The sequence below is a fragment of the Rattus rattus genome, chromosome 4 (assembly GCF_011064425.1).
Source record: "Rattus rattus isolate New Zealand chromosome 4, Rrattus_CSIRO_v1, whole genome shotgun sequence".
In the NCBI taxonomy this organism is placed as follows: Eukaryota; Metazoa; Chordata; class Mammalia; order Rodentia; family Muridae; genus Rattus; species Rattus rattus.
The window spans coordinates 23,424,499-23,668,886 of record NC_046157.1 but is presented as its reverse complement, the minus strand read 5'-3'; the positions used below and the strand labels follow the sequence as shown (position 1 = coordinate 23,668,886).

Below are 244,388 nucleotides of genomic sequence, written 5' to 3'. Positions count from 1 at the left end.
ATGGACTGACCCAGGGCTCCAACTGCATATGTAGCAGAGAATAGCCTCGTTGGGGCACCAGTGGAAGGGGAAGCCCCCAGTCCTGCCAAGGTTGGACCCCCAGTGCAAGGGAATATGGGGGGGGCAGTAAGGGGGATGGATGGGGCGAACACCCCTATGGGGGAGGGGGAGGGGATGGGAGCTTATGGACAGGAAACTGGGGATGGGGATAACATTTGAAATGTAAGTAAAGAAATATATCTAATAAAAAAATTATAGTTAAAAAAAAGAAAGAAAAGTCATTTTTAAAAAGTGGACAGAAAATAACAGATGAGGCAAATAGAAAACAAACAGAAGGTAATAAATCACTAGTTACATTCTGCTTAGAACCATATTACTAATTACACTGATGAATGAAGTAAAAAGAAAAGGAAAAAACCCACCAATCGGAAGACAGATTCCTAAATCCAATAACAAGCACAAATTTGAAGCTGGAGAAATGGCTCACTAGTTACGGGCACATGCTGCCCTTGGAAGGACTGGTCAAGGTCAACCTCAAGCAGCTTAAAGCCTCTTGGAACTCGAGCTCCAGAGGGTCTGGAACCCTCTTCTGTGGGTTTCTATGTGTTCACATGTACACACCCCGCACAAACACATATAAACATATAATTAAAGCAAAGCAAGAGTCCACTGTAGAGGGCCTGAAACTCTCTTTAAACATACTTTAGACATGACCATAGGGTTGGTGTTACAACAAGTTAAATGTTTTCAACAATGGGAATAGAAAAACCATTAATAGAAGTCAAAAGAAAGAGAGCCGGCAAGATGACTCAGCGTATAACGGGGCTTGCCACCGAGCCTGAGAATCTGAGTTCAATCACTGGAAGCCAGGGAGGAAGAACTGACTTCTGAAAGTCCTCTGGCTTCTACGTAGATGCTGTGACCCTTTTCCAACACACGCCATCATCACCATCCACGTACAAATAAAGAAAACGGAATTAAATGTTTTTAAAATGAAGCAGGAACTAAAGATCAACAGTAGAGTATGTGTTTAGCACACTCAAGTCCCTGGATTCGATCTTTAGAACGGGTGGGGAGGTGAAGGGAGAGAGAGGAGGGAGGGTGGGGGGCAGGGAGGGAGGAAAGAGGGAGGGAGGGATGGAGAGAGAAAGCCCCGTATACACAGACACACACACACAGAAAGGAAGAAAGAAAATGAAAGTCCAGTTTTGTTGTTGTTTCCAAAATCAAGCAAGCAAACAAACAAAATACCTCACAGTGAAGATTATTACCATAATAAATTAGATCATTTTATACCAGTAAAAGTTGAGTCAGCTCTTAAGAGGAAAAAATCCAAAATACTAATAAACCAACTAACAGACCCTCAATGCATATTCAGTTAAAAAAAATAAAATCTGTGAGATATGTGCTAAGAAATGGGCCCATCCACAGTTAACAGCCAGAGATGAAATATTCCAATATCAGTAACCCAAAACTCTAGATCTTGGATTTCCCCACTTCCTCTAGAACTGTAAAGCGAGCCTCTTTTCTTTCTATGTGGGTATCCCGTGTCGCCACAGAGCATTAACAAAGCCCCCACTAATGCTGACCAAACAGGAATTTAAAATTGTCAGGCCTGGCGGTACACACCTTTAATCCCAGTACTAGAAAGGCAGGTGGATCTTTCTGAGTTCAAGGCCAGCCTGGTCTACCTAGCAAATTCCGGGTCAACCAGAGCTACACTGTGAGACCCTATCTCAAAATAAAATAAAATAAACACACAAGGGGAACGGGAAATGGAAAGACATTATCAGTGACTGTGGTTCCCATCATTCACAGCGGGGAAGTCAACAGACACTGAAGCAGGTTGTTCCACCAGGAAACTGTGATGTCAGCACAGACATTGCAATCACAGTGCTAATCACCAAAGGAACTGAAAAGGAACTCTGAACAAGAAACAATTTCCCCTTCAGTATTTGATAGTATTTTGTACTTTCTGAATTCTTTAGCCAAACATATATTTGTATTACTTTTAAAATATATGCTCTTTGTTTGGCCTTATCATTTTCCCGTTGTTTAGTTTCAGATTTAAGACACACGAGGAACGTATACTATGTCTATTTTTAAGGTTTTATGGTCCGTACATTTATGCTTTCCAGACGAAGCTCTGCCACTTCAGTCTGTCTCTGCACGACGCTGTTTTCCTGAGAAACTCTAACCCACATCCAAAAACAACAGAAAAGCAGTTTAAATCTTCATCTCCACACCACGGAAACGTCAAAGGGGGATTCCTTCCGTTAAACAGAACAAAATCGCTTAAAATCGGCTCTCCGAACATCTCTCAGTATCTCACGCCATATGGGAGATGATCAATCTTTTCCCTGCCGTTAGCACACTCCTTGTTGGGGAAGGGATAGCCCTTCCAAGGGAACGTCTAACTTGAACTTCAAAACTAAAAAATAAAGCTACCCAAAACACCTGAGACCTAGCTTGCTGGAATCCCTTGTAAAACTCTTGTTTCCTGCTCTGCGCACCCTAAACTAGGATGAGAATCCATCTTTGCGCTCTCAGAACTAAGCCCCCCGAGCCCCCATAGGAAAGCTTCACACACCAAATGCACACTGAAACTGTGAGTTCGGAATATTTGGACATTTGGCTTTGTAACATTTGGAATACAGGTTTTATGGGAGTGGGCGTGGGTGAAAAAGGAAGGAAACGAATGTTTACCGAGTATCTGCCGTGGGGCAGGCGCAGGCAGGGCCTGTGTGGCAGTGACGTGTCTCTCGGTGTTCTGCTCTGGCGCAGTTATTCTCAAGTGGAACACGAAAGGTACACAGGGAGAAGTACAGAAAGTTCAGATGAGCCCCCGTGGAGCTCGGGGACTCTCCACTGTGTGCACAAACACACACGCTGTAAAACCTTCCTGTACCCTTGACACGCGTAACAGCCAGTAAGGCTGTGTCTGCAATTCTGCTTTGGACTGTAAATGTCAAAGATGGGAAAGAAAGATAAATAACTTCATGGAAATTCTGGGGCGGGTGTGCAGGTGGGTCTGTGTACACATGTGTGGGTTACATGTGTATTTATAACAAATACAGATTCAAAGATGCCCACTAGATGGCAAACCCACATCTCAAATGTTAATGTTGACTGGGATTCCCCCTTCTGGAGATCTGGGGAATTTTGGTAACTCAAGCCAAATTCCTGAAAGGCCGAAATAGTGTATATAGTTTAAGACTACACAAATAAACTTTGTGATGGTAATCTTTGCAGATAATTTCTAGGAATACAGAGTAAACTTACATCACCTCTTGACTCTACTGTTACTCATCTTCCATGCAAAATGGCAGTACTAATATAGATGAATTCCCTCAGCAAACCATCTATGATTGTGGGACTAAAGCAAGTGACAAGGCAAAGATGGGATTCCAAGCAGCCTCTCTCCTGGGCTGAGACACTGAGCCAGGGTGCGCTTCTTGCCTCAGTGAGGCAAGTGGGAGGGAGCTATGAGGAAGTTACTATTGGCCTGTAGCTTCTTGCCTTCCTCCTCACCCCCCAGATCTGGCTGACCCTGCGCTACAGGACCCAGTCTGGACTCAACTCTATTACACACTACCACATCCTATCTAATTCCTCCCTCGGCACAAGTGAGATTTGCCAGCAGTCTCTCCCGCATCTTATACTGACTTGAGAGAATCCTGGTCTCGTAGCCCCCGAGTGTATCTTTAGAATCGCGGCCTTGCAACCAAGGAGTGTGTTAGCCATGTAGGGGTTCAAGGGGTTCATTGAGCTAGTTAAGGAGTATCAAAATCTAAAGACTGCGAGTGTGTGTCCTTTCATTTGCGAATCCAGAGAACTCTGGCAGGTAGGGAGAAGCGCAATCACCACCCCGGAGCTCAGTGCGGTTTAACGATTTACCGCTACATACCGGACGCTCCGTCTTTGGGACTTTGGTACATCCAGCATGCAACCGATCTCACAGTGCGCCGCTAGAATGTGCATCCCACAAGTGAATGAATGATGCTGTCTTCCAAACTCCACAGGCCCACATCAATCCCAAGGCAGAATATGGAAAGAGTTCTCCACTGTGTTTGTCCGTTGTTGTGACAAAACTTCTGAGAAAGTTATCTTAAAGAAAGGTTTGTCGCCTTCCTCCAAACTATAGAGGTTTAAGTCCATGGTCTGCTGGCTTCATTGAATTTAGGCTGTGGTAAGGCAGAAACGTCGTGGTGGAGGTGTATGTTTAAGGTAAAGCTGCTCACGTCGTTCCAAGTGGATTGGGGAGCGGGGTAATCCTGGGGTAAGGGTGACTTTCAAAGGCTTACTTCTAGTAATCATCTTCCAAATAGGTCCCACCACTAATCACTTTTTAAACAATGGATTGAGCACTCTAGTGATGAGGTTACAAACCTGCTGATCCATTCACCTCTCAGTAGTGTCACCAGCTGATGGCACTTCTCCACTACATAAGAACCTTCACTATATAAGCCTTTTAGATATAAACCATAATGGTCTGTGAATGTGCTGACAGGCCAGTCCCATCGATGGATAAATACAAAATGCAAATACATTTCATAGGCTTCCAAAAATGTCAGTGCTCAGGCCCTGGGATAGAGGAGGAAGATAACTCAGCAAATTTCTCACAGAGGAGTGGGAGCCTACGGTGACTGGAGTGGGAGCCTACGGTGACTCTGGGAGTCAGAAGGAGGCACCGGGCTGTTCCAGGAGCTCTGCAGAGCTTCCCTTTCTCTGGTCCCCAAAGACTTTGGTGTCCTTCAAAACGTGGTAGTTCCTTTTGCTGCAGGTACCCGCAGTCACGGCTGTCTGAAAGTACTAGATAGGAATGCGTAATGTTATTGTTACAAAAATGTTCTATTCTAGAATGTATTTGGTGTTATTATCTTACTGTTCCTAATTTATAGACTGAATCTGAACATAGGTATGCACATACGGAAAAAATACATTGTACGAAAGGTTTGACACAGTGTGACAAGACCTACGGGTTTAGATCTCCACTGAGGTCTTGAAGCATCTCCCTGTGGATAAAAGGAAAGCACAATATGTGGAAAAGTCCTTGATTTCCCACACCCCACTGTCTTCTACAACCACAGGGATCTCCTGTCTATTTACAGAAGTCCTCCATAACCACCCTGGAGATGCTCGCAAAGATGAGGGTTTGTATACAGTTGTTCAGCTACTGTCCTAGCTGCAGCTATGATACTGCCTGGAGACTCCACCAGGAGAGACTACCGAGATAACTTACACTGTTTCCAATTTCATCATAGGGGTAACAGCTTCAGAGGAAGGACTGAGGTTAGTCCTGCTCCTTAATTATTGGATTAATTAGGCTTCCATAACAAAGTGCTACAAATTGAGTTCAAACGAAAACACTATATTGTCTTACCATTGCAGATTCTAGAAATCCAAGATTAAGGCACCTTTGTCAGGGTTCTTTCTGAGGGCTATGAGAGGAGTCTGTTTCACACTCTTCCCAAGTTTCTGGTGACTTTCTGGCAACTTTCAATGCTCCTTGCTGTCTCAGTCACTGTTCTATTGCCGTGAAGAGACACCATGACCAAGGCAATTCTTATGAAAGAAAGCATTTTTATTTGGGGGCTTGCTTACAGCCTCGGAAGCTCAGTCAGTTACCATCATGGCAGGGGGCATGGCAGCAGGCATGGCAGGCATAGTCCTGATCTGCAGAGACAGAGAGAGAGAGAGAGACAGACAGACAGACAGGCAGACAGAGAGAGAGAGAGAGAGAGAGAGAGAGAGAGAGAGAGGAGGGAGAGAGGAGGGAGAGAGGAAGGGGAGGGGGAGAGGGAGGGAGGAAGGGAAAGAGAGACAGACAGACAGACAGACTGGGCCTGGTATGGACTTTTGAAACCTCTTCCTCTAACAAGGCCACACCTCTTAATCCTTCTAATCCTTTCAAATAGTGCCACTCCTTGTTGAGTAAACACTCAAATATAGGAGCCCGTGGGGCCCATTCTTAGTCAAACCACCACAGTGGCCTTGTTGAAGTATCAGTCTAATTGCCTTCATCCCCACAAGGCATCTTTCCTGTGTCAGGGCCTGAATACAAACCACCTGCTTCTCTAAGCACACCTGTCATCCTGGGTCATACCTGTTCCAGTTAACTGAGTCTTAACTAACTGCACCATGACCATTCTATTCCCAATAAAGTCACATTCTGAGTGACTGGGGATTAGGAGTTTAGCAATTTTGGGAGAATATAATTCAATCTAACACAGGCTATATTTTCTAAGGGAGAAAGTATAATACACCCTCTGGTTTGAAAATGGGACAGAATATGGGTACTTAAGACTATGGGGGGCAATCTTATCTCAGAGAGGATTTTTAAAGTATCTATAGAAAGATTCTAAATCAGACGCTCTGCCTAGTGTGTAAATCTGTAGACATTTGAAACCAGTAGGTCCGGAGGAATTAGAAAGGACTCCTATAAAATCAAATGAACCTGTAAAACATGGAAACACAGAGGCGAACACAGATATGTAAACACTCATACGTGTGTGTGTGTGTGTGTGTGTGTGTGTGTGTGTGTAAACGCACTCGCATATCTTTGGAAAAGTCACGAGCTCATCAGACTGTGTATATTTGACTAGCTTTGTTTAGGATCAGTATGAAGAGTTCAATACTTGTGTGCTAACCGTTGAAAACTCAGAATATTAATTTTTTTTTCAAGTGTGATTTTGGTTAACTGGGGTCACTGCCCCCAAACTCTACAACTTTGTGAATGTGTGTGTGTGTGTGTGTGTGTGTGTGTGTGTATGTGTATGTGTACGTGTATATACCCAAGAGGCTTAATGAGAAACAACGGGAATATCAGCCCAATCGAAAATATTCACAGATTGGGGGCAGTTATACAGAGAAGGTAATGAGTCTTGACTATTTTACCTCTTATTTTTATATTAACTTCCATATGCTGTTTTCCTAGTGTAAGAATAAAAGCAGAGCCTGGGATCTATGAGACCTTAGAAGCGAGTGAACCACCACTAAAGCCACCCCCAAAGCACCTAGGAAAGGCAGACTCCTTCATGTAAGGAAACTGCTCCGTGAAGGGACTGTCTTATCCTTTCTGAAAATTCCACTAGGTTCTAGCCACTTAAATATAAAGTGAATTATCTAAACTCATAGTGGAACTGAGAAAGGTATAAATAAATGAATATAAATTAATACGCTTAAAGCTTACAAACTGGCTTATAAGGAACGGGGCGGGGCGGGGGGAGAAGACACACACCAGAACTGGAAGAACGGCAAGAAACAGAAGACTCACCATGTAAAGGAAACAAACAAACAAACAAACAAGAACAAAAAACAAAAACAAAGTTTAAAAAGCACTCCTTTGTGTACGTAGGACCTCTGTAGGCATAGACTAATGGGCGGACCTTTCCAAAACCTTTTGTAATCCTCACACCAACTCTACGCGAGGTATTCCCACCACTCTTACTAAGAATGAGATCATCTCGGCTCCGCAAGGTTAGAAAAATTTGCCCAATCAAGGTCCTGGGGCAAAAAGCCAGAGTCTGATCTAGGACCCAGGGCCCCCTGGGAACAGCAACCTGGGCTGGAGAGGAACAGCTTCCATTCAGCCCAGTTACACCTGCATCTCTCAGCAGGAGGACAAGCGAGCCAGAGGAAGGCTGGAGTGGAAGGGGTGGAGAGTGCGGATGAAGATTATGGGGCGTCAAGGCCTAACAACAACTGTGTATGAGGAAAACAATTTTGTTGAAGAGGGCTATTTATAGGGATGTTTTTCCTCAGCAGTCCCTGCCCCCTCGCCTTTCTTTTGTGTTAAAAGGCGCCTGGCAGATTGGTAAAGGGTTACAAGCAGTGTACAGGAAACCGTGGAATACAATGAACGGGGCGGGGACAGAGCCCCACCCGCCTAAGAAAATCGTTTGCTCCAGTGTGGAGGGACCCTGGAGGGAGACAGATGGGGCTCGGAGCCCAGGCTCTGATCCTTCTGTAGTTTTCTTTTTCCAAGTCAGAAAAAAAAAAAAGGCAATGTGCCCAAAGGGTGCAGAATCCAATGAGAGAGGAAGTTGAGGCTGAAGGAGGTAACAGAACCAAAGGAGGATTACAGAACTAAGTCAAAGAGGCAAGTGTCTATCCGGAGAACTCCCCCATTCAATGAAGAATGGTTCTCCTACTCTAAGACTCTGTCTAGTTTGAGAAGTCAAAGACATAGCAAAAGAGGACCAGAAAACATCTCGAGACCCTCAGGATAGACCTGCCAAGCTTCTGCGCCACTCTTTGTAGAACAGTCCAGCCATTTTTCTCTCTGGACCACAGATCAAAGGCTTCAGGCCAAAGAGCCAAACTCAGAGTGGGAGCCCAAGGCGAGGTAGGCCCCGTGCAAGTTCAGATGTGGGCCGTGTAGGTTCCGATGTGGGCAGAACAACAATTCAGCACGGACATTTGGCTCTCCTGGCCTCTTGAAATCTCTTCTCAGTACTTGACTAGGAAGGAAGCGCCCCTGCGGCTCTTTGGCAGCTTCCGGTGTCCATATTGGTGTGGGACAAGTGAGTTCTGTGCTCACTCAGTGTCTGAACTGCTAAAGACTCGTTTAATACCAAACTGCGCATGGGTCAGATGTTGCAATGTTTTTTTCTTAAACATCCAGGGGAACACAGAAGAGCTTCAGGCCATTTAGCTTATTAAAACAAAACAAAACACAAACAAACAAAAACAGTAACAGTAGTCAATGTAAAGATACTAAAGAGTTAGTAAAATATTGGTGAGGACACTTTAACTTCTGAAATTATTTCCAATAGTATACGTAGATAACGCATCTTCCATGAGTCACCATTCTACCCGTTTTACATTTTACATTGTCAAAGAACACTTCTCCCTGAAAGTTCTGATACAGCCCTGGGTGTGCTAGGAGGAGGTTGAAATTTACCCTTACCAATGCCCAATTCTTAGGAATTTGATGTAGTCATTGACTCTACCTTTCCACATCTAGACTTCTAAAGTCTGCATGAGTGCATGTGTGTAAGCATATGTGTGTATGTGTGTGCATATGTGTGTGTGCATATGTGTGTGTGCACATGTGGGTAAGAAAGAATAAGAGATCGTTTTTTGTTTTGTTTTTCATTTTCGTTTTCATTCATTTATTCTCTCATATATTATATCCCAACCTTAGTTAATCCTCCCTCCTCACTCCCCCCATTGAAGGAAAACAGAAAACAGAAGGTCTCCCAGGGATAGCAAAGGATAGTGGCATATCACATGAGACAGAACATTTGTAACCTAGTCTTTTCTGACATTCCTCTTTCTTTCCACCCTTTCTATCCCCAAACTTCCTGGTTACTTACTTTTTCAGCAGAGAAAGCAAAGCAACATGCATAGCTCTCGCCTTGAGTAATGCAGCTCTGCAAGTCTTGAATCCAAAAGAACTAGGTAGGCAGGCAGGCAGGCACACAGACTACTCCATACCACTTTTTTTTTTTTTCTAAAGATGTATTTAAGTTTGTGAGCACACTGTTGCTGTCTTCAGACACACCAGGAGAGGGCATTGGATCCCATTACACATGGTTGTGAGTCACCATGTAGTTTCGGGAATTGAACTTGGGACCTGTGGTAGAGCAGTCAGGGCCCTTAACTACTGAGCCATCTCCCCCGCCCCCTCCACACCGCCTTTGAGATGGGGGAGACCCTTTTATATCCCTTTACTCTCATTCTCAACACCACTCCAGTTTGCTCGTGGGAGTCCTGTTAGAAACAACACTGGCTTTCAGAGTCACAGAGATGGCAGAGTACTGGGTGACGGTAAGGAGGGAGTGCTGATTCCACTTCCGGTTCCGGTTTATTTTCTCTTATAGCGTTCTTTGCCTGTGCTTTATTAGGGATCGGTAGTGAGCCTTCTGCAGTTCGCACGCGCGCTAAGATGGTTTGGTCCCCCTCACCTGGACCTTCAGAGGCAACCATTTGTAACCTAAGTTTAAATGTTGTGCACCAAGAGTACTGTGATGGAGCGGGGACGCCAGCTTTCTGAAGTTGAGTCCCCACCCAACCCCCCTCACCCCCGGTCATCCTGGATTCTCTGTTGGCCTCAGAACCTTGGAGTATGGAGGACCAAGTGAGTCACAAGCCACTGTCCAAGAAGAACTTCCGTAGCAGTTGATCTCACCCTCAGATCCCGTCTGAGCACCTTTAAAACAGGGACGACTGGAAGCAGGAAGAGAAGGAAGTAGGGAAGAAATGCATCCGGCTAGACGACGAGCCGACATTATAGGACCTGAGAACATGAAATTCAGGTCATGGGCAAGGTCTCTCAGGAGAGAGAGCACTGAGTTGGCCACCTGGAGACGAAGAGGGATGGTGAAGTTGCTGATATTCGGCCTAGCTTTGCGGGTGAACTGGGTAAAGTCTGTGACCATGAGTGATGCTAAAGCCTCTCGATACGGGATGCCCGGCTCCTGCTTCCAAATGGCAGAGAAGATGGCCACGCCCCTTGGCAGCAAATAAAGTTGATGACGTTGTCGGTAGCCATCAGTCCTCGGTCGGTATAGGTAGGGGGAACATAAGCAACCACAGAACTATTCAAAGGTGAGTCTCCATAGGCAAAAATACTTTTCCTGAAAATTCACACAGGGCATAACCTATCGCCAAATAGTTTATTTTCATTCCTTCAGTGAACATTCCTACCCTATCACCGAATAACCTTGCATCCTAGGAAAACTGCAGTACAACAGAAAAACCCTGGGACCCAAATCTGATCACACACACACACACACACACACACACACACCCTGGCCCTGCTTAAAGTAAGAGAGACACAGAGAGAGACCCTGAGAACTCTTGCTGAAGTAAACCACTAAGCAAATGTTCACAGAGACCATTACAGTTCCACGAAGAGCTGATTCTCTAGAAATAAAAGGAAAAATAAGCCAAAATATTAGTAATTCAAGCAACTTACAGGATGCTTGGGAATTGCCGCTCTGGCCATCTGAAACTATTGATAGATTTTTGAGCGAGCATACCCATAAACAACAGCCCGTGCTTCAGGAGGACCCATCAGGCTTCCAGTATGTAGGAAGGAAGAGGTCAGAGGAGCTTAGATTAGCAAACGGTGTGGGGGTGGGGGGGTGTCCTAACCACTGAGGAGTGGGTGTTTGCCACCAGGGAAGCAGAACCCCAATTGAGAGGCACTGTGAAGGGGACATCCTTTTAAGGCTGGCCTAGCTCGGGAGTAGGAGAGAAATCAGTGAGTCAGTGGTTAGTTGACAGTGTTTCATCAAAATGGCTGAGTCTGTGGTGGTGTCTCTGAGAGAGACGGGAAAGTGGAAGTAAGGAGGACTTGGGAACTGGGCACCGACTCCGGTGGCCCCAGAGACCAGATGGGTACGAAGGCTGAAAGGCAGGCAGAGGTAGTTCCAAGGTAGAAGGCTCATCTCTAAAGCCGGCCATCATGTCTTAGCATCCACACTCCTTGCTGGGTGGGAACACACTTGTGGTATAACCAGAGCTTCCTTCCCTCAGGAAGACAACTGAAATCCAGATTTCTTATGGAGAAATAGCGTAATTCTTTAGTGTTGGCTAATAATTTTTTTTAAAAGAATATGTTCCAAACAAAACACATCTGTAGGCCAGATTTGTTAGGGCTGGCTATCAGGTTATGTCTGGACATAGAGAGAAGGTCAGAGTTCAGAGTTCATAAACTGCCATGATGACTTTTAAGGGGAGTCAGTAACTAAAATACCACACACAATACTTTTGCCAGCTATATGCTACCCTTCAAGCCTATATATGGATTTGAATATATTCAGGAAGTTTAATCTAATCTTCGAATTGTCAAGGCACAGGGTTTTAAGTGTTCAGTGTGTTTTGAGTACACACGAGTCAAGGAATTCCAACTAAGGGAAGGAAAAACATTCCGGCCTGAAAGCACACGCCTCAAGTTTTAAAACAACCTGGGAGACTGGCAAAATGTCAGAGCCCCTTAAATCTTGGTTTCTTTGCTCAAATCTCTTGCATTTAGCCAGGTCGCCGTGTGTGTGTGTGTGTGTGTGTGTGTGTGTGTGTGTGTGTGTGTGTGAACTTGAATTTGTAACTACAAATATAACTTCCCGGGAAGTGGTTACAACGCTGCACCTCTCTCTCTCGCCCCGAGGATATCCTAACCTCAGCGTGGGAGAGGAGACGTCTGGGCTTCAGGGACCGCAGACCCAGGCAAAGAGAGGTGGGAGTGGCCAACGTAAAGGCTCTGTGGGTCAGGTTTCTGGAATCCCAGTCTTTGTTACTGTCACTACACTTAAGTGTTGGCCGAGGAGAAAGGCAGGCACTGAAATAGAAAGTGTCAGGACTGGGATGACAAGGAGGATAACTCCGTGAGCACCCATCCCAGCCCTCCCTGCGGAGTCCGGCGCCGCCTCCTCCTGCGCTGTGCAAAGAGCCGGTCTGGCGGCAGGAAGCAGGGCGGGCGGCCGCGGCTCCTCGCGAGGCCGATTTCCTCCGGGGCGGCCCTGGGCGATACTCTGGACTCGTAGAGCACCTCGGGAGAGCGCGATCTCTCCCCCAGCCCGCGCAGCTCAACCCACCCACTTACTTCCTTCGACTACGCGCACACGCGCACACACACACACACACACACACACACACACACACACACACACACTCAGAGCTGCCAAAAATTTCCAACCTCCGCCCCCCTCCCGAGCTGACTTCCTTCCAGCGCTTCCTGAGCTGGACGATCCTGGGATTTGTAAGACAGGAAAAAAGGGACGGCGCGAGGGCGGGCGAGGGGACGGGATGCTCGCTGTTCGCGGTCCTCCAGCGGTCTGAAGGCAGAGCGCGGGCCTAGGGCGGAGCACACTCAGCCCCCGGGGCGGTCCCCTAACCGCCGCGCCCCGGCCCCGGCTCCTCGCAAGGCTCAGCCGAGAAGCGCGGGGAGACTCCGCGGGAGCCCGAGTAGGGAGGTGACACCCGCCCGGGGCGGTGCACGGCCGGATCTGCGCGCCCATGCCGACCCCCGGCGCCGCTCTGCCCCGGTGACCCGACCCCGAAACCCTCAACAGCGGTGCGGAGTAAGAGAGCGCAGACGGAGGGGCAGCCTCTGTGGGGCTAACTCATGAAGAACAAGGGTGCCAAGCAGAAGCTGAAACGAAAGGGAGCCGCCAGTGCGTTTGGATGTGACCTGACGGAGTATCTGGAGAGCTCGGGACAGGATGGTAATGTACCCCCCTCCCCCCACCTTTTTTTCTGTTTAAGAGCGATGGATTTCTCTTGGGGTGTGCTGGATGCAGTTCACAAGTTAATGTGTTCCAGGCTTGTGCGCTCACTGTACTTTAATAGAAAAGAAAAAGAGTACACGGGTCTTAACCATGCCGCCTCCACCCCTCAGTGCAGGAGCTGGGTCTGTCCTTCCGACGTGTCACAGGAGCGGCTGATGAGCAGTGGTGTAGCTGTGGCGTTAACTGGCTATTCCTGAGGTTGAACCCCGGGAAGGAGGCTCGGCTCTTAAACTTTGGGTGTTGGAAGGGAAAGATGAGGTGTGACTGACGTACGGCGGAATCATCATCATCGATAGGTTGCTCTGGTTATATCACCGTGACCGTCTTAAATGTGCCTCCTGTACTGTAGGGTTTCACTAGCTCACATCCCTTTTTCATTAATGTGGTAGGAGGCAGTGGGGTGGGGGTGGGGTGGGGAATCCTGGCTGGGGGAGTGGTTGCACAAACAGTTTCTGTATTTCTGACTTGATGCCAGCTATGCAGCACCTCCCCGGACCCCGACCCTGCCCCCCCTCCCCACCAGACCCTTTACCTCCTCGTGGCTTTCAGAGGGGCGCTTGGTGTATCCTGCGACCAGTGTGTTGTAAAAAGGTCAGAGGGCCTCAGCTTTAAAATAGTTTAGGATACAGAAGTGTGTCTCCGTTTTCAAAGTCAGCTTGGAAAAAGAAATAGAGGAGCCAAAGAAACAGTTTAAACATTTGTCGCGTGGGGAAGAATGAAAACAGCCTATGATGTGGTAACACCATTGGAGGGCAAACGTTTTTAATATGGGAAAGGTGGGGAAATGGGGCATTAAATGACTCCTTTTGTAAAGTTGACTGGCTCTGCACTTAGCCGTGACCAAAAAAAAAAAAAAAAAAGCTTCTTTGGAAACTAAAGAGAGAAAAGATCACGCTACACACATATCTATCATACATAGATATCTATCATTATACATAGATAAATACAACAAAGGAAAATTGAGGACCATGTAGCTGCTCAGAATAATTCTGCCTCTGGGAAAACCCTCCCCAAAACAACTGGATTTGTCCATATCAAGTGTGCGTCCCAGACACAGTGCAAGGCCTTTGTTTCATTCCCCCTTTTTGAAGACTCAGCACCCCTAGTAATTTGCAGTGGTGTGATATTCCTGTGGTATTCGGGAGTCCAGAGTCTGCTGTGTCATTAGGACAAATGGCTTAGTATTTCAGAGCTTCAGGGAACCACTGGCTTTCAAAACCGACTCTGAAATTGAGGCATAACCAAAGTCAATTCATTTAAGTCTCAGCAACACTCGGGAGAGGTCTCTTTGAAGTAAAATCACTTGGACTGGGTTGCTTTGTTTTGTTTTGTGTTAAGCTTGACGGAGCCACAAGTGCACATCTTAACCACGATGGTTAAGAACAAATGTTTGTCTCCGCTTGTCTTTCACAGGGCTCTCTTCGCATTAACCAGTAGGTACCCTAGGCGTGCTCCTGGGATACCACCTTCTGTGACGTTAGAGTTATCCTGAGTATTACACACACACACACACACACACACACACAACACACACACACACACACACACACACGGGCACAATCACACAGACACAAGCACACACACATATACATAAAGGCACAATCACACAGACACAAGCACACACACACACGCACCCACACACACAGACACCCACACACACACACACACACACACACACACACACACACACACTACAGGCACAATCACACAGACACACACACACACACACACACAGAGGCACAATCACATAGACACCAGCACATACACACACACACACTCTACAGGCACAATCACACAGACACAAGCACACACACACATATATGTAAAGGCACAATCACACAGACACAAGCACATACACACACAGGCACAATCACACAGACACAAGCACACACACATATACATAAAGGCACAATCACACAGACACAAGCACACACACATATACATAAAGGCACAATCACACAGACACAAGCACACACACACAGAGGCACAATCACACAGACACGAGCACACACACACAAACACACACACACAGAGGCACAATCACATAGACATGAGCACACACACACACACACACACACACACACACAAAAGCTGTGAGAGTTGTAGAACGGGCTTGCTAGCCACGGCCCATTCTTATAATGTCCTCGGTTAAGGAAGAACCTGGAAGCCCCACGGCTCTGGGAAAGAACTTCAGAAGAGCCCTCAGGCAGTGCCTCTTTCAAACCTGTTTTGTATGTCGAACTTCTGTGCGCTTCCCATCGGAAAGGATGAAAGGAAAGGGTGTTCCACAGAAAAAGAGTGCTTGGAACTCCAGGCCTCTCATCCTGCCAAGGAGAGGAGGAAGCTAAGAGGAGAGCTCATCTACATAGGGACACAAGGCTCATCCATCACGAAGGATGGAGAGGACCCAGACCTCTTTCTGGTTCCTGTGTGTAAATCAACATTCTCCTTTAATGACCCCCACGCCCAGAGTGAAAGCAAACAGCCCTGCGACAGATCAGCAACCTTTAAGACTGGACGTACCTGAATAGAGTGTGGTTTTTAAATGAAAAGCATCTGGCACTCTTGATGGCTGCACTGTCACTGTACAATGTGGAAAAGGACCATGAATAATGAGCCGTTTATATAAACAAGGCTAAATAGAATTTCTGCCTCCACAAAGGGATAACTCATTGCTTTCCTGTGTGTATGTTATGATAATGACGATGATGATGGTGATGATGGTGGTGGTGGTGGTGATGATGGTGATGATGATAGAATTGATTAATGGTTTTCTCTAAATCCATGTAGAGACATATATTAGTTAACAGTCAAGGCCAGGACTCTGAACTGGGTGAAAAGAGGTGAGGAGGGTACTGCCCTTTTGCCCACGACCTTGGGAGAGCATCTCAGGATGTTGGAGGTAGTAAATCAGAGTGGTAACCAGGAACCAGGAGTCTGGGAAGGACCTTTCAAGAATCATGTTCTGACCACGAAACTTTGGGGTCATAGGGCAGAGGGCACTGGATCTAGGTAGAAATGGAAGGGAAATGGATTTCAGTTTGGGAGCACAAGAATAAAGAGGAAGTGAGAGACGCGGTAAGGAGCAAGTCCAAGCTAGAGTGGAGGGCTGGACGCTGGTGAGCACCAGCTATGCTAAGCTTGGGTCCTCTGGATCTGATGGGGAAGCTGCACCCTGGGTGAGAGCTCTAGGGGGAAACACACAGAATGGCTGTTAGCCACTTCTCTAATTCACCAAGCCCAGCCTTGCTACCTCTGATCAGACAAATCAGACAAGGCAGGGTGAACAAGGGACAGATTTTTTTTTCCAGTCTGAAGTGACTATTACTCATGGCCAGCCATCATGCTTAATCTGTGTGAAGCTGATGAAAGCTGAGCTGCCTTTTCATAGAAACGCACACGTACACACCAAATACACACAGTTCGGACAGTAGCCATACAGACGTCAGGTGCAGACCCTGCTGTGATTGCAGCAGCACAGAAGCCTAGCGTGACGACTTCCCACTTCTCCCCTCAACACCGCCCCACCCATGCGCTGTGGATCAAACGGGGATTCCCCAAAGGTAGCCTCTAACCCAGAGGTACCCAGCCTCGTTTCCCTTTCTTTGGCCACTTTTCTCTTGCTTGATTAGAAAAAACACCACAAGAGCCCACAAGGTGGGTGCTGGGGGCCCTATTCACTTCCCCAGGAGCAGAGTGTCTGCTGCTCCATCTGAAGCTCTCCCCGGGGGAGGGGGGGACCAGCTAACTCTCACTTCCTATCTAGGATCCCTTCCCTACCGCGGATGCAAGAAGGAGTCTGCTTTTCTCTTTCTTGTTTCTGACCACTGAATGTGAAGGTCGTTTCTTGCAGCTTAAAAAATGCCTTAGATCATTGTCACCTGTGGCACTAGTGTGTGAGTGAAGCCCATGGAATGCGCGCGCGCGTGGTCATTTCCTATCTCTCCCCAGGAGCCTCTAGGTCTTCAAGGGGGACGGGGAGGGGACCAGGGGCCAGGGGGACAAGTAAGAGTTGCTAAGAGAGAAACCGTCTTGTCCTCTGGGCTGACCTCTTTAAGAGCTGAGACTTCCTTACCTTTCTGAGTCATAGGGAAATTTTATACTGGCCTGACCCTAGTGCCTTAACTGCGCTCAAATGATGGCGACAGATTTCAACGAGCTGGAAAGCTTTCTAAAATGCTGTCACCACTGCAGGTGGTAGCACACACCGATAGTCCTAGCACTTGGGAGGTTGAGGCAGAAGGATTGGGAGTTTGAGGCTAGCCTGGACTACATGGACAAATCCTCTTTTCATTTCTTAGGGGGAAAAAAAGTCAATGCAAGTCCCCCATCTCAGACCAACTGAATCCAGATCTCTCCCAGATGGTTTTTGGTACATGGGCAGGGTGGACAACCACTGCCTGCCTGCAGTGCATCGTTTGTAGGCTATGCTCTTTGCATAAGTAGAATCCACTCCAAATGCTCCATAAAACGTGTGAGTCTTTTAATTGCTGGAGATTTTTTTTTATCGCCACCAGGCTGAAAAGATGTATATCAATCAAAACAAAGGTTTACTTATAAGTATAATGTATATTTAATTTGAGAGGCCACAGAATGTTCATAACAAATCACTGAGCAATGCAAGCATTCGTTCAGGATCAAGTCCTAGTGTTTCAAAGGATGTGGACGAGCGGTGGGAACAGCAGTCGATGCTTCATTTCATTTTACTTCCGAAGCTTTAATAGTCCCCTCACTTTGTTTGTTCGTTTCCTTTATTTATTAATTCGATAAACAAAATTCTATCCCGGCCGTGTTTCGGATACAGTGGGAAAGAAAATGAGCTCTGGGTATAAGAAATGCGTCGTCTTGGGGATGTGACCCAACCTACATACACCAGATGACTTTGAAGTCAGCCGCCAAGGCTAAAGGGGCAGCTGTAGGAGAGAATGTGAGTGCTTTGGTCTCCCCATTAAATAGACAAGATAGGGCACAGACACAAACAGAGCAAGGTCATAGCCAGAAGGCAAGTGCTTCTCTGTTTAAGATGTAGTACTGAATGGAGGACGGGGCCGTATCCTCCGCAGCTTGGTCTTTTCTGGCACATCATTCACTCACCTTCCCTACCTAATTCCTCACCAAGTGAGTCTGAGCTATAGAAAGTTCTAGAAGTTCTCCCCTAATCCAAGTCAGGGGACTTTGCTGGTGGCTTCCCGTTAAGGCTTCTGAACTCCCCTACCTAGAATCTCAATTTTTCTTCTTCCCAGATGACTGACCCTGGAGAAGTTTTGCTCCCTGCCTCTGGGCCTCAGTTGCTCCTCTTGTAATATAGAGGTAATAGGACGCATGAGCTAATATGGATAAAGCACCTATCTGGGGACACCCACATGCTAACAGGTTACTGTCACAATAGCCTGACCTTACCCTACCACAAGCACCAAGACTGACTGAGACTCTCATGAGGAAAGGGCATTCATCTGTCACCCAGAGGGACTGGAAGCAGGATTGTTTGCCATGTTGGTGGAGAGTCTGGTTAATGTAGGGACTTCCCAGGTTTGCTGAGAAGACAACCTTACACGGGCCAAATGCTCAACCTGAAACAACCGTGCTTTGGAAGATCTGAGAGCCCGGAATAATCCCAACATTCAGGAGGCTTAGGCACAAGGATCTAAAGCTGGAACCCAGCCTGGGCTATACAGCAACTTTTAAAAGACCAGTAACAGCCAATTACTTCTCTGAGGAGAAACCTGGTCTTTGTTGGGGAGACTGTGAAGACAGAACAGCGACCCGAGGGGCTTGAGCATAGAGAGGCATCTCCGACTTGGACTGCCAGGTTGAAACTGGAAGAGGCCAAAGGGGGAGTGGGGAGGGAGGCGTTATTAAGCCCAGAGCAAACAGCCTGGCCAACCCTCAAGCCAGCCGGGACTACTTTGTTTCTGGGTATAACAAACAGCCCACACAGAGAATGGAAACAGCTACTTCCACCTACCACATGGCTACAGGCTCTTCAGATCTCTGCCAAGAGCTCCTTGACCACAGGATCAGCTTTTCCCTTGCTTCTCCCATGTCCACCCCTCTGGCAGCCTCCCAGATGCCTTCCAGCTTTGGCTAGTTCCATGCTGTTCCCCACAAGGAAGCCCCTCCCCTCCCCTGACTACCTGGAACCAGAGAACCATCTGACTGACAGGGGAGAGCTTTGGGGTCGCTCATAGACCCAAAGGAGCAGAGGGAAACAGACAGAGGAAGAGTGCATCGTACCCAAGTAGAAACAAGTTCTTTAGCACCAACCAGACTTCGGTGTTGCAGTTTGAGGCCAGCCGGTAATGTATAGCATCGGTGGGCTAGCCCTGGAAGCTTTCTTGTTAGGGGAGGAAACACTGAGAATTCCAAAGCTTGGTTGACCAAGACAATTCTCAAGCGCTTGCCGGGACAGTTTGTTCCCAGAGTTCGCCTCCCTAGGAAAAAGTCTTCCTCGGATTCGATGCTGTGTGTGGCTCCGAGCAGTGGGTGGAAGAAGTGGGTGGGATTGAAAGTTCCAAGACTCGGGCTGGGCATGGGAACCTTTAACAACCACCCACTCTGCCACTGGATATTGTAGCTTAATGTTTCTGGAAGAAAGTAGTGATAAAACCACCTGGTCGGGGCTTCCCATTGCTCATTCCTTCCAGAACAGGCAGCTGCCCACGCCGAGCTGCCTGTCCACTCTAGCCCAGGGGGTCTCAGGATCCCACTTCCTTATTGTGGTTGCCATAGGCCAGTCTTGAAGCCAGGAACAGGGAATTAGTTCTTTTCCCACATATTGTGCGCCACACGTTTAAATCAAAAGCAGCATCCCTCTCCTGCTTCTCCCCCTCTCCAAGTTAATCTTAGGAGTGCATGTGCCGACCAGTATTTCTCCCAAGGCTCCAACACAAAGGCCATGCTTGAGTTGAACTGATCTTGGCACCTTGCTCTCAAAAGGCCGGCCTTAAGTGTGGTGTAAGGCGGGGCCACAGCCTGCTGGCACTCTAGGAGCCTGGATGGCCTCTGTTGAACTAATTAATGTTCCCTGAATGCAACCTTTGATAAAGGTTAAGATAAAGAACTCTACTCCAGTGGAGGGGGTGGGGGAAGGCTGGCAACAGTTGGGAGAAGAATGAACGATAGCACTTCATTATTTTAAGAAGCAAGATTTTATATAGAAAGACAAGAACGAGAGGCTACTAGATAATTAAAGGAGGTGGGGGTGGGGGTGGGGATGAGGGAGGTTTCTTGGAAAGAAGAGAAGGGAGTCAGTGTGGAGTCTGAGCTCCAAACCAGACCACATTGCTCTCTTTATCATTAACAGGAGTGAACATCAATATTGTCTTTTTTTTATCTTGTGCCAGTCACTTTGTGCATACAAAGGAATATTTTCAGCCTCTTTAAAAACCAGGCATTTTCATAGTCACCCATTTTACAGAAGAGAACTGAGTTCTGGGAGGTTAAATTATTTACCAAGATTGTCCAAATGGGAAAGGAGAGATTTAAATCAGGATCTATCAGACACTCAAGCACACAGTCTGAGACTGGAATCATATCTTCCAGGAGAAAATAATTCGTAATTTTGCACTTAGCCAGTTTTGTCTCTCGCAAAGCCTAAAAGATATGTTGTCTTTTGCTTTGCTTCCTCCTAGCCCAAACCTGAAATAGTCATAACAACTGGTGCCCGGAAAGCACTTTGTCCTCTGCAAGCCGATGTGTCCATTTGAGAGCACGCGCACACACACACACACACACACACACACACACACACACACACACACCTATCCAAATCCACAAGCTAGGTTCCTCCTTGCCCGCTGCAACCCCAAACCTCTTCCCTCCGGAAATACCCATGGCCTTAGAGTCAGAGGCCCCCTATCCCTTGTCCATTCTGCCCACTGTCCTGCACTGCTCCTGGCTGTGTGTAAGCACCTGACAAGCTCAGCTGAGGTAGCACTTACACACGTAGTAGGTCACGCCTGTCTGTGTGAGCCTATGGTGGGCACATGATCGTTGCTTGGTATCCATTTAGGCCTTATCGTCTTTTCTAGGAGGTGGTTGTTGGAGCCCTTTTAGGTATTTCGAGATGAGACCTCCGTTCCTATGCTGTATTATCAGGAATCCAAGATTCTCTCGTGGTCCCGTTTGTTGCTAGTCCCAGATAGAAAACAACCCAGGCTTTGCATGCTACAGAAACTGCCTCTTAACCCCTTCACTCCTTGGTGTGAACCAACTGAGTTTCTGAAGTCTCAGGCACTTTTTGTTCTAGTGCAAGCTTGGCTGGTACATGAGGCTCTGGTACCACACCCGTGGCTTGATGCTGGCCCCGCATGCCTCCAGAGGGGAGATGGTTGAATGTTACTCATACCCCAGAAAAGCAACATATACCAGCTCTCACTGTTCCAGATGCTAGAACACAGCTGGGAAGAGCTGGCAGATAAATAAGTCAACAGTGCTTGGGAAAGGCCACTGCCAAAATGCACGTGAAGGTCTCTTTCCCTGGACTTTTATGATTTTTATGTTTTGTTTTGCTCTGCTTTTTAAAAGTATGTGTGTAGGCAACGGGCGCTAAGTAGGGAACCCATGATCTTGCACGCGCTAAGCAAACACTGTAGAATCAACCTGCAGTCCCATATTTAGGTCTTTAATCAGAAACGACCCTGGTGGGGACTTTGAATCATAGCATCAAAGATTTAATGGAATGTCAGTGTGCTAGACCCTACTGCAATGGTTCTCAACCTGTGGGCCTCGGCCCCTTTGGGGATTTAAATGACCCTTTCACAGGGGTCACCTAAGACCATCGGAAAACACAGACACGTACATTATGAGTCATAACAGTCCCAAAATTACAGTTGTGGAATAGCGACGAAAATAACTCTATGATTGGGGGTCACCACAGCATAAGGAACCGTATTAAGATGTCATAGCGTTAGAAAGGTTGAGGGCCCCTGGGCTTACAAAGGCGTTCTCAAGTTTGCCTTGGCCTACATGCGATCAACAGGCAAGAGTACAGCTTTCTAAAATGTACCGGGAAGAAATGAGGTGAGGGGTAGAGTGAGTGTGCAAGCAGGGTGTGCTAACTGACACGTGAGGCAGCTGACTGACAGCTGTCGTCAGATAGAGAGGGTGATTTGTAGTTGGGAAAATTAAAAAAAAAAGTCATCTGAGGTGAGGAATAGCAGAGGGATACGTAGAGGGGCTGCCAGAGTCTAGAGGTGGGAAACTGAGACTCTGCCTGATGCTTGCAATTGGTGACAGGCTCTAAAGCCTGAGGAAGCTTAAACTCTGGAAAGGCAGCTGAGGCCCTGGGAGGACAGGAGCCTGGCTTCAGGGCAGGAGCAAGAACACAGCCTTCGGTGAGGACACAGCAGCTGGAAGGGTGAGACCTGCCACTGGTTTGGCTGGCTGTGCCTGAACCCTTTTCTTGTCCAGAAACAGAAAAAGAAGACATTTTATGGAAAGATAAGGTTTTTAAAGTGTGTGTGTGTGTGTGTGTGTGTGTGTGTGTGTGTGTGTGTGTTCGTACATACGTTAACTGTGCAGGCTCTGGTAGCACCCACCTATAGTTTTAGTGCTCAGGATGCTGAGGGAGAGAGAAGATTTAGTTTTAAGGCCAGCTTGGACTAGAGAGTGAGTTTAAAGGCAGCTAGGAAGCCAGTCAGGGCTATATAACAAGACCCTGTCGAAAGAAAAAGGAGGGCAAAACAAACAAATAAACAACGAACAAACAAACAAGAGCCAACTAAGACCTAAGGAAAAGATAAAGGAATGAAGGAAAGAAAGGGGGAAATGAATAGCAAAACTGAGCAGTCCTGAGGAGCTAGATCTGTCAGGGAAGTACTCGCCAGGCACGCAGGAGGTCTGATCCTCAGACACGTGTTGTTGGGGATTTGTTTTGTTCAAAAAAAAAAAAAAATTCCGGGTGTGGCTTCATGTGGCTCCCAATGGCTTGTCCGCCAGCCAGCCTACTTGGTGAGCTCCAGGCAAGTGACAGACCCTGTCTCAAAAACAAGATGGACAACTGAAAAATAGCTCCTGAATTTACATCTTCTGCCTTCCATGTGGCACACACGCGCACACACACACACACACACACATACACACACACATGCATGTGGCACACATACACATGCACATGCAAGCACGCGCGCACACACATGCACACACATACACACACACACATGTGGCACACACACCCATGCACACACACACACACACGTGGCACATGCACACACACATGCACACACACACGCGCGCACACACACATGCACACATACTACACACATGCACACACACATGCATACACACATACACACATGTGGCACACGCATGCACACACACATACACACACGCATGTGACACACACACATGCACACGCAGGCACGCACACACACATATACACAGACACATGCACACACATATACACTCACACACACATGCACATGGCACACACGCACATGGCACACACACACATGCACACACGTACCCGCACACACACGTGCTGATGAACCTGCACGAATACAAAGGAGCACACACATACTCAGGAAAAGGGAAGATACTGCCCTGATTCTGTTCTTTTCTTTTTTCTTTTTTAAGATTATTATTGTGAGTGTGCACAAAGAGGTCAGAGGATAACTCTTGGGAATTGGTTCTCCCCTTCCACCATGAAATCTGCTGATCAAATTGCCCTATTTAAAAAATAATTTGAATCTTTTTTTTTTTTTTTCCTTTTCTTTTTTTCCGGAGCTGGGGACCGAACCCAGGGCCGTTTGCTTCCTAGGCAAGTGCTCTACCACTGAGCCAAATCCCCAACCCTTGAATCTTTTTCTGAGACGTGGTTTTCCTCACTCCGGCTGGCGTGAATATATATCTTGCTGGCCTCTGCCTCCCAAATGCTGGGATTAAAGGCCTGCACCACCGTACATGGCTAAAGTCTGTAGCTATATGGCATAAAAATATTCAACTTCAGCCTCGTCCTACTGTAGACAGTTCTACTCTTTGTCTATTTGACAAGTGAGGGCCAACTCAGACGGCCACCTACTAGTGTGCCTTAGCCAGGAAGTGGAGGAAGCGGACCCTTGCCGTACCTGATGGAGAATCCCTTTCTCTCAGTGGTTTTGTTCGCTCTGGTCCCAAATAGCTGTGGCTTTGCTGGCCGTGGGCTACGCAGAGTTCCATTTTGCCATGTGCTGCCAAACTAGCTTCAAGTGGGATGTGAAATAACTTATAAAACCCAGACAACAGAGTTCCCACTCCCAGGTTTTCAAAGCAAACCATGTAGGTTCCTAATGGCAACATTGGGAGAACGGCAAGCCCCCCCATAGCCCTAAGTAGCCCCTTCCACCACTTCTTAGCCATCTGTTTCCTGCATGCTGAGTGCTGCAGGGAAACAGTGATGTCAGCTCTTCCATAGAAAGCGGCACCTCCCTGTTGGTCCCTCCCCTTCAATGCATATTTTTGTTCCCCTTTCTGGCTTTTGTCTTGCTGCTTGCTTAGGGACTCGGGCGCTTGGCATCAGTCATTGGCTTTCTTAATAAGTTTTAGCTATTTAAGTTTCATTGTGGCCTTCGAAGTGCACACGTCTCTTTGGGTCCATATTTGGAAAATCCTTTGTTGTTTAGCTAATGGCTAGAAACAAGGGGCTTAGCGTTCATGGAGAGGGGCCATTTTGCTTTCTAGAGAAAGCAATGTTAAATGCAAGACTGTGGAGCGTGCTCAGAGCCAACAATGGAACCCTGCCTGGGTCCCCAGAGAGGCAGCTTGAAAATTTGTAGTGACTTGGGCACAGGACCTACAGCTTAAGGTCAGGAAACTACACCTATGACGTCATCTGCGAACATCCTGTATTCTCCCGTCCGAAGCTGGACTTTTAAATGGGACGGAGTCCACCTCCCTTTGCTTCATGTCCTTAGAGACAGTCTGGCTCCAAATGAAAGGGATAGTCTCTAGGGAAGGCATGAGTTTTGAAATATGAACCCGAAAAAGGGTTTTAAGTCATAATTTAAAAAACAGTTCTTTTAAGATTTAATTTAAAGACTGGGCACAGTGGTGCACACCTTCGATAGCATTTGGAAGGCAAAGGCAGGAGGATCTCTGTGAGTTCGAGGGCAGATTGGTCTACATACTGAGTTCCAGGACAGCCAGGACTTAGAGAGACCCTGACTCAAAAAAATAAATAAATAAATAAATAAATAATAAAAATGAATGTTAACTAAAGATTACTCAAAATACACTTTTAGAAATACTTTTAAAAGTCCACGTTTGGGTCCCTTAAAAACAGAATGAACATGGAATTAAGATTTAAATGGCTGTTTGCCCAGGTCCTGCAGGCCATGGCTCCATGGAGATCACGTGATCCTGCCCATGGGTCCCGCAAGTTGCGGTAGGGACCAGTAGGAGCCATGCTGGCACCTCGTGCCAGGATCTTCCTCAGAGACCTGCTTTCCAGGGCTTGTTTTGATGAGCGCCAGGTGAAGGGGCTGCTGGGAAAAGCGCTTAAGTGAAACCACGTGACTTTATAGTTCTCGGATCTCTTTTACTATTGCCCCCAATGTCAACAGGGGGTATGAATTTTTACTTTTTAAGTCAGAAGAGGGGAGAAAAAAACTTTAAAAACTTTTATGGGAACAGAGTGTCTGGAGTCGTTGAATTTTGTTTCCAACTTTATTTTGGAGGGAGCCTGGCAGTTTGCTTCCCTATGACGTCAGACTCTCCTTTGAGTCATTTTCAAGGGTGAAGGAACCAAGGCTGCCTTAGCGGAGTCACAGAGGTGTGAGTGGCTGGCTGTCTTCAGCGTGGTATCAGGAAGTCATATCCCGGCTCGAGCTCGTCACTCAGAACCCGGTTCCAGAGTCATGGAAATTGAGAACGCCTCAGTCTCACATGTCTCTCATGGCTGCTTCTTTTCTTCTGTTAGATACCCACAATGACTTACTTTCTATGACTGGCTGCGTTTAAAAAAACCAACTTTAAGAATCTTATCGGTTGGTAAATATATCTGGGGTGGGAGCGTGACAAACTTCTCAAGTTTCGTATTTCTTTAGTAATCTCCCAAAGAAACAAGTCTTAAAACAAAACCCCAAATAAGGGTGGGGGTGTGCTGTGGTAAAAGTTTGTAATTACAGTGACGGCCATGCTGTTTCCCTCCAGGCTTTAGGAGAAGGGAAAATCTGAACACGAGGCCTGTGTCCATCTTTAATGGAATCAGGAGAAAACCTCGACAAGCGTCCCTTTGCATGTGCCTGTCTGCCTGTCCCCCAACATCAAGGTGGGCTGAACTCCCGGTCTAAGTGTGAAGTAACCTGATGGAGAACAGACCCACACACACAAGCTGAGGGGGCATGTGCTGTACTCTTAGGCAGATGGCAGAGTTTCCCAGCAAGCCCTGTGCGTGGTGGGTGTGTGTTCTCTGTGCTTTTAAAGGGGGACACGCATTCAAGGTGATCTAGACAGCGACCGGTTGTAAGTGCTCCGGGAGGCAAGCAAAACTGTCAAGGGTACTTACTGTGGTGAGCAAGGCAAAAGCAGCTTCAAGCATTGAGGTAGCCCTCCTGCCTGTAGTTCCTTCGGTTCGTTTCCCGTTGCTGCCAAAACTGTTCACAAGAGACTTAGGGACACAGCAGTACTCTACGGCACACTACCTTCCAGGTCTAGAAGTCTAGCACTAACCTCACCACACCACTGTGAGAAGTGTGTTCCTTTCTAGAAGAGCTGAGGAAGAATCCATTTCCTAACCTTTGCTCCTTGGAGAAGCTACTCACACTCCTTGGCTTCTTTAAAGCCAGTGACACAACTTGCCGACCATCAGGCTCCTCTTCCCATGGCTGGAAAGGGGTCTCCAATTCTAAAGGCTGTTGGGACTGGGCCTGTCTCTGTAACACTATCCACCTCCATGGCTACAAGGACTCCAGAAGCTAGAGTGTAGGGGTCTCTGAAAGGTATCAGATTCCTAACCAGCTTCCAGAAAGGCATGGCACCGAGTGGACTCTTACCCAACAAACTCTGGGATCTTCCCCAACCCCATCACTGGTGCCTGTGTGATGTTAATCCATGTTTTAAGCTGTTAAAAACACCCTTCTATAGTGAATTCCTAGAAACAACAACAACCACACCTTGTTATGGTCTGGGTCTGTGGAACTGGATAGTCTCCTAGCTGTGTGCCTGCACCGTGTGCTGTACCTCCTGCTGCCTGACAGGGCTCTCTGCTCAGCCAGAGGTGCTGGGATTCCGGCTGCTCTCTCACTAGGCCTTGCACAGTGATGACTCACGTGCCTCCGAAAACAGCTCTGCGAGACGGGTTTTACGCTTCCATTGGCAAACACTGAGCACACGTATCTATGGAGTACAGTGCGATACAGTGCGATATCTCACTACAACGGGCAGTGATCAGATCAGGGGTAGTGGCGTGTCTATCACCCGAAAGGTTGATCTGTTCTTTGTTTTAGAAACATCTGAAATTGTTCTACTGACTCTTTGAAATATACAGTTGATTATCGTCAAGGATAATTAGCCAACTGTGCCACGGAACACTGAGCGAGTCCTAACCAGCTGTACTACTCCACCCGTTAACTGTCCTCTCTCGGACTCACATCTTTCTCAGCGTCCGGTCTTTCTACTTCTGTGAAACCAACTTCTTTAGCTTGAAATAATAAACAGTGTTTGTCTTTCTCTCCTGGGCATATTTGACATCGTTTCCAGGTTAATCCTTATTGCCAAAGTGGCAGGATTTTCTCCTTTTATGGTGAAATAGTATTCCTGTGTGTGTGTGTGTGTATTCATCAGCAGATAAGTGTCACACATACACACACAATACATATACACACATATATATGCATATATACATATATACACATACATATATATACACACATATATACATATACACACGTGTGTGTGTGTGTGTGTGTGTGCAAGAGAGAGAGAGAGAGAGAGAGAGAGAGAGAGAGAGAGAGAGAGAGGGATTCACCTGTTGACACCTAGCTTGATACTATATCTTGGTTATTATGAGTAGTATGCTTCAATAAATGTAGCACTGTAGAAATTTCTTCTACATACTTCCACCACCACCACCCATATATATGTGTGTGTGTGTATATACATATATACATATATATATATATATATCCCCTGAACTGGAACTATTGGGTCATATGGTAATTCTAGTCTATTCCTCTGAGAACTTCTGTGCAGTTTTCCATACTGACTATACGGTTTCCTTCCCACCAGCATTCTGAGACTTCCCCTCTCTGTATACCCACTGACATTGCTTATTTTTGCTTGTTTCGTGGCAGTCATCCTAAATAGGGTAAGATAGTAGCTTATGTGGCTTTGGTTCACATTTTCCTGATTTGTGATATTGAAGATTCTTGTATGCACTTTTAGCTCTTCGCCTCTCTTTGGAGATGCATATATTCCGGTTATTTGCACTTGGTTGTCTTTTGTTCTTGTTTTGTCTTGTTTTGGTTTTTTTGCTCTGTGTCCAGCTGGTTCATTGTGGAGAATTGAACCCAAGGCCTCTCACACGCTAGACAAGTCCTCTGTCCACTGAGTCACATCTCCAACCCCGACTCAGGTCCTAATTAATAGGATTGTTCTACTGCTGTTTTTGGAGTGCCTTGTGTGTTCTGGATATTGACCCCTTTTCTAATGAGTGCTTTGCAAATATTTTCTCCTGTTCTGCATGGTGTATCTCCCTATGTTGAACACTTCCTTGCCAAGGTCTCCTCGGCTTTTGTCTTTGGATTCTGTGCTTTGGGGATCCTGTCTGAGAAATCCTTGACAAGCCTAATGTCCTAAGACCTCTTGTCTGAGTCATTTTCTTCTACTTATTTCACAATGGGGCAGGAGAGGTTCCACATTTGTCCTCAACCCATTTGGAGTTGATTTATTATGAGGTGAGAGTTACAGTTGTCCCGTTGTTATGCATTTATGTTTCCAGTTGTCCCAGCACAACTGATGGAAGAGATTGGCTGTATATTGTCTTGGTGCCTCTGCAAGAACTTAGCTGTCTGTAAATCTGGATTATTTCTGGGATCTGCATTCTGTCTTGTTACTTTGAGTATGTGGTTTGGGGAGGCGTGTGATTATTTTTGATTTGTTTTGTTTTTCATTTTTTTAAATGTCAAACATGCAGTTTTGGTCACTGTTGCTTGGAAGTATGGTTGGACACAATAATGAAAAGTAGGTTTTATTCGTAGCCTCACTTCTTAGGCTTTAATTATTTATGTATTCTGTAGTGGTAGAGATAGAATCCAAGGCACCGAGAAAGCCAGGAAAGTTCTCAATCACTGAGCTAGACCCAGTAGTTGTTTTTAATTATGGCAAAATGTGCATAGCATAAAATATAGCATCTTTACCCTTTTGAAGTATACAGTTCAGCAATAGGGAACATACTCACATTCTTGCACAATGGCCACCAGGCCCAACTTCCGAATCACTTCACCTTCCCTCACTGAGCCCTGTCCCTATTAAATGCTAACTCTCTGGCCGTCCCTCCCGCAGACCCAGAATCCCCAGTCTAGTTTCCACCTTCAGGGGTGTGGCCCTAGAGACAGTACAGGTATGGGGGGTAAGTAGTTATCCATTTGTGGCTGTATTATTTATCTTATAAGGGCACTAGTTTTCAATGAGGAAAGAAAAGAGCACATAAGTGGTACTTGGCAAATCTAAGTTCAAAGTTAGGCCCACGTCACTCTGTTTGACTGTGTGATCCCTTCTAAACTTCCCCTGTAGGCAGGTAGAACTAACAGCCAACGACAGTGGAGAACTTAATGTCCTGCCATTCAGGCAGCCCAGGTTCAGGTGAAGGAGCCAAGAGAACAACATGGCTCTACGAGTGATACATGGAAAACCCCCAGCATTTAGGAGACTGAAGCAGGAAGATCTCAAGTTCTAGACGCTCCTGAGCTATGTAGATTATAGCAGATTCCAGGCCAGTCTGTCTGGGCAATAGGACCTCGTCTGGAGGGAACTGGTTAGACTTGACTTGGTAGAACCTCAGGGGAGAATAGTTGGAGATGCTGAAAGAGCATTCCAGGATCACCAGGTGGTATACGAGAAAGGAGATTCTCAAATACTCAACCAGATGATTCACCTGGTTCAGACCTTGCCTTGATGAAGGAATTTATAGACCCACACTTAGAGAACCTCTGAGTCCTCATGCCTTACACAGGCTCAAAGGCTCTGGGAGATTAAAGGCACCATCCATCACGTTCACCTCAGCGGGAAGTAAGTCTTCTAATCCGCTTCAACCTTCCCAAAACAAACTTAAAATGTACTAAAGAGATGAACTTTGTAGAGCAGCAAAGTCACTACTGAAAGACAGACACTCAGGTGAAATGGGGTGGGGTGAGGTATCTGCCAAGTCTTAAAAACCCACCAGGCAGAAAGTGATAGGTGGAAAGGCCTGCCATGGAGAATCCAGACTCCTCACCTCTACATCCCAACATTGCTATCCATTCTGATGCCCGCACAGGCCAGCTGGACACTCATTCCCACTCCCAAGGCTTCCGCCCTTGTAGAGACCTCTCCTACCTCTCACCTCCCACAGCTGTCCACTAATTATTTCCTTCCTTGAGTCGCAGCAAATGAGCCCCTTGCAACTGTGACCATTGACTCCTTCTCTGCCTGCAAGGTTAGTTTCTTCCTTGAGGCTCTAAGGCAGAGGAGTCTATATCCATGTCCATCTTCTTGGAGCCTTGACTTATGGCCCCATCATATCATGTGTTTGTCCCCTGCCTTCTTCCCTCAAATCTTCATCTCCCTCCTCCACTACATAGAAATACCCCGTGGTCACAATAAAACCACTCAGGTTACCCAAGAGAACTACCTCATCTCAAGTGTGTTTTGTTGGTCACATGTACAAAGTCCCTTTTCCCATATAAGGCAGCAGCCAAGGATTCCAGGAATAAGGATGTAGACCTCTCCTAGGGGAAGGGGAGAATTACTCAACCAACCACAAACTTTTTTTTCTTCTAGCACATATGGTCAGTTCCATGATAACAGTAACTTGGTGTTATAGGTGCAGGATGAGAAGACCATCAAAAGTGACCAACGTTTGTGACACTCTTGCCATGCATCAACCACTGAGTCAGAAGGAACAGAGGAATGAACAAGCATTTTCTGTCCCTAAGGGAGAATCATAATCTCATCCCAAGCTGTTCTTCACACACATCCCAGTAGGAAGTGGATAACATCAAGGCTGACTCAGAGGAGTGGAATGCTGTAAGAAGAGTGGTCTCTCCCTGAAGGGAAGATACTCTAGATTAGAGGCCCCGGGTACACAAAGGCATAGAGGTAGAGCAGTCACTCCAGACCCACATTCTCAGGAGACCACTAGGGAGAAGGAACTTCCTTGCATGGGCTATAATTGTAGGGATGGGTACCATGTGACCAAGAGTCTTCCAGGGAGAAGAGAACAGTTGGAACAAACCTGTCGCCTTGAACTCACGTGATGAAGGAGGAGTCTCAAAAGACCCACACTTTAAAACTGCCATGTCCCTTTTGTGGTTTCTGTCATTGCTGCTGAGAAAGCATTGTCCCCAGTCAAGGAATAAACTTCTTTTGATTGGAGGGACGTCTGCCTCAAGCGATTAGAAAGCAGAGTTTCAAAGCTTGTCCCATGTATTTGATTTCACTCTGTCTTGTGGATGATAACCAGAAGGATGTTTAACTATTCAAATCCAAGTCTCCTTGGAGGTGGAAAGCTATGTACTTCCCTCTGTCTGCTTCCTGGTCAGCTCCTGTTCCATCCCCCATTTTGCCTTCCAGTGCTTTTAGAATTGTTGTCATCCCTTCAGAAGCAAACACATACTGTTCTTTCTGATTTTTACCTCATTTAAGCTTGGCTTTCTGTACTCCTGGTCCACTCGGGTGGCTGTCCCCACCTCAAGGCAGTGTCCTTCCCCCCTTCCCTATCTTGGTCTCTCGGGAGACTTGAAGGTTCCTTGGAGGTAGACCCCTTAGTCCAGTGTCCACCTCCTCCTCTCCAACTATAAAAATTCAAAGTAATTAAGCCTTACTTCACCAGAGGGCAGGTACTCAAAGCGTTTTTATCATGTGTTACTAAAATACAGAGCGCAGAAGGGCTCAAGATGGGGCATGATGGTCACGGGAGGGGCCTCCAAAATAGCATTTACTCTAAAATCTCGTCACGGCTTTACCAAAATGGCTCTAGCTCTGTCTGTTTCACTTCCATCCCAGACTTCACACGTCTTGGTCCCCAGGGTATTCAAGGTTAGGTAATAAGACCTTTAAAATGTGAGCCCAGTGGCAGATCCTGAGGTCAACCGATGGTCTTTTCTCTTGAGGCATCATGGGACATCAGGCTCTTGAGCTTCCTGCCTCTTGGTGGGATTTGATTGCTTCCTCTCACACAGGATCCCACTATCCCATTGTAAGGTCCTTACCACGGCTGAGTCATTACTAGCACCATGCCCACGAACCTCCATAAATGGTCACCCAACTTCTTTATGAAGTTAGCCTGCTTCTAGTGCGTTCCGTTGCAGTAAACCGAAGACTAATGCAGCTCCTCTGGCAGCTCTTTCTGTGACTCCATTGGCTTCTGGGTGAAACGTGGAGAATCTTGATACCTGAGGTAAACACCATGACCAAAAGCAACTTGCGACGCATTACTTCCACTTATGTGTCCCAGTCATCGTTCATCATTGTGAGGGGAACTCAAGGCAGAACCAGGAGGCAGGAGCTGGAACCGAGACCATGGAGAGGCATTGCCTCCTGGCTTGCTCCCCACCGCTTGAGCAGCCTTATTTCTTATAGCACCCAGGATCACCTGCCCAGGGGTGTAGCCAACCATAAAGAGCTGAGCCCACCCAAATCAATCACCAATTAAAAATAATGCACCACAGACTTGCTACAGGCCAAGAGTCCCTCTTTGGGGCTGGAGAGATGACTCCATGGTTAATAGCACTAGCTGCTCTTCTAGAGATCATGAGTTCAATTCCCAGAAACCACACGGTGGCTCCCAACCATCTGCAATGGGATCTGATGCCCTCTTCTGGTGTGTCATCCACAGTGTGCTCATCTACATAAATTAAATAAATCTTTAAGGATTAAAAAAAGAGTCCCTCGTCTCAGATATGTCTCTAGTTTGTATCTAGTTGACATAAAGTTGGCCAGCACACATAAGGAAATATGCAGGATATGATTTTAATGACTCGAGAACACAAGCTACAGATGCCCACCATCCCATTTTCCTCTTGTAAAATTACTAAAGTCGTTGTAAAAAAAACTATCAAACAATATGAGAAGATTTGGAAAATATGGAGTCCCGTCTCACACAGTTGCCACTCCTTGGTCAGTTACCCATCTGGGCTGATTTATGGAGCAGAACCTTTGCATTTCGGAAAGCCTCATGGTGCCTTCAAATGTAGCCGTTGTTAGCCACATCTAACTATTGAGCGGTGAATGGTGCCAGGGTTGCTGAGGGAATGCATATAGTGCATGGGGCTGCTAGCCCTTGCGTTGTGCTGTGGGACGGATACTATCCTTTGTGCTTATACTAAAAATACACATATAAAATGGCTGTCATCACCTCTTCACCAAGAAATTATAGGATGCTGTCGTAGTCAGAATGTCTAATGCTGCCATGAAACACCACGATCACAAAACAAGTTGGGGAGGGAAGAGTTTATTTGGCTTACACTTCCATATCAGTCGCTGTTCTTTGTCAAAGGAAGTCAGGACAGGAACTCAAACAGGGCAGGAAGCTGGAGGCAGGAGCTCATGCAGAGGCTATGAAAGGACGCTGCCCACTGGATTGCTCGCTCCTCATGGCTCGCTCAGCCTGCTTCCTTATAGAGCCCAGGACCACCACACCAAGGGTAGCACCATGCACAATGGGCTGACCTCCTCCCCACTGATCACTAAAAAATGCCCTGCAGCTGGATCTTCTGGAGGCATTTTCCCAGTTGAGGTTCCCTCCTCCCAGATGACTCTAGCTGTGTCAAGTTGAAATAAAACCAGGCAGCACAGATGCATATGTTTTGAAAGGTGCTGATTTCCAATAATCATAAATTTTGGAGAACTATCCGTGTTTACAATCGTAAGTTCATGTTATTCTGTTTTGTTTTTTTTTTTTTTTACTACATGGAATTTTGCTGCACAGTTTTTTTTTTAAATAAATCAATTACCACTTTCCTATTATTAAAAATATAAAAGATTCTAAAGTGTATGAAAAAAAAAAAGCAATCTACCTCCTATCCCAAAATATATATCCTTCCTATTCCTCTTCCCCGAAGCAATGATGGTTATTTTTTAAAGTGATATTTCCATGGCTACTCTGCATATATGGACAAGCAAATATAATTTTAATAAAAATATCACAATGTATTTAACTAGTTCTGTATTGTGGATCATTGTTTTATAAGTGTCCTTTAGACACCTTTCATTGACTAAATACGAATACATTGATCATTTATTGAATGTGTCACGTGGACCATTTGTGCCAGTAATTTTTATTAGCTTTAGTTTATTGGCTATTAATTTCTGTTTTGCTTTGCTTAGGATGAGGGTCAAATCTGCTATCCACACGCTTCAAGTTATAGTTCGAACTTGGTTTTCAGGACTTATGACGGATGTTATCTAGTCAGTGAGGTGTTCTATGAGCCAGAGTCTAAGGGAAGAGGTCAAGGCAGGGGCTGAGGAACACTTAGATGCTGTTCAGCCCCCAGCCATATGTATCCATGATATCTTGATCACCAGGTTATCTGAACTAACCTGGCTCCAACCACGGAGACCCGGGCAGTGTGACAAAAGCAGGTGAAAAGACTTGGCAGCTCAAACTGGAAGAATACACTGAAATTGAACGTCTCTGTCTTTGAGGGAATTGCAACCCTAGTGTGCATTAATATAGCATCACAGGATGTCCATACACAAAGATTCTTACATGGGCAAAATGAGAGTGTCTAAACAGATTGTGCTACTAAGCCCTTCAATGGCTTCCTGACATGCTCAGGACGGACCCTGACTCCATCTACACCAGACCTATCAGCCTCTCAGATACCTGCCTCTTCAGCAGCCTCCGTGGACAATGCTTCCCAGCTGAGTGTTAGCATTAGTCACGCTGGAGCTCCATAGGTGTTCCCTCACCTCCAGCCTCCGTACATGCTCTTTCCCCTATGTGAACAGTCTCTACACCATTCTGTGGAACTCTGACTTGGGCCTCAATGACCCTTACAGACTTCAGCTTACACATCTCCAAGATGTCTTCTCTCACTGCTCTGAGGAAGAAGAAATGTCCAGGCCCAGGCTTTCCTGATTTTTACCTTCACTCTTCCCCTAAGGTGGTTCTCCTCATTTCCTAACACTGACTGAGCAGAACATGCTCTCCTCCAACCCGCCCCTACCTCATCTTATACCCTCAAGAGGATCCTTGGTCAACTCCATGAGGCCAGAAACCATGTGTCCTGGCACCATTGCCTGATCAATACTTGGAAAAAGGCTTAGACATTGAGTAAGTGGCTGGATCTAGAATAAGGCCATACTGTGTGTGTCTGTGAGGTGAGGGTGGTAGAGGTGTCTCTGTGAACATTCAGGCCATGCGCATGCACCCGTATGCATCTGTGCAGATCCCTGTGGCAGCCGGAGGCTGGGGAAGGATCTACTGACGGAAGCCAGGCTGAGTCTTGTGCTGCATGTAATCGTATCCGATCTTAGGCTAGTAGCTAATGTGCTTCTCTGATTATCCGGGGTTTTTTTTCTGGTGGCTTACACCTGAAAACAATTCTTCAGAGGCGTGGACTGTTTCCCTAGAGGAAAGAGTAGAAGCTCGGCACGTGGCACACCCACAGAGCCAGTGTGACTAGTGCTAACACTCAGGTGGGAGTCCATTGAGGCTGTTGAGGAAGCAGGGAGCTGAGAGCAAAGGGCCGATGTGTCTGGAAGATTGAGATTTCAAGGTCATTGTGGGATACATAGTGAGACTCTTTATGCAAAACAAGCAAGATAGCTAAAAAGAGGGCTGGAAACTAGATAATACATGGAAGACTTGGACTTTCTCTTCTTTTAAAGATTGATTGATTGATTGATTGATTGATTGATTGATTGATGTGAATACCCTGCCACTGTCTTCAGACACACCAGAAGAGGGCATCAGACCCCTTTACAGATGGTTGCGAGCCACCATGTGGTTGTTGGGAATTGAACTCAGGACCTCTGGAAGAGCAGTCAGTGCTCTTAACCGCTGAGCCATCTCTCAAAACAGAAAGCAGGCATCACAGCTGCCCTAGCGTTTAGACTTTTGCTCAGGAAGCACTAACTGGCCCCAAAGGCTGTACTTTCTCCTGTGCTGTGAATGTGATGCCCCCCCGAAAACACTGCCATCCCCACTGTGGAAGGAAATCCAGAGAGCTGCTTTCCCTACTATAACCCCACACAAGCCTATACCTTCCCCAGCCTCGCCAGCTCCACCGTCTGCGTGGGTGGGGGCCTCTGAGTGTAACATCAGGTGTACGGTCAGGGCAGCTGTGGGACCTCCTTCTTACAGTGGGCTGGGGTTACCCTGCGCCAAGACAAACACAGACACAAGTGAGCAAGAAGCTAAATGTGGCGTTTTAGAGCTGAACGGATCCTCGCAGATCGCTAGCCAAGCCTCTCGTTTAACACAAGGCGAACCTGGGGCCCTGGAGGGTGAAGTCATTTGCTTGAGAAGACGCAGCTGCCTTTTCGGCTGCCTGTTGGTGTTGGCCAGCAATTACAGGTCAGTGAGTTCCTCACGAGGACCAGGGGTCTAGGGAGACGGGGCGTCGGAGGATGGCGCCTTTAGATAGAAAGGGGGTAGTTGTCAGCCTACCTCATAGCTTGAGAAAAAAAATGTTCCTTGTTTTAATTAGCCAGTTAAAAGGATGACATAATATTTAATGGGACCGAAATATATCCAAAATATAGTAGGGTTTAAAAAAAAATAAAAGCTTACCCTACATAATGTAATTCCATTTTTACCAGATATATAAGGAGATCTACATACACACTGCCAATGCCTTCCTTTGGATGGATGTGTCTCTCTCCTGCGTACGTTGATGTGTTTGCGTATTCCCTGAATTTGCTGTTATCCTTACCCAAGAGCATGCATAATGTAGAGTTTGAAGTTCACCAAAAGTCGTTTCCACCTTACCAAAGCATACCTAGTCCCCTAATTTAGTTCAACATAAAACTAAATGCATGCTGTGTGTGTGCTCCAGCACACGTGCTCGTGTTCGTGGAGGTCAGGGAGGGACACTGAGTGTCCTCTTCTGTCCTTGTTCCCTTGAGATGGGGCCTTTCAGTGAAGCTGGAGCCGGCCGTTTTCCAGCTAGGTGTGCAGCCAGTGAGCCCCATCAGTCTTCCCGTTGTCACCCCCATCTCCCTACAGCTACCGCACTGAGCTCCTTAGGTGGGTGCTAGGGTTCCCAACTCATGCCATAATTATTTATATACCAAGCGCTCTTACTCAGTGAGCCATCGCCCAACCCAGAATTAGTCCAGCTTCCTTTATCCCAAAGTGATTTCTGACCTCTGTAGCAGTACTCCTCAGGGAAGCCCTTGTCTATAAAAAGCCGAAGCCCAATTTTGGACTCCTATTTTTAAAAAACTATTAAATTTCCACTTGACTCTACAAAGTCAGGTCCCTCTCTGACTTAGCCGCAGAGAACAGATCCTCTCAGGTGCACGTGCCAAGTTCAAGTTCCAAAGACAAGGTCCTGGCCTGGGATGACGCCACAGAGACCCGGCATTCCTCCCGCTTGTCCTGTCCTGAGGCCCTTCCTAAGGCAGCATCCTGACTCGTGGTCCCTAGAGACACCGCCCAGGACTCAGGGTAGAGCAGTTTCAGAACTTTTGGCCCAACACCCTCAAATCCCTGAGGAGGAGAGGAGAGCTTTGAGATTGTAGCAGTACAAAAGCCCGTTTAGCTGGCTGTTCTTGCCAATAGCCAGCTCCTGACATTGGTAAGAGACTTGCACAATCCCTACGGAGTGTAGGACAGAGATGATTGGATTCATCAATAGGCCATCCAGGTTACTAGATGGCTGGAGAACAGGCCAACACGTTGTGGTAGGAGAAACAGAAGGAGAGGCCGTTTGCAGACGATAGCCCTGAATCTCATTTGTTCTTCAAACTTCAACGAAGTAGGTGAGGCCGGTAATTATTAGACTCCGTACACAAAGAGGACATCTGTTCCCCAAGGACACAGAGCTGGCAATACCAAATCCACGCCCTAGATTCCCTCTCACAGGAGGGCGTAAGGTCTGTCTATGTAGTGTGCACATTTAAAGCCCTTGTAGGACCCAGAACATCTGTGTACTAGTCCCATGACTTTGACTTGGTTCCTCTCGCTCTATCTCAGCCTCATCTTCCTCCTCTGCAAAAGGAGATAATGATCCCACGCCTCGGGAGGCCACAGGATCTGGCAAGACAAAGGCACAGAAATAAATACTGTGTCTCGAAAATCCTGAGTTGCAAAAGGAATATGAAACTCGAACGGTTTCTTCGGTTGCAGTGTGGAGGGGGGATGTTTGGGGGAGTAATTCTCTCCATGCAGAAATGTTATTTTAAGACTGGATAAACTTAATACGGCTCACAACAATCCAATACTCCCCTCCCTCCCACCCCCCTAGCCATTTCGCTAGGAAGCCAAACCTTCTATTTTCACACCCCTTGTTCTGGTTAGAGTAGACTCAGCTCCAAAGAGAAGTAATCATGTTTCCAAGAAAACGTAGAATTCTTGGCCTGTTGCCCTTCGTCTTGGCAACCCCTGACTTGCAATGGGCTTGAGTTAGGGGCTTGGAGGAATAGTTGCTGTGGGGCCCTGCTCTAATCTTAAGAAATTGGTTTTGCCTGTTTATGTTAAGGGATATTAAGGACACGTAATTTTATTTCTGAGGTAAGCTGGGCCACTAGAGAGCCCTGAAGGGAGGGCTTGAGGCTCCTTCAGCCCACTTTGGCCAGTCAGCCCTGCTTGCCAGCGTTCTTTGTTTTAGGCTTTGGAAAACATTTATCTAAACAAAATATTGCATGCTTTTCGTCAGAAGGTTCGGAGATCACCTCCTGCAAATCAGAAGTAAACCTTTTTGTGTGAAGGTCACCCAGCCAGCCAGCCACTCACCTCCCAGCCCTTCCTGGTTTCCCTCTGCTCGTCTCTTCAGTCATTCCTTCTGGGGTGGGGGAGGTGTCTGCCACTCTCAGGTTCACATCCTGAAACTTCTTTTCCAGAGACACAGAGTCAATGATTCGTCAAAAACAAACAAACAACAAACAAACAAACCACAGGCAGCACCAGTCTAACATGCTAGCGTATGCTTGGTATGGTGCTTGGTATGGTAATAGAGATTTTATTTTCAATGGACACAGTAAAGAAATAAGGCGGAGTCATAGAGCTGCCATGATTCATTTTTTACTTTTACTGTTTGTGTGTGTGTGTGTGTGTGTGTGTGTGAGTGTGTGTGTGTGGGGTGTGTGTGTGTATGAGTGAGAGTGTGAGTATGTGTTTGTGTGTATGGGGTGTGTGTGTTTGTGTGTGGGTGTGTGTGTGTGTGTGTGTGTGTGTGTGTGTGTGTGTGTGTGTGTGTGTGTGTGTGTGTGTGTGTGTGTGTGTGTGTGTGTGTGTGTGTGTGTGTGTGTGTGTGTGTGAGAGTGTGTGTGAGTGTGTGTGTGTGTGTGTGTGTGTGTGTGTGTGTGTGTGTGTGAGTGTGTGTATGTGTGTGAGTATGTGTGTGAGTGTGTGTGTTTGTGTGTGTATGTATGTGTGTGTTTGTTTGTTTCTGTATGTATGTGTTTCTGTGTGTAGTGTGTGTGAGTGTGTGAGTGTGTGTGTGTGTGTGTGTGTGTGTGTGTGTGTGTGTGTGTGTGTGTGTGGGTGAGTGTGTGTGTGAGTGTAGTATATGTGTATTTTGTGTGTGTGAGTGTGTGTGTAGTGTGTGTGTGTGTGTGTGTGTGTGAGTGTGTGTGAGTGTGTGTGTTGTGTGTGTGAGTATGTGTTTGTGTGTGTGTGTGAGAGAGTGTGTGAGTGTCTGTGTGTGTGTTTCAGGGTATGTGCTCCTAAGTGCAAGTACCCTGGAGGTCAGAGGTGACAGATCCTCTGGAGCTGAGGTTACAGGAAATTGGGAGCCAGTTAACGTGGATGCTGGGAAAGGAAGTTGTACCTTCTTTGAGAGCAGCATCGCTTTGCCACTGAGCCATCTCTCTGACCTCACACTTCTACAAGTATTTATTATTCCTTTATGTTTTCCCCCATCTCCTATTTCCCCTGATACTGGGAATGGAACCAGGGCTGTGCACATGCTGTGCACATGCTCGGCCACTGGGCTACATCCCCAGCCCTCTCTCCATGTTTATTTTTAATTTGAGATATAGTCTAAGTTGCCTAGGCTTGCCCTGAAGTCACACCAGTCTGTAGCCTACCACGGCTTTGAACGGGATGTGATCCTTCTGCATCAGCCTCTGGATTAGGCCACATCACGCCCTAGAGAGAGAAGTGTCTCTTACGTGAACATTAGTAACACAGAGTAACTTTTGTCACCAAAGATATGTCACAATGAATGTAAGAGGGAAGGCAAGAGCTAAGAAAGAACAGAGGGAAAGGAAAGGAGCAGGAAAAAAATTGAAATTGAAAACAGATACAGGGAAATAAAAGTAACTTTAGAATGCTGGAAGAGGTCAGCCGCATGGGAGTCCTGCCCTTGTTAAAAGGCAGTTGGTATGATATACAGCAAGATTCTTCTCTAAACATCACTTACCTTTCTCTTTTTCTTTCATTTTACGTGTGTGTGTGTGTGTGTGTGTGTGTGTGTGTGTGTGTGTGTGCGCGCGTGTGATTTGAGGGGAGTGATTCCTGATGTTGTCTTATTTTTATGTTTGGTCTATGTACTCCAGGATGGCCTTGAACTCCTTTCTTGTCGTCCAGAGTGCTGAGATTGTAGGTGTCCACCCCAATGTCTGGCTGAACTTCAGTTTCTTCATGTGTAATATGAGGATGACCATGTTTTCTTGGGGGACTGGGGAATAATTCAGTTGGTAAAAGTACTTGCAGTGCAAGCAATGAAGATATAAATTCTATCCACAACACTACATTAAAAAATATAACAGCACTCAGGAGGCAGACAAGTGGATTCCTGGGGCTCCCTAGGTGGTCAGCTAAGCCTAGCTGATGAATCCTAGATCCCAGTGATAAACCCTGACTTAAGAAACAGAGTGTAGGGGTTCGGGATTTAGCTCAGGGGTAGAGCGCTTGCCTAGGAAGCGCAAGGTCCTGGGTTCGATCCCCAGCTCCGAAAAAAAAAGAACCAAAAAAGAAAAAAAAAAAAGAAAGAAACAGAGTGTACAGCTCCATAGAAACACCGCCTGAGCTGGGTTGTGGTAGCACACAGCTTTAATCCCAGTACTTGGGAAGCAGAGGCAGGCAGATCTCTTGAGTTCAAGGCCAGCCTGGTCTACACAGTGAGTTCCAGGACAGCCAGACAGCCAGATCTACCTATGAAAATCCAGTCTCAAACACAGAGGGGGGGGAAGGGGGAAGGGAAGGGAAGGGAAGGGGGAAGGAAGGAAAGGAAAGGAAAGGGAAAGGAAAGGAAAGGGGAAAGGAAAGGAAAGGCCACTTGAAGTTGTCTTCTGGTCTCCGCCTACACACATGAACATGCATGCATGCCCATGTACATGGCAGACCTCACGGGGATGTTTTGAGGATGGCTTAAATCATGCATTGGATGGAGCTGCAGTTCACTGAGGAAGCACCACTTCCCCAGGTCAAGGCTGCCACCATTTTATCCACTGCTCTTTGAACAGTCTGAGGGATTAGGATCTGTTCCTCTCTCAACCTACTTTCCCTCCCTCCTTCCCTCCCTCCTACTCCCCTTCTCTCCTTCCCCTCTTGCTTGCTCACTCTGTTCTGCTCTGCAACTAAATCCAGCTGCTTCTACAGTTTTAAATGCTAGGTCTCAATGGTTTGTCAATGGATAAAAATTCAAGATCATAATACATTATCTCCATTAGGACCCTTGGGCGTATACAGGAATATTTTTAAAGACAATATTATTGAGCAAAGGGTTGAACTCTACTATTTCTGGAAAATGCCATTCAATAATTTGAATTTTTAGTTAAGTGAAACTGTACTCTGAAATCAAGGATCAGCTTGGTGTACCTTGAACATTATCATAAGTATCTAAGGAGATCTCTTGTTTTCTTACCAAATAATTCTGCTCAGCTTCTTGGAGGTGAGAGGTAGGTGTCTCTCTCTCTCTCTCTCTCTCTCTCTCTCTCTCTCTCTCTCTCTCTCTTTTCTGGCTAAGAGAAATTTCCAAATTATTAGAGATTTCTGCATTTAGTCCAAAATTGTGAGATTGACACTTTAGGGGGAGGGGGGCAGGTAGGGAATTGGTTCTAGAACCTTTTAATTCTTGTACGTTACTGAAGAGATATTGAAAAACAAATCTCAAAATTCTGAGTTAAACATTCAATTTTCCAGACATTCGAAGAGTGGGCTCGCTGGAATACCATAAGAGCAAGATTTCAATGAGGAATTTTTGGAGGGAAAATGTGAGAAGTGATACAAACAAAGTACACTACATCCCAATGACAGACAGACAGACAGACAGACACCCATTCCTTGCTCCAGTGACAGACAGACACCCATCCCTTGACTTGATCTTTTTTTTTCCACATTCAAGTCAGATGGCACCCTACCCCCCCCACACCAAAAAAATGCCTTTTCAAAATAAGCAGTGCCTCTGGTCTAATCTGTCTTGGGACTCATTGTTAAAAATTCTTCCCTTGCACCGCTGCTGCCTTTGGTCCAATATCAAACAAACTTCAACAACTGGGGAGCAGATGTTTGACTAGAGAGAATTCCACAGCGGAACTCAAACGTATTCCCAAACAGAACAAGACACCAACCACAGAGATTGCTCTTCTGCTAGGATATCACAAGATAAAAGCACACCCCCTCCCCACATACCCACACTCTCAAACACCCTCCCTCCCCCACCCCACCCCTGCCGCCCCAACTTCATTCCATATTTTCAAAATGTGATCTTCTGAGAATTGGTTGTAGATTTATTTGTCTTAGGACCAAGTCAGAAAATTCTTTAGTTTTGTGGAGCCCGGGTGTCATACAAATGGTTAAGTTGGTACTTCCATTTTAAGCAAAAAAAAACCTGATTGTTGTGATGATTCCTGTACCACCCTTCAAAATGTTTTTATGGAAGTTGTTAAGAAACCACCGCACACCACAGCAGCAGAAGGCGTCTTAAGGAAGCTGCGTTTCTCTGAATTCCACTAGAGGCTGGCTAGTAGACAAGACAGTTCCATCCGTCTTACATACAAAGTCATATCCACTACAAAACATAAAAATATAGTGTAGAAGCTTCCTAGTGGGGACACCTCCTGGCTCCTGGACGGTACCCTTTCCTTTCAAACGTATAAACTTGTGTGTGGTACCTGCTACCCCTTGTCATCTCTTTCAGTGATTGGGAAACAGCGTAGGAAGAAAGAAACAGGCAGCTGAATAGAGTTGATTTTAGCTAACAACCTAGGGAGCCCTTCCGCTTTATCCCTGAAAGCAGAGTAGCCTTCAGTAGATGAAGGAGGCAGAACAATAAAGATCTTTCATTCCTACATGTATGTACATGTACATACACACACACACACACACACTCACACTCACACACACACATACATACACACACAAACACACACTCAAACACACACACACACACACACACACACACACACACACACACACACACACACACACACACACACACACACACACACACACATACACACACACACACACACACACACACACACACCCACACACACACACAAACACACACACAAACACACAAACATACACACACAAACACACACACATACACACACACAAACACACACACTCAAATACACACACAAACACACACTCACACACACACTCAAATACACACACAAACACACTTACACACACACTCAAATACATACACACACACTCACACACACTCAAATACACACACAAACACACTTACACACACACTCAAATACATACACACACACACACACACACACACACACACGGGTAGGGAGAGAGGAAGGGGGAAAGGGAAAGGCAGAATGGCCCGTGTTTGATGAACTCACTGTGAGAAGGGAAGTCAAGAACAGGATCTCCCTCTTTTGTGTGTTCTTTTAAATTATATAGAATGGTTTCATTAATGGGGAAATAGCTCAAGTACTACTTCTCTCACCCAGGAGAACTAAGGGAGGGGAACCCACTGAGAGTTCCTGAAACTTAAAAGAGAACTCTATCTATGGCCTGGTAAATTCTACATGTACCACCCAGAGACTCCGGGACCTTGGTCCCACTTCTGCTGAAGCACAGCTTTGACTATGGAGTACATGCTGCACACGTTTTCCGAATTGTTATATGTAACATTGGCTACTTAAAGGACATGCTCCCTTCTCCATACTCCATCAGAGCTTCACAAAAGCTGAGACAGTCCTTAAGCCAGGGGAAATGTATTAAGCAATATATACTCCTGCTGCGACTCCGTGTGCAGACATTGAAGCCGTCCTGGTTTCTCCTTCCTCTCCCTTTAGAATAGGAGAAGGCCCTCAATATGGCGACCACTTGATTGGTAGGCGTTTTCTGACCTCCAATGGGCCTAGCCATCACCTTGCTTAGGTTGACATAAAAATTACTTGAATCTTGGGTTGGGCAGATAGTTAGGGTGATAAAGTGCTTGCTGTGGAAGGACGAGTACCTGGGTTCAGATCACCAGCACCCCTATAAAGTGCCAGCCACTATGTCTGTGATCCCCACACTGGAGCAGCAGAGGTAGATAGGTCCCTGCCGACTTCTTAGAAATATTCCGTTGTTGTTTTTTTTTTTTTAATCTTTTCCCCGTACTATCTTCTGGCTCAGCATGGCCTTTCTTCCTTCCTTAAGTCACTTTTGTGATGTATTCTTTGTCCCCAGACGTTCCATTCCGATCTCCTCTGTGCGTGAATCAGCATGTCCTTGCGGATGAGGAATCCGCTAGGATCTCATTATTTCCTGTTTATGTGTTTAAAGCTCAAATGCTCTCCCGTGCTTGGCATACCGGCACGCCCTTTCTTTCATGTGCTCTCTCGTGTCCCTCTTAATGTCCAATGCTCTTTTAGGTTATAAAAAGTGTCTAATCGATATAAAAATTGCTCGAGGACAAGTTCATTTTCCCCCAAGGGTTAATAAGGTTCCTTTCCAGCAGTGATTTCAAGTATATGTTTAAAATTTTTAATGAATCATGCTTTCCTCTTTTAATTAATACATGCTTATCCTGGATGTAAAACACTTAAAAACACGTCATGGAAAGGAAAAAATTAAGGGCAATTATATCACTTACAAGTATAATGTGATATGGTTCTTTCTATTCCTGGGTATATGTGTGCATTCCATATATATATATATATATATATATATATATATATATATACACATACATACACACACACATACACACACACATATATATATACATACATACATATATGGAATATATATTTGTATTCCATATATATATATATGTATATATGTGGGATATATATATATATATATGTATGTCTGTGGTATATAACAAAGTGTAGCTTATTATTTTGAATCTACATTTCTTTCCATTATGGCCTAAGTCATTTTTTTTAATTAAGTTCTACATATAACATTAAGGCCTTATAATATTACATATAACATTATACATAATATAATTCACATTTCTCCCTGCTATTAGCTATTCCTCTGATAATTGTTTTAATATCATAAATAAGGCCACAGCAAATATTCTGTATGTGGCCCATTTGTTACAAGAGTTCTTTAGAATCGATTACCCCGAGCAAAATTACTGGATTTCAAGTTATATTACTAGTCGGAACTTTCCTGGCTATGGGTGAAAGAATTCTAACATGAAAAAAGACTGGGGTTGGGGAGGTTGTAGGGGTCGCTGACAGAGATAATTCCTTCTTAAATTAAGAGGTCTGGGATTAGGAAGATGGGACTGATTTATATTTTCCCTGTCCCTACAACGAGGTAACAGCATTTATCTTAGAGATAACTGAGGTTACACAAGGTGCAAATGGCCCTGGGATTATTTGATAATCAAGGCTTCGTTAATGAACTAGCTCTGCCTGGTCCGTCAGCTTTGGATGCAATCCCTCTCCCAGGTCTAGCTCCCATACTGCCCCGCTTGCACCCAAAGGTTAGTTGTGGAAGCCTCCTTGTGCCAGGTGGCACCCAGCACCTCATCTTTGTCCCCACCACTGCTCAGCCCAGCCATCCCCCACGGCCCACTATAAAAGAACAGTTTCTGGTGGAGAAGTGGCTGAGGCAGGAGGGCGGGTCCTGGACTGAGCTTCCCTTTCTTTCCCTGCTTCTGGGTCAAGAACCAGGAGAAGCCATGCGACCTGCAGAGTCTGTGGCTGTGGCCTCACAGCCTGCGGTGGGCCACGCCTCCCCAGCAAAGGCTTGGTTGGTTTATTTGATCCGCCACCCCCACCCCATGTTAAAGGAGAGGAGAAACCTGCCTGATGACACAGAGAGGGGGGGATGCGTCATGATTTAAGGAAATTGTTTAGTTGCCTCATGGGATGTAGAGTGAACTGCAGGAGGAAAACCAAAGGAAACCACTGACGAGGGCTCGGGGGCTGAGGCTGGGGCCCAGGCAGTGAGCGAGCCAGCGTACAGGGTGCAACGTCCTGAGGACGACCGATAGTGTCAATCTCCCAGCCACGAGTGTGTGCCAGGCAATGTTTCCTGGCACTTGGGGTGAGGATTCTTTTCACTGTGAAAGTGTTCAACCTCAGATTCTGTCTCCTCCACCCTTCCTTGAATGGAAACTGCATTTCTAGTTTATGTTCAGGCTCTACGCTGTTTCCTCTTCCTCTTCCCTCTTGGGTTCTGGGAGGAAGTGAGACATGCGCTCACGAACCAAAGAAAAGTGAGCAGGGGGGCTCTGCTGCTGGAATTTCTGTTTCAGGTTTCAGCGGGTGGGGCTCAAGAACGACCGTCCCCGCAGTCCCCTTTTGCCCAAACCCTAGCATCTGGTCGTCTGTACCTGAGGGTAATCCTAGACGAACACTCTGCCCTTTCAGGTTCCTATTTTTAGAATATGCCTTCAACTTTAGCCCGTGGCGCTATCTATAGGATACCAGACGTTTTCAATTCGATCCTTCCTGGACTTTTGGATGATGGCTCTCAAATGCAGACCTATAGGCAATGGAGAGCAGGCAATGGAGAGCAGTATGTGCTTACCTGACTGTAACCTCACAGTGTTAAGTTAGGGTTGCCCTTCCATACAAAGAGCAGTTCCTAAACTGCCCATTCTGATACGAAATGGTGGTCATTGTCATTATTATTAGTTGATTTCTTTCTAAAATAAAAAATAAAAATAAAAAAAAGCTTTAGCAATCTTATGTGGATTTCCCCCCAAACCTTTTAAACTTGATTTATGAAACAAAAATGGTTTGAATACAGTTGCCTCATTCACCACCTGGTTCCTATGTGGGCGGAGGAAACTTTCTGTCCTTTCTCAGTTCTTTGGTTTAGATCATAGATTCTTAAAACCGAGTCACATAACTGATGGGGGCAGGGGGCAGTGCAGAAACTCTGACAACAGTGAAAAGTTTCTGAACACACAGCAAGCAAAAGTTAACTCAAAATCAAGCAGGGAAGAGTCCAAAGTGGTTCTGGTAGCACACGTGTCACGTCATGGGATGTCATTGGAGCCCTGGTTCCAAACGTAGAGCCCGCAATGCTTACCCAGTGAGCACCACAGCAGTCAGAACCGACAAAGACAACCTGAAACACCTCACCTCAGATTCAAGAACGTTGTATGTGGTGGAGTGCAGTGTTTTTAACCAAACACAACACAATCTTCTGCTCGTACAGAAATATAATGGTGTAGCTACCAGAAACTACCAGATTTTTTTTTTTACTATTTTTAATATTTTCCTACCATCATTCCTCAGTATAGAAGCATCAGTGTATCACTGGACACATTGTCAAAATGCTTGATTTTAAAATAAAAAATGCCGAATTGCTGACTTGCATTTTATACAAAAAGTATGAAGGAATGTTTTGCTTGGATTAGGACAGAATTTCCAATAACTTCTGAAATGAAGCTATAAACACCTCTGCTATTCTTAACTAAGTATTTTCTAAGCACTGATGATTATGAAGTCAGATATCAGTCAACTTGAAAAGCCATTGGAGAGGCTCTGTAGCCAGGAGCATTAAATATTCAGCCATGATGTAAATTTTCGTGCAAAAGCAAGCACACTCTCTGATTAGTAGGCAAGTTTGCTCCCACCTTTAGTAAATGGTGAGATTATTTGTACCCAATAAATATTTTTAAATTATATTTAAATTAATTATTTTTAAATATTTTTAAATTAATATTATTAATTAATAATTTAAATTATTATCAGCTGATGCTTAGTTTGTATGCCTGTTTTATATACTTAGGTATGCCTGGAGTCAAATAAAAAATTCTCAAGAAAACAAAAGTTCAAGAAGACCCAGTCCAGATTAGAGTAGTACAATTAGAGCTATCCTAACTTCCGGTGTACAGCACTGAGTGGTGACCTTTTTCTCCTGTACCAAGGACTGATTCCAGAGCTTCAAGCTTGCTAGCCAAGGGCTCTATCACTAAATTATATCCTCAGCTTTGAGAGGTAATTTTTAATGGACTACTGCTTTATAGAAAATTGAGATCCTTCTTTCAGTAAGCCAGGGACTTTTGGTCTTTCAGTTAGCAGATCACAGGACAATTACCTGTAAATGCTGTGCTTTTCCTTAAAAGGAAAACCCGGGTGATGTGGGTAAGCAGTCAGGACTACTCCTCAGTAGTGGCTAGGCGAGAGCTGCCATGGTGTCATTTTAAACTGGACCTCATTGGTTACTGTTGCTGAATATTCTTCTTGTGTTTGGTGCTAATTCAAGTCACTCTCAAGTCATACAATCACTTCCCACTAATAATGAGTGGACAAAAGAGTGACTATTGCATGGCCATAGTCATGCCAATATGGAGACCACATGTATAGACTCCCTCTTTGGATGCTACTATAATATTTTACCTAAAATTCTTGCTTACATTTTGCAACAAGTATCTTAGGATCATTGACCAAGAGTCCACCCAACCTTCCATGTCTTTTAACTCTCCACTTAGTAAAAATAAATAACGCGTTCATATACGGAACTTCCCAAGACCCTGTCTTCATGACGTGAACTGGAAAGACCCTGCTGCTCCCTCTTACAGAGAAGATATTTAAGTGACTTGCCAGAGGCCTTACCACAGCCCGTGACTATATCTCCTCCCTCTGGGCACTGCTGCTGGTCTTTATTCTGTGAAGGCTTCTATGGGACCAATCTCAGAGCCTCAGCCAGAAGAGGAAGGGTGGAGGGGAAGCCAGCTAATGGTGCCATATTCCTAAGACTCTAACTCAGGGGAAGAGTAAATGACGTGGCTTTGAGACAGACTGTTTGACAGCCTAGGCAAACACGGGTGCGGAGAATTTGAGGGAAATGAGAAAGGAGCCGCTGGTCATTCTCAAACTTGGTGTGAACATTGGAATCACCTGGAAAGTTTTGGCGGGGAAAAACACCTCATTGCCCGGTTTCACCCAGACTGACTAAATTGGAATCTTAGAAAGTGGAAGAAGACATTGGAGTTTTGAAGGTTTTCCTGGGCCTTTACGGGGCTGTGACATTCGATGATGTGGGAAGTCTTGGAGTTCACGGCCCATCTGATTGTTGTGTGAGCTCCGGTGTAGACAGGGTGAGAGCCACTGCCTCCTAAAGTTGGGCGGGGGGTGGGAGTGGGGGACTGGGGGGGGCGACGAAACACCCGGTGCTGTGCGGTCAGCAAAGAAGGAAGAACTTGGCTGGGCTTCATAAGGTGCCAGAGATCAGATGCAGAAGAACATTCTAGACTCTGTGGTAGGGTCAGAGTCCTGAGGGGTGGGGGCTTGCAAGGAGGGGACAATGGTTGCTCAGGCATAAATAAAGTGATTTGGGCTACCTGATTTAGCACTTGGCAGTGAAGTGCCTATTGTTTGGGGTACAGATGTGTTCTTTCCTCTTCAAGGTCCTGGTGTTCAGGGCGGGTGCTTCGGCTCTGTTTGTGATACATGGTGCTAAGTGCTCCGCAGGGCTTCAGAACATGGCTGGGTGTCGTTTCTGCTGGCCCCCCTGCCTGGTGTCTACTGGGGTGTGGTATTAAGCCTATCACCTCCTCAAGGGGCTCCAACTACTTAAACAGGATCTCAAGGGACTTACCCACCACAATTAAGTGACAGCATCCTCTTTCTCTCCTCCCCTCCTCCCTGCGGGAATCTCCCCTCCAGAGCTCATCGTCATCAGCTCTGTGCTGTATCCTGTGTATATTCACCTCAGCATCTTACTCGGTGCCACCTCCTCCATTAAATGCATCTCCATTTCCTGGGCAAGGGAGAATTTTGCTGGTGGTGCTCAATACGGTTGGTGTCAGCACAAGCAAAGTTCAATGTTCATGGACACAAGAATCCAAGACAGTCCGTCTTGCAACTGTTCCATCAAAGAAGAGGAAATTAAGACAGGATTCGGTCATTAGGGAGGAGCACTTGAAATAGCAAGTGTATAAAAATAAATTCCCTCTTCGTGGGTGGGGCGGAGATTTGCTTTTAAATGATCTGGGTTCGAAGCCCAGTGCATAACCAAAGAGCGGTGCTGCTTAAAAATTACTCCAGGCAAGCCTCACAAACCTCGTCAGTGATTAGTATTAAAATGATCTAAAGTATAATTACGTCTCGAAGGAAGAGAAAAAGGTAAGGGCCACCAAACAGGTTATCTTCAAGGGAGACCTTAGGGGAAAGACAATGGAAAGGAAGGGGCGTTTCCCGTGGGAAGTTGACTGATGGACTGTGGGCGCTGGGTGTTGGGAACCCCTTGACTCTAGTTACTCACACATCATCCATTCCCGCCTCTGCTTGAGCATCTCCAGTTCACCCCCTCACAAAGCTGACAGCTCCCTCATGACCTGCTCCAAACACAGGCGAGGCCTTCCCTCTGTTGAATGGGTAGCAGTACCCATAGACGGGTCGAGGACGCTCAATCTACCCACCCTGCAGAACCTCATTCTCAGGGCAGCATCTGAAGAACCCTCTTCCCTCTCTGCCAGCCCACCTTAGCCACACAAGCTGGCTCTCAAAGCCAACCATCTCCGGTTTCTTGGGTTTTTCAGTATAGGAAAGGTTTACACTTGGTTTTTGTTCGTTTTTGTTTTCTTTTGTCTTTGTTTTTTTGTTCTGCCCTGGTTTGTGTTCAAAGTCAGCTGACCCTTTAACATTTCCGACTTCTCTGCAATGGCTGGTCGTCCGTACCGCTCTTTAATTGTGTCGCCCAGAAAAGCAGCCTGAACGGCACAGGGTGCCCCACTCCGTCAGTTTAGACCCTGTATTTCTGGTAATGCAGCCCCAATATGGATCAATATCTTCGTCAGCCACATCTCATTCTGCATATCGTGTTCTCCTTAACTGCTGTCACCTTTCAGAGAGTCGTTTATACCCTCAGAGACGAGGACAGGGTGATGGCAAAAGTTGCATGACTGCTTTTATGACAATCAAAGATACACGAGGACAGTTTCAACCTGAACGCAAGTTTGCGCCAACATATAATGAATTGCAGGCTTTGGAAACAGTCAGCCCCACGTGGAAGAGGAGACAAAATTGCTGCTGTTCTTATTTATTAAAGGAGATAATAATACCCACTCTAAGATTTCTGTCAGGAATATATGAAACCATGTGGGCAGTAACTGATATACAGTGGATGGGCGATTTAAACAGATGCCCTGGAAGATAATAATCATGGTAATCAATCCAAGAACACACTATTGGGTAATTAAATTGCCAGTGCCGGGACCTTAACACGTGATCATATACTTAGGAAGGCATCTAAAGCATCCTACAGACAAGCAAGTGTGAGCCTAGAGTGCACAGCCTTAGGAGAATCCCTGAAACCAGACACTGGGGTCCTGTCAGTCCGTTGTCATTTAGGTCATGGTGACAGTTTCCAAGCTGGCCGTTCTATCTCCTCTACCCCACTGAGCCTCGTGTCGACCAAGCCTCTACATCAAGTGACCCCAGGTTGCCTTTGAACGGTTGCACGACCACAACCACACACACTTGCCATACAACGGCAACAGTGTTAGAGGGCAGCTGGAACCCTTGGGCTGCTTTCTGCAGTGGATCCACCCCTGGCCCAGCCTCTTCCCATCCCTTTCCTCTCTTCGGTGGGCCCAGAAGCCAGCTGTCCATGGCTTCCCTCCACAGAGTCTCCAGAGACAAAGGCCTCTCACAGGCCTCTCACCCCCGTGCAGCCGTATCCAAGGCTACCATCGGGGAACTTGGGAACAGGCCTTGGCTCTCAGACAGAGGATGCCCCGCGTGCCCGCGCACAGAGCTGGCGCTCATTCCTCGGTGCCATGAAAGGACAGACTGTTCTGTGACTGACCATGAGCGGATGGAGAGGCGTCCATGCACAGCGCGCTCCTTGGAGCACCGCCCAAGCGTCATTGTGCAAGGCCTCCCTGGTGCTAAAGAACGGGGTAAATGAAGACCCTGTCTGGGTACGCAGGCAGACACTGACCAGTTAAAGAGGAGAAGAGAATGCGGCTGTGTCTTCGCCGGGCGGCTTTTCCGCCATCGTCTATGACTCAATGAACCAGTTGCTTCATATAATCAGCTGGGGCAGTAGATACTTCAATTATCCGATTATTCCAACTGATCCCGTGCCTCTAGCCAGTGTGGTGATGGGGGAAACGAGCAAGCAATGCTCAAAGGGAAGAAGTTCACTTCAGGGAAAATGAGGAGATAGGTTTCTTTGTTTCCCCTTGTGCGACTTCCTATCATTAGAGGTTTCCAGAGATCTCAGAGAGGCGAAAGATGGTATAGCCCTTTCCACTCGTTGTGAGCCACTAAGCCTAATGGCTTCATGGGAAGGGCCGAGGCTGTTCCCGGGTCCTGTGAGCACCCTATGGTTTGTGTTGCAGTGGCTGGAAGACAGGGTGCACTGAGGTAGTACCACACGTCGTCTTCGGAGAGATGGACCAGTATCTCCAGCCACCAGTCTCCTTGGCTATCTTTAGGGTCGTTTCATCATTGTTTAGTACAGATATTTATTTTCTATGATCACATAATAATAAACTCTAGTCAGAATCAGGAGTTCTAAAAGCATAACTGTCCAATGATGCTAAGTATGTCACCTCCCTCTCTCGGAACCCTCGCTTCCCTATCTGTAAAAAGATAAAAATGGAGACCATCTCTGATAACCATGCTTGTACAAAATGCCCTGGGAGAAGGGTTTCGGGCTTCTGGGTGTCTTATCTTTCACACCCTTAGGGAGAAGTTGGACCTAAATGTGTATGCTGTGTGCACGTGCTGCGTAGCAGATCCGTGGCCTGCGTTTCAATGCGTCTGTGGGTTGTGTGCCTTTGAGAGCATTAAAAGTAATCTCCGCTGTCAAACGCTCTTCCAGTTGGGCCCCGAAAGCTGCCATCCTTATCAATGGCTCCTTCACATCCACCCGGCCGCCGAGCATTCCTCAGGAGGTGGCATGGCGGTGGGAGGAGCACAGTTGTTTATAATTCTGCAGATTAAAATGTCATTGGGCGCAACTCTGAAACTGCTGACATGTTTCGAATGTCCACTTCTAATAGCCTGCTCCTAACCAAACAAGCTAGACCACGGGGTCCTGGAGCCGCCCCAGGGTCCCTGTACCGAATAATGGGACACTGTGTCTGCCCTCAGTCACATTTCTGCAGGGCTCCATGCTTGACATGAGATAGCAGACGTAGTTGTGTTTGTAAGGAAAGGGCGGCCAAAATGAGCCCGTTTACTGTTTCCTTCTATGGTAGACCCCTGTGTCCATGACCGGTGCTCACAGCTGCCCAGATGTGCTCTGACCTTCAGAAAGATGAGAGAGAAGACAAAAAAAAAGGGAAGAGTTAAGCAAAGTGATACTAGCTACCTAAAGGCTTTACATTTTAAAAAGCACTTTATATAAAGTATTCTCATTTTAATCAAAACAGTGAATGAGCAGGGCTCTGACTCCATGCTGGGCTGAGGTACAAGTTTGGGAAAGTGAGCAACTCCCAGGGACTCCCAAATGCTAATTCTATGCTAATGACAATGATCTGAGGTTTCCAAACTTACCAACAATGCTCCAGGATAAGTCACCCATCACAAACGACCATTTCAAAAAGCTCGCTATTTCTAGAATAGACTTTAACAGGGGCCAATGTCACAGGATCGTAGACAACAGAGTCCTAGTAAGGGTTAATTGACTCTAAAGACACCTCACAGGGTAGCTGACTCTGGGACACATTCTAAAGTCAAGGGCCAACAGCTTCGCTCAGTCGCATGTAGAGACAGGATGCTGACCACCTCAGTGCAGCCTCTGCCCTCGTAGGAGTGCCACTTGACTGGGTCGAACAGCAGCTTCCTAACGCTGCCTTGAAGTTCCGTTTTGACCTGTGGAGTCACGGAGACTATAAGTTCCCTTAGTTCTATTTGAAACCCTCAAGTATCCGACATAGAACTTTGAATTCAGAATTCACTTTTCCAGATTCAAAAGCCTAGCATCCTTAACCCTTCTCTGCACGAGATTGTCTCTACATGGGTGGTTCTCAACCTGTGGCTTGTGACCTCTTTGGGGTTGTACAAGCCCTTTCACAGGGGTCACATATCAGATGTCCTGCATATCAGATATTTATATTAAAATCCATAACAGTAGTGACATTACAGTTATGAATAGTAATGAAAATAACTTTATGGTTGGGGGGGGGGTCACCACAATGTAAGGTACTGTATTAAAGGGTCACAGCATTAGCAAGGTTGAGAACCACAGCCCTAAACAATCTGGTCTCCTATTGATTCTCCATTATTATAAAAGCTTCTTAAAGCAGTGGAAGGGATTATGAAGGCATTTCATACACACACACACACACACACACACACACACACACACACACACGTTTCAGACCCCATGTTTCTATTAATGTGGACTGACTGTTTTAGCTGTTTTAACTATTTCAGCCCAGCTGCTCACACTGAGGATTGTCCTGGTCTTGGTCTCTGAGTTTCTGGCAATGCTAGAAAAGAGGTCAAGGCCCTTCCATTAGCATGATGAGAACCTCCATTTACTCCTGTCCCTTCTGTATCATAGAAAGCAGGCCGATGTTGCTTCCTTTAACCTAAGAGGTGGACACATTCTCCACAGAAGGACACAGGGGATGAATGGCACTTGCCTAAGGTTTTACAGAATCAGCCAGGGCCAACTTGGATAAGAGCCAGGTCCAGCAGATTGCAGGGCTCAAGCTGATTTCTGGGTTAGACTACAATGCCCTGATCAAAGGCATTGTTTGGTCAACATATTGGAAATCCATGACCCCAAACAACATACCCTGGTGTTCTGGTTCAAATGAGATTTTCCTTTCTTCACAAAAGGAGGCTCTGAACTTCCACTAATATTAATGTCCTATTGACTGGGGAGATGGTTCACTGGCTAAAGAGCTACTGTGCAAGCATGAGGACCTGAGTTCAAATCTCCAGCAACCCACATACAAGCTAGGTACAGTGGCTTGAATCTGCAATGCAGTTCTGGGGAAATAGAGAAGATGGAGCCTCCGGGGCCTTGATGGACAGCCAGTCTAGCCAATCATCTAGCTCAGGTTTAATGAGAAACTCTGTCTCAAAAAGATTAGGTAGAGGGGCTGGAGAGATGTGTCAACAGTTGAGAGCACTTGTCGCTCCTGCAGAAGGCCAGGTTCTATTCCCAGCATCCACATGATGGTCCATAACCATCTGTTCCAGTTCCAGGGGATCCAGTACCCTCTTCTGGTCTCTGTGGGCACTGTGCATGCATGTGGTACACGGGTTCATACAGATAAAACACAGAACACTCATACACATAAAATAATAATACTTTTAAATGGTAGAGCAATTGAGGAAGACACCCAATGTTGACCTCTGACCTCTATAGTCTCACGCACAGTCGACGCACCTGCACATGTGTGTATAAACTGTATATGACTACACACCCCACACAAAACACTAATCCTATACTCTGGAGCAATGGCTCCACATGCTACCCCACCCATTGGGGTTTCTCTCTTCTGTTTGCATTTTCAGAAGAAGACCAAATTAGCAACTCCCATGAACAGGCTACCCACAATTTAAAGAGATAATTCCACGGTATTTTGAGTCATCCCCATTCAGAAGTACTAGAATTTGTGCGTCATATTTAGCTGGACTACCTTCTTTTTAGAAACACCATTTTTTTTCTGGGCTTTCGTCTTACAACCAGTGATAACTTTAGTTTAGACAGGACCCATCCTTTGTCCGTTGCCTGTGGTAGGCACTTGGGGGGGCAGCCCTAGTCTTTGGGATGCTTGCAACTTCTTCTGAGCTCTCTCCCTATGTTTAGGACAGTGAACATCTGACTTAGCAGATGAGGAAATGACCATAGGGAGTGACGTGGGTTGACTAAGGATTTAGTCAGGAAGATGCTGCCTGCCGGCCCCTGTTCCTTGCTCTCCCACACGATGACTCTTTAGTGGGGCTTTGACCGCTGACACTCACTTGTGAGAAGTGGTTCGTTATTTAGTGAGAACTGTGATACTTGGATAAAACTGAAACAGCCCTCCCATGCTGTTTATGGCATGAAGAGCCGGCAGGGATGGAAGAGAGTCATGCTGTGGGCGGTTTAAACGACCGCTTGGTGCTTGCTCCCGATTAGCCCTGTCAGAGTCACTGCTCAACCCTGGCGCATGGGCACTGCAGCATCGAGGGAGGGTGTACCCGGAAATGTGCTAGACAATGCCTCCGTCCTTTTAAACACGAGGAAGGATGGAGCCAGGCCCCAGAGGAGTGACTGATGCCGCAAGCTAGCGAAACCCATTGCCCTTCCGGCATCTTGCTGGTCTCCCTGACTAGTGTCCCTGACACCTTGTCTCCTGGCTTCCCTTCACCTCCTGTTTGGCTTGCTGTCTTGGCCCCCTCTCCAGCCCCCACCCTCCCCTTGTGGCCTGGCCCCTTGACAAGGCTTCTGACTGACCAGAAAATGTGTGACTGCTGGTTCCTTTGGCCGGGCTCCCTAGACCCTGGCAAGCTCTGTCCCGGCTTCAGACTCTCAACAGGAACCTAGGCATTGCTTCTGGAAACATCCAAACAGTAGCTCTCATCTCACTGACGATACCCTTGACAGAGGCTAGATTTTGCTGTGATTAAGATCCCTGTCCTCAGAACTGTGCTGTCCCCTTGAAGTCACAACTCTTGGGACCTGCCAGCCACTCATCTCTAGGTAGGGTGACCACGTAACTTGCCATCATATTGGTGGAACACTCAGAATGGAAAGGGGTGCTTATAGCAATCTCCCACAGCACTGCAGACAAACAAGAACTGACCACTAGGGGACTGGCCCAGGTTACACTTACAAGCACAGGTTTTTCAAGTCAGCCAGGTTGATTTCCTGTTTTAAACAGCAGCTGTATTCCACATTCACTGCAAACCAAGCCTAGGCCACGTACAATGCTTCTTACTATAGACGTGCATTATTTGTGTAACCCTTACAGTAATCTTTTTTTATACTGTAGCCTCTATTCTACGGAGGAAACAGAGGCTCCGAGAAAATAACTTTCTTGAGAGTGATTTTTGAATGTCCCTAACATAAAAAATGCATATATTTAATGCCAGGTGTGCCTGTTACTAGTGATCTCACTACCTATTGCCTACATGAGTGGAGATGTCACAATGGGCCTCATAAATATGCACGAAAACTGCATATCCAGTAAAAGGAAAATAATCGTGTCATTTTGATCTGTATGTGTGTGTGTGCCTGTGTGCAGGCCACAGTAGCACAGCCAGAAGATATCCTGAAAGAATCAGTTTTCTCCTTCCATCATGTGAGCCCTTGCTTGGTCCTCCTCTTGCACCACATGGGTCCGAGAGATCAAACTTGGGTCGTCAGGCTTAGTAGTGAGCAACTGAGCCATCTCAGCCATCCAGAAAATAGATTTTTAAATGGATTCAGCAAATGTTTATTGAGGACCTATTATTTCCCCAACTGAGATAACCTGAACAACCAGAGGAAGTGTGTGCTATAAATAAAAATTTCACTTAAATAAAAAAAAGTAAATTTTGTTTGTTTGTTTGTTGTTTGAGACAGGGCTGTTCTAGGTGGCCCTGGCTATCCTGGAACTCCCTCAGTCAAACAGTCTGGCCTCGAACTCACAGAGATCCCACCTGCCTCTGCCTCCTGAGTGCTGAGATCAAGGGGTGCGTGCTACCACCGCTCAGCTTTAAAAAGTAATTTGAAGAAACACCTAATGAGTAATGGGCCTTTAGCTTCCAATCCTCCCTTTTGGGCTCTCACCAGTGTGTTAATGGAATCAATAAAAAAAGCAACCCTTCAGTAAAAGGCAACAGACACCACCCCAAATTAAAGACTTTTTCTCTAGAAGAACATTTGTATGTTGATTGCTTGGGATTTGAAACGCATTTTTCCCATGGTTTAAAAACTAAAAACAAAAAAAAAAAAAAGCAAAAATCTAAAGTAGTAGTTAGGCTCCAAGCCCGGCTCACAATAGTTCATGGAGACTATAATTTCACTGAGGTTTGCCCCTTTGTGCCATATTAAACTGGAACAGGAAGCAGAAACTATGAGTTCCTATCCCAGTTCTTCCAGTGAGCCACTGGGTGACTCGAGGCCAGCTATTTACCCTCTGAGGCATGGACTTTTCAAAGACCATGCCTAGCTTCCAAAATCTGCAAGAATCGTAGCTGGCGATGTACATAAAATTCTCTTAAAATAGCATTTAGGGTTGGGGCTGTAGTTCAATCGGTAGAATATTTACCCAGTGAGCAATAAAGTCCTGAACGTGGTTTCCAGCTCCCCATAAAACCCGGCATGGTGGTGCATTCTTGTAAACCTGGCATCTAAGAGTTTGGGGTAGGAGGGTCAGAAGTTTAATGTCATCCTCAGCTATAAAACCAGCCTGGGATGAATGAAATAGTGTCTCAAAAAAAGAAAAAAGAAAAACAATAATAGTGCTTAGGATAACATAGAAACTGGCCACCATCTATGACATTGCCCAAAAGAACGTGTCTTAGTTAGGGTTTTACGGCTGTGAGCAGACACCATGACCAAGGCAACTCTTGGTTTAGTCCATTATCATCAAGCCAGAAGCATGGCAGCATCCAGGCAGAAGTCTCAGCACAGCATCTTCATCTGAAGGCTGCTGGTAGAATACTGACTTCCAGGCAGCTAGAATGAGGGTCTTAAGCCCACGCCCACAGTGACACACCTACCCCAACAAGGCCACACCTCCTAATAGTGCCACTCCCTGGGCTAAGCATATTCAAACCACCACAGAAAGTAAGATTTCTAAGAACCCTAATCCGAATCCCTGTGGTAGAGCAATATACTCCCCTAGACCAGTGGGGTTGGGGGAGTGGATAGATAGCCAGAATAAGGCAGGGTTGGGAAACTCCAAGAAAATGTAGCCTTCTTGGGTAAGGGAGGAGAGTTTGGGCAGAGAGGGACTCGAGAGGAAAAGGGCTTATGAAGGAAGACCCACGGACACCACAGCACTCCACAGTAGTGGCCCTGAAGTGGGGCTCCAGATTCTGAAGGAAGGGCATTGGTCTGTGGTCCAAGGGTGAGACAGTTCTGGTGCATGATCTCTATGGTTACAGAAATCGGAGCCCTGAGTGCTTCGGAACTGGGAAGAAAAGCAAGCATTCCTATCAGGGTCCTGCTCCCAGGTCCTGAGCAGGGGCTCACGAGCTGCCCAAGAGAGCCAGATCCTAGGTTAAGTGCACTTATAAACAGTGAACAGTGGCGTCTGGGTAAAACAACAACAGAAGAAGCAAGGGCTCTCACCCCTCCTCTTTCCAGGTAGCCACTCGCTCTTTTCCCCCATTTGCAAATAGTTTCTTCTCTCATCCCATCATTAGACGGGGCTGTGATAATTATGGTAGTTCAAGATGTGAACGCTGACAGTCTCCCCACACACCTGAACTAAATACACACTTGTCTGTGAGGAAGTTGAATTTGGCAGGGCAAACAGCTAGGAAAGGCTCCGTTTTCCTTAGCCACCATGCACCTCTAATCCAACAATGACCTTGACAAACTATTCCCTCTCTCCAAAATATTCTGTTAGTCTCAACTTCAAACAGTTGCACCGTTAGCTACTGTTGCTTTTAGAAGAAGTTCGGTTGGATATAATTTGCATATAATATAACGTGTCCCCTTTAAAGTGGACACGGTAGTGGTCTAGCTGCACAGGCCCTGACTGAAGGTCATTTCAGAACGTTTTCCTGACCATCACAGTGATTCCGTTCCTGACTTTCTGTATACTCTTTCCAGCCCAAGTGGCTACCAGTATCCTCTCCATCTCTGTAGATTTCCCTATTCTGGGCATGTCACATGAATGACCTTATGGGGTAATTTGGTTGTAACTTCTTACACATAACATAGTATTTTCAAAATCCATTCGTGCCTAAGCATCGGATCTCGAGTCCATTTTAGAGCAAGTTGTACTCTACAGTGTGGGTAGATCAGAGGTTTATCATCTGATAAACATTATGAGTTTTTCTACTTTTACCATTAACATTCATGATAATGTTTTGTACGAGTGGTTGGTTTCCTTTTGTTGGAGTTTTGTTTTTCTGGGGTCCTCGGGAGCTATGGATCAAATCCAAGACCTTGTCCTTGCTAGGCAAGCACCCTACCCCTTGTCCTGAGTGTATGTTCTTATTTCTCTTGCATGGACATACCTAGGAATGGAATTGCTACTCCTATGTTAAAACCAGGCTAGTATTTTTTAAGGCCCATGAATTTTAGTAACATATGCCTAGATAACATCAGCATAGTGATGTATTTTTCACCAGTATCTGCATGATAAGTGGACTTGATAAATAGACTCTTACGGTTTATTCTGTGATAAGTTTTGCAATGTCTTTGGCTATGATTCGGAAGACCTAAGTTATAGGCCGCCCTGATACACGTGGACTCATTTTAACTGCATGTTCACTCATCCTGGCATAAACTGCTGGACTTCGCTGCAGGTATGCTCTGCGAACCCCTGCCTCTCCATTTTATTCACTCAAATGGTGATTGTGAGATTAGCCAAACCAGCACAGTGATGATAACCAGAGAGGTGAAGCAGAACATGGAGTGTCGTGGAACAGGTCCTTAAGCCAAAACTTTAGAATAATGAAATAATGCAAACTTAAAGATACTGTATCTTTATTTCACAAGTGCACATTTTACTTCACGCGTGAATTATTTTGCTGAATCGGCATAACTTTAAAATAGAATGTTAGGGCTGGAGAGATGACTCAGCAGGGAAAGGCATTGTCACAGAAACCCACCAACCCGAAGTCCATCCATGGGACCCACAAAGAGGGAGATGGAGTGATCCAACAACACAAAGTTGCCCTCTGACCTCACATGTGCACTGTGGAAACAACACCCACGCATGCATGTCAGACACGTACATACTATAATAATGTATTAATTAATTAAAGTAAAATTGCATTATTTATTAACAAGTTACTGTTTTGATATGCTTATAACTGAACATAACTCTATTCCACAAAGAGAGCAGCATTACAGATTGGCCTGCTCTAGCTGGGCATGGTTCCTTCACTTTTAATCCCAGCATTTGGGACGTAAAAGCCGGGGATCAGGAGTTCAAAGCCAGCCTTAGCTATGCAACAAGTTCAAGGGCTGTGGGAGACAAACAGATAGTAAACCAATGGCTTGTTCTGCATGACAGATGTTCTAGGCCAACACTGTATACAAACATGTACAAACCAAACAAGTTATTTTTGGAACTGTTTTTTGTTTTTTGGTTTTTGCACTGAATAAACCTGAATTGGAAGGCAAGAAAGAGACTGGAATTTGTGGCAAGGAAAGTTAGGAAGAACCTGGGTTATGAGGCTGAGGGAGCACTGGATGCTCCAAGAGCTTGAATAAGAGGGTGAATCCAGGCTTGAGTCTGGAGTAGAGAGCAGCTTGGGATTCCTGGATGACAAAGCACCCTGGCAGTGGAGAGCTCAGAGTTCATACACGCTTAGCATGAATGGAGACAGCAGAAGATCGCAGTCCAAAATGTGGTTATAAGACTGGCCAAGAAGGACAGGCATCCAAGAAGAGCTTGCTGACAGGAGTCTGATATAGTTGTCTCCTGAGAGGCTCTGCTAGAGCCTTAGCCACATAGATGAGGATGCTTGCAGCTAACCATCGGACTGAGCACTGGGACCACAATGGAGGAGTTAGAGAAAGGACTGAAGGAGCTGAAGGGGTTTGCAACCCCATAGGAAGAACAACAAATATCAACCAACCAGACCCCCCAGAGCTCTCAGGGAATAAACTACCAACCAAAGAGTACACATGGAGGGGCCAATGGTTCCAGTCTCATATGTAGCAGAGAATGGCCTTGTTGGGCATCAGTGGGAGGAGAGGTCCTTGGTCCTGTGAAGGCTTGATGCTCCAGTGCAGGGGAATGTCAGGTCAGGGAGTGGCAGGGGTGGGAAGAGGAGCACCCTCATAGAAGCAGGGGGAGGGGGAAACAGGGAAAGGGGATAACATTTTTAATGTAAATACTTAAAATATCCAATAAGGAGAAAGGACAGGCATCAGCGCCTTCTGCTCTCTTTCAGGGTGGTAGTTATGAAGACAGAGAGGGAACGGGCTGAAACAATCTTGCACAGTGAAGATGTCAATTTTCCTTAAACTGACCTGCTTGTTCAATACAAGGTTTTTTTTTTCTTTTTTGCAAATAAACACAATCTTATCCTATGATTCGTGTAGAAAAACAAACCCACCAGCAGTGAAGTAATTAGAACCATCTTAGATATGAAGAGTAAAGTATGGAGGGCCACTCTTCTCAACCCAGTGTGTGGCCGAGTCTAAACACGGTGCCGTATTAGCTAAGGGTAGGCATGTGGGTCAGTGGAGCGCAGTGAAAATCCTAGAAACGGCTCCCACGCCGGTTCCTCCAATTTCACAGGAGTATGTGAGCGACGCAGTGTAAGAAGGAGTCACTTTCCAAGGAACGGTCCTAAGGAAATTTGCATCCATGGATTAAAATGAGGCTTGAGGCTGGGCACGGTGAGACAAACCTGTGATTTAGAACTTGTGGGGTGTGGGGGCGTAGAGATGAGGATCAGGAGTTCAAGGCCATCCTTAAAGACAGAGAAAGTTTGGGGTTAGACCTAGCTCCATGAGACCCTGTCTGAAAACAAAGCAAAAAAAAAAAAAAACAATCACAAAAAAAAGTATCTTAACATATAACTTACGCTTATAAAGAGTGAGATTAAAAATGATTACAGATTTTTTTTTTAAGATCTTATTGTCGTCATAGTAAACAATGTCAGCGTGTCTCTGTGTGGGAGTGCGCACCTGCGTGCAGGTACTGGAAGAGGTCAGAAAAACGCGTTGTAGTGCCTGGTGTACTTACAGGAGGCTGTGAGCTGCCATTGTGGGTGCTGGGAACAATGAGTGTGTGGCCCTAACTACTGAGCCGCCCGCCCCACCCCCGCCCTGAAAAGTGAATGTAGACTTAAATATAAAGTGCAAAAAACATAAACGTCTGTAAAAATATTTTTTAAAAAAATTCTTTGGAATCTATGGCTAGGGAAAGAAATTCTTAAGAGTTGGCACCAAAAGCATCATCTACAAACAGAACCCTGATACACCCGGCTTCGCTGGAGGTTAAAAAAAAAATTGTTCAGCCAAAGACTCTGCGACGAGATGAAAAGACCATCTGCAGGGCAGGAAAAAATATATGTAAACCACAAACCTTGACATAGAACAAAAAGGGAGAGAGCGACCCCGTTAGAGAACACACAAACGACGTGAGCAGACATTTCAGTGAGGAGGGTTTCCAGATGAGACAGACGCTCAGGGAAAGACGTTAGCACCGTCCGCCACTCAAAAAAAAAAAAAAAAAAAAAATTAACTCCACAGCGAGACACATGTCTTACCGTATTTTTACTTTGGTTGAGCCATACATTGGAGCACGTGCGTGGTGTGTCTGGTATGTAGGAATTAGTAATTTTCCAGTAAAAGAGCTGAGCTGACTTTTAAAACCAAGAGAGGGAGGGGCTCAGCTGTTAGGGGCTACTCTGACTCTGGTGGCTGTGGTTCAGGGTAACTTACTTTCTTTTCATTTTTTTTTTTCGTATAAACTATGAGCTCCAGTAGCATCCTACGGCTGGTGGTCGGGATCTCCCAGTGTATCTCTTCCCCAAACACCTAATTTCAGAAAGGTTTAGTGACTGGTGAGAGAGCATTTAGTGTAGGACGGACAGAGCCTAGGCCAGGCCTCAGCTCTGTGGTGGGACAAGGAAGCTATTTGACTGACAGTTTCTGTGAGAACCAGAATTCTTAGTGTATAGGGTGCCGTGGGGATTGCACCAAACACCATGGATCGGCCACAACCATCCAGATGTTCATTGTTCATCCGGGACACCTCTCCCTACAAACGCCAAGGGTGCGGTCGTCAGGGACAAGTTAAATGCATCTAATTTTGTTTAATTTTGTTGACCATATGGCCAATAATATCTAGGATAGTCTCAAATATATTATCCTCCTGCTACTGTGTGTCTGGGTATGCATTTTGATTGTTTTTCAAAAATACAAGATCGCTTTTCTGCCCCATTTCCTCCCTGTTCCTTTAGCTGCTGAGGTCTTTCTTCATGTGCGAATGGCCTGAGAAAGTCCCTAACAGGGTCTATAAATGCTTGCTGACAGAAAAAAGTGTTTTGATTTTGTAAAAAGACTGCAAAACTGAGAATGAGAAGACTTAGATGTTATTTTAGCCGGGAATCTGTTTGGGATCAGAGGTAGACAAGGAGTGAGAAAGCCAGGCGCATACCAGCAGCATTTGGAGAGACTGGACTAAAATAATTACCCACCAAGCAACTACTGTATTCTAGGTTCCTGACCAGAACAGTGGTGCAGTTAGCAATTATAGAGGAAATGGACATCAGTAGCAAGGTGCAAAGGGGCAAGAATGGATCAAGAGAGGAGGCTACGTCAGGGTGGTAAGGGAAGGAACATCTAATCGTGGAACATGGGAGAGCTGCACAGAGGACCTGGCATTCACAGTCTCTTAAGCTGCTGCCAGTTGATGATGGTGGTGGTGGCAGCAATGGCGATAGTGATGATGATGATGGTAGTGTTGGTGACATCGGTGATGACAGTGACGATGATGATGGTGGTGGTGATGGTAGTGGTGGTGACGATAACAGTAATGATGTTGATGATGAAGATGATGATGATAACAGTGGCAATGATGATGATGGTGGTGGTGATAATGGTGGTAACGATGACAATGATGATGGTGGTGGTGATGATAACAGCGATGATGTTGATGAATTAGAATTAGAAGAACAATTAGCTTCATGCCTAATTGTTTCCTAACGTGTGACCATCACCTGCATTCAGTCCTTCCCCGTCTACTTATATTTAGCCTTTCTTGACATGCCTTTTAAGAGACCACTCTTCTGTGACCCATTGAGAGGGACATGTCAGGCACGGGTGAAAAGTCCATCGCTGGTATCACGAGATGACCAAAAGTCTGTGTGCAACCCAACCCTGGGACTCTCCCGGACCTCCCAGGGGTCTTCTCACTTTCTGTCAAGAGACTGGGAAGTTGTAAACACCCTTGGAATGTTGATCAAAGCCGGCCCAGACCTGATGTCAGAGCTTGGAACCAACCGGGTCCCACTGCTCCTTTCTCAAGATGGTGGGCTTTTGCCTTTCATGTTCATAGTCACACTTCTTCAAAGTAGATCCTCTGTTTCCCACCCCGATGTCACTGTCTTGGAAGTGTGTGTGTGTGTGTGTGTGTGTGTGTGTGTGTGTAACAGAATGTGCACAAACTGTTCTAGCTTTGAAAGAGCAGCTGTAACCGAGGCCACAGGGATTTAGGAAGCTCCCCATCTTCATCCAGCCCTAGTTAAAAACCAGAGTGAGGTCACTCGTGTGTAAATGGAAACACACCAAGAAAAGATGAATACCAAATGTACGGCAAGATCAAAAGAAGGAATAAGTTTCTCAATGGGATACGCAGAACTGTGCAGAGACCATAGTCACCGCTGTTTTCACATAACGTGTCTCTGTAAAATCCTGAAAACTGGAAGGGCCAGCCAGAGGCTCTGGGTTAAGAATCCCAAAAGGGTGATTTCCACCCCTCAAAACTGTAGCGAATCCTGATTTACACAGGAAAGTGTTAAACACTGTAATGAGTGAAGTAGACAGGGACATCAGCTATGGTGCAGAAGCTGCAAGGAAAACATGGAGAATGCCAGATACTGTCCCAGAAGTAGCACACTTGAAGCGTCTTATCCCGAAAATACTCTGACAGCCATGCATGATGGTAACACATGAAACCCCACACCTGAGAAGCTGAGTCAGGAGGACTGTCTCCAAAAACATTACTTTGATGAATTTTCAAAAGCCATAGCATGACTGGCAAGATGGCCCAGAAGGTAAAGCACTTGTTGCTAAGCCTGATGACCTGAATTTGAGTCCCCAGGACACACATGGTGGAAGGAAACAGTCAACCCCCAAAAGTTACCCCCTGACCTCTACAGGCCCAATGTGTGCATACCCATGCATTTGCAGATGCACACACACACACACACACACACACACACACACACACTAATTAATAATGAAGTGTTTTAAGTGAAAATGTGTGGATACTATCTAGCCAACTATTCTTTTGATAATGACTGTCTCATGAGCCTACAGAGGTCAGCATGCCTCGCTGGGTCTGTTTATATTCATTTGTACATTGAGTCATGCATCCACTCAAGGAATTCTTACTGATTACTTAATCAGTACCAGAGTGGATAGTGGGAAGGGGCAGAATGGTAGGCTGTTCTGAGTGAGATTAGCAGTCAGAGAGACAGCCTTAAAGCCATGCTGTCCCATACTCATACTCATACTTCCATATGAGTGCCGTACAGAAGTGGAGTAAGACTCTCCTAGCCTCTGTGACTTCTCTGATAGTCACAGGTGCCATACAGTTTGCACTGTGGGCTCATCTGACAGTAATTATCGAAAGGATGATTGAATAGGTTTTTTTTGTGTGTGTGTGTGTGTGTGTGTGTGTGTGTGTGTGTAAGTCTGTCTCTCACACACTTAGGCCACGCTTAGAACATAATTAATATTTCAAGGGGGAAAAAGAGGAAGGAAAGTACCTGAAAATGTAAATTCCTGCAACTTAGAGATAGCTCGGTAAATTCCTCAACCCTTTTTCTAGGTGTCCATCTACACACTCCTAAGATCAAACACATGTCTGGTAGCCAAGAAGAAACAGGAGCAAGGAGTATGCTGGGACAGGTGGAGGTGGGGCTCTCATGGGGAGAGAAAGCATGCATAGGATGGCAAGGCTGTCTTCATTCTTGATTTCTCTGCTCCTGGAGACCTAGTTGAGGATAGCTTTCCATTCTCTGGATGGGAGGGAGATGAATGCCTGCTCACTGAACAATCACACACATGCACACATGCACACTCGCACGCACACCAGTCCTTGTGTCTGCCTCTCTCTATTCAGTAATTTGGGGAAGGAGCTAAGTCATCGAGAGAAAGCACACAGGTTTGGGGCTGGCCTATAGAGCAACTGAGGTCCAGTTTTAGATTTGGGAGGGTGAGGCTTCCTGAGGGCATCCCTCCTGGGCTATAGGCAGCCAAATAGGAGGAGAACTCAGATACAGGGACATAGTTAGGACAGAATGCTGGATACCCAACGACATTTGAAATTCAGGTAGACAGCAAGTCTTGTTTTAACGGAGGGTCCATGCAACATTGGGGTGAGGCTAAAACTAACAGTTATTTATTGTTTATGTTAAAACCAAACCACGTTGCATAATGGCACCCTTACTCAGAAAGGGGATGAGGGACTCACCTCCATGATCCTGCGTTTCTGTCTGAGACCATATGAGCCATAGCATCTCCGGCCAGCCCATTGACCTGATAGCCTACATGCTCACCCCATTGTGGCAGAATCTTTCATGAAGCCCTTTGTGGAGACATGAAGACCCTCCTCGTGTAGAACAGGTGCAGTGTGTGAGGGACACAGAGAGGAGCACTTAACAGGAAGTTATATCACTGGGATTCTAAGGCACTGTTTTTGTTATTATTAATATTAATTAATTAAAAATAGATTCCTTTCTCATACAGTATATTCTGTTTACAGTTTCCCTTCCCTTTACTCCTCCCAGTTCTTCCCCCATATCCTCCCCTCTAGATCCACTCCTTTTAGGACTCTTATTAGAAAAGAGGCTTCTAAATGATAACAACCACACAAGACAAAATAAAATATAACAAGCGAAAACAAAAGCCATCGCGTCTGGGCTGAACTAGGCAAACCAACAGAGAAAAGAGCCCCCAAAGCAGGCACGAGAACCAGAGACCCACTTGTTCACACACTTAGGAATCCCATAAAATATTAAGCTGAAACTAGAATACGTATGCAGAGGGCCTGGTGCAGACCCGCATAGGCCCTGAGCTTGCTGCTTCAGTCTCTGTGAGCTCATATGTGCTTTGCTTAGGTGGTCCAGAAAGCCTTGTTCTCCTGGTGTCCTCCATCCCCTCTGGCTTTTACAATCTTTCCATCCCCTCTTCTACAGGATTCTCTGAGCTCTGAGGAGAGAGATTTGGAAGAAACATCCATTTTAGAGCTGTGTGTTCCAAAATGATAATGATCTCGATCTCTCTCTCTCTCTCTCTCTCTCTCTCTCTCTCTCTCTCTCTCCCTCCCCCCCTCCTTCCCTCCCTCCCCCAATGATGTCTGGTGTGAACTAACACTCTGTTTTAAGCATTTTCCCCAAATTCCACAACCATACTTAGGTTTTATCATTGACTCCAGTTTACAAACGAGCAAACCAAACCTTCTTAGTAAAGTGACCATATAATTCCTTTACTCCAAATGAGAAACGTTTTAAAGTGAAAGAAAGCTATTGTAAACTGGACCTTCCCCCGCACAGTAGGATGATGGTATTCTCCCTGCAGAATACAAGCCCTGATCTCTCTTGTAGGAAGCAACAGTGAAAGGGTTAAAACACAGGCAGACTGGCTCCAGGATTCATCTACGTAACTAGAAGCCAGAGAAAGACTTATGTACTTATTCCCACAAGACACAAGGCCCCGTGAAGATGAGGACTCCAGCTCTACTCCTGGTTATGTCCTTGGTACCTGGTACTCGGTCCCTGGGCACAGAGTAGGCACCAAGAAGTACTGGATGGGTAAATGAAACTGGGAAGCCTTTAGGAGAGGCTGGGCTGTGACCATGGTTTCTCTGATGCAGTGACCTGAACAGCAACCTTTTCCCCTTGCTGTCTCCTTCTCAGATGCTTAGAGAGCGTTACAGAAGTTCACCAAGTGGACTCAGCACATGGTTGCAAATCCCAAGACAAACACCAGTGGCTTCGTTTCTTGAGTCAGATCATAAAAGCTGTCAGGCCTTGTCCATCTCTCCGATTGCCTACTCTCCCTAGTCAGATCCTGTAGGTAGAGAATGGGTCACACTCCTGGTTGCCTGTCGAGTCAGTCCCCTTGAGCCTCCACTGGGTCCTTGGCCTGGGAATGCTCCTCCATCTTCCCTATGGAGCTGATGGCCAAAAATGTCTCTCAGCTCTCCTCTGCAGGCCTCAGTGTGCTTTCACTGCACTTAGCCTGAGGCCACTCCTTCCCAGCTGTGACCACACCCTTAGAGCCTTCTACTCCCATGTCTGTGCGGGAAAAGTTAAGCCTTGGACAATTCATTGCAAGCCTACACCCTCTTCAAACAGGAATCACCAAATCCTTACAAAAATAAACGAACCTCTCCTCTTCGCCTGGGATCAGGAGACTGCATATTTACAGAGAGGCAGTCTCTGGCGGCCCTCTCCCTTTCCTCTGCAGAAAGATGTCATTAAATCCGATGACTCTGGCCCACAGCTACAGAATGAACAAGGGCTCTCTGCCTGGCATTTTTGTTCTACCCAGCATTTAGCTACCATGCAATTGAACTGGCCTGCCTGCAAGCCGATGTCATGTGCAGTGTCTCATAAGGTACAACTTTGAATCGCAGGAGGCTTACATGTGGGGGATCAGATAAACATGATTAATTTGACTTGACCGCTAAGGGAGGGGTCTAAGTTTGAACACCCTGAATTACATCTGCCATCAAAGCGTGTGTTAGTTTCGTCACAAAGAAGCCTACTGGGTAGTTTAAGCCTTGATTCTGAAAATTAGAGAGAAAGGAAATCTGAAGCACTTGGCAAACTACTCTTGACCAGTTCAGTCTCTCTCTAGCTCTAGGCTTTGCTGCTGCTTGAGCTGGGTGGCCTTGATTGGGGCCCTGAACTTCCTGGGGCCTCAGGTTGCCTGGTACAGAGTCAAGCATGTTTAACAAAGTCCCTTCCAAGTCCTAATCGTTCAGCCTTAATCCTAAACATATCTGGCAAAAATCATGTGTGAAGATTGCCCTGACATCAGAGAAATAAGAGCAGCCAAGGAGGGAGCAGACCAGGGGCTCTCGGTGTGGGCCTCTGGGTGGGGTGTTAGTCCTCAGAGGATACGAATGATGTCTGAGCTGCTAATCTTCAGGACAGAAGCCTGAATGTCACCGTCCCTTGTGGTTTTAACAAACCACAGATTGCTGTAAGTGTTTGCCTGCTTTTCCATGAGATAAAGGGCCGTCTGCTGAGGTGCAGGGGAGGCCCCTCTGCGGGAGCACAGTGTGAGAACCAGTTAGTGATCCGGAAAGGGGGAGGGATGCTGTCTGCAGAGCCCACTCGTAGCCCTCAGCTCCATTCCCTGGGGACACAAAGCCCGGACTCAGATGACCCAGGCTCTCCTGATGTGCACCATAAGAGAATGCTCCAAATCTTCAGGAGTGTCCAGGGAGTGGAGCTGCTTTGAAAAACGACTTTCTCTGAAGTGGGTGGACTAGCCTTAGGGTTGGCGTCTCTCACATAGGTTTTAAAGAACACAGTCCCAGGATCTGCTGGGGCGCTTTCAGTCTGGGAAAGGGGCGAGAGGGTCTTCTGGGTCCCACGTGTAAGTTGAGAGAGTGATGTCGAGGGAAGGATCGAGAAGATCTCTGCTACCTCAAACACAGACAGATCTGTGTCTTCAAAAGCTTAGAGTAGCAACTGACCCACTTCTCCTTTCATGCTCTACATACATGCATAAATACATATATATACACATGCTTGCATATATACATGCATATATACATACAGATACACATGCCTGCATATATGCATGCATATATACACACATATATACATGCCTGCATGTATAGATACATGCATATATACATAGATATACACATGCCTGCATATATATATGCATATGTACATAAATATATACGTGCCTACATATATACATGCATGTATACGTGCCTGCATATAGAAATACATACATCTATACATGCCTGTATACAAACACACACACACACACACACACACACACACACACACACACACACACACGCACACGCATTATTTAAAGAAGATCTTTCTCCAAGGGTGTTCCTAACACTTTTCAGAGGACTCTTTCTTAGTTCGTGTTTTCTGTCAGCTCCCAGGAGACCGTTTTGTACATGAATATGGAGAAGCTCCCTGAGGCTGTTCTAAGACACTGGTTCCTGACAGATCTCCCTGCCTCTTACAAGCTCTTGTGAACAGCTCCTGTTGGAAGCCCCACCTAAGTCCCGTGGCAAACTGCATGGCGGCAGACATCCCTTCAGTCACAAACACTGAAGCGGTTTCATTGCTAAGTAATACAGTGGATGAGATCGGGTGACTTTTAATATTTTTATTTTATTTTATTTTATTTGGGGCTTGGAGGGTTTGTAGGTCAGAGGACACCTTGCGGCAGTTGGTTCTGGGCCTTCGTGGACAGAACTTCGGTCATCAGGGTTGGTGGCAGGTGCCTTAACCCACTGGACTGGCCAGCCTCTAAGAATAACTGTTTAAAAATATTAAATAAAATAAGTGTATAGAGCAGCCAGTGTTTTCAATCACTGGGCGAGCTTGTGCAAGACATAAATCGTCTGAAAAAGGGTTACAGGCGGCAGGATGTGCCCTTGTTTTTAGCAGGAAAAAGAAGCCTTGTAACAACAGGAAGCGCTGGGAGGCCTCGGTACCAAGGCTTCCAAGCAAAGCTGTTCTAGAAACAATGGCTGCCTGTGGCTCAGGAATATTGGGCAGGAAATGAAAAGATGCTGGGGTGGGGGTGGGAGCACGGAGGAGCTGACAAGCTGCTACCTGGAGGATCTTCCCGTGGACTTAGCCTACTCATCAGAATCAAGTCGCATTCTCTGAATTCTCCCCATCCCCCATTGGCAAACCCGATGATAGAAAAGCTACTGCCTGCCGTGGCCGGAGCCCACAGTGCCACGGAAACCACCAGGAAGCTGCACCGCCCAGGAAACCAGAGGGTCCAATGAGCGGGAGACCCGTAGGGTGACATCAGAAGAGGGCAGGACCTTAGATGAACTAAGAGCCGTAGACAGCTAAGTCCCTGGAGGACTCCGACTTTAGCAGAGTAAATTTAGCGTCGAGGTTAGTGGGAGTCCAGCCATACCAAAGCAGATACATTTAAACCTTCTGAAGTTGAAGCTCACGTTTTATTTAACGAAACTTTCCGCTCCTGTGGGTGGGGTGAGATGGAGAGTCACGACGAATGCAAATGAGAAACAAAAACAAAGCAAGCCAACAAGCATTTCTGTCCTGCCTCGTCCGGGAAGACCTTGATGTAAACCGCCAGGAGCAAGGACCCAAACATTTGCAGGTGGACTCGGCTCCCATGTTCTGACCCAGCTTCTTCCAGCCTCATTCAGGAAGCTGATGGATCTTGGGACAGGAGTTCAGAAAGGAACACTGGTCCTCATTCCATTCCAGAAGTGGCTCCCAGCACAGATAAAAGTCTGAGGGTGGGAGTCACTTATGGCCTGGGAGCTGTGCTGCCTCACGGTGCTGTCACGAGAGTTTCCTATCACAAAGGAGTGACTTGCTCTCCTCAGAGATCTAAATCTGATGGCTGTGGGGCAGGGAAAGTCGGGCTTCTTAATTCCTCATCTAAGCTTCTGACTCCTCACTTAGATGGGAAATCTCCCCCGTGTCGTTCTTTTTCAGTTCTGCTCATCCTTAGCCTACGCCGATGCCTACCTCGAATGGGAGTTACGCTTATTAAAATCTATTGAAAAGTCAAAGACCTTTAGATACCCCAATGCTACCTCTAGCCCTTTGGTCTACCATACTCTTCCCACGTAAAAATAAGAGTAGCTGGGAGATGGCTTGGGGCTGAGTGCTTCCTGGCAAGCATTGATCCACAGAATTCAGGTGAAGGTCCGACTTGGTGGCAAATGTCTGTAGCCCAGCACCGAGGGCCAAACCTGAGCCTATCAGGAGGTACCGCCAGCAAGTATGGCTGAAACAGCAAGGTCCAAGCTCAGTGCGAGACCCTGTCTAAAAAATTAGAGAATTTAAAGAAATGATTTGAGAACATCCCCAAATGAACCTCTGTCCTCTACAGGAGACCACACATGCAAAGGTAGCCTTGATCTCTGCTCCCCGGTAAGTCCTCTGAAAGCACCATCCGGGTAACAATGTTCTCCTTTGTCAGCAAGCTCCAAGGCTTCCCCAGAGGAAGGCCCATCCAGGCCACTCTGGTTTAGACCTGCAACTGCCTTCTAGGATAGACTCTGAAAGAACAGGACACACACACGGACACATACACATGGACACACACGCACGGACACACACACATAGACACACACACACATAGACACACACACACATAGACACACACACACACATGGACACACACATAGACACACACATACACACATGGACACACACACACATGGACACACACACGGACACACATGGACACATGGACACACAGACACACAGATACACACAGACACACACAGACATACACAAAGACACCCACACGGACACACACACAACCGTACACACAGGCACACAGGGAAACACAGGCACACACACACACATAGACACACACAGACAGACACAGACACACACACACACATAGACACACACGGATACACACACACCTGTGTACACACACACACACACACACACACACACACACACACGGATACACAGGCACACACACTTTTTAAAAAGCCTGCCAACATAGGGGTTTTTTTGTTTGTTGGTTGGTTTCGTTTTGTTTTTAGAAAATGAAAATAGCAATGCCTCCTTTCATGATACCAAATTAAATAAAATAATAGCAGAGCTCTTGGTTCCACGTGCATTTGGTCATCTGTGCCTCAGGCCATCTGAGGTACATATAAATTACCGTGGCTTGGGCACACAGTCAAAGGGAGAGCAACTTCATTATTCTCACTTTAAGATGCCTGGTATCAGTGAAGCACACACATACCTGACACACAGACACACACGGAAACACAGACACACACACACACAGACATACACAGATTGATTTTATTTGCCTCTCATTGGCTTCCTGGGTTTACACCCCTCCTCTCCCAAGGACGTTTTGTCTGGAAGTAGACATGGCCACCTTCTTTGTTCACTGCTCATCCAGGAATTCCACTCGAAGGCTCCCTGGAAAGCTGATAGCAAGAAAACTACCTGTCCAGAAAATACATATCTTTGGAGACAGAATCTCCCAGGCTAGACTTGTACTTAACATGGAGACAAAAATAATCTCGTGCTTCTATCGCTCAACTGCTGGGATTTCAGGCATGAGCCATCAGGCCTTGCTTATGAAGTGCTGGAGATCAAATCCAGGCCTTCGGGTATGCTCGGCAAGCCCCTACCAGCTGAGCTACGTCCTTGGTCCCTGCAAGGCTCTAGCTCAGAATAAGTGTGTTCTGTAAGCAGTGAAGCTGGAGTTGTGTGCATTTTAAAATCATCTGTTCTTGCTCACAGATTGGGCTTGGAAATGGGCTTGAGGTTGAGCGTGCCCCATCCTGGAGCCACCCCCAGCCTGTCAGAAGGACAGCCAGCCTTAGAGATCCCTTACATATCCTTTAAGAGTGCAGCCTTACTCTCAGCCGGATAGTGGGGCCGGGGAGTATTCAAATTACACTCAGTCTAGCAGCCTCCAGTGGCAACAGACAGACAGAGAGACAGAAATCCTCAGATGAGGCTTCTGTGTGCAGGGTAAACTAGGCCGGTCCAAGGCCCTAAGCGGGGCACTGCCTGTAGCCACAACACACTCCACACATGTGCCCAGCACCATGCTCACACCCACCCCCATGCACACACCCAGAGGCGCCCTGGGCGGTCCCATCTGCCCCTAAAGGCAGCTGCAGATCTCTCCTGGGAGCTGCCTGGATTGGAACTGACTCTGGAGAGGCCACAGGGCACTTCTGCTAGGAGGGATACTGTTATCGAGGAGGTGTTTAGCAAGACTTACCTGGATGTGGAGATCAAGATAGAACGCAATCTTCCCTGGCCATCGGTTTAAAAACTCCCCTATTAACCTGCCTTCCACCAGACAGGTCTAGGCAGCATTCCTGGGATTCGCCACGTTATTTCTCCCTTTCTACCTTGTTTATTCCATTCTCTGTTCACCCTGCACCGAGTGTTTATTATGTGCCAAACACTCAGCAAGAAGCACTCTTCAGACACGTGGTGTACATCCCTACACTTCAAATCACTCCTGCTCCAGGGTCAGAATTCCACTGCATGGCTTTGATGAGTCCCCACCCCACCTCACCCCCACCCCCACCGCCCTTATTTAATCCACCGTCTTACAACACAGTAAACTCTAAGGACGAGGATCAGGCTCCGCACTCTCTAACATGGTCCCTCTCACACAGCTGGACTTCCTTAAATGTACCTTTTTTTTTTTTTTTATGTACTTGACCAAACCCTAAAATCCCTGGCTGTACCCCACCACCATGAGCAGTCTTTGTTTTAAAAAAAAAAAAAAAAAAGTCATAATTTTTGTGGCTGCCTAGGGCCCTTAATGTTTTCTCCCTGGATGTTTTCCTCATGTTGCTCAATACCTCTGAGGTTTAAGGGTCCTCGTTTGTGTAATAGGCTGAAAACTACTCCATAAGCTGGTTAGAAGTGGTGAGCGGCGATGGATGGAAAAAGGGGGGAGTTAGAGTCACCCTATCAAGGACCATGCAGCATCTGAGAGTTGGGGGGAATGAGGGGACACCACTGAGCCACCTGGTCTCTGAGCTCTAGGAACAGGCTCCTGACTTGAGTCTTCCCTGGGAGCCTGGGCTGCCAGCAGGTTAGGCAAACACTTCTGTTTAATGAGGGCAGTTGCCTCACAGGCTCGCTGGAAAGGGCGTCTGCAAACATTACGTTACCTCACTGTTCTCAGGAACCCCTCCAGCTTCTTCTAATTCAGCTTGCTCTTCAAGACCCTGGTTTTAGAAAGCACTGTTCCTTCAGAGAACAGAGAAAAACAAAGAGTCATTTGAGCCACCATCTACAGGCGGTCACCGATAGTTAACACTCCAAGAGGGTCTTCCTCTTTGCCGTTTTATATAGGAAACAAGGTAGGCGTCGTCTTTGGTTAATTGGTTGGCTTGGGTTTGTTCGTGGTAGAGTCTAAGCTGTTTCTCATATTCCAGTCCGTCCTTGACCTCCCAATCCTCCTGCCTCCAGCTTGAATTGCGGGGTCATACTACCACACCCAGCTCGGGAAGTATTTTTCATTCTTTAAAAGCCACTTATATTCTTTTGTAACCTTTTCAAAGACACTTTAAGTGGTTATTAAGTGAAATGTTTAACACCTAGGCAGGCCCGTGGTCATGAACTTTTTATCATTGCGGCAACCAAGGGTGAGGGACCGGTCTTCTGTCCTCCTTAGACAAACGCCACGGCTAACAGGCCCTGTCCCGAAGAGAGAGTGTAGTAGGCCTGGGCCTTTCCCTGTTCTGCATTGCACCACAGTGATGTCATAGAAAAGGCTCGGCTGTGGCATCACACAGAGCTGGAGTTGGAGCCCAGCTCAGCACTGAGAGGCTTTGCGATGTGGGCCAGCCTGCCTAGCCTCTCTAGAACCAGCTTTCATGTTTCAAAACAGATGAACTGTATCTGTTTGTTGGGCTGGCTGCGCTTGTAGACTAGAAAGTAAGTCTGAAAAACAGACCAAAAGCCACCCGAAGCAGAGGCTTGTGTGGAAAGTGTCTCCTCTGAAGGTCCCCCATCTCAGTCACAGTTAGAAATGAAGACAGCAGGGACAGACGGTACCTAGTACCTGCTGCTGGACAGGGTAGGCTCACAGTCGACTTTTTAATTGCATTTAGGAAAGCATTTAAAGGTAATGTATGCTGCAGGAATGTATTTTCCCAGTTCTAGCTTTCTAGACCAGGCTGTCTTTGAACTCACAGAGATCTGCCCACTTCTGACGTTCAAGGGCTGGGATGAAAGATAGGACCTACCTCTCCAGGCTTAGTGAGATTTTCCTTAAAAATCTTATATTATTAAACAAAATGTCATAATTAATAACCGAGTACTTTACTTATTATGTACATAAGAATATCTGTAGGGTAAATTCCTAGAAGGGGAGCCACTGAGCCGAAGAGTGGATGGATTTGTCATTTTGTTAGTCTCACATTTCCCTGCAGTCTGCTCTGCCACCAGTCATGTGTGACAAAGCTGCCCTTCCCTTCCCTAAGGTATAACATGCATAGTTTGTCATAAGACTTACCAAATCTCTGCCAATCCGAGAACCGAAGTTACTTACATGTGCATACGTGTATAAAAAGTTGTATGAATGACTATAATTTGTAGCTGGACTGCGCTCGGGTAGTCTCTCTAAAGAGTGCCACAAAGGCAGAAGGCACTGGAAAGGTAAACTCACACAGGAAGCTCTGCCCAAAGAAGGCATCAGAGCCCAGTTAGGCAGGAGGAGGAGTTCCCCACGGAGGGGGAGGTACTAGGCCAAGGCGGGGGTGTGCCCTCGGCACCCCATGCGGGAAAGTGCCAAGGGCAAGCAGTTCCCAAGAAGCTAGAACCTGGCCTGTATCTCACTATGTAGCCCAGGCTGGCCTCCGATTCATAGCAATCCCCCTGCCTCAGCCTCCTGAGTACTGAGGCCAGAAGCATAAGCCTCCACACCCAATCTATACACATTCTAGTTCTTTAAGGGCTGAGTGTGGATGGCTGCTAAAAGCAAGTCCTAAGGCGACTTCTAGAAAAGCCTTGAGTGGAATCATGGCTGAGATTCCAAAGGACAATGCACCTCTGCCTCTGTGTGTCCCGATCTATGACAAGTGGCAGTTTGCCTTGGCGCCATCGTCTTGGTGGTGGAGAACCAAAGCACAGGGACAACATAAATCAGAGATAAATTCTCTTCCCGATATCAAAAACGCAAACAACAACAACAAAACTCAGATAATTGGACCTCACCCGAGTTTAAAACTTCTCTGCCTGAAAGAATACCGTATGTAGAAGGATTGCCCAGGACAAATTGAGTTTTTAATTTTTATGTCACTAAATATGTGCCTTTGTGTGCCAGCTTAGGCCGATTTTATTTAGTTTAGTTTAGTTTTCAGTTGTTTTGTTTGGCTTGGTTTGGTTTGGTTGTTTTTGAGACAGGGTCTTACTATGCAGCCCTGACTGTCCTGGAATTCTTTATGTAGACCAGGTTGGCCATGGTTGCACAGAGATCTGCCTCCCTCGGCCTTCCCAGTTTTGGAATTAAAGGCATGTACCACCGTGCCTGGAAAGACATTGATTTTAAAATAAGATAAATGAATTTTTAAAAATTAAGTTACTCCATGCTCCTGAGGTCATGGATCTTGGAGGAGATCCTGCACCCACTACTTTATTAAACCAGCAAAATCTCTAACCACTTGTCCTTTTACCCACCCATAAGCATAGTCTTTACCCCTTGTGGTGGCTTGAATAGGTATGGTCTCCACAGATTCATGTGTGTGAATGCTTGGTCATAGGAAGTGGCACTGTTAGGAGGTGAGGTCTTGTTGGAGGAAGTGTACCACTGGGGGTGGGAGATGGGGAAAGGCTTTGATGTCATATATATGCTCAAGCTCTGCCTGGTGTGAGACACAGTCTCCTGCTGCTGCCTGTGGAGCAAGCTGTGGAACTGTTGGCTCCTCCATGTCTGCCTGCACACCGCCATGCTTCCCACTGTGTGGATAATGAGCTAAACCTCTGAAGCTGCAAGTCAGCCCCAAGGAAATACTTTCTTTGTAAGAGTTAGCATGGTCATGGTGTCTCTTCACAGCCATCAAACCCTGACACCCCCTCATCAAGGAACTTTCTCTTTGTAACAGGCAGAAGTCGCTGCAGAAAACCATAGCCAATCATAATGCAAGGTTGTGGGGCCCCGTCCCAGTGATACAGCTACAAGACATTGCTGCACCTAAGGCTCAGAGAGCACTGTGGATGAGAGCATCAGAAAGTCTGCAGTGATGTTGTATCTCCCTGCAGTGTTAGAGGCTATACCTAATATGTATTGCCTAGAAGAAAGACAACACCAATAGACACACCAAAGTAGATGAAGTGAAGACCACAAGACTTCAGTGGCTACCTAGACAACTTCAGGCAACTAAGGAAGGCTGAGAGTGGCAGAAATAACCTTCTCCAGGGAAGAGCACACCAATCAGCTATCCAATGCCAAATGGTCAGCCCTGAAAACAAATGTATGAATGACATTATACACTCTGATAGGTTATATTTAGGAATATATGTGTGTATACATATATGCATGTAAAAATACATAATGGAAAAAAAGGCCATGAATTTGAAAAAGAACAAGGAGGGGTTTAAGGGAAGGTCTGCAAGGAAGAAGGGGAAGGGGACAATGATGTAATTATATTGTAACATCTAAAATTTGAAATTTAAAAAAAAAAACTTAAGTATAAAGACAGCCCAACTGCTTAGAAGAAAACATTTGCCAAAAAAACAGATGTGATGAGAGTCTCGAATCCTGACTATTTCAAGAACTATTATGATAGCACAAAAAAGACAAGCAATTCCACTAAAAGTTGAGTAGAGAGACAGTCTCCAGAGAAACTACACGAATGGCCAATCACCCCAGGAAGAGATGCTAAGCACCACTAGCAGTCAGCAAAACGCAAATCAAAACCACAGTAAATACCAGTGTATCCCCAGGAGGCTGACCATAAGAACAGACAGACAATAACGAGTGTTGACAAGGGCGTGGAGTGATCGGAATCCTCCTAGATTGGCCAGTGGGAGCTGTTTTGAAGAAGAGTTTGGCAGGTCCCCAAGAGGGAAATGTAGGGTTACCCTCCCACTCCTGGATCTATAGCCAAAAAATAAAAAATCTTTCTGTCCATACGAAATACACACACACACACACTCATATACACACACACACACTCATACACACCCACTCACACACACACACACACTCATATACACACACACTCATACACACGCACTCACACACACACACACACACACACACACACACACACACACACACACACACATACACACACACACACACACACACACACACACACACACACACACACACACACACACACAGACACACACACACACACACACACAGACACACACACATACACACACATACACACTCACACACACATACTCTCACACACACTCACACATTCACAGACACACACACTCACACACACACACACACACACACACACACACATACGGAGGAATTTTCTTTGTTCGTAATAAGTCAAAGAGTGGGAACGGCTGAATTTTCCACCAAGAGGTCAGTGGATGAGCAAAATGAAGAATTTGTTTAGAACAATATTCAGCCATGGAAAGGAACACCGTGCCAACGCATGCTGCGATGTAAATGGATCTGGTGAGGATTTTGCTAAGTAAAGGAAGCCCATCAGGAGACCATACATGGTTAAGATTCCATGTTTGTAAAACATCTGAAATAGGGAAACCCATGGAAATAGAGATCTGGACAAGGGCTTCAGAGGAGGAACGTGGGTAGTAACTAAGAGTCAATATTGGTTTTTGAGGGGAGTGGGTAATGAAATGTTCTATAACAGATAGTGTGACAGCTCTTAGGTTGTAAATGTATGTCCAAAGACCCACTTAATACTGTGCACTTTAAAAGCGGCAGGGTCTGGGGTAGATGGGAGCAAGCAGTATGTTTGTGTGTACATGTGTGCATGCGTGAGTGTGTGCATGCGTGCATGTCTGCATGCCACATCTGTAAGGGTGCCCACAGAGGCCAGAAGATGGTGTCAGATCCCTGAGAGCTGGAGTTGCAGGTAGTCATGAACCATTCAGTATTTGTGCTGGGAACCAAACTCGGGATCTTTGGAAAAGCATTAAGTTCTAAGTGATTGCTAAGCCATCCCCCCACTCTCCTAAGCTAAACCCTTGGTGGCCCCAACAACACACTTCTTCACCACCCTTTACATGAAAGTCAGGAATAAGGACCCAAAGAGGGATAGGAGACAAAAACAGGGAAGGGTATGCATGTGCCTCTAAAAGACAAAGACAATTTAAGGTGCTCTGAAAGGATGTAGCCTTGACCATCCAACAGTGACCAAACACAACTGTGCTGTCTTGCATCCACCCCAGACCCGACTACCAGGAAACTGAGGCAGGTCAGAGTCACGGCTTCTCGGGGGACTCGGAAAGCTTTGACTGTGGGCCTCTTCTGCCCTAAACCCTTGAAGGAGTCAGAGCTCTGAGAGGCTCACCAAACGGTTCATCAGGACGCAAGCGTGGGGACACGGGACCCTCTAGCACCATGTAAGCGGGGCGTGTGAAAGGCTTTCCCTTCTGTCAGAAGCCATCTGAGAAAAGCTTTGTGCTGATTAGAAGTTAACGTTCAAGATTGCTGATCCAGGGAGAACAAAAGCAAACCAGAGAAAGGGAGTTGGAGAGAAGCGCCCACGAAACGGCTCAGAGGGATGATAATATCAGATTGTAGCCAGCAACTGTGTGAACCTGGGTGGGAGATCAAACTCTTGTGACTTCAACCTCCAGAGTCACCCCCACACACACTCCATGTCTGTGTTGACAAGGAGACCTTCTATTTATCTGTAGCCACTCAGCTCGTGCCTATCAGGATCCTACCATGATCAGAATCAGAATCCAAAACTGCCCTTGATGTAGCTAGACTCTAGAAACAACAGTCCAAGGGATCCAAGACTTGGAGACTAAACTCTTACTGGAGATTTTTGGCGCTCTTGTGCGTGTGTGCGTGTGCGTGTGTGTGTGTGTGTGTGTGTGTGTGTGTGTGTGTGTGAATGCGTGTGTGTGTGTGTGTGTGTGTGAATGCATGTGTGTGTGTATGTGAATGCCTGCATGCCGTGTCTGTGAGGGTGATCACAGAGACCAGAAGACAGTGTCAGATCCCTGAGAGCTGGTGTCACAGGTGGTTGTGAGCTGTTCAATATGAATGCTTGGAACCAAACTCAGGGTCTCTGGAAAAAATGTGAGTTCTAAGTGGTCGCTTAGCCATCTCTCCAGCCTCAAGACAAAATGCTCAGAAACCTGGGCAACACCACACCCCAATACTGTCTCTCTTCAAGCCTTGGTTGTCTCAAGTGTCACCTCAGATTGGCAGACAACACAGAACTTGCTTAGAAGGTAAATTCCTTGCCTCCACCTCCACCTACCTTCCTCCTGCCCTGCAATAAGCATTCAGTGTGGCAAGATCCCCTTGATGTGTGCATGCATCTGCACTTCACAAGCTCTACGCTAGGCTGGTGGCTTTTCAGCTGTGGTGGCTGGGGGACACACTAGGGAGCACACTTGCCTCGGCTAAGTGAGGAGATAGAGTGACTCCTGTCCTGCTGCTGAAAGGAAGGGAGATCTGCACCTTCCCGCCTGGTTCAAGATGAGACCCCAGAAGATTTGGGACAAGTATGGGACAGGGGATATGCTCTCTTTCTGTGAGGAGTTACAATAATTCTTCCCTCTCGTGCAGAGCTGTAAATGAGGATTCCCCGTATATTTCCCCACCTCTAAAATATCCGATGCTTTTGTGCCTCGCAGAGTCACCTAAAATCACAGAGACCTCCCAGAAGCAGGATTGATACCTCTCAAAGAGGAACAACAGCAGTTCCAAAGAGCAGAGATGAGTTTTGACAACTCATTTGGATAGAAGAGCTAAGCTCTGTTATCAGCAACAGCAACAACAAAAGTTATAAATTCAAGTATTGCATCAGCCACAAAAACAGAAACAACGGCTGCCAGTGCAGAATACTGCTAATATCCAGGATCTGGGCTAAATGTTTCCAGGGATACTCTCAGTCCTAGCATGAGGTTAATGTCACCACTGTCTTCGTTATGTATTTTAATCCCAGGCCACAAAGGCAGTTTGGCATCTAAGTCTTCGCTCTCAGCCGTCTGCCATCACACGTGACAAGTTACAGAAGAGCTTTGGTGGGGTGGGAAGAGTCGACTGCTGGTTTACACCACAGAAATTTCGTGTGTGTGTGTGTGTGTGTGTGTGTGTGTGTGTGTGTGTGTTTTAAGCACTGGCATTGTATCTCTCTTCAGAGCAAGACGCACAGACTTAAAGTTTCCTCTGCAATACAACACATCCAACTGTAGCCTTTCTGGTCCAAGATGGGAGGAGGATGTGGGAAGCCTGGCCTGCTCCTAGACCCCACCCCCACCCTCTATTCACACAGGAAGTGGATCCACCTCTGTGGTCTCCAGCCTCTGATATTTCCAACGCAAAACCCACTCCCTGACCTCTTTGTACCTGAGTTAACTGGAAGGTTCTCCCAGTTCCGCCTTGCAGGATAAGTCATGGGCAAAATAAGGCTATCTTGCCGAAGGAGAGGCTCCTGGTATGTGTTAGCTTTTGAGGGATGGGCAGGATATTTTTAAGTGTGATGAATTTGATTAAATGCCTAACTTACAATTATTTCAAAGCTGAAAGGGAAAAGAAGAGGCTTTGGAAGCGCTGGCGTGGGGAATTAGATAGAGTGGGATCGTAGCTTCCTGATAGAGTTCTTGCCTTGCATCCGGGCCTCCCTGGGTTAGATCCTGCAGCACCCAGTAACAGTAATGAGACTGTTGAAGCCAAATACTGTGTGTCTAGGTAGAATGCTGGATTTGAACATCTACCCAGACAAAGGTTCAGTCTAAGCCGGATGCAATGGTATTTGCCTAAGCCCAGTACATGGGAAACTTGGTGACTTCGAAGCTAACCTGGGCTATACATCACACCCCTATCTCAAAACGAGAGTCTGCCCAGTATGGACCTGCATTCAGGAGTATTCGTGTGTGATGAGCATAAATGACTTGGCATTAGCCCAATCCAAGGAAGGACTGGTGCGTGTTGGGAGTCTGGCACAGCACTGACCAATCCTTAGTTCGTGGAGGGCCTGTGCCATCCCTAGGTAACCAACCAGGAGCCACAAATGACTTTAGTCTGAGGGTTGGGCTGTCCCACAGTAAGTCAGCATTCACTGCACTGTCACAAGAGGACCTCAGGAAGATTGGTCAAGGGACACCAGTAGCAAATGACTTGATGTTCCCTCTGTGCATCTGAAAGACATGTGTCATTCTGTCACTCTGGCAATGCCCCAGGAGAGACACACCTCCAGAGCTCTGAACCCTGGGAGGGTGGGCATGTAAGAGTCCGTGTTAGAGCCTTTTGTAAATGACCCATTTAAATAGTGACTAGAAGGAAGGTTTGGGGGGAATCTCACCTTTCAAAGGAGGGCATGTATCCCTTACTAACAGATAACAATCCTGTGAATTTTTAAATTGTTAAAGACACTCTTAAGACAGATGAAGATTAGGGGTGGGGTGTTATTTTCTTTGTTTGTTTGAAATAGGGTCTCATAGCCCAGGCTGTCCTCAAACTTACTATGTAACTAAGGTTGACACTGAGCTCCGCAGTGCTCAGATTACAAATGCGTATCAACTACACCTACCACACCCCAAACATACGTTGTTTTTTTTTCTTTTAAGGATTTAAAAGTACTTTTGACTTTTTAAGGTTTATTTTATTTAAACTTTGTAAATTATATTTAAAAATAAATAAGTTACTAATTAATAAATAAAGTAAATAATAAGTAAAATGTATTTTTATTTAAATCTTTTAAAGGTATTTAAAACATTATCGAGGGGTTGGGGATTTAGCTCAGTGGTAGAGCGCTTGCCTAGCAAGCGCAAGGCCCTGGGTTTGGTCCCCAGCTCCGAAAAAAAAGAAAAGAAAAGAAAAAAAAAAAAACCATTATCGAGTCTCTAAGGAACGTTGCCTACCACTTACAAGCAATTGCTATCGGTTGTAGCTCTTCTCGGTCCATTGTATTTGAACTTGCCTGGATTGTTAGGGCGTCTTTATAGGACAGATTTACATCTAATGCTTGGCCGTTTTCCTCTTCCTGTACACAGTTCCATATGTGCTGAAGAGCTGTGCTGAATTTATAGAGACTCACGGCATTGTGGATGGGATCTATCGCCTCTCGGGTGTCACTTCAAACATCCAGCGGCTAAGGTAAGCTAAAACAAGAGCCCGGAAGCCTCCAGTGAGCCTTCCCTCTGTCTGTCTCTGCTGGGAGTACTGGAAACCTGAAAGATGGCCTCTGCGAGGTGTAGCTGCCTGGCAGTTCTAACTCTAATCTGGAGGCTCCCTCCCGGCCTGGTAGAATTCTGTTCAATGAAAACGGCTTTTTCTTTGTCTTGGTCAGGGTTTATGCTTCATTGATGGATTGGATTTACCTCACGTGATCTAAGTTACAAGTTAGGGAACATGTTTTTCTAAAGCCCAGCCAGATTAGGGTCCCTTTCATACTGTTCAGAATTCTGAGGCCCTTGGGAGATTTGCTTTGGATTCACGCTTGATATTTCAGATGGCTGAGAAATTATAAGTCTGCCTAATTGTACATTTCTCTAATCGATGCTGACGTTTTTAAGTTACTGGAAGCCAGTGGTGTGGCTCCTCAGGTAAAGATGTTTGCTGGGCAAACCCAATGATCTGAGTTCGAACCATGAGCCTACATAAGCAGAAGGAGAGAACGGACTCCACAAAGTTTTCCTGTGACCTCCATATAGAATCGATGGCAGGTGTGACCCAACTCCCTACACCCTGGTAATTTTTAAAATAAATGGCATGTGAGTAATATGTAATAGTGCGGATTTATCCTAAACATTTTAAGAAATTCCTATTTCATTAAAAAAAAGACAAGAATCGGCCAAAAGTGGTGCTGCTGGCCTTTAATCCCAGCTCTTGGTAGGCAGAGGCAGGCAGATCTATGTGAGTTTGAGGCCAGCCTGGTTTACAGACCGAGTTCTAGGAACAGCCAGGGCTGTTACACGTAAAAACCCTCTCTTGACAAACCAAACAAACAAACAAAAAAAGAAACGTTAAATAAAAAATATATGTATAAAGTGTATACAGACTATGTATATATTGAAACACATACTGTGTATGTATTGAAATATATATGTATTTTTCTGTGAGTAAGGCAATAAGTTTATGTATTTTGTCTATCATAATTCCAAAAGAACATTTAGTGGTTTAAAAAGCACGTTTACTATGTTTTTTTGAGACATGGTCTTACTCTGTAGCCCAGGCTAGCCTGGAACTTAGGGCAAGCCTCCTGGTTCTCTAGAACATTCTTATTGTAAAGTCAGTATATAATTGGGTTATGTTATATGGATTATATATTATATAATTCAAGGTTTTGCCTTCTGCCTTTTATTTGACCCGTCTTCTCCAGATCGCACGTGTAATTAAATTGTAATAGATGATAAAACATTTTTTATGGATGTTTAAAAAAATAATTGGTTTATTACAAGTTCCTTCTCCATGTAGCTTTAGCCGTCCTGGAACCCACACTGTAAACCAGACTGACCTTAACCTCACCGAGACCCACCTGCTCCTGCCTCACGAGAGCTAAGGACTAAAGGCGTGCACCACCACACCCAGCTGCTTAGGTGGTTTGTCTTTTGAAGACAGGTTCTCAGTCTCCCTGACGAGCTTTGAACTCACAGCTCCTTCCCCACAGGTGTTAACCACCGTACATGGCACGAGGAACCCTTATGATTTCATTGACAACATTTTTTTTTTTCCTCTGAGGATCAACACTTGGCCTCGAGCTTGCAAGCCAAGTGTTCCTCACTGAACTTGACTCTTAGGTCTGAAGTCCATGGTACAATAGCTGGCATCCAGAAAGACGCTTAGGTAGGGGGGAATCTTTTTCCTTTAAAGAGTGCCTTTAAAATCTGGGCAAAATAAATGAATACATTCTAGGCTCTTCTCGCCTGCTCTCGGAGAAAAACACACGCACGTGGGTCCACAGAGTCGTGGGACACCTCTCTTCTCGAGCCCTGTGAGTGACCTTGAGGCACTTACGGTATTGGAGAGTTTCTCACTCTTCTTTGAAGAAATGAAACCAGAGTAGAGAGAGGCAGCAGAAAATGTTGAGTCGCAGAGTCTTGTGGGGTTTATCATTAACTGACCGAGGAGTACACTTAGGAGCTGAACTTCTACATTAAAACTAAAACTTATCATTTAAAAGCCATCTTTGTAGTTTGCAAGTATGTACAGTTCGAGGCAGTGCATTCGTGTGAGGAAATATTTTCTGATTTGACATCAAACCTTCATGGAGCTGGTGGTACAGACCTGTGACCCCAGCACTCAGGAGACTGAAGAAGTAATGATGTCATTCAAGACCAACCTGGCCTCCACACTGACACCCTGTTTCAAACAACATGTGGCAAAGGGAAAGAAAGGAAATGGCATAGATGCCTAACCTAGAGCCAGGTGGTCTTGGTGTCCCTGGAATCCCCCTGTGGACTGACTGCTTAAGACATTCACATGCTCAAGTGACATGTAAGAGTCACCACTAAGCCACCTAGAAAAATGACGCACTAAGCGTCCGAGAGATAGTCGAGGTAGGTCCTCAAACCTTGGGTTTGAGTATCTGGTTAAATCGAGTTTGAGACATGACTCCGGAGATATGGGATAAGACCTGACACTGTCCCCACCTCCCCACTTCCCCCTACTTCCCAGTTTGAACTCTCACCACTTAAAAACAATAACAAAAAAGAGTTTCATTTTGAGTTATGCTTTGGAAAAGCTGAAATCTCAGTGGACGTTTTGTTGGCAGACACTTTCTATCTACCCAGTGCCCGTATGCAAGACACAGATACGGTGACATGGGGACCTCTGGTCACAAATGAGTTTTCTGACCTCACGTCACAACCATCTTCCAAGCAAGCATCAGCCTGCAAAAGCGGTGTCTGTCCAGTGGTCTCCTAGTGCCTGGAGTAGAATGGAGGTCGAGATCACTGGCAAATCAGCAGCGAAGGTTCCTCTCACGCCTGTGCCTCCAAGCAGCTGCCGATGTGGGGCCTGTGTTGCCTGGGTTTGTTATGTCTCCGTCTCTGTTGTTCCAGGCAAGAGTTCGGCTCAGATCAATGCCCAGATCTGACAAGGGAGGTGTACCTTCAAGACATCCACTGTGTGGGCTCCCTGTGCAAGCTGTACTTCAGGGAGCTGCCCAACCCCCTCCTGACCTACGAGCTCTATGAGAAATTCACGGTGAGTGTTTGGATTTCTATTGTGGTTAGCGGGTGGGATGCATGGACCGGCCAAGGGCAGTTTCAACACTGAAATAACAATAACACGACTGGACAGCTGGTTGGCATTATCTTAGCATGGCGGTGGGGGGAAAACGGCAAGGGAAGGAGAGTGGTCGGACTGTTTGCGTACTGCTTCTTCCTTGAATTCTCAGATGATGCTGTTTGTTTTGAGAGCTGGGCTAAATTATTTCTGTGCTTATTCAACTGAATATGCCTCATTGTTCAGGGAGAAAACCGAGAACCGAAGAAGTAAAGTGGCTGGCCCAAGGTCACACAGCAGAGGCAGGGCAGGAATCTCAGGCCTCTGATGCTTGCTGTACATCACGATGGTCCGTTTGCAAAAAGAGTGTTCTTTCCGTGTTTGCCTGGGGGCTTGGGGAACAGACCGGTAGGTAGAAGAGAGAGATAGAACCGCCCCCCCCCAATCCACCCCAAACATCAAAAGACTAGTTCAGAAAGCTAAAAAGAGAAGAAAATAAACCCAGCAAAGCACCTGGTTCTGGGGAAGAGTGGAAGGGACATGCCACGCCAATGGGCTGCTGATGTAAGAGTGGAATAGCTGCATGGTTACCAAACGAGGCATCCGTGGGTGAGAGGAAAAGAGACTGCGATGCAAAGCACATGGTTAAAGCAAATGTCAAAGTCAGGCTTGACGAGGTCCAAGCTCATGGTGTGTGTGTGTGTGTGTGTACACATGGAAGTAAGTGTGGGTATAGAATAGGAAAACAGCTCATAGACCCAGACAGGAGGAAGGGAAGTGAGGGTGGGCAGCAGGACACATGTGATATGATTGTAGAAAGAGGCTTTGGTGGGTGAAGGGACAGAGGAACTCAGGCAGAGGGAAAGAGGGGAGGAGACTCGGCAAGAACATATTTTTTTTTTTGAAAACGTTATAATAAAGCTAATCCAAGCATATTAATTAAAATTTTTAATAGATCTAAAATAGGACCGCCCAGGATTATAGATTATAGAATGTGTGGATTAATGGAGAAGCACAAGGAGAGAAGAGTGGGGTTGCCTAAAATACTTCATCACAGAGTCAGAGGAGAACGGGGGAAGGTCCAGGGAACACTACCTGCAAGGCCAGTGCCTAGCTGGAGGGCAGGGGTCGGGACCATTTGAATTAGCAGCACGGATAGAAAACACCAGATCTGGGTTCCAGTCTGGCACCAGGACATTTCTCAATATCCTCTAATAAACTTTGACCGTGTGAAAAGTTCTTCCATTCAAACTCAAGCAGAATTAAAGGAATAATTACTCTTAAGAGTTGAGCTTGGAACCTAACAATGGATTTAAGTGTTTTCAATGATATAGGAGCAAAGTCACAGCAATAACTGAAAAGGAAAAACAAAACAGGATAAATAAATGTACATTAAGAAAGGCTTGGGAGGCTGGGCCACCACCCAAAGAGCATACGCAGGCTGGTCCAAGGCCCAGGCACATGTATAGCAGAGGACTGGTTTGTGTGGCCTCAGTGGGAGAGGATGGGCCTAATCCTATAGAGACTTGATGTTCCCAGAGAAGAGAGAGAGGGGAAGCAACCTCTCAGAGGCAAAGGAGGGGGACAGGAGGGGGCAACATTTGGGATGTAAATAAGTGAAATAATTAATTTAAAATAAAATAATAATGAAAAAGAAGTGCTTGGGAAGGGTGGAGGGATTGTTTAGTCACTGTAGTTCCAGTTCCAGGAGTCTTGACACCCTCTGGCCTCCATGGGCACCCTGGAGTGCACATAAGTGTGCATTTAGTGCACATAAACTCAATTTCATACATATCAATAAAAATATGATGAGGGGACTCAGGTGCCCAGACAACCTAAGCTCACGTTTGGTCTTTGGGGCCACCATGGTAGAGGAAGAGAACCGACCCCCACAGTTTGACTTCTGACCTTCACACATATAGGAACAAGGGCACGGGGATAATTTAAAAGGAGGAGGGGAAATGATACATAAATATATACTAAAAAAGTCTTGGGGGGGGCTGGAGAGATGGCTCAGCGGTTAAGAGCACGACTGCTCTTCCAGAGGTCCTGAGTTCAGTTCCCGCCATCTGTAATGGGATCCGATGCCCTCGTCTGGTGTGTCTGAAGGCAGCGACAGTGTACTCGTATACATAAAATAAACAATCTTTTAAAAAAGAAAGAAAGAAAGAAGAAAGTCTTGGGAGAGTTAGAATGTGGAGACACACACACATACCCCACAGATAACTTTTTAAGGAAAAGAATTAATTTTTAAAAGGCTCTAGTGTTCATTTTGCTGATAGAACTGTAGTATTAGCTCTTTTGTGTAATAGTTTTCGTAGCCTTGCCCACAGACTTCATTGAATTTCAGTGAAAAATAATCCAAAGCACACAGACCCTTAATCATACACGCCAGCGACTGCACCAACCTGCAGCTGCTGGTGCAGAGCTGTGGGCAGCTAGAGGAATTCTTGACAAAAAAACCTTCAGAAATGGTTTCTTCCTAATTCTGTCAACAACAGCCTTGGGTCAGAACGCCTCCTACCCCCAACCCCCACTCCTATCCTTGTGGTGTTCTCCGGGGGGCTGGAAAAAAAATAAAAGTCGAGAAAAAAGCTGGGAGACGATATTTGTCAACTTTCATCTGATGGAAGAAAATGACCTAAATTCAGGCGGTTTATTGACGCCAAAAAGTAAAACGGGGATGCTTTGTTTTGGTTACAGAAGTAGGGCCTACTGATGTTAACTGTGTCACAGACTCTGCCTGCAGCCATGATTGTGATGGCCTAAGCAAACGTGGGGCACAGGAAAACAGCTCTGTTGCACTGTGACACTGTGTTTGACTCACCTGCAAAGCTGAAGTCAAATACTGCCACTTAGAACAACAAGATTAAAAATATTAGTGGAACAATAAAATTAACAATGATAACAGCGGCCTCATAACTGAGTGACTTCTCTGTTATCAACTCAAATAGCATCTCACAATCTGGGCAGCAGTGGCACACAGCAGCAACCGGGAGGCAGACGCAGGTGGATCTCTGTGAGTTCGAGGCCAGCCTGGTCTACAGAGCAAGTTCTGGGATAGTCAGGGCTACAGAGAGAAACCATGCCTCAAAAAAATTGAAAGAAAACAAACAAAACAAACAAGATCAATAGGATCTCATTTAGTACCTTGTGAAGTAGGTGTCAGTGTCATTCACACGCCAATGGGTTCTGCTCATCGGTGGAGATGAAGATTAAAATTCTGCTCACAACTCCCCCACACACACACACTCACACACACAGTGTGGGTTCTGAAGTCATCGGCTATTAAGATATCATGAGAGGAAACACAGAAGACGAGGTCCAGAAGCGGTATTGAGAGTTGGCTAAGGATGAAGAAAACCAAGCTGTCTTCCTACCATTGAGCAGGCCAGGTCGAAGGATGTCCTCACAGCAAAAGCATAGGGAAGAAAATAAGGAAAAAATAACAAAAGACAGATTTAACAAACAAATATTCCCCTTGGGCCAGAGAGATGGCTCAGGAGTTAAGAACACTGGCCTCTCTTCCAGGGGACCCGCATGATGGTTCACAACCATCTGTTACTCCAGTTCCAGGGGATTCGACATACTTTTCTGACCTCCGGCACTGGGCACCCATGTGGTGTATGTGGCAAAAGCAAGCTTAGTACTGGGAGGTGAAGAGAAAGGATGGAGAATTCAGGACCGGCTGCAGCTGTGAAGTGGGTGGTCAGGCAGGACTACATGTGACTGTCTGTTAAAAATACACCATTCTGGGTTGGGGATTTAGCTCAGTGGTAGAGCGCTTGCCTAGGAAGCGCCAGGCCCTGGGTTCGGTCCCCAGTCCGGGAAAAAAAAAAAAAAATACACCATTCTTAAAAAAAAAAAAAAAATGACAGAGACCGTTATTCCACAATTACAGAGAACTACTGCTTATCAATAAAAAAGAAAGCCACAGAGCGCCACATTGAATAAAGGAGCACAAGACTTAGACAATTCAGAGAAATAAAATTGTGTAGAAACTACTAGAAAGATACACTTGCATGTTAGGTTTTTAAAGATTTGTTTTGATTTATGTGTATGAGTATGAGTCTGCATGGGTTTATGGGCAACATATACATATAGATGCCCAAGAGCCAAAAGAGGTTGTAAGATCCCTGGACCTGAAGCTACAGGTGGTCATGGGTTGCCATGTCCCTGCTGGGAACCAAGTCTGTAAGTGCATTGCCAGATGAGCTGCTTCTTGGTCACTTAAAAATAAATTTAAGGGCTGGAGCGATGGCTCAGCAGTTAAGAGCACCGACTGCTCTTTCGGAGGTCCTGAGTTCAAATCCCAGCAACCACATGGTGCCTCACAACCATCTGTAATGGGATTCTGATGTGTCAGCACAGTGTACTCAGATAAATAAAATAATAAATAATTCTTTACAAAATAAATAAATAAATAAATTTAAATATTACAGCTCACGCAAGCAAGCCTGTGAGAGGACCCACTCTTCATAATCTACTGGAGATATAAATTAGATAGGCATCCCATTATGATCAAGGTTCTAGAAGCGTTATGTTCTTTAATCTAATAACTCCCAAGACTCAATTTTAGAGTAATTGATGTATGACTAGATTCACAATGGAATTATACAGAACATCCAAATTTTGGAGAATAGCTGCATCTCTACCATCAAAAATAAATATATGATAAATCTATTGCTTTGAAACTGTGGCCAGAAAAAGGGGCGTGTTTTTTGAACGAGAGTTACTGGCACAGTATGCAATTAAATGGGAAGAGAGCAGTCTGAGAAACGCATAGGAAGGCATCAGGTGCTCGTATTGGAGGCGGGGAGGCCTGGGGGAGGCATCTTCTTTTCTGTTTCGTGGCTAAGTAGATTGAGACTGGTGCCTTCTAAGTTGTAGAATAAACGGAATTTTTTTTTTCAATTTTCAAGTTATTAGTTTCCGTTATGGCTATAACAAAATACCACAAACTGTCTGTCCTGGTTTCATTTCCTGTTGCTATGACAAAGTACCCCGGCAAAACCAGTTTAGAACTGGAGGGATAGCTCTGAGGTTAACAGTACCATCTGCCCTTCCTGAGGACCTGAGTTCGATTCCTAACGCTCACTTGGCCACTCAAGGGCGCTTACGGCCACAGTTTAACTAGGGAGCTCTGATGCCCTCTTCTGGCTTCCCTGGGCACTGCATGCAAGTGGCACAGACACATGCAAGCAAAATACCCATGCACATTTAAAAAAAAAAGAAAAAAGAAACCTTAGATGCTTTCCGAAAGGCCCCGGATAGAAAGGTATCGCTTGCCTCTCCCAGCCTCCAGGGTCATGTGGAGCTCTCTTCTGACTGTGTTTGCCTCTGTGCCTTGTAAAGACAGCTGCAAACTGCATGTGGTGATGACCTGGAGAATCTAGGATCATCCCCTTAACTTAATCCTGAACTTAATCACAGCTGCAGAGACCATCCCCCTTTTCTCTCAAATAAGGCAGCATTTCCATGTTCTAGGACACATGTTTTGGTATCATTAGAAGCAATTATTCAATGTACTTTGTTTGCCGAGAAAAGTGCAACATTCATTTTAGGAAAAATTCAAATTTCCTTCTCATTGATCCAGTTAAAATTATTAAACTGAAATGAAAGTTCCTAATTTGGAGTTGCTAGGGAATTGGTGGTTTAATTATTCATTGCATTCGTTTTAAGATCATTTCCGGAAGTCAGGGGTTACATTCCCGTGTGTGCAAACACAGAAGGGTCTTGGGTGTCTTTCTCTCGCTCTCCCCTTATTCCCTTGAGACAGTCTCTCACTGAGCATTGGACCAGGTGCACTAGCAAGGGGGATCCAGGGAGACACGGTCTTCACCCATCTCCATTCCACAGTGACAGGCTTATAAGCATGTTGGCCATTTCGAGGTTTTACATGTCGTCTGGGGATCTTCTAAACCATCTCCACAGCGCCTCCCCCCACCCTTGAAGTCCTTTCTTTATGTATCAATCTCCTTTGTTGAACTAAAAGCTTCCTAAAGGGTTGGGGATTTTGCTCAGGGGTAGAGCACTTGCCTAGAAAGCACAAGGCCCTGGGTTTGGTCCTCAGCTCCAAAAAAAAAGAAAGAAAAAAAAACAAAAAAAGGCTAGCTAAGGTCAGGCAGTGGGGACTCACAATTTTATTTTCAGAGGCAGAGGCAGGTAGATCCCTGAGTTAGAGGCTAACCTGGTCTATATAGCAAGTTCTAGGACAGCCAAGGCTACACAGAGAAACCCTGTCTTCAAAAACCAAAACCAAACAAACAAAAAAGCTACCTAAGACCAGGACGGTGTTTATTTTATTTACTCATTATTGCGTTTCTTCCCTCTAGTTATGAGAAAATATTGGAATAGTTACTAAGCAAACGTTTGCTCACAAGTTTGTTGACTCACATAAGTCACCAAACTGTCACTTGGGGCAAATTAGCAACTCACACGGGCAAGGAGGTTAAGAGCTCAAGATGGGAGGAGTTGGAAGGCAAGTGCTTGCCAGAGACTAGAGAGGTGGCCGGCAGTGTGTGAGAGCCGGTTTTAGAGGACCTGTGTTAGGCAGCTCACAACCACTTGTAACTCCAGCTCCTGGGGGACCCAACACCTCTGACCCTACACACCCCACACACACACACACACACACACACACATACACACACACACACACACGATTAAAAACAAAATGGGGGGGTTGGGGATTTAGCTCAGTGGTAGAGCACTTGCCTAGCAAGTGCAAGGCCCTGGGTTCGGTCCTCAGCTCCAGAAAAAAAGAAAAACAAAAACAAAATGGGGGAGAAATGGATCAGCAGTTAAGAGCACTTACTGCTCTTACAAAGGACTTGAGTTTGGTTCCCAGCACCAGAAGGTCACCACCATCTATAACTTCAGTTGCAGGCAATCCCATGTCCTGTAGCCTCCTTAAACACCTCCATGCAGGAGACACATATAATGCATGCAAACACACATACATGCACACACACACAAATAAAAATAAATCTTTTAAGATGTCTTTTCAAAAAGAATAAAAGAAGAAAGACCCATGTCCAGAGAAGCCTTTAATCATGGGGAAATCAAACTAATGGACCACCCTGTTGGGGATCCAAAGTTAAGGAGTGAACCCTCCACAAGACACTGTTCACCATAATGGATAGTGCTCCTAGGGTGGCAGTGTCCTCTAGGTGTGGCTCACTTGTGGCTGTCTGCCATTTTCAAACAGAAAGCAAACTATTGACTCTCTCACTTGTTTATTTCATTCACCAGCTGTTAGGACCTTCCACAGCTGGAAGGCATAGTTCAGGGCCCAGAGATTTAACGGGCGAACAAGACAGAAACAATCCTTATTCTCTGAAGGTTCTCCTTAAACAGGAGAGAGAGACCGGGGTGGGGATAAACCCTTGGAATATACCGATGTCTCATGAGAGCTGTTAATAAATGCCATGAAGAGAAATAGCCCAGGGCTGGGGAGATATGGATGGACACAAACTGCTATTTTAGGGCCACCAGAATTCTCTCCACGAGGCAGACTCTGAACAGATAGGGATGAAGCGAAGGCACAGATTACAGCAGTATCTGCTGAAGTGGGTGACAAAGGAGTGGGGGAGAGGCTGAGCTGAGAGGACCTGGAGAGACTAGTGCCTAGCATGGGACAAGCATGGTGGCAATGATGGGAGATGGGATAAAGGGCTCACAGGACCCAATAGAGATTGCATGCATGGGTGTAACGAGAATGCACCCACGAAGACTTTCTAGAAGCCACACAGTAGTCAATCCCCCAGAGACTGGAGATCTGTAGTTCCAAGGAAAATTAGCCTTTTTCTTTCATTTTTTTTCTGATCATTACTTTTTAAAATCTAGCTCTGGCATTGAATAATTTAATAAGGGCTGGAGAGATGGCTCAGTGGTTAAGACCCAGAGGTTCTGAGTTCAAATCCCATCAACTACATGGTGGCTCACAACCATCTGTAAATGAGATCTGAGGCCCTCTTCTGGTGTGTCTGAAGACAGCTACAGCGTACTTATATATAATAAATAAATAAATCTTTAAAAAATAAATATCAGGAGAGGGGGAAGGTGGTTTATAATAAGTTTTAAGTGATTGATAAAGCTTAAAGGCATTGGTCCTGACAACTTGACTTCTATCCCTAAGAGCCAGTGGTTCTCAGCCTCCCTAATGCCATACTCTGATACAGTCCCTCATGTTGTGGTGACTCCCACACCAAATTATTTTTTTTTTGCTACTGTTATGATCTGCTGTCTTAATTGGAGAACATTTGATGGAACCAGACTCCTCCTAGAGAAAAATGAGGATTTAAGCCAAACTTGGTGTAACCCTTCCATGATACCAGCTGGGGAGAGAGGTTGAGGCAGGAAGATTGTGAGTTCAAGGCCAGCCTTTACATAGAAAGACCCTGTCTGGTCAAGTAATTGAGTGAGAAGAAAAAGAATTGGGGTGTGGTAGAAAGAGACTACGGGAAGAAAAAGCAGTTCTCACTGGGGTTACCAAGCATCAGGAGTTAACCTGCCCCTTGACTTCAGAGACCCAACAATGACTAAGCTGCTTCCTAAAATATTAAAGGAACTTTCCATGAGGGCTGCTATCTCCACCTGCACTCTCATTCCCCAAATTCATCTTTCTGTTTTCCATTGTTGTTATTGGCGAGAGCCGGGACATTTAGATCGAGGTGCCTTTTATAAGGCGGGGAACAGCGCAAAGCTCTGCAGACTTTGGTACTGGCTATGCAGGGACAGCCCTGAGCCCTCCCTGTGTGCATTGTGCGATGGAACAAACTAAGAGCATCCAAGTTATATCTGCAGCCCTGGCTGCCTGGAGGGGTCACCTTCCCTTCCCCTGCGAGCTTCTCCCTGACTGCTGGCAGTGTGGACCCTGCGATTCTGTTCCCTAAATAATGCTCCAGGAAAGAGATATAGGTGTGGGGCTCCTTCATGGAGGCCTCACGCACCCCTGCCCCTGGATCTTGTGTATCTCTAAAGGCAGAGAAGGCAGCAGGTGCTAATGCTTGCTCCGTTTACAGCAGGCGCGCCCACCAGAAGAGTGAGAGCCGAGGCTATGGCACTCCAACACACATTTCCCTCTTCTTAGGAAAGGGTAACCCAGGAGCTGGAGAGATGGCTCAGCCGTTAAGAGCATTGAGTGCTCTTCCAGAGGTCCTGAGTTCAAATCCCACGCAACCACATGGTGGCTCACAACCATCTGTAATGAGATCTGATGCCCTCTTCTGGTGTGTCTGAAGACAGCTACAGTGTACTTATATATAATAAGATAAATAAATCTTTTAAAAATTAAAAAAGGAAAGGGTAACCCAAATTTCCCACATTGAGGTATCTGACTGCCATTTTAAAATAGTGGGCATATACAGATTGGATAGACAAATACAAAGGTGATAGATAGATACATAGATAGACAGACAGACAGACAGATAGATAGATACATAGATACATAGATAGATACATAGATAGATACATACATACATACATAGATACATAGATAGATAGATAGATAGATAGATAGATAGATAGATAGATAGATAGATACATAGATACATAGATACATAGATACATAGATAGATACATAGATACATAGATACGTACATACATACATAGATGACAGACATATGTAAATATTTTTACTTCTATTGAAAAGAGGGTGAGATATGAGAGCTGGGGGATGGCTCAGTGGGTAAGAGAACTTGATGCATAAGCCGCAGACCTGCACACCGGTTCTCATCGCCCACACAAAAACTAGATGACCTCACGGGCTCCCATGATGCAGGAGATATCAGGATCTCTATGGCTAACTGTCAAGCTCCAGGCTCAATGGGAGACCCTGCTTCAAAGGGAACCCATACACAGGAAGAATAGAGACATACTTCTCTGGCTGGTGCACTCGTGTGCAACAGAATTAATAGGCCATAATGAAACCTGTCACTCGGATGCTTACTTTAAATTTAAGTTTAAAAGCAAGTTAAGTAAATGGTGGAGCAGGAACATGTTGACACATACATTGTCAGCGTAGGAGTGGTGTGGGATCAGGGGCAAGAGGAGTAGGGAGACCCAGGCAGGACCGAACCTTAGAATCCTTTTAAGCCAGAACATACACAGCAGATATGGTTGAGAGAAGGGCCCCGCAGAAAGTGGGTGTCCCCCAAAGTTAACAGGTTTCTGCCTTCAGTGAGTAGTGGCTAAAAGCTGTCATTGATAAGAGTATAACCACGAATGTTGTTGTTGGGCTTTTGTTTGCTTTATGGTACCGGGGACTCGACCCAAAGCCTCTTATGTGGTAAGCAAGTGCTTTGTCCCTGAGCTAGGGCCACACTCCCTTTCAAAGTTTTAAGACAAGACAGTAGGATAGCTCAGTGGTTAAAGGTGCTTGCAGCCAAGCTCAGTGACCTGAGTTTGATCCTTGGGATCCACATTATGGGAAGAGAGAACCAACCCCTGCAAGCTGTTCTCGACCTTCACATATATGCCACATATAAACACACTCGCACGCAAGGAATAATAATAAACGTAACGTTTTTTGAAAGAGGATCTTGATATAAACTCACTCCGTAGCCCAGGCAAGCCTTGAATTCACTGCCTTCCTGCTTTGTCCTTCTAAGAAGATGCAATCACTATGGAACCACAGTGCATTGCAAGGTACTCTGTTTGATTATTTGTTCTGTTGGGCTGGAAATCCAGCCCAGGGCCTTGTGCACGCTCAGCCAGTGTTCTTGCCGCTGAGCCACACCCAGTACTCCATAACGGAAGGATAATCCAGAAATGCCAACCAACAAAGGACTGTGGGTGAACGGTGTGTGAAGCCCCCAGATTTGAATCTTGGTTTTTGCTTAAATTGCAGCCAGCAGTGATTGATTATCTATCAAAGTAGTTCAAGAGCAGGAGACAGCTCGCCATGCCGCACTGAGTCAGGAAACAGAAGGCTTGTGATAAGCTTGATTATTCCTTTTTTTAATTCAGCACAGGACCCCAGCCTCTGGAATGGCACTGTCCATATTTAGGGTGCATCTCCTTGCTTCCATTAACCTAATCTAGATAGTCCTTTGCAGACAGGCCGAAAGACGTGTCTCCTCGGTGATTTTAGAATCCCGTCAGGTTGACTTGTCAATGTTAATCATCACACACAGGCTGGGGATATTCTCAAGATAGGAAACAGGGCTGGAATTGAAGAATCGTTAGGGATGCTGGTGTCACGCGGCAGCCTAGGGCTATCACGAGATGGACATGAGCCAGCCTGTCATCACATTGTCCTCAGAGAGTTCCTGCCTCCCCTGCAAGGCCCTGGACTGATGGGAACAAAATGCCCACCCTCGATATAAGCAGATAGCAAATCAGGACAAGGCCACCAGATCCTGGGGACAAAACTCTTGTCCCTGATAAGAGAGGCACGTCTTCTCTGCTCCTTGGCAGCCAAAGCAGGTAGCAACTGAGGACTGGGAGTCATGTAATAGTCACAGGCTAGGTGACAAGTATGTAGCTGTTCACACCCAAAGGGGCTGAGTTGACGTGGGCTCCCATGGCATTACTGTCTTGTGCTACCTCTCTGAATGCAAGCGTCTAGGACTCTATGCCGTGAAGGACACATTTCAACCCTGCACATTCTTTTCTCAGACACCTAACAACATCTGAGGGCACACAGAGACCCACCCACTCCTGTGTGCACCCAGGGTGAAGGCACTTGACTCTGAAACTCAGAAAGGGCGTCTGGCTTGCTGCTGGCACAGACAGCAGTGCTTCTGGAACAGGATCTGCAGGCGCAGTTGTAAGGCTGGAAGATCTGAGTCCTGAACACGTACATGCAGGAAGGGTCCTGGCTCCTGGATGCTCACTGGGTACTTCATGTTCTTCTCCGCAGGAAGCGGTGTCTCACTGTCCGGAAGAAGGCCAGCTGGCCCGAATCCAGAATGTTATCCAGGAGCTCCCCCCACCCCATTATAGGTAAGAAAGAAACACTCAGACTCAGTGTGGTCAAGCATCCAAGAGGCGGAGAGGGGTGACAACTGAAGCCAATGGGTGGTGGCTTTCCTGGAGGCGTTTGGAAATTAATGAACAGTCAGTATTGTCGGGAGGAGCGGGTGTCGAACCAGGGATGTTGGTTGGCAAGAACAACCTGCTTCCACTTGCAGGGTACCCATCAGAGCACCAAAGAAAGCCATCACAGTCACACAAGTCAGCCTCATAGTGACAGCCTTGGTCCATAACCTGAATTATACTATAAATAAACCTTTGGAAACCCAGGTTTCCAAACCTTAAAGCTGGGGGCGACTATGGTTCGTGAGCACAATTATCTCCACTGACTCCTAAGACATCATCCCCATCCTTTCTGTTCTCACGGATTATCAGGAAATGGTGCTTTTAGCAGAATTCGATTTGGTACTATAAAGAACTCCCTGAAGTGAACAAATGTTCATTTATGAAACAGGCCCATTGGCGGGAACCGAGTTAGCCTGTAGCTAGACAGCTACCCCCTAAGAATCGAGATGAGAACCTATTTGAGGATTGTGAGAAAGTGAATTTTCCTAGGGTGGAGAAGAAGGTGTCACTAAGCGCTCAGGGCCTTCGGCCTGTGATTCTCTGTCCCTGGACCCGCCGTTTCAGCTGACATCTTACAGTGCTAACATTTGTCCCCATCCTGAGCCAGTGGCTCTGACACCTGTCCTCAACCTGAGTCAGTGGCCCTGGAGTCAAAAAAGTTACCTTCATCAATCTTGATCTCTTCTGAGTGTTTTTTCAAAGTTCGTAACATAAGGACTCCTTGATCCCAACTTGGGTATGACCTCCACGTGGCAGACTTCACCTAGTCACGGACATCTCTTACTTTGGCAAAAATCAATCAAACAAATGAACTCTTTCAGGACCTTGGAATACCTGATTCGACACCTGGCCCACATCGCCTCATTCAGTAGCAAGACCAACATGCACGCCAGGAACCTGGCCCTGGTGTGGGCCCCAAACCTCCTCAGGTAACTACCACCCCATGGGCTCAGAGCAGCTCACACGTAGAAGCAAAGGCTGGGTGCTTCCGAGGTAAAGCACTGAAAGACATGGCTAAGTGATCTCTTGATGGGCACGTATAGCTTGAAACTGCCTTTAAGATCTTGAGCTCTTGGCCTGCTCACTTGGAAACTCTGGTTCCAAAGGCATTTGCAGCTAAAGGTGTGAGTCTCTATGTTACCACTTCTTGAAAAGGCCTTTTTTGAGCTCTGAAGTTCATTGGCTTTTCTTGGCTGTGGTGATGGCTATAGCTTGAATCAGCTGCTTCGTGGAAATCACAAGCAATGACTTGACCCATGGGACCACTGGGTAAAGATGGAAGGGAATCCCATGAAGTAAAAAGAAGTCAGTTCTGTCCGTCGATGGGCAGTGTTTACAGTCCTATAACATAGACTGCATGACCGTGATCTAGTCTATCCAGTGGGTTGGGCTTTACCACAGTTGGGAGATTCTCTCTGATTGGTCATGAGACGTTAAAGCCTGCGAAAGGCTCATGGGCCACCCTCACCACCTCCTGTGGTACGACAGACTCATTCTGAATATGTTTCTTCCGTGCAGGAGTAAAAAAATCGAAGCTACTATTTGCAACGGAGATGCAGCGTTCCTGGCAGTCCGGGTCCAGCAGGTGGTGATTGAGTTCATACTGAATCACGCTGATCAAATCTTCAACGGTGGTGCTCCGGGGGCTCTGCAGCAGGATGGTAATGGCTCCCCGCCCCCTGGCATATCCCCTGCAAGCTTAGCTTCCCTTATTGCCCTACCCATACAGCCCCCAGATAAGGGAGTACAGAAATAGAAGCAGGGAAAGTAGTCATCCCAGGTCAGGCTCGACTACAGAGTCTGAGGCCAGCCTGCGCTGCTACGTGAGCCGCTGTCTCAAACAAGTATTGATAAGCGAGGAGAGGTCTGGCTTTAATTCTGAGTATTGTATTATATACCGACGACTGTGTGTTGGTATCTGTGTCATGATGGGGCAGACTCCAGCCACCATGACAGTATTAGATGCGTATCTATACGATGCAGCGATCGGTGCACTTGCCTGCCGATTTAGCATCTTTCAGATCAGGTGCATACATGTTCTCTCCGTGGAATGGAGGCCTGAGACAACGTTCCCTTCCTAGTGAGCTCTTTATCATGTAAAGGTAAGGGCAACATTCTTTCTCCTTTGGTTGCACTCCGGTTTCAACAGGAGCCCTATGGTTTTAGAAGAGGCTTATGTCTTCCCCCTTGAAGTCATTGGTGAACAGAGGCTGCATGTCCACACTCGCGTGTAGATCTGGAACACGTGCTCTATGCGACCGTTTCCTGAGTACTTTATCCTGCCCTGTATCAGGCAGGAAGCTTACAAAAAGAAAAAAAAACATTAGTGCGTTTGTACGAGTGTGGCTCATGGCAGAGCGAACCCTGGGAGTGAACTGGTTTGTGGTATTTGACCTTCTGTGAGCTTCACTTATAAAACATCAGAAATCTGGTCAATCAGAATTGCCCCGGTGACCATTTGGGGTTTTTTGTTTGTTTGTTTTTGTTTGTTTGTTTGTTTGTTTGTTTGTTTGTTTGTTTTTTGGAGCTGGGGATCGAACCCAGGGCCTTGTGCTTGCTAGGCAAGCGCTCTACCACTGAGCTAAATCCCCAACCCGACCATTTGTTTTTAAGAGTGGTTTTCCACTCTAAGGGTCTGTCACCATTGGTGGGCTGATGGTGGCCTTGTGGAAACACAGGTTACTGAGCCCCATCCCTGGACTCTCCAATCTAAACAGTCTAGAGTGTAACTGGAAAAAAAAAAAAAAAAAAAAGGTGTGCTTCTAAGAAGTTCCCCTCTGATGTCAGTGCAGTTCGTGAGAGAGCACACAGGGAGAGTTTGCTTTCCATCGCTGTGATAAATACCATGACCACAAGCAACTTGAGGAAGAGAGGGTTTATTTCATCCTACAGCTTACTAGCCTTCACGAAGGGAAGTTGGGGAAGAAAGTCAAGGCAGGAACCTGCAAGCAGCAACTGAAGTAGAGACCCCTGGCGGAGTACTGTTTATTGGCTTGCTCCTCATGGCTCTCTGAGCTTGTCTTCTTGTACCCAAAACCAAATACCTAGGGGTGGTACCATCCACAATGGGCTGGGCTCTCCCACATCACTCACCAATCACTCACGAAAGTGCCCCAGATACTAGGTACCAGTACCTCTCTCTCGTGCATTTGTAATGATCAAAATGTCCTCAGGGGGATGCTAGAGAGGTTGCTCAGTGGTTAGAAGCCCTGGCTGCTCTTCCAAAGGACTGGAATTGATTTCCAGCAGCCCACAACTGCCTGTAACTCTAGCTCCAGGGCACCTGATACCTTCTTCTGTCCTCTGAGGGCAGCTGTACACACATGGACACAGACACAGGCGTGTGTGTGTGTGTGTGTGTGTGTGTGTGTATACTATTTTTTTAATCTAGAAAATAAAGATGCCCTCATAGCCAGGCACGGTAACACACACCTGTAGTCATAGCACTGTAGAGGTGAGTGCAGGAGGATCATGAGTTCAAAGCCATCCTTGGTTATGTAGCAAGTTCAATGCCAGCCTGGGTTACATGAGACCTTATCTCAAAGACAAAAACAAAAAAAAACTAAAAAAATAAATACACAAATAAATAAAAATTCTCCAGATGTTGCCAACTATCCTTTAGTAGAACAAGGGGAAATTGCCTCAAGTTAAGAACCATTGGCAGAGAAGGAAGAGCTTTGCCCATTAACCATGCATTCATCACTTCCATCCCAAAAGGAATACCACAGAGGAAGGACAACCGACTACAATACAAACACTGCAGGACAAGTACATACTGAGGAAAGAGACGCCTCTCTCTGAGAATAACACAGTATATCAGTGATCTGTCCCTCCAGAGACAGAAGCCTAGGAAAAGTAGACTCCAGCCAACCATGGCCTTAGAGCATGTTTTCCTCAGTCGTGGGGGCAAAAGGCAGCCTCCTACTTCATTTTAGCTGAGTTAAGCCCAGTTCTTATCTGACCAAAGCACTTAGCAGAGTTTTCAGGATTAAGAACCATTGCTGTAACTCTGGATCACAGTAAGTGCTCAATAAATATTTGTGGAATGAATGAATGAGTCTCTCAACAGTCCCTCCACGGAAAGGACAGAAAATAATTACTTCCTGGTGCCCCTCGATGCCCTCCACCCACCATGGGCAGGAAAACGGAAAGTTTCCTGTGTACAGCCTCTGCCCCAGACTCCCCAAGCCACGGTTGGCATGCAGCCTCTTGCCGAGGAGCTCAGTGGAAAGGCTGTAGATGAGAGATCTGAGTGGGCCTAGAACTCGGATACGCTCCCAAGCCAAACTCTTTCCTTTGGTTTACAGAAAGCCGCACTATCACAAAGAGCCTGACCTTGCCAGCCCTGTCCCTGCCCATGAAGTTGGTGAGCCTGGAGGAGGCCCAGGCCCGAAGCTTGGCAACAAACCACCCTGCTCGAAAAGAAAGACGGGAGAACAGCCTGCCCGAGATCGTCCCCCCCATGGGCACGCCCTTCCACACAGTCCTTGAGTTACCAGACAACAAGTAATTGCCACTCTTACAGAACTCTGAAGGATTTGGGGGTGGGGGGAGACAAAGGAGTGAGGTGTCCAGTCTCAGGGCCATGAGTGATGACAGCATGGGTTGGGATACAGCCCTGGGTGGGTACAAAGAAAATTTCGAGTCTCCACGATTTTCGACATCCTCAAATAGTGATGGCCTCCTCCCACTGCTCCAGACATACTGTGAGTTCTTATCTCCTACCACAGACCCAGGTGAGTTATGAGTCTCTCCTTCCATCGAGTAGACAAAACAAGCCTGGAGTTTACACATGTGAGTTGCCAACGAGTGCTTGCCTCCTTCCCCGTGACCTCCACCCCCCACAGGACATTGCAAAAGGCATGGAAATTAGCCTATGCCAGAATACAAGTTGGCAAATGGGGCCACTCTTGTCAGAGGGCCCCTGCTGGCAGCACTTGGGGATGATACTTCTGACTTCCTTACTTCTCCTCAACCTTCCAGAGACCACACACACACACACACACACACACACACACACACACACACACTCCTTTTTGTGTCATCTGTATGCACACTTACATGTGTCCATGAGGACATGCGTGTGCAGGTCTGTAGGAGGCCAGGAAGCAACTCGTTCCTCAGGAGCAAAACACATGGTCCATCATGGGCCTGGGGCTTATAGAGTAGGCTGCTGGGTAATCCATGAGCCCAAGGGATTCGACTCTTTGTCTTCCGGTCACTGGGACTACATGCATGTACCCTTTTGCTCAGCTTCTTTACATGAGATACCAGATCCAACTCAGGTCTTCATGCTAAGTGGCAAGCAATGTATTGGCTTGAAGCATCTGTCCAACCTTTCTCCCCTCTAAAACAAATCATCATTAGTATCCATGGGGTAGCTTCTTTATTTCTTCTTCCACTCAACCGTAGTCTCTACCCACTCACTTACCCCATCGAACTGGAGCGAGAGTCCTAACCCTTCATCAGGTAGTAGGTGAAGGTGCCTTTTCATTGGATGGAGTCATCCTTTCTGTTTAGTAGTTGACTCCTGTCCCCAAGACAGCAAGCTGTTTTGAGAGGAAGATGTCTGCTACCCTGGATAACTAGAGGAGGCTTGTGATAGGGATAGCATGTCTCAACTTCCCCGGGAAAGTTCCCTGGCTGTGTTCTGAAGAGAAGAGTCTTTGCATTCACATGTTTGATCACCCAGTGAATTCCCAGACAGGCTAAAGTCAGGTAAAGCTTGGAGTTTAAAGGGAAAGTTCTAGAAATATCAGAGTCATTCATGACTCTGTTTCCTAGTGCAAACGGATTGTGCCCTCTTAGAACTAAACACACTGCCCTTCTCTCTAAAGCCACACAGAATAAGACTCCTTCCCAGGGATGAAGGGTGCTTCAGAGAGACCATCTCCTGCATTCTCTCTGCTTGTACACACAGCACCACACCAGCTTAATATATGCAACTCTGTGCGATACACCCCAAGGCTAAGGAAGTCCTCAGACTGTCAAGCCAAGTCTGATAGAAACCAACAAGTATGCAGACTTGTCTCCAACTGATTGCAAAGATGTGCTAAAGCTTTTAGAAAAAAAGGCTCCTGGTGAGAACCAGGGGTTACAAGGTTAACCTGAACTTCATGCCAGAGCCTGGCTGTGTGGATCTGAAGCAGGAGTCGCCTCTGTGGTGCCCCCTGGTGGTACCAGGTTCTCATGAGCCAGCCCAATGCTATGTTACCAACCCTCATCCCCATACCCATAGCCAAACAGCCTGGTAGAAGGCTGGACAAGAGGTATGCTGACCCTTATTTGTTTCTTACAATGACCACTGATGCCAGCCGGCAAGCCACAGCTTTTCACAGCAGCACCAAAACAGACAGACACTTCTGCTGCTTTATGAGTCCTTGCATTACTTAGACACATCCTAGCCATATGGCCCCCAGGCAGAAAGCACAGACCTAAGGTCTGTGGTCTTACATGTTTAAAAGGTCTATAGTGTTAAATGTTTAAAATATCTACGGTCTTAATCTTTTGTTTGTTTGTTTGAGGCAGGTCTCTCTACATGGCCCTGGCTGTTCTAAAACTCACTCTGTAGACCAGGCTGGCCTCAGACTCAGAAATCTGCTTCCCCGGTGCTGGAATTAACGGCCTGTGCCACCCCTTCTGGCTTGATTACTTCTCTTATTTTAAAAAAAAAAAATTCAGCATGTTTGAAGAAGCAGGACTACAGTGCTTCATAGATGTTCTGCCAGATCTTAGAACTGTGTGTTTGCTTGTGAGCTCTGGCTGTCCCACTGACTACTGTCTGTTTGCCTCCCACCCCTGCCTTTGATAAATGACAAACCTTGGCTGTAGTTCTGAAGAAAGGGGTCTTTGCATTAACGTGTTTGATCACCCCGGGGCATCCCCAGATAGGCTAAAATCAGGTACAACTTGGATTTTAGAGGGGAAACATCTGGAAATATCAGAGCCCCTCATGACTGAGACTCTAGTTGTAACGTTCTTTCTCAATTTTGCAGTCGCCCTCGAAACAGCGAGATAGAGATGTTCAAGCCAGCCTGGTCTGCTTCAGACCTGTCTCAAAACAAAACACTGCCTTGAAACGATTCGCTCCACTAACACACGTGTTTGGCTCGGTTGTTCTAGGAGAAAGCTTTCCAGCAAATCAAAGAAGTGGAAATCAATATTTAACCTGGGTCGTTCTGGATCGGACTCGAAATCCAAGCTGAGCAGAAATGGGAGTGTCTTCGTGAGAGGCCAGAGGCTGTCGGGTAAGAATCCACGCCATGCTTACGATGCACTCGTGTGTCCTTAGCCCAGCTTCACGTTTGATCACTGCAGATGAACTAGACCAGAATGGAAAGTTTCAGATTTACTCCAGCTTTCTTTTTTAAGATGATGAAGAAGACGATGATGTTTTTAGTCTATGTCTATACCATCCATAAAACCCCCAAGGCTAGCATCTTTCACAACAGTTATCAAAAACGAAAATATAATTTTAATACTATTAATTGATTTGTATACCTTAAAATTCACGCTTAACCAGTTGTTCCCACTCACGTCCTTTTTCTGGTCCAAGTCCTAACCTGGAATTCGTATTTCATTTGCTCGTCATCTATCCTCAGTCTCCTCCAAGAGAGAACCGTTCTTCAGTTTCTCTGACCATGATACTTTGGAGAACATCGGCTTTTGTTCTGTAAACCTATCTCTATGTGGGCGTGTCTGGGGCTTACCTGTGGTTAGATTGAAGTTAGGAGGTTTCCAGACAATCTACAGAGGCTGTGCTTTGCCTGCCTCTGGGTGCATGATGCCACCCGCTTCCTGTGTGTGACGTTGGTTACGGTTACTTGGTTAAAGCACCACATGTCACATAGTCCAACAGCACTTGTCAGGTCTTTCCTGCCATGGTCATTTCCCCAAGTAGCTATCTTCTATTAGTTGGAATGCAGCTGTAGAGAAAGCCTGTACCTTCAACCTTGAGAGTTGTGATTGTAAGTGGGGGTTCTTCCCCGTAGGTTTATTCCTGAGCAAACAAAAAAAAAATTTGATTAAAAGAGGAATCAAGAAAATGGGACGACTCTACTACTAAATCCAATCGATGCATCCTGAATATTGTGCCAGGAAAGGAGGAACAAGAAAAACTTCCTCAGTGACTTAGTGCCCAGTGTGAACGCACAAATACAAGGATCAAATCTTGTCTGGATCCTACTCTGTCTATCAGTCCATCTGTCTGTCTGTCTGTCTGTTTTCTAAAAGCCACAAAGAGAACTTTGAGAGCAAATAGGAAACTTAGGGTATGCACTGGCCACTAGGTGACTTTGAGGGATTATTAAATTTTATAGTGTGTGTTTGCTCTTATGAGGTATTTACAATGAAATGTCAAAAGTGTCAAGACTCGCTTTCAAGTGTTTTGAGGAGGTATAGGTATTGAACAGACAGATCCAATACCCAGAAAGACGCCAACAACTGTTGAAACTAGGTGGTGGGTTTAGAAAAGTCTATGACATTTATGAATGTGTGAAATATTCAGCTAGTGTTGGGAGGAAATGGGTTCCTGTAGGAGAAATGAGAGGTAATGTGTCTAAATTCTTTGTGCAGGCTAAGTGATAATGTTATGACAAGGGACAGAAAATAGGCATACGAGACGCCTGAGTTGTGTTTGCATGGTGCATGATGAAGGATGAATGGTGGACAGCAGCCACAGCAATTTTGACGATAAGTAAAAGTAAATCCAGTTCAGCAACAGAGAAGGCATCGGGTAACTTAACCCAGTGGCCCTGTCTTCATTGCACTGTACCTTCCTCAACTGTTCCGTCCCCGTTCTGTCAGCGCCGTTCTGGATGGGCTTCCTTGACTGTGTCTATTAAAGGCAGTTTTTCCCTTTGAGCATTACTGTCCCCAAAGGCAGAAAAAATGTCATTTCTGGTGGCTTGCTCATCGGACATTCTCATCAGTGTCCTGCCTTGCGTCTTCCCTGGTCTCGGTAGCTATCACTGGATCACAGGACCCAGCTGATTGACATGGGTTCCGAACCAATGATTGGCACCGGGAAGGGAAATTAAACCTCAGAAGTGCAAGAGCTCTATGAAGAGGGCAAAGGGGAAGGGATTCTGTGTATTTGTCTGTGGACAGTTGTGAGGTAGACGCACCTTTTATAAAATGCAAAACTAGCCCAAATGACAAGGACAGAGTAGCAAAGGATGGCAGACATGATACAAACAAGAAATCAGGACTCTCCGTGGACAACGGGGAGCAAGAGTGAGCACCTGACAGGAAACTGCTAGTCCGTGACGAGAGACTGCCTAGGCACATCAAAGAGAGGATTTGTTACAGAACGGAAGAGGCCAGGAATAAAAAGACAGAACCCAAGAGAGAGAGCAAAGCAGATGAACCAAGAGGAAATAAAAGCCATGCTTTCCTCTTGAATTAGGAAGAGTCCTGCTACCCCCAGGTGATCTTTCAAAAGGCACAAATCCAAGGTGCTGGACTAAACGGTGGCTGAGTTCATGGGGTGCCTGTGCTCCGCAAAGCGGAGTGTCTCAGGGTCACCCAGAGAGTGGCTCACATGGCAAGAGCTGTCAGTGATTTTTAAAAGGCTCCCTAAGCAGATCTGACACCCAGTCAGGGTCAAAAGCTACTCGGTTAAGCTCTTAGAAACTAGTGACTGTAAATAAAACCCAGGCAGCCAAACTGTGGTGGGATGTAGGAACAAAAATGAGAAAACCTCAGATGGCAATACATGTGGCTCCTGGTGACCGGGACTGTTGCTAGAGTGGCTGTTACTAGAATGATTGTTGCCTGAGTGGCTGTTGCCAGAGTGACTGTTGGCTGAGTGACTGTTGCCAGAGTGACTGTGGCTAGAGTGACTGTTGCCTGAGTGGCTGTTGCCAGAGTGACTGTTGGCTGAGTGACTGTTGCCAGAGTGACTGTGGCTAGAGTGACTGTTGCCTGAGTGACTATTGCCTGACTGGCTGTTGCCAGAGTGACTGTGGCTAGAGTCACTGTTGCCTGAGTGACTATTGCCTGAGTGGCTGTTGCCAGAGTGACTGTTGCCTGAATGACTATTGCCTGAGTGGCTGTTGCCAGAGTGACTGTGGCTAGAGTCACTGTGGCTAGAGTGACTGTTGCCTGAGTGACTATTGCCTGAGTGGCTGTTGCCAGAGTGACTGTTGCCTGAGTGACTGTTGCCAGAGTGACTGTGGCTAGAGTGACTATTGCCTGAGTGGCTGTTGCCAGAGTGACTGTTGCCAGAGTGACTGTTGCCAGAGTAACTGTTGCCAGAGTGACTGTTGCCTGGGTGGCTGTTGCTAGAGTAACTGCTTTAGAACTCTAGAAACTAAAACTGACGTGTTGCTAATAGGCACGATTCTAACAAATATAACAAAATCTGTACTCAAAGATAGGCCGAGGAAGTCTGTAACATAACCTCCCACTGTAGTCTTCGCAGGTGGCACATAGGTTTGCAATAATTCTGTGTGTGTGTGTGTGTGTGTGTGTGTGTGTGTGTGTGTGTGTGTGTATAAGAAAGGGGGAATCACACATGGAAACAATACATTACAATCTCCATGACAAAGGGCACTTTATAAGTTTTGTACGTGCATGTGGAGTATGTTTGGATGTGCACACATATGCATTGCAAGTACAGGTACCCACACATATGGAGGCAAGAGGTTAATGTCAGGTGTCTTTTTGTACTGCCTTTCACCTTGTTCTGTTTGAGACGTGGTTGCTCACTAAACAATTTTAGCTAGGCTGGATAACCAGAAATCCCCACCCTCAACAGACACACATGTATACACGCACATGCACACGCACATGCACACACATGTGAACACACACACACACACACACACACACACACCACACACACACGCCACACAATCCGTCTCTACCTCCCTGCCACTAGGATTGCAGACGCATGCTGCTAGTCTTGGCTTTTATGTGGATGCTGGGAATCCAAACTCAGGCCCTCCTGTTGCAGAACGAACACTTTACCTATTGTACCATTTCCCAAGCCACCTTGGGGCATTTTAAAAATTGATTAACTGTGAATCGTATTGGGAGTTTATTGGATTAGCAGCAGAGAGGAAGACATGTTTAAGCACGTTTAGAAAAGCTCAACAGATCAGAAGGGGTAAGGAAAAAAATGAGGTAGTCGCTGAACACAGATGCATAAACCTTGAACCAAATTCCAGACACTGGTTTCAATTTAAGTTTGTTTTATATCAAAATAAACTCCCGAGCAGAAGAAGCCATGGGGCTGGAGGCTTTTCCTTTGAGTGAAGGAGTCATCAGACTGAACCAAGACCACAAAGGTTCCCAGAAGATTCTCGGATGAGAGCTGAGGCAAAGCTCGGTAGAGTTCTTATCTGGTATGCAGGAGGCTCAACCCTCCAGCATTGCACAAACTTGGCATGGTAACACTTGCCTGGGATCTCAGCCCTTAGGAGGCGGAGACAGGAGAATCCGGATCTTAAGGTCATCCTCAGCTATATAGTCCGAAGACCGCCTGCTTTACATAAGATTCTATTTTTTTTTTAAACAACATAGGATTGTTGGGGTCACCTCCAGGAGGCCAGATCAACACCTCAGGCAAAAATATCCTGAGAGCATAAGCGTGAGCCAACAGACCCTAAGCATTTAGTTACTGCAGAGAGAAGATACCTTGGGATGCTTAGAACTATTGAGTAAAGCCACAGAGCTTGAATGGAGCCTGCGGGCTGACTCAGGGTTACCAGGAAATCACTTGGACCCTGCCCCTTAAGGTCAACACACGGAGATCAGAGTCCAGAGACAGAGAGACACAGGGAACAAAGGCAAAGAACATCTCAGAATACAGAGGGAGGGACACCATCCAGGCAGCTTCAGGATAATAAATCAGTTTATGACCCTGTACAAACAACGGCTCCAGGAGGATAAGACTCTTGGCATGCTATTGAGAGTGAGGAGGTTGGAGGCAGTCAGTGCCCTTAGTGAGCTTGAGAGGAGCCACAGTCCATCCTCCTTCCGTGGGAGTCACAGAGAATCCCCAAGCGCAGGAGGCTAAGGGCCTAAGTCTGAACCTCTTAGGAGAGGGGAGTTTAGACTAAGGGGAGAAAAGGGGAGAATTTTTTTAAAAAATAATAAAAACAGGCATGAGTTATTTCCCAATTTGAGTTAATGCCAACTCTGACTGAGGAACAAGTTCCCTTCTTCCCCTGCAGTATGCTCTAGCTGATCCTAACAGTCATAAGCAGTGTGTGTTGTTTGGTTTGGTTTGGTTTGGTTTGGTTTGGTTTGGTGAGACAGGTCATCACTATGTAGCCCTAGCTGATCTGGAACCCACTACGTGCTATTTTCACTAGAGCATTTATTCCAGTTTAGAACAACACAATTATTTTGTAGTCGTTCCTCGTTTAATCTTTTATTTATTTATTTATTTATTCTATATGAGTACACTGTAGCTGTCATCAGACACACCAGAAGAGGGCATCAGTTCCCATTACAGATGGTTGTCAGCCACCATGTGGTTGCTGGGATTTGAACTCAGGACCTCGGGAAGAGCAGTCGGTGCTCTTAACCACTGAGCCATCTCTCCAGCCCCTTCTCGGTTAATCTTAACAACTCTATTGTCTTTTATACTCTGCTGGGTATGGTGGCACATGCCTTTAATCTCAGCACTCAGGAGGCAGAGGCTGGCGGATATCTGAGTTTGAGGCAAGCCTACACAGAGAAATCCTGTCTCAAAATACCAAACACACACACACACACACACACACACACACACACACACACACACACACACGAAAGAGAAGTGGAGGGAGGAAGAAGCAAAGAGAGAAAGAAAGAGAGGGGGGAGGGAGAGGAAGGAAGGAAGGAAAGGAAGGAAGGAAGGAAGGAAAAAAGAAAGAAAGGAAAAAAGAAAGGAAAGAAAAGAAAAAGGGAAAGACAGAAAAGTATAATCCAAGAAAGGCTGCACATCTGAGACTACACAGTCGCAAACTGGCAAGGGTGAGAATGAAACCTGATCTAAATCTGGAGTCACCTGAATGGTGTTAGTCTTAAACTTCTTGGTTTCTAAGTTCTCTTGTTCCTCTATCAGCCTTGACATGGAAGGAATATCTGTCCCAATCCTGCTTCCTTTGCTGTAAGAGAGTCCCTGAAGCTGGATAACTTTATGAAGAAGAGTAGTTTCTAGTTCTACAGGTCGTGCTGGCAACTCCTTGACTTCTGGTGAGATTCTTGGGCTGCTTCATTGGGGAGCAGAAAAAGAATGGAGACACATAAGGGGAAATCGAGAAAGAGGGACAGACTCTCCCACAGATCTCCAACCCCGTCAAGAAAGTCTAAGCTATTTGTGAGCCCCTGCCCCGGAACCCAGCTCCTCCCAGCCCTGGGGTACTGAAGAGCTAAACTTCCGACCTATGGACAGACATCTTTGGGTAGAACTCAAGAACTAGATTCTTAACTCATTCAGATTTACACTTTCCCCAGGCCCCGTCTATGGAACCCTACAACGATACATAAAGTATACCAGGTGCATAGTCTGTGTTCGAACAAACCTAGGTTTGGTAGAAATCTCGTCATTGGTGAGGTTGGTGAGTTAAATCACATGAGGGACAAACAGTCTACAGATTCCATGGAGCACAGCCCCTGGGGAAACATTGATGGTGACACTCCAGGCCTTTTCCCTCGATGTCCCAGGTTCCTGGTGCTGCTAGATATGGTTGCAACCAACAATCCTGCTCTCTAGTCTACCAGATAAGACAGGTTGCTCAGGCAGGTGCCATAGAGTCTACCCCATGAATTTATCTTGAGTACTTTCTGAAAGTTATGTTTATGATTTTATTGCTTTGTGTGTATGGATGTTTGCCTGAATGTATGTCTGTGCACCATGTCTGGCCCTGGGAGGCCAGAAGAGGGCATCAGATCCCTTGGGCTGGAGTTACACACCATTATGAGATGACATATGGGTGCTGGGAATCAAACCCAAGATCGTTTGGAAGAACAGAGCTCTAACCACTAAGCGATTGTTCCAACTCCTTGAACACTTTTTGTACAATTAAACTGGATTCAGGACTTTTCACTTGACAAAATTACAATTTACCTTTATTTGTAAAATATTAATAAAACCTATCTCTGCCCTCTTGTCATAAGGTCCGTCCCCATTAGGAGAGATACATAGAGTGGCGTGGGGGCAATTTTGTAAGGAAATAATGTATCACTACATGAAAAAGTTTTCTGGAAATTCTTCTCATAGGCTTATAGCCTACTGTTCTGCATGCTTCTTTTTAATCTGCATTCATTAGGAATTTTTTTTTCTCTTATCTTTAGTGGAAAAGGCTACTATCCGACCAGCTAAAAGCATGGACTCACTGTGTTCAGTGCCCGTGGAAGGTGAGTTAATGCTTCGTTTGTTTGCAACCAAGGCCACTTATAAAGGAAAGAGTTTAATTAAGGACTTGCTTACAGTTTGAGATAGTCCATTAATACAATGGTGAAGAACATGATGGCACCCAGGCAGGCATGGTACTGGAGAAGTTGCTGAGAGCTTTATATCCTGATTCACAGGCAGGGTGTGGGGGAGGAGGAGAGAGAGAGAGGCTGGACCTATTGTGGGCTTTTGAAACCTCAAAACCCACCCTTAGTTACCTACCTCCTCCATCAAGGCCACATCTCCTTTTTTTTTTTTTTTTTGATTTTTTTTATTAACTTGAATATTTCTTATATACATTTGAGTGTTATTCCTTTCCGGTTTCGGGCAACATCCCTCCCCCCCCCCTTCCTTATGGGTGTTCCTCCCAACCCTCCCCCATTGCCGCCCTCCCCGCAACAGTCTAGTTCACTGGGGGTTCAGTATTAGCAGGACCCAGGGCTTCCCCTTCCACTGGTGCTCTTACTAGGATATTCATTGCTACCTATGAGGTCAGAGTCCAGGGTCAGTCCATGTATAGTCTTTAGGTAGTGGCTTAGTCCCTGGAAGCTCTGGTGGCTTGGCATTGTTGTACATATAGGGTCTCGAGCCCCTTCAAGCTCTTCCAGTTCTTTCTCTGATTCCTTCAACAGGGGTCCTATTCTCAGTTCAGAGGTTTGCTGCTGACATTCGCCTCTGTATTTGCTGTATTCTGGCTGTGTCTCTCAGGAGCGATCTGCACTTCTTTGCTTCATCCATCTTGTCTAATTGGGTGGCTGTATATATATGGGCCACATGTGGGGCAGGCTCTGAATGGATGTTCCTTCAGTCTCTGTTTTAATCTTTGCCTCTCTCTTCCCTGCCAAGGGTATTCTTGTTCCCCTTTTAAAGAAGGAGTGAAGCATTCACATTTTGATCATCCGTCTTGAGTTTCATTTGTTCTAGGCATCTAGGGTAATTCAGGCATTTGGGCTAATAGCCACTTATCAATGAGAAGGCCACATCTCCTAATCCTTCCCAAACAGTTCCACCAACTAGGGACTAAGCATGCAAATACATGAGCTTATGGGGGTAGGGGAGGCAATTCTCTTTCCAACCATCACAGTAAGATTCTACAACTATTGCCCAGCTGCTTACCTGCAGTTACGATTATACACGATCACATAGCCCCAGACCACTCCTTGGCTCATCGCCCCAAAGTATCTAGGACCTTTTCCTTTTTACAGCCTTCGTTTAGCCAACAGAGGAGGCCTCCAAGACTTTTCATTCAAAATTGGCCCACATTAAAGGTCAGAAAGAAAAAGAAAAAAAAAAACCCTAAGACAGAGAACCTGGACAGATAGAGGCTAACACTGGTTTATGCCAGGATGATTGTGTCTGGAATCTGTGAGTTTCATGTCCATGAGCTTCAAGGTGCTTTTAAACTGATAGGCTTGTTCATGCCAGTAAACACTGGTGTTTTGGGATTTCTATTGCATTGATAAAACACCACTACCGAAAGCAACTTGGGAAGGAAAGCGTTTATCTTAGAACTGTCTCCGGGAAGTCAGGGCAGGAACCTGAAGCAGGAGCCTGGAGTCAGAGTCCATGGAGGAATGCTGCTTACTGGCTTGCTCCTCCTGGTTTGCTTGCACAGCCTGCTTTCTTATGCAACCCAAGACCACCTGCCCAGAGTGGCACCACCCACAGTGAGCTGGTCTCTCCCACATCAATCACTAAATTAAGAATATGCCCCACAGGCTTGCCTCTGGGCAGTCTGGTGGAGGCATTTTCTCAATAGAGGTTCCCTTCCCCAAACGTGTCTCCTTCATGCCAAAACCAACCAGCATTAATTGTGTATCAACTAAGTAGTCCCTATTGAAATAGGTTGCATATGAGTTGCTAGCCATTGCCAAACAACAGGGATTCACATTTGTTCTAGAAGCTCTATCCTTGCTGGACAATTGCTAGTATCTATCTCGTCTACTTTTTTGTTAAGCACCCATCAGGCCCAGATACAAGGAAAGAGGCTCTTCAATCTGCGTCCACAGGCTACTAACCACTGCTTGCGCTTCTTCACCAGGGAAAGAAAACAAAGGCAATTTCAATCGAACAGTCACCACTGGTGGATTTTTCATCCCAGCCACAAAAATGCACGCGAGCAGCACCGGCAGCTCCTGCGACCTCAGCAAGGAGGGCGAATGGTGTCATGAGGGGATGCCAGCCGGGGCTGAGGGGGGCTGCGAGGTGGGCGGTCAGATCCGGCCCCTGCCTGAGCAGCTGAAGGTGTTCCGCCCCATCGGAGACCCTGAGAGCGAGCAGTCCGCCCCAAAGCTTCTGGGGATGTTCTACACCTCCAGCGACAGTCCTGGCAAATCCGTCTTCACAAGCAGCCTCTTCCAGATGGAACCCTCGCCGCGCCACCAGCGGAAGGCGCTCAACATCTCCGAGCCCTTCGCGGTGTCTGTGCCACTCCGTGTGTCCGCTGTCATCAGTACCAACAGCACCCCGTGCAGGACACCCCCCAAAGAGCTACAGTCCCTCTCCAGCCTAGAAGAGTTTTCTTTCCAAGGTTCAGAGAGTGGAGGATGGCCAGAAGAAGAGAAGCCTCTGGGAGCTGAGCCTTTTCCAGGTAAAACGGGCCGAAGGGTCTCCCTCCATAACAGGAGAGAGCATGAGGTTTGATCTGGCTTAAATAGCATTTGCAGGGCAATGTGGTGAAGTGGTAGGGATGGTGGGCTCTAGGGCCAGAATGGCTGTTATGAACCTTGCTCTGCTGTGGATTTTCACCAAGTTAATAACCTGTGCCTTAGCGTCTTAATTTTTAAAATGCTGATATCAACAACCACGCCTTATTTGTACGTTTGTGTCAACATTTGGGTAATACATGCAAAGATCTCAGAGCAGTTGCCCAATATATAGGAAGTACTCAGGAAACATTACTATTTTATTACCACACAAAATGTCTTCTGCTTTCTATTTCTGTGAAGAGACACCATGACCACAGCAATTCTTATAAAGGAAAGCATTGAACTAAGCCGGCTCACAGTTTCAGAGGTTTAGTCCGTTATCATCGGGACAGCATACAGGTACACATGGTGTGGGGAAGGAGCTGAGAGTTCTACATCTTGATCCACAGACAGCAGGACACTGCCACACTAGGCTTAGCCTGAGCATAGGAGACCACAAAGCCTTCCTACATAGTGACACACTTCTTCCAACAAGGCCACACCTACTTCAAGAAGGGCACATACTCTAATAATGCCATTTTCCCATGGGCCAAGTGTCCACACACATGTGTCTATGAGGCCATTCCTACTTAAAACCACCGCATACTGTGAGAAGTCAAGAGGGGAGAGGTCATGGGATGGCGAGCTGGAATTGAGGGATCTGCGTTTCTGGATATATTTTCTATTCATCCATCCCTCCTTATTTTTACCTCTGCAAAAAAACAGAGCTGGCAAACCCAGCCACGGTAAGTTCTTCTGTAGGTTTGATCATAGCCATCCCAGAGTGGGTCTGCTTTGGTCACACACAAGGCTCACAGAGTCTCTGCTGTGTCCAGAGTGAGCGAGAGTTTCTGTTGTTGATCTAGGCTTCTCCGCTTGTAGTCAGGCTGCTCTCCAACCAAGAATCCCACTGCCTCAGCCTTCCAAATGCTTGGATTACAAGACCCTTTTGACTAATAGTCCAACTTAACCCACCTACAATGGGATATGGAGAACCCCAACAGAGAGGTTTACCATCAGTCAAACCAACAGAATGCTTCTATCTCGATTAACATCAATGCTTTTCAGTACCTCCTCTGTTACTGGGCATAACCTAAGTGTCCTATGTGTATAGTCTCACTTCTCGTGACAACTTTCTGAGGTACAGATTGTCTCCATTTGCTTATAAAGGAATACATAATTTCCCCTAAAACTCTTAACAAACAAGTGGGGGGCAGGGGACACCAAACACTGCAGTTCCTATCAGTCTCAGATCTGAACCAAGGTATACCAGGCAGCATTTGTTGGTGTTGCCTGGCATGACAGTCACTCAGTGTTCAGAACCAAGACCGCCGTGAAGTTGAGCAATGCCACACAGGTGAGCACGCCCAGAAGCATCTGAGATTCACTATCCATTTGACTTCGAATTCACTTGGCTGTTGTGTATTCGGAGGCCTTTCACGGTTGCCAAAGCTTCCACAACCTTCACATTCAGTTACATGACCTCACATGGGGGCACGCCATCCTGTTTAAAAAGGCTGTGCTGTAAGTACCAATAGGACTCATCTCTTCCAAAGTTGTGACAACCAAAATCTCTCCAGAAATTGCCAGTGTCCCCAGGGGGCTGGAGAAAATCTGGAGCAAAATGGTTCCCAGTTGAGAACCAACAGAGTGGATGATTTCTTGGGTCTGAGGCAGGAACATTGTCAGGAGAAAGCATAAAGAATGAGGGGGGCAGTGAGTTGAGAGAATTCCCCCATTCCTGTAAAGCAAGGTTGGGAGGCGGGGCAGTGACGAGGTGGTCCTGTGGCATCCGATCCCATTACAGATGATTGTGAGCCACCACGTGGTTGCTGGGATTTGAACTCAGGACCTTTGGAAAAATAGTCAGTGCTCTTAACTGCTGAGCCATCTCTCCAGCCCCTGCAAATCCTCCTTGAAATGAACCTTTATACTGACCACTCACATTCTCCTCCCAGGTTCTGTTCCTAAGAAGGCAGCTACCGAGGACACCAAGCCAGAACATGAAGCCCTGGGGAGAGCAGAATGTAACCAAAGCCCTCCCCTAGACCCAGGTACCCCACTGGAGAAGAAAACCTTGGATATATCCCTGGGCTCTCAACTGTCAAAGGAACCAGAGAAGTGGCCAAATGCAGAGAAGGCGATGGAAGAGAGCCAGGGTGCCAGCCAGACAAAGCCCAGCACTCCACAAGAGAGCCCCAGGGCGCGGACCGAGCCAGTGCTCCTTCAAGAGATGGTAAGGTAGACTCCGCCCCTCCCAGCCACAAAGGGTACAGTTTAAAGTAGATTTTAAAAACAGGTTAAGGTTTTCTGCAAGAGAAACGTAATTTTTTTTATTTACTCATTTGTTATATATAAGTACACTGTTGCTGTCTTCAGACACACCAGAAGAGGGCATCGGATCTCATTACAGATGGTTGTGAGCCACCATGTGGTTGCTGGGAATTGAACTCATGACCTCTGGAAGAGCAGTCGGGTGCTCTTAACCGCTGAGCCATCTCTCCAGCCCACATAATTTATTGAATCAATGAATTAAGATTCATTTGTTTCTAATTAAATTAATTAGTTTTATATGTGTGATTGCAGCGGCGCGTGTGCCACAGGATGTACGAATGGCGCCGCATGTGTGTGTAGAGGTTAGAGGACAGCTCTGGAGAGTCTGTTCTTGCCGTGTTAAGGCAGCATTCCCTTTTCTTGGTTCTGCGGGCACTGTGTGCCGCAGGCTGACCAGCCCCCAGGCTTCTCAGCGGGTTCCCTCTTGCTACCTCCTGTCTCACCACAGGACTCCTCGGGTTACAGACTTGCACCGCCACCTCGAACTTTGAACATGGGTTCCAGGGACGGAGCTCACAGGATCCCAAGGCTAACACGTCTACCCGCTGAGCCATCTCCCTAGGCCCCTAGGAATTTTTGATGAGTCTTTAGTGGTCTCGCTGAGCAGCCAGGAATGATGACACACGCCTATCACTAGAGAGATAGAAACTGGAGGAACATGAGTTCAAGGCCATTCAGGACAATCTGGGATGTACGAGAGACCCTGTCTCAAAAGGGACAAAACAAAAACAAAACCTACTCCTCAGCCTGGGGTTTCTTAGTGGCAGGCCTCTGAGAAGCCCCGGCACAATGGGAAGAAACCATCCAGCTCGGATTCCTAAGGCAAACACAACTCAAATATTTCTGGCCCCAGAACCACTGACATGTCTCTATGCACTGGCGTTGGACCCAGAAGCTGCACAAAGGCAGGTGGTTATATCACAGTCCCAAGTATGACGGCCATGCATGAGCCCCATTCTCTGTCCTCAGACATCCTGGCCTGGTGCTTGTCCATAGCTGTCTATAAAATCTGAGAGGCTTCCAGGCTCTAGTCTGTGTTTTTAGAGACGTTCAACCCTGACGCCAAAGCTCACAAACCTTGTCCACCCTTTAGGGGTGGGATTTTCCATGGGTGGTTTTATGAGATGTCTTTACGGAGAAGGTGTGAGGAGGTTTTCTGGGGACACATGTGCTGAGGGCTAAGGAAGCCTTCAGCATTTTAACTTGCTTCCAGAAGATGCCAAGAGGACCGTGTGCTGGGAGTTAGGGCAAAGCCGATGTGAAGCGTGTTCTTGGGAAGGCTTGAGCAAGGGTTTGGGCGTGTTTTCGTTGGCAGAGATTCATTGGTGGTTGACTCTGGTGAGGAGAGCCCAATGCAAGCCGCATTGCTTTGAGGAAGATAATGTTAGGGCTGGAAGACGAGGGTGAGTTCAGGTTAACAAGTAAAGGCATCAGTTCATTCCTTCACTGAACCCAGATCCAGATCCCACTCTGTGATAAACAGTGTTTAATCTTGAACACTAGGGTCACCGCAGTGCCGAGATTATTGCCACTGTCCCCGCCTTTTGGGCTGCCAGCCTCACGGAGAAAAGCCAACATCCAGGGCAAAGTGAAAGAATGGAATAATAAGGGAACGAAATAGTCTTTTCTTTCTTTCTTTCTTCCTTCTTCCTTCCTTTCTTTCTTCCTTCTTCCTTCCTTTCTGTTCTCTCATACAGTATGTCTTGTTGTTGTTGTTATTTTGTTTTTTTGTTTTTTTTCCGGAGCTGAGGACCAAACACAGGGCCTTGAGCTTGCTAGGCAAGCGCTCTACCACTGAGCTAAATCCCCAACCCCTACATACAGTATGTCTTGACCAAAGATTCCCCTACTTCCATTCCTTCCAGCCCCTCCCCTGACCTCCCTTGTCCCCTTAACAAGGTCCATTCTTCTTTTTCCCTTCAAAAAAAGGAAGGGGGGTGGGGTGGGGACTGGAGGGATAGCTCAGTGGTTAAGAGCATTGGCTGTTTCCAAAGGTCCCGAGTTCAATTCCCAGCAACCACACGGTGACTCATAACCATCTGTAATGAGATCTAGTGCCCTCTTCTGGTGTGCCTGAAGACAACTACAGTGTACTCATATAAATAAAAATTAATTTAAAAAAAATTTTTTAAAGAAAGAAAGACCAAGTGAGCAGGCCTCCCAGGGATATCAACTGAACATAACATTGCAAGTTACAATAAGACTAGGCACATCCCCTCATATCAAGGCTGAATGAGGCCATCCAGTAGTAGGAAGGGAGTCTTAAACATGGGGAGAAGAGTCAGAGACATGGCCACTCCCACTGTTGGGAGTCCCACAAGAGCATCAAGCTACACAACCATAAGATATGCAGATGCCCTAGCTCAGACCCGTGCAGGTTCTGTGACTGTCGCTTCATTCCCCTCGAGCCTCTCTGAGCCCTGCTTATTTGCTTCTGTGGGCCGTGCATAACCATGATTCCTGTAAGAAATCAAGAACTATAACTGCTGTGTGAAGTAAAGAAACGAGAAAACAGTCAAGTCAAGTGGACAAAGCAGAACTATTCATTCAAAGAATGCACTGAAGTGAAATCCAATTGCTCTTGGCCAGGTAATACTGGAGAGCTAAAAAGAAATAAAAGGAGAAATGGGGGCTAGAGGTGTAGCACGCACACCTTCACGCACAAGACCCGAGGTTTAACCCTCAGCACTCCAGAACCAGAGCCAGGTGAAGAGATGAGAAGTCGGCAGCAGATCAGACCTCCCAGAAAGACTCCACGCCTCCAGAGGTTAAAGACACTCCCTGAGATGCTTCTCCTTACAAGGGAATCACTCCATGTTGCAAGAAAGGCAAGGGATGCGTTACACACGACTGGAAGGCTGGGGACATAGCTCATGGGCTGAGCAGTTGCTGGAACATACAGCAGCTTGTGCTTAGAACTGGCTGAGGAGCTCAGGCTCTACAGTGGGCAGGAGTGGGTCTCCGTCCTATCCACACCTCTATGATTCAGGTAATTAGTTTAATCCATTCAACTAGCCCAGTATTATCTCCCAGGGCACTGAAAAAGTTAAACAGGAAGACCTATGTCTGGCATATGGTGGGCATTCAGACACCATGGCTATTACCGAAGCTGCCTCCTTTATCGCTCAGAGTACTGGCAACTACTCCTGTTTCCTTGGCGCTCACTGGCCTCTTGGCAGACATCAGTATCCAGAGTTCTGAGCTCAGAAGTAACTGATTTCTTCTTGCTGTTTTTCAGGATGAGGATGACTTGGCTCAAGCCTTGATTTGGCCTGAAATTCAACAGGAACTGAAAATCATCGAATCAGAGGAGGAGTCATTGCCACCCCCTGCTCAGAAGACAAGCCCAATGACTGAGTCAAGTCCGGCCCCATTTCCCTCCCCAGAGGCCCCTGAGAGCTTGCCTAGTAGCTCCGCCCCTCTGGAGGTATGGACTAGGGACTCAGCCAATCAGAGCATACAGGAGACTGCCATCCTCACCAACAGAGAGAAGCTGGAGCCAGTCTGCAGCCTCCTTGAATCAGAGTCTGAGCAGGCGGTCAGCCCAGACCCGTCCAGTCTAGCACCACTGGAAATACTTCTGTTTGAGAAGGTGACTTCTCCAGCTAGGATAGAGTTAGGAGGCCCAAGAAATCTCTCCCCGCCACTTCCTCCTGCTCCTCCTCCCCCAACTCCTCTGGAGGAGGAGCCTCAAGTCTTGCTGTCACACGAAGGTCCTGACAGAGAAGACGCATCCAGGGATTCCAGGACAGATCTCTACACAGAGCAGCCAAACTCCGAAGACAGCCCTGGCATCCCTAGGCTCTGTCAGAGAGAGGAGGCTATTGCAAGCCCAAATGAGAAGCAAGATGCAAAGCAGGCTGTTCCCGAGAGCAAAGACCCTGGTCTTCCAAGCCCAACAAAGGAGGTTGAAGTCATCCCACAAGAAGAGGGAGATGCTTCCCATTCAGCCCAAGAGCCTTCAGACTGTGACGAAGATGACACTGTGATAGACACTGCCCAGCATGGCCTGGAGATGGTAGAACCATGGGAGGAGCCCCAGTGGGTGACCAGTCCCCTTCATTCTCCCACCCTGAAAGAAATTCAGGAGTCCCAGACGCAAGGTTCCCAGGGCCACCGGTTAGAGAGGAGACTTCGCCACAGGCCCAGCCTTCGCCAGAGCCATTCTCTAGACAGCAAAACCACTGGACAGAGCCACTGGGCTCTTGAAGCTCCCTTCTCCAGCAGTTGTGCCAGTCTTGAAACAGAGAGGAATTATGAGCCTCTGCAGACACCGTCAGCCAGAATTAAGATTGCTGGATTGGAAGAGAAAGCCCTAAAAGCCTTCAGAGAGTTCTCTGGCCTGAAGGGGTTAGAGGCTCTTCCCAGCCAGAAGGGATCATCCGGTATACAGCCCAAGCCAGTAGAAACCAACTTCGTCAGTTTGGCAGAGAGAAAGGAGCAGGGACCACAACTGGAATTTAGCAACCCTCCGATTAAACACAACGATGTTCCCGGGCCAGATAGCAGCAAGGGGAGTTCACCTGGGCCTCAAGACAGCACCTCACCTGGGGAACACCCCCTAAAGTTACAGCTTAAGAGCACTGAGTGTGGGCCCTCGAAAGGGAAACACCGGCCGTCTTCCCTCAACCTGGACTCTGCCATTCCCATCGCCGACCTTTTCCGACTTGAGAATGGGGCTTCCTTTAGTTCACCTGGAATAGAGCTCTCTGAACTAGGGGACACCAAGGTCATCTGGATGAGCTCCTCTCAAGGTAAAGCAGCCCCCTGGAGTTCTCAGGACACACAGGACCTGGGCATCGTTGCCCATGCCCTGACAGGCCGCCGGAATTCGGCTCCTGTGAGCGTGTCAGCTGTGAGAACCTCTTTCATGGTCAAAATGTGCCAGGCCAAGGCAGTTCCTGTCATCCCACCCAAGATTCAATACACACAGATCCCACAGCCCCTGCCCTCTCAGAACACAGGGGAAGGAGGGGCTCAGCCTCCGGAAAGGAACCAGGAAGAACCTGGTTCAACCCCTGAGACCCCTCAGAAACCCACCAAAGATGACTCTCCCTCCTCCCTGGGAAGCCCAGAGGAAGAGCAACCAAAGCAAGAGCCAGGCGCCTCTGCACCCCGGAGGAAGGCCAGCACCGCGTCCTGCGTGGCTGAGGGGTCCTTCTGCTCTGCAGAACCGGGAGCATCCACTCTGGTCTCCTCCCAGGATGCAATGGGGCAGTGCAGAAAGCGCACATCAGAGACAGAGCCGTCAGAAGACAACCTTCTTTCTTCAAAACTGGAGCGAGCATCTGGGGGTCCGAAACCTACCCACAGGCCAAGGCCAGGGAGACCTCAGAGCCTAATCTTATTCCCCATCATGGACCACCTACCTTCCTCACCCGCAGTGATAGATTCCAAGGTCCTGCTGTCCCCTATCAGAAGCCCTTCTCAGACCGTGTCCCCTGGCCTTCTCTGTGGAGAGTTGGCTGAAAACACGTGGGTCACGCCAGAAGGGGTTACGCTTAGGAATAAAATGACCATCCCTAAGAACGGCCAAAGGCTAGAGACTTCAACAAGCTGTTTTTACCAGCCCCAGCGGAGATCCGTGATTCTGGATGGAAGGAGTGGGCGGCAGATAGAATGAGACCAGCTGACCCTGCTGCTGTTGTCCCTAAACGTTACCAGGTTCATCTGGTCCTTACAGGATCAACTGGCCATTCTCCAGGCACAAGCCATCGAAATCTGGGCTTATATTTGCCTCTGACCACCTCCTCTCTCCCTCTCCCACCCCCTCTCCTTTGTCTCTGACCATGCATGAGTCCATTTGCAAGAAGAGCAGTCAAGACAAGGACCGGAAAGTGAGGTTTAAGGAAGTCCTCATGAGCAAGTGGGGAAGAGTATGGAATGCTCACCTCCGATGGCTAGGATAGTAGCCCTTAAAGAAAGAATTTTTTTTTTCTTTTTGTTGCCTGAGTCAGAAAAATCTTCCCGTTTTGAACGAAGGCTTCTTCGTGCTTTTTTATGCTCTTTAAAGCATGTGTTCTTTTAGAGCAGTTTTTTAAATAAGCTTTGTCAGAGTGTATTTACTTCCCCCCAAATAGCAGCAGATCTGAGAATGCTAACTAACATGCACTTGAGATCTCCAGGAGGGGAACTTCCTTGTGCTCTTTCCCTGGGATTGCTGCAAGCCCTGTCCAAGGTGAACCGTGAAGCAGCCCAGAAAGTCAGAATGTGTACTCAAGAGCAAAGGCCCAGACTGGTCCCACCTACAAATGCTTCTTGGTGCCGGCTTTAATGTGACTCCACCTGCCACTGCTAGGCAGGCTGAGTACTGAGCTGAGGACTACAAGGTATGCAGGGATGATGGGTCTGCTTTCTTAATAGTGCCAGACAGAATCCAAGTGCCGCATGTCATAGAGGAAAGCAGGCTTGCTACAGACCTGATGTGTCTAAGTTGGCCAGGCATTAGGAGAAGGAAAACTGTAGCTCACCTTCATTCTACAGCACTCGTCTGGGCCCAGCAGGATGGGTAAGGAGGCAAGGAGGAGCCCCATCTGTCACTGTCCTCAGAAGTACACTGCCTTTAGCCAGCGGCCCCCTCCCTTTCTCCTCTCGCCATTGCTCAAGGGCAGATTTGAGACACCTCTGTCTTCATTCCCCCATGTCCACCATCCACTCAAGTGCTCAGACTTGCTCTGACTGTTGTCTGGACGCAAGCAGATGCAATAAACCAATCTGATGTCCCTTAACACCCGCTGAAAGGCTTTTCTGGTGCTTCCCTCACAAAGGCTTAATGGGGCACGTTTCAGATTCCAGCCTGGCTCAACTCTGTCCAGAATTTGTCATTGCACAAGTTTCTCTGAAGACTAGCGGTATCTCTGGGTTGACCCCACGAAGCCAGCACCGGACTGGCTGTGGGGCTAAGCTGAAGTCATCTCCAGGGGGAATGTAGAAACATGCTCTACTGCAGCTCTCATGCTCTCGATTCCTTCCCTGATAGGATTTGAAGTCTAGCCCTTGTTTTCTTAAGCCAATGCCTGGGGCAGGGATACCTAGAGTCAACTAATGAGAGTGAGCCCACAAGAGAAGCAAGGGGAACCGTCAATAGGCCTTCAGTTTTTGCTTTATTAGTCGAGGAAAGCACTGGACCAACAAAAACAGAGATGTCAACCAACAAGTCTTAGGACACACAGCATTTCCCCCTAGTCACGAAAGGTGAGAAAATATGGTATGGCGAGATGAAAGTGGCCATGTTCTGGAGATTTGAAAAGTGCATCCCTTCCTTATCAAGAAATATGGTGGACAAGCTTGGTGTCGGGCTCAGTGTACCCATATGCCTTGATAAGGACTCACTGCACTCAGAATGTGAGAGGAAAAGATCCAAGTACCCAACAAAATACTGAGTCTACTTAATGACTGTTCTGTTTCCTAATACTTCTAGGATGTATTTTTATCGGCAGGGAGACAGAGAAGCAATTATTTACACACTGACAGGTGATTTAAATTCTGAGAGCTGATTCCAAAATGACTGCCTCGTTCCCCTTAGACACCATTCATTTATGACATCACCTTCAGGAGAACAGACATGCTGGTGTCTCGATGACCCACTGTCACCTGTTTGGAAATGTTCCTTACTTCAGTTTTTCTCAGCCAGTCAATCCAGAAGGGTTTGAGATCTTTACCATCTCAGTGCCCTGCCTCTCAGTGTGCTCCTCTATCAACTGTCACATGGTCATAAATGTTGTGGGCTGGGTGAGCCTGGTGCTCATAAAATCTCATTTCATGACAAAGAAATTGTCCCTCAACATGCTGGGGGTCACCATTTGGCCAGCTTGGGGCTCTTATGCTGGATCCCTGAGCATGGCCAAGTGAGAATCACCCTGCTTGCTTCCATCCAGGGTCAGGGAGAAGTACTATTGTTGTCAAGACCTGCTGGTGTGCCAAAAAGAGCGAGAGAGCCGGTCTTCTGAGCAACTGCCAGTCCACAAAACGGGGTAGCTCACTTCAAAGACCAAAGTTCAAACAGAACACGTACATGCACACTTTCTTGGCATATTGTCTTTGCTTAAGATAATAACCCATATTTATTTACAAAACAGTCCTCCCAGACTATTTTTTTTCCCTTTTGCCAAAATGGGCTGGAGAAAGAGCATTTGGTTTTTATTCTCTACTCTTGGGATATGAAAAGACCTAACCAAGACTAAGACCTCGTTATGAGATACTAGCTTACTCGAAGCCTTAAAATTCAAAGTATTGCCCAAGTGAAATTTCTGGATTCTGGAGACACTGAAAATGTAAATGTCAGCATCCTCACCAAGTACTTACCCAAAGCTTAGGAGTAGAGCACCGGGTAGCTTAGCGCTCACACACTGTTGAGTGTGGTCTCACAGAGAGAAGAGGGACAAATCAAACACCCGGGAGCAGGGAGAGACCCACCATTAGACACCACGCAAAGGCAAAAGAGCAGCAACTAGCACCATCAGTGGGACTGCTGTCAGTATTCAAATGACCTACTAATTTTAAACAATCTAGTTAAGCAGAACTGCAAGTCCAATAAACTGTATCAGTGAGACACATGGGAGTTGAGAACTTTGTTTTCAAAGGTCAAAGAGAAGATGAACTAAGTATTTCTGATGGGTTTGCATGGCTCTCGCTGGTTGTAAGGACTAACTGTTGGCTAGAAACCAAGAGGGATCCGATTCCACACACCTTAAGAAAGGATTTTAGAGACGTTGATCACCCAAACAATGGTCTAATTTCTGCTGTCGATGAAGTCACACATAGGCCCAAGATGAACTTTTAATTTCTTGGAGTGTTAGGCACACAGCAATCGTGTTGGGTCAAAATGAGGTTGGAAAGTCATCTGTCTACCTGGCCTTATGTTCCTACCTTCAGAAGCCCTGGAGAAAATAAGATTTGTTTGTTTAGGACTGGAATGGAGGAAGTTCCTACTAAATCCAATTTCTCCTTAGATTGAGACTATCTTCTACCAAAACTGGTTCTACTTGGCTAACAACATGCATCTCAGGGTTTGCTGTCCAAGAGTTTAATTTCGGGCATTTCAGAGAGGAGGGTCAGCTCAAAGTGGGCAATGACAAGACCATACTCCCCAGCATCTTTCCTGGACAAACGAGGTTGGAGGAGGGAGCAAATGCACCTTTGTAGGCAAGAGGAGAGGGAGAAGCAAGAAGGGCGTTTGACTGAGCCCAGCGCCAGTCCTAGCAGTGTAAAATACTTGGCACACCGGTCACTTAGTTTGAGGTACATGAGCAATGCAGGAACTGGTTCTCAATGTGGGTCAAAGAGGAGGTAGCTGACGTAAGAAGCTGTGACTCCAGTCATATGCATCACTGGATGAACCCCGATGATTTGACTCAACGTAATGCCATTGTAGTCTCTGGCTTACAATTCTGCCTAGTAAAGCACTTTTTCAAAGGCCCCTGTTGGCAGCCATGGGATTGCAAGCTGTCTTTGAACTCTACAAATGTTTCCAAAGATATAATCGAAATGTTTTCTATTCATTAAAAAATATATTAAAGCTACCCATAGAGACCTCTAAGTGTAATTAAAAGATTGTTATGCTTTAAAATGTACTCTAATAAATCATATATAATTCTTGGGATGGAACTATTGGTTGAGGACATGGGGTCACCAAGATCAACACACAGAAAAGTAAATCATGTTATCAGACTCATAGTTCCGGTTTGTCCTCTGCGACATCACTTTTGTTGTTACTGTTACCTCAAGGTCAGATTTCACAAATCTCCCATAAACCTTGGTTTTGCTTTTTTAAAAAAATGATACGGGGGGGGGTGTTGGGGATTTAGCTCAGTGGTAGAACGCTTGCCTAGGAAGCGCAAGGCCCTGGGTTCGGTCCTCAGCTCCGAAAAAAAGAAAAAAAAAATGATACGGGTAGCTGGGGAGATGGTTCAGCAGTTAAGAGCACTGTCTGTGCTTGCCGAGGACCTGGGTGGATTCCCAGCACCCAGCTGGGGCTCAGAACTGTATATAACTCCAGTGCTAGGAGATCTATGCCCCCATCTGACTTCACCAGTCACACACACGGGGCAGAGACACACATGCAGGCAAGACACCCATACACATCAATTTATTTTTTTACAAAAAGAGAAGCAAACTTATAAGGTCTCACTCTGTGGGTTAGCCTGGCCTTGAACTTGCAACAATCCTCCTGCTTCAGCCTCCCAAGTGTCAAGATTTCACGTTTGAGTTGCCACATCCAGTTTCCATAAGCTTGTTTCTGTTATATCTTAATAATCAACTGTTTGCAACTTCACCCTCTAAACTAGTCATTTAACCAAAATCCCCGGAGTAAGTTGACATCCTGTGCGGAACTCTGTAGCTTAAGAGGAACTATGAGCCCACTGCACGGGTACAGGCTGTTTCCCTATTGCTGGAATGGGTTAAGGGCTTTGGATTTGAGGGTGGGCTGTGTGGTGCGCTCACCTATGCATGTTTACGCAGTGTGTGGAGACCATACACACCACCACCGGCTGGGGTTAGAGACAGGCCCGACACACCTATGCAGCTGTCACGTGGGTACTGGGGATCTGAACTTGCATAGAGGCTTTTGCCCACTGAGCCAGACCCCAACCTAAGGACTGAGTGGTCATACAGTGCTAGAAAGGGTTAAGGGCAACATTTCCTATCCTGGACTACATCATCACATGTAAGTGGGTGGGGCTTGGGATGTGGGAGGAGCCTAGAGACTTCTACAGGGGTATTTTGTTTTCCTACGCCACCAGACTTCTATACAGGACATAAGGTTCCAGCTTCTCATTCCCATTCCTGTAGCATTGCTTCTTCATGTTTCATACAAAATACCCTCACTACCAAAACACATGGTCCAAGCTGTTTCAACATGTACTGCTCTTTAGGCACGATGTAGTCAATCTAAGATGTCCTCCTAGCTTAGGCACGAGGCTCCACTTCCTTCTACGGAACGAACGTCTCCCCAGCCCTTGGTATTCCGTTATCCTAAATTTCTCCTCTTCCTAGAACCTTCTGTTCTTGTGAGTTTATTCCATTTGTACAAGATTACCAGTGCCTGGCCCACCACTATTCTAACAGCACCATTCTCAAACCTGGAATCCTTCTGCCTCCGACTCCTGAGCACAGGTGGCAGCTGTGCACACCTGGCTTTTATATTTCCACTCATTTGAACTGCCTGGCGGCCATCTGCTGGTTGTGCCACACTTTCAGCCAAACCAGCTCTCATCATGTTTAAAAGAGCAGTCTAAGGGGCTAGGGAGATGGCTCAGGGATTAAGAACACTGGCTGTTCTTCCAGGGGACCTGGGTTCAATTCCCAGCACCCACATGGTGATTTATATGTATCTCTAACTCAGTTCCTAGAGGAACCAATGCCGTTTCCATGGGTATTGGGTACACACAAGGACCAACTTGCATGCGACCTTTCCTTGTTGCTGCTGAGACAGCCTCACTATGCACCCCACCGACCTCAAACTCACTGTTCTCCAACACGTTCCCAGTGCTGGGATTACAGACATGGGCCACCGGACCTGCCTACATTGTTAGTCATGAGAAGCAAACCTTCAAGGTCCTAAGGAAAGTACAGAAAAATGGCCACTTCCCCGCCCCCCTTTCCTCACAATTACATTTAGGCTCAGCCAATTTAAAGAGCAAGAAAGCTAATGCACCAGCAACCTTCTGCTTTGCTTCTGCCTCGGTCCAGTGTACAAACGCATTCCCATCTAAAGCCGACGGCCTTACTGCTATAAAACGAAGCTCTTCGGCTGGCCTAGTAGATATAAAGGCATCTGCTGCCAAGCCTGGTAATCCCAGTGGAATCTCTGGTTCCACATAGAGGAGAGATTCAACTCTGGCGCACTGCGAGCTGTATGCTCACTGTGCCTAGAACACAAAGCTGTATCTTGCTGTGTCTGACCTTTGCTGAAAAATCGGCTGATGGTTCCGTGAGTAAAGGCGCTTGCCATCTGCCACCTGATTTCGATCCAAAAATTGGAATAACGTGAGAATTAGTTCCCAAAAGTTGTTCTCTGACTTCCAAAAGCACATTCACTTACGGGGACACACACACACACACACACACCTACTGCTACTGCAGAGGATAAGTCAGGAGCATCATGAGTCAAGGCCAGCCTGGGCGACTTCTTAAGACTCTGCCTTTTAAAAGTAAAATCATTTCAGCCAGGAGCAGTGGTGCACACCTTTAATCCTAGCACTCAGGAGACAGAAGCAGATGGATCTCTGAGTCAAGGACAGCCTCGTCTATAGACTTCCAGGATAACCAGGGCTACACAGAGAAACCTGTCTCAAACAACAAACGATCTCCTTAGCTGGCCATGGTGATACACACGTAACATTTCCTTCTAGAGACTGACATGGGAGTGCTGTGACTGCAAGACTTTTCTAAAGAGAAAAAAAAAAAACTCTCCTCAAAGATGCTTTTCAACAATTGGCAGTCATGAACCACTTCAGGCATTCTTACAGCTTTCTAAATGAAAACCCTACTGTACTACTTAGAATATGCCTTTAATGGGTGCCATTTCTGCTGTGTCCTTGCCCTGACTTCTCCCTACTGCACTCATCATTTCTACCAGAAACTGGGCATAGAAGCTGGCTGATTAAACAACTCACATCTCTTCAGGGTAAGCTACAGCATTTCCTACTGCTAAGCCCCAGGGCCTCTACAGCACTTGGTAGGAAACTACATTTGCTGAGTGGGTAAAGGCTGGCTATCAAATAATTCAAACTTCAGAAGCACACTAAGAAAGCCATGGTTAGCTGCAACATGAAGGGTGTCAGACACACACACACACTCTCTCTCTCTCTCTCTCTCTCTCTCTCTCTCCTAGAATGGGTTGGTTTTGTTTTTTTTTTTCTTGTTTTTGTTTTTGTTTGTTTTGCTGAACCCTTTCCTTTCGAGCACTCCTCAAGAACTGTTTTGTGAATTAAGCTTTTGAATACAAGGTTGCTTGCTTGGCTTTACAAGTCACATTCACATCATCCAAAGCGTCAAAGTCTAAATGGCTGAGGCCAGCACAGAACAGGGCAGTCTGGCTTTGGTCCTGTACGACAGGAAGTTGACAGTGCATCAGCTCCCAAGAGCAAGGGCAGTGGGGAGGTTAAAGCTCACGAATACGAAGGGGCTCAAGTGTGACGCTTACTTATTTTTTGCACTGTTGGGGAACAAACTCAGACCTGGTGCACATGAAGCAAGTACATTAATGTGAAGCTGCATCTCCAGCCTTTGAGTATGAAATCTACAACACAGATTTTGGCTATAGATCAAATTCTGAGACAAAGCAGCCACTCCTTGTGTTTTCCTCCCCTCAGAACTGCAAACCGCCACTGTAAAGAGGTGGCAGCTAGAGTGCCCCAAGGCTGCTTTGCTGAGGGCTTGCCCGGCTGACAGCTTCCATCCCCCACACTCTGGTGATCCCCAGGGCATTTACACTCAGCTTCTCCCAGGGACCCAGCCTCATGTCTTCCCCTTCATGCGTGTGGGCATCCCAAACACTTCCCGTCTTTGGAAAGCATTGTTACGTATAACTAAGAGTAAAAGGGAAATCTTTGGAAGTGAAAGCCATGAAAGGTCAGGCAAAGTGACAGCAAACCGTAGAACACAAGGGGAGATCACTCAGAAGAATCTCACGAGCAGATCAGCAGAGGCACTGCTTCAGTAGACAAAAAGAGCACCGGACTCAAGACTTGAATTCACTTTGCTGCAGTTACCCGGTACTACTAACCAGCTAAGTTAAGCGGGGGTGGGTACTCCATCCGTCTGGTGGATTTGCTTTTCTACAGCAGTAATTACAGCCAGGAGAGGGACTAAAGATAACAAAAATGACTGGGAAGAAAACAGACACACCAAAGACACCATGTCAAGTGATATGCAAACCATGTTCCTAAGTGAATGTTACTCCAGAGCCAGACAAACAAGTCAATCTTTTACTGAAGGGGCAGCCTCTCATGTATAATATTCAAATATACTAACACATGAAAGATAACATCGTCTTGTTTATGGATACATTTAATATCCCTTGCCCTTCCCAACTTTCAAAACATAATAGTATACAAAATATAAAATATCTTAAATATTTATAAAAATCGCAAGAAAAAATAGATCGTATGAAAATATCTTTATCTGAGTTCTCCCTCACTGCTGAGAGGCAGCTTGGTCTGCCTTGAGTCCGTAGCTGTTGAGGGGTAGGAGTACGCCCTGCCTAGGACGATTCTGTCCCGCAGGAGCTTAAATAAAACATAGTAGTTGCAGAAAAGAACGAGTGCCATGGAGAGCGTGTGGTTCCACTTCTCCGAGCGCAGCAGCGAGTACAGCTGGTAGATGATGACGCTGCCCTCGATGAGGATGAGCAGGTTCAACACTCGTAACGGGCGATGGAACAGGAACTGCGAGGAAGTTAGCAGACAGGTGTTACTCTGGGGAAAGCAGAGTTGCTGGATTCAATTTCCTAAAACAGTTTCATAATTGTAAGCGCACATACCAACACCAAGTAAATCTGCACATTGCTCTAGAGATCTAGAATCTTTCTCCTTTTGCTCATAAACAAAAAAAATAAACTTTATTTCAATGCCTCTAAAATGCAAAAAATGATTATGTACAATAAGACCTTTCTAAATGGTATCAGAGATGTATTTTATCTAAGGCATTCCAAAGTATATTTATCACATGGAAATATTTTAGGCTTTGTAACACCAACCAAAAATTTAAAGCTACAATGTAGTAGTGACATAACTACTTTAAAATGTGTATTTAAAATATTATATATTTAAAATACCATAAAATATTTTAAAGTATATATATTTATTTATAAGTTGTTTATGAATTATAAAATAATTAAAAAATTATTCTTAGCTTAGGACCTAATATAAGACATAAAAAACAAGGCAAGTTTGGGGACATATCAATAGCTTGTTACGCAGCCTAAACCAGCTGGTGCTGACGGTCAGTTTGCCTTAGCCTTCTGAATGTAGGGATTATAGGTGTTATTGTATAGTGCAGCTACCTCACCAAGCTACAACAGTGTCATCATTTTCCCTTAAACCCTTTACCAAACTTTGATTACTTACTGAAATCCTCTACCCCATATACTTCTGCTGAGTCCTTTCTCATTTCCCTGAATATGAAGAAATCAGGCAAAGACATGGATGGCAAGAGGGAGCCTGGGAAATGAGCAGGCATTAGAGCCGGCCGGAAATGGGCTTATTTTCACCTAGCCTTCACCTAAGGGGTCAAATCCTAGCTTATTAATAAAAGGTACTTTGACTGCAGAAACAGACTGCATAGTAACCTGTAACCATCCAGTCCTAAACCCAAATGAACCCAGGTGCTACACAGTTACCAATTTGGACCGAATTTCTGTCTCAGGAGCTTAAATGTGAGACTGAGGCTAACCTGCCAGAGCTGCTGTCAAGGACACTGAGTTTCTTAGCAATCCTCCGGGGACAAAAACTTTAACTTGAATTTTATAAAGATACTCACAACACCATTGGCTCAGAATTACTGTTCTACAAAGATTAATAAAGCTATTTTAGATTCTAGAGCAAAGTGTAGTTAACTGTACTAGTAACCCAGAAACTGAGCAAGTCAAAAAGAAAGGTGGCTTTAAAGTGTCATAGCTACTGCTAATAGGCAGACTTTATTTATTAAGTTAAATTTATCGGGCTCTCTTGCAGCTAAAGGCTGGCCCGGAAACTCTTGATCCTCCTGCCTCTACTTCCCAAGTGCTAGGATTACTGATGTGAGCTGCCTTCCTAGGCAAATAGTCAGGTTTTAAATGAATTTGAATGTTCTCACTTCACAAAAATGTTCTAAATTCATGGGCTCCTCCAGGGATTCGGATTGAGATGTGTAGAAAAGGGACCTGATCACTGTTACAGAGAGGCCAGATAATGTACACACAGTAGTTACTAGGGCTTCTGAGAAGTAGTGATTTACCTATTTGGTAATGAAAAACCAACAATTAATTCACCTTTCTTATATGAATTTGGCTTGATTTTTTCCAGCTATCCAATACAAACAAGAAAACTGTAACAGCTTAAAGGGATAGCACTGACCAAAATAATTAATTCGCAATACCCTTGAGACTCCACTGGCTGAATTAAATGCCTGTGGGAAAATGAAATGCTATGGAGCTATGACGGGAGTCCCCTCCTCATCTTAAGGCAACCCCATGAGTAGATACTGTTTCCTTTTCAAGACGCTCTTCCTTCTTTCTTCCTATGCTCTCCCCATAGCAAGATATCTCCAGGCATCCTGCCCTTGATGGAGGTGAAAGGCCTCTCTCTCAGTAACCAGAAAATCCATGTCCTTTTACAAGGAATTGGGAGGGACAGGAAAACAGGAGATAGATTTTTTTTTTTAAATCTCCATTTTGTTATGGAATTTAAAGGTAATGCACTACACACCAGGTATTTTGACTAAAATGTACTCTGCATATACCTTTTCCCCACCCACAAGGGTGAGCCAGCTGCCCTTTCTTTAGAAGTCACACCCTTCAGATCCTAGAGCTGGAATATCTAGAAAACAGTTCATTAGACTATAACTCGAGGCATAAGGTCAAATGGGACAGAGCTGGGCTTAATGCCTACTGCTTTTTCGTATTTAAGTTTCAACTTTATTTCTTTCAAACTCACACAAACACTTAAAAACCATTATTCAGGAACTGGAGAGATGGCTCAGCGGTTAAGAGCACTGACTGCTCTTCCAGGGGTCCTGAGTTCAAATCCCAGTAACCACATGGTGCCTGGCAACCATCTGTAATGGGATCTGATGCCCTCTCTCCTCTGGTGTGTCTGAAGACAGCTATAGTGTACTCATATACATTTAATAAATACTAAAAAAATCCTGTACCAAGTAGTACTTTATACACAGATCTCGTTGGCTTGTTTTTGAGCAGGGCTGATACAGCCAAGACCTCCTTGAGCTCTTGATCCTCTTGCCTTCGCCTCCCAAGTATTAAGACTACAGTCATGAGCCCCCATGCCACACCCAGATACAATATAAGTGAAGGTCACTCCTAAACCAAACTATTAACAAATTAAGCTGTCAGTTGAAAAAGGAAGTCCTATAATTGCCTTCTTGTTTTAAGCAACAGTATATGAACTTCAAGCTGTCTTTCTAAAGACATTCCCAAGATCAAAGGCAATGTCACAGTAATAGTAATAATTACCTGTCATTATTAACTTCCTACTGTGCATCCATCACATACTGTGCTAGGTGCTTACTACATGCATACAGAATGGCCTCCTAACCCTTGTAGATTATGCTTGAAAATAAGCAAATGGTACTTGCATAAAAGCGGGCATGGGATCCATCAGAAGGCACTGCTACGTTGTAAGGTCCCATGGCTCTATATAAACATCTGCTGTGCCGCACCAACACCCCTTGAGGCCATATTGTGTTCTCTGACCAACTATGGGAAAAAGAAATGCACTGTTAGAATACTGAGAATTAGGGAAGACGGTGTTTTGAAAGGTCAGCTATAATTCTATGGAAAATCACATTAAGCTTTCAAGGCTTCATCTGCCTGAACTCTAGACATACATTCCACAGCCAAAGCCTTAGACGTTAGGAAGAATTTGTTATGATAACCTCACTGCTATACAGTACACAGCAACTACTGAGTATTACGCTTAACTCCGTGTTGAAGGACTTACAGGCTTGGAAGAACAAGCAGGCCAGAAAACACAGTATTAGAGGGTGACTTGTCGTCTGGATCCCAAGTGAGCAGTAAAAGGATACAAACAGGAAGCGAAAGCCAATGACAGCAAAAGCAAAAGAGAAAGGAATAGACTACCAAGTAGAAGACATCTGCTGCATGACTACACCCTGGAGGACCACTCTGCACAGACACACACAAGCACTAAAACACAGACTTCTCTCTTTACCACTTTCTTAGGTTATTTCTATAGAGGTTTCTCTAAGGAAAAGAAATTAGGGAAGAAAAAGTTTCTTTCTTTCTAGCATCAATGTAATGGAATTGCAGAAGAATGGAAATCATCAAATTAAACCTTTTTTTTTTTTTTCACTTAAGTCTAAGTTAATTCATCACTTCCTGGTTTTGGAAAGGTTAGTTTCCTAGGATAAGAACCGGGACAGCAGTTTAGATATGTTAAAAATAACCATTATTCTAGTACCCTGCAGCTCTCCCAGTTTAGAACATGTTCCACAGGCCTTGCTCACACTTACCAGCATTAAGGTGATGATACACCTCATGGCCACGTGCCACCAGTAGCCTGAAGATGTACAGTACTAGGACTGTGGGTTGTACTTTCAATTGTTATTGAAATCTGTCCTTTGCCCACATTCAGGTTTCTTTTCAGCCTGGCCCAATCTCTTTCAGTTCCTGGGCTTGAAGGCCTGTGCTAATCTGTATCAGACATCAAGGCAGATAATTGAAGGGAGAACTCTGAGGGGAGAGGGGAGGGGAAGGTCACCTCAATCTGTCGCATTTAATGAGGGGAAACTGGTGGATGAAACTGTGAGATATTTAATTATAAAAGAGAGGAAGGTGAAGAGGGTCCATATTTGAAGATGCTCCAAAACTGAGGGACAGTCATGACAGGAGGCCCACACTGACAGGATGAAGGCAGCATTTGGAAGCTAGCTAGGCATTTTGAATCAGAGGCCATACGAAGAAATGATTAATAAGAGTTCGCAATAAAAGCCAGGGACAATTTTATTTAAGAATAGGAAAAACAAGGAAACAGTACAGAGATTAGGAAGAAAATGACTATACCTGATCTGATTAATTAAAAAGGATTAAAGCAAATTCCAGCTGTTTCAATGTGGGGTGATGAGGTAGCAACTACTGAGCTGTGGCAATGAAGATGCGAAGACAAACCTTAAGTCTTACACAACAGTTTAAAATATATTGTATGTACATGTATGTATACACACACAGACGCACACGCATATATACCCAAATCTGTCTGGGTTTGGGTAAAGGGTGAGAACTGAGGAGAACTCCCGACCAAGTACAAGGCCCTCCAGAGAACTGGGCAGCTGAAGTGTTGACCCACTGGAGGAGCAGTCTATGGCGGTGGTGGAAATGAGTTAGCGCCTGCATTCTTGTTAGTACTATGACAAGCAACCATGTAAACAGAGACCAAGTGACGAGAGAGAGCACGAGCAAGCGAGAGAATGGCACACAGAGCACACAAACATGACGGCATCATGAAGAAGTGCTCCGCGGTCTACTTACATGTGCTGTGGAGCATTGCTGTAGAACCCATGTTCCAACTTCTGCCACTTGCCCAGGTGAGCCGCTGATTTGTGTAGCAAGTCACAGTATTTGGATGGTAGCAGCTGCGTGGTGAGCATGACAAAAGCATTGATCCACACCATAATGAGGTGCTCACATGACCAGCGCATGTCGTAATACTGGGTACTCTGGAAGAGATCATACGAGAAACGATCCATGCACTGGTGATGAACAGAGGCAGGGAAGGGTGTGGGCATACGCCCTGCAGACAAATGCCACACTGAGTCAACATGCACTGTTGTCCTGCTGTCCGTGCAGAAACTTCAGGAGCAGAGTCCTCCAAAACCAACCTGACTTTCTGGCTGCACGAGTTAGGGCTGGGAGGGAGAGTAATTGTGTTTAAGTGTGTCCTTCTAGAAGAACTGAGTGCTTCTGAAATCCAGCTGCAGAAGTGCTTCTGAATGGGTGAAAGGGGGACCCTAAAATGGCCCCATGTGATATCCAGACCACTTATCTCTTCTTTTGAAATAAATTAGGTTTAGTTGGATGGTTAGGTTAAATTCAAGGAAACTTTTGAAAACCTGTTAATAACCACAGCAGTCTAAATTTCATTGAAATTTTGGTTCTCTTAAGCTGCTACGTAATCATTCTATGTTAAGTTCAATCTTTACTCTTCCCAGAAACTTAAAAAAACATTTTGGGGGGGAAAAAAAGGAAGGAAGAAAGAAAGGAGGGGCTACCACGGGGTGCATCACATATACGGAAATACCTCTCCGCCAACCAGGAGCGGTATTAGTGCACTCCAGATGCAGCCGAACTCCACCATCCAGGCTGCCAAAGGGGAGACAGAGAAAAGGGGAATTAAACAAGAAATACCCAGTTTATGTAACTGACACAAATCCAGGGAGAACAGAGCAGGATACCTGCTTACCTTCACAAAACACAGCGGGAGAAATGCTACGTAGTAGGCACTGAAGAGGGAGTTGAAGAGAACGTCCTTGATTCTGTGGTTGAAATCTGCCTTCAGACATTCCACCTCATTGCGAATGAGGTCAGGAGACAGGGGGCAGCTGTGGGTGGGGATGGGCGTGCTGTTATTAAACTGCTCTTTTAGAGACTCCAGCAGTAAGGACAGGAAATCTTTGGATCTGGTCAAACTGCCCACATTTGAGGCTGCATCCTCTACTGCCTGGTGCTGAACCACATAGTCTGTGAGAAGAAGATGGGCTCTGCTATCTTGATGGAAACAGTAGAGAGGTACATAAACACCAAACCTGTAACACAAAGTGATTATGAAAATGAGACCAATCTCCATCTTGGCAGATCATGTGACCACAGCATGGTCTACCCAAGGCAATGTAACCCTCGGGGCTTTGTGTTCTACAGATGCAGTATATACACATTGTAGGGTAGGACAGTACATAAAAGCCCCAGTGACAACAAACAAACATGTAGAAACAATCATTTTTATCAAGTGCAGTTTTTTCCAGAATGCAAATTTTATACATGGTCACTACCGGCGGTTATTCAAAGAACTGAAATAAAGCTCACAGATACCCAAGGGCCCATGATTACTGTTCAGGCTTCTCTCTGAGGTTCAGAAGGATGACTTTAGTTACTAAGAAATACAACGAGAGCCTGGTTCTCTCATGCTGCTTCCCGTGATGCACATGACTTTAATTACATACTCTAAATTATGTATAAGATGATAAATAGTCACTGCAAGACAGTCTGACTTACTGCTCTTTCATCAACCCCAGACCAGTCCAGGACAGACCAGTCTTCCCAGTCTTTGCTGGGAATAGATCTGAAAAGAAACTATCTAAATCTGATTGCTGCTACAGGGAAAAGAGAGCCACCCACTCACTCTTCATAGAGGGAAGTCTAGGCAGCTAGCTGCTGGCACACTCGTGCCAGGGTTACTAGGTGCATGGTACATGCAAGTGAAGGAGCTGGACTGCCAAGAACTTTACTCGGGGGACGTAGTACATAACAAAACCCAGCAGCACCCCATGATAGTCCACGTAACTGCCTGCCTCATTCATGTCCTTGTTATGTTCTCCATAGATTTTACTTGTGTGCTTGATAGATTTGTTATCTGAGGACAGTATTTGTGTCCTGGATTACCAATTTAAACTCTATAATGCAATTTAAGTCCACTTAATTCACTGATGTGTCCTTGGTGCCTGAAATAGTAGATGAACAGAGCAGTCACTTACTCAGTAACTACTTGAGAAATCAATGGAAAAGTCCTAGAAGTACAATAAATATCTACACACAATACTCTGCTAAAGAACTGAATTTTTAGAGAATTCTAACAATTTCTCTTTTGATCCTAGGGCTAAACTCAGAGTCCTTATACATGCTAAGTAATCTACCCTGGGCTGTACACACCTCCCGCCATGAGCATCTTAGACTCATTCTAACTACTCTCACGTCTTCATTAGGTAACTGCCACAACATGAATTAGATATTGGGGGTGGGGGTGTGGTCACTTCATGGATATCAATTCAGGTACAAAAAATACCAGTAAAAAATGATATATTTCATTTTATAACAAAACTAACAATAACGCTTGTTCCTAATTTTCTATGAAGGGAAAAAAATGAACTCTTTACTAATTGAGAGAATGGCTTATGGTAGCTTCAGGATCCACTGTGCATATCCTTGAGAGGGTGGAATTCGGGTGGCATAAAAAGGCACAAGCTTCAGGTAGAAAAATCACTGTGTACTTGAAACCATCAAACAGTTATACTGCCAAGAGTCTGAGACCAACCTTGGCTACATGGTACATTCCTGACTACACAGTGAGACCCTGTCTCAAAAACAAATTAAAAATCTCTCTATTCAAAACTGTGTTGTCGGGGTTGGGGATTTAGCTCAGTGGTAGAGCGCTTGCCTAGCAAGCACAAGGCTCTGGGTTCGGTCCCCAGCTCCGAAAAAAAAAAAGAAAAAAAGAAAAAAAACTGTGTTGTCTACAAGTTTTATGAAGTTCAATGTTGCTGAAACATGTGTGTGTGTGGGGGGGTGCCTTTAATCCCATCACTTGGAAGGCAGAGTCAGGTGGAGGATAGCCTGGTCTACAGAGTGAGTTCCAGGATAGCGAAGACTACAAGAGAAACCCTGTCTTTTACACAAACAACAAGAAGTCTGTTGAAACACAAGCTGACATCTAGAAGTGACTGAGAGGCTCAGTGGAGAGGAGAGTGGGATGGGGACCCCACTTCATTGACCTTCCTTGGCCTCTTACACTTCCTCTGTGGCTGCACAGCTCATCCTGTGGGTGAGTGATGCGCCCCATCCTCATGCTGAGCTCAACCTGAGGCATTTTTGTTTGGGACAATTAAGATGTCAGCCAACACGGTAAACAGAAAGCTAAAATGAGCGTGTACAAAGACACCTTTAATATTCTGCCAAATTCCTGTGAATATAACCAGGCTAGCCAGCTAGAGAATGAGACATGGGGAAGAGAGGTTACATGTATGTTCTAGTAGCCGGTTAATCCCAAGTTTGTGGCTGAAGCCAAGCAGTTAAAACAGGAGAGCCTCCTGGTTGCCAGGTAACCTCAGTACACATGCAATAAATGTAGGCTGAGTAGGACAGCATGTGTGAATGACCGACTTAGGGTAAGATGAGAAGAAGCAGAAGAAAACATCAGACCATTGAGTGCTGTGTACAAAGAGTCATTAAACATTATTCCCCTATTCTTAAAAGTGTTTCTTTGTGTAACTGCCCTGGCTATCCTAGAACTTGCTTTATAGACCAAATTGGCTTCAAACTCAGAGAGCCTGCCTTTGCCTCCTAAATGCAGAGATTAAATGCATGTGCCACCATGCCCAGCCACTAAAGCATTTTAAAGGATGTATTTCATGTATATATGTATTTGCCTGTGTATACATATGCTCACCACAGTGCCCATGGAGGTCAGAAGAGGGGTCAGACTGCCTGAAACTAGAATCATAGATGGCTGTGAATGACCAGGTAGGCTCTAGGAACTGACCTAGTCCCTCTTAAAACTGCTGAGCCATCTCTCCAGCCCTCAAGGAAGCATTTTATCTAAGGGAACAACAACACAATTAAAATTTTCAAATTATGGTCTCAAACTATATAGACCAGGATGACCAACCTTAACTGATCCTCCTGCCTCCACCTTTCAAATGCTGGGGTTACAGGCATTACCACACAACCCAGCTAAAGTTCTCATTTTGAAAATCATTCTAGCTATCTACAATGGAATGGAATGAAGAAAGCAGGCAAGACATGGATAAGAGCCATAGTTGTTAGACTTGGACTAACTACACTACTGAAACCTTTAAGGTGAAAATGGGGGAGGGTTTAAAAAAAATACTTAATAAAAGGCAGATTATACAAATTCCAAGACATAAAAACAAATATATAAACCTAAGATTTGTTTAATTATGTAGTTTATTACTATTTTGTGGCCTTTTTTTTTTTTGGTGGGTAGTAGGGTGTGAAGCAATGTGTTATCAGGTAGCCCTGGCTCATCTTGAACTCAAGAGATCCACCAGCATTTGTCTTCCAAGTACTGAGATTAAAGCTGTGAGCTACCATGGTTGGCAATAAGCTTCTCAATGTACTTAAATTAAAAAGTCTGCTAGCCATCCTGATGACTGCATTCCTCCTTAGAGACCTTTACTAGATGAGCAGAGCTAACTGAAATATTCTCCACTGGGCAGGCAGCCACGCATCTCAGTTTCCCCCAAATGCCCTTGGTTTATACCTTCTTCTCCAACTACGTTACTTTAGAAAACAAATTATTACATAGTGGGCATACCTACTGGCTTTCCAATTTTCTAAATTCTTACTTTATACATGAAGAATCTCATTTCCCCTCCATTATATGATTTGCATAACTCAAATAGCTTCAAAAGATCTGTTAATACGATGTAACACTGAAACACTCACGGATAGCCAAGGAAGAGGAGATTGAGGACTGAATGGCTTCGGAAGAGATTGACCAAGGTCCAACAAAGCACCCATCCACACAGAGTAAGGAGCACCAAGCGGGCCAGTATCAGGGCTGTGTAGTGAACCATAGATGCTGCACCTGCTTTAGTAGCCTGAAAGCGTAGAAACACCAAAAGAAACATTTACACATTATTTACACATTTACACTTTTATATGCATCTACTCAAAAGCAATGTGCCTTACACTTAAGACTCAGATACAGTGAAAGCTAAATTGTCCCTTAAAACAATAAAAAAAATGTGCCCTATCCACACCTACCTAACAGTTGAGAATTCAGACTTCTCATTTCCTTCTTTCACTCCATACCCTCATGCAAACCTTCTGTAAGCTTGTATAATTATCACTTGTTTATACCTGGGCTTCTTAAATCTTAACCCAAGAACCAGTCAGTAGAGGGCCTCCAGACTGTTTATTAAACATACCAATTCCAAACAACTTCCATTCCAGAAACAGGCAACAGGATTCTGAATCAAGGAATCTGTATTTCAACAACTTTCCAAATGATGTTTTTATGTACATGACGATAGAAAGGTGCTGAGCTGGTGGCAAGGCCTGTAATCACAGCTATCTAGGAGGCTAAAGCAGGAAGGTCACGAGTGTGGAAGCTTCCTGGGCTATAGAAAAGCCAGCTTGGCCAGCTTAGATGAGGATTTATAGTCAGCACCCAGTATCATAAGAAAGAACAGAAGATGGAGAGGCACTGACTATTCTTTCTTTATCTCCTACCAGACAGCGAGGGCCTCAATATCTCTCTTTTAAATCGTCTTCTGAACTTTTTGCTGGATGAATATTTAATAAATTACTAAAGATGCATAAAATAATCACATTTTTCATAGATTAAAGTTTCCTTTTAAACTTCTGCACACATGGAAACAATGACTTATCACATTTAATTCTTTTTTATCACAGCTGCTCAAATATGTCTCTTTAATCCCAAATACTTAAAACTAACTACCTATAGTAAGAAAACAGTTTTGGCAAAAGCTGAAGCTTCAAATGTCATGGTTTTCTAAAATGAACTAGAAAGGATATCAGGAGTAAAGTGCAGGGAACTTAGCAGGCCCCGCTCATGACTAGGTAGCCGTCTTTCTGCTGTTGTTTTTCATGTTCATATTTTCTGCTGCAGATAGGGCCTTGTTATGTAGCCCAAGCTGATCTCAAACTCCTAATCCTCATGTCTTAGCCTCCTCTGTGGTACCAACTCAAAACAGTAGTCTTAGGACCCAGAAAAGGAGTAAAATGATCTGCAGTCACCAACGCACATGAGAGAATAGCAGTTCAAGTCTTGCTTTTACATCCATGCCTTAGTTTACAGATCGTAGTACTTAGCATACATAACGTATAATAAGTACTACACACTACACTAATGCTCAATAAAACATTTCAGCAGAGTGGTTGGAAGAAATTAAGGGAGAGGTGGATGCAAGATGTGTGTGTGTGTGTGTGTGTGTGTGTGTGTGTGTGTGTGTGTGTGTGTTATACAAGATATTTATCACATGACTTCATCCCAGTTACTTAGAAAATGGAGGCAGAATTGCTTGAGGATTGGAGATTGAGATCAGTCTGAGCAACACAACCTCATCTCAAAAGGAGAAAGCATTAAATGAGCTTTAAAACTCCTCTTGTTTAGTGACATCATAGCTGTCAGAATGTCATAGTTCCTAGTATGTTTCTGATGCTGACTTCAACATACTATACTTCCAGTTGTATAAAAAGTACAGTATAATTACATACAACAGTGTTTGATAAAAATTATTGGAACTAGATTATGTATCATACTTTATCATTATTGTAATGTACTCCTTATAAGTTTATTCTTGTAGAACAGTACATAGTACAATTCTGGCAGCATCACCAGAGACCATGTGGGGTGACTGACAGCCATCATCCAAGTTTCTCTAAATAATCTATGCAGCGTTCACACAATGAGAAAACCTCCCAGCAATGCGTTTCTCAGATCTTTGCTAAGATATACATGATAGCATCTGTACATATGCTTACACACACACTGCTGGTAAACAGTATATGCAGCTAAAATGAAGAGTAGCATTAAGTGAATGCCAGGCCTCTACTTAAGCCTCAAACTGTGGGAAAGGATCAAGGTGTTCTAAGCTATAGTAGGAAAAATGGCTCCATTTCACACCTGATTACCTGCTCTACACCAATGGACCTCACGTGTCAAATCCTGGGGAAGGTATTTAAGCCACTGAAGCTTAAATTCTCCTGCCTCCATTCTCAACTTAAAATCAGAAACTTAAAAGGCAATTGGTGGGCTGGAGAGATGGCAGTTATAAGCACTGACTGCTCTTCCAGAGGTCATGAGTTCAATTCCCAGCAACCAAACGGCGGTTCCCAACCATCTGTAATGGGATCCAATGCCCTCCTTCTGGTGTCTCTGAAGACAGCAACAGTGTACTCACATATATAAAATCAATTTTTAAAAAAGGGTAATCTGGTATCATGGCACATACTTATACTCCCAACACAGAGGAACTGAGAAAGGAAAATCCTGAGTTGAAGCCAGCCTGGGCTACAAAGCGACACTCTGTTTCAAAAACTAAAATAAAAGACCGTTTCTAGGCACTGGTACTAAAACACGATTTGTAATACTCAGTGACTTTGCCTTATTCCAGAACCTTGATTCTCAACTACCGTGACATTCATGACAGAGCCCATGCGAGGTCTGGAACCAAGGAAATCATGACAAAACAGTCAGTCAAGAAATGCAAAGGTTAAACTTAAACAATTGTTTGGACTATGGTGAGTGCTACAGGAAACACTTAAGCAGCTACCGGGAGCACATGTAACAGGAGTCTAAGCAAGGGAAGAAAGGCTTCCTGTAGGCACACTCAGGGCTGGTGAACAGACCTCTGATCCCACAGACTGAGTGCAAAGCCAACGTCTCCCTAGACTCAGAATGAGTTCAAGGCCAGCCTAGGCAATTTAGTGAGCCCCTGTCTCAAAACAGGAAGTAAAAATTAGGCTGAGGCTATAGTTTAGTGGGAGATCTCTGGATTTCTTGCCAAGCATGTACAGAAGTCCTGTGTCCAATCCCAGTATCCCTGCCTGCACCCTTTTAAAGTTGTATTTTTATTTAAGCTGAGATCCAAGGATATAATAAGCTCTGGCCAAGGAAAGGGTAGAAAATTATTCATAACCTAGGTTAAGTGAAAAATATACAGACGTTCTCAAGCACATGAAAAATACATAAATACACACACATACACATGCACACCAAACTTTTATGTGCATATAAAGATTAAAAGAAACTGTACAAAAAATTTATTCTTCATAATGGGACTGTAATTTTTAATTTTCTGCTTTGTTTTTTTAGTTTTCTCCAATGAAATATCCTATTTTCCTGCTTAGAGCAATGTTTAAAGAAAGCTGGTTCCAACTGGTGAAAGTTGAGTTCTGTTTAGTCTTGTGGAGCAAACAAAGCAGCAGTCTGGCCTGGAGGTGAAGCAAGCAGAGTCTACAGGGAGAGCTAGTCCCTGCTACCCAGGGAAAGCTAGTCCCCGCTGAGCAGTATTGAGCTTTCTGAGTTAATTACCTCCAGCCTGTCCTTAAAAATGACTGGTCTTTCTCAGGTAGGGATCCTTTCTGTGGCATAAGAAAACAAAAGAAGGCAGACATATTTTAATGGAAGACAGAAAAGATGTTGTATGATGAGCTTTATCCATCTAATTTAGATATTTTAGGAATTATGATACAGCTCTAACTTTAACTTCTGACTAGGTAGTAGCCACAGTGCTCAGATACGAAAGATCAATAAAATACAGGGTTTGTGGTGAAGTGTCAGTATTGTCCCAGCCACCACCAGATGCCGGGCATTAGTCTGTGGATCTTCCCAGAGACAAGTTATCCAAGTTAGCAAACAGACTCTTCCTTCTCCTTGTCTTCTTCTAACATCACTGTCTTTAGGCCAGACAGGAGGGTCCAAGCTTGTAACTCAGGACTCGGGAGGCTGAGACAGGCAGACTGTGCCATGAGTTCAAGACAGACCTGGGTCACACAGTTAATTAAGTACCAGGCCAGCCACCATTATACATTAAGACCTTTCTGTCAAACAAACCAAGTAAACAAACAACAAACCTACTCTTCTTAAAAGCCCCATGCTTCTGCACTTACTTGAAGGTCAACATGTCAACACCCTGTCACCTTTCAATGGCTGTATACTGTTCCATTCAGTGGATATACTGTAATGACTCTACACTCCCTTCCTGGACAGTGAAGTACAGATTTCAGTCTTGGATTAAAAGTCTGTTTAAACTCAGCATCTCTTTTTCAGTAAGAATTGTAGACTGCTTTGAAAAACAGTCAATGCCTTCTAACATGGTACAAAAGCTGCTTGATCATTATTAATTACATCATCAATGAAGGCATTAAGTGCTTCAAACTTTAGTCTCTGTAACAAGGTGGAAATCCCAGTCACTAAGGGTTTACATGAAGTCAGGATTGAACCAGTTGACATGCATAGGTATTTTTCTTAAAAAAACAAAAAAACACCCAAGATCTCACATAGCCTAGGCTGACCTCAAACTCATGGTTTACCCAAGAATAGCCTTCTTCCAGATCTTCCTTGCCTCTGCCTCCTGAGAACTGGGATCATAGGCCTGCACTGCCACAACCAACTTAACAAGTACCATTTCTAACTGAAGGACTAAAACAAACAAACAAAAATGTCTAGAATAAAACAAAAGAACCAAACTCTACTGAATTGCTCTGAGTAAAGTTCTTTCTGGGAACATCCAAACTACGCTTCCAGTACAGAGAGTAAAGGGTCACCTAGGCCAGGCCTGTCATCTAGCTACATGGGAGACTGAAGCAGGAAGACACAGAGTTCATGTCTGCCTGGCCCACAGCATGGGCTCAAGGCCAGTCTGGGTAATTTAATGACAGCAAAGCAAGGGCTCAGGAACACACGTAGGTGACACAGCACCTGCCTGGCATGCATGAACCATGGGTTCCTTACCCTGCTTTAAAAAAGAAAAAGGCATCCATTTTTATTTTGTTTATTTTTTGAGTATGTAGTCCAGGCTGGCCTTGAACTCACTACATAACAAGGCCAGTCTTAAGCTCCTGATCACACTGCCTTCACCTCCCAAATGTTGGTACTTCAGGCATGTGTCACCAGAACAAGTTCAGCATCTATCTGCTTTGATCACCTGAAACAAACTCCGTGAAAGGTTTCCCACTATTGAAAAGAAGCAATCTTACTACCACAGCTTTGCAGCTAAGTTCAACTACTGTGGTCACAGACACCCAGGTCTTCAGTTAGAACTCATACACACAGACTTTTATGTCTGCTCTAGAGGAAAACTCTGGGGCTGGAGAGGTGGCTTGGCAGTTAAGAGCCTGCAGCTCTTCCAAAGGAGCCAAGTTTGGTCCCCAACACCCATATCCGATCGCTCACAACCACTAATACCTCCAGCTCCGAGAGATCTGTCCCCTTCTTCTGACCTCCATGGACAGCAGCACACATGTGCCAGACACTCACACAAACACAAACACATAAAATCTTAAAAAAAGGAAAAGCTGGGGGCTGGAGAGATGGCTCAGCAGATGGGAGCACTGACTGATCTTCCAGAGGACCAGGTTCAATGCCCGGCACCCACACGGCAGCTCACAACTGTCTGTAACTCCAAGATCTGACACCTTCACAGACACATACATACATACATACATACATACATACATACATACATACATACATGCATGCATACATGCAGGCAAAACACCAATGCACATAAAATAAAAAACAAATAAAAGAGAAAGATAACTCTGTTTTCTAGAATGATAGCAAATATTCATTTAGAATTTCATACTGAAATATAACTTTCCAAGATTAAGAATCATCAGTGACTTTGGCTAAATTACCATTTTTTGTTTTGGCCATCATTTTCATGTTAAATATAGTAGAATTTGTGAAAACACATCCTCTTGCCTCACCAAGTTTACACATAATATAAAAAATGATACCAAAGGGGTTGGGGATTTAGCTCAGTGGTAGAGCGCTTGCCTAGCAAGCTCAAGGCCCTGGGTTCGGCCCCCAGCTCCGAAAAAAAGAAAAAAGAAAAAAAAATGATACCAGTGACTACCTCAGAAACAACATCAACCCCTTAATAGATCATTTAATATTGCAATTCTTTCCTCTGTCTACTAAAGCTTAGGCTTTAATTTTCAGATTTAACCCTGTCTTTTCAAAACTGTAAGTTCCAATAAACTCAAATGATTTCTTGTTAGGACATTTCACAAGTAGTATACAAACCATTTCAAGTGAATGTTATCTGAAAATGAGTATTTCAGATTCAGCTACATAAGAACAAGTAACTCATTAACTGAAACACATCTTGTTTTTAACAAGAACTTTAGAATTAAACATTGCACACACAAAAAAATCTATAAGCTAAAAATAAGCTCGAATTAGAAATTACATTTCTAATAATTCTCTTAAAATACTTCACATTTAGATTTTAAACACTGTTAGGAAACCTTTTTTCTTAAGTACTAGTACAACTCACATAGAAACAATTAATTTACAACTCTATTAAAATTAGATCTGGTCATTTCACATTTTGAGTCTGATCCCGTTCTGGTGACTACGTCCAGCTAGAGGTGACAGAAGATGGTGAATGAGCCAGTATACCTCGGAAATGAGGGCCCATACGAGCCTCCTCGCAAGCATCACTGTGATGAATGCTGCCAGGTAATAATCAATGAGATGAAAATTCTACAAGAGAAACAAAGACGTGCATCAGAGAGAAGCACCGTGTGTACCAGCTCGCTGCTGTAACAGTCTGCCCCCTAAAGGTCTCCCGAGACTACTACAGAACACAGGGACTCAGATAACCCCAAGACCTCTACTTCTCCTTTCCTGACAAACTGTACCTTTCCAAACATTAAAATATTTTTCAAACAACTTTATTGAAAAGAAAAGGGCTGGGCATGGTGATGAGACATGCCTGGTCTACATAGCAAGACACCATCTCAAAAACTGTAATAATCTACAGTTAGGAGACCAATCCATCTAAAGGCCACTTCTCTCAGGTGTCCAATCAAACAGATCATCTGGGATTCACAGTGTTTAGGTCACTACTGTTCATCTCTTTACTACATTAACCTGAGTATCTACTGCTAAGCCCTCTCCTACTTGGTATATCCACTCTACTCACTTAGTCTTTCTAACTTGATTTAGAAATGCCTGGAAAATTGCATCCACCAGAGGCTACCTATGGTTCCTGATTCTGTTCATGTTCCCATGTCAGGAAGGAGAATGAAAGCTTTAGGAAGAGTATCCTAGGAACTGAAATGGGACCATTTTCAATCCGATGGTCAAAATATCTGCAAGTTTCTACATTTGCTTCAAAAGGAAAAATTTGAATTTCTTAAATAATTCAATAAATATGTATTGAACACTCAAAATATGGCAGGTTCCTGACACGAAGAACATGGTGCTGAGGAAGACAGCAAATGGCCCTACTTTCCTGGCTCTCACTGTCTGCTGCGGTTCAAGAGGGAAGCAGAACAGAACTCAGCAGCCCTGCTCTACCTTCACGGTAAACCTGTATCTGGGGCTGACTCCTAGACGAGCTTCTTCCGAGAACTACCTCTGGGCACGGAGAGATGATGCCTACGGTATACACTCAATGAGTTCATAATCCAGGCAGAGAGATAAAGAACTATAAAAGAATGTTTTTACACCAATTCATTACAATTCTTATACTAAATTACAAAGTCTCATCGCATGAAGTGTAAAAGGTCAATACAGAAAGAAAAGTCTTAACAGTTAATTCCAAGAACAACCAAATGATATAAATACTTAAAACTTTAAAAACTTATTTCCTTCCCATATCTACCCATCTAGAAGGGTCTAATATATTTTGTAGCTAATACAATATAAATTAACAGAACAGTGACTTCTGCCTAGATAATATATATGTCAAGTCCTCTGACTAGAATCATGGACATTTGTAGACAACCTTTATGGAAAACTTTCTCTGCTTCATGATTAACATTACCTTTCTACATAATGAAAAAGAGAGCAAAAGAAGATTTAAAAGGTTTATCATTTTATTATGTGTATGCATGTCTGTGTGGACGTGTGCACACGAGTGTCCATGAAGAACAGAGAGGGTGCTCTTTGGACATGGAGTGACAGGAGGGTGTGGGTCAGGACACGGCAGGTGTAGGAGCAGATCCTGACCCTCTGAAGAACAGGAAGCACTCTTACCTGCTAAGCACCTCTCCAGCCCATAACAACTCAGCACTCAGAGCTGGTTCCCAGCTCAATTTCATCTTTGTAAGAGAATTTATTTTATTCAGATTAACAATATATATGATGTACCTAAAGAACACTCCAGCCTCCCTTATGTTTAGGCCTGTGTATGTGAAAATGATGGAGGCATGTCTCGTAAGACATGCTCCTTAGAAACTGGGGCTGTAGCCCAGCTGATAAAACAGACAGAAGAGGAAGACTGGCATTTACCGTCATCCTTAGTACATAATGGGTCTGAGGACAGCCTGGAATATATGAAGTCCTGTCTCAAAACAAACACTGTCTTTTATGCTTTCCTACCCATTTGTAGTTCACAAAGGTTAACTACATCTACCTTAAAGGACACATCAAAATGGCAGTCTAAGGAAGAACTGCATCAGACTGTCACGTGTTACGGACATTACATAATTTGGGGGTTTGCTTCAAAAATTATTATCCAAATTCAGCTTTTAAAAAGATATAGTTCGGGGTTGGGGATTTAGCTCAGTGGCAGAGCGCTTGCCTAGGAAGCGCAAGGCCCTGGGTTCGGTCCCCAGCTCCGGAAAAAAAAAAAAAAAAAAAAGATATAGTTATGCTAGAGTTATAGCTTAGTGCTCAAGTATGTTGTCTAGAATGCATAATGTCCTGAGTTTGATTCCCGCTACCACTGAGAAAGTGGCTGGAATTTAATCATAGTGGCATCTGGCAATGAATTCAACACAATGTAGAGAAAGCCAAATAGTGCAAACTTTATGTTATTAAACATTTCCTGCATTTTAATTTCTATTTGTTTTCTTTGGCAATATTTGTATTTTAACAATTTTAGGAAGTTTTATTTCTGAAAATAATCTGATGCTTGGTAGCAAGATACTTTATTAGAGGATTTACTTCTAGATAGGTGGTAGCGCTATGGAGGCAGAAGTAGGGAAATTAGCAGTTCAAGGTCGTCCTTGGCTACACACAGAGTTCAGGACCAGCCTGGGCTATGTGAGACCCTGCAGCTGCTTTCTTGCCTGCTGACAATGAACTTAAAGGCATCTCAAGACTTACCAGTGAAGTACAAGATGCAGGATGATTGTATGGATACCACCACACAGTCTTATAGATGTTGATATACTGAATGAACAGAACAATCAGCAGGTAGATGAAGAAAAGAAATTCAAAGAACAGGCTCCCATCTACTGGTAAGTCGGGGATTTGGCAATGACGAACAGGACCTGGGGTAATTAAGGCTGTGGTGGGTGGGACTGGAAGGCCAATAGCACTACCATTCCTGAAAGAGAAATCACAGTTAACTCAGTGATAGCCTTCGGTGTCACACCACATAAAAAGCCCCTTGCCTCCTCCATCTACCTCTACTGCTGGCTTTCCCCACTCCTTCTCTTCCCCACACATTATCAGTGATCAGCGATGTAGCTATGTCTCACCACTGTCTCCTGGGTGAGCAAGACTAAAATTTCTCCACAGCTCTCCTTCAATTTAGTCTCATTACACAATCCATGCTACCCACCCCAAAGTCCTGACACTAGTCCATAGCTTATTCTGCTGGCTGCCCAAGTTAAAATAAGCATCTAAACCACAACATGTCATCTGTCTGTCCATATCATCCACTCTCTAAAGGACTGGACTCCAATTTATAAAGTTTTCTTTAGCCTCACTTCCCCTCTCAATGCACTATCTTGGTTCAACCACTTACCAATGTTCACCTAAATCACTGCACCAAACCCCACATGTACCTCTGCTCTGCCTTAGGATCTCTCTATGTGAAATTACTCTTTTTTTTTTTTTTTTTTTTGGTTCTTTTTTGAGCTGGGGACCGAACCCAGGGCCTTGCGCTTCCTAGGCAAGCGCCTACCACTGAGCTAAATCCCCAGCCCGTGAAATTACTCTTAAACTGTAAAATAGTTCTGCATTGCCAATGATATAACTGCCAAAGCTTTTTAGTAAGTCATGAGGCCCTGTCCTTAACAGGTGGCCTTAACCACCTCTCCTCTACCTGCACCACATACGATAGCCATGCTATGAGCTATCTGAGATGCATGTGTTATTCTTTCTGTGGACGAGTTCTCTTAAATATACTATACCCACACCACCATTACCTTTCTTAACTTCTCACACACATAGTTATTAACAAAATGTATTTATGTTTTCTTATTCATTCTTCAAGACTCTTTGTTTTGTTTTAAGACAGAGTTTCCCCGTGAAGCCCTGGATGTTCTGGAATTCACTCTGTAGACCAGGCTGGCCTCAAACTGTGACTGCTCCTGAGTGTTGGGATGAAAGGTGTGTGCCACCACCACCCAGCTTCATTCTTCTTGACTTTTAAGAGCCTGGGGGAGGGGGATCCTACCTCAGTGACAAAGTAGTAACTAAGCATGTACAAATTATCTGGGTTAGATCTGTAGAATCACAAAAAGAGGAAGAAAAAGAAAAGAAAAGAAGAGAAGACCTACCTAGTTAGGAGGATAGTTCAGTGGGTAAAGGTGCCAAGATTTGAATACTGGGACCATACAGAAAACAAAACAAAACTCGTGCGAGTTGTCCTCTGACCTCCACACATGGCACATGGCACATGGCACATGCATGTGCTCTCCCCATGCACAAGATATAGGGCTGGGGGGAAGATTGCTTTGGGGGATGTTTCAAACAAATGCTGGCACATCTCTCTTCATCAAACTTAAATTAATTATGCCTTTAATAGTGTATTTTAATTCCGTCGCATAGTTTTTGCATCTAGATTTATGTCTTAGCTACTTGTTCATAATCCCGAGGACAAAAGACTTCCCTTAATTCACTGCAGATACACACACTCCAGGAGACAGCAGAGCAGCAGTCACAAAGAGAACGACAAAGTCAGTCCCTGTCTGGTTCTGCTGTCCATGCCTCCTCACAGGTCAGAGAGAGCTTAGCTGTCCACAGTGAGAAGACAGAGACAGAAACAGTTTCCAGGAAATAGTTGGAGATCTAAAAGTTCACTCTTGTTTACACAACAAGGAAAAGAATGTTTTGTTTTAATACCCAAAGAAGGAACAATATTAGTGCTACCACTCCAAATATAGGATTCCAACTGGTATGTGGCATTTACAGTTCTTTGAGGAACTCCTGGGAACACGAAGTTTGCTCATCTGAATAGTGAAGAACAGTATGACTTGAAGGAAAAGGATCAGCACCACCGCTACTACCTCACTTCAGTTAGCCATAAATGTCAACTAAAGATGCTGACGAAATGTCCTAAGACCAGGAGACTCTAATCTAACAAAGGAGAAATTCTTCTACCCCTTCAATCAAAATCAAGGGTGAAAGCAAGTGCAACTCACATGCTATTTAAGAGTTTAAAGGTCATAAATTCTCCAAGGGTGGATACTTGTCCCACTAACCAAGCCAATGAAATGCTTGCTTCAGAACAGGCACTTAAAGTTTTGACACAGAAGATTCACGCTTGTGATACCCTCTGCTTTTTAAAACTTCAAGCCAAAAGACAAGAGACTAAGGTCAGATAACGCAATAAAGGGCATCAGAAGAAAAAGGAAAAGCACTCCTATATAAAGAGAATATGTAAGACCAAGTCGTCTTCTAAAATGTTGGAAGTCCTATAAAGTTGAAAGCTGGAGAGGGATATGTCAAAAGTTCTAAAACCAAAATCATTTAAAAAACTGAACAATGCACACATATTAAAATACTATATTATACTCCATATATATGGCTATAAACTAATCAAACCTAAAAATACCAAGAAATTTAAGAATCAACACACTTGATCAGTGGGGATCAAGAAACTAATTACAGAATATTTAGGAAGAATAAAACATGCCATTCCTGGTCTGAGGATACAGCTCAATGGTAAAGTGCCTGCATAAGATGTAGAAGGAAAGGCCTGGGTCCCATCCCTAGTACACAGAAGGCAGGGAGAGCCATTTAATGATACAGACTCAGGTCTGAGAGCCCTAACTTTCCTGCTGTTTTTGTTACTGTTGTATTGAATGTCTGATGCTCCTGCTTCTACCGCCAGTAGAATTACAGGCCAGTCTGCCACCACCCTGGTTCAAGGGTTTGCTGAGGTCTAACCCAGAGCATCTAGTATGCTAGCCTGTACTCCACCTACTGAGTTACACTCCCTCACAGATTTAAGAACTCTCTATTCAGGGTGCACATAACTCTAACCACAGCAATTTCTTAAGGCACACAAGGTACTAACTACCAAGAACGCCCACTAGAAACTACAATCCCTAGACTTTCCTGTCTTTCTTTCCTTAAACAGGTCTCCTGATGGCCTAGAAATCCCTACATAGACCAGGTTATCTTTGAGCTCACAGAGCTCTCTCTGCCTCCGCCTCCGCCTCCGCCTCCGCCTCTGCCTCTGAGCACTAGGATTACAGATGTTCACACTGCACGGGGCAACACCCAGCTATCCACTGCAGACGAGCCATAAGAGCACTCTCTCCCTTAGCACCAGCCTCTCCAAGGGAAAGCTACTGCCAAGCTGGCTGGCACAGAAGTAAAATCACTAAGACATTCCTACGGCCTGCACAAGGGCTTTCCAGAAAAGCTCACTAAGAGGGAAACTCACTGTGAATGGGACTTGCCACCCACGGCCTGAGATGAAATAGACAAGGGGAAGTGTGAATAGTAGCACAGTTCCCGGGTCTCCAAGAAGTGAAGTCCCAACTGCAGGCCTTGCCTCCATAACCTCTGTCACATCTCTCCACAGAGGGGACCAAAAGCTGCTTTTGTTAGGCTGTGTCACCACAACAAGAAAAGTTAATTTCTACAGCTGTCTTCACAAAGACCTACTTAGGACGACATCTAGTATGTGACTGTAACATCTCCCTCCACTGATTAAAACTAAGACCACCTCCCCGAGATGTAAGCATGGTTCACTGTGATTCACACTCAACTCTCACTAGGTGCTTGCACACAGTTTGTGCCTGAAGACTCACGAGCAGGCAAGACTGCTCTTTGATTTGTGGGACAGCAAGCAGCACAGGTGAGATGAACAAGTGAATAAATCAAGAAAGACTCAAAAGGAGAGCAGGTGTGGTGGCACATACCTATAATCCCACTTGGGAGCTCTCTGCAAGTTCAGGGCCAGCCTGGGCTACACAGCAAGCTCCAGCAAGTTATCCTCAGACTTCCAGAAATACACCATGCACTCACAGACCCAGTCCCATCCCCAAATAAATAAGTTTCTCTGTGTGACAGTCCTGGCTGTCCTGGAACTAGTTTTGTATTTTGTAGACCAGGTTAGCCTCAAACTCAAGAGACCTACCAGTCTCTGACTCCCAAGAGCTGGAATAAGACACACACACCACCATCACCACATCCAGCTTATAATTTTTTTTTTTTTTAAAAGAGAAACAAGCCTGTTTTGTTTTACTGGGGATGGTGGGGTGGGGGGTGGTGTTGATAAATGTAGCCCAGTGACTCTGAGCCTAAGTTCCTCCTGCCCTACCTCTCTGTGCTGGAACTACAGGTGTGCACTTGTGTGCCTCAATTAAAAAATGGCTTTTTCCGGGGGTCGGGGATTTAGCTCAGCGGTAGAGCGCTTCCCTAGCAAGCGCAAGGCCCTGGGTTCGGTCCCCAGCTCCAAAAAAAAAAGAGAAAAAAAAATGACTTTTTCCAAACAAACCTTGTGAGGCAAATATACAATTTCATAAATAATATATCAATCAGAGTCACAATTTTTAAATCAATTACCTTTCATTTTTAATCTACTGAAAAACACATTCTTCCATCCCCTCATCTAAAATTGCAAAGATCACATATTTTAAAAGAGAATGGTAGTTCAAACCAAACATGACCAAACCTCAAAAGCCAATAAAAGGCACAAGAAAGAATAGGAAAATATATCCAAAGTCCCTCCTCAAAATAAATAAATAAATTTTAACATGAGCATTGCTAAAATCAGTTAAAACTATCAATACTGCCAGGAATGGTGGCACATGCCTTTAACCCCTGTACTTAGGAGACAGAGGCAGGCAGTCCAAGTCTGAGGCCATCATAGTTTACAGTTTGTTCCAGGCCAGCCAGACTCTGTCTCTAATAATAATAATAATATCACCATCACCACCACCACCACCATCATCATATTTTATTTAAAATACCGGCATTTTCAAATGTTTCTCTCCCCCCCACACACTGTTTATGGAATCCAAGAGTAAGCAGAACTACCTAGGAATGAAGCTTCAGCCCTAGTCACTCTGTGTTTGAGGCAAGCCTGAGTATGTAGCCAAAGCTGCCCTTGTGCTCTAGATCCTTCCACCCTAGCCTCAGATGTGCACCACCAAAGCTAGGCTTAGCTCCTTTTGAACTGCAGACTGCTTCCTTTCCTTATCCTTAAAGATACTTTCAAAATTCCAGTACTTAAAACATTAAAAGTTAGTCTGAGAGGACCAGCAAACCTAGCCAACTACGAGATTTCCTGATCACTTTTTCCTTCTAAGCTACCCTGAGCAGATCAGGAAGAAGCCCATGGAGCAGCCTTGAGAACAATAAACTAGAGGAGGAATGGGCAAAGCCAATGGACAAACTGACTCAGCTGACCTGGGTGGCCGGATGGGTAGCAGCTTCCATGCCCACCGCTCTGAAGCTAGGCACTCAGTTGAAGGGAATGACTTCCGCAAGTGGGAGACAATCAGTTAGGTCAAGTGTATGTGAGTAGCTGTACTCCGCTGCTAGAACCTCCACATAAACTCAAATATACCAAGAGAGCTTGAAAGACAGGCGTGTACTAACTGGTAACACTGGAATCCAAAATCAAGACACGAAAACCCTCTTTTTAGGGAGGAAAAAAAGACTATTTGAGCAAAAATTATCTTGCCCAAGTGCATGACCAGGTAAAAGTATCTCTGTGCTGGTGCACGATCCTCCAGAGACTCGCCCTGCATAAGATCAACAATAACTCATCCTGGGTGGGCCATGTAGCCCGGTAGTGAAGCACACGCTTAGAGTGCGTGTGTGTGTGTGTGTGTGTGTGTGTGTGTGTGTGTGTGTGTGTGTGTGTGTGTGTGTGTGTGTGTGTGCGCGCGTGCATGCCAAGCATAGGAACCTCCCTTTGAGTTGTTGGTCAGAGAACTACAAGGCTCCCCAAACTCTTGTTGATGGCACCACACATATCAGGCACAGAACGTAAAAGGAACAGAGCTGAAATGGACCTGGAAACCTCCTTCCTGAGTACTAGCTCTCATAGTGAGAGGTGCTATGTAAGCGGCCAACAGAGGAGCACTCTGACGAAGCTGTAAAGCATATGAACCACAACAATGACTGGACCAGTCAGAGATACCCCCAATGGTACAACAGCGGCCCTTTTATCTTGGGTGGCAGTCCATAACTGTCTAGCCGAACTTAAAGGCCACTCAGTACTGTAAACATAGCCAACTGTCCATGGCCAGAGAAGTCCCAGACCGGAGAGGAAAACCTACTACTGGTCATGTTCCTAAACCTGTATTTTCTAACCATATGCTAAATATTTATTTGTTATACCCACAGATAAATGTAGCCATCATCAGAGCTTCTTTTTGCAATGGATTGAGACTCTTACAATTAGTCAAATGCAGTTAGACTGGAGGTGCCCAACTCACACGGCTACATCTGCAACACAACACCTAGGGCTCAGGAAAAAAATACCAGAAAAGCAGACAGAAAGAGTCTCCAGGATACCTATTGGCAGACAGTGCCTGCTAGGCATGACAGGAAAAAACACACTTATGGAATGTTATGGGTTATGGCTGCCAGAACATGACAGCATAGTGTCAAGAGCAGCTGTCATGCCAACATGGAGCTAAGGTCATCAATGACTGCAGAGAGAGGGAGATTGCTTACCTCCTGGAACAAAATTCTGCATAGGATGAGAGGTCAGCTCTAAAAACTTACATATGAGCAACACTCAATAGACTCAGTAGGTTGTACATACATATGCACACATATGCACACACACAGAACAGTAACTAAAGAGACCACAAACTGGGAAGGATGCGGGAGTTGGGGTGGGAGTGCTGTAGATCCTGTGCTCCTGTACAAAGTTCTAAAACAAAGCTATGAAAGCTGGGCATAGTGCTACATACTCTTGTGATCCCAGCACTGAGGACAAAGGTAGATCCCTGGAGCTCAAAAGCTAGCCAACCTAGCCTATCTGCTGACTTTTTGGCCACTGAGAGCCCATGTCCCAAAGACAGAGGTGATGAGTGCCTGAAGAATAACACCTCAGCTTGTCCTTGGCCTACACGTATATACACTCATGCACACGTGCACACAAACTCAAATTCTAGAATCCTGTATAACCTGGCACAATTCTTAACATTTTTAGGCTACAGTTTATAGTTATTATTAACATCAAACAACTTTTTGCCAGAATAACTTTTAATAATAAAATGTGGGGGATTAAAAGAAGAAATGCTGGGTTGGGGATTTAGCTCAGTGGTAGAGCACTTGCCTAGCAACCGCAAGGTCCTGGGTTTGGTCCCCAGCTCCGAAAAAAAAGAGGAAAAAAAAAAAAGAAGAAATGCTCATGAGCCCTCACCTCCAACTGAGGAGCTATGAACAGTTCATGGTTCCTGGGGTGGATTAAGTCAGTTTTCTTTAAGGCTGTGGCTGCTGGTAGGTCAGCCACATTTCAGTAGATGGTCCCACAACTGGAAGTAAATGGGTGGGACAAAGTGAACTCAAGGGGTAATTTTCTAAGGGAGTTAAAGGATAAATATACGGTTCCAGGGTTAAGAGCATTATCTGCTCTTCCAGAGAACCAAGGTTTGGTTCCCAAATATATATGGTGGCTCAGAACCATCTAAACCCCAGTTGTAAGGGATGCAACAACCTCTTTTGCTATCTATAGGCACCAGGCATGCAAGTGGTACACAGACATACGTGTAGACAGAACACCCATACACATAAAAAAAAAAAATTAAAACTAAGTTAAAAAAAAAATTGGAGGGGTTGGGATTTGGCTCAGTGGTAGAGCGCTTGCCTAGGAAGCGCAAGGTCCTGGGTTCGGTCCCCAGCTCCGAAAAAAAAGAACCAAAAAAAAAAAAAAAAAAATTGGACACTTCTACTTTGTGGTCCCTGTGTAACATCGTTCTACCTGCCAAGAACTCTGAAACACTAAGTTTTCAGTCTTCGAAGGCAGAATTTCTACTTCAGTGACAAGAACAAGTTTGGTAAGCAAACATTTGAATAGGATTATTTTTATATCAGCCTTACTGATAATAGGATGTCATAAATTATGCCAAGTAGTATGCACAGAATTATATTGTCTTTACCTGTTCCTCAAGCCTGTTCCATTGCCACAGCCGCCACCAACCAAAGTCTGAATAGAAGGTAAAGCTGACCGGCTGAGTTGCTGCCGACTAGGACCCCTCCTTCTACTGGGCATGTCCAGGAACCAGGTAGTTTCCAGTGCCACCCGAAGTTGCAACCCAGGCTAACTTATTTCAGGTCAACTTATTTCAACTCTGGATAAAAAATTAAAAAATAATAATTAATAAATGAATAAATAAAACTAAATAACATAACTTTTTTATAGAAGTCTGTGTAACAGCAAATGTTAAAACTAAGTGAGCAGCTCTTCTAAAATCCGGATTGAATTTTCAAACAAACGTTCCCGTTCCTATATACTGCTTGGATCTCTGGGTAAGGTCAGAAGCTTAAATTCTGATGTACACCTTGTTCAGTATTAAGGCAAGTCATGATTTGTACCTTTTGTTGCTGACTTTTTGTTAAATAAAACACTATAATCTACAAGGTGGAAGTCTACAAGAAACACTACTCAATTCTAGTATGATATTTCACATTAAAGTCACATGAAATACGGGACACATATCCCTGTCCAAAATAACAGGTTGTTATCAAGAAATCCGGCTGAGATAAGGCTTGCCACATATTTCTGACCTTGACCAAGCCGTTTGACCAGAGTTTGCTTCTTCATTTCATTCAAATGGCTGCCCTTTTCAGAAAAGCTACTGTAAAACCACTAAGAAATTAAATGAAACTGCAAAATTAAAGGGCGAAAAAGGTCTTCACGATGAAGGGGCGGGGGGGGGAGGTCAGAAGAGGACGTTATGTTTTCCTCAATTTAGGCAAATATGGTTCTGCCAACGTATACCAAATATTTCCTAAATACAACTAAAAATACGCTGAAGACTTTAGGAAAAGAATTTTTTCCTTCGGAAAATTACTACTGCAGATGTTCTCTATTCCAGATCCTTTGAGTGCAGGCTATCAAACGCCAGGTGAGACAAAGAATCCAAACTGTTGGCGGCAAAGACAGCTGATCCCTGCTCAATTAAAGAGAGAGTAAGGTGAAGGCAAAAGGCTGGGACGCTTTGGCGAAAGACACTTTAAAAGTGGACGGCGAGAAACCACAAACTTGAGTAGATTAGCCTCCAAGAAGGAATCACCTAGTGGTCCCAGTCCGGCGACCGAAAGGACCGAAGCACGCCAGGGACAGAGAGATGACAAAGCAGGTTAAGTAAAACTCACGCATGGAACAGGCTGGCCACGGAGAGAGATCCCTGGGAGGAGGAGGCGGCTTCACAGACCCGACACCGGGCACCCGAACTCACTCCCTTCTTTGAAGCGCTCCAAAACAGCTGCCCGGACGCAGGCAGGATCCCACAGGAGAGTCGAAGAAACGTGTCGGGTCTCTACGTTACCAGACCCCGACCGGGAGTCCGTGCCAGAGCCAGACCTGAAGTCAGAAGCAGAGCCTGACCCCATCACCAAGCCTCATCATCCTCAGCTTCCATCGCCCAGGAGCTGAGGAGACGTGGCAGCGCACGGCGATGACGTCAGCTCTGCGTCGAGCTGGCCCCCGGAAACAGACTTGCGGCCAGCAGAGCCGGCTCGCCATCCTCCCGGCGCACCTGCGCAGTAGGACTCTCCCGCCCGCCCTAACTTTCCGGCCCACGTGTGGCTTGAGGGGTTTTTGGTTGTTGTTGTTGTTTGTTTTGTCTTCCCTCCAAATTCCCCCGGCTTTAGTCAGCTAGTACCTAAAGAAAGCCTTTAGGAGAGGAGGGAGATTCGGAAATGCGACCTAAGGTCACGTCATTCATATGCAAACGACTGTTGTAGACACTTCAGCTGTTCTGGGGTTGGGGATTTAGCTCAGTGGTAGAGCGCTTGCCTAGCAAACGCAAGGCCCTGGGTTCGGTCCCCAGCTCCGGAAAAAAAAAAGTGTTTCACATCTTTACTTCTCATGAGGTTACAAATTAAAACTACTTTGAGATTCTAGCTCACCTCAGTCAGATTTGCCATCTTCAAGAAAAAAAGATAAACAAATATAAATAAATAAAAATGTTGGCTGAGAGAGAGAGAGAGAGAGAGAGAGAGAGATCCTAGCAGTCATTATGGAGGTTTCTGAAAATTAAACAAGAACCACTATGACAGGACCTGGCTGTACCAGTCCTGACCATATATACCCAAAGATATTTGCACATCCACGTTTGCTGCTGTTTCATTCACAATAGCAAGTATACTGAGTCAGTCTACATTTCTATCTTCAGATGGATGGATCACAAAAAGGTGATCTGTACACGATGGATTTTATTAAGCCGTGAAGAAAAAATGAAAGGACTGGAAAAGATGATGTGAAGTGAGGCAACAGGTTTGAAAAGAGAAGTGCCATGAGTTCCCTCTCCTATGCATATTAATTGTTTATTATGTGTATGTGATGTATGTGTGTGGGGGTAGGGGCGAGTCTGGGCATGTGAATGCCAGGGCACAAGTATGGAGGTCACAGGACAACCATGAGTACTTTCCACCTTGTCTGAGACAGGGTCCCCTTGTTAATGGCTGTTTCTATGCCAGGCTGTGTGACCTTTGAGCGTCTGGGGATTCTCATGCCTCTGCCTCCCATGCTTGCTAGGACCACAGACGCATGCTACCACATCCAACTTGGCATAGCTTCTGGAGAACTCCTGGTCTCCCGCTTGCACCGCAAGCACTTTCTACGCTGAGCCTCTTCCCAGGTGTACGTCTTGATTTGTGTATGTGTGTGTTTGTGAAGGGATGAGTATGGATAGAGATTGGGGAACTAGGAAGGGACCCAGAGCACGGGAAATGAGGCTTTAAGGAAGCAGTGGGTGAGGAGGGAAATAAAATAAGTGACATAAAAGAGGAAAGGGGAAACTGGAGGAAAGGTATTGGCAGGAAGTTAGTGCAGGACCACGAGGGGACAACCAAGTAGGTGTGTAAGTGTGATAAGGAAACCCGTTACTTTGTTAATTAAGAAATAAAATTTTAGAACCCCCCCCAAAATCAAAACGAGAGTTTATATGAGATCTTCCCCAGACATCTTTGAATCAACTGTAGGACTAGTTAAACTTTATTAGAAATTGTTGCCCCTACACTATATTTCATTGGAATTTCACAACCAGGTTGGATAAGGAGCTTAGTGACTGAGCACTTGCTTAGCATAAGTGACATTCACAATTAAGATCCCCAGCACTGAAAAAGGAACAAAGACATCAAGGAGTAGCAGCATAGGCCTGTACTCTCATCCCTTTAGAAGTAGAGGCAGGAAGATCAAGAGTTCAAGGTCGTCCTAGGCTGCATAGTGAGTTCCAAGCCAGCCCTGGTTATAAGAAAGCCCTACCAAAAACATAAAGTAAACTAAACCTGCAAGCACTCGGGTAGCACGCCACGATTCCCATTTCACAGAAGAAACATAAGAACTGAAAGCAAACAACGTGTTGAAAACAACCTACTAAGCCAGAATCGAAACAGAGGCTTGGCTGAAAGTGATCTAGCAAGAAAGTCCCTGTCTTCTTTTTACTTTATGTCCCTCCCCGTTCCGTCCTGCTGAAGCGATGCCCTCCGGTGGGCTTCATCCCTGCTTGCACATGCGTATATCTTGTCAAGGCCTTCCACACAGAAACCCAGCTCCATTCCCCCTCACCCCAAAGGCAACAGAGGCCCCCCTCCCGTACTCCCAGTCGGGACTGAGAGAGGAGAGCGTAACGACGCCTGGATGTGCGAAAGGATGGATCGAGCCTTTAAAAATTACTACGCTGGTTATTTTGCAGGCAGGGGGTTGGGATGGAGGGTGACTAGAGATTTCTGTGTGGGGCTCTCCGGTCCACCTTCTCCCTAAGTGCCTGAGGGTCTCTGCAAATGACTCTCCGTTCTCTTCAGGAACTGTCTGAAAAGAAAATGTAAAGCAAGGAATAGGGGTGCAGCCAGTAACCTCCCCATTTGGGGTGCTAAGCCTGGGGGATTGCTGTGAGACAGACAGACAGACAGACACACACACACACACACACACACACACACACACACACACACACACACGCACACACCCTATCTCAAAGATACAAATGTAAATAGCAGGTACTGACTTCCTGAGGTTGGATCCTACATCCCCTTTCAAGAAGAAACCCAGATGGTGATCTAAAGAAAAAGTCCCTGTCCTTCTCGGGAACTCCCTGCAATCCCCTACCTCACCCAAGTCCTTCCACCCTCTGAGCCTTAGAAAGTAGAGAAGTGAGACGAAGAGAGACCTCCACTTTTCTCGTTTGGCCTCGAATAAATGCTGCCTACATCCCTCCCTCATCTTCCATATCCGATGATAGAGTAGCAAGGAATAGCGACTTTACCTTACTGTAAAAGAATGGCTAATATCAAAGCCACTAAGGTGTTGAACCATGCTACCATGGTTCAGTAACCCCAGTAACCCCAGCGGGGGCAGGCAGCAGGATCCTCTCAAGTTTGAGGCTACCACGAGAATACACTTTTACAGTCTGTCTTCTCTCTTTCCTCCTTCTTTTCTTTTTTTTCGTTTAAGCCACACATGTGTTAAAGATTCTGCTAAGCTGACCCGCCAATTAGAAGTTTGTGATTGTAGCCAGATAGAATGTTGTGAATCCAGAGCCAAATTTATGGGGAGCTATTGTGGTCCTTTAATTGAGGAACGTCTCTCATAATCTCGAGTATTTGAGTGCTTGTATCCCAGTTGGAGGCACTGTTTGGAAAGGCTTAGGAAGTGTGGCCTTGTTGGAGGGCGTGTGTCTCTGGAGGCAGACTTTGAGAGTTTAAAAATATTTGCATTTTTTGTTTGTTCCCTTTGCTTCATATTGGCAGTTCAAGATGTGAGTCCTCAGCTTCCTGCTCCCTCTGACAATCCTTCCCTCCGGCATGGACTCTAAACCTCTGGAACCATAAGTGTAAATAAATTCTTCCTTTTGTAAGTCCCTTTGGCCACGGCGTTTTGTTTTGTTTTTAATCACAGCAATAGAAAAGTAACTAATGCAGATATCTCTGGCCCCTTTAAGTGAATATTCATTGCCCAGCACTCTACGTTACTGACCAAAGACCAGCTTTGGCTTGGAGAAGGTTCTGAGGAAGGAGTGTCTGGGAGTGGCAGAACAAAGGACTCTAGGTCAAATCCTGGGTACCAGCAGCTGGCCTTTGTTCTGAGGGAGACAGCTATCCATACTGCTTTCTTTCTGTTCTCATTCTTTCTCTCTGATCTGCTTTCTCTGGAGATCTCCAGGCAGAAGTTCTCTCTTGCTTTCCTAAAACATTCTCACGCTAGCTCATGTCCTGAAAATCATAGGCCCAGTTTTTTGTTTTGTTTTTTTGTTTGTTTGTTTGTTTGTTTTTGTTTTTGTTTTTTTCTTTTTTTCGGAGCTGGGGACCGAACCCAGAGCCTTGTGCTTGCTAGACAAGCGCTCTACCACTGAGCTAAATCCCCAAACCCCTGAGCTAAATCCCCAAACCCTCCAGTCTTTTATCTTATGTATCAATCCAATCATTGACTCCTGATTTCCCTTTGATTATCCTATGACTCAGCATCCTGTGACCCTAGCCCGCTAATTCTTAGAGACAGCAAGCATACATTTTTTTCTAACATTTCGAAAGAATTCAGAGATCTGCCTGCCTCTGTTACACACAGATGTTAATAAGCTAGCTGGGTGGAACCCTGTCCATTTCTACCTCACCTGGGCCTGGACTTGCGGTGTCCCGGGCTGACCTTGAACTCAGGATTCTGCCTGCCTCTGTATGTACCTGCCTTTGTATCTTTCTGAGAAGCTGGCTCATACTGTAACTGCCTCTATTCCTTTAGATTCGTGAAGTCTCTCGTAATTCATATTGCATCCTTGTCTTTTTGCATAATTGAGAAATTTTATTTTTTCTTTTTTTCATAGCAATGAGAAAGAAATTATGTATTTTCGAACTTATGTTTTTAGACTTCTTTCCACAGTCTTAAGGGCTGTCCTGAAGGACCCAGCATGTATCATTTCGCTAAAACATTAGCCACACCTTTGCCACCGGGACTCATGCTGCTGGATTATCATGGAGTCGCTAGTGCTAATAGGCAGAACATTCCTTAAAGGAGGAATGTGAAATACATACATTATTATATAATCACGCCTATGCCCATGGCAGCCATCCACACGTGTGGAGGCCCACATCTGCTGGCCCTGTCCCAGGGGCAGGAACCATATCATTCTGTCCCCACCCAAGCCATGCCAGACTCGGTCCTCACCTACCATGTTTTGTGACTATCATTTGAAATTTTTCAGGATGTGTGATTTAGCTTCCACCAACCCAAAAGCTCAGACTGTCAGTAGATAGCAACTGTACCTGGAGCAGAGGTTTCTAGCTTTGCTGTAACCTACCTGATATTTCCACCAATGTATCTGGAAAAAAAAAAGGCCTCGACTCATGATTGTTTGTGCACCTGAACAAACTATGTCTTATTCCGTTTGCACGTATGGAGATTAGAAGACAGCTTGTGAGAATCAGCTCTTTCCTTCCACTGAGGAATCCTGGCATCAAACCCCGTTGGCAGCAGACACTGAAGTGACTTACTAAGGTGATTAAGCTTACCCAGTAAGCAATTCAACAGCCCTAGACTTTTTTTTTTTTTAATTTTTTAAGAGTCACACATAACCCAAGCCACCCTTACAGCCTAATTGGTCTGCCCCCATCTCTGAGTGCTTGGATTATAAACATGTACCAAAATACCTGGGTAATCGTAGGGTAATAAAATCAGTTTGTCACCAATCCCAGTATGCTGGCTAGTTTTATATCACCTTGACACAAGCTAGAGTGACTTGGGAAGAGGCATTGGATCCCCTTACAGATGGTTGTGAGCCACCATGTGGTTGCTGGGAATTGAACTCAGGACCTCTGGAAGAGCAGTCAGTGCTCTTAACCAACACGGCAGCTCTCCAGCCCCTATCATTGGTTTTTAAAAAGGTTTTATTTATGTGCTTGTATATCATATGTATGTGTGGATGCCAGAAGAGCGGATTAGATGCCCTGGAGCTGGAGTTACATGTGCTTTGAGGCACACACCCTCCTCCCATGTTGGTGCTAGAAATTGAACCTTGGTCCTCCGGGAGAGCAGCAAGCACTTTTAAGCACTGAGCCATCTCTTTTTGTTATTAGTATTGCTAGTATTAGTATTAGTATTGCTTCTGGCTATCCCCCTGATGCAGCCACCAAAGTGCCAGTATTCATGGCATGTGTCACCATGCCTGGTCACTTATGCCCTTTATGTGATGATCTAAGTGATTCTTATGCTTTTAATGAACAATTTTAAATCTCCTATGCTTTTTTAGAATTAGAAGAAAAATTTACTTTTCATGTTTTCAGTTCCCGTGGAAGTGTAATTTGTCAGTGATAAGGAACCTTTTTTTCCATTTGTCTATTCTCACCAAGCGAGTTTCCTTAATCCATAAACCAAGTAGTTCCACCTTTATAGAATGTAATCCAATGACTCCTCATGACTGATATCCCAGGCTTACTAATGAATGTGAATTTATTCTACTCCTCCACTACGATCAGTCTGCCTTCTACACATCTACCCACAAGTCTCTGAATTCTGGCTCCCAGTGTCTCTAGCACAATAGTCACTAATATATCCTTCTTTCCAGTCTGGAATGCCCCTCTAGCTCTTGCCCTAGAATTGCAGTTTGAGTTTCTTATACTCAAACCAGTTGCATCTACACATTAAAGTGTAAGTGATCACAGGGGACAGCTTCCTTTAAAAAAAATTCTAAATTTTATGTAGGCACAAATTTGATTTGATATTCTCATGCATTTGTACACATGTATTTAATACATGCATTTCATGTATCCCTCCTGGGATGTTATATACATTTCAACAACATGTACATTTTAATACTTATACTGCCTATATAACCAACATATAGATTTATAACAATACTGCCCAGTATTTAATTACCCACTGTCAGGGAAAAAAAACAAAACACCCATACTTTCAACAAATTTAAACAACTATTTTTCCTTTGTGATTCATGGGTCTCTAAGCATCTTACTATAAAACAAGGTGTTCTTGGGCTCTAGCGAGTCTGAAGACAGCAACAGTGTACTCTTACACATAAAGTAAATCATTTGTTTGTTTGTTTATTTATTTATTTAATGTATATGAGTACACTGTAGCTGTCTTCAGACTCACCAGAAGAGGGCATCAGATCCCATTACAGATGGTTGTGAGCCACCACATGGTTCTAGGAATTGAACTCAGGACCTCTGGAAGAGCAGTCAGTGCTCTTAACTGCTGAGCCATCTCTCCAGCCCCCATAAAGTAAATCTTAAAAAAAAAAAAAAATTATTTTATTTTTAAACATATGTGTCTGTGTGTGGGTATGTACACTTGAGGGCAGGTCCTCACTTGAATCTGGAGTTATGGGCAGTTGTGAGCCATGGGACATTGGTATTAAAAAAATTTCAACTCAAGCCCTCTGCAAGAGCAGTGTATGCTTTTGGCCACTAAGCCATCTCTCAGGTCCTTTTTGTTCCTCTTTGGATTGGTTGCTGTGAGTCTCCTGGTTTGTTGTTTGTTTAGAAGAAGCCCTAACACATTTGAAGTCCTGAAGTCCACTTTGTGTTTGGGAAGGTCTAGTAGCACTTACCTACAAACTTTAGAAGCTGAGGAAAGAGGATTGTGAGCTGGAGACCAGCCTGGGCTGTACTATAACACTATCTCAAGAATAAGAGAATTTAACGATAACGATAAAATATATAACTTTTAAAAATCGTCCAATTGGTTTATTGATATTCTGGTTTAGTATGGCCTTTTGGAGCCTACCACAAACCTCAGTGCAAAACAAGGGTTTGTTTAACGTGGTCGATTTGTCTTATGCTGCTATAACTTTCTATTACAAAGGGGCCTGTGCAACCTTTTGTGCCCTAACAGGATGCATCCATTCATATGGTCAAGTTAAGTCGTTTGGTGTTCTGGAATGACCTAGCCTAGGTTCTGTGTGTAGCTGAAGCAAAAAGCAAACTACCTCCGACCTTTGGTTTCTCACAGGACTGACTTATTAAATGTGCTACCCTAATGGTTTGCCAGATGTCTTATTTCCCAAGCCAGGCTCCCGCAGGCCGATGGGAGGGCTCGGCAGCCATCTTTGTGTAGGGCAGCTCCCACGTGCCGAGGCGTCCGCCGCCACCCTTCTGCCGGGCGGCGCTTCCGCCGGCGTGCGGGACGGAATCCGCAGTGGTCTGCGGGTGATGGAGCGGCGGGCGGGCTGTAGGCTTAGGCCATGGATGCTGTTGCTGCTCCTGTTCCCGGTGCAGGGCCGCCAGAAGGACTCAGGTGGGCTCCGGGCAGGGCTGAGCTTGCCGCCTCGGCTCGGGGTCTGCTCGGGTCCCTGGGTGCTCGCGCTAGCCCCCGGCGCGCGGAGGATGCTATGCGGCAGCTGCGCGAGCTGAGAAGCGGGCGGGGGCGAGCATAGGTGTCTGGTGGGCCTCTTCTTCTGGTCCTAGACCCTGGAGAGTAACCCCAAACTCCGGAATTGGGGATGGTAGGAAAAGAATGTTCCCCGTTTACAGCAGAACGCGCTGTTCTGTGCCTTCCTAGAGGGGGGAGGGAGGCACTTAGCTGTTAGGACAGAATAGATGAGGGAGGATTATGTCCAAGAGTTTGCATTGATTGTCTCGGTGGGGTCCAGTTTGATTAGGTGAGAATCCATGTCTAAGTCCAGTGTCTCCATAGCCTATTGAGGGCCGAACATTAAGCTTCTGACTTTTCCAATTTCTTAGATACCTGATGGCGCAGGTAGAGGAGCAGACTTGACTCAAGCCCCGACAAGTAACCCAAAGAATCCTTGGCATTTCCACTACTGGGAAAGGAAGGGGAATTTCTCCAAGTGTTGGTCTTCTGTTGCTTCTGCCTGCTGCTTGCAAATGCGAGGGCCAGGGGTATTCTGTTAACTCTCGTTTCCTTCACTTTTTGAAGGCTCAAAATGGAAAGTATTTATTGACCAAATTAACAGGGCTTTGGAGAATTATGAACCATGTTCAAGTCAAAACTGCAGCTGCTATCACGGGTGAGTCTATTGATGTGTCTCTGAGAGCTGGATTCTTGTCATAAGCACCTCCCCCAAGTCCCTTGAGAGATCTTGATGGCAATGGTCAGTGATCTAAGCACGTCTTGAGAGCGGAAAGGGTATCTTAGGTGGCTCTCCTAATGTATGGAAATGCCCTGGGATGGGAGAGGCTCAGTGCTTTCCACATCCTCTATTCCCCGTGGTATTTAGAACATGTGCTTTCTTTTTCTCCCGAAAGTTGAGTCTCTCAAAGATTCACCTGCTGCTAATGATACTGAAACTCACTCTGTGTGAACTTGGAAGGAGATGGGATTTATTCCCTGGTTACTGCAGCCTGTGCTGCCGAGTTTGATGTTTTTTTCAGTTCCCCGTGGTGCTCTTGTAGAAGAGCTGCTCATTCCTCTCTTCCCCCTGCTTAGTGTATTCTCTAAACAGAACGCCTGGGACTGGGTGGGATGGCGTCGCCAGTCTCTCGGCCTGCTTTGGCTCCATGTTTCCCATTCTTGCACAGGGTCATAGAAGAGGATCTGACTCCTTTCAGAGGTGGAATCTCCAGGAAGATGATGGCTGAGGTGGTCAGACGGAGGTTAGGAACCCACTACCAGATCATTAAGCACAGATTATTCAGGGAAGACGACTGCATGTTTCCCTCCAGGTACCCTCTGGCGTGCTCTAACAGTGTTATTACGTGCAGGCTGACTTGGTAGCACCCCTAGGAACCAGCTAGAGGATTAAGAAGTGCCTCTTCCCTCGCATTTTAGGGCCTCACATTTCAGTATGGGTCATCTCCCCTTGCCTGGGATTTTATTTTATTTTTATACCAGTTATTTTATGTGAGCCCAGTGTTCATCACCAACTGTGAAGTCTTTGGCTCTGTCCCTTCCCTTTGCCTGTTTCCACAAGCTGTGAGGGACGGGCAGATGAGACCTGGCGGGGTGATGTGGGCTATAGGGGAAGTGAGGGACTGATGAGTGTCTGTTGTGGGCCTGGCTTTCATGGCTGCATAGTAATAACTCACTGCACAGATTTCTTCATTGAGTCCTCTATCAGAATATTTAAATTACTCCTTACAACACCCCTGCAAAATTTGGTTAATACAGCCATTGCCGTAGTGAGCATTCTTACACGTACACCTTTGATTGTGCTGGTCGTGTATACCCGTGGGCTAAAGTCCCAGAGTAACTAGGCCAAGTGATGTATTTTGTTTTTGTTCCCCATGCTCTTAAAAGATATTTTAATTAACGAATTAATTTACTAATTTGTTTGAGATAGCGTCTCATTATTTAGCTCTAGTTGGCCTGGAACTTGCTACATAAACCAGGCTGGCCTTGAACTCAGAGTTCCAGCTGTTTGTACCTCCATAGTGCTAGGAATAAAGGTGTGGGCCACCATGTCTGGCTTACACACTCTGAAGTAGACCTCATACCCTCTAACACAATGCTGTGCGTTAGACTTTGAAAATCTTTGTCGATCAGCTTGTTAAACATTGCCTGGTTTCTTTGACGCTTCCTCGTTACTAATAATGAATGAATTATGATGATGTGATGTTTATGAGTAATGGTTGTCTACTTGTATGTAAAACTGTTTTAGCCTGGCACAGTGGCTGTAACCTTGTCTCTTGGGAAAGTCTGAGGCCACATGGCCTCTATACTGTTCCAGGCTAGCCAGGTTGCCAGAAAATTCTGATCAGTCTGTCTGTTAGGAGCTCAAAGAATAGAGGCAGAAAGAAGCTAAGCATTTTCCCTTTCTTTCATTCATTCATAAATACATGATACATACTCTCAGGGAGTCTAGTCCGAAAGTGGTTTTGTGGTCTTCCTGATTGTTTCAATGCCATTTCTGTCTTGCAAAACTAATGTTGAGAATGGTCTGTGTTTAGGTTGAAGATATGAAAGGTTTCCTTCCTCCAGACCTAATCACGGTATTAAAAAAAAAAAGTTATCAGAGTTAGCTTTCTGATACTGCCACGAAACATCTGAGACAAGTAACTGCGGAGGAAGGTTTACCTTGGCTCACGGATTCTGTCCATGGTCAGATGGCCCTCTTGCTTTTGGGGCCTATAGTTATGTAGCACAACCTGGAGGTATAAGGCAGAGAAACCTGCTTACCTCCTGTCGCTCTGGAATGGGAGAGGGGGTTGAGGAAGGGAGAGAGAACCCAACAGCTTACAGTCTCTTTTGAGGGAATACCTTCTGTGATCTAAAACCACCTACCTCTTCAATGTTTGCCATCACCTCCTAGTCAGGCAAAGCTGAGGGCCAGACATTCCAGATCCAAACTGTTAACAGTCTCCCTGTCTGGTAAGGAAGGCCAAGGAACTCAAATAGAAAATGAGGTCTTCCAGTCTCTGTATTAAAATTTGCATCTCATCTATTAATTAAACAGTTCTGTGTTGAGGAAATAAAAACCTGGCAGCAAGTGGAGAAGTTATGTGAGTAGAAGTAGTATTCTAAGTTAGGATTGTTGGAGCAGTTTAGCTAAGAAGGGATAACCTGCCCCATGTAGGCAGTCCCTTTAGAAGCATTGCTTTTAGGGGACTGCAGTGGAGTGGTGATGTGGGCACTGGCTCCCCTCACTGTAATGTTAGGATCCTTCCTACAGCCTGCAGGCACTGCTCTGATGCTCTTGTGTTTTTGTCTGGTTAACAGGTGTAGTGGTGTAGAACACTTTATTTTGGAAGTGATCCGTCGCCTCCCTGACATGGAAATGGTAATCAATGTCCGAGACTATCCTCAGGTTCCTAAGTGGATGGAGCCTACCATCCCTGTCTTCTCCTTCAGTAAGGTGAGGACAGGAAGGGGCACATGGGAGGGAGCGGAGGGCGGTCCTCCGGGGTGGGCAAGAGAGCTTCTCCCCTGGCAGTAGGGATGGGTGTTAGTGAGGATGAGACCGGAGATCCAGGACTGGACTTAGCCTGTGTTAATTCAGTCATAAAATAAGACTGAAGAGATAGTTGAAAACCCATACAGAATGTAAGATTGCCTCAGTGTCTAAAGCTAGGGCTAGAGAGTGAGGTGCCTCAGGAACATAGAGCATTCAGAGAAGGGTCAGGGAAGTTCATACGTTAGTTAGGAAATGCTTCTGTTGGGAAAAAAGTTTCTCACATTCCTATATTATATCCAGTAGCCGTAGTGCTGAATACCATCTGAACTCCCGATGCCTGCATCCCATGGACCCAGCATAGGTGCTGGGTCACTCCACATGGTTTGTGCCTAAACAGCGTGTTGTTCAGATAGGCTTAGGGTAGCCAAGAGAGTGGGGAGGAGGGGGTTGGGGACGGGAGGCCTACTGGGGTCCTACAGTTACCCAATAGTAGTAATCGGGTAATAAGCACAGACTTAGAGAACTTGGGGCAGAAGACAGCTTGTCCGGGCTCAGGTTCATGCAGATGGTATATTGGTGAGGAGGGGCCTTCTGTAGAAATCAGGCATTCTGAGTGTCGGCGCCTGCACCAACTATGGCCATACAGTCACAGAGCGGCCAGGCCCAAATCCAATACGGCTCCCTACACTGAGTAGGGTGGGGAGACTCAAAGAAGATAGTCCATAATCTTTGGGAAAGAACGTGTGTTCTGGTTTGGTTTCTTCAAAGCAGTATTCTTACTTCGTGTTGTCCTTTCATGCGAGGACAGTTGCACATGGATGTATATGTGTGCACAGAGAGGCAGAGGTCAGCCATTTGTGTCATGCCTTAGGAGCTGTCTACTTCGTTTTTTGTGTCTGGCCTGGGGCTTTACTGATTGAGCCACTGGGAGTTTGGCGGGCAAGCCCCAGGGATCCACTCTGTGCCACTGTGCCCAGCTTTTTGTAGGTTTGGGGGCTGGAACTTTGGTCTTCAATGCTCTCAAGGCAAACACTTCCGTGCCATCTCTCGGATGGCCACCCCATTCTTCTTTATCACGGTTTTCTTTCTAGATTTCTTTTTTCTGCATTATAAGTGGTTCATGCTGATTTCTCAAAAGTGCCAGGTCCCAGCGTGACCATGAGTCTTCTCGCTTCATTTTCATCTCTACTTCCCTCCTGTTTCTCACAGTCACTGACCGTACTGTCCAAAGGGAAATAGAGTCTGCCAGCCTTGGCTAACTGTGGGGCTGTGTTGGGAATGCGTGATGAGCCGTATGCTGTGAGCTGGACTTGGTGGCTTCTACCTGTAATCCTAGCACTAAGGTAGCAGAGGTAGAAGGATCTCTACGTTTGAGGCAGCCTATAGTAGGCATAGTAAGTTCTAGGCCAGCCAGGGATACACAGCAAGATCCTATCTCAAGGCAGCAACAACTAACTCCTCCCAAGAGATGTTTGTGACCGGACGCCACCTGCATTCTCCCAATTCTGCCCTTGGCCCTTCTGATCAATGGGCAGCTGAGGATTTATTGACGAGCCAGTGCGAGGTCAGTGGTGACACAGTGTAAGACCCGATTGTGCTTATTAAACATTCATCACACTGTGCTCCCCCTCCCCCTCTCTCTCTTCCTCCTCTTCCTCATCCTCTTCCTCCTCTCTCTACATGCTCTTTCTCTCTCTTCCTCCTCTTCCTCATCCTCTTCCTCCTCTCTCTACATGCTCTTTCTCTCTCTTCCTCCTCTTCCTCATCCTCTTCCTCCTCTCTCTACATTGCTCTTTCTCTCTCTTCCCCCCGGCCTCTGTCCTTGGGGCTGGTGGACTCACCCAAGAGCAGCTTCCCAAGAAACATGCCTTTAATATAACACACACACATATTCATTGCACACCATCCTCTTAAAATATTTTAAGTCACTTTGTGTTGAAAAATAAACCCATCGGTAGAATTAGGGATATCATTTCCCCCATCTAGGAGATCGAGGCTAAAATAGAGCACTCGCTCATAGCTGTGAGGAGGAAGGGTTAGCATTCAGACTACTATAACTAGTGGTATTTCCTGATTCTTACTCTCAAATACCCCCTGGAAAAGAACTAAGAACTGGTAAAGCAGGGAAACACCAAGATGTGAGAGTAGTTATGTTTTGACAGAACCAGTTATTCGTAATTGGGAATATTACCTCTCACACGCTTAAAAAAGAAAAGAAAACCGTCCAGAATTTTGAGGAACTGAAAAACTTGACCTTAATGCTTAATATGGTTAAAATTTCTGGGATTCGGGGGATCTATTGCTTTTTTTTGAGACAGGGCTGTCTTGGAACTCACTCTGTAGACCAGGGTAGCCTCAAACTTAGATCACTTGGTGAGTCTGTTACTTTTAGCCCATGGTAATTCTTGCCTATAAATACCTCTAGTCTAGGTATAAGGCGTTGTTTTGTTCTCTGGTGATGGGTATTGAACTCAGATCTTCATTTATGCTAGGTAAGTGCCGTATCACTAAGCCGTATTGTATTACCAGATCTAATGTCTAGAATCTAGACCTCTAGACAAAGAAAATACTTCTCTGGCAGGTGGGCACTGTGAAGGCATTTATCCCAACTCTATATAAAGAATGCAGCCAGCTACTTCTTATTCATTCTCTCCCAAAACTTACATGGAATGCCTTTCTGTTTCCTTCAAAGACATCGGAGTACCATGATATAATGTATCCTGCGTGGACATTTTGGGAAGGGGGTCCTGCTGTGTGGCCACTTTATCCTACAGGTCTTGGGCGGTGGGACCTCTTCAGAGAAGATCTGTTAAGGTAGGTCCTTCAGAAAGGTTTTGTTTTTTTCCTCTTGGTGGGTTTTCTTGAAGTAAGCAGTAGAATATAGTCATTAATTTAAGACTACTGTCTGGACTCTGGTGATGGCTTAGTAGGTAAGAGTTCTTGCTGAGGATCTGAGCTTGCATCTGTAACATCCATGTAAAACTTAAGCATGGTTCTAGGTACCTGTAACCTCCAGTGTTCAGGGGGGCAGACAGAGACAGGTGGATCCTGGGAGCTTGCTGGTGAGCTGGTCTAGCCAACATGGTGAGCATCAGGTTCAGTGGAAAACCATGTCTCAAGCGAATAAAGATTGACATCTGTTATCTTCCTCTGGGCAAAAATGTACGTACAGGTGGTTGTACACACACACACATACATGCAAACATAAAAGTCAGCAGACTGTTGTTAATAGCATAAGCAGTTTTGCGTGTGTATAAATATTCATGTTGGGGCTAAGGTTATATAATTTGGTTGGTAGAACACTTTCCTGGCATGTGTGAAGTCCAGGATTTGACACCAGCACTACATAAACTGGTTATAGTGGCTTATGCTGGGGAGATGGAGGTAGGGGGTTCAAGGCCAACCTCAGCTATGCAGTGAGTTTGAGGACAGCCTGGAAATCATAAGACCCTGTCTCTGAATGGAAAAATCACTGTCAAAAAAGGGCAGAAGAATCTCTCCTAGTTTGTCAGCAGGGCCTCTAAAGGAAGGGTTATAAGAGTCTTGAAGTGGGCTGGAGAGATGGCTCAGTGGTTAAGAGCACTGACTGCTCTTTCAGATGTCCTGAGTTCAAATCCCAGCAACTACATAGTGGCTCATAACCATCTGTAATGAGATCCGATGCCCTCTTCTGGTGTGTCTGAGGACAGCTACAGTGTACTTATATGAACAAATAAGTAAATCTTTGAAAAAAAAAGTCTGGAAGCTTTTTAAAGATCATTTTCTATGTGTATGAGTGTCTCCATGTTTGCATGTATACTACATGTATGCATGCCTAGTGCCTGCAGAAGTTAGAGGAGGGCACCAAATCCCCTAGATCCAGAGTTGTAGATGGTTAGTGAGCTGCCATGTGAGAGCTGGGAACTGAACCCAGATCCTCTGCAAGAGCACCAAGTACTCTCGAGCGCTGAGGCCTTTCCAGTCTATTTTCTTTTATTCTTTTTACATTTTAGTCATTCTTTCTTTAAGAGAGAATTAACCTTTCCTTTTGACATAGGGTCTCACTCAGTACCCCATCCTGGCCTCAAACTCAAGTAATCCTCCTGTTTCTCTCACTCTGGGATCACAGACATGAGCCACCATACTTTTAGTCGCTATGGTTATGAGAGTAAATCAACTGATCTTATTGTAAGGAGGGATAGGTAATTTGTTGAAACAGGGCCTGACTTTGTAACCCAGACTGTCCTTGAAATATGCTATCAGCTCAGGCTGGTCTTAAACCCTAGTCCACCTGGATACTGGGCTTTGCCCTCCCAGATACTAGTATTAAAGGTAGAGACTGCTCTGCCTGGCTTTTAAACTTGGGATGTACTTGGTATTTGGTGCTAATGATGGGTTGTAGTGGATCCTTGGTATATTAAGGGCAAGTGTATTCCAGAACTTTCTGTTCATAACTGAGGCATGCTAAGCTTAGCCTGTTGATTCCACCCTACCGTACTTTTCAGGGTCTAAGCCAGCTATATTTTACATCCACGATTCATACAGTATTTGTGTTACTCCGATGACTCCCTGCCCATATAACCAGTCTTGCTATACAGAACAAGGTCACCTTGAATTTTCCTGCAAGTGTGGCCCAAGATTCAAAAGGGACTGATCAAAACACAGAAAGTGTTACCAACCCAAACCAAACCAAACAAAAAGCCCCCAAAGCAGCAGGCCTGCCTTCTGTTACATCAAGCATGCTTGTCAGTCTTGGTTATACTGGTATTTGACTGGGTAATTCCTTGTGGTAAGGAGCTGGCCTATTCCTTACAGGATAGCTAACATCTCTTGCCTCTGCCCACCAAATGCCAGTTACAGTTCCTCAGAAATGTTTCCAGATGTCGCCAGATGTGCTGTGGGTAGGGAGGAAAGCAGGATCAGTGTCCATGAGGGCTACGGATGTGGTTCAGTGCTGGGGCACATGCCTGGAATGTACAGTGTACCGGCCTCAGTGTCTAGCACTCTGGAAAGCAGGAGGAAGACTCAGCTGCGTGGAGAGTTGAGCAGAAAACAGCTCATTTTATTTACTTTTGAGACACATAGCCCAGGTTGACCTCAGATTCCCTCTGCAGTTGAGGATGACCCTGAACGACTCATCTTTCTGCTTTTACTTCCCAAGTGCTGTGCTTAGTATGTACAGAGAGCCATGGAAAGAAATTCTTTTTCTTTCTTTCTTTCTTTCTTTTTTAAAATTATCTCCTACATTTAAATTATGTGTGTCTCTGTGGGGTTATGCACAATGACAGAGGCCTGAAGAGGGTGTTGGATCCTCTGGAGCTGGAGTTACAGACAGTTGTGAGCTGTCAGACGAGGGCACTGGAAACTGAACTCAGTACTTTCCAAGAGCGGTACATGCTGTTAGTTGTTGAGCCTTCTTTCTGGTCCCAAGAACTCCCTCACTGGAGTCTTCCGTAGCTGTGGTGATAAGGGAATCCCAGATATTATGCTTTCGTCTTCGTGCTTTGCCTGAGAGTTTGAAACAACGCTTGTGTCATTTCCCGTTGAATACAAAAAGACAAAACCCTCCAATCAGTGTACGGTGTCTTTACACTAAGAAATCGTTCTGGCCCCGAGCTGGAGATTCAGGTAAGAGTTGTCACCAGGGGTGGTACAGGCCTGCCATCCTGGCATTCAGGAAGCAGAAGCAGGTGGGGCTCACTGCAAATTCAGGGGCAGCCTGAGCTAAGCAGTGAGCTCTAGGCCAGCAAAGGCTGTGTAGTGAGAGCCAGTCTTGAAACAAAAGGAAACAAAGAGAAAGTGCTAGCCGGGCCAGGTGGCAAACACCTCGTGTAATCCCAGCACTTGCAAGGCTCAAGCAGGAAGAGGGTATCAAGTCCAGCCTGGGCTACTCGGCTACATAGCCTTCGACACCCACTGTGAACCTGTTCCATAATTAAAGGGAAAGATGGGCCTGGAAATGTTGTTGAGTTGGTAGACTGCTTCTCCAGCACACACAGTGCTGGTTTATTTCTCAGCACCATGGAAAGCTGGGACTTAAAGTGATGCGAGCTAGAGTTTCAGTGAGGAAGGCTGGTCACGGTAACACTTGCTAACTATGGAGTTTGAGGGCCTTTATCGTTTTTAGAGCACTTCATGAAGCGTTAAGAAGTTTTAGATAACAGACTACGCACCTTTGGTGATCTTGCTTCCAAAACATAATTCCCTTTCACTCAATTCCTTTGCATTTCTTGTCACGTGCTGGTTTTATTAATAGCCTTCTACCTAGAGAGGAAACACTGTCTGTGCCAACTCAACAGTCCTGTGCATGCCGCTCGGACTCTGCTCTTTTGTATCTGTAAGCTGATGTTACTGGCCTGGTGAATTTGTAGCTATTCCTTGCGAGCTCCTTCAGACTGTTAAAAGCTAACAGAGGGCTTGTGGTTTTGTTCATAGCTTGTTTTAGTAACCCTGAATGGATTTATTTAAAGGTGCAACATTCTGAACTAATCTTCCGAAATGATTAAAACATATATAGTCTAGGGAAAAGCCCCAAACTAATTAAAAAATCTGTATTTTTAGGTCAGCAGCACAATGGCCATGGGAAAAGAAGAATTCTACAGCATATTTCCGGGGATCAAGGTGATTATATTTTCAGATCTGTAATAATGATGTTCTTCCATGTAATGTATCTTATTGCTCAAAGGAAAAGCTAAGATGATTAAAAAAATAATGTGGAATGATGGCCAGGCATAGTGCACATTTGTAATCTTGCACTCAAGAGACAGAGGCAGCATGACTTCAGTATTGGGTTCAGGGCCAGCCTGGTCCACATAGTGGGTTCCAGGATTTTCTGTTCCAAATAGTGGGTTCCAGGCCAGTCAGGGTTATACTGTGAGACCCTGTCTCAAAACAGCCACCATCACCACCACCACCAACAGAAACTTGGACTGGCAGGATCTTAGACTAAAAAATTCAATTGTGGCGGTTAGATTTTTGTCAACTTGGCCCAAACTAGAGTAACGTGGGAGGAGGTCACTTCAGTTGACAATACCTCCATCAGATTGGCGTATAGGCATGTCTGAACAGGCATTTTCTTGATTGATTGGTGATTGATGTGGGAGGGCCTAACCCATGGTGGGCAGTGCTTCCCCTGGGTATGTGGCCCATGGAGGGATAAGTACCTCCATGGGGCTAGAGAGGTGGCTCAGTGGTTAAGAAAAAGCACTGACTGGTTAGACAGTGGACTTGAGAATACAGGTGGGCCTAATCCCCATCCTACTGACTAATTATCTGATTCTCATCTTTGTTGCTATATAGCTGAGACTATCCTTGAACTTGAGACCTACCTGCTTTCCAAGTAGCTAGGATTATAAGCATGTAGGCACTGTGCCTAGCTCTTGCCCTTTTTTGTTTGTATGTTTTGAGCCCACTTTGTAGCCCTGGCTGGCTTGGAGCTCACCATGTATATAGTCCAGGCTGACCTCGAGCTCACAGAGATCTTCCTTTGCCTCCTGAACGCTGCGATTAAAGACGTGTGCTACTATGCCCGGCTTGTTTTTCAAATTGCAGTGTTATACTGGACTCTACAATGCATTCACAGCGAAGGCTATTCTGGTAGGCAGCAATCATGTAGCCACACAGCTATGAATAGCAGTGATCGTAGGCATTGGATGAACCTTCCAAAAAGGAAAACCATTCCCTGAAATAGATATATAGTGACCAAAACATCACTGTCTTAGTTAGGACAATATTGCTGTGATGAAAAACCATTACCAAAAGCAACTTGGGGAGGAAAAAGTTAATTTCACTCACAGTTCCATATAACAAACAGTTCATCATCAAAAGCCATGAAGGCAGGAACTCACACAGGGCAGGAACTGTAGGCAGGAGATGATGCAGAGACCATGGAAGGGTATTGCTTACTGGCTTGCCCCTCCTGCCTTGCTCAGCCTGCTCTCTTATAGAACTCAGAACCATCATCTCAGCCAGGGGCAGGACCACCCACAGTGGGCTGTGCCCTCCCCATTGATCACTAAAGAAATGCCTTAAGCTGGATCTTACGGAGGCATTTTTCTCTACTAAGGCTCCGTCCACTCCAGTGACTCTTGCTTTTAACAGGCAGACACAAAACTAGCCAGTACAATCATACTCTTTAAGATCAGATGCCACCCAGAGGTGGTAGCTTCCACTTAGAATAGCAGTGATTGAGAGTTCACTAATCAGGGTCAGGAATTCAAGGACACATTTGACTGAATAGTGAGCTTGAAGGTAGCATGGTGTCTCAGGGTTTCACTACTGTGAGCAGACACCATGACCAAGGCAACTCTTATAAAGCCAACATTTAATCGGGGCTGGCTTACCGGTTCAGTCCATTATCAAGGCAGGAGCATGGCAGCATCCAGTCTGGCATGGTGCAGGAGGAGCTGAGAGCTCTATATCTTCATCTGTGGGCCATTAGGAGAAGGCTGCCTCTCACTTGGTTAGGAGGAAGGTCTCATTGCCCACCCCTACAGTGACACACTTCCAACAAGGCCACACCTCCTGATGGTGCCACACTCCCTGGGCCAAGCATATTCAAACCACCACAAATGGGCTATAGGAGATTCTGTTTTAAAACAAACAGTAAACCTAGATGTAAGCAAAGGAAGACTTGACGCTCCCCGTCTTTGATAGGTAAAGCGGGGATAGCCTGAGCAACCAAGATGCTGCACTGCCCAGGACCCTCTTCCTTCACTGTCCCAGACTCAGTGACTACCTGCCCATCTGTGCCAGTAGCCACCGTGCTGGCCAAGGGCTGCTCAGGGATTGGGAACATTACGGTGTAGGCCACATAGATTTATGTTCTGTATTTTCTCTGTAGGACAAGCCCTGAAAGAGATCCTCTCATTCTTCTCTCTCGGAAAAATCCAAAACTCGTTGATGCAGAATACACCAAAAACCAGGCCTGGAAGTCTATGAAAGTAATCAGCTACCGTCTGAATCGAACCACGGCAGCGCTGACTCTAAGAACGTTGCCCTCTGGGTAGCGTTTGAGATTAGGTTTCCTCTCAGCGGTGAGATGAGTGCAGAGCAGGCTCCGTGCAGTGGTGCTAGCGTTCGTGTAAACCGCCGTCTCCCGGGCCTTGCCCGCTGTGCTGAGTGTCAGTAACCCTGAAGAGCTGAGTTTATAAGTCTTTCCTGGGAGCGGCCAGATCTAACTGTGGGGCTACCCAGGCCTTACCACCTGGCCTGCTGTGGCAGCGAGGGAGCAGTGGAGAGCTCCCGTGCGACTATCCTAGCTATTCTTTATGGCCACCAAAATTTGAATTTTGTGTGAAATGGGAATTTCATGTGAAATTTGAATTTTATGTCATTTTTTTCTTTCTACTTTTTTTTTCTTCTTGTTTGTTTTTATTTATGAGACGGTGTTATAATGTAGTTCTGGCTGTCCTGGAACTCACTATGCAGAACTGGCCTCGAACTCACAGAGATCCATCTCCCTCTTCTGAGTTCTGGGATTAAAGTCATGTGCCACCACACCTGCATTTCATGTAATTTTCACATATCAAAAATATTTTCTTTCCCTTTTTTTAATTCCAGTCACTTGAAAATGAAAATATCTAGTCCACGAGTTTTATACCACTTTGTGGTGCTGTGGGCACCTGACTTAAATGAATGGTTCTCAATGGCCGTAGAGTACATCCCGAGACCTTAAACAGTGAGCTAAATCTGTGGCCCAGGTTGCAGGAATCCTCATCTCACTAAAATCTGAAAAATGCAGCCTTTAGCTTTGAGGTCCATCTGTCCTGACTGTGACTTCTTGCCTTAAGAAAGAACTTAAAGTCCTAATTTCCTCTTTTGCAATGTCAACAGAGCATATAAGAAGAAAGCTTTAAGATTCATGGAGGAAGCCTCAGTGTATTTTTTTTTACATAAGTCTCATTTGTACATTTTTGTGGTGTTGCTGTACTGGGGTTTGAACCCTTGCCTTAGAATGCTAGGTAGACACTGTATCCTATAGCTATACACCATTAGCCCATGACTGTTTAATTTAGAAGTTTTATTTTGTGTATGAGTGATTTGCCTGCAAGTATGGATGTGCACATATGGATATGTGCCTGGTGACTGCTGGAGTTGTGGACATTTGTAAGCTGCCAGGAGGAAGCTTGGACCTGTAAGAGCAGCAAGTACTCTTAACTACCGAGCCATCTCTCCAGCCGCATCCTTAGCCTGCTTTACACAGTTTTAATCAAGCAGGAACAGATGAGTTCAAGAAACAAAAAGATGCATAGGAATTCAAGGGCATCCTCAGTTACTGACTTTGAGCCTAACCTGGGCTATGAAACCCTGTGTGAAAAACGACACAGAGAAAGGACAGCAAAAACAAAGAAATGAAAGAGTGCATTAATTCAGCACACATGTGGTCAGCGTCCTCTGTGGAGGGAGACAGGGAAGTAAAGAGAAAAGGGTCAGCAGAGGGTGGACAGCTGCAGATGACTGCTGCCTAACGGGGATTAGAGCTTGGTGTGCTGGATCTGTGGCTTAGGGCTCCATTGCCGTGAAGAGACTGTGACCAAGGCGACTCCGATAAGGAAAACCTTTAACTGGGGCTGGCTTACAGTTCAGAGATTTAGTTCCTTATCATCATGGCGAGAAGCATGGCAGCAGGCAGCAGGCATGGGGCAGGAGGAGCCAAGAGTTCTGTCCTGGGGGACTCTTCTGCACTGGGTGAAGCTTGAGCACTAGGAGTCCGGGAAGCTTGCCTACATGGTGACACGCTCCCTCCGACAAGGCCACACTCAATAGCGTCACTCCCTGTGGGCCAGGCATATTTAAACCACCACAATCTGCGTTATCACCACCACCACCATCATCATCATCATTTTTCTTTAAGAAATTTAGGAAGCTGGATTTTTATTACTGATGGATGGATTTTGAGGTTGGGTCTTTTGTAGCCTAAGCTGACGTTGAGTTTTTTTATGTAGCTGAGGGTGATCTTGAACTCCTGATTTTCCCGCCTCTACCTTCACTTGCACTTCGACAGTAAAATCCCCCATTGGGATTACAGGCACTGTCTGGGCTGCCAGGCCACAGATGTGGGCTTCTGTGAGAAGGGTCACGCCACCTAGTAAAAAGGTGGCAGTGGCTTGCATATTTACTTGTCAGTCCTTTCCAGACCCAGCAAAGGTCTTTGTGAGTTCCAACCATAAGCCCCATAAGCCAGCACTCAGGACCTATGTGTGTGTGTGAGGTTCCCAGAGGGAGGTGGGCTATACACCATGGCCTCTTAGCTCAAAAGATGGTAGCATGACTTCAGGTGAGTTCAGACTGTAAAACCAAATAGACCTGAGTCAAACCCTGTTGCTGTTGTTCAAGATCACGTGACAGTGAGCAAGTCCCAGCTTGAAACCTTTGGTTTAGTGAAGAGAGTAATGTCTCCTGGGAATGTTAGGTTCATTATGATACTTAAATGAGGTGAAATGTTTTAACAGTGTATCTGCCCATAAGTGCTATTGCTAGTGCTGATAACTTCCTATTCCCCTACAGGATACTTTGGGAAAGCCAGCCGCTAAGGATGTGCATCTTATAGATCACTGCAAATACAAGTAAGACATCCCCCCACCCCCTTTTTGGTTTCTCTGTGGTAGCCCAGGCTGTCCTGAAACTCACTCTGTAGATCAGGCTGGCCTCAGAGATCCACCTGCTTCTGCCGCCACAACCCAGCCTAGTTACTTATGTCTATATTGCCTTTGAAATGCTTCCCTTTAGAGACTTTAATCCTAAAGTATCATGTTAATTAATTTGGTTGGCTTTTACTGCGGCATTCAGGGCACTGAGCTGAGTCCAGTGGGGACTATAGAGAAGAGTAAGACATGGTTCCCTAACTGATTCCCATTAATTAACGCGTCAGGATCACCTCTCTCCACAACACTTGCCCCCATAGTTAGGTCACATGTATAACTGCCCCCATAGTTAGGTCACAGTAGTAACTGTTACAATGAATCTATAGTGATAGCACAGTAGTAGACGTGTGTGTGTGTGTGTGTGTGTGTGTGTGTGTGTGCAACCTACAGGAGGCCCTAGGTTCATTCCCAACATTGTAACAAACAGACAAACATCATAATGAAATACCAGCACTAAGGATGAGCTAAGAAGGTAAACTGAGGCCTGGAGGACAGTTAGGGTGTTGGAGGTAAGCACAGTGGCTATACCCACAGTAGGGTAAGTTCTCCTCCGTTAGAGACAGGTACGTATATGAGCAATGCTGAGACGAGAACGGCCTTTGCTTAGCGAGCTTTCCCAGGGAGCTTCTCGGAGGATTGGTTAGCTTGTTCTCCCTGCACTTTGGAAGAAGAGGGCGATGTCTGGGAAGAGGGACCCTCTTTGACTTGATGAACTACACAGGAGCCTGACCTAGTGCATGACTCCGTATATACCCAAGGATGAACTTGAACTCCTGACCCTCCTGCCTCCACCCCCCGAATGCTGGGATTGTAGGTGTGTTCTCTTAGGCCCACTGTGGAATGTTTTCTTCTCAAAGTATAGTTTTGACATGTATTTACTTCATGTTGAGTGTATGTGTCCTAATGCATACATGTGGAGGTCATACTACTATAACTCGCTGGGGACGGTTCTCCCCTTCCACCCTATGGGCTCTGGAAATTTAATGAGAGCACCAGTGGAGCCATTTTTTACAGCCCAGTTTTTTGTTGGTGGTGGGTTTTTGTTTTTGTTTTTTTGCTTTTGTTTGTTTGTTTGGTTGGTTGGTTGGTTTTTGTTTTTTGGGGTTTTTTTTTTTTTGTTTTTTTTTTTTGGTTTTTTTTTCTTACATTATTTATTTTGTTCTTTTTTAACTTTTGTTTTTAGTGTACATCATTGAACATCTTTTTTATGTAAGTCTGAAGTCTATTAAAAACCAAACCAAAACCTATTTCTTTCTGATCCTGTTTTCCACCCAGCACACAGCTGCTGGCCTCATATAGCTCTTTCTGGAGAAATTATTTCCTCTTGTTTACCTGACATTCCTGGAACACCTGCAGCTCCAACCCAGGAAAAGCAAGGAATTTATGGAAACTGCACAGATACACACTCATGTGTCCCTGAAGACTGAGAATAGGGCATGATGGCTCAGTGCCTACAGTCTCAGCACTTGTGAGGATAAGGCAGGAGGATTTCTGTGAGTCCAAGGCCAGCCAAGGTAAAACGTGAGGCCATGTTATAGGTGGGGTTCCTATTGCTGTAATTAAACATCATAACCGAAATCCACTTGGGTTTATTTCAATTTATAGCCTATAGTTCATCATCCAGGGAAATTAGGGCAGGAATTCATGGCAGAAACCTGAAGCCGGGGACCAAAGCAGAGGCCATGGAGGGATGTTACTTACTGCTTGCTTCCCAGGCCTGCTTAGCCTCCTTCCTTATATAACCCAGGACCACCTGCCCATGGGTGGCACCACCCACAGGAGCTGGGCTTTCCCTTGTCAGTCAATCAAGGGAATACCCTACAGAGTTGTCTATAGGCAAACCAATGGAGGATGTTTCTTAATTGAGAATCCTTCCCAAATGATTCTAGTCGGTGTCAAGCTTAGAACTAGCCACATATCCTTTCTCAAACAATAAACAAAAGGATACAATTAGAAAGGGAAGGAGGGAAGTCATAAAAGCAGAGCTGGGAGTGAGGGAAGGGGGAATGGGAAAGGTTCTATTCGTGGTAGCAGCTTTATAAAGTGAAGTGTGCTTTCTTCACTTTTTCAGATATCTGTTTAATTTCCGAGGTGTAGCTGCAAGTTTCCGGTTCAAACACCTCTTCTTGTGTGGATCGCTGGTCTTCCATGTTGGTGATGAGTGGGTTGAGTTCTTCTACCCACAGCTAAAGCCCTGGGTTCACTACATCCCAGTCAAAACAGACCTCTCCGATGTCCAGTAAGTACTCATCGTAAGTGCAGCCACTGATGTTGGAGCGCTTTAATTTAAAGTGCCATTTCTCCGGGTGCCTCCTTAGCACAGTGGGCAGTGCGTCAGCCTCATAAAGTGCCATTTCTAACATAACATGCAGATGAACTGAAAAGGCTTGGATCTTTCAACCACTGAGGATAGTTGGTCTTGTCATGTTGTCCTTAGGATTTCAGGTACAGCGTGAGAGTTGTCTAAGTGAAGCCCTGGCAGATAGCCATGTTCATGCCGGGAGGAGATAGAAAAAGGTGTGGAGAAGGGCCAGAACTGAAGCCAGTTCCCTCCTCTGGCTGGAACGAGGATTTGGAGACAAGTTTGAAATTTGCACTTTTTATTCCTATTCTGGGTGGGGAGCGGAGGGAATGCACGCCTGTGAAATAGCGTATGCACATGGCAGTGCGTGTGCGAGGTGGTCAGAGAGCAACTTCCAGGAGCCTGCTCTCGCCCCTCCCCCTTGCTCAGGCGGTGTCGTTTCTATTGAGGGGCTGCATGCTCACCTTGCCGGCTGTCCGGCTTCTCGCAGGTTTTCCCGTCCCTGCCTCTTGCCGAGGTTACAGATGCACACCGCCATGTCCAGCTTGTCAGTGGTTTCAAGGGCAGCTCCTCAGGCTTCTGCTGTCACCTGCTGAGCCATCTCTCTGGCCCCAGAAATTATTCTTCACATTTGATTTTTTTTTTTTGATTGTCATTTTTGTTTTTTCTTTCTCAAAAATATATCCCAAGCTTATGTAGTAGAATTAGCATAATAAGTGAGAGCCAACCATCTACTTTTACTTTTTTTTTTTTTGACATGGTTTTGTGTAATTCAGGCTGCCTTCCATGTGCTGGGAATATCGGCATACACCACACGATTCCTGGGTTGGTTGGATTTACTGTTTTCTTTGCTATTATTTTATCTATTTAGGCATCCTGGTCTCTTTGCTTTAAAGAATTGGCTATCAGGCCAGCAAGCTCCAGGGATCCATCGCTCTCTACCTTCTTAGCACAGGGATTAAAAGACAAGCCACCATAACTGACTTCTCATGTGGGTCTTGGGCCCAAACCCAGGTCCCTGTGCTTTTGTGGTGAATACATTAGCAGCTGAGCCATTCCCCCCAAACTTGACAGTGTCGTGCTTCTTGTCTTTTTAGGGAGCTGTTGCAGTTTGTGAAAGCAAATGATGATCTTGCTCAGGAAATTGCTAAAAGGTAAGCTCTATTCATCTGTCCTTTCTTGTCCATCTCATCTGTCCCAGAGTTTTCTACGTATAGTTACCATGATGATGCCCATACCTCAGCTTCATTGCAAAGGCAGTCCAGAGCGAAAGCTGCCCTGGAGGCAAACAGCACACACATTCGCCAGTGTTCCATAGCTACACAGTAATTCCAGTCTTTAAACAAGAGGTGCCTATTTTTAAATTGCATGTGTATTTGTGTCTATGTGTGGGATGTGTGTGTCAGTGCTAGTGCCCAGGAGGTCAGAGGCATAGAACCCCTAGAGCTGGAATTAGAGGTACACATGCTCCATTGCAAGAGTAGTAGTAACTCTTAGCCACCAAAGCCCCTCTCCAGGCCCTACACTTCAGTCTTCGAGGAACTAAGATAAATGTTTTTAGCCGGGCATGGTGACTCACACCTGTAATCCCAGCAACGGAGAGACAGAATCAAGAAAATTGCTTTGAGTTCCAAGATAGCCGGGGCTGTGACGCGAGTCACATAAAAGTCAGAAGTCTCAAAACTCCAGACCAGGACCAAAACAAAACAACAAAACAACAAAACTCAAGTGCTTAAAAGTGAATATTAGCTGCTTAATAATGCTTGCTTTTAAGAAACAAATGTTAAGTTTATTGCTAAATATATGGATTTGATAGTTATAGGGTTGTTTGTGAGAAGCAGGCGAGTTAATTCAAATAAAATACTTGGAATGAGGCTCATGATAAAGTACCCAACCATATGTAGCCTGTGATATAAAATATTCTTGTTGATCTTCTGTCTAGGGGAAGCCAGTTCATCATAAACCATTTGCAGATGGATGACATCACTTGTTACTGGGAGAACCTCTTGACTGAATATTCCAAATTCCTGTCCTATAATGTAACAAGAAGAAAAGATTATTATCAGATCATTCCCAGACGTTTGAAAACTGAACTGTAGTGTCTATCACAGGACCAGAATCCTGACTGTGGATCTGAGATGCTCTGTGGTGAAATACCATGATCATGCTGCCTATACCTTGAACACCTTTGGCCAAGCCAAACATCCAGTTTTCCTTATCATGTTGAAGCCAGAGGAACTCTTGAGAAAGATCTAGTACATGTATAATGAGCAGAAATGAAACAGCTCAGCTCTTTGAATCATGAAATAAGGATTTGGAACTGCGTTCTATCTTTCGTTTTCTTTTGATCACTCACAGCTTGTGCCTCAGGTCGGCTACATCATCACTGTGAACCTGACTGGGTCCATGTAAGATGCTCTTTGTCCTACTATTTGGAGCAGACCATCGTTTGGAACTAGTACCATACACTAGCAACTATGAAGTTATTTTAGGCTTGATCTCTATTGCTTTATTTTAATGTAGAAATCCTTTGGAGTTTGTGAAGAAATCCCACAGCGATCATTTCCTCCGGAGTCTAAGGAAACAGTGGCTGTGCCATGAGTGCCATCGGAGGTCTCCTTTGTAAACTCAGGAGGTTTCCACAATGCCTCAGTTGCATGAGTAACTTCTGCAGTTGGATTTCAAATTTCCATTTTGTGCCTTCATGCCCTTTTTATTCTCTCTAATGGAGAAGAAGAGAAATTTCCTAGTACATTCAGGAAGTAGTCTCATTAAAGAACTGTGCCCCTGCAATGCTAGCACTTCTGAGGAAGAGGCAGGAAGATGAGTTCGTGGCCACCCTCAGCTACACAAGAGTTCAAGGAGAGCCTGGCTACATGAGGTCTTGTCTCATAAACTCGAACTCACACACATCTTTTATTTTGCCATCTTAAATTAGTAGCAGCAGGACCACCTCAGTTTGCAGAGTCGTCTTCATCTGTGAACGTCATGAAGTGGCAATTTGTAGAGCATCCATCGGCTTTTGCTTTTACTCCTGTATTAAGTATTATTGGAGTACTTCCTTATCCCCCTTCTGAAAAAGGATGTGTGGACAATTTATTTCAAGTTACAGCTCCAGCATCACCTCTGAACCTCACCCTTGAGTCGGGGCTCGGGCCGTATTGTGTGCCATTGTGCTGCTTCCTAGTTACTTGGCGGTTCCTCCCATTGTTTTGTAAGCTTGTAGATGGATGAGAGTGATGCTTCCCTGCTCCTGATGTCTCCTTTATCAGCGCAGTGCCTCGGGCAGAGTAATCACTGAACAACTACTGGGGGATGAGTGAGTGGGGAATGGATGGATATACTCGTCTGGCTTAACTGAATCCTACCTTAAGTTACCCGGTTACTTGCCCCAGTGGGGATGAGATACATTGTAAGAAATGGGTCAGTACAGATCCTCACTTGCCCTCTCAGGTAGTGAGGAGTATCTGTTTTTAAAGACAACACAAGTTCCTCAGATCTTACACTTACCTGTGTACCTCACTGCAGATGGTATGAGAATGCTGTGTAACAGTTTGGGAAGCATATGCCTTTGAAAACAGTTCGTATTCTTATACTTGGAAGATGTTGTTATCATTAATACTAGCTCGGTCTCAAGCTTAACCATTTGCTCCTCGAAGATGTATTTACTATAGAAAAGGTTACTATTGTTTTCAATATAACTAAATATATGTTTTGTAAGAGTTGTACTTGGTGAACCTGGGAAAGGGAACCTGCTGACCCAAGAGAAAACTGACCATGGAAAAAGCTGTTTAGTTTGATGAGCAGAACTCTGCTGTGCTGAGGGACAAGCGGGTTAGCAAGTCCATGTCCTGAGGATGAGAGAGCTGTGTACGTTAGAGTGTATTTTGGCTACTCCCCATACCAACATTTTGACTGACAGTATTGCTTTGAGGCCTTTGAAGATTAGAGTACAGAAGAGGCAGTGTTTCTCTACTGGTAAAGGAAGGTAAGCCATGATAGCTTGGGGAATGTGGGAGGCTTACAGAGTGAGAGATGGAGAGAGGTGAGGCAGAGAAGTGAGGTGAACCATGGCCAAGATCCTAGGGAAATTCTGGGTGGCAAAGGCAGCTTTGAATCTTTGGGCAAGGATGTAGCTCAGTGGCAGGACACTTCCCTGGCACAGGATCACCTCCCAGTACCACCTAAATGAAATGAGTAAGCCAGTTGCCCAAAGAGAAAAAGCTGTAGAGTTCGTGAAACCTAACTGGTACTAAGACTTTGTGTCTACAGGGTACAGGATCCTAGGAACATTTGAGTTATATGTTATGATTTTTAACATTTTATTTCATGTATTTTTATGTATGTGAGCACTCTGTCTTCATGTACATCAGAAGGGGAAATCAGATCCCATTACAGATGGCTGTGAGCCACCATATGATTGCTGGGAATTGAACTCAGGACCCTGGAAGAGCAATCAGTGCTCTTAACCACTGAGCCATCTCTCCAGCCCTTATATGTAAATGATTTTGTTAGTTTTTGCCCAACCATTGCCCTGTCCCCATTCATGTCTACCTGATTCTAGAAAGACTCTAGCTCAAGGTCTGAGGATCATTCCCAGGACCTCAAGTATGTCAAATAAATGCACTCAGCTTTTCTTACACGTACGCTAGACAGGCAATACATACATTTCTTTGGGCTTTCAGGCCCTGGGACCCTGATCTCAGTGCCCACATCTAAAAATCCGACCAAGCAGGCATCTAGCTAGAGCCAGGAATTGGGGTCTGAATTCTTCATCATCATTTAATTACCTGAGGCAGGTGGATGGCTTAGATAGAGGCCTTCCTGGTCTTCAGAACTAATTACAGGACAGCCAGGGGTATACAAGAGAAACCCTATCTTGGACACCCTCCCCCCAAAGGATAATTACTTAACACCTACTTCATGGTATAGACTGATTGGTAATTCATAAGTACAGAGATGAGTACGCAGCTTAAGTCCTTGACATATCAGCAATAGGCAAGTATACCAGTGCAGTAAATGGGATGGGGGTTTCATTTAAGGCACTTTTCTGAACCTCATCTGTAGAGATGCCCCACAATCAATTCCCCAGATACTGTCGATATATCCTTATGAAAGTTTTTAGTCACTTATTTAGGTACACGGTGGAAGTGATACACCACTGAGCTGTATATCCAGTGTGGAACTAGAAAAGAGAAAAGCAGGTGAAGGGGTTTGCAAAGACTATGAGATGTGGAACAACCAATAACTAAATTACACAAATCAATTGGGAATATTTTACCTTGGTAAACGTTTTTGATTTTTGTCTTGGTGTTAAAAAGTTGTGGGTACAGGAGTCCAGAATTGGGTGTATGATGCCCTAGAGTTGGAGTACAGGTGATTTTGAGATATCTGACAGGTGGCAGGAACCATGCTGTGGAGTTTTTAGCTGGTCTTGTGAAGCCCTGGTGGCCTCGTATATGGCCAAATCAGGTCTTGAACTGATAATCTGCTTGCACCACTTCCGAAAGGCTGAAATTACAGACATGCCCCACTTCATCCAGTGAGAGTGCATTCCAATGTTAACTAACTAGACTTGGAAGCACGACAGCAGAAAGTAACATGAGACAATAGTTGGAGTTATTAAACAACTCTAGATCTTTTGCCGTCTCAAGAGCAGTAAACATACGGATACTTGCATTGGAAGCCACGTTATGGGAAAGAAATGCCCACAGCTGATATTTCAAAATGAGTTTTCAAATCTCGAACCTATTCGGGTGCACCTTAATGATCAGGGAAAGGGGGGCACTCTGCTCGGGGCAGGAAGCTTCCCCCGGCTCACCGAGTGGGCGTGACTTAAAAGCACTTCGCTTGTTTCTTTCCCTCACCGCACCTGCTCTGAATTCTATGCGACTTTCTGCATCTTAAATGAGCTATCTCACTTAAGTCCCTGAACACCTCAAGCTGAGCAGGCTCAGAAGACCACAGCGACGGTGCGCAAACACCTTAGGACCTTACTAAAATGAACGAAACAACCGCCAACTCACTTCCGGGTCGCGGCCGTCCGCCCTTCCCGCCCCCAGCCCTACCGGAAGAGCCTTCAGCCTTTCGTTGTCCTGACCCTTGGCCTTTGCATGCTAGGGGTGGGACTTCCGCTCTCTCGTTTCCGAGAGCTTCCGGAAGTGAGCCGGCTGGGGACCGGATGTGAGGTTCAGTGTCCCGAAGGGTTCCCTGGTGGGCTGTGTGGGTCACCCTCTCCCACGGTGTCCGCCGACCCTAGGGTGTCTGTCTCTCTGCGGATAGGAGGGCGCCATGGAGGCGCCGCCGCCTGCGCCTCGCAGCCGCCTTTGTGGAGCCTGGGGTCCTTTCCCCCGAGTCTTTGCTGCGGGTGCTGTGTCTGCGGATTCCCAAAGCTTTGTGGAGGATCCAGAGCTGCGTTCTTATGTCTCAGACCCCGGTTCCTCGGAATCCGGATGGGACCGCCTCCGGCAGCTGTTTGTCAAAGAGTAAAAATACCTCGGGTGTGTGGGGAGGGTTGCTTGCGGGACACCCGCAGGGAAGCTGAATGTTCTCTGCCCTGATAGCGTCCTTATGTCCAACCTGGTTGATTGACACGCAGGCTTTTGAGTCAGACTCATTCAGAGTCATACTCTTAAAACAGTATCGTTCTAGTGATACTAATACTTAATTTTACATATTAGAAAAATTGGACTAATCCGATTATTGTCATGTAGTATCACTGAGGACTATTATTTATTTAGAACTCTACAATATTATTGTTTTTTCGTATTTCATTTGGTCCCGAACTTTGATTTTTCTTGGCCAGTATATACGCCAAAAGTGGGAAGGACAGAGAAAATTGTCAATTTATTGTTATTTTACATAAGAAATAAAGTGATAACTGTTCTCTCTCTCCTTCCATCCTCTCTGATCCTTGTTCCCACCTCCATTTTTCAGAAATACGTGTATATGTGGGTCTGTATTTGGGTATGGGCACATGAGTGCAGATGTCCTTAGGCCAGAGCTGTCAGATTCCGGTGGATCTGGAGTTGCAAGTCAGTTGACCGGTTCTAAGAACTGACCGCGGGCCCTTTGTAAAACTAGTACATAATCTTAACTGCCAAGCCGTCTCTCCAGCCTCCCAACTCTCCTTTTTGAAACAGAGTTTTGCTGTCCGTGTAGACCAAGCTGGCCTGAAACCCAAAGCAACAATCCATTTTCAGCTTCCCAGATTCTGGGATTACACCCTGGTCTTCTGGCCCCAGCCCCCCTCTTTTGCCCCATTGTGCAAATGTCAAGACCTCATCTGGCACAGATGCTACATGCCCAGCGCTATCTCACTTTGCCTAATATACTAAGATAAACAATGTGAAGAGTAAATGATTACTCCTGCATTACTTCCACCTGATGTTTAACGTTATTAATTAACGGTGAAAGTTTGTCTTTTCATGAAGTAATTTGCCATACTACACTGTGTTATCAAGTGATTAAATAAATTGGGACAAAGGAGCTGGCAGACTTGGATTTAATGATTCTATATGTTTCAGCACCTTTTTTAAAATTTTATATATATGGGTGTCTTGCCTTTGTGTATGTCCGTGTACCCTCATGCCTGAGGACAGTGCGAGCTGCCATGTGGGTGCTGGAAATAGAATCCGGGCCCCATCGTCTTTGTTTTAAGAAATAATGTGTCAGTTTTTCTTAAAGGTCCTTGGAAACGTTTGTATATTTTTGAAAGATTTTTATGTAGTGTGTAAGAGAAAAAAATATACATACTACCATGACTCACAGAAGACGGTCATTTTTATCAGTACTTTAAGCCATAGAATTCTGGAACAGAAAGAAACTTGGAAAATAATCTAATGCAATTTTTATGTTTTTTGCCCATGATGTGAAAGGGTAAATCCAAGGTTCAGAGAGGTTGATCTGGTTGCATGCTGCTTAGCAGATTGCAGAGTTCTGCCCCACTGTTTTTTTTTTTTTTTTTCCGGAGCTGGGGACCGAACCCAGGGCCTTGCGCTTCCTAGGGAAGCGCTCTACCGCTGAGCTAAATCCCCACCCCCTGCCCCACTGTTTTTAAGTTGAGACCATGCTGTTACTGAGCCCTGGTATCTTTAGCTGCTTGGACTATCTTTGTGACATTTTAGAGCCTTTACTTATTTTTATATTTATTTAATTTTCTTTCTTAGAGGGACTTTAAGATCGGGTCCCATATAGCCCACGTTAGTCTCAAATGCCTGTGTAGCTGAGGATGACCCTGAACTTTTTTTTTTAAGATTTACTTATTTATTATATATAAATACACTGTAGCTGTCTTCAGACACACCAGAAGAGGGGATCAGATCTCATTCAGATAGTTGCGAGCCACCATGTGGTTGCTGGGAATTGAACTCAGAACCTCTGGAAGAGCAGTCAATGCTCTTAACCACAGGGCCATCTCTCCATCTCCAGCCCATTGTCTATTTTAAGAGCAACTGTTAAAGGCTAGGCTCACAGCCAGAAATATAAGAGGCCATCCTACAAATTCTTGAAGTTCTAGTGTTTTATGTGTTGGAGGGGCATGATTTGAATTAAACAATTCCTCCTTACTTTAAATGGTCCTGCACTGCCCACTACATTGTAAATTTTCTCAGCATTTGTTTTCTTCTGTATTTTTAGGCATAGGGGTGCAAGCCCCAGAATGCTCGTACTTGGGAGGTGGAGGCAGGAGGATCAGGAGCTCCTGGGCAGTGTGAGATGCTTTCTCAATAAAGATACTGCTCTCATTACTGTGTGCATCATGGAGCCCAGAACTCCTGGGCTCAGGGATTTTCCTGCCTAGCCTCTCAAGCTTTGTGACTACAAGCTGAGGCCATTGTGGTGGCTTCCCGTGCTTTTTGTAGTGATAGTCTGTGTATTTCATAAAGCCAATGTTTAGATTATGGCTTCTTTTTTTTTAAATATTTATTTATTTATGTATGCGAGCACAGTGTCTCTTGTCTTCAGACACACCAGAAGAGGGCATCAGATCCCATTATAGATGGTTGTGAGCCACCATGTGGTTGCTGGGATTTGAACTCAGGACCTCTGGAAGAGCAGTCAATGCTCTTAACCACTGAGCCATCTCTCCAGCCCATGACTTCTTTTTTTAAAATGAGATTTATTTATTCATTTTTTACTTCATGCGTTTAAATGTTTGTCCACATGTATGTACATGGTACGTGGTGTAGGTACTTCATATCCAAGGAGGCTCGAAGAGTCAGATCCCCTGAAATCAGAGTTATAAACATGAACCTCTGTGTCGGTGATAGGAACTGAACGTGGGTCCTCGGCAGATGCCCCTAACCATTGAATGAGTCATCTCTCCAGCCTCTGGGTTTGAACATCTTTAGAATCCACATTTCAGATGTTTAAAATCTTGTTTTATATATTGGTCTTAAAAATCTCTTGAGTTCAAGCTGGGTGGTGGTGGTGCATGCCTTTAATTTCGGCATTTGGGAAACAGAGGCAGGAGGATCTCTGTGAGTTTGAATCCTGTAGAGCCTGGTCTACAGAGTGTTTTCCAACATAGCCAGGGCTACAGAGAGAAACCCTGTCAAAAAAACAAACAACCAAACCAAAACAAAACAAAAAACCCAAAAAACAAAAACACCAAAGCAAAGCAAACAAAAGTATCCTGAGTTCATGTGGTATTTATTAGCTTAGAATTTAAAAATGAAAATATTAGTCTTTATATCCAACTCAAAAACTTTCCTTTGTTTCTAGAGTTGTATTGTATATTTAGAAAAACAGACCTGTGTTTTATTAACGAGTTTTCTTCATAAAGGAACACATTTGTTTACGCAACACCAGAAATTGTTGTGGCCAGTGTCCTGGAAGCTCCCCTCTGTGCCCTCTTCCCAAGGGTAGTTAACATGCAGGTTTTCTAACAGCATAGATTGCTGTTGTTCAAGACAGAGGCATTGCTTTTTCACTTTTCATTTGTTTTTGGGAGCAGGGTTACATTATGTAGCACAGAGTGGCTTCGAACTCATGACGTCCTCCACCTCAGCCTCCTAAATGCTGTTATCGTAGGTGTCCACCCAACTCGTGCTGCTTTTCCATAACTGCGTCAATTCCCGAGGGGATTTAATCAGTTCTGCCCATAACTGAAAATAAGGTGTGAGCATTAGGAATAATTCGAGCGCAGTGTTTTATATAACGTTCTAACAACATCTCCCTTCTGGTGTTTAGTGAACAGCGGAAAATCTCAAAGGAAATTGACTACATCTGCAGGGCAGCACTTTCAGCCGGCATCATTGGCTGGGCATATGGAGGGATACCTGCCTTTATTTATGCCAAAAGACGCTACATTGAGCAGAGTCAAGCAGAGATTTATCACAACCGATTCGATGCCGTGGTAAGTATTGATGGCCTAATACCTAGGGCCACACCGGTTTATTCTCTTTACATCTCGTTTCTGTTAGGTCTCGGGTAGAGGGGATTTTTGAAATGTCAAGGTGAAGAAATTAGATGTCTTCCTTCTAGCAGTGGAAGTACAGATGCTGAGTATCCAGGCGAATTTCCTGCCTCTTCATTCTTCAGTTTATCTGTTTAAAAGAAAGATATGCTTTTCTGCTTTAGCATCTAGTAGTAGATTACACATTGAATTTGCCTCATACCTCCTTAGAATCCTTTAGTCTGAAACAGTTTCTCTGTCAGTCTTACCCTTGAGCAGTTACACACACACACACACACACACACACACACACACAGAAGGGTGAGAAGTGGAAAAAAGGATGCAGACTTGTTTTGTGGCAGGAGTACCTGGTTGGTATCTCAGCGCCTTGCTTCAGAGGTAACATCTGTTTGTTCTCTGACGCTTGGTATGAAGTTTTTAGTTTTTGGGTTAAGATAAAGTGTTCTAAGTTCTTATAATATAAAATTACTGCCCTTTTCTTTTGAGGAAATAAGTACTTTATAGATTTTGTAAATATCCCATTTTCATCTACCCCGTGCTTTTAGAATTCAATTCATTCTTGAAGTGGTTTTACTATTATGATTGTCAAATAGCCTTTTGCTAATTCTAGCATATTTTTTACATATGTGATTTCTGTTTATAATTTGTTTCTGTCTGTGTGTGCTCAGAACTTCTTATTTATCCAGTAGCTATACTCCATCATTGCCTTTTCCTCTCATACTCCTGTCGCCTTGTACTTGGGACACGTGGTCCTTGTTAAGCAGTTCCTCTGCCCCATGCTTCTTGTTTGGTTGATTGTTCTGTTTTAAGAGGAATCTTGCTTTGTGGTCTAGTCTGGCTTTCAGCTCACAGTAGTTCTGGCTGGCTCAGCTTTTACTCTCATTCCAAGGAACTTTTTCTGTTTCTATTTTTGTTTTAGACAAGGTCTTTTTCTGTAGTCCTGGTTGTTATGGAACTTGTGATAGAGACTAGGCTGGGCTCAAACTGAATTCAACTCACAGAGGTCTTCTGGCCTTTGCCTCCCCAGTGCTGTGTTTTAAGATGGAACCAAGTTTCTTGTAAGGAAGATTAGTATTTTGAAACCAAGACCTAGGCCTGCACTGTTCTACTCTTCCTGGGCATTGCTGCTCTTAGACCGCAGGCACCCAGAGTTAGAACTGTGCCGTATGTGTGTTGTGCTCTGAATGTGCTTTCAGACGCCTGTCGCTGCCGCCGCTGCTGCCTATTTATTAAAAGCTATGAGTTCAGACATAACTTTTAATATTTTACTCTTGGGGTGTGTGTGTGTTTATACTATGTACAGGTGCCTACAGAGGCCATCACATCCCCTGGAGCTGAAGTTACAGGAAGTTGTGAGCCACCCTACATGGATGCTAGGGACTAAACTGAGGTCCTCTGCAGGAGATCAAGTGCTCTTTGCTGCTGAGCCTCTGTCTAGCTCCCCTATCCCCTGCACTAGAGGTTTTGACTTGCCCAACATCATATAGGTCTTCCCATGGGTTTTATGCAAACTGTATCTCATGATATACCAGACCTGCTGTTTGGTGGGCTAATAGGTGAAAATGTGCTGTGCAGACAGACAGCATACCCTTCAGTTATGAAGTTACTCTTTAACGCCCTAATGGCAGCAGTGGTGAACTTCCCGCTGAAGTGCTAGTTAGAACTAAAGCACTTTCCTGAAGAGAATGTTGTCACATGTAAATGAGGTAATATGTTAACTTTTTATTTCTTATTATTTTCAGTGTGTGTGTTTGTGGAATTCAGAGGACAGTGTTGAGAGTCACCTCTTGTTTCTACCTGTGCTCTGTGTACCCTAGGCTAACTGGCCCTCAAGTTTCTAGGTGATTCTCCTGTTTTCCACCCATGTCACTGTGGGGTGCTGCAGTTCGGTTTCAGGCCACTGCATCCAGCTTTTCAAACTTGGGTGGTCAAGCTTTAGTGGCTAGCTTCTTTACTGGCTAAGCCATTAGCTTATTTTTGCATAAAGGGCTCTCTGCCAATCTTCTTTTTCTTCGCTTTTAAACCCACATCTATTTTTTTAAAGTCCTTACCTTTAAGTAAGCATTTCTTCGGCATTTGGTGTTTGTTTTTCTTTCCTCCAGTTTCTAATGGGCATTGCTATTGCTGGCTTTAGAACTGCCATTGTAGTTACTACTTAATTGACAGACTGCTTGGTTGAAACTAGCACTATTTGTTGTTGTTGTTGTTGTTTTTAAAGATAGTGTCTTGCTATGTAGCTCTGGCTGTCTTGGAACTCCCTATGCAGACCACACTGACCTTCAACTCAGAGATCCACCTGCCTCTGCCTCCCAAGTGCGAGGATCACAGGTGTGTGCACCAGACCTGCTGAAATTGACCTTTATTTACTGATTTATTTTTATTTCTTTAAAACTTTCCTTTCTTTTGGGGTGGGATTGGGGGTGAGGGTTACAGTGGATTTTTTAAATGTGTAAGAGTGTTTTGCCTGCGTGTATGTATATGTACCAAGGACATGGCCTGCTGACTGCAGGAGTCAGAAGAGGGTGTTGGATTTCATGGAACTGGAGTCATGTTCCCACAGTGACATGGGTGGAAACAGGAGAATCACCTAGAAACTTGAGGGCCAGTTAGCCTAGGGTACACAGAGGTGACTCCCAACCTTGTTTTGAGCCACTATATGATGTGAAGTTCTCTGGGAGAGCAGTAAGTGTTTTCAATTGCTGAACCATCTCTCCAACCCCAACAGTGAACTTTATTGATGGTACTTTAGAGTAGGACCCTCTAAACCCCTCTACTTCTTCTAGGGCCCTGGAATGGAAATTGAGGGGAGATGCACAGGACACTGGGGGCTGAGTTGGGACCCAGCAACTGACGGTCTTCCTCTAGTATACTTGCTGGGATGGGTAGTCCAAGGCTTCCTACCTCTTGAAGGCCCGGTGGACCATAAGATTCACCACTCTGTTGCCAAGTTTGTTGTCACATCAGAAAATGAGCTTCACAAAGTGGCCGTTGAGGGAGTGACCTCAGTCAGCATCAGTGGTGGAAGGGTGGGCATCACTGTTAAAGATACGGGAGATCACATGGTACCTGAGACCGCGCTGTGTGCACTTAGGGTGGCTTTTTACGATATTTGTTTCACTGCCGTTTTGATGCCATTTTACTTGGTAGCTTTCTAAAAGCAGCAGGTTAGATTCAGGATGGACTTACTGAGGGTAGGAACCTGAGTGGCCATGTCAGTAAACTTCTGTGGCAGCACCAGTAGATGCAGAGCCAGCCTCATAGCCATTATGCTACAGTTTCCCAAAGCAGGGCTTCATGGTCTTCTGGGAGGCAGTAAGGGATAAACTGGCTGTTTTTCAGGGATGCTCAAGTTGTCATGATGACCTTGGGCCAGCTATGGAATAGAGTAAGCAAAGCAGTCAGCGATATAAGATACTTATGATCTTGAGTGAGTTGTCACACTTGTGGTTCACATCCTGATCTGCAGACAGACGGAGACTGTACTGTGTCCCACACTAGCTGTAGTTTGAGCATATTAAAACCTCAAAGCCTGCCTCCACAGTGACAAACCTCCTCCAACAAGGCCACATCTACTCCCAACAAAGCCACACCTCCTAATAGTGCCACTCCCTATGGCCAAGCATTCACACACATGAGTCTGGGCAAGCCATACCTATTCAAACCACCACAATGTACTGAGTATTTTGCTGTTGATAGTTCTCTATAGAAGTTTTATAATAAGGAAAATGTCAAGGTATCTTGAAACCTCACAGCATTTTGTAAAAAGATTTATTTATTATATATAAGTACACTGTAACTGTCTTTAGACACCAGAAGAGGGCATCAAATCTCATTACAGATGGTTGTGAACCACCATGTGGTTGCTGGGATTTGATCTCAGGACCTCTTGAAGAGCAGTCAGTGCTCTTAACCACTGAGCCATCTCTCCAGCCCAACTCACAGCATTTTAATAAATTGTTTTCAGCAAAGTGCGCATCGTGCTGCCACAAGGGGCTTCATTCGGTATGGCTGGCGCTGGAGTTGGAGAACTGCAGTCTTCGTGACCATTTTCAAGTAAGCTCTCAGTTGGACAAGAGTGTCTTTGTCTTTGGCGGCGGGCGGCAGGCAGTAGATGCTGGTGGCGGTGGTGTCTTAGTGCATCTCAGGTTGACATAGAATTCAGGGTCGTCTAGGCTGACCTCAAACTGCCTTAGCCTTCCATGTCCTGGAATTACAGGTGAGTGCCACCGTGCCCATGTTCTTTTAGGAGTGCATCCTTTGAGCAAGAGGTCTTTAGAAACTGAACACATGAGTGTATTCAAAATGCCTTTTCGTGTGTGTGTGCGTGTGTGTGTGTGTGTGTGTGTGTGTGTGTGTGTGTGCGCGCGCGCGCATGCGCGCGTGCTCTCAAGTGGCAATCCAAGAACAACTTGCAGTCCTCTCCTTCCACCATGCCGTTCCTGGGGATTGGACTTAGGTTGGGCGTGGCAGTGAGTGCCGTATCCACAGTCATGTCACTGGCCCCATAATGCCCTTTTCTTAGTAACCCACATGTATATACTCTATAATAATGCACATAATAATGTACAAGATAACATACAGACAGGGCTCTACAACTGGGGTCAAAATCAGGTATAGGGGTTCTCTCTTCTTTTTCTGAGATGGGTGACTTGCGGCGTAGCTCAGGCAGGACTTAAACTCACTGTGTCTCCCGGGCTAGCTTCAAATTTGAAATCAGTCTCCTTGCCTTACTCTCCCACTCCTGGGATCGCAGTGTGCCGCCATGCCGAGACAGAATCGGAGTCTCGAAGGAAGGAAAATGCTACCAAGCCCGTCTTCATAAGTTTCTGTTTCTGAATGAATAATTTGTCCTGGGAATTTTATTGTTACATTCCTCAATAGGTTTACCTAAGCACTCAAACGCATCTTAGTCTAGAACATGCTGAAGGGGCCTAGACGTGGGCTAGAGATTGGAATAATAGGACTGTTGTTGTTTTTAATAACAACCTTTTTTATTATTCTTATTTTATGCATATTGGTATTCTGCCTACTTGTATCCTATGTGTGTGTGGGGGGGGGTGTCTGTCAGATTCCCTGGAACTGGAGTTACAGACACTTGTGAGCCTCCATGTGGGTGCTAGGAATTGAACATGGGTCCTTTGGAAGATCAGCCAGTGCTCTTAACCACTGAGCTTTCTCTCCAGCCCCATTTTTTTGTTTTTTAAAGACAGAGTCTCATGTAACTCAGTCTGGCTTTGAACTTGATATGTAGCTGAGGATGAGTTTGGATGTCTGGTCCTTTGCCTCCAGATGGAATGTTGGAGTAGACGCATGAGCGACCATGCCTCGTCTGAGGTAGGATCGAAGCCAGACCTTCATGATAAGCAGCCACCCTCCCAGCCGAGCTGCCGTCTTACTTCTAAGTGGCAGTCAGGAAGGGATGGCATGTACTTTTTAAGTGAAATTTTTTTTCTCTGCTCTTCCCAGCACAGTGAACACTGGACTAACTGTGTATCGAAATAAAGATGCCTTGAGCCATTTTGCCATTGCTGGAGGTAAGGTGGTTTTATTCTTATTCACATTTTAATTTCACATATGGTTTAGAATATATAGGATTTATGAATCAGAGTTGTGGATTTTTTATTGGCTTTATACTGTATCTTATTCAACATTCATGCAAAATATACTTAGGTATAGCCTTGTATTTGACCCTTGGCAGTTATTAAAGCAGACAAGATCTTTGCTTTCATTCAGTGTTGCCCATGAGGATGTACAGTAACAGATCGTGTGACAGAAAGGAACAAGTAGGTGTGGCATGGGTGTGACGTGGACACGGTATTAGAGCATTTCAGACCATTTACGCTGACAGCTGCAGACTGGGAAGGAGCAGAGTGCCCTCAAAAGAGTGAGGAGCTACACCTGAACTTTACATGCATGCTATGGTACATATGCATACATGCACACATACACAAACACACATGTGTATTTTTACACTCACAAAAATATTAAAAATTTACTGGAGAAGAACTCAGCCGTAGATGTAAGCAAGCAGAGGAAAGAATCAGCCAGGCATGGTGTCTCACGGCTGTAATCTCAGCAACTGGAAGGCAGGGGCAGCAGGAGCCCCTCAAACTTGAGTGCAGTGTGGACTGTAGAGTAAGAGCAGAGTGCATGGAAAAAAGTTTGTTTGCTTTCTGTTCCTTAAGAAAGGATCTTTTGGGGGCTGGAGAGATGGCTCAGTGGTTAAGAGCACTGACTGTTCTACCAGAGGTCCTGAGTTCAAATCCCAGCATCCACATGGTGGCTCACAACCATCTGTAATGAGATCTGATTTCTGGTGTGTCTGAAGACAGCTACAGTGTACTTATATATAGAAAAGAAAGAAAGAAACGGTCTCTCTGTGTAGCCCTGGCTGTCCTTGAATTCACTCTGTAGACTAGGCTGGTTTTGAACTCAGAAATCCACCTGCCTCTGCCTCCCAAGTTCTGGGGTTAAAGGTGTGTGCCACTAAGCCCAGCTATAATTTTTTTTTTTTTAAAGGAAGACAGTGGAATGAACTTGAAGCAAGATCAGTATAGACTATTTCCTCTGAAAGGCAGAACTTTAAGAGTGAAGGGAGTTGATTGAGCGCACCTCCATGCAGTGGGAATACCGGATGGAGGGAAGGGAAAGAGAGCAGTGAGTAGCCTCTCCAGGTTTGAGCGTCTCATCTGCACATCTAAGGAACCACAGAGATTCACGCATGCAGAGCTTAGACTTACCCTTTTGAGGGTTTTGACCAAGCCTTGATTTTTATTGCTTAAAAAGCTCCGTATTCGTTTCTCTTTGTGGTGCTGTGCTGTGCCAACAGCACTTTTGCAGGTTTCTGCCCCTCAGTAAAGAAAGAAGTCCTGTTTGGTTCTGTCAGAGGCAGCTTAGCGCTCAAGAAGTCACCGCAAACCCTGAAAGAGAATGGCTCAAACCCTGAACCGTTCTGTGTGTCTTTACACATTGGAAAAGCGAAACTGGCTTTTTCATCTTGATTTTTAAATGAAAAGCAATGGAGTGAAGATTAGAGTTGTTTAAATGGAGGACTTGATAAATATGAAACGCCTGCCTGAAGTCTGACTCTGTGAGCACAGCAAAGAATTCCCTAAGGAATTAAGGGGATTTTGTCATCAGAAAATCAAAACATGAATAAAATTATGATATATGTAGAATATTTGGGGTTGTTTGCAGACATGTTGGACAGAATTTAAAGAATCAGAAATAAAAGACTGAGTGTATAGGCTTATCTAACGGTGATATTTTAGATACAGGAAGATTGACAGTTGATGGGCTAGGACAGTTATTAACTATGTGGAAAGAAGTCAAATTGCAACAACATTCAATATAACAAAGTTTAAGATTCATTAAGATAGGTAGAAATTGATAAAATATTGGGGGAATATAGCTGCATGTAGGTTGACTCTGAGTAGGATGATGTGTGTATGTTTATATATGTATTTTAAAGCATAAAAATTAATTTACATAGAGAAATGAAATTTAAGATGGCATTTTTAAAGCCTGTCAATTGAGAAACAAATTCCGAGTGCAGAATATCCATATATGGGTTGTATACACCTTTAATCTGAGCTCTTGAGACATGGAGGCAAGCGAATCACAAATTTGAGGCCAGCTTGGACTACCTAGTGAGGTCCAGGCTAACCTGTACTCTAAGAGTCTTATTGCCCTTTCTCAAAACAACAAAACCCAAAGCCAATCTTGAACATTTCTGATTGTAGGTAACTCTTTGGTAACCTTTTTGAATAACAGTGTAGTAAGGTTCAAAGCCCTAAACATGTTCATACCCTGGTATATTAATCAGGGGTTTCTAGAGTAACAGAGTTTGTAGAATGAACCTTTCCAAGAAAGAGGATTTACTGTGGTCAGGTAATCCAACGATGGCTGCCTATGAACTGAAGGTCCAAGAATCCAGCAGTTGTTCAGTCCCTAAGGCTGGATGCCTCAGCTGGCCTCAGTCACCCCAGAATCCTGACGACGTAGTAGACTCTAATCCAGTGACAGATGGCTTTGCTGGCCAGACAAGAGCAGAAGCTTCCGTCTTCCTCATATAGGCCTCCAGCAGAAGGCGGGCCCAGATCAGAGGACTGCGTCTTCCCGCCTTAACGATCAGATTGGAAGTGGATCTTATTTCCACTTAAGCACACAGAGGTGTGCACCTTTCTGTTTGGGGTTAATTTCAGATGCAGTTGGCTTGACAACCAAGAGCAGCCATCACACCTGGAGCCTGGAGAGGAGATTCACGGTTAGGGTTAGGGTCAGGGTCAGGGTCAGGGTCAGGGTCAGGGTCAGGGTCAGGGTTAGGGTTAGGGTTAACCGAGGAGATTCACGGTGTGCTGCCTGCCCATGCTCCTCCCAAACTCACACTCTGGTAAAAAGTTATCTTTAAAGTAGAAGTGTTCACTCCTCTGCCCCAGAATTCTATTTCTGCGAGTTCATCTTAAAGAAGTGGTCAAGTGTATTCATATTTATGCACAAGAGTACTTTTATTTATACACTTACAAATAGAAAACTGGTATTGAGACAAAAATCTGTGGTATGTCCATGCAATAGAATAGCTACCCTGTGGGAAGCTTTAATATCGAAAGCTAGAAATTTAACGATAATGGATTTAGTGATATATTCAGAGAAAATTAAAAGATATATAATATATAGAGACATAAATATATATATATATATATATCATGCATGCATGCATGCATGCTTGGCCTAATTTTATTTCTTAAAAATATTTTGTTAAGAAGACTAACAATATACTATTTCTGAGTAATGAGATTGAAAGTGGTTTTTGTCCTTAATTTAGAAAAAAAATTAAATGAATGTATAGTTAAATAGAATATATAATAGTTAAATAGTTAAATATATAATAAATAGTTAAATACATGAGCCTCAGACTAAACACCTAAAATTTCTTACCACCTAAGATGGCATTAGTGTAAAGAGGACAAGGGGCTGGTGATTCTGGATTGCGTTGGTAGAATGCTTGCATTACACGCATTGTTTGCTGGTGATTCTGGAGTGCGTTGGTAGAATGCTTGCATTACACGCATTGTTTGCTGGGTTTATTCCTCAGCACCACAGACACTCTAGGTGGTGATGCATGGCTACTATAAATTCAGAACTAAGAAAGTAGAGGGCAAAAGATCAGAAGTTCAGGGTCATTCTCAGCTCCCTACTGAGTTTGAAGCTACATGAGACCCTGGTTTTAAAAAGGGAAATAAACTGTCCTAGAAATACAATTCTGGTGAAAAGAGTTGCACTCCTTGTACTGGTCAGCAGGTGGCACTGTGTGCTAAATGCTGCCTCTGCAGGTCTGTCTGCTTGCACAGTGTAGTCCACCAAGCAGTACAGAGGAGTGAGACTAGAAGGCCTAATCTTCTGGGGCAGGTGAAGTAGTTTTTGTTGCTGTTGCTTATTGTCTTTGGTTGGGCATTTGGGAGGCAGAGGCAGGCAGAGCTCTGTGACTTTGAGGCCAGCCTGCTCTATGAAGCAAGTTCTAGGACAGCCAGGATTCTACAGAGAAACCCGGGCGGGGAGGTAGGGGATGGTGGGAGGGGGTAGGGCATGGGGGATGAAAGAGGTGAAAGATGTGGAGGAAAGTGAAATATACCGTCAACTTTTAAGAGGAAATTGGAAAAGAAAAACTGGAACTAGAGCTATAGGAAAGACTGAGGATTCATATTTATAAAATACTTTCTTCTTACCGTAGAGCAGGCAGAAAGGTACTTTGATGGCTCTTCATACTTTTATACCTCATACCTTGTTCACGCTGGATTCAGAAAGCTCACTTCGGGGTCTGTGTTCTTACTGTGAAAGAATAGAAGTGTAGCATCTAAAGGTGATTTAACATTGCTTTTTTTCCCCTTTTAAATAGCTGTCACAGGAGGCCTTTTCAGAATAAACTTAGGTCTTCGGGGCCTGGTGGCTGGCGGTATAATTGGAGCTTTGTTGGGGTAAGTGTTAACTTGGTTTAGTCTGTCTTGTCTACTAAAGGGATTAGTACATAGAACTATATACTAATAAAGCACAAACCTAGTCCTCAGAGACTTTAAAAGATATTTGTCTTGTATCATCAAGGGCCGTGACTATCCAGTTCCTATTGGGGCAGTTATGAGAGGATTGAAACCAAATGCTTTTTTTAACTTAAAAATTGTGGATTTTTTTTTTTATGTGTACATGTGTGTGTCTGTGTCTGTGCCCAAGAAGTGTCGGATCCCTTGACGTTGTCATTCCAGGCACTTGCCAGCTGCCTGGCTGGGTGCTAGGATAAAAGTCAGGTACTCAGCAAAGACAACGCACACTCTTTCCCACTGAGCCATACCCCAGCTCTCACTGTCCACTTGTATTTATAGTTATCGCAGTGTAATTAAAACAGTAAATAACAACTCAGTAGCATAAACAGGATGCATATTCAAGATTCCTTTTCACGGGGTAAAATATGTGTAAACATCGCCAATATGTGAAATTACTCGTAAACAAAATATTCATAAGGAGCAAGAAAAATGACCGGAAAATTGTTCATAGAGAACACATGTGTGCTGTAGCATGTTAGAATTGTTATTTGTTTTGTTTCCCTGAATACATATTTTACTTAAAGGTTCTTCTTCTTCTTCCCTAGCTAAAATGCTAGAAATTCAAAACGGTTTCAACCCTACTGAGAAGCTGGATTAATGAGTATACTAAGGCCTCATGATGGACTCAATCCCAGCCTTTAGTCCAGTGGGCAGAGGCAGACAGAGCTCTGACTGTGAGACCAACCTGCTCTATAGAGTGAGCTCCAGGACAGCCAGGGCTACGCAGAGGGCTTCTGCCTCGAAATACCCCCGTGCCCCAATAGAGAAGCTGTGTATGGGTTTGTGAAGTGGCTCAGTAAGCTTGCCCCCAAGCCTGCTGTCCTGACTTGTATCCCTACGACCCACATGTTCAAAGGAAGGACCTGACTGCTGCTTGTCTGTGACCTGCGCACCCATGCTCACGCACACACGTGCACACACAGAGTAAGAAGTGTAATGGTTTAAAGACTTAGCAGGGCTGGGAAATCAGTTCAGCGCCAGAGCACAAGCCCCGCATGCGCAAGGCTAGGTTGAGCCATTGGAGATTACCCTAACTGTATCAGCATGCGTCTGCTAGGGAGAGTTTGCAATGGAGGTGTCAGCCCTTTCATTGCCACTGCAGTCCCCAGAGTGGTTCTCAGTTTGCTTTGATTATCCTTGCGTTAGCTTTGGGTTAAATGTTTTTGTCAGGGTTGCTACATAAGTGCAGCTGTGCCCCTGGTGTAGAGCACAGCAAGAGGCATGTATGTCACCCATTATAAGCGTTAAGTATTTGGTATATTGGTGATGATCTGTGTTGGCAAGGATGGAGGTGAGAGGAAGCTGTACACACTGTTGGTGGGAATGTAAGGCAGGCAGATATCAGTGAGTATGGGGCTGCCTGGAAACTAAGGTGGATCACACTTGTATCTCAGCCCTTAGAGCAGCGGTTCTCAGCCTTCTGATGCTTCCACCTTTTAACACAGCTCCTAATGGCGTGGTGACCTCAACCATAAAATTATTTTCTTGCTGCCTCATGACTGTAATTTAGCTACCATTGAGAGTTGCAATGTAAATATCTAATATGTCACCCCTGTGAAAGGGTCATTTAACTCCCCAAAGGGGTCAGGACCCACAGGTTGAAAACCACTGAATTACAATATAAAAGACAGGAGTTCAAGGTCATCTTTGGCTACATATGTGATGCCAGCTTGGGCTACATGAGACCTTGTCTCAAAAAAAATCAATAAACCAAAAGCAAACAGTAAAACTAAAACTGTTACATGATCCCGTGTACTATTCCCTGGCATGCACTAGAGGGAGTCTGAGTCAAACAGTCTGTGATCCGCATTTCCTCACTGGGACTGAAAGCCAGACACTCCCTCTCTGTTCCTAGAGGCCACCCACATCTTTCTCGTGGGCCATCCATGTTCAGAATAACAATCTCTCTCCTCACACTGAATCTTCTGCTCCTTTTCAGACAAAGGAGACAGCTTTTAAGCTCACTCACCCAGATAATCTCCTTCTTGATTAAACCAGAACTCCAGAATCCGTATTTCCATGCAGCATGGCAAAACCACAAAAACCCATTGTACTAGAGACAATGGGACCCAGGAGACTGGATCCTAAAGATGAGGTGGACCAAAGTCTCATGTGATTTCCAACTTTATTCAGAGCATCAGACAGTGTGTATACCCTGAGGGTCAAGAGGAATCCTTTAGTCAAGTGAACAATTACAGGACAAGTCACCCATGGCAGAGATCTTTCCACAGGGACAGCTGAATCATAGTGGCAGGTGACAGTGAGTCTCTTAGACAACTCACATCTCTCCATACACCTGGGAGGGCACAGCATGGGCCACTGCCTAAGAACACTTATGTGTTTTGAAGAAACTGAGGTCACAAGACTCTTTTGTCTTGTTTTGAAGTTTTCTCTCAAGCACTCAGTCCTCACACGACTCCATTCTTAGACCGTCTTCCAGCAGTGGAGGGATTCGGACAGCAAATGTGGGGAGACTTGAGGCAGGGCTCTCTGTTCAGTTCCATTGCAGTTCTTTCCCATGTGATTAGGTAGGGAGAGCATGTGAATGAACACCCGTCATCCCGTCCCCACGTGCCTTTGCTGCAGTGGTTTTAACAATGCATTGACATCCTTGCACCTTGGTTTTTGGGAAGGTGCTTACAAAGACAGCCTGGTCCTGGCCATCCTTGTGTTCCCATTAGTTGACATTCTTCTGAACGAGTTATCCTTCATCCCTGCTGACCCACCCATCTGCCATCCTACCACTTTGTCAGGGTGAATCATAATCATAGCCATCTTTTCTGAAGGGAGGGGACTGAGAGGTTTGAGATGCTCTGTAGGGCAGGCCAGCCTTGACCTTGTTATCATCCTTAGCTTTCTGAATGCTGAGATTATAAGCATGATTTATTACACACAGCTGGATTTATGGATTTTATTTTACAGTTTTCTTTTTCAAGACAGGGTTTCTCTGTATACCCTTGGCTATCCTAGAACTTATTTTGTAGGCCAGGCTGGCCTTGAACTCCGAGATCTACCTTCCTCTGCCTCTTGAGTGCTGGGATTAAAGGCATATGCTGCTACCACCTGGCTTATTTTACAGTTTTTTAACTGAATGAAATTTTGTTTGTCAAAACCCACTGCTAACATTATTTTTGTTGTATTGGTAGTCTATAAGCTTGGTCTGGAGGGAAACATTGTTGAAGCTAGTGGGAAAATTTTTCCTGATAGGGTCACTAGTTTGGGCTAGCCTCAACATCCCCATGTAGCCAAGACTAAGCCTGAACTTCTGATCTTCCTACTGCTACCTCTGAGGCAGTGGGATTGCAGGCATGTACACCTGCCATTTTACCCCCTCTGTCAAACCAGCAAAAATATGTTACATTTATCATCTTGACCATTTTTTATTAGTTTTTAAAATTAGTATAGAATGGAGCATGGCATTTTCATAATACTTTGTTCTTATGGGTCCTCCCATTTTCCCACATTGTCACCATTTTAAGTATGAATTCAGTAATATTAAACATATTAGTGTTATTGTACGTTACATCCCCATAATGTTTTGTCTGAAACCTGAGACTATATTTTAAACTGTAATTCCTCTCATCACTCCACCCGGCTACTGGCAGCCTTCTTTTTACTTCCCTTCGATTTAATTTTGACATGCGTACCAGAGTCATACAGCATTTGAATGAATGGAATCACAACATTTCGTCCTTTTGTAACTGGCTTATTTCACTTGCTTACCAACTTGCTTGAGATTTATTTACATTGTAGCATGTAATGGTTTCTCTTTAAAAGATTTATTTATTTATTACATATAAGCACACTGTCACTGTCTTCAGACACCAGAAGAGGGCATCAGATCCCACTACAGACGGTGAGCCACCATGTGGTTGCTGGAATTTGAACTCAGGACCTCTGGAAGAGCAGTCAGTGTTCTTAACCACTAAGCCATTTCTCCAACCCATGGTTTCTCTTTTTTTTTTAGTAATACATAATTCTCTCCCTCACCCCCAGTGAGACATTTTTTAAATGTCTGCTGATGTATTTTTGGATTTCTTTTGTTTAGCAAAAAAAAAAAAGAAAGAAAGAAAGAAAGAAAGAAAGAAAGAAAGAGAGAGAATATAAATGAGATTATTGAAATTCTGGCCAGAGAGAATTTGCCTTATAAAATTTTTATCTTGAGAACATAGGGACCAAATCCTGTTTGTCCCTATGATGATTATCTAAATCAGTCTCTTTTGTGCATGCACACACATTCTTTGTATACATGTGCATTATGTTCATGGGTGTGGAGACTAGAAATCAATGTTGGGTGTCTTCCTTGATCGCTCTCTACCTTTTTGTTTACCTATCTATCTATCTATCTAGTCACACCGGGGTTCAAACTGAGGGCCTTGACCCACAGGAAGGGCTTTACCACTAAGCTGTGTCTTCAGCTCCATCCACTTTACTTTTAAAATGGGATCACTCACTGAAGCTGGAGCTCACTGACTGGCTCAAGATTCCCCTCTCCCACCTCCCCCGTACAGGAGTAGAGGTACATGCTACCACACCTGACTTCTTACCTGGGTGCTGGGCTTCCAAACCCACGTCTTCTCCCCAAGCCCTAATGAAGTTGTTTTGGCTTTGTTTTTGATGTTTGTTTATTTTATTTTTATATGTATATGAGTACATGCCTACTGCCCTCAGAGGACTAAATAGGTCATTAGGTCCCTTGAAAGCAGTGTAAATCAAACCGGGGTCATCTGCAAGGGCAACAAGTACTCCTAACTGCTGCCCCTGTATCAGTCTCTTAGGACATAGCTGGTGACACAGCAGTTGTCAGTTACACCAGACTCTAGAATATGAAGATGCTTCATGACTCTGTCCCTCAGAGCTCTAGTAACTTCCTTCTTCCACCAAAGAATCCCACCATACATCTTCCCCTCCAGGGCTGGTGCTATATGAATGAACTAGTCTTTGCATTTCTCCTCTTTGTCTGTCTGTCTGTTTGTCTGTCTGTCTCTTTGACTATGATTCTTTGTGAGTTTCACATCATGCATCCCAGTCTCCCTGGTATCCACTCTCTGCCCTCCCTTGCAGCTTTCCCCCCACCCCCAAATAAAAAACACACAAACAAGAGAAGAAACGAGACAAAGCATAGAGAGCGCCTGTGGAAGCTGTGGTGTGTCACAGTGTGTCCCACTGTATCCCACAGTGTCCCACAGTGCACCCCTCTGTGCACACACCTTCACTTGCACATGCTCATTGCAATGGTCATTCATTGGCCCTGTTCAAGGTCTCTGAATTCTGTGATATTATCAATATTGGATTCTCACTAGGACTCCCCAGTTATCGCTGTTGCCCTGTGTCATGGAGATCCTGCAGCTTTAGATCAACAGGACTGACCCTTACATGTGCCCTAACAGTTCACAGATGACATAGAATTTAGGATAGCCCAACTCTAAAGTCCTAGATCTGGGCCAGGGTGGTAGCTGACCTGGTCAGCCCGTTGGCTCTCCCTTATCTTCACCACCAGGGCAGGCTCTCCAGCACTGCTTCAGCTAAGTCACCCAATGCCACCATTCGTAGAAAGCATGGTCAGCTCTCCCACTCTCATGCCCTCTGGGCCAGCTCACTCACACTCAGGCCTCCAGAGCCAGCTCCACTGTGCTGCCCAGTCAAGGTGTGGGGCCCATTCTCCCACATGTTGTAGCTATTAAGGGGCTGTGTCAGCTCTCCTCTCGAGCCCTAGCTAGCTCACCCACTCCCTCTCCACCAGGCCTAGGCGCAGAGTCCACTCTTCCAGTAGGGAGGGGCAGGGCCAGCCCTCCCACTCTTATGACCTCTGGGCCAGCTCTCCCAACTATCACAGGTGGTGAAGGGCAAGGGCTAGGGGGGCAGATGAGTGGCAAGGGCAGCTCTCTTACGCTCACACCCACCTGCTCCCCCTCCATCAGGGCTGGCTCTACTGTGCTGCCCAGGTGAGGTGTAGGACCTGCTCTCCTGAGTGCTGCAGCCAGCAAGGGGCAGCGGCAGCTCACCAGCTCTCGTGGCCTAGATGCCAAAGGGCAAGGGGGCTGTTGGTTTATTTCTTATTCATGATTTAAACAAACAAACACGCAAACCATTTCTAGATCTATTGCTGTTTTATGCCAGTCAAAGAAACTACAATGATTGTTTTTCTTTGTTGTATAACCCTGGAAAAATATTACCTTGGTATTTTTTTCTGTATCTGACAGTGCACAAGCAGCTCTGTTGTAGGTGAGCAGGCACTCCTGTGTCGAGCAGGCTAATGACTTTCTCCTTGAACTTTGTGTTTCCCCTCAGCACGCCAATGGGGAGCTTGTTGATGGCCCTCGAGAAGTACTGTGATGAAACAGTTCAAGAGAGAAGACAGAAGGACAGGAAGGCACAGCAGGAGCAGAGACTGGAAGAGTGGTACGGAGTCTGAAGGCCATGGTCTGACTTCCTAGCACAGTCCAGACAATGGACAGAGTTCTGTGAAGCACTGCTCAGGTCCCTACAGTCTGCTTCTCCTGAGTCTGTCAGGTCTCCTAGTCTGTATTGTCTAAGACCGTTTCATTAGGGAATAGGAAAATGAAAGGCACTGATTTTATGTTTTAATCTGACCAGGCTGTTTCTTTAGATCAGCCTGTCTGTCCTTTTTTTCTTTCCTTCCTCCTTTGCTTTGCTCTCCTCTCTCCTCTCCTCTCCTCTCCTCTTCTCTCCTCTGCTCTCCTCCTCTCCTCTCCTCTCCTCTCCTCTCCTCTCCTCGCCTCTCCTCTCCTCTCCTCCCCTCCCCTCCCCTTTCCTTCCCTTCCCTTTCTTTTCCTTTCCTTTCCCTACCCTCCCTCCTCCCTCCCTCCCTCCCCCCTCCTCCCCTCCCTCCCTCCCTCCCTTCCTTCCTAACCCCTCTGTGTATCAGTAGGTTTACCTAGACACTACATGCACATTGGTAAATGGTTGTTTACAAGAGCATAAGCAACTTAGAAGAGGCTGTTCTTGCCTCTTCTGCTTCCTCAGTGACCATACAGACTATAAATGAATTCTTAGGATCAGGCAGGGCCTCCTGAGCCTCTCTCTGATCCATGAAGGAGTTGTGACTGGCCCAACCTTGTGAAGCCTTGTGCAGGTGTTCACAGCTGCTCTGTGGGCACAAGGCTGCAGCCATCTGTGCTGGGAAGACAGTGTTCACAGCCTAGTTTCTCAGCTCCTAAAGCCCTTCTGTCCCCCCTCCCTCTATAATATTCTCCTGAGTCTTGGGGGGCGGTGATGTAGATGGGTGCTTCTATTTTTAAGATATCTGGGTGCCGAGACAAGGTGATCTCCATGAGTTCTAGGTTTTTATATATATATATGAGACTTGGTCTCATGGGGGTGGGGGGGGGAGTAAAAATGTTACTTGCTGTGTCCACATTTGAAATTTTACTTCCTGATGTAGTCAAAGAGCTGAAGTAGATGGGTTGCTGCTGCGAAGCCTGAAAGCCTGAAAGCCTTTGTGCTTCTGTGGTGGTTTCATGTGAACAGGGTGGCTTTTGTTTTTCAGTGCTGGAGATTTACTAGGATCTTCGCAATGCTAGACAAGCACTCTATGGATGAACTGCATCTCCAGGCACCCTTTAATTTTTGTTTTGAGACAGTATCTCACCAGGTTGCCCAGACTGGCCTTTGCACTCAAAATACTCTTTGGTCAGCCTCCTAGTAACTGGGATTACAGGTCTGTGCCAACAGGCCTGACCTAATACTCTCCATTTCTAGGGTAGGATGGTAAGACTGATGACTGACTGTCCACGCCCAGCCGCTGTCATCTGCACGCTTGCGTGCTCGTGTCCATCACGGGTAACTCCTGGGTGTCTGAGATGATGTCTGCTGGCCTTGCTGCTTCTTTCCTAATTGGTCAGATAAGCAGTTTTTTTCAGGAATTTTATTTGAAATTTTTTTTTGTTTGTTTTACACACATACATACACACATTTGTAATTACAGATACACAGTTGTAATTGCACTAAGTAGGTCTCTTCTCAAGGACTTAAATGCAACAGGAGAAAAAGCATTAATTTGGAGCCAATAATACCTTGAAAACGGCTTACATTTCAGCTTGACTGTAAATTAGGTTTCATAGTTTATTTTGAGAGTCTCAATATTTAGCTCAACCCAGCCTCAGATTCTCTTTTCTTTTTTTTTTTTCTTTTTTCTTTTTTTCGGAGCTGGGGACCGAACCCAGGGCCTTGCGCTTGCTAGGCAAGCGCTCTACCACTGAGCTAAATCCCCAACCCCCCAGCCTCAGATTCTCAATAGTCCTCTTGACTATTGGGAATATAGATATGTGCTGCCCTGAGGGATGATTTAGCTGTGACAATGGGTACTTTCCTTAACTTTAAGTCCTTTGTTTGTCCGGTCGCTTTAGGGACAGAATTTACTCTAATTCTCAACATTGTTTTTGCTCTTCCTCTGTGTGGTAAGAGGGCATGTGGAGCATGTAGTTGTCTAGGTTCTAGGATGAAGCATTTAAACTCTAAGTGGCAACATAAAATCTAATACTGTGAATTACTAAAACCTTGGGAACATTACTTTTTTGTAGTGTCCCAAATGTCATAGAAACCTTCCTTTTTTAAAAACAACGGATTAAGAAAATGATTAGAAAGGAAAGAATATTACCTATTTGGTTATGATACGGAATGCTAAGAAAGAATTAACATTTGGGGAAATATGAACAAATAATGATTATATTCCAATTATAAAAAGGGAAAAAACAAGAGTTTATCAGTGACAGCGATAACATGAAATATATAAAGTAGGGAATTCTTCAGCTAAGAAGAACAATGTTAATGTAGAAGCTAGAGAGATGTCCCTGACTGCTCTTCCAGAGGACCTAGATTTGGTTCACAGAGCTCACGTGGTAGCTATGACTGTCTGTAGTTGGGGGAATCTGATATCCTCTTCTGGCCTCTGCAGGCATCAGACATACATGTGTTACATAGACGTACATGCATCAAAATACCCATACATGTAAAATAAGAATAAAAAATTTTAATGTGTAGCTTACATGGGTCATGAAAATGTATATAGTGTTTCTAAGAAGAGTCAGTTCAAATGGTTATGTGATTTTTTTATATCTGTGCCTTTGTGCTTGAAAAGAATATAGAGAAATGGTTTTTAAAATTGTCCTAGCAAAAAATATAGAAGATTAGACATGGTAGGGTAGAAGAATGGTCAAATTGGATTGGGTGGAGACTGAAGTTGTAGACTGCCTTGATAATCAAAGGAAGATACTAAGATTCTATTTAGGAAAAGAACTGATCTGTTAGAAATTTGACTCTACTTCTCATAAATGTGTATCTGATTGTAAGTATCTATAGAGTTATCCTATATGACTTCACCTAGATTATTATTGCATATCCTCATGAGCCACAGGTCTGGTGGGAGTGTTTACATAGTGGCAGAGGCTCCCAGTCCCTTAGGTCTGAAGGGTAGGAGAGCAGCCCAGCTTTGAGATGTAAGCCTTAGCACAGGTTCATTACTCCTGGAAGAGCTGCAGGACAGTGTCCCAGAATATGGTAGTCGTCTAGTGGCCATGGTGGTACTGGACTGGAAATCATGGTTACACTGAAAGTGGAGTCTCATAGGAGAGAGAAGCAAGTCTGTATTGTGAATGCAAGGGCCAATATTTGCTCCTAAGTTTCGTAGTTTTCCCTTTGTTGGCAGTCTCTGTAAACACAGGTGCTAAAGCAGTACTTGATGGGTCTCTCTTTTTATTGTAGGAGACGCAATCTGCAAGTCACTGAGCTCCTCCCTATGGAAATTGAAAGTGGCTTAGAGAAGATTCAGCCTGAGAAAGATGCTCAGAGAATTGAGGAGCTGCTACGCCTGCCTAGGAACCCTGCATCACCAGATAAACAAAGCGAGGACTGAGGACCAGGGTCTGTGTCTGGGAAGGCCAGTGCAGGCTGCTCCTTGCCAGCCCGCTGACAGACGTGAGTGCTGGCCGCTGCGGTCGCAGTGGCTTGTCTTTGGTATTTTTTTATATCAAGAATTAGGCACTCTGCTCTGGGCAAGGTGTCACTGACCAGTAATTCCGGCTGCTTGGGAAGGAGGCTGAGAGATGAAGTCAGTGTGAGGCCAGCTAGAGCTGCCTGGTTCAACATGTGCACCCACAGAAACCAAGAGCAGAACCAACCGACAGCCCAAGTGTTCTTCTTTATTCTGATCATTGATCCGTCTAAACACCTAACATTTCTCTGTCCTGCTGGATGTTATAGCAGTAAAATTCTTCCTAAAAGATTAAAATCGTGTTGTTGGAATTGCCTATACATGCCTCAGTCTCTTAAGAATGCTCTTTTGGAGTAACTGAAAGGAGAAGGACCTAGATAGAGAACGGTCAGTGAGATCTCTTCTTTTGGCCCTCTAATAGTGTGGGCCTCTGTATATTTAGTTGTTTGAATTTTCTTTTAACAAGAGTAAAAGGTGATTCCTGCGCCATTTGAATGTGATTTAACAAACTGGAAGCAGTGAGTATTTTTTTTTTTTTTTTTTTTTTTTTTGGAGCTGAGGACCGAACCCAGAGCCTTGCGCTTGCCAGGCAAGCGCTCTACCACTGAGCTAAATCCCCAACCCCCAGCAGTGAGTATTATTAAAGATGCACTCCAGCTTTGTTCCCCCCGACACCAGCAAAAAGCACACAGGAGATGCTTAGAGGTGGCGTGCCATCCCCATAGTGAGGAGCCGCCTGACAGAAGCCATCTTATAGATCAGCTACGGACAAACGGCAGGAAGTGCAAGACCAAGTCACGTGGACAGCACTTTTCTGGTCTTTGAGGGTTTTTTGTTTTGTTTTGTTTTTGTTTTTTCAGTTTTAGTTATGTGCAGTTAGTGGACTGAAACCAGGCAGTATGCTTCCCTGCATCCTGTGATTTGCTCATCAAACAAATTCGTTACACAAGGCGTTGCTTGAACTCAGTTTGTAACTACTTGGTCAGTTATGGGACCGAGCTTACCCTGGGGGAGATGATGGAATAGAAGTAGTGGAACTATGTGTCCACTCAGAAGTAACTGCTTCCTGGCTGGCTGGAGGAAGTTCCTACAGTTTGGGTGGCCACAAAATTCTTTTGGTAAATGTGGTAAGGGAGAAGGGTGTGTGTGTGTGTGTGTGACTTTTTTTTCAACCAAAATTTTAACACAGTGCCTATGTCATAATAAATTTAGCTATAAGGAAGGCCTCTGCACTGGTATATTCACATAGTGAATTATGTGTTAGAGCATACTCATAAATTATGTCATTCATAATTACCCCACTTATAAATTGACAAATTAGCAACTAGGCATTCTGTTCATTGTTTTATTGATAATAACATGGGCAAAAATCTTTAAAAATTATAAAACTAAAGAGTTGCTTTTTAAAAATAATTTTATTTTACCATAAAAAACACCTAAGTAATAAAACCAAAGTATAATTCTAAAAAACTAACATTTATCAAATGTAGTTATCAATAATTTAACATAACTTACTTCCCTAAGATTCCCCAGAGAGTGATGGTTTCTTGTCACTGATTTGTTTTGAGGCCTGTTGGTCAGCCTAATCATCAAGTCTGAGTAAACGCAGTAGCTGTCCTCTCCCTCTTGCTTTTCTTCTGTGTGGCTCTCAGTGTCTTGTGACCTTTTGTCAGTCCACTGCTTTGTTTCTTTGGTTGCTTCGTTTCTTTTTTGTTTCTGAGAGCACCCACATAAAAATGGACCTGGCTCTTGGACAGTACAACAGACTCTGGCCCCATTGAGGAATTTGGCTGCCTCTTGATGTCCAAGGCCAAATTTTTAGACAAGAATATCTGATAGTCTTGACTTAAGTCCACTGCTGACCTAGTAGGTTGTGGATTACAATTTCAGAGAAAAGAGGACGTTCAGTATAGAAGCAGCAGTTTGCTATTTCTTGTTCTCCCTTTCTTTGGAGGACAAGGAGAGAGGCAAGTAGGTTTCAGACAGGGTCTTACTATGCAGCCCAGGCTACCTGGAATTCAATCCTGCCTCAGCATTCTGAGGGCTGGAACTACAGGCGTGCACTACTGTGTCTAACATACATTTTGTTTTTCCAGTTCCATTGCAGCAGATCTTATACCAAAGAGCAAAAGCCACTTCTAGGAATCTGAGGAATTTGTGTAAGGCCAGTATCACTTAGGCCATTTATATGAGGACAGATTATTACTTAGTAAATAATCTCATTTTAAATGAGAACTATATCAAGTACTATGTAAAAGGGCAAAGTTGCCTAGAGACATTGCAAGTCCAATATGAACTAGTAGGTAATGAACTGTGCCTCCAACTTGACTTTGGTTTGAAGTATGAAAGGCATACATTCATCTTAGATGTCAAAAGCAATTAATTTTGGTTTATTCTGTTTAGTCTTCAAATGAGAGGATAAAAAAGAAAATACATGAAAAAATTCTGGCTGAAAATTACCAATGTTTTTATTACCCTCAAATGGGTATACATACTAACATGTTTCCTACAAATTGTACCAGGGCCAGTAGGCCTTAAAAGACCTACTGACATATTTATACTGATATATTTGATGTTAGTCAAATACTGCTGGTAAGCAATATTCTGAGCCCCGCACTAACTAAGCCTTTGCTCATTAAGAACATTTTAAATTAGCTGGTCTATGAGCTCAGAGCTTGGGGTCTAACTGATAAAGGTTAAGCATGGTAAAGCCAGGAAATCTGGGTTCTGACTCACCTTCATAATTCTGGTTCTCTCTGGAACCTCAGTGTCTTCATCAATATAGCTAGTGTTCTGCTAAGTGCGGTAGCTCACACCTGTAACTCTGGCACTCAGGAAACTGGTGCAGGAGGACTGGCCCACGTTTGAAGCCTGCCTCTGCCATAAAGTGACTTCTAGGTTACTGTGAGCAACAGGGTAAGACCCTATCTTAAAACACACAGAGTGTGTGTGAGGGGGAGGAGGAGGAGGAGGATGAGGAGTGGGGGGAGAGGAGTGGGGGGAGTGCTCAGAATCAGCAGAACTACTGTAGTAACCATTACATTCCTCTCAAAACCACCAGAGAGGCTTCACCTAGAGAACTAAAGACGTTTACAGAAGAGGTCAGTTGCAAATGTAGGTGATACCTGAGGAAACAAAAGAAAGAAATGAATGTTTCAACTCTAATTTTTGCAAGAGAGAAAAATACTATGCTTTAAAATCGAGGCCAACTATATATATAACTTGAGGTAACATATTAATCTTGATAACTGAAGAATATTAAAATAGCCTAATTTGTATTATATGAAATGCAGTAAAGATTCACCAAGCAAATGTTTATTAAGTACCAGGTACACCAAACAACCACATATTTTTGCAGATGTGTCTGTGGTAAAGATCTCAGTCCCCTGGAAGAGAGCAGTAGTAGCCATCTAATTGGGTGATTGATGCGTTTTTTGCCTGTATGATGATATAGTCTAGATGTAACGTTCTCCAGAGGCTCTGAGGTTAAAGGCTTGGTTTCCAGGCTTGTGAGAGGCCACAGGACTCTGAGGAGTTTGTCACAGTCCTACTGTGACAGCATTGCTGGAGGTGGTGGAAAGCAGGGAATGGGGCCAAATCGGACCGAGCAGATTCCTGGGGACCATGGCCTAGAAAGATGGTTCCTGCCACACCTTCCTGCCTCCAACTGCAGTGAGGACTGCTGCTCGGTCTCACTGCACCCACCATGACGTCCTGCCTCTCCACAGACCCACAGCCGCGGAAACAAAGAACTAACGCAAAGAGCTCAGTCACACCACTCACCTCTGAGAGCCTCAGGCTCATCTTCCATAAAAGGAGACAGAAAGAGCTTACACACAAATTTTTTTTATATAATATAAAATAGTGATCCTGCAAAAACAGTACATTATCATTTTCTATAATTTTTGTTTTGTTTTCAACACAAGGTCTCAGTCTCACTATTATAACCCTGCCTGTCCTGGAATTTACTATGTAGACCAGGCTAGCCTTGAACTTACAGAGATCCTCCTGCCTCTGCCTCCTGAATGCTGACATCACAGGTTTTAGGCTGTGTACCACCATATTCAGTTGAACCTCAGACTTCAAAGTTCCATAGATGCCTTTCATAAAAGACCATGGAGTTTTAGGGACTACTAAGTTGATGCATATTAACTGTAATATTCACAGAGGTTAATGCTGCATTCACTCCATAGGACTTCGGTAGTAACCGACCTATTCTATGTGTAGTCATAGGACTAAATCCAAATCTTGATTTTTTTTTTTTTTTACACTCTCTAGCATCTAGTAGTTTCATAAGAAGTGACTGGAGACCATGTCATGAAGAACGACGAAGAGAGATATGGACATTTTAACTGTAGCGAGTGAAAAGCTTTGAAATTTCTCCTGCAGGCCCTGGGTTCTCTTCTGAGTTTTTGGATGGGAAAAAGACATGACAGAATAATTTTAAATGAAATTTGTCCCAGTGATTTATCAGGAGCAGGAGCTATAAAGAAAGAGAGAACTCAAAAGATAATGTTTGTACAAGTTGTATTCATCAGTAGTGAGAGATGTCTATTCAGAATCAAAGTTGGCCAAATGTCAGTCACTTCAGGAACTCAGACGAGTGTTTATAGCAGAAGATACTGAACTAGCAGACAAGGGGGGTGTCTTAGTTTTGAGTTTTATTGCTGTGAAGAGACACCATAAACCAAAGCAACTTTTTAAAAACTTTTTATTGATCCTTTGTGAATTTCACATCATACACCCCAATCCCACTCATCTCCGCATCCCTTTGTATCTGCCGTCTGCCCTTGCAACCTCGTCCTCAGAATAATAAACACACACAAAGGTGTAAAAGCATAGAAAACATCTTGTCATGGAAGCTGCAGTGTGTTGGTTGCAGCGTGTCTCACAGCACACTCTCAGGCCATACTTCTTCATTTGCCAATGATCATTGCAAGGATGGTCTGGTTCAAGGTCTCTGACTCCTGTGACACCGTCAATATTGGATTCTCAACTAGAACTCCTCCCAGTTACCCTGTTGTTGCCCCGTGTCATGGAGATCCTGCAGCTTTGGATCTGCAGGACTGCCCCTTCCACATGCCCCTACAGTTCACAGATGATGTAGATTTCAGGGTGTGCCAACTCAAGCCCTGGGTCTAGGCCAGGGTGGTAGCTGACTGGGTTAGCCCATTGGCTCTCCCTTATCTGCACCACCAGCTGCAGCAAATCCACCCAGTGCTGCCATTGGCAGGAGACAGGGTCAGGCCTCCCACTCTCATGCTCACCTGCACCCACACCTTCAGAGCCAGCTCCAATGTGCTGCCCAGTCAAGGTGCAGGGCCCACCTCCCAAGTGCTGCAGCTGGTGAGAGGGCTGAACTCGCTCTCCTCTCCCACACTCAGGGCTGGCTCACCTGTGCCTTTATCGTCAGGGCCAGCTTCACTGTTGCCCAGGTAAAGTTTAGGGCCTCTTCTCCCCAGTGCCATGGCCAGTTAGCTAGCTTTCCTTCTCTCATGCCCTCGGGGCCAGCTCTTTCAACTACTGAAGGTGGGGAGGGGGAACGGGGCAGAGGGAATCACCCCTGTGCCCAGGCTACCTCATAGCAGGCAGACAGATCATAAGGCCAGCTCTCTGGAGCTCACACCCTCAGGACTGGCTCAATTGTGTTCCCATCACCAGGTGAGAGGACTGACTCCATGACAGGCTTCAAACTGGCAGTCCAGGAGACTAGGCCTAGATCTGTTTCCCGGAACTGTGCAAATCCAGGCAAATCAGTTATGGGAAAACCCCCAGGCTCCGGGCAGCCAATCAGAAACTGCCCCTCTATTAGAAGCTGTCCCCCAACCTGGCCTGAAGCAAGGACAATGAGTCAACAACAGTTTCCAAGCCTTTCAACCCCCAGCACTGGTTCTGGAATGTCCCCAGAGCCCTAGCCAATCCCCAAGACCCCCATACCCTTAGAGACCGAGCCAACCAATTAAAATAAAGGTCACCTATCTTTCCCTGGAATTCCCCTGATGCACTTTAAATTGGGCCTCTGAGCTCAGCTGAGCATCTCCATCTTGACAAATGGTGGACCTCCACATGGTGAGCTTCTGCAGAATAAAACACTCTTTACTTTTGCATACTATTCGAGTCTGGGGTATCATTCTTCGGTGAATCATGGACCCTTACATTTGGGGTCCCATCCAGGATTTGCTGGAGATCCCCAACCCAAAGAGTAGAGTGTCTTTCCAGTCCATAAATCCGGGAACCCCTCGGCTTTCGTCTTGTCCATCTCTGTGTTTCTGTTTCTGGTCTAATCTGGAGGCCGAGAGGGACAAAACATTTTGTCACCTGGCCAGGGCCAATGGAGGATGCTCCTTGCCCCCTACCGGAAGCAGAACTTGCTAGTTCTTATCTGAGTTCTGAACCGGATGTGGGTCTATGGGCCTCCCATGAGCAGGGAGGAAGACTGTCTGAGACAGTCTTTTCGTTTTGCTTTTGTTTTCCCAGGAACATCCTTCTGTGTCTGTGTGTGTTCTGTTTGTGCTTTTGTCCTCTTGTACAATTTTTTTCTTTGATTCCTAAGATGGGACAGCACAGAGCTCCCACTGAGCTTGGTCCTGAACCATTTTAAGGACTTTGGCCAAGTCACAGAAGACTCGGGTTGTTTGTCCCTGCACACTAACTCTTTTGCAGGAAGGAATGGCCTGAGGAGGGGACTTTCCATCTCCCCACCATTTACAGGGTGTAGGCTGTAGTTTATGAAGCCAGGGGCCACCCAAACCAAGGGCCATATATAGCCATGTGGCAATACCTGGTCAAGAAGCCCCGTTTGGATGAAACCTCTTTTTGTCACCAGCCTCTGCTCTTCTTCCTCTAAAGGAGGGTTAGCCTTGTCCCGCTGCCTTGCTCCTGAGGTGGATATCTGTCCCCCTCATGTTCCTGCTCCTGCTGCTGCAGCCAGAGGGAGGAGCAGCCCCTGACTCTTCTGAACCCATTCAGATGCAGTTCACCTCATATGGGCCTGGACTGCCCAGAGGGTCAACTCTACTACGGTCTTACCCCTCCAGGTTATGGGATTCCCAGATGCTCAGGGGAGGCCGTTCATGACGAATGTGCCATTTACCAGTAACAATCTTTACAGTTGGAAATTATAGACATCCTCCATTTTCAGAAAGACTATCAGCTCTCACAGGTCTTCTAGAGTCAGTCATGCTGACGCACCTGCCCACCTAGGATGTCTGTCAGCAACTGTTCCAGGTCCTCTTCATGACAGAGGAGAGAGAAGATGGTGGGAGCCACCAGGAAATTGGTTCTAAAGGCAAATAGGCTGCCCACCCTAGTCCGGGCTGATATTAATGCAACTTTCCTTTAATTTGACCAGATTGGAATTTTAACACTACTGGAGGTAGGGAGAGGCTTTAGGTCACTGCCAGATTCTGATGGGCGAGCCTCTGAGAGGCTGCCAGGCAGCCCACAAATTTATCTAAGGTAATCAAGAGAGTGCAGGGAAAGAATGAGAGCCCCAAGAAATATCTAGAAAGACATTTTGAAGCCTATAGAACCTACACACCTTTTGACCCAGAAGCCAGAGAGCACCAGTCAGCTGTAAATATGACTTTTGTTAGCCCCTGACATTCTTCAGAAGCTTCAGTGCCTGGTAACTTTGCAGGTAAGCAACTGACTGTTAGTAGCCACAGCTGAGAAGGTTTTCAACAACCAGGAGGCTCCTGAGGATTGGCAGACCAGAGGGCTTGTAAAAGTGCTGCAAGCCACAGCTGTCCTAAAAAGAGAGAGCTGAACAATCCAGCTCACAAAAGGGGCAAAGGTAAGGCAGGCCCTATTGAAGAACAAACCTCATCCCCCAGTAGAGAGGGACCAATGTGCCTATTTCAAGGAAAAAGTTCATTGAAAGAATGAGTGTCCAAGAAAAAGAGAGGGCCCAAAGGAGTTAAAAGAGCTAGATGGCTGAGGATGTCCAGGTTCAACCCCTTCTGTGAGGGGTAACCCTGGTAACCCTAAAGGTGGAGGGAAAACCCATAGACTTTCTGGTGGGCACAGGGGCCCAACATTCTGTTTTGAAACAATGCTAGGGCCATTGTCAAATTGAAAAAGCTGGATATAAGGGACAGCTGGCACCAAGCTCTATCCATGGACTACCGGAAGAAAGGTAGACATGGGACTGGGGTGGGTAATTCACTCATTTATGCTCATCCCTGGATGCCCATACCCCCTGCTGGGAAGAGGGTAGGCCCAGAGGGAGTAAAGTGCTGGATGAGAACGGCCCCATCCATGTTCTGACCTTGGCCTAGAAGAGGAATACACACTGTTCCCTCAACCAGCCCCATCTCCAAGCCTATTGCTCCAGAGGTTTCTGGTAGAAGTCTCCAATGGGCAGAAAAGAGTCCAGTGGGATTCACCCATCATCGGGCCCCAGTTCTATTCCAATTAAAGGCTGGCGTTGCCCCAGCCTGAATCAGACAATACCCAATGCCTGGAAGTCAGAATAGGACCACCCTTACATTAGTTGGCTCTGGGAGGCAGGGATTTGGATTCCTTGCCAATCAGCATGGAGTCCTCCCCTCCTTCTGCTCAAGAAGCCCCATTCCAATGACTATTGACCCATGCAGGATTTAAGGGAGGTAAATAAGAGGGCGGAAGACAGCCATCCCACAATTCAAACCTGGACACTCTGCTGAGCAGCCTCCCTCCCAAGCACACAACATACACTGTGCTTGACCTGAGGATGCCTTCTTCAGCCTGCCTCTGGCACCCAAAAGCCTTTGAATGGCAAGACTTGGAGAGAGGCTTCAACTGACAACTGACTTGGGCGCACCCGCCTCAAGGATTCAAGAACTCGCCCACCATCTTTGATGAGACACTGCTTAAGGACTTGGGTGAATACCAGTGGGCCCACCCCAAATAACTGTGCTCCAGTATGTAGATGACATCCTGTTGCAGCCAGCCCCTGACTTGGAGACGTGCCAGGAGGCCACATGAGACCTGCTATAGGAGCTGAGTCCACTTAGCTACCGAGTGTCTGCTAAGAAGGCCCAGCTTTGTCAACTTGAGGTCACCTCTCTGGGGTGCTTAATCAAGGAGGGGTGATGGGCAACACATGCTGTCGGATGCCCAAAAGCAAACCATCCTTAGCATCCTGTTCCATCAACCTGAAGGCAAGTATGACCTGCCAGGTTTTGTAGACTCTGGGTGCCAGGATTCACTGAGATAGCCAAACCATTATATGAGGCCACCAGGGACCAAGAAGATAAAATAAAACAGACCTCTGAGATAGATGCGACTTTTAAGACTTTAAGAAAAGCCTTATGGGAGGCACCAGCCTTGGCTGTCCTGGACATTCACAAACCTTTCCACCTGTATGTGGATAAAAAGAGGAGAAAACAAAGGAAATATTCACCCAAACTTTTGAGATAATGAAAAAGACTTATGGCTTATTTATCTAAGAAGCTGGACCCCGTGGCCCAAGGATGTCCGGTTTGCCTCTGTATCATAGCTGCCACTGCCCTGCTAGTCAAGGATAGTGACAAAATAACCATGGGGCAGTAACTTGCTATTGCCACCCCCATGCTATTGAGGGAACCCTCAAGAATCCACCTGGCCAGTGGCTGTCAAATTCTACGTTTGAATCTCCCTCGCATAAGATATTACCCATCATCTGCCCTAAGCGCAGCCACTCTGTTGCCTGACCCATCCTCAGATGAGCAGCATGATTGCTCTATAGTTCTGGGGCACGTCCAGAGTGTCAGGCTGGACTTGACTGACATACCCTGGCCAGACATGGAATATATCTATTTCATCCAGAATGGAATCAGGTATGCAGGGGTGGCAGTAGTGGACTTAGACTCTGATATTTGGGCAACTGCTTTGCCACCAGCAACTTTGGCCCAGAAAGCTGAATTAAAGGCTCTAACCCAGGCTTTAAAACTGGCAAAGAGAGTCATAGCTACCATCCACACTGACTGCAGGTATGCCTTTGTTATGGCTCATGTACATGGGTCCATGTACCAACAGAGGGGGTTATTGAATGCTGAAGGGAAACTATCAAACAAAACTTACTTTATTAGAGGCATTGTGGCTTCCTCTTGAAGTGGACATAATTCATTGCCCCAGGCAACACAAAAAGGGACATCAGAAATAATAGCCAAGGAAACAGGCTAGCTGATAAAGCCATAAGGGAGGTTGCCCAAGCTTCCTGCTGCCAACATCTTGATATCTCGGTTTGCCCACTGCACTCCCAGCCACCCCTGAATACACTGCTGAAGCAAACGGGATCCGGTGAATGCCAAAGAGTTTACAGAAGAGCTGCCACAACCTAGCCATCAAATTCATGGCAGCTGAGAAGAAGGCAGATTAGACTGCCAGGAAGACATGGGACGAAGACTTTACATCTCTGGCTATGATACAGGACTCCTATCTACTGCCCAAGTGCTCCAACGTTGCCTTATGAGACCCATGGCCCCCTTATACCCCAACAAGGTATTAGTGAGGCTGAACCAGCCACCCCCCACAACCTCTGCCTCTGCTCACCATCACTCCCTCATCAGGACCCACCACCCTTTCACCCCAGCGAGGTCTCACTTCTTCTAACCAACCACTTCCTAAAACTGTCCCCGCCTCCTACACGTGTCAGGACCCCTGCAATTATTAGAAGCTACTTTCCAGGTTCTTAACTCCTCCTGCCCGGTCTTAACACAGGACTGTTGGTTATGCTTAAACGCTCAGCCCCACCCCCCAACTATGAAGAAATATCTATCCCTGGGGACTATTCACACATTAGAGATGGTACGTAATATGGATGATAACAACCAGACAGGGATACGCTGACCCTATAATCCACAGTAGGACAGGGGCTCTATGTCCCCATGTTCTCTAGTGAACCATGGACATCAACAACGACCTCTGCCGCTGCATAGCCATGGAGCCAGACATGGCCCTTACTGGCAGCATAGGCAAGGACCGGAGCTGTTTGTATTACAAATGCCAATTATGTTCCCCCCCAAAACTTACACGAGAGTATCTGCACGTATCTTCTGCGAACCTGCCCCCCAGTTGGTTCTGATTAGTAAATAAAGATGCCAACCATCAATAGCCAGGGAGGACAGACAGAGGCAGGATTTTAGCTTTCCTGGGCTTGGGACCAGGAGAGGATGAAGGAGAGATCTGCCATGCCGGGAGAGTGTGGAGGAGAGGAGAGACACTGTGCCTGAGAAGAGTGCAGGACAGACATGGCCGCCATGTGAAGGAGCCAGGAGAGTGCTGCCCAGGGTTGGCCAACTCTGTGTAGAGCGGACAAGACAGAGCATAGAATTCGGTAAGTGGTAACTCGGGGTTAATCACATGGAGGGTAGGCAGTGGCCCAGCTACTGATCTGCTTAAGGCATATTAAAATATAAAGGCTGTGTGTGTGTGTGTGTGTGTGTGTGTGTGTGTGTGTGTGTGTGTGTGTGTGTGTGTGTGCGTGTGTGTGTGTGTGTGTGCATGTGTGTGTGCGTGTGTGTGTGTGCCTGTGTGTGTGCATGTGTGTGTGTGTGTGTGTGTGTGTGTGTGTGTGTGTGTGCTTGTGTGTGTATGTGTGTGTGTGTGTGTGCATGTGTGTGTGTGCGTGTGTCTGTGTTCATGTGTGTGTGTGTGCGTGTGTGTGTGTGTGTGTGTGTGTGTGCTGTGGCTCTTTCATTGAACCCTAAACTATGTGGGGCAGGTGGGAATGCTGCTGGGATTTTTGAAAGAGAGCAGGGAGAGGGGTACATGGGAGGATTTTAGGAAGGAAAAAGAAGGGGTAAATGATGCTATTATAATCTAAAAGCAAGTACCTCAAAAACAAAACTAGAAAAATGAAACTAAGATACATTCTTCTTATTCCAAGAGAGAACCAGAACACTGACAGTCAGAGCAACGCAGGCAGCAGTAAAAACCCTCGGCGTTCGGTGTCGTGGGCGCTCTCACGGTCTTCTGAGCTCCGAAGGCTTGAGGAGTTCTGTGTCTCTGTCTCTGCTTTTTGCTGCACAGGAGGCTCAAGCCACTCCACTCTGCAGCTGCTGCTGCTGCTGCTGCTGGTCATCCCATGGGGCTGGAATCTCCATTATCTGAGGTCATCGCTGCAACCCTGCCTTCATCCTCACAAGTCTCCTCTCGCAATGACAAGCTTCATGACTCCTTCATGCTTTCAAAACTAGCCCCGTATGGGAGACTCTTAGACGTTACCAAGTTCTGCTTACTAGCTTGAGATCCAACCTTGACCCCCCATGGACCACAGCCCCTGTGTGCTCAGCCCCAAGAAATGCGTCTCAGCACATTTCACCTCAGTTATACTGGTCTTTTTTTTTTTTTTTTTTTTTTTTTTTTTCGAGCTGGGACTGAACCCAGGGCCTTGTGCTTTGCTAGGCAAATACCCGTCTCTTAATCACAGCTGATTTTTTTCAGTTCCAACTAGCCAACATCAATTGCCCCAGTATAGCAAAGGTTCCACTTTAATCACAGCTGACTCTTAAGCCCCAGCAGGCCAGAAACCACATATTCTTAACACAAATATCACACACACACACACACACACCCTCTCCCTCTCTCTCTCTCTCTCTCTCTCTCTCTCTCTCTCTCTCTCTCTCGCATGCACACACGCACATGCACATGCACACGCGCGCACACGTACCCCCTGATAAAATGTATGAGAGACTCATGAACTTCCCTTGAACATCACAAGCCAGGCCTTTGTCATTTGCACTTATCTCACAGGCCTTATTCTTCCAAGCTCCACAGACCATTCCATTAAAGACTGAACATTAAGCGTCAATGGCTTTTCCAGAGTTTTAAACACAGACATGAACTTTCCCCAAACGACATGGTCAGGTTTGTCAGTATGACACCCCACTCCTACTACCGATTTCTGTTAGATTCCAGTTAGATTTCTGTTACTGTGATAAAGGCAATTTTGGGGAGGAAAAGGTTTACTTCACTTTATAGGTTATAGTCCCCACCACTGAGGTAAATCAGAGGAGAAGCTCAAGTAAGAAACAAAACAGGAGCAGAGCATGCCACTTACTAGCTTGCTCCCCATCATTTCCTCAGTATTCCCTTTTTATTTAATTTTTAAATTATTATTGTTTTTCCAACCCAACCATAGTTTCCCTCCATCCTCCCTTCCCAGACCCTCTCCTCCATTTTCCTCTGCCTTATCCCCTGCCCGCATCCACTTTCCCTCCACTTGCTTCAGAAAAGGGCAGGTTCTCAAAGTTATCAACCAAACATGACATATCACGTTGCAGTAAGACTAGGCACCTCGCCTCGTATTAACAGTTCTTTTTCTTATAACACCTAGGGTCATCTGCCGCTGTCCAGGGCTGGCACCACCCATAGTGATCTGGGCCCTCCCACGTCAGTCTCCAATCAAGCAAACGCCTAGCAAACGTGCCTATAGGCAACCAGATGGAAAGAAATCCTCCGTTAAGGTTTCCTCTTCCCAGTTAACTCTATCTTGTGTCGAGTTGTCCAAAAGATTAACTATCACAGTGCTGAAAGGAAGATTGTACCTCATTAACCACACCATGTATCCCACATGGGCAGAGAAGAGCTAAAGGAAGGCAAATGGCTACCTTCAAACAGTCTGTTCAGCTGCTGCTTCCACAGGCCCTATGTAGAGGTTACTGTTTGTTTCTCTGCTTGCCTCATTTCTTCTTCTGAAGCGTCCTTAAAGATAAGCATACATTATAACAACAGATGAGAAGCCAATAGATCAAGCGTGCGTGAACACACACACACACACACACACACACACCACACCACACTGCTGACATTTGGTAATTCCTGAAAGACACTTTGTTGTTGTTGTTGTTGTTGTTTGTTGAAAGAGGCCGAGGAAGTGGAGGAGCACCCATTATATAGTAGAACACTACTGTAACCAGTAGTATTTGGCCCACAAATGTCAATACTAGTAGTGATGAGGACAGACACCTCACCAGAGAGGTAACTCATATTAGAAACGCTATGAGCGGGCCTGGAGAGATGGCTCAGCGGTTAAGAGCACTGACTGCTCTTCCAGAGGTCCAGAGTTCAATTCCCAGCAACCACATGGTGGCTCACAACCATCTGAATGGGATCTGATGCCCTCTTCTGGTTGCATCTGAAGACAGCTGCAGTGTACTCGCATACATAAATAAATAAATCTAAAAAAAAAAGGGGGGTTGGGATTTAGCTCAGTGGTAGGCGCTTGCCTAGTGCAAAGGCCCTGGGTTGGTCCCAGCTCGAAAAAAAAAAAAAAAAAAACGCTTATGAGCCCCTAAATTTGTGTATCCTACCCTAAGTTGTGTATCCTACCCTAAGGTCAAGTATAGTGTTATGGGGTCCTCTTGGATCCAACACAACTCAAAGCACCAAGTGCAGAAAAGAAAAGCTCATTGTAATCAACCACGGATCGATGGGGGATGCAGAGCAGACTCAGGAGCTAAACGGCAACCCCGAGACAACGCTATAGAGTTTTGAAGCATAAAAGTCACAAGCCACAATCATTTTCCAGCAACCACGATTGAGGGGTAGGGGTATCCCCTAGAAACATTTCTTTGTGGTACACATATTTTGCTCGTATTAGTTGGTTTGCTCAACTGTGGTAGGGTGGGTGGTTTGCCCAGCATTCGTGTTCCAACTTGCCAACCAAGATGCCTTTCATCCAGGGAGGTCTTGGGAACTTAAAACTTTGTTTGACTCCCTATTCAAAATGGAAGTTTTATTCAAAAGGACTTTAGTTTGGTTCCTTCTTACAATAGTATCCGGTGACTTCTATCTGAACTTTAACCTTGTTTTGTTTTTAAATGCTGAAGGTTATGAAGTTATTAAGAAGGTTATAAAGCAGATGCTGGTCTTCTAGCTTTATTTGCTCAGTGCACGTGACTCCTAGTCTAGTTGATGGCGTCAAGGCAATTGTGGCCATAGGTTTGAAATTGAAACCCTTGTTTTTGGTCAGTTGTAGAGACTGACGGTAGACTGCATCTAAGTCCCCAAATTTTAAAACCCATAGTGTCCTAGTCTCTTCTAATCAACTACTCCGTCTTTGATACAAAAGTGCATTTCAGAGAGATGAGGATTGGTAAAAACCCCTTACAGCATCTAGCTTATCAAGTCTTAATGGCCTCTTCCAAAGAAAGGCTCTTCCTTCAAGTCTCGCCACGCTACCTATCCTCTGAATGCAAAGATTAGAGAAGCGGTCAGTAGTAGTCAGCAATCACTGGTGTCTCCAAGAAGACAGAAAGTTATGGGAGACCCACAGGATTAATCTCAGCTGCAACCTTCCTCTTCACAGCAGGGTTTTGTTACAGCCTCAAAGCTTCTTTGTCACCCAGTCTCGTTTCTAGCTTTCTGTTCTCCCGTTTCAGCCTCATGAGTGCAGGCAGACATTAGAGATGTGTGCCACTGTAGTTAGCTCTCAGACTGGATCTTAAGAGCAATGACTTTTTGGTCTTTGGAATTTGAATGCCTAGAAGAATGCTAGGCATACAGTAGGGGTCCAGGATATTTTTTTTAACAGTGAATGGACAGAACATGATGAGGAAAAATTTTAAAAGCATCTAAAGTTGCCAGGGATTTGCTGCAAAAATGAGCAGAGGCTAGACTGATATACCGAAGATGTGCCGAAACTCACTTATGGTGTCTGGTCTTCCAGGAACTGGTCAAAGCAGTACTTACTGAGCCAATAGAATGTGACAATGATGCCGATAATGATGGCGATGATGGTGATGGTGGCGAAGGTGGTGATGATGGCGATGCCTGCACCAGTTTCTGCCCAGGCAGACGGACTTGTTGGCAGTTCATCAGGAGGGTCTTCTGGGGCTGTGAAGAGAAAAGAATAGCATCAGTGGTGATGTTCTTCCTACCATCGGGCTCCATCCCAGGCCTCTTCAGTATGTACCTGTGGAGAACCATTTATTTTGCCAGATCATCTCACGGACACACAATTGCTAGCATTCACTCGTACTGTTCTACATCCAAATGATAAAGATATTGCACGTGAAAAAAAAAAAAGTAACTTGAATTTTCGCACGGACTGAACTAACTTGGCACGAGGAAAGATGCCTTGGAGAAACCGTAAAAGCTATCTTGTCTACGTAGCTCATTTCCGTGGCTGATAATGACCAGGCCAGCGATGTCATAATCTAGATGTGCCTACCTCTCTCTCCTCTAGCTCTACTGTGCCTCCTCACATCCTCGGCCTTCACTCACACTCCACACAGTGGCTGCCTTAAGGTTCCGGAGGCGCTCCCCATTTTCTTCAAAGTTTTTTTTTTTTTTTTTGGCCTCCCAGGCTTAAGTTTTGGGAGGACTAGAAGAACTAAGGACGGCTAAGGATTGGTATTAAGAGATCATCCCAGAAGTCAGTGTTGCGGGCTAGCTTCTGATGAACTTCTAGACTCACAAGGAGCAAGAGAGGGATACGAAGACTGCCATGTCATTTGTTTTTCAGTCTTTCTAAGAATAGCAACATCTGAAGAAAGGACAGGGATACAATCTGACAGGAATGTTAGCAACCTTGTCTCTCTGGCTTCTCTGGCATGACTTACCAGAAATTATTAAACATTATCTCGCCTTCAGTTTTCCCCATTACCAAGCCTCCTGGATGAAATGTGGCTTTCAGCTTATTTGAGCATTTGGCACCATGGACTAACTCTCTTGTCCTCTGCTTCTCGGATTCACATTCCTATTTCTGCCTGGAACACTCCTCTTTCTTTGCAGGCACTTCTTTCCCTTCTCAGCTTCCAAATGTCATGGTTACTGTAGCGTTTGTGTGGGCGTGGTCTGCCTCTATCATCTAACCCCGCACACCAAGCTTGAAGCGCCCTCTCATTTCAGAGTCTGAACATTACATTTCTTATCTCATTTCTGGACCCCCGATGTATTATAGATCCAGCTGCTGACCAAAATGGTTGGAAGCCAGCTGATGAAAACTAAATTGACTGTTTTCTTTTAACTTTTTTTTTTTAACATTTATTTTTTTATTTTTATTTTATGTGTATGGGTGTTTTGCCTACATGTATGTCTGGGCACAAAAGGCCAGAAGAGGGCATCGTATTCCTCTGGGACTAGAGTTCCAGGTGACTGTTAGCCACCGTGTGGGTGCTAGAAATCAGAAACAGTTTCTCTGAAAGAGTAGCCCATGCTCCTAAAGGCCGAGCTGGTTCTTCCAGCCTCACTGGGTTTTTTTCAAAGTACATCACCTCCTGCCCACCTTACCACTGCAGTGAGTGGCACCCTTAGCCACCTAAGCAAGAGTGACACATCCTCCTTGTTCTCACCTCCCATCAGCTTCCACGGACTTCCTATCGTCCATCAGAAGGCTCCTGATGCCTAGCCTCACCCCCATCACCTCCCGAGTTCAGACCTTTCTTATCTTCCCTCCTACTGTTTTCCAAACCCATCCCACAAACCATCACTGGTCTTAACCTTACTCCAAATGATGGTAGCTGTCCGGCCAGCGAGATTTGTAGCTCTTCTTTAAAGTTCTCCATTTATAAAAACAGACTCCATAAGTAGGCAAAGCAACCATGCCTGGGCCAAGCCTGAGCTGCCACTTGTTTTAAAAACATAAAGTTCTGAATGGGATGCAGCAGCCCAGTTCTCTAATCCCAGAACTAAGGAGGCTGAAATTGGGAGATTATGAGTTCAAGGCCATCCTGAGCTACATAATGAGGCCATGCGTGCACAGATTTGTGTCCTTGGCAATAGCGTCTGTATGACCTGAGAAGTCTAAAGTCCTATCTGATACTTTTTCTAAAGATGTCCCAACAACTTTTGTCCTAAATTTCACATATACCCACGTTCCAAAACAGCATCCAGAGTGAACTATAGTCAAGCTATGCGTACAGATTGAACTCAACATAAACCCCACCTTTAAAAAAAACAATACAGAATTCGTTAGTGATAGCGCTATAAAGTAAAAAAAAAAATAAACCCTGAGTTAATAAACCATTTTCACTTTATGAGCCAAGACATTTTAAAATAAAATGTTAGAATGCGTAAAATGTGATTGAGATTTGAGTTTCGAGTGTTGAAATCATGCCAAAACAATTTGGTTTATGTTGGGGACCAATGTTTTCGGGAAATTTTCTTACTACCTAGAAAGGAAAATAGTTAAGAGAATCAATCTCAGATCTGGAAGAGCAAATCACACATTAGACTGAACCTGTAAGCAACCATAACTATCTCAACCATAAATAGGCAGGCACAAACTTGTCACAGTGCGTATTTAATGCACGTGTCATACAGCATTGCTTCTGTACTGTGCGGACATAGGTGTCCTTCGAATGGGGCTGAGATGGGAGGAGACTCCCATGTCTACCTCTGTAGACTCAGCCATTCAAATTGGATGTGCATTTCAAGTATCCCATGATAATCTGCCATGGATTTAAGATCCATATATTCCTATTAAAAGAGAATTTCTTTGTCTTACTGTTTCACCTTTGGAGAAATGGAATTTCACAAGCTTACAACCTATACGGTAAATTATTGCCTCAAAATGACCTCTTTTTCCGCCCTGGGCATTGTCCTCAAAGACTTTTATCATATAACTTGACCAGCTTTTGCTCTGGATGAACCATTAGGTGGGATCAAGCCAGGGCTTTGGGCATGCTGAGCCAGTGCTCTGCCCACACCCAGATTCAACCAGTAGTTCTAAAAACAAAAATCCACCCCAAAAAGGACAATGATTTTTGGTACCATCGGACCATTGGGAACAGGGAATCTAAAGCAAAACGCCCAAGTGTGGACTGGGTTTGAGAAGGACACAATTTAGTGCTTTCAAAAAAAAAAAAAAGACAACATCACATCAATTGTAAAATGTCTACAGATGGCTAGCAGTTCTTAGGCCTGCCTATAGAGGTTGAATATTTATTCCAATAAAATGAAATTAGCCTAGGAATATCAATATTACACTTGCCCAGTGATAAAAGTCATCATCACACGTCGTGTATGTCTAAAGTGAGTAAAATTACCATCAAAATCAGCAAGCTCAATTCTAAAATAGGGCTGTTGGGTTGTACTTCTAGATCCCATCTAGAAGTATAGTTCCTTCCCAGCGTAACATTGCTTACGTTTTTCCCAGGTGAAGTTCTGTGACACGTGAGCATCTCCATACTCAATGAAACAATCGATGAAGTGGTCGTACGTCGTGTTGAAGTCTAGTTGGCTACTAATGGTGTACAGCTCAGATTCAGGATCCTGGGAAATTGTTGTATTGATGCCATTTAATTCTCTTCCATTTTCCAACCAAGAGAGGCGAGGCTTTGGGAAACCCCCGGAAGCAAAGCAGGTAATCCTCTTTATGTCAGCAGATGGATTTCCAGACTCAGTTATGTTGGGGGTAGGGAAGTCAGCTAGAACAAGCGTAGAGTTATACATGAGTACAGGACTGTGTGCTTAGGTATGTGCTAAATAAATTTTCAAGGTTCAGCAAGAATGACAAAATAAGGTTGCATTTGCATAAGTCATTCATTAGTTAAAAGACCTGCTTTGAACTGACCACCTCAGTTGTCTCCCACCTTGAACGAGATAGAAGTACAGAGAAAGGAATGGGTTCCTGTGGGAAACGTTGATGTAGTACCTGCTATTGTAAGAGGAGGAAAGACTGATTATTGAGTCCCTCCTAGTTATTTCTGGAAATTATTCTCCTTATGACAACCTTAGGACGTTAGATTCAGATTTCAAAAGGTCATGGACCAAGTAAAGTGTGTCAGTACGGCCTGGAGTCCCAGACTGAGACAGAAAGGTTGCTTGAACTCTACAAGTTTGGGACCAGCCTGGGAAGTACAGTGAAGACCCTGTCTGATAGAAAATAAAATAACCAGGCAGAGTGGTGCAGGTCTTTAGTTTAGGAGGCAGAGGCAGGGGGATTTCTATGGCTGAGGTCAACCTGGTTTATATAGCTAGTTTCAGGCCAGTCAAGGCCTTATAGAGAGCTCCTGTCTCCAAAAAAAAAAAAAAAAAAACAAAAACAAAAAACAAAAAAGATAGATAGATAGATAGATAGATAGATAGATAGATAGATAGAAAGAAAGAATAGCACAAAGGTGAAATGATTGACGCCTATAATTTTATCTTGTAAGTAAATAGTTTTGGGGAAGACATAACCCTGTGGCAGAACTGCTACCTGCAGTCACATTTTTCAACCCCAGAACCCATCCTCGCTGCCCCCTTCTATTTCATCCCTCCCTTTCCTCCTGATACTGGAAGAACACCTGTGGCTCCTTTTATCTGTTTGTTTGTAAAGAACATTGGTGAAGCCACCCTTCAACCTGAGAACCAGAAAACAGACAGGAGCCCACACGCATGGTCATGCCTCTACTGGACCTCCAGTTCTCAACTCTCAAGCATCACCCTAAATCCATGTTCAGTACTCCCTTGCTTCTTCCAAAGCAAGGTCAGCTGAGCATGGTGGGCCATACCTGTAGGCAGGTATGCTTTGGAGGCTGAGATAAGAGGAGTGTGAGGTGAGTCTGGGCTAAATAAGAGTTTGAAACCACTCTTCCTCATTTTCTAAAATGAAAAAGTGGCTTGTTGTACTCAGATAAAACTATGTCCAAATATACAATATTAAATCTGTGATCACAACCACTACATGTTAATTCCTTGCTACTCTGACATTTTAAAGGGACAAGGAGTCCTTCTGGAGTTGATTTCATTTGTATATTGACCTCCAGTAAGACACTAAAGTCGACTTAGAATCAAGTGGGGAAACCCCCTACCACTTGCTTCTCCAGCTTAGACTTTAGTAATTTAACTCCTTCCCTGTCCTGTGACAATCGATCCCCCCACTTCAGTCCATATATTGAGCTCTCATCCTGGAAATCTGAGTACTACAGGGCTCATATGAGCAGAGGTCAGGGGCTATCAAGAGCTGTCTTTAACTGAGATCTGCCTTGTGGATGTAGGCCACTTGTTTTCCAGTCTTAGTTTGTAGATGGGTTAATAATGCATGCATTCCTGAGCTGAAGAGATGAGATGACACCATTTCTAGAAATCACGTAGCACGGAGCTGACACATAGGATCTATTTAGGTAGATGCTCTCATTTAAATCAGGCTGTGAAGGAAAGCTTCTAAAACTGCCCAGGGATACTGGGAGAAATGAGGGTAGAATACAGTGTATAGTTACCAGGGAAGGGAAGACCCTGAAAATTTGGTTGGAGAGGAAGTCATTGTGGACAACAACAACAACAACAACAACAACAACAACAACAACAACAACAAAAGTCCTCAGTGGTGAATCTCTCTGAGTTTGAGGCTAGACTCCAAGTCAGCCGAGGCTACATAGTGAGTGAGACCTTCTCTCAAAAACCAGAACTAAAATGAAAGGGAAAATTTTAAAAAGGCCTTGCTCCTAAATAAAGTTTGATGTGTTCCTGAGCTATTTATAGTTGGCATTGTCATTTTCTACTCACTACCTTACTACCACTCAATCAAATTATGACTCCGATAGTCGACATGAAAACGTTACTTTTGTTTCTTCTAACCAGACACCATGGGCTTTTTAACCCGGAGTAACAAATCTGCGGACCTACTGTCCTCAGTCACAACTCACGTTTGTTCAATTCTGTGCTCCTTTTCTGAGAAATGGTTAGCTCAGTAAGAGCCACCTTTTCCTGTCTGACCGAGCTTACAGCACCTCAGCTTTTCTCCCCTGCTCCTTCTGCAAGACAACGTATTTAGAGGAACTACTTCGAAGGTCTAGACTGTGAACCATCTAAAGATTAGCCCTTTGGGAGTGAAGAGATGGTTCAGCAGGTAAGCACACACACTTAGCTTACTCCTGCAGGACACAAAAGTTCTGTCACTAGCACTCATATAGAGTGGCTCACAACTGCCCATAACCCTGGCTTCTGGGGAATCCAATACCCTCTTCTGGCTGCTATGAGCATCCATATACATATACATAGTTAAAAACAAAATAATTTAAAAAAAAAAAAAGACTGGCTCTTTATATCAGTTAACCCAAGTTTTGGTCACTTTTACTGGAGAAGGGTAAGTATATGTTATGAACAAGGCAGGAATGCAAATTATTCTGAACAGTAAGAAAGTCTGTGACCTAATTAACTTGTTACCCAGAGTAGGATAGGCACTTCCCAAGGGCACTTCACAGATTGGCCACTTCAGGTCACGGTTATGCTCCTGGGGGTCAGTAGGCATCTCAGGCCATTAGAGTCCCTTGGGATGGTTACTGTAGCCTTAAATGATCCCAACTACAAGAAGAGTGCCCTGAGAGGGGTTTCCACCTTGACCAATCAGGTCTCAGATGTGAAGTGAGACGTGTCCTTCTCTGATAAACATGATAGACATGTTCCTTTAAGGACATTACAAAGCAGTGAACCGGAGAGTCCTACCCACCTCTGACAGACAGCTCCACGGTGGTCAGGTGTTTCACCACGTACGATCCTCCTTCATACCTTTGAACGACACAGGTGTATGTGCCCCTGTCTGAAAGGATCAGGCCCAGGAGGCTAAAGGAGTAGTTGTTAGCAATGTCGTATACAGTCCGGTTCTTGTACTCGGGCCACACTTCCGGCACCCCGGAGATGACAGAAAGCACCATTTTGTCATGTTTTTGCCAGTAGATTCGGTGTATGGACTGCTCTTCAGAACAAAATTTGTAATCACAGGACAGCAATGCCTTTTCTCTCACCGACTTGGACACTTGGCCGACAACACCTAAGAAGAGGCAAGTAAGAAAAGATTTTATTTTTCATGAACGACCAAACTCTTACACTCTATAAAGTGACTAACCACGATGCTGGAATGATTGGGTTTTTTTTTTGGGGGGGGGCACATTTTTGTTGTTGTTTGTTTGTTTTATGGTGATTTTTAGAGATAGGGTCTCTCTATGTCGCTCTGGTTGTCCTGGAACTTGCTATTTAGACCAGGCTGACCTCAAACTCACAAGATCCTCCTGCTTCTGCCTCTCAAGAGACAGGGTGTGCTCGACCACACCCAACCTCAACACATTTTTATAACTGTATTTTGTTATTATTGTACATTAATTATGAAGAATGGTGAGGTTCATTTGCTTATTGATTGATTGATTGATTGATCTTTGAGACAGGGTTTATTTGTGTGGCCCTGGCTGTCCTGGAACTCACTCTGTGGAGCAGGCTGGCCTCACAGAGATCTACCTGCCTGTGCACCACTACACCCAGATTTCACTCATTATTTTTACTGTGGTTTAAAAGAACCACATATGGGCCCTGAAGGAGATAAGAACTCCACAGGGAGAGCACCAGACTCAACTAACTTAGACCCTGCGGGGTGGGGGGGTCTCAGAATCTGAACCACCAACCTAGGAACGTACACGGGCTGGACCTAGGCCTCCCTGTTCATACGCAGCAGATGTGCAGCTTGGCCTTCATGTGGATCCTGAACAGCTAGAAGGGGGGCTATTTCAGAAGCTGTTGCCTGTCTGTGGGTTATGTTCTATTAGCTGGGCTGCCTTGTCTGGCCTCAGTGGAACAGAAAGTGCCGGGTCTCACAGAGACCTGAAGTATCAGGATGGGAAGATACCCAGAGTATACCCCACCTGCTCAGAGGAGAAGGGGAGGAGGAGGAGGAGGAAGGATTGGGGTAACCGGAGGGGGGGTAGTGAGTGGGATATAAAGTGAATAAGTAAAAAAAATAAAATTTAAATTAAAAAAATCACATATGCCACATATATGTTGGCTTAAAATCCTAGCACTTTGGAGATAGGAGAATAGCAAATTTGAGGCCAGCTTTGTCCTACACTGTGAGGCCCTGTCTCAAAATATCAAAGGCTGGGGGGGCGGGTAGCTCAATGGTAGGGCACATGTATATCATATGCAAAGCCCTGAGCTTGATGGTCCGCACAGAGAGAAATACATCAAGTTTATTCTAGTGACCATCTTTACGTTCACAGTGGGGAAGAAATATCTCCACGTTGTTGTGAGGTAGACCTCCAGAGATGTTGGTATGTGTCCCAAATCTCTGCACCATTAAACAACCAACTCGTTCTCCATTTCCCTCACTCCTGGAGTCACTCTACTCTTGCCTCTAGGTTTCTGACTGCTTTAAATATACTGGCCTTCCTGTGGTTGGCCTGTTTACTTAATGTTACATCTTTAAGGTCTGTTCATCTCATGTTATATGACAAGAGTTCCTTGCCATCTGAAATGACGGTCACAAATAATCTGTCTCTTTGTCTGCCTGTCTGTCTATCTATCTATCTATCTATCTATCTATCTAACTATCTATTTGTCAATGTGTATGTATGTGTGTATATTTATACACGTATATATATTTTTCCAATTTGCATGTTGTATTATCACACACACACACACACACACACACACACACACACACACACACACACACTAATCTCATCTGCTAATGGACATCCTGGCTTTTCTAATTTTGGGTAGTTGGTTGGGATAGTGTTGCTGTGATCAGGGGTCTGCAGATGGCTCTTCATAACCCTGGTAACCCTTCATGTGGACATTTTCATGAAGTAGAATTTCTGTGTCATATAATTTTTATTTCTACCTTTTAGAAGTATCTGCTACTTTCCAAAGAGGTTGCACTCCAACGCTTTTGAGAAGGATCTGGAAGCCACCGATTAGAAAGCTAAATACAATCAAATGGAAAAATACCCAACTTGGTTCTGCAGTAACCAAGACATGCCATTAAAATCAGACTCATGCAATAAGCAGTATAATACAACCCAGCCCCCCTGCATTTTCTGAGGGTTTTCCAGTGACAAGCAGGATTTAGCATTAATATGAACTTTCTCTTAACTCACGTAGGTTTTGGTCCTATTCCAGGCTAGCCTTGAACTCCCTATGTAGGGTGACTTCCTGTCCACACCTCCTGAGTCCTGGGATTACAAGCAAACACCATTATGCCTGGAATCCTATTGCTTCTTATGTGCTCTATCAAACAAATTGATACCCCGAAGATAAAATAACCTTGATCAAAACTCCAGAGAATGTGCTGACATTTGCTCACAGACTGCACCACAGCCTAGGGCCTACCGCACCCCTCCTTTCTGTTTTCTTTGTGTCATTCTTAGAATGGGAACAATTGCAAGTTGATCTACTCCCCCTAGCTATGAGGTCATAGTGCTTTATAGAGGTCTTGGCTGGGATATTTAGGAAGCTTGCAGCAGTGGGGACCATGACTCCACGCCCTATGACGCTCCATCAAGAAGGAATAAAGGAGGCAGATAAGAGAAAATACAAATTTAAAAG

General features: G+C 45.2%; 5 protein-coding genes across 5 annotated transcripts in view; 3 read left to right on the top strand and 2 right to left on the bottom strand.

The window, feature by feature from the left end:
* The first annotated feature begins 12,857 nt into the window (after positions 1-12,857).
* Positions 12,858-126,125, top strand: Arhgap31 (Rho GTPase activating protein 31). The gene is made up of 12 exons (XM_032900203.1): positions 12,858-13,175; positions 85,596-85,698; positions 88,605-88,749; positions 100,637-100,719; positions 101,637-101,744; positions 102,334-102,476; positions 105,123-105,321; positions 107,938-108,062; positions 115,105-115,167; positions 117,246-117,794; positions 119,850-120,127; positions 123,464-126,125. The coding sequence occupies exons 1-12, from the start codon at positions 13,076-13,078 to the stop codon at positions 125,846-125,848; spliced, it is 4,281 nt and encodes a 1,426-aa protein (XP_032756094.1). The 5' UTR covers positions 12,858-13,075; the 3' UTR covers positions 125,849-126,125.
* An 8,017-nt stretch (positions 126,126-134,142) lies between these two features.
* On the bottom strand, positions 134,143-163,435 carry Tmem39a (transmembrane protein 39A). The gene is given in 10 exon segments (XM_032900202.1): positions 134,143-134,411; positions 134,414-134,615; positions 137,521-137,641; positions 139,433-139,620; positions 140,364-140,706; positions 144,359-144,513; positions 151,071-151,154; positions 153,729-153,951; positions 161,930-162,121; positions 163,149-163,435. Coding segments are annotated over 9 exon segments (1,476 nt in total). The 5' UTR covers positions 162,043-162,121; positions 163,149-163,435; the 3' UTR covers positions 134,143-134,364.
* Positions 163,436-171,059: 7,624 nt separating this feature from the next.
* Poglut1 (protein O-glucosyltransferase 1) lies at positions 171,060-192,447 on the top strand. The gene is made up of 11 exons (XM_032900200.1): positions 171,060-171,237; positions 171,880-171,970; positions 172,482-172,625; positions 174,619-174,754; positions 177,486-177,607; positions 181,334-181,393; positions 183,615-183,714; positions 186,281-186,339; positions 188,489-188,656; positions 189,817-189,873; positions 190,662-192,447. Exons 1-11 carry the CDS (start codon positions 171,153-171,155, stop codon positions 190,816-190,818), a joined length of 1,179 nt encoding a protein of 392 aa, XP_032756091.1. The 5' UTR covers positions 171,060-171,152; the 3' UTR covers positions 190,819-192,447.
* A 2,154-nt stretch (positions 192,448-194,601) lies between these two features.
* On the top strand, positions 194,602-219,682 carry Timmdc1 (translocase of inner mitochondrial membrane domain containing 1). The gene is made up of 7 exons (XM_032900201.1): positions 194,602-195,204; positions 198,911-199,076; positions 203,101-203,189; positions 204,603-204,670; positions 209,032-209,110; positions 215,522-215,632; positions 218,954-219,682. Exons 1-7 carry the CDS (start codon positions 195,011-195,013, stop codon positions 219,102-219,104), a joined length of 858 nt encoding a protein of 285 aa, XP_032756092.1. The 5' UTR covers positions 194,602-195,010; the 3' UTR covers positions 219,105-219,682.
* Positions 219,683-238,119: 18,437 nt separating this feature from the next.
* The window catches only part of Cd80 (CD80 molecule), a 19,047-nt gene continuing 12,778 nt past the window's right edge, over positions 238,120-244,388 (bottom strand). Inside the window, exons 2-3 of the mRNA XM_032900199.1 lie at positions 241,525-241,845; positions 238,120-238,519 (exon numbers count right to left, since the gene is read on the bottom strand). Of these exons, the coding sequence (XP_032756090.1) occupies positions 238,200-238,519; positions 241,525-241,845 (641 nt within the window). The 3' untranslated portion in view covers positions 238,120-238,199. The remainder of the gene's footprint in view (positions 238,520-241,524; positions 241,846-244,388) is intronic.

Bases quoted from the DNA above. Each gene is read 5' to 3' on its own strand.
- Arhgap31 (XM_032900203.1), top strand. From the start codon at position 13,076: ATGAAGAACAAGGGTGCCAAGCAGAAGCTGAAACGAAAGGGAGCCGCC. The intron at 85,699-88,604 runs GTAAGCTAAAAC...CTGTTGTTCCAG, and splicing joins TCAAACATCCAGCGGCTAAG to GCAAGAGTTCGGCTCAGATC. The intron at 108,063-115,104 runs GTAAGAATCCAC...TCTTATCTTTAG, and splicing joins GAGAGGCCAGAGGCTGTCGG to TGGAAAAGGCTACTATCCGA.
- Poglut1 (XM_032900200.1), top strand. From the start codon at position 171,153: ATGGAGCGGCGGGCGGGCTGTAGGCTTAGGCCATGGATGCTGTTGCTG. The intron at 171,971-172,481 runs GTGAGTCTATTG...ATTCTTGCACAG, and splicing joins AACTGCAGCTGCTATCACGG to GGTCATAGAAGAGGATCTGA. The intron at 177,608-181,333 runs GTAGGTCCTTCA...CTGTATTTTTAG, and splicing joins TTCAGAGAAGATCTGTTAAG to GTCAGCAGCACAATGGCCAT.
- Timmdc1 (XM_032900201.1), top strand. From the start codon at position 195,011: ATGGAGGCGCCGCCGCCTGCGCCTCGCAGCCGCCTTTGTGGAGCCTGG. The intron at 199,077-203,100 runs GTAAGTATTGAT...AATTGTTTTCAG, and splicing joins ACAACCGATTCGATGCCGTG to CAAAGTGCGCATCGTGCTGC. The intron at 204,671-209,031 runs GTAAGGTGGTTT...CCTTTTAAATAG, and splicing joins CCATTTTGCCATTGCTGGAG to CTGTCACAGGAGGCCTTTTC.